Source organism: Lissotriton vulgaris, chromosome 2_2 (genome assembly GCF_964263255.1).
Source record: "Lissotriton vulgaris chromosome 2_2, aLisVul1.2, whole genome shotgun sequence".
In the NCBI taxonomy this organism is placed as follows: Eukaryota; Metazoa; Chordata; class Amphibia; order Caudata; family Salamandridae; genus Lissotriton; species Lissotriton vulgaris.
This window is the reverse complement of record NC_141688.1, coordinates 337,775,586-338,063,943: the sequence shown is the minus strand read 5'-3', so window position 1 is coordinate 338,063,943 and position 288,358 is coordinate 337,775,586.

The following is a 288,358-nucleotide window of genomic DNA, read 5'->3' as shown; positions in this document are numbered from 1 at the left end:
GAATCAATGTTAGCAAGGCAGTAATGTCTGGTACTACAGGAAACTGTGGGATTACAATCTTATTAACTTCTCTAAGGTCTATGACAAACCTATAAACTGGAGGTTTTGTAGGATCAGTTCGTTTCAGAATCGGTAAGACAGGACTGTTACAGACATTTCCTCTAGTTTCCTCGACCACACCCTTCTTAATCAAGTCGTGCACAATCAATAAAAGTGCACGCTCACCTTCACTCGAGATTTTGTATTGAGGAATTCTTGGAAATTTCACATTTGCTTTCAAAGTTACCACATACGGTGGAATTTCTAGGAGACCTACATCGTTAGGACCAGTCGCCCAAAGAGAATCAGGGAGTGAACGTAGCTCCGGCGGGAGTGCGTCCATTGACAAATACATCGGAGAGGTGATATTTTTACCCAACGTAAGCTGTACTCCTTCCGGAGAACAGTACAATGTTGCATATAGTCGTTTTAACAAATCTAAACCAAGCAGGTTTTCATTACAACCTGTTGTCAAAATCAGGGGTGCTTTCAATTGGCATGGTCCAACAGAAATAGACAAAGGACCAGATATCGGGTTGTACACAGGGGCGCCTGAAAAACCTACGGAAACATTTGTTGAGCCAGACAAAGGTGCGCCAGGGAGTTTCGCATGAATGATAGAACTTTTTGCGGCACCAGTATCCAACAGAAACGGTTCGACTACACCTGATGTTGCTACTGCGACATAAGGCCCACTCTGATCCACTGGAACTGATACTACTCCCTCTCTCTGTCCATGGCTGTCCTAGTACCCATTTTGCTGAAAACCCTCATCTACTTCATTATAGTCTTCAACAAGATACTGTTGAGATCTATTTTGCTGAGCAGATTGTCCATTTCGCTGATCAAAGTGATTGGAGGGACGATCATTCGTTTGTGGAGGCATAGCACCTCGTCCTCGTCCTCTAGAATTCTGCACAAAACCACCACGGCCTCTTTGAGCTGCTGCTGCATTATTTTGCGCTAAGATCGGACATTCATTTTTATAGTGACCCTCTTTCTTGCAGTACGCACACTGATTCCACTGATATTGAGGCCTTGATGTACTATAATCTGTCCTTTGGTATGAGTTCTGCTGCGTATTAGTCTGATTCGCGCGAGGCGGATACGCCTGCTGCAAAAGAACTTTAGTTTTTAGATCTTTCGTTTTCTTCTCTGATTTCTCCTTTTCCTCTTTATCCCTATTTTCGTAGTACTGTGCAGTCGCAAGTATTTGCGCTGTCATAGATACAGCCCACGCACTTTCTGAGTCTTTCAGTTTATTGCATAATTCAGGTAACAAATTATGCACAAATTTATCGACAAACAATCTTTGTCCTCCTTCTGTACTCATGTCCTGACCACTATGATCCACAAAAGTCTCTTCGAACCTCGTGAAGAAGTCCGAGACACTTTCGTCTTTCTTCTGTCTACATGCTGACAACTTGTCCCAATTAACACGTAATGCTGGCATCAGAGTCTTCATTAGATCTATTATTCTACCTGGCAGATTAGCAATCAGAGGTTCGGGTTTTGCACCACCTATTTGTTGACCATCTGCTGCAGTGATAGCTGCCCAATCACCACCTAAAGCAGCCTGATGATCCTCTCTACGAATTTTAGCCCACACTGGTTGCGGAACTACATTACCAAACAACATATCAATGTTGGCTAAGTTCATTATACAAGCCTCAACTGTCTGTGTTAATTCCTTGTAATATCCAGCCGGATTCTTACGTGGATCTGGCAAGGCCTGTTTCACCGCTAATACTTCAGCTCGCTTCCATGGAATGTGTATCCACACTCGTTGGAACTGTGCTGGAGCGGCCGCAATACCAGCAACCGCATCAGCTTGAATAGCTTCGCGCCAAATCGGAGGAACTTCCCTCATCGGATATTGGCGATTTAGCTTCATTTTGCCTTTTTCTAAATCTCTCGGTGAACGAAGAGATGGATCATTCCTGAAACTTAAAATGAGTTCCATCGCTTCCTTTATATTCTCACCCACTATCATTCCAGCAGCAAACTCCTTTTGAACCCTAATTAAATCTTCCAAATCTGATTCGACATCATCTTCTTCTATCTCTTTACGTAACAACGAGCACATCTCATCAAAGACGTATCGTTGTGTTGGTTCCCCCCACTGCATAAATGTGTCTAACACATTTCTCGTACTATATCTTCTGCTCTTCGAAATCCATCTGAGAGCCGTGGAATCTAAAACTCCCCGTTCCTCAGTACTTGGAAGCTGACTCCGTCTCTGAACAGAGTCAGTAGTAGGAGTCTTAATCAAAGTTTTATATATAGGAGACAGCATATTAGTAACAGAATCAGTGATTCTTCGACGAACAGAAAGTGGAGTTAGCACACTCGCAGACATAGAGAATGCAGTAGAGGTAGGAATAGATGACGAAACAGTAGGAGTATCGAGGAAAATAGTTTCTGGAGCAGTAGGTACAGGAGCTGGCAGTGTAGGAAGAGGAGGAGCTGTAGGAACATTTACATTCATCACAGGAAGTACAGGAACTTGATTCGGAGGGACAGGAGCAAGAACACCAGGTTGTCCAGCAACCGGCAATTGAACATTCGGGACAGGCTGAGCCGTAGCACCTTGTGCATACGGTGGAGGTGACCGTAACAGATAAGATAGCAGAGGATCGTTTTCGGAGTCCTCCAGTATCTTAGCCATTTTCGATGGCAAGGCAGGATAGCACTTGTCAATCGCTAAGTTATGCTCTCGAATAGCTACATCTATGGCCTTCTCACACTCGTTAGCCTGCAACTGTTTAGTCGCTTGCTCTAGAGTTAACTCTTCTTGTTCTTTCTGCTCTTTCTTCAATCTTTTCATTTCTCTCTGTTTGGATTCTTTTCGCCAGTAACGGAAAGAATCAAACATTGCCGGCCGGGCTTTCTTCCTGAACAATTTCGCTTCTAGGTTGTCGAGAATCTCTGGTTCAAAACTACCATGCAGTGGCCAACTAAGGACACCATCCTTCTTACAATAACGGATCCATATCTCATTATAAGATATAGGACCCACGCCATACTTGCAATATAAATCATATAGGGGAGTCCCAATCGGAGGAACCAGACAAGAGTCCTCCAATCGTGAGTCACTATTGCAACTAAAACAAGACAACATTTTCCGACTTACCATTTTCAGTCAGGAACACAAAACAAACACGGAACAAATATGTGCACTCGAACCAAGAACTTAGGCCTACCAAAACGAACTGATGTATCGATACCCAAACTAAACCAAATAGATTATCGTAACTAGAACAACCAGTGATAATCTGACCAAACCAAACCAAACCAAGAACCGATCAAGGATTTTAACAATCCTCACAAAGTAACCAGCTAGCTATCACTAAATACTTAACTGAGTCACTGAAGACGTCACCAAGGAGAAACCCGTCACGTTTCGCCGTACTAAGGACTGCACCACTTCGGGTCCAAGACAGGGCGACGGTCAAGGCAACGGCCCACTGCAGCCGTCCTGAACGGGAAACCCTCGTGGAAGAGAACTTCGGGCCACTTTTGCGATATGCCGGGATCGATGAAGTGGGGCGCCTCCCTCAGGAATCTTCACACGAAGCTTCTCGAACTCTTCAGGCTTTTGGACCGGTACCGAATGACGTCGCCCCACGTTGGGCGCCAATTGGAGTTCTGGACTTTTTGGTTCCGTCCAGAGGTGTCAGGGTACAACACCCAAAGACCCCGGAGTTCCACCTGCCTTGGTGCACAAATGAACAGAAACACGGGCTTCTCGATGGTGGCGTCAAAGACCAAAGGTTTATTACTGCAGGGACACAGAAGTCACAGAATCTACACACGGGCAGAGACTAGGAGCCTGTTCGATTTGTACAAAGTGGGTTGCTCCTTATATATGATATTTTAAGCTGGGGGCGAATTCTTTACATGTAATACATTCCCAAAACCTTTGTGTCTAAAACAATAAATATTTGGCGTTACACAGGAACCGTCGATAATATCTGAGGCCAAACATTGCGAAAAGAGGGGTTCCCACTAGTTCGTCACAATTCCCTGTCAATATTGCATTCAGGACCCGGACCGCCTCATCGTAAAGTTCGTTACCTCCCCCTAATAAAGATTCAGAAAGAAAGAAACAGAGCCAGGTGTGGAAGATAGAAAAGCGGGATAAGGGATGTTTGTGGGTTGTAAATGGGCAAGGCTACCGGCTTCGGCCGCCTAATCATGATCTGGTACAATGGACACGAAGACCAGTTTGGCAGGACTGGCCTCGGGCAGAGGAGGCAGCCTTTGTCGAGTCATGCAGCTACAGCGTGATCTGGTTTAAGGTGCACGTGTCATAAGAGAGGTGAATCTCCGGCTAAGGCTACGTGTCCTTAATCAAAGTGGAGTGAATGAAGTGATCAGAGGCTATTGCATATGTGAGGGCAAGGAAACACAAAATGGCGGCCATGATCTAAGATGGATGCCGTGGGTATATCAGAAATATGTCAATGGAAGGAGTGCTCTTGCTCGTAGCGTAGCGAAAGCACTAGGATATACTAAATGGATCATTTGCGGTTCACTGATACCAATATTATGTATTTCCGACGAACTTGAAAACACGGGTTCAAGTCGTCACGGAACCGTCACGGAACCTCACCTCCTATGGGTGGACCCTGAGAAGGGGTGGTTACACCCCTTTCTCTTTGTCCAGTTTAGCCCCAGAGGTAGGGCTGGAGTGCCCCAGCAACTGGTTTTAACCGGGCTATGCGTGGAGCACCTTGTGTGCTCCAGGCAGTGTCTGGAAAAGAATCTTTCCATTCAACCCACCCTGCCCCAAAACACTACAGGCTGTCTGGGGAGGTGCTAGCACCTCCCTCGACAGAAAACCTATTGTCCAGGCCTCCCTTGATGGAGTTTCCCCCAGCTGCAGGAGGTCAGACTATAAGGAGATGGTTCCGAAAGCTGCAGAAGGGCTTAGCTCATGCTAGAGCACCCTCTCACATAAAACCAAGCACTCTGCCTCCAGGATTGTCAAGGCCCAGTGGCGTCACTAGGGGGGTGCGGGGGGTGCGGGCCGCACCGGGTGTCACCCCATCTGGGGTGACACCAATGTAGTTAGTTAGCTGCCACTGTGTGTGCTCGCTGTGCGCAGTTGCGCACCTTCTTACAAAAAAATAAAATACTGGTGCTACTATTGTACTGCATGCAGTCAGTGCAGTGAGTGTGTCTGTGCACTCACTGCAGCAGCACGTCGCCACGCACGCAGGGACCAGTGCATGTGATGATCGGCAGTTTGTGAGTGGGTCCCAGGGCCGTCAATGTTTAGCGCTACCAATGACGGCCCTGGGACAGCCCCCGCGCGCAGCTGTGCGCTCCTGCTCTGACGTGAGGGAGGAGACGAGAGTGCGTGCGTCGTAGAATAAAAAAGAATTAATATTCGAATGTGACCGACCTCACTCACGCGACCCGTCCTGCACTGCAGGAGGAAGAAGTGAGGTCGCTAGACAAGCGGCGGGCCCGGGGGAAACCTAGTCGACTCGAGTCAAGTAGCTCTGCCTCAACCAGTCAGCCTGCTGCGCATAGTTAATTAATTATACACACATTACCCCCAGTCGCAGCGTTGTTGGGACATCGACCACAATTTACGGAGTGACTCTCAGCTTGGTCATGGCCTAGGGCGCGCGGCATCAGAGGCATCGCTGGCGCTGCAGGGAGTCTGCCAGAGTGACAAGTAAGTTTAGTTACTGTCCGTTTCTCACTTTACTTTACGCCAGGCTCAGAGGTGCTGCTGTCACTGATTTAGGTAACAAGTCTGTGTAACTTTAACACGAGGCGCGCACGCACGCTGCAAATAAAATTATTAGATCTCATTTAATTATTTCAGACTCATGAGATCGAATTTCATTATTGCCGACTTGTTGCTGAGCCGTTGTCCACTGTGGTGCCCACTCCCGGTCCAACAATAGAACTTCACTTTGTTGCAGCTCGGACCCGAACGCCTGCCTCACTTCAGCAGAGTCGCCCTGTACTAGCTCTGTGACTTACAGGCTGGCTGCGCCGTGCGTCTGGTGTGATCCACAGTAAAGGCTCAGCTCGTCAAAATGTAATTAATTTAGGGTTAGTTAAAAAGTGGAAAGTAAAGCTTAAACTGGTCTAGTATTTTTGAAATAATAACAGGCAGGCCTGGCTTTGACCTCTGTGTGCCCTGAAAATAAATGCACGTTTCTGTACTGCGGTGGGTCGAGTCAGCTGAGTCATACTGTTGTATACTCTATACTTAATGTAATATATGCAGCTGAGAAGCGATCCAGGAATGGGGCCTATCACATTCTTTTTTCGGAGGCTCAAGTCGGCTGGGCCTGGGCCCCACGTGGTAAAGATAGCAGACTGGAGTCCAAACTGATGCTCTGCAGCATGCTAATAATTGATTGCCAGAAACGGGGGCATGGAGGTGTGGTGGTGAGGAGTTGGCATAATGTGCCGGAGGTAGGATGATTTTTTGTTAATAGTTGTTCTTCCGGCCGTCCAGCAACAGAGGTGGTGAAGAACAAAGTTCTTCAACAAACAAGCATAATTACCCTTGTAACATCCACGAGCCGTGTTTGCATTCTAGGCTGCATCTATATATTGTTAAAATAATCAAGGTTACTGCTAGTCCATTTGCAGTGACAGATTTATATAGCCAATCTTTAAAAAAATCTACATTTAAAAAAAAAGGAATTGTTTTCTCTTTTGAAAGGGCTCAGTACGTAAATGACCAGAACGTGTCATATATCAAAACATTCTTTCTTTAAATATGTGCAAAACCAGTATAATATAATGTCCAATGGTTTTTAGGACTTTGCTTTACACCTTAGTACAAATAAATGTATAAATACAAATTGCACAAAAGCATATTTAGAGCAAAACAGCTCCAGGTTTTGCGCTGGCACTCCGAGCATTCTTTTTTAACTTTATTGCATTTGCAAACAATAATGCCAGAGAAAGAGTGATGGTATAAGCTCCTAGTTGCACTTGCTATGCTATAAACTTTGCTTTTTTTAGGCTAGTGCAGGTCCTGAATGAGCAGATCAATGCGATCATCTTCTTAGCAGCTTCTGTGCCTGCCTGCCCTCTGATGCTGAGTCTGTGTTCCTGATTAGTCCCCTTCCATTTCTGGTGTTTTACAGAAATTTTAAGATCTTCTTAGGGTTTCTCGTTGTTCAAATGGTGGTAATTTCTGATATTTAAATGTTTTCCTTGGCTTCATTGCTTGATTTTGCTCGCGAGAAAGTGTCGCTCATAGTTGTTGTAATGTCACTCATAATTACTCTGAAAATTTGACAATGTCACACATAGCAATCCGAAACCTTGGCAGCTATGATCATGAACTAAGTAAGTTAAAAAAATGTGGCAGTGCAGTGGCACACAAATGAATTGAATCAGATTCAGTAGTACATGCTTTTTTTTTCTTGGGCACACAGGCACATTCGCACAAACGAAAACACGGCCCTCTTCGGGCGGGTCTACTAGTGCAGTCAGTGCACCAGGCCCTCTAAACAAAGCTTTCTTCCTTCTTGGGCAGTCACAATAGGCCTGCCCTCAGGACTACGGTATTGGCATTTTGTTTGCTTTTTGATACTTGCACAAGTGCCACCATTACCATTGCCTACGTAACGTTTATTCTTGTGCTTGAGTGTCTACCATATATTGCAGTATTATACCTCTTCTAATTGTACTTTGTTTTCTCTCGAGCAGACTTCACTTTAAAATAGATTATTGGGATTAGACACCTGGTGCAGAGATCTTTATGTACCCAACAAATTCCAAAGCAGTGTAAGATACATTTGGTGGTGAATACACTTGCTGGCGAGATCTGTGTGCAGGCTAGTTACAGGCCTGCACTTGCTTCAAACAAGGGTTCCCTGTCTACACAAATGAAACAAACCCCTAGGTCAGGGAAATTGCACAATGGAAAAAACAACCTAGGCGGAAGTCTTGAAATGCCTACACAATGGTTACAGGACACAACCAAGAAGGTGGGGGAGGGGGGGGGGGGGTTGAAAAGGTTAGGGCCGCAGTTTCCAGTAAAAATTATACTAATTGTATATATACTCTAAATAGATTTTATTTTTAGACAAACAGTATAAAACCACATATATTTCAATACAAAGTAAAAATGCAATTCATGAACAAAACAACTTAATAAAAAACACATATAGATTTCTTTTGTAAATTCCAAAAGGTGGTGTGTCAAGTTGAGTGTCAACGCGCTTCGGCGTCCTGCGCCTTTATCAAGACAGAGAAACACTCCCTGAAAATAAAAACACATTTTAGTACATAAATTTAAACCAGGCTCTAGCTAATTCCTGTTACATGTGTCAAGTCATTACATCAAATATAGTACAAATAAAACCTGTGGAAACTGCGCAGGAATTGGGAGGGTTTTTGTCCTGTTATTTCAGGCAATAATGGCGCCCTAAGGATGAGAGCAAGGGTTGATAGTAGCCTCTACTGTGGCATCACGAACCCAATGGTTCGCAAAACAATGATGAACAGAGGTATGCAGTGTACATACTTTACATCAAACATTTTGAGAATTCATATTAAGATGTATCTAGGTTGATAGAATAGCAAACAGAAGCATGAGAGGCACATAATTTACTTCAAACATACTACTGTAACATGTTGGAGCGGATCAAAGTGATGGAAACATGATACTATATAAACGAGGATACCCATATCTATGAACATCCACTTCTTTTTATCCTTCGCTCATGGCTTCTAAGCATCTACTGATAATGGAGACAAGGTTCACATTTCAAAAGATATCTAATGCTTTCTATCTTTTGGTTGTAACCTATCGGCAGACATGCATGATTACAATTTAACTAACTAGCAAAGTTTGTTCCCGGACAGCCAAAATAATCAACAGATTATAAAATAGATATGAAAGTTGATAGAAGGATAGATATAGATCTAGTAAAGCTGCCTGAAACATTCTATCCCTGAATTTAATTTTTTATTCATTTTTTATAAAAGAAGAAAATAATTTTTTGATAATATCGGGTTTTATATCATCATTTGTTTGGCTTACCTATAGCTGAAAGCAGCTCAAAAGTGACTTGTGAGGCTGGTGATTTCTATTAGATTCTTTTAAAGTGATGAGTGGAATCTGTGTTTATAAATGAAAGAAATATGTATACAAGAGATTTTGAACTCTCAGTTTAAATTAGACAAAAAAAGGGGGAACAGTTATTCCAAACCAAAGGTTCTACATACCTACTCTCTAGACAGTATTCATCTGTTATGCGTCATTGATCTATTTATTCTTTGTTTAGATCCAGCACCTTAACTCAGTGCTTAGTTATTCGATAAACCTTAGAGGGATATATGAAGAAACAGAGGGAATATTTTGTGGTTAATAAGCTATTACATTATTCTACTACACTGCTTGTGTTTATTAGTTTTTTAACTATTTTACCTGATATGTAAAAACAGTATGAAGCCGCCTCCACGGGATGTAGCAGTTCAAAAATGGGTTTAAAAGTGGAGTCTCTTTCTTGCACCCAGGTTAGAATTGTATATGAAATGCGCGTTTTAGTAATTCGGTTCATAATAAATTGCAGCGTTTTTAAAAAAACATGTGTTCAGCTATTCTTACCTAAATGATTTAATTTCCCATCTTCGAGTGGCAACAATAAGTGCTCCTCGAGTTGTTAAAATATATCACACTAGCAGCGTTGTTCTGCTCACGATCTAGTGGAGTCCAGCACTAATTAGAAAACAGAAGTAAACACGGGTTGGTTACAGTATCTATTCACTGAGAGGTTTGCCGTCTTGACAACTATGTTGCAATTTTAAGGATATTGACGTACCTCGCAAGCAGAAGGGGCTTCTGAGGCGTCGTCTTGATGTTGACAGACGCTGTGTGAGTTTAAAGATATTCTCGCTTTATTTTTTAGCAAAAGCGTCGTCTCGCAGTTAATGGACAGTACGGCGCGGGTCTTCAGATTCTTTCTGTGACCCAGGAGAAAGTTAGGATAAAATTAATTAAATGCTCGGTTTGTTGCAAAAGGGCAGACCTTCTAATTAACGGTCGCGTTTACCTACCGAAGTTTTCACGAGTTGGAGCGCGTGGAGGCGGTAGTCTCTCTAAAGCTGATATCCGGAATGCAATAGATTAGGGCAGGGTGTCCGCGCTTTTTTATGGCCGGTGCAGCCAATTAACATTCATTTGCGCAATAGATGAGCGCAAAGAAAGACTTCTGGGGTCAGAGCTAGTAACCATGACGGTGAAGCACAAATGGCAAATTTTAGAGATGTAAATTAAGGTCGTGAAGCAAATTAAGTTGAAGAAAAGCTAAATTGTTTTTTCACCTAAGTGAAAGATTTATTAGAATTAGAGTGGGATTGACAATTAAAAAATAAGAATTATATAAAAAAAATGCAAAATGAAAAATGAATCAATTAATTTTTTTAAAACACAGACATGACTTATATATGCAGCATTGAAAATGCAATTGTTGAAACAACGACTGTTATTTCAAACAATTGCATTCTCCCACGGTATTTCGCTGTTTAATCCTTCGCGGAAGGTATTCAACGAAAAAATCCAAAAGACCTCACGTTTCTTTCGGATGGCTTCACCTCCCTTTTCATCAGGGACATTTATTTTCTCCAGTATGCGCCATGTGAAATCATTCGGACCATGTCCATGGTCTAGGAAATGTTTTACAAGTGGCGCTGCTACTTTTTTTGTTCTCACTGCGGAGCGATGTTCAGACAATCTTGTCTGGATGGCTCGTGATGTCTCACCAACATATCCGAGTTGGCATGGGCATTTTAAGAAATATATAGCATTTGTAGTTTTGCAGTTGGACATATTTCTAGCAGTTGCTGTATAACCATTGTGGGTAAATGATGGTCCTTTATGAATACTATCACAGGACTTACAACTGGAGCAAGGAAAAGTGCCTATAAGTGGATGGTCTCCAGTCAAGGTTTTCTGTAGAAAAGTATTGGGATCTGGTTGATTCTTCATTCTCGAGCGCACAATGTAATCCTTGATATTTTTATTACGCTTGTGCGCAAAGAGTGGTTTGTCTAATTTCTCTGTGCCGTTGCTGTTCAAAATATGCCAGGACGAGGTGATTACTTGTTTTATTTTGGCATCGACCGTCGAATGACGCGTGATGCACACCAGTTTGTTGATATTTTCCTTTGGCTTGCATCTTAGGAGAGCGTCTCTGTCATAATAACGTGCTCTCTTATAGGATTCCCTCACAAGCCTGTGCGGGTAACCTCTTTCCAGAAATTTCTTTTTCATTTCAGCGGCTTGTGTATCAAAATCCTGAAGATTTGTACAGTTCCTTCTCACTCGTAGGAATTGGGAGAATGGTATACTTTGTTTTTGGTTCCTAGGGTGGAAACTACGAAAATGGAGCAGCGTGTTTCTCGCTGTAGGTTTCACATATAGATCCACCTTTAGTTTGCCTTCTTCATGGAAAATCCATATATCCAAAAATTCTAGTTTGTTGGAACTTATATGTGAGGAAAATTTTAAATTGTGATCACAAGCATTAAGCCACGCTAGAAATTCCTCCAAAGTCTGTCTCCCATCGGTCCAAACAAAAAAGATATCGTCTATGTATCTGGACCAATGGGAAACAGACTCATAGAAGGGCGCTATTTCATTGTGAATATGGCGAGCCTCAAAGGCAGCCATGTAGATGTTAGCCACAGAGGGTGCCACTGAAGCCCCCATGCTGACGCCCTTAATTTGGCGGAAAAGTTTCTGTCCAAATTCAAAAACATTTTCTGTTAGTAGCATTTGAAGGCATTGCAGCAGGAAGATTTTAGGGCATGGTACATCATAAAGATCAATGAACCATTCAACTGCTTTTTTTGCTTCATTTAAAGGGATGTTACTGTAAAGAGACTCAACGTCTAATGTTACTAATATGTCTCTTGATGGATCAAAAGTGATATTTTCCACTTTATTTATCATGGCACTGGTGTCTTTTATGTAAGATGGTATATTTGGTATGAAGGGACAGAGGAAGGAATCAACATATTTCGAGAGGGCCTCAGTGGGTGTACCTATGGTAGACACGATGGGCCTATAAGGAGGATTTTTCTCATCTTTGTGGATTTTTGGGAGGCCATAGATACAGGCAGTTTTGCCTGCATTACTGTTTAGAAAGTCGAACTCTTTTTTATTTATGTCGCCATTTTCTAAAGCTGCTAAAGTGATTGCATGTATATCTTTAGCCACTTTATTTGTTGGGTTATATTTCTCTGGTATATAAAAGGTTCGGTCTTCCAGCATTTTTAACATGTTCTTTTGATAGTCTGAGGAGTCTATAACGGCTATTCCTCCTCCCTTATCACAACTTTTAATCGTGATTGAGGTGTTAGAGGCGAGGTCATGTAGTGCTTCATATTCGAGTTTGTCAATATTATATATTGGCTTTGGAATGAAGCGAATAGTTCTTTCTAGCTTTTTTAAAACCACTAACTCGAAGGCTGCTACCTCCGGACCAACTTGATCAAGCGAAGGACTGAAGGTCGATGGTAATCTCAGTGTAGCAGGTACCAGTGATTGTGAATCCGTTGGTGCTAGTTGAAAATATTTCTTAAGTCTAACTTTACGGAAGAAAGATATTATGTCACTGTAAAGTTCAAACACATTAGTGCCACAATAGGGCACGAAGGATAATCCTTTGGAGAGAAGACTAATACTTGATTCATTCATGCTGGAGGTGGACAAATTAAATATTGGAATTACATTCCTGCTTTCCAATATTGTCTGCTCCTCGTCTCTCGGATAAATTGAGGTTCCTCCTGTTGGTATTGATTCTGGGGATCCTGTTGGTAATGATGTTGCGGTTTGTAGCCCCCTTAATATGAATTCTCAAAATGTTTGATGTAAAGTATGTACACTGCATACCTCTGTTCATCATTGTTTTGCGAACCATTGGGTTCGTGATGCCACAGTAGAGGCTACTATCAACCCTTGCTCTCATCCTTAGGGCGCCATTATTGCCTGAAATAACAGGACAAAAACCCTCCCAATTCCTGCGCAGTTTCCACAGGTTTTATTTGTACTATATTTGATGTAATGACTTGACACATGTAACAGGAATTAGCTAGAGCCTGGTTTAAATTTATGTACTAAAATGTGTTTTTATTTTCAGGGAGTGTTTCTCTGTCTTGATAAAGGCGCAGGACGCCGAAACGCGTTGACACTCAACTTGACACACCACCTTTTGGAATTTACAAAAGAAATCTATATGTGTTTTTTATTAAGTTGTTTTGTTCATGAATTGCATTTTTACTTTGTATTGAAATATATGTGGTTTTATACTGTTTGTCTAAAAATAAAATCTATTTAGAGTATATATACAATTAGTATAATTTTTACTGGAAACTGCGGCCCTAACCTTTTCAACCCCCCCCCCCCTCCCCCACCTTCTTGGTTGTGTCCTGTAACCATTGTGTAGGCATTTCAAGACTTCCGCCTAGGTTGTTTTTTCCATTGTAGTTACAGGCCTGCGCCTGACTCATACAAAGTATAAAGAATTAATGTCCCAGCTGCAAAGTGAAGCATGCACCCTGCAGGTCACAGATTTGTATTTTACGTAGGAAGCTCAGCGAGTTACTGCTTTCATTGCAGACATTCTTGAGTGAGATAGGTCTCAGGTTACTATCCTTGTAATATACCTAAATGAATTATGAACCATCTTTAAGGAATTGCATGCTAACTGCAAGGTATAAGTTTAGAAACAGTGCTTTTTGCTCAGTATTTAATTATTAACATTTTTCATAAAAGTGTTCCTTTAGTAATAAAGACGCATTAGTAATTGCTTTTATACACTATTATTAGTTTAATTACTCGTGTAGAAAATGCATCTGGCATTCAGACAGTGGATGTGAAGCTCTTACATTCAGGGATTGGAAAATTCAAAACCTGCCTTCAGTCATAGTTTTTCTTTTAAGCACTTGTATAACCTGCACACATGTCACTTTTTCCTCCTGTAATGCACCATTTGCAACTTCATGTGTTTTGTTTGCTCACAATTGCCACTTTTGCCTCTTGTAACTTAACGTTTGCTTTTGTAATTTGTTCACTTGTAATTTTCTCCTCATGTTTCATTACTGTTCCTATTGTGAAGCGCACTGACGCCTTTGGGTAAAATTGCGCTATATAAAAACGCATAAATAAATAGAAGACCCTGTCCGGCCCCACCCTTCCAGCCTCCTAGGCTAGTCCTGACCCGGGCGGTGCATTGTGCTTGCAGTTGCACACGGCCGAATGCATGATTCATTGCTCAAGGCAGGGAGCAGGCCAGGGCTTTCCTTAAACTCGTCACTTCACTTGCAGGTGGTTCACTTTGGCCTTTGTAAATATAGGAACTAAATTTACAAACGTTACTAAGGATTCTGTATGGTCCCGTTATTTGCCATCTGTGTCCACTGGCGGACTCGGAGCGGAGGAGGTCCATGCGGTAAGTCGTGAGGGGGTGACACCATGAGTAACCCGCGCCGGGTGACACCAACCCTAGTGACGCCACTGTCAAGGCCTGTCATAGGAGTGACTTATAGGTATATATGTGTCTATATATAAGGGTAGATATAGGTATACTATATCTAAGCAAGGGGTGATTACACCACCTTGCCCAAGCTGAGTGATCAGCCTGTGGTGTCAGTTTGGATGGCCAGCCAGGGGTGGCATCATACATGCTGCAGCCCCTGGTAGACCTTGGATGCACCTATGTCCTGGGTACCTATGGTACACTATACAGGGGCTCACAAAGGTGACCCAATTAGGTATGTACCTAAAAGTACATGGTATCAATTTAGAGAGAGAACAGTTGGGCTGTGGGCCTGATTAGCAGGCCCACAGCCACACTAAAGTCAAAAAACCAGAAAATCACAGCAAAAAGTGGGGGTGGCCATAGGAAGCAGATCCTACTCTCCTACATCCGTTAGTCGGGGAACAGCCAGTAAATGTTTTATGATATTACCTCTGTTCAAGATATCGTGTCTTCCTCTCGATTGGTATTCAGAAATAAAAGATATTTTTGATGTGGAATTACCCTTGCGAAGAAGGATTTTATCTTGATCGTCTAACTCAACCGTTTTTTGGCATTCTGTTATTTATATAGATTTTATATTTGATGTTTTCCCAGATTCAGCTTGGATTTTACACGTGAAGTCCTCGTTTTCGAGTTTTCTTCCATTATCTATCACTCCAGTAGCACCAGGCATCTTCGTGAATTTTTCTGCTCAATCTCTGTCATCTTTTGTTCTTTTCCCATTCCAAATGATTTGTTAATTGCGCTATCCGTTATTTGTAAGGATGCCATATATTGAACATTTTCACTAGTTGGTACTTCGTTGTTCTACTTCTTTTGTTGGGGGCCCTTTTATTATCTCAAATATTGGGAACGACTTTACTAATTTTACTGTCATTGTGTCACTATTAGCCTTCTTTTTTTTGCTCTTTAATCCTTATACTCATATTACCTCGCTGGTTTGTTACAGAAAGACCAAGGGGCACATGCATCAATATTGCTTTTTGCGATTCCTTAATTGCGAAAAATAAGGAATCGCAATTAAGGAATCGCAAAATGCAATGCATCAAGAAATCGCTAAAAAAATTGTGATTTCCTAATATTCCTTAATTGCGACTCGCAAATTGCGAGTCGCAATTAAGGAATACCTCCCCATTCATTCCTCTAGGCCTAGAGGCCTATAGGAATGAATGGGAAGACATTCTCAATTTGCGATTAGCAATTAGCGAATCGCAAATTGAGAATGCGAGTTCAAGGGACACCCTGTTGCACCCCTGAAATCAATCTGTGCACATATGTTGTGCACACACATGCCCTCAGGGCATGTGTGGGCACAACATGAAACTTTGAAAAATGAACAAAAGTGCATTTTTCAGAGTTTTCGCAAATTACCATGAGGTTCAACTTCATGGTAATTTGCTCCCCTTAATTGCGAAATCACAATTTTTTTTTTGTTTCAAGCATTGCATTTAAGGAATCGCAAAATGCGATTCCTTAAATGCAATCGCAATTTGAGAATTAGCAAATATTTGCGAATTCTAAAATTGCGAGGGCCTTAACCCTTCATGCATTCCAAAAGCAGATTTTGCGACCGCAAACGGACAATTTTTGCGATTCGCACCGTTTGCGATCGCAAAATCCTTTGATGCATGTGCCTGCAATTGACTTTACAGGATTTGCAGTTTGTTCATTTTTTGCTTTACACATTTTTTCCATTGTTTCTTAGTTATTTTAAGTTCAGATTATAATGATTTCCAGCGGAGATTCATTTATTTCCTGCTCTAGTTGTGATGAAATAGATGATACAGGTTTTAAATTGGGTTCGGCTGCTAAAGTTTCTCCATTTTGCAGGGAAATGTCACCCGTGGTTGCAGCTTAAGGTTTTTGCCTGCTTTTTTTAAGGGTCCCATATCTGTCTACTTCTTTCATTTCTTTCATTTCCTTTGAAGATGAGAAATTTGCTGCTTGCTGTTTTAGTTGCCTATCTTGGCAGTGGAATTTGTTGTTCCCCTGGGTAATACCATTTCTTGTTATATTAGTAGTAGTAGTATTTTATTTATCGACTAATAGCAGGATCATAAACAGCATAAACTATCAACTAAACATAAATCATTAAAAAGAAATTCTTAAAACAGTGATTTGAAACATGACTTAAGTCAAATGGCAAATAAAATTTAGGCAAGTTGCAATTTTACAGTTCTATAAAATTAGGATATGAGAATAAAAACACATATATTAGGCCAAGCATTTTTTGTGATATAACTTTCTATCTCTGCCACCAAGCATATCGCAGGTATCTAGTTATTGTAAAAACAAGCCCCTTTGTTTTATCTGACTTGAATATGCGTAAAGCTTTGGAGGGGTGTGAGAAAGAAAGCAGTCGACAGGCAGTATTGATCCATGATTTCCTTCGACTTTCATACACAGGGCACAACAAAATAAAATGCTCTATGGTCTCTGGGGCAGTATGACAAGATGGACACAGGGGAGATATAGTAACATTTGCCCAACTGTTTTTCCATGCATTTAATGGGAGAGTCCCTAACCTAAACTGTAAATAAAGTGCTCATGCCTGGAGAGGTTCAATTTCATCCATATACATGTCAATCTTAAGATAACTTTTAACATTTAAAAATTTAACTTTTAAAGTGCCATGTGCTACAGTATTAATACAAGAGACTCTATAAGATGGCTGTCTTTGAAGTGTTAGTAATTCTGCCACTGCTTCTTTTACATGGATCTCGGTATTATTAGTCCAAGTTCTAACCCAAAACTTTAGCGCTTCAAAAACAGCGAAATGAGTAATGGATTTAAGCCCTAAATCAAGGTGTAATGGCAGTATTGGAGTATTGATGGGAAGATTGAGGATTGCCCTTAAAAAATGTTTTCCTCTACCTCCAGCTGTTGGGCAAAAAATTGAGCATCTTGCCCTCTTTGTTATTGCACATTCCACATGTTGTAATGCAAGGTCACTCTTCGGGATTAGGGAAATCCATGCTAGATTATCACTAATTCTGACTCCCAGGTAGTCGAAAGCCTTCAACTGTTCTAAATTTTGAGTACCCAACATCAATTTTCCCTTGGCAGATTTGCAAGGGTTGAACACCTTGGGACAGATTTACAGAAAAGTGAAGCATCTTTATAGATGCGTCACTTTCCCTGCTCCACTATGCAAAATCCTTGCGTTACCATGGATGTGCCGTATTTATAATAAGGATTGACAGTTGCGTCAGATATTCTGACGCATCTGTTGATCCAAAAGTGATGAATAGCTGGAGTTGCTCATGAAAGTGACGCAACTCCAGCAATGCATCACAACAGAGAGGTGAGTCCCACTTAAAAAGCCGTGCATCATTCCTTACGGCTGGTCTGAGCGGGTGTAGGCATTTTGATGCAGTGAAGGTCGTAGAGTGACGCAGTGATATGTTGTAAATTTCACTGCATCAGTTCTACATGGCATTTTGCGTTGGAACACCCAGCTCGCATATATTATACCTGACGCAGGTATAATGTGACGCAGGGCTTTACAACATGACGTATCTTCCTAGATGCGTCACGCTGTAAATGGGCTGAAACTTTTACGCGGCCGCTGCATCACAAAAGTGATGCAACGGCAGCACAAAAATGACGCAAGGGACTTGTAAATCTGCTCCCATATATTTGGTTTTAGAACAGTTGATCTCAAGGCCCCGATCTTTACATGCTTCAGCAAACTTGTTTAAAACGTTCTGGATGCCCATCAGGGTCTTAGAAATGAGCAGTGTGTCATCTGTGAAATGCAAAGAGGCATATGGATACCTGCTAGTCTTGGTGGATCGCCTCCACAACCATGTAACTCTTTTATTAACTCATTGATGTACAGGGTTAAGAGAGTTGGGAATAGCACACAACCCTGACCTGCACCTTTTGAAATTACTATGCTGTTAGAGAGACAGCCATCAGACTTCCATCTAACTTTGACGCAATTATCATGATGTATACGGACCAGTAGGTGAAGTAATTCACTTGGAAGTCCTAGTTTCCTGAGCGCGACCCAGAGCTTGTTGCGATCAATTGAATCAAAGGCCATTTTAAGGTCAACAAATACAATGCATAGGTGACCCTTCGGGATCTTCACTTCCTTCCAGATGAACAACAAGAACCTAACACTTGATCTATGGTACCCGTTGATGACCTGAAGCCTGCCTGCAAGTGTGAAATAACGTTATACTCCTCTACCCAGTTTTGAAGGCTTAGCAGAATTACTTTGCAAAAGACTTTTTGGGAGACATCTATGAGACTTATTGGTCTGCAATTTTGAAACCCCTTTATCCTCTTTTTCAAAATGGCAAATATTTCAGCTCCTTTCCAGGTTGTGGGGATATCCCCACCACGCTGTATGGCGTTAAAGACCTTTTGGAGCAAAGGGCTCCAAATATTAGGCTCTGCTTTTTACAGGTCTCCTGGGAGTCTATTTAAACCAGGCTCTTTCCCAGTCTGGAGTAGATTAATTTTTGTTATCATTTCCTTTAAGGAGAAGCCTTTGGTGTGTTCCCGTGTTGGCATTAGGATGCCTTCCCCTGCGACTGCTGCCATTCCTTTCTCTGAATTGGGAACAGCGCCACTATAAAGCTTTCTACAGTATTCTTCCCAGACATGTGGTTGGATATAGTAATCATCTTCACTAACCTGGTCAGTTGAGCCCTTAGAAAGTAGGTGCCAAAAGAAGTGACTATCCTTCCATCTGGAGGCCTTTACTAGTCTACGCCAATTGTCAGTCTCCCAGTTTCTTCTAGCCCTATCCAGAGCCCTCTTGTACATCATTCTTCCAGTCTTATTGCCATCTTGTGTTCCCTGCTTAACTGCCACCGTTAGGTTAACCCTTGGCTAATCTGCAGTCCTCATTGTACCACAGAGCAGTGTTTCGTTTAGAAATGTTACATTAGACAATTTACTAAAATATGATTTAATGCTATTGGATAATTTCTGAAAGCTGGCGAAAATAAAATCATTTTGTTCTTGCTCTAGATCACTAAAAACTGTAAGAGTCTGTGCCACTTCTTTGTAGATTTGAGGCCATTTTATTCTCCTGTTATTATTCGTGGTCACAATTGGGACTGATGTTTGATGATTTTGGTTATCAAGAATAGGGAGGCCAATTAACTCTAATTGGACGGCATTGTGATCACTATCCTCACGGTTTTGGACAATCATATCCTTCATGCGTGGCCACAAGTCGAGGTCCACCATAATATAGTCTATCCTGCTTTAAGTACTCCCCCTCTTATATGTAAACTTGGTTTCCTCGTCAGAGGGTGTCGCCTATTACAGCCTCGCACCCCGTGCGCTAAAGTGAGAGACAGTACCTGCTGTCCAACCTTAGTGAATCTTTGAATAGGAGAAGCATGCAATTTATTAACACCCCTAACTTGTTCTTCTTCCGGCACTAACTCTTATTCAAAATCTACCGGCTCAAACGTTGTGTTAAAATCGCCAGCTACGATAAGATAAGGCCCACCACTGCAGGTTTCAAGTGAATTGGCAAGCGTTGTTATAGTTTCAGAGCGCTTATGATGGCTACTGAACCTATTATATATGTTAAACAATTTAATATAGACATACCTTTTGGGCCATATCAAGTCAATACTAAGAATCTCCTGGGATTCGACCTTAAGTAATTTAATTTGGCAATCCACTATTGTCCTGACTCATATTAACAGTCCTCCAGCTGGGCGGCCTGTTGTTGATGGCCTAGCCTCAATACTAAATGTGGTGAACCCCGCCTTGTGCACCTGCTCTGTTGCTGTCAGGATCCACCCCCTTCGCCCTAAAAGAAATCATTGGCGGAGAAGTCCGTGCTGGAGATCCTCCTTGCAGCAACTATTGCTGGAGTTGCAGCGTTCCGCCATCTTGGGAAGGCAGTAGATTGTTCCATTCTAGTGGTGGCAGCAGTCTAGTCGTTTTTCTTTGGACTCGGAGCATTTCTGTAATGCGCATGCGCGTCCTACGCGCCGCGCACTTCAACCGCCAGATTTCCCTGACAGGAGCTTCTTTCAACGCTCACTGTTGTTTTGAAGAAAAAACTCGACGAAAATTTATTTAGGAGTCTTCATTCTTCTACCCAATGGGAAGTATGAATATGACGCTTGTATTTTGTGTGAAAAGCGTGTATTAATTGAGGCTTTTCTCCTCAGCATATACGAGTAAGCAGTTCTAGAAGCAGTACAAGTCCTTCGTTCTTAGGGAGCCAGGAGCAGGTATTCTAGGAGCGTCTTCAGTCAAGAGAAGAGCTCACTCACTACAAGTAAGCGTATCTAGTGTTTTATCACAGAGTCTCTGGCTATGACTGTGGGGCTTTCAGGTTCTCAGGTAATACAAGTTTGGGAATACTACAGTAGCCTCGAACCTTAAAGAGACTTTCTTTTTTATTCTTCGTGGAACTTCTGGATTGTTAAAGACTGATTCATAGTTCGCAGACCTTCAGAGTTCTCTAGAGACATTTTACAGTGTACAGCTTTTGAGCATATTAGCAATCGATTTCCAGGAGGCAGCATGTATTAAAACTAAGAGGAAAAAGTAATTGTCCTTTAAGAACAGTGCCTGTAAAGGATTGAGACAATTAATCTGGAAGAAGAATGTTCGTTTGCGCGCTGGAAGGCTGAGAGTTCACAAGGCACCAGCCTGTTCTTCCGGTTAATCAGATTATTGCAAATTATTCAGACAAGACTAGTTGGAGAGTAGCTAGCTTCACACTAAACATTGGTAAGGCTAGGAGAAGTCCAGAGAGTTGGTAGTAAGTTTTTAATAAGATTGTTAAGTAGGGAGGTTAATTATTGTTTTGCCTTTCAGGGAGCCTCCAGTTCCAACCAGAGGCGGAGCCCGTGTTTGAAGCCAGTCTCTCTTGTTTTGTCTTCCACTTCCCCTTTCCCCCAGAGTTAATTCTGAGGGCAGCGAATTTTAAGTTGTCCTTGGTTTTGGCTTGAGGGATCTGAGGTAAGAGCTTCTGTTCCTGAGGGGACCGCTCCAGTGTATCCATTTCTGACAGTTGCCCAGGTTTGCTGAAACAGGCATACATGATTAAATATCCACCATCCTACCCCACTCGGGGTCACTTACCTTAGATTTTATTCTTGCAATATTCCAAGAGACAATCTGAAATAACTGTTCAGCACCCACACTTTCCTGTTGGCAGCTACTGGTTGTAGGTTTTGCATGCCTAGGTTCCTGGACTATTTTACAGGTAGTTAGTTGAGTGGGGAGGATGTTATTTACTATCTCATTATGGGGAATATTATCGATGATTATAGTTCCCTCTACTGGAGTAGTGGTGGATACTTCATAGGCCAACATATTTCCAATCACTTGATTTAGTGAATCAGGGCTATCCAGGTCAGTAAGGACTTCATATCCATTACTGACTTCCATTTTTGAAATGACCGTTCCTGTTTAATGAGTTCTGGAAAGGGCGAGCATTCAATGGGGGAGATAACCCGGTTGGCTTGAGATGTCTGTAAAAAAGCCCAGTGGCACTAACTCAATCCCTTGTCCTTGGTCCCATCCAGGTGGCTTCTTCCTCATTGTACAACAGAGCAGTGTTTCATTTAGAAATGTTACATTAGACAATTTACTAAAATATGGAGTAACTGCCCTGAAAGATCCGGAGATCTTATTCACTATGCAGTCACTATGCAGTCTCCTTTTGCAACCTTTTGTAATGGGCCACTCCAGCTCACTCAACGGACAAACAGGATATTATGGAAGCGAGAGTTGGAGAAATTGGTGTTCTGTGTTGGCCATTGGCATGCTCTGTTCTTTAGCTGAATAGCAGATTCCTTTTGGCTGCTCATGAGTGGCGGAACATTAGTTAAAATCACCTCATTTGGGCAACATTCTGGGGGAAGGTGGAGTGTCATATCATTGCCCACCCCTGAGGGAACATTGCTCGAATGAAAGTTAGACTGTCTGGACTGTCTGTGAGGTCCCGTTCCGTTTGGTGGGTGGCTAGCGATGTTAGGACCAGGGTAAGTACCGGGAATATGCACCACGATTTTCTACCCAGAAGGGACTTCCTGTTTATCGTGACTATATTCTTGGGCATTTGACTTTTTTATATTATCCACACTAACTTCTTATTTATCAAACCTATTCACAATAGGTAACAAACTATTTTGCATGATATTTTCAAACCCATTTATCAAAAGCTAGATATCTTGCGTAGAAAAGACTAAGAGATAGCACAAGTTTTCCCTTGCAGAGGGGATCAGCCAAATATAGAGTGTTTGACAACCCAGGGTTCACCAGGGGCTAAAGCTCCCTCCGCCAAGGGATAAAGTTGTCAGACTGTACCAACAAGTCTGTAAGCAAAAGCATACGGACTAAGGCGCTTATTTACAAGCCCATTGCGCCACCAGTGCATCTGGTTTTTTGACACACCGGCAGCGCAGTGTTACTGCCTATATTTACAAGGCCACGTAAAGACAACCTGCGTGACTTTTCATGGCCTTATACAATTGGGCTCCTTTCACACATTACTCTGTGTGAAAGGGCGTTTTGTGGGTGTTGCTGTGGGTGTTCCCACACAACATTCAAGAAATCTGACACACTCCTGGATTTACAAAATGTCATAAACTTGGGAATGCATCAGAATTAAATGCATCGCCAGGGAAGGCGCAAGAGTGGCATAACAAGGAGAAATACTTTTATTTCTACTCAGTTTTTGCTCTTTGTATGTGCGCTGCATCATGCAACACACAATCAATCAATCAAGAGACTTGTAAAGCGCGCAACAAATTCGTGAGGGTCTCAAGGCGCTGTGGGTGGGTGGGGGTGCTGCTACTGATCAAAGAGCCAGGTCTTGAGGAGTCTTCTGAAAGCCAGAAGGCCTTGGGTCTGCCGTAGGTTGGTGGGGAGGGTGTTCCAGTTCTTGGCGGCGAGGTGGGAGAAGAATCTGTGGCCGGTGGTCGTTCTTCGGATGCGGGGGACTGTGGTGAGGGCGAGGCCAGTGAAGTGGAGCTGGCGGATGGGGGTGTAGAAGTTGAGTCGTCTGTTGAGGTACGCTGGGCCCGTGTTGTGGAGAGCTTTGTGTGCGAGGATGAGGAGCTTGAAAGTTATCCTCTTGTTGATGGGGAGCCAGTGTAGGTCTCCCAGGTGGAGAGTGATGTGGCTGCAGCGGGGGATGTCGAGGATCAGACGTGCCGAGGCGTTCTGGATGCATTGCAGCTGTCTCAGGAGCTTGGCCGATGCTCCTGCGTAGAGTGCGTTACTGTAGTCCAGCCTGCTGGTGACGAAGGCCTGGGTGACTGTTCTTCTTGTTTCAGTGGGGATCCAATTGAAGATCCTATGTAGCATTTGGAGGGTGTTGAAGCAGGATGAGGAGACGGCGTTGATCTGCTTAGTCAAGGTGAGGGTGGAGTCGAGAATGACCCCTAGGTTGCGTGCGTGGTCTGTGGGTGTCGGAGCAGTTCCCAGTGTGGTCGGCCACCAGGAGTCATCCCAGGCCGTAGGGGTAGGCCCCAGAATGAGGACCTCTGTCTTGTCCGAGTTCAGCTTCAGTCGGCTGTTCCTCATCCAGTCGGCAACAGCCTTCATTCCTTCATTGAGGTCGGTTTTGGCTGTGTGAGGGTCTTTGGTGAGGGAGATGATCAGCTGGGTGTCGGGGGTGTAGAAGATGATTTTCGAGGTCTTGTTGACGGGTGACGTGGGCGAGGGTTGCCCTGTAGATGTTGAATAGTGTCGGGCTGAGGGTCGAGCCCTGGGGTACGCTGCAGATGATCTCGTGGCTTTGGAGTGAAAGGAGGGAGGCGGACGCTCTGAGTTCTGCTGGAGAGGAAGGATGTGGTCCAGTCCTGGGCCTTCCCTTGGATTCCGGCGTTGTGTAGGCATGTGCATAGGGTGCAGTGGCAGACCTTGTCGAAGGCAGCTGACAGGTCCAGGAGGATGAGGGCTGCTGTTTCTCCGTTGTCTAGCAGGGCCTTGATGTCATCTGTGGCAGCGATGAGGGCGGTTTCGGTGCTGAAGTTGCTGCAGAAACCGGACTGGGATGGGTCCAGGATGTTGTTGTCTTCAAGGTAGCGGGTCAGCTGTTTGTTGACAATTTTCTCGGTGACCTTAGCTAGGAATGGAAGCAGGGAGATGGGCCGGAAGTTCTTGAGGTCCTTGGTGTCCACCTTTGGTTTCTTGAGTAAGGTGTTTCCAGCTTTCCGGGAAGGTTGCTGTCTTGAAGGAGATGTTGATGGCTTTGCTGAGATGGGGTGTGATGGATGCGCTGGCTTTGTTGAAAATGTGGTGGGGGCATGAGTCTAGCGGTGAGCCAGAGTGGATGGTCTTCATGGTCTCGCTGGTGTCCTTGTCATTGACGCTTGTCCAGGAGAGTAGGTGGTTGGTGCGTGCAGTGGTGGTGGGGGCGTTGGTCGTCGGGGCAGACGTGGCGTTGAAGCTGCCGTGGATGTCGGTGATCTTGCGATGGAAGAAGGTAGCCAGTGAGTCGCATAGGTCTTGCGAAGGCGGGCTGTCCTTGGCGTTGGAGCTGGGGTTGGAGAGTTCCTTCACAATGTTGAAGAGCTCCTTGCTATTGTGTGCATTGTTGTCTAGGCAGTCCTTGATGAGGCCCTCTTGGCGGCTCTGATGAGTTGGTGCTGTCTGCGGATAGCTTTCTTGTGGGCTATGTAGCTATCCGGAGATCGATCGCGGAGCCAGTTCTTCTCCAGTTTTCGACATGTTCTTTTGGAGACCTGGAGGTCTTCGGTGAACCAGGTGGCTTTCTTGCTGGTGTGGCGGTTGGAGGGTGTCTTGAGCGGGGCGAGGGTATTGGCGCAATCTCGATCCATTGTCTGAGGTTGCGGGCGGCAGTGTCGGGGTCTGTGGGGTCGGCGGGTGGGCTCTGGGCGAGGGTGGTGGTGAGCTAGTCATCAGTGACTTTGCTCCAGCATCGTCGAGGCAGCAGATGGGTGCGGTGGTGCGTGGTGGGCTTCCTGAAGGTGAAGTGGACACAGTGGTGGTCGTTCCAGTGGGGTTCGGTGGTGCGGTTGAAGGACACGTGGGGGCTTGCGGGGAAGATGGGGTTGAGCGTGTGACCGGCGGTGTTCGTGGGTGTTGTCACGAGCTGTCTGAGTCTGAGGTTGTCGAGGTTGTCGAGCAGGGTGGTGGAGTTGGTGTCTGTGTCATAGACACCGACACATAGGAGGAGCAAAACACCAATAATGATTTTATTTGTGAGGGTAGGTGTCCCTTCCTGCACAACAAAAATCAACGCAGGCACCTATGAAAAACAGCGCATGGATGTCTGCGTTGGCACATGGCTGCTGTTTTTGTTCTGGGGAGAAGGGCAGGGATGCACTGTAACTTGTAGATACGGCACATTCCTGCCCTTATATTTTGGCGCACAGCAATGCAGCAGGAAGGCTTGCTGCACTGCTGTGTATTGAAATATAGTAAATGAGTCCCAAAATCTGTATAACTGGCAAGTATGCACTCCGATTGACCTGACTGAGCCGTAGGCTGACGGAAGGTTTTTACTCATAAATTATTTTTCTGGCTACAGTAAGTGATATTTGTGTATGTAATTCAAGAGCATGAATATTCAAGGCAAAGTAAAGTACAGCAGCTGGTGAAGATCACACAAGCTGTCAGTGTAAAATTGGAACATTAAACTTGTACTCTTGATACTTCTTGTTCTCAGTCTTGTGGTGCTGCTGTTTTGAGAGTGATTCGAAAAAAAGACAATCGCTGTTGCCACCAACCTTGCTGTGATACCAGAGGCGGGAGGTCTACGCTCGCCAACACTGCCCATCGACACCGCTACTGGTCCTTCCTCGCCGCCGTAGCCTCTGAACCAGTGCGTGTCCGCTGTGGGGGGAGGACCGAGGGGAGCTGGGAACTACATCTCCCAAGCTCCCTTGCGGCCCTGCTGAGGGGAATACGCGCCAGGAGGTGCTACAAATTGCACGTCACAACCCGCGTCGCGGGAGCGCCGGGCGAAGCCCGGGCAAAGGGTGGGCCCTCTACGGCCCTCAGAGGAGGCTGGGCTGGGCAACCCCCCTAAATTTTGGCCAACTGTCATATGTGAGGGTAATTGATTTACTGTAAGGTACTATCAAGCCCATCACGACTATTGCACCCAGTTATTCGCGCGTTGATATTGACTGGCCCTTCACCATCTTAACCCTTGTAATGCAGGAAGAAAAATTTCTCAGTGGTTGAGAGAACTTATCAAACCTGCCAAGCACTGACCCTAAAAGCATGAGGAAGGTGACCAAAATTACCAGAATGCCCACGCTGCGCTCTAATACTAGACAGAAGGCTGACACACCCCAGCCCTTACCTACACTAACAGCGATAGATAAGATGTTACAACAAACTATAGGGATAGTAACCACGGCAATAGTTAACACCGAAAGGAGGCTCTTATTACCACCGACCATAACCATCCAAGACTTAGGAGATGACCTTTCAGTAGTTACAACAGATGTCCCGGATACAAGCTTTTGCTTTACTTACTCCTATGCGGAGCTTCCCTGTGCACAGGCACCCACAGAGACCCACAGAGGTACTGAGAACACCCCGATAAACCTAAGTCCCGCGCCCGTCACAGAAAAGGCAAGTTCAAGCAATATAGACCCGAAAAGGACCAAAGAAGCCCGAGCAAACACAAAAAAAAAGGGAGAAGTCATACGGCAAACCATAATCTAATGGCACCAATAACTAATACCACACCAGGGATACCTTGCTGGGTGGCAAATATGGTAGCCGATTTAAAGGCAGATTTAGAAGAAACCATCATTACCCACATCAAACCCCTAATGTCAAAGATTGACAGACTAACATCTATAATAAATAATAGGGGTCCAGGAACTTCTAGGCTGCTGGGACAAGACGGTATTCCGGTCAAGGCTGGGCAAGAAAGGGGAACCCCTAATAACATACATAAGTATAAGGCAGTACCAGTTGTTAATCCCTCTACAAACAAACCAAAGAAAGATATTCAAACTACTACCCCAATAAACAATAAAGTCCCCATACCCTCGAACCCTAGTACTACTACCACCCCACAAGTACACACTAATCAAGGGGAGGGAAATCTTATAGTTTCAAATGACAAAATAGGCCCTAACCCGAAGGAGAGCAACTTTACAACTAAAAACACTCTGCCCAAAGACGCATCTGAAAAAATAAGATCGTCTTGCTTCCATACAATTAATTTTTCCCCGGAAGCTTTACCATTCGTTGTTGTACTGACAGGAGTTCCCCCCCTAAAAGAGGGGAAAAGAGAAACACACTTTAAGTTAAAAAACAAATGTGTGCAATAGTTAAGGACTAATAGACCTTTACCCCCAAATATCTCCGGTGAAATACTTGCTGTCAGAAGAGTGGAGTGGATAGGGAAGGGAATAAAAACGATAGCAGGGGACATTATAACAATTAATTTTAGAGACACTGCTGCAGTGAATTATATATGTAATGCCCCTCTGAGTGGAACAAATACACAAATCTACCTGCTGCACCTATCATATTTCTACCCGATCATACCTCAAAGACCCATGCAGATAAATAGGGCTTCTGCGAGTAGGGTCCACCACTTAGACCACCAGAATAGATTTACTTGTACATGAGGAAATTAGTATTTCACAACCAGGCACGAGATTATCTGGGGAAGGGCTTTCAGGGATGGGAAACATCACATCCACCACCCCAGAAGAAAGTGGCAGTAGGAGGGTCAGCATAATGAACGCCCCAGAACAACTAGGGGGGACAAAGCACATAGAACCAAAGGTGATAAACAAACAGGCAAGGACGAATGCAGAAAACACACTTGCATTAAATACTAACTCCACATTAGCGGGGGAAGATAGGAAATCCTGTTCATTAAGGGAATTGGAAGGAGCAACAGCGTTGGTTAGCCAGGATGGCCTCAGAATAATATCATGGAATATTGCAGGCATGGCGGCCAAATATAAGTGTCAGGAATGGCGGCAAAATATAAATAATTTCCAAATTATATGTCTGCAAGAGACTTAGGCGGTTGACCCTAACCAGTACAGTATGGAGGGGTATAAATGTTTTTCTGTCCCCGCTGTAAGATCGTCATCGGGGAGAGCGATCGGATGACTACTAACATATGTAGACCTCCTTATACAAGGGGTTTGGTCCAACTACAACTGGGACTCACAAAACATGCAGGCGATAGGTTACCGCTCTAAAGGGACCAATTTCTTATTGCTAAATTGGTATAATGCGGTGGGCTCGAATGGAAGAGGAAACATAATAAAAGAATTGGATTCCCGACTAGACGTGCAGATATCGTTAAATAAGACAACAAGCATTCCTAGTATAATACTTACGGGGGATTTTAACTGTCACCTCTGTGAGAATCTGAGACCACTGAACAAGGATTGGTCGCGGTGCACTGTGTCAAATGGACCACACTTTGCACATACCCCAGAGGGCTGGGAAATAGAGAAGGTAACAAAAAGGCATAATCTGGCCCACACTATGGACCTGATAGAGTTAGGCAGTAATGGAGATCCCAACCCACCGTTTAAGGGCAGAGGCTGCCACTCATATATAGACTTTGTTATGGTCTCGCCCACACTCAAAAAAAGGACTAGTAGCATGACAATTGAAATAAGTATATTTAGTGATCACAACCTCCTGGCCATAGAACTAAAAGGCCTAAATTGCAAGAAACCATCATGTAGAACAGACGTGACAGAAAAGGCGGTGGATCAGGGGAGGAGGCTCAAGTGGGCTAAGATAGATGGAGACAAATGTTATAGAAGCCTAATAACAGCAGGGCAAAATGCAATAAACATATGCCTCGATCAAAGCATGGAGGGAGGGATGGTGGTTAGCGCCTCGTAGAAGGTCTATTAAAGACCTCTAAAGGAAGCAAAACAGTACCTGCATCGCGCTGGTTTGACCAAGACTGCATTAAGGCACATAAAGACCTCAAACACAGCCTCAAGCAGCGCCCTAGGGACAACTCCAAAATAGTTCACTGTAGATCAAAATAGAAAAAGGCCCTGAAATCCCGTAAAGAAAGTTTACAAATACAAGCCTGGGAGGACTTAAGGGAGGCGGCAGAAAGAGGAGATATGTCAGGGTTTTTGAAAGTTATAAATACACTGTGCTTCCAGGAACCTGGCGAACCCAAATTATTGAATACTATCTTACCAAAACAATGGTATACCCACTTCCAGAGTCTTTACAACTACACAGGGCAACTAACCCATGATGAAGGCCAAATGCCAAATCCGACCACGCGACTAGACTTTTCCCTGGCAGAAGTGGAACTGGCATTTCAGGATTAACTAATAATAAAGCACCAGGACCTGACGGCATACCCCCTGACCTTTATCTGAGCAACATAGAGTTGTGGGCTCCCATTCTCACGAGGATCTTGAACAAGGCAGTTGTGGCAGGACTGCCTCGCTCTTGGTCATCGGCAACTATTGTTCCAATTTACAAAAAGGGGAATCGGGATGACCCACAATGTTATCGCCCTATATCTTTAATCGACGTGACAGCTAAGGTGCTGGGCCGTGTCATTTTAAATCGTCTACAAGAATGGGCTGAGGATAATCAAATCTTCACAGACATACAATATAGATTCAGGGAGGGCCGATCTACCACTGACCAGTGCCTGAACTTATATCTTTTGACAGCTGAGTATACTATTGCCAGCAAGGAGGCTATATATATGGGGTTTATGGACCTCTCCGCGGCCTTCAACCGTGTAAATAGAGAAAAACTATGGGCACTGATGACAAACATAGGAGTGGAACAAAAGCTAGTTGACATCCTGAAGGCCCTACATTGGAACACCTCAGCAACGGTCCGATATAATCAAGAGGGAAGCAAGACGGAACAATTTTTATGCACGAGTGGCGTGCGGCAGGGCTGTATTTTAGCACCATTTTTGTTTTTGTTATATATTAATACCCTGGACAAAGAACTATCCAAACTGAGCGTGGATTCCCCCCAAATAGGACACGGTGCGGTGCCCGTGCTGCTTTACGCAGACGATGCGGTGCTGCTAGCTAGAACACCGCTGGGGCTCCAGAAGCTGATTGATGGATTCGTCAATTTTATGGCCACACTCGATCTATCAGCCAACCTGGAAAAATCCTACGTCATGATAGCGGGAGGTAGAGCAAAAAGGAATTTCATATACAAGATTGGCTCTCACAAAATAGGCCAGGTCAAGTCTTTCTCGTATTTAGGCGTGTTATTTGATGAACAATTAAATTTTAAATCCCTGATGGAAAAGCATGCAGCGAAACTGGTGGCGTCATCGGGGCCATAATGGGCTATGGGAGAAGACTTGGCAGATGGTCACCGGAGCAAGTGCTAAATCTGTATAGGTCAATTTGTTGCGCTAAAGCAGCCTATGGATCAGAAGTGTGGGGTTTCACAAATAAACATTTGCACCAGTTCCAGGTGGAGGAAAACACGTTTCTTAAAAAATATTGAAAGTGCCACAGAGTACTCTGTTGTAGCTTCTCCTTTAATAATGCACATTCCCTGCCTAGAATGTGCCTATGCCATTGCTGTAGAATGTGTTGGGGGGGAGTTAAGTTCAGTTATTCCCTGGTCGCTGTTTGATCAACTTGCCTCCCTGTTGGGTCTCAATAAACCTCTATTTGACTATATGCTGTGCATTCATCTTTGCTTTACTGGCGACGATGGACCCAACAGGTATTGAAGAACCCTGCGTGATTTTTTTTTAAGAACTTCTTTAGCGGAGAATTTTATGAAAACGGTTGAAAACCTTATTCTAGTGGATTTGGCAACTGAGCGAGCGCAACGAGAAAAGTAAGAGCAGCAACTGAGCAACGAAACTACTCCTCGGCAAGTATTTTTTTTTTTTTACAAAGTTTTATTTTTGCTCAGTGAGTGTCTACTACCTTTGCTGCATCTTTTGAATACCCCGCAAGCTACTTGTACTGTACCTCGAACGCAATTGTCTGTGTGACGTCTTTGGAAGCGGGTGCATTTTTGTGAGCTGCTTGAACTGTACCTTTGTTTTGCTGACGCGCTGAAAAGTGGACGCGCACGCAGCTCGTGAAACGACGTCTCCTGAACTTAGCGCGCATGCCCAATCTTTGTTTATGACACGCTGGAAGCTGGCGCACACGCAACTTGGCACACAACGTTCCTGTCTCCACGCGCATGCTCAACAGTGACACGCATGCCGTTTTACACGCATTCAGCAGGTATTTCCTAATTTTCTTTCGTTTTTTTTCTGAGGCAAGTTTCTGGATGTTCCCGTGCAAATTCGACCAACGAAACGGAAAGTGTGGTAAAGATTAACTGTTTTGAGGTATGCAGAGCATAAAGAAGGAAAAGAATACAGATTTTTTTTTTAAAGTATTGAAGGAATCAGTACTGTGTGCCAGGAAAAGGAGTACTGTGGATTCTGTGACTATTTATTTTGAAATTGATAAAAGCAGACTTCATTTCCTTATTTTTTATCTATTTTTTTCCTTCATTATTTTGATTTGTTGTGTTAGCTTGTTTAGTTAACTTTTCCTTTTCAGGATGTCGTCTTCTGCAAGTGGAATGAACCAACCACCTCAGTTTTTGAGTGAACAGGGTGAACCAATTTTGCCATGGAAAAAATGGAAGCCAATTTTTGACTCTTATCTACTAGCTATTGGTGGTGAAAAGTTTTCCACAGTCAGAAAACAAGCTGTTTTGTTGAACAATTTAGGTATTGAAGGAAGGAATATCTATGATAGTTTGGATCCCATACCTATTGGTAGAGGTGCTGGTGAACCGTCTGATGTATACGAAATGAGTGTACTACTCTTGAAAAACCATTTTGGTGCTCAAATTAATGTTGTCATGGAGAGACACAAGTTTTTTATGCGCACTCAAGGAAAGACTGAAAGAGTAGGGAATTACGTTGCAGCCCTTAAATCTCTTGCACAAACTTGTGAGTTTGAACCAACTGTTTCATTGCACCAATGATCTGAAGATTCAGGAAAAACTTTTGTCTAAAAATCCAAATTTGAAGGAGGCCATACTTATTGTTGAAAGTGTTGAGCATACTTCCACTTGGGTCAAAGAGATTAGGAAGGGTCCCACTCAGTCTGACCCTGTTTCTAATATTAATAATGAGAATCAACACATTTTTCAACCTGAAATGAGTGTGGCTGCTGTAAGTAAAATTCCTTCAAAGCTGGAGAAACCATCTTTTAAGACTGAGAAACCCAGACATAATTTCAATTCTAATAGAGAAAATAAATTTAGATGTCCCAGATGTGGAAGTGAGAGACATGGACCTACTTACCGAAACTGTTTCGCTAAAAGTACTGTTTGTAGAAATTGTGGTAAGAAAGGTCATTATGCTAGGATGTGTAAGAACAGCAAAGTCAATTTTGTAGATGAAGAAGAAGAATACTCTCAGGATTCTATTCATTGCATTACTGATTCGCAGGATGATGTTGTTAACGGAGTGAATCTAGTTGACGATATTTTGGTCATGCAGTCTTGTGACATTCACATTGCCAACAAAGTTGTTCCTGTGCTAGCTGATTCTGGTTCTTTGTACACCCTTATAAGTGATACATTCTGGTTCTCTAATTTTGATGGGAACAAGATCAAGCTTTTGACCCCTGACATTAATCCTGTGGGGTATGCTAAACAAAAGTTTGAGTTGATTGGTTACTCCATCCTGACCATTGCTTGTAAGGGTAGAGAAACAGTTGGTAAAGTTTATGTTGCAAAGAGGGGGGATAATCTTTTGGGCTGGCGTCATCAAAGGAACCTGGGTATTACCTTAAATCCCAATGCTCCAGAACAAGTTATGTTGGTATCTCACCTTGGAGATTTTTCTGACATTTTCGAAAAATTTCCAGAAGTGTTCAGTGATGATTTGGGTCTTCTGAAGGGATTCAAGCATAAGATTATTTTGAAAGGGAATGCAAAACCTGTTGTGCATAAAGTTAGGAAGGTACCGAATCTTATGATAAAACCTCTCCAAGATGAAATTCATAGGTTGTTGTAGTTGGGCGTGGTGGAGGAAATTGAATGCTCAGAATGGCTTGCACCAATTGTTTTGGCACCCAAGGACAAGGGTACCAAGATTAGGATGTGTGTGGACCTCAGGACTCTAAATGGTTCAATTTGGGTGGACAGGCAGCCTTTGCCAAACATTAATGAGATTTTGACTAGGTTGGGTGGTGCTACTATTTTTAGTGTTATGGACTTGTCTGCGGCGTATAACCAAGTTTTGTTGGATGAAGAATCTAGGCATCTAACGTAGTTTGTGACCCCTATTGGTGCTTATAGATTTATCAGGATGCCTTTTGGGCTAGCCTGTGCTGCTGCTTGCTTTCAGAGTGTCATGAAGAATGTCTTATTGGGTATTGATTCTGTTTTATTCTTCCAGAATGACATTCTTGTGTATGGTAGTGATATTGACAGGCATGATGATGTTCTTTTTTGTGTTTTAACAAGGCTCAAGAAATCAGGTCTGACTTTGAAACGTGAAAAATTCAAGTTCAGAGTCAAATCAGTATCCTACTTAGGGCACAATATATCGGGGGAAGGTATCAGTCCTAAAATTGATTTGGCAGAGGCCATTCTTGAAGCTCAACCCCCCTCTAACAAAGATCAAGTAAAGTCTTTTAATGGTTTGTCTGAGTATTACTCTAAATTTATCCCTAACTATGCTAGTGTTATGCAGCCTATTAAACTGCTTTTAAAGAAGGGCGCAGTTTTCAATTGGGACAAAGAATGTTCATTAGCTTTTGAAACAGTTAAGTCTCAGATTGCAAAGATGCCAACTTTAGGGCATTTTGATGTACACAGGAAAACGATTCTGTCCACTGATGCTAGCTTACGTGGTTTGGGGGCTGTCCTTTCTCAGCTGGTGGATGGTTCAGAGAAGGTCATTGGTTTTGCCTCGCGTTCTCTGAAGGGCGCTGAGGAACGGTATTCTGTCATAGAACGTGAAGCCCTTGCTTGCTTTTGGGCTATCAGGCATTTCAGGTTCTACCTATGGGGTTTACCTTTTGTTGTCAGGTCCGACCACAAACCTCTCGTGCAGTTATTCTCTTGTAGGAATGTAGAGTGTACCACTCCAAGGATTAGGAGATGGGTTGAAGGACTTATGGAATACAATTTTTGTGTGGAGTATTTACCTGGACTCAAAAACATTCCTGCTGATTTCCTCTCTAGGTCACCCCTTGATAAGTTAGCTTTGTGTGATCCTGAGCCACCTGTTGTTTCGTGGGTGAGGGAATCTGCGTTGAACGAAGCAGAATGGAAGGAGAGTTTTTCGTGTGACCCGGCCAGAGATTTTGTAATGGAATTCACGGTCAATGGTTGGCCTACTTTGAAGGAGGTTCCTGAAACTGCCAAGGGGTACTGGAATGTGAGAGATGAATTAAACATTGTCCATAGTGAGTTGTTCAGAGGTGACAGGTTGGTTCCTCCGCTTGGAATGAGGGAGAAGATTATACATTTGGCACATGAGGGACATCTTGGTCGTAGCCTCACCTAGGCTAGAGTCAGAGAAACTTATTGGTGGCCTGAGTTAGACCGAGAGGTAGAAACGGTTGTGAAGGATTGTAGTATATGTGCTGGCAATGATAAGTCTAGGAAAATGAGCGCTGCTCCTCTCTCCCCTGTTGCTATACGTGAACGTCCTTGGTCCAAAGTGGCTGTGGACATCATTGGACCCTTTGAGAATTTGGCTCCTTCAGAAAGGTTTGTGGTTGTTCTGGTTGATTACACATCAAAATGGTTATCTGCTTCGTGCATGAGTTCTGTTTTGAGTAGGAATGTTATCGGATTCTTAAAAGATGCTTTTACCTGTGAAGGTGTTCCCGACATTTTAGTTTCGGATAACGGTGTTCAGTTCACCTCTCAGGAAATGTCCGATTTCATAAAGGATTTATCTATCACTCATCATAGGACTGCTCTTTATTCTCCGCAGGCAAATGGTCTTGTAGAGAGCATGAATAGGCTTATTAGAGCATGTGCTCAGACTGCCTTGGAGAGAAGGCTTCCACTGAAACCTATCCTCAGGGAAAAACTGTGGGCGCACAGGAACACTCCTAATAGCGTGACTGGTGTTTCGCCTTTCAAGAAACTGAACGGTAGAATTGCTGGTTCTAAACTTAATCCTTTGTGGCTTTCGGTTAAGGACAGAGGTTGTGTGCTTAAGGATGAAAGAGTGGAGAGGTACCAGGAGAAATACAAACAAAGATTTGATTCTTTAACCTCTTAAGTGCTGCTGACGGCCAACGGTCGTCACGAGCGCTACCTCCCCAGTGCTGCGCACGACCATTGGACGTCCATTCAGCACTAGTTCCAATGGACAGCGCAGCACTGGGGAGGGATATTTGCGAAGCAGCTAAGGCGTTAAAAGGTGCAAAAAGTGTTTCCTGGAAAGTGGGTGATTTTGTTTACATTAAAAAAGCGGTTTGGTCACCCAAGGGTGAGTCAAAGTATTTTGGGCCTAGACGCATTGTTAAGGTCATGAAAAATGTTGTTATGCTTGCTGGTGGAGATGTTTGGAGTATGTCTCGTTTATCGAGGTGTGCAGAGGGGGAAGGTATTGTGGAATCTGGTTCTGGCGGATCTGTTCTTTCCAAAAGTTCCAGTCACTCACCTCAGAATGTTTCCTCCAATCTTTTACCTCGGAATGTTTCCTTTCGCAGCACAAGTACTAGAGTTAGAAGATCTCCCTTGTATCTTCAAGATTACTGTACTAAGTGAATTGTTCTGTTATACCATCTTTTTGCCTTGTACCTTTTGCATCTTTCTTGTTTTGTACTTTTTGTTTTTCTTTGTTTTCATTTCTTTGTTTTTGTTATTATAATAAGGGAGATGTGTTGTCGTTTCTCCTTTAATAATGCACATTCCCTGCCTAGAATGTGCCTATGTCATTGCTGTAGAATGTGTTGTGGGGGAGTTAAGGTCAGTTATTCCCTGGTCGCTGTTTGATCAACTTGCCTCCCTGTTGGGTCTCAATAAACCTCTATTTGACTATATGCTGTGCATTCATCTTTGCATTATACTCCATCTTATATTATACATGAAGAACTGGGAGAGCCCTACATTGAAGACAAATTAAAATCAGGCTACTTTTGACCTGGATTAAAATCTGCACTAACCCCGAAGCGGGCCTCACCAGGCAAATTCTTAAGGACTGCCTGAACCGCGACAGAGGGGGTCACATCCCTTGGATGAAATATGTAAAAGATTCCTTGGAGGCAATTGGCTGCAAAAATGTTTACACTGCACCGGAAACTTTAAACACACAGAACAAGACAAAGGTAAAAAAAAACTCTTTACGGATTGGACACTTATGAACAGGGCCGCTGTCGAAAAACGTAAACCTACAGTCTCGTCCTACTGCTCACTGAAAAAGACACATGGAATGGAACCATACCTCGCAGTGATGTACAACGCACAGGATAGATTTTACATGACTCGTTTCAAACTTAATATGTTACACCACCTACTCTCTGTCCCCTCTGGATTTACCCTATCATTGGAGGCGAAGGGTACCTGCGGCTGCGACGGTAGGTCTCCGCAGGATACCCTTCTTTTCGTATTGCTATGCCCTTTTTATTCTGTTCCCCTGTTCCCAGACGTAAGTTTTTAGTGGGGATTCTGAAAGAAGCTAAATTTAGACAGGCGAAAGCAGCCCAATGTTTCTGCAGGAAGCTCAAGACGCACATACATTGTTCTGTATAGTAAGCTTTATTAAGGTGGCAATGAGGCTAAGGAACACAAGAGAAGAAAGCGATTGTAATGCCCCATAACCAGAGACTTATTTCGGAAACCCCCTTTTGAATGCAATGCTTTTTAGCTTTTTTAATCTTTTTAATGTGCTTTTTAAAACATTTTTAAATGTAATTGCTTATGTACTTTTATGGTGTCTTTTTAAGTGCCGAATAAAGAATTGAATTGAATTGAGAGTCTCTACTGCCGCCCCTGCAATTATTATAGGATATGTATGGATATGAAGCATATCTGTTGTTAAAAACTGGTATACACACTTAATGCGAGAGTGTATCAACTGTTTACCTTGCTGTACAACAGCAAAATCTTGGAGAGGATGAAATGAAGTTACAATGAAGCACTGAATATGCAATCTCCCTGGCAGTGTCTAGATGATGACTGTATCTCATTCTTCTGTAGGATGATCAGCTGCTCTCTCACTGGCTCATGCTGTGCAGAGCTCGCCTCAGTTCTCAGAACAAACACATCTCTTGCAGAGCTCGATCTGAGCGGGAATAAACTGGGGGACTCTGGAGTGAGAGAGCTGTGTGAAGGACTGAAACACCCACTGTGCACATTAAGGACCCTGAGGTAAGGACCAGCTTTCACCTGGGTTATCACATGGATAAGTCACAGGTTCATGCCAGATAAAGTCAGCGGTGTTGATTTAATGTCTCATCTCAGTACATGTGTTGGACATAGAATGATGATGCAGCCCTTGGGCACTTCATCAGCAGAGGAAGATCATATCATATCCGGCCCTTCTGAGCTGCTCATTGCAGAGGACATCTGATCACTGCAGCGGTTGAACATGGCCAAGGTTGCCTCTGTGTCCTAACCATTTACACATGTTCTGGTTCCCTCTGTGTAAGTAGTGATTGAAGTAAAGGACTATTATCCTCCACTTATCGAAGAGTAGGCCCCATCACTTGGGTCTTTCAGCAGCCTCCCATCATATGTGAAATGCTCCAAGATGTTTGTATATAAAGTACAAATGATGGATGCAGTGTAATAAGGAAACAATATAATGGCACCCCACATGACCTGCCTGAACCTGCCTCTGTAGTTTGAAACTCAGACCCTATTCTTATTGTTACCCAACTCTGTCCGAGTTGGAATATACATGCAGCCTAAAAGTCAGTAAACTGATGAAAAATGGTAACCCATCCGGACCACCAGATGATATCTCCCCACCAGTGGCGGCTGGTGACATTTTAAAGTGGTGAGGCGTAAAATGATTGTCATACTGCACCCCAGCAAGCGAGCGTAGCGAGTGAGCCCAAACAACCAAGGCTGGGTTTGGGGGGTTTCGAGAGAATTTTGAAAAAAGAGTGGACAAATGGTGCATTTTCAAGCAAATTTGAGAAAGCAGGAAGGTTAATAAAGCAATTGTGAAAGTGCCGTTATTAAATTAATACAGAGATGTCATATAACATAGCTAGCTGCTTATTCAAGCTTTCTTTCACCCCATAGTCCAGCAGGGTCTTGATACAAGACAGATAAGAGAAAAAGCAGTGTGGTCCTCGACCAGTAAGACACTCATATTTCATTTGTATGAAGTCAAAAGATCGGTCAAATTGAAAACCTGAAATGCAATACGCAATCCACCAATTTGCAAGTACACGTCATCTATGTTCAACAAGCCATATTTTACCCATGATTGGCTTTGGAAATGCTTGCTCGTTCGATTTGGAGTTAGTTCTTAACCTTTGGATTTTGACACAATTATATGTAAAGCATACTTATATGTAGGGGCTTTCAGCTCGCCATCTTCATCCATTGACTTGTTATTGTGTCATTCCCATTTTCCTTCCACTCACTACAGCATAAGGCAATAGGCAATAGGCCAGCCTACCTCAGACATTGGCTAACTTCACTGATGAAATGGTACTCAGTCTTTGGGGACCAACAATTATGTACTAAAGAGTTAAACTGGCAGGATTGTGTTGTGGAGACTAGGGTTGTTTACCTAAATAAAATGTAATATTTGAAAGCTAAATGTGCTGTTGTCAGATACTGATAAGTGGATGTTTGAAGACGAAACAACTGCATTCTCGAAACATACTTCACACTGATATTTGAATGAGGATTAGCTCTGAGTTGGATGCATCCATTGCTTAGTGTGCATGATGTTTGCTGCTTTGACTGTTATTTCATTACTCATGGACTGATCAATCTTTATGACGACATACAATTTGATAAACCTGCCATGTGCCTTGGGTTGTCACTTGTGATCATATTTTATGGCAAGGTCTAATCTTATCTGACTTGAAAATTGAAAATATTTATAAGGAGCTGAGGCTGACTTTCATTGATCAGAAAAGAAATAGCTCTCATGCACCAGATCAATCAGATTTCATCGCTCTATCAAAAAGGACTGATCATAGGGTGTATGAGTATCCGGGAAGATCATTCAATTAATGCTCACGTGCAGGTCTCTCAGGTGGGGTGTTATGTGGCTCTGGCGGGGGATGTCGAGTTTCAGGCGTGCGGAGGTGTTCTGGATGCGTTGGAGCCGTTTCAGGAGTTTGGCCGGGGCTCCCGCGTAGAGTGCGTTGCCATAGTCCAGTCTACTGCTGATGAGGGCCTCGGTGACCGTCCTTCTTGTTTCGGTCGGGATCCACTTGAAGATCCTGCGAAGCATGCGGAGGGTGTTGAAGCAGGAGGAGGAGTTGGCGTTGACCTGATTCGTCATGGAGAGTGTTAACTGGTCCATCAAGTTAACTGGTTCCGTGCTCATGACGGCTCCCGGCTGCCATGAGTCACGGTAGTCATGTGCTCATGACGGCCGTGAGCTGTCCGAACGATGCTACTCCGCCCACGCACGATTAATACCCCGTCTCTGCGGGCAAATTAATCAGTGGGTGGAGTTGGAACAGCTACCGGCCGCCTTGAGCACACGCCTACTGTGACTCATGACGCAGAGAGCCGTCATGAGCACCGCGGTCCCGTGCCCATATCCCCCTCGCCCTGCATCAAAATTAACACCGCAGTGAAGGAGTTAAACTTTATACATAGCATTGCCAAACGATCATCATAACTTGGGTTGTTGACCCGCAATAACATGTACGTGACTCTTTAACCCTTGCCATTTGAGACTACGACCTCGACCCCCGCATATGTAAAGACAACAGTCAGCGGAACCACAACCTTCACAGGGATGCAGATGCAGTCGGGGTAAGTGCGCACGTGTGGTAAGGGTGAATGCATATATGCGGTAAGGGTGAGTTTCGTACATGTGATAAGGGTGAATGCGTGCACGCGTTTTGGTGAGTGCTAACATGCAATAGGGGTGATTGTACACATGCAGTAGGGGTGTGTGTACACATATGGTAGGGGTCATATGAACAAACGAGCTAGGTAGCAGCACGCATCCAACAAGGCAATTCGTGTTCACATTTGATATTGGAAGCTTTAGACGTGTGAAGGAGCTAAATGCACACATCCGAGTGCTGAAGCGATAGGAGGTTTCCATCCTACCCAACCCGCTTCCAATGTCCAGAGAAAGATATTAATTTCACAGAGGACTCCTGTCTGTGCTGCAAACAATGCTCGAGGGAAAAGACTTTGTTGATGTAGCTCTGCTGGTTGAGTTTCGATCGTCCAGCAGGGCCAGCTCAGCTTTTATCGCTCCGAGGACGTGATTTCCCACTTGCCCTGAACCTACAGCTTCTTTTTTTTTTGCTCCCATTTAACATAATGCCAAGACGCGTTTGGGCATAAGTCGGGCTTTATAAATTTAATTTACATTACATTACATTACCACTATGGGTAGATATTTGCGTACACAGAGAGTTCTTAGTTTGATGAAACTCCGAAGCAGCGAGGAGACCTCACAGGTCCATCAGTGGAGAAGTGTGGCTCACTGGTTAGAGCAGGCAGACCCTGAAGCAGAGGTCATACCCGGGACCAGGGTTCAATTCCCGACGCGGCAGGGTCTTGAGCTCAAATGTCCATGGACTCGACAATTCTCGCTTCGGTGCCTGACCTAATCATGGGTTCACACTCTGCAACTCTGGGCATTAAGCTTGCTTAATCTCCACAACGGCCCCCTGCGGCGGGATGCCTGGCTTTCACCTTGGGGATGCCCTGTAGGGGCTATCTCACAGGGAAAAGCCAGGACGGGTTCTCAAGGCAAGCGCCGAGATACCTCCCCGGTGATCGAGCGCTATATAAGAACATACAAAACAAACAGGCAGGTTTAAAAGCTTAAGAAACCTCAGATACCCCGAGACTGTTTATATGATGAAGTAACATTCCTTCTTGAAAGCTGTGCGGAGAGTTCGTAGTGTGCATTAAATGGCTGCACTGTAATTGTAAACTTTAAAATGATAAAATGCTGCGCCTTCTCTGATGATGTGTGCAGATAAGGTATGGCAGTGCCTGTGAAAAGGCTGTTCAGCCAGATGAATCTCCGGTTACCTCAATGAAGGTTTGAAATGCCAGCCTTTCTCGGATAATATGCAGCATAAACAGATCAGTCTGCATATTAAATGGTTCTGTTAGAGCGAGATCAGCTTCCTCTGCCACTGTTTAAAATTATGAAATGCCAGCCTTTCTTGGAAGATTCTCAGAGGAAGTCAAGGTACAAGGCTGCTCTGTTAGAGATAGCTTAGTGTCTTTCATGGCAGTTTGAAATGATATGCTATCTCCTTTCGGTTGATATGAGGAGAGGAGAGAAAGCTATGCAGATTATTCAACTCAAGGTCTAAGAATGTCTGTGGCGCACGGAAGTGTGGGGCCGTGGTATAGTATATATATAATGAATATTTAGTAAGAAAGCTGAGGAACGACTGGGGAGTTCATGGAGGTTTAAGAACTTTGTAGTATTCTCCTATTACTATCTATCTCTTATGTTAACTTGCTCCCAGCTGCTCAGCCTGTGTGAGTGTTCTGAGTGGCATGTTTGGTGTGTGGGCTTTATTGCCTATATTAAGAGGGGGAAATGGGTATTTTGTATTTTATACATCTACCTTTTTCCCTTCTCTCTTTATATTGCATAGTTGCTATCCCTCTTGTGATGTTATTTCTGTCATCCCTGGGTTACTACCTATTTTACTTACCTTTTGCTGTTTTTATTACAGTATTAAGATGTTCGGTATATGATGTTTTGATTATTTATCTTATCTCGTACTTTTAGGTTTATAGTTTTAAGATGTTTAGTTTATTCTTTTGCTTATAAGGAAAGAGATATATAGTATTCTCCTATTACTATTTATCTCTTATGTTAACCTGCTCCTAGCTGCTCAGCCTGTGTGAGTGTTCTGAGTGGAATGTTTGGTGTGTGGGCTGTGTGTGGAATGCTGGAGCAGAGTGACACTTGGATGGATGGGGCTGAACAGCTGCTCTTCAATAAAGCTATGTTGACTTCATCACACCAGTCTTGTCCTGATTACTACAAACTTCCTGTTGAGAAGGCTGAAACAGTGTGAATTGCCTAACACATACCTCAAAATACATTGTAACAGGTAACCATAACTGAATACGTTTCGCAGCCATATGTATGGGATTAACAAAGGAGGTATCTAACCTATGAATATAGCAAATAGCGTACCACCAAGCCTCTTAAGAAATGTTTGTGTAGTCCTTCCAATTCCTGCTGATTTCCTGAAAACCAACCACTATTAACAAATCTAACATTTTTAACATTGAATGTACAGTTGCTCAAAATAGGTGATAAACTTCTTAGAAATACATGAATGAAAGAAAAAGAAGTATTATTGAAAAAATTTAATTAATCTGAGACCATACACGTTTCCAGAAGTTATGTATGAATGAACATGAAAATAACATATGGAACAAGTCTTTATTTGGAGATGAGCATTTCCAACAGGTATCCAATGTAGTGGGAAGCCTTTTATGTGAAGTATTCGGGTATAATAAGAGCCTATTATATACATAAAACAACGTTTGCGTTAGACTAGCTGCTCTTGGGGATTTTCGTATGTTGGTCCAAATGTTACTCCACATAGATAATGGCCAAGAAGCATTAAAGTCTTGCTCCCATGCACATTCAGTTTTCAATTTATGTCTGATATTATCAGTACTTTGTAAAAAGTTATATATGGTGGATGCTTTGGGTAAGGTGTGCAACAGGGTGGATAGATCTTTAGATGAATCAGGCGTATGAACATTAACAGATGTAGCGGTAAATTGAACGCTAGCATCTAACACAGCTTTCTTAAGGAGATGGTTCTTAGAGTGGAATGAGGAAGGGAGATCAAATAACTGCCGGAGTGTGGGAAAAGATATAAATTATATTTGTGAAAACAATTGATGGATCCATATTAAACATTTTTGCCTACAAGTTTTCCAATAATAGGGTTTATTACGTATTAGAAAGGGGGTTGGGAGCACACTGCCTCACAGTCCCAGCACAGTTCACCCCTTTGCATCCTGGTAAATGCAGTATACAGTTCAAACTTACTTCAAAATTAGCTGGAGTTTTTCCACCAAAGTTGGTGCAGACATTGCTGTATATCTCTAAACACGTGTTTCTGGGTTGAGCCCGTCTTCAGTAGAGAGCAGCAGTATTAGTGATCAAAGAAAAATCTTCTGGGGTTGCTGGAAATGTTGCCAAATTCCTCTCAGGTCACAGTACCACTCACAGGCACACAGGTGCATCTCAAAAGCTCGTCAGCTTGCTGGCTCAAGGGAGCCTTTTAAACAGAAAGGGGGTTGGGAGCACACTGCCTCACAGTTCCAGCATAGTTCACCCCTTTGCATCTTGGTAAATGCAGTACACAGTTCAAACTTACTTCAAAATTAGCTGGAGTTTTTCACCAAAGTTTGTGCAGACATTGCTGTATATCTCTAAACACGTGTTTCTGGTTTGAGCCTGTCTTCAGTAGAGAGCAGCAGTATTAAAGATCAAAGAAAAATCATCTGGGGTTGCTGGAAATGTTGCCAAGTTCCTCTCAGGTCATGCATTTACCAGGATGCAAAGGGGCGAACTGTGCTGGGACTGTGAGGCAGTGTGCTCCCAACCCCCATTTTATTACTTATTAACAAAGTTTTGCTATGCCATATCGTTGAGCTGAGGAAGGAATCAAGAGTCTCATGAGCTAAAGGGTAAAGTGTTCCAAGGAGTTTAGAAGTAAGCTTAATTATAGGTGTGGAAAGGGACTGGGGTTTACGAGAAAAGGAGAGATACTCCTGAAAAGAAAAAAGGGATAAAAAATGGTTCTCAACTGATGTCCATAAAGGGTGTTCTTCTGTGGAAACAAGCAGGCAATATGAAGCTTGACGTAGAAGAAATGCTTTTTGATAAGCAGAATAATTGGGAAAGTCAACTCCTCTTTCAATTTTAGGGCGAACTAATTTGGATATAGACGTACAAGGTTTCTTTTTGTTCCCCAAGAAAGAGGAGAGTATGTAGTTAACTTTTTAAAATGATTAAGCAGAAATAGGGACCGGTATGTTGGAAATGGTGTATAATACTATAGGGGAGGGCATCATCTTTATAGTGTCAAGGCATCCCCACCAGGACAGGTAAAGAGGGTGCCATTTAATTGTAAGTTCGAGATTTTTTTTATATGTAACCCTAAATACTTAGGCCCAGATGTAGGTTGGCAACCGACCGGTATTTGGGATTTGGCATGTAGGGGGCATTTTATTTACAGAATCAGTATATTTACCGATTTGGTAAATCAAGATGTAGGTGGCACTGTAATCAGTGCCACTGGCCCTTACCGAATCGTTATTTACCATAGAATACTATTCCATGGTAAATAACGAATTACAGATGTGCATGTACACCTGTGCCATGTGGCACACAGACATGCCCTAAGGGCATGTCTGTGTGTCAAATGGCACACAAGCCAGAAACAGGGGTGCAACATGGTGTCAAAGGGACACCCTGTCACCCTTGCAAATTCGGTAATTTTACCGATTCTGTAATTACAGAATCGGTATTTGCCATTGATTCCTATGGGCGTTGAAGCCCATAGGAATCAAATGCAAATACAGATTCTGTAATTACAGAAACGGTAATTACCAAATCTTACAGATTCAGTATTTTTACCGAATATTTTACCTACATAGCAATTACCGAATAGTGAATACCGAATCGGTAAAATTCGGTATTTACCATTCGGTAATTTGCTATTACCTACATCTAGGCCTTAATATGATTGGGGCTCCAGGTGAAGTTAGCTGAGTTAAAATCTGCCTTAAAAGTATATTTAGTTAGAGGCAGAATCTCACATTTGTCACTATTTAATTTGTACCAGAAATTAAGGAAAATAATTGAACTTCTGCTAAAAAAGCAGGAATCGAATCACTAGGTCGTCAAAGAAAAAGCAATATGTCGTCAGCACATGCTGCAAGTATGTGTATTTTGACAGATTTTCGATATGAAAGGTTTAAGAGCCAAATTAAAAAGAAAAGGGGATAAGGGGCATCCCTGGCGTACCCCTCTTCCTAAATCAAAAAATGGAGATATTAGGCCTTTAACGCAAACAGCAGCTCGAGGATTAGAATAGAGGAGGGAGATTAGGGAGATAAATTTAGACCGGAAGCCAAACCATCTAAGGGTGTAAAATAGGTAAGGCCATTCAACTCTATCAAACGCTTTTTCTTCGTCTTATGCTATTTCTGCAAGGGGATGCATTAAATGTGAGGTTTTGGATAAAATATTAAAAAAGAGTTGGTTATTATCTGTGATAACTCGCCCTTTGACAAATCCGGATTGCTCCCTACCTAATATACTTGGCAAATAGGAATCTAAACGAAGAGCTAGTGCCTTGGAGAAAATTTTATAATCGATGTTGACAAGAGAGATGGCTCTGTAATTTTTACAATCGTTTGAGTCTTTACCATCTTTAGGTTTGAGACAAATGTGCGCTTCCGAAAAAGAGCCAATGGAATTTTCTAAGGAACAAAAGGAGTGTATGAGGACGTGTAATTTGGGTAATAATAATTTAGAAAAGTGAAGAAAAAATTTGACAGTGAAACCATCTGGTCCAGGTGCTTTATCTTTTCTGAGATGCTGGAGCGCTTCCAAGAGTTCCTGTAGTGTTAGGTCAGATTCCAAAAAGGATAAATTAGGGGGAGTATGTTGGGGTTTTTGTATGGTGGAGATTTTATTTTACAATAAAAGATCCGTGGAATTTGTTTCTGAGGAACACAATGTTTTATAAAACAGAGAAAATTAATTTAAAATGTCTGCATCCTTAAATTTTAAAACAGAATGTTCATCATAAATAGACTCTATGTTTAGCTTGTTATTTCTAATTTTTAAATACTTAGCCAGAATTTTCCCTGCTTTATTTTTTTTGTTAAATAATTTTTATTAAGGAAACAACCACTGAAAATACAAAGTACTACTAGTATGTTGAAGTAGTGCAGTAAATACATAACTTATCATAAATATATTTGAAAAAATAGTGAAGTTAAGGATATAATAATAAACAATTACAAGAACTTGTACAAAATAGTCATAATAAAAACAACTGATGGTAAGGGAAAATAAACAGTGAGAAAATTAAATAAGCATTGGCATAGCCAGTAGGTCTCGCCTTTGGGTCCTAATAAGTGTTTAGTTATCCAGCACAATATATTTAGTACAACAACATCAAGTGTTGCACGGCTAAACACTTATACGTTTCCAAAGGCGAGACCTATTGGCTATGCCAAGTCTTTTTTTTGTCTGTCACTTAGTCAGGTGAAATCCACAGTCACTCAAAGGCTTCAAGGGTACGGTGTCCAGAGCTTGTGACCCAAAAACCGGACTCCAATGTTACACCAATGAAGTGGCAAAGAATAACGGCCCTCATCAACATAAAAATGCAGAAGGAGCATTAAAACCAGCATCATACCTGTTAATAAAAGTGCTTACTTATAATGGCTGCTTAGTATCTCTGCTTTGGAACACCTAAAAAAATGTTTCTCACTGTTTTCAATCTGCCAGGACTGTCTCTGCAAATCCGGGACGCCTGGCCACCCTATTTAAAGGGCGATTCCAGCAACCATGGGATACTCGGAAAACTTTAAATCCTTTAATCCTGCTTTGAGAAATATTTGATTAATATTCATATATGGTTTCTCTTGCCCTGCTTGTACCACCTTCATTATTTTGACCTTTTTGGCACCTGAAAAAGAGAGCGGCAAAGGTGCTCAAAATCTGATCAGAATGTCTACTACTAAAAATGCACGTCTTGGGCGCTGTGAAGCCATATGCACCGTCTTTGAAATAGCTGTTTCCGTGGGGTAGTTCATTCCTGTTTGAAACGCTCTCCACTGGTGACCCCAATGTCAAGCTGTTTGCCTGCCACTTTCAAATTGTACACAGTGGGTGCTGCTTGATGACCAAGCCCTGGAGGGGGTAGGACAGGTATGCCTGGAGAAAGAGTGCACTAGAAAACTGTAATTTCTTAATAAATAAAGAGTGTGCAGAAAACTGGATGTTTATACCTTGGATGGAAAGGGTTTGGGGTGTGTAAGTGGTAGTGCACTACAGTACAAGTACTTTTGTGGGTTCTAGCAGGGACCAGGTGTATTAGGTTGGTTCAAAGAACAGGAGAACCGCAGGATAGCCTGCAACTTTTTTTACTACTCACAGCAGTGGACGTAAAGATAAAAAGTACTTTTCTGGAGTTTGCCTAGAATGCCTTTGCAGTTTTTAGTGGGTGAAGGACTAACCATTGCTTCGTGCATGTGTGAGAGAAATGTGATTGCATGTTGGTTAAGGGGGTGCACGATATCTTTTATGTTATTCATGTACTCTGAAGTCCATATGTAATGTAACTGGTTCTATTGTAACACACTCTGACACCTGGGGGTACAGTTTGCGCTATATAAAAACACATACAAAATAAAATTAAAAAATCCCTGGGAGGCCTGACCCCGTTATCCTTCTCCCTGCTGTACACTGTATTTTCATTTACTGTTCCCTGTGTTTATTTCCGTCACTCTGTCTGCCTCCTTCACATACCAAGCATTTTCAATGTAATAGGTCTCGCATTTGCAATAGATTGAGCTGTTATTTATGTGTGGGTTTTCAAAACAGATAAATAAAAGGCATTGTCCTTTACAATGCCAATAGCTTAAACTTTCGCAAATGCGAGACCTATTGCACTGCAAATGCTTATTTTGAAGGCCACTCCTTTCACAAGTCCCTTCACTCCCATTCTCTCCCACTGGCTTCTTTATTTCCTCTCTCCTAGTCCCTCCTTTCCATACCATGTCAGCGCTCTGAGGGTGAAGAAAGTAGGGTGGGGTGGTCTCTTAAGGAGTGTGGCCTAAGATGCGTGACTAGCAATCCTTCACAAAAGGTGTGGCCTGTGTAATTATGAGCATGGCATAAAGTGTGCAAACCAAAATCCTGTGCTTCGCATAACATGCCACTCGACCATTACTTGGCAATCGACCACTTGACATCTCTGCTGGGCATTCATGCAAAGCAAGCATCAACACGCGCTGCCGACCAGTCACCAAAGGATCCGTCCACCACCATCTCTACCAGGCATCTGGTTTACGCATCACCATTGCTGCCTGGCACCCAACCTCTCTCCTACAATCCAGTGCCGCCCATATTGTGCCAGTTTTTTTGCCATTATTTGGATGCCTCTCTGTGAGTTTTATTGCATTCACAGATATCACACAATAATGGCAAAGTGCCTAAAACAAGATACATAACTATTCTCTTTGCCAAAGGGTGGTAGCAGTATCAGATAAAGGAGTAATGAGAGAAAAAGCGGTGTGAGTAACTAGATTGGGAAATATTTAAATTATAAAACTGTGAATTCAAACTGTGGAAGGGGTAGTGGCCTTCGGAATGCTCGTTCATGCCCATAATCCTCTTTCTTTCACCACTTTCTTCTGCAGTCTCTTGGTTAGACACATGCCCCTTTTCTCCCAATATCACTGTAAAACTCTCCATATGCATACCTCATCTCTTTCCTCTTTATCACCCGCATTTCACTCTCTCCAGCAACTACTTCCTTCACCTTACCATCCCCACCCACAACACTCCCTTTCAGTACTTTAACAGCCATGTCTCCTTCACACATTTTCATATAAAATCTCAATTTCAGTTGGCGCACACCACTGTGCGCTGTGCAGAGAGGCCACGGTTTGGGTGAGCATGTGTTCATAATAACCCTCTTTCTGATCCACTGAAGGGCACTGTGAGAAACCCGCTCCGCCTACCCTCCACCCTCTGCGGTTCTCTGTAGGTGCAGGCTGAGGGCATTATTACTCTTGAATAGTGCATCCCATGAAAAAAAGCCGCCTCTGGGTGTCCGTGAGTTCAGGGACACCCAAACCCTGCATGCAGCCTACATGGAGTAGAGGGCATCCCAATAGGCACCCAGCTGGGGCGCTGTGCGCCTGCACCGCACCAATCACACCGCTGCCATTGCAGCGTTGTGATTGGTGGAGGGGAGGAAGGCTTCCTGTGGGCTGCTTTCCCAAGGAGAGCAGCAGGAAAACGCGGAACTGCAGGAGTCACATGGAAAAAGAGAGATAGTTTTTCAGAGATAGTAGGGGATATATTTGGTGCATTGATACCTTCAGTGGAAGTCATTCTGAATTCACATAGAATTTGTAAATTGTCAACTGTAGTTGATCGTCTCTCGACTGATACTGCTGGGGGTTTCTTGGTGATCAGTACAGAAATGGTTGCTATTTGGTCTATGCTTTTACAAAATCAATTTGCTCTTGATATTTTATCGGCAAAAGAGGGTGGAATGCTGAAAGTTCAACATTGTTGTACATACATTCCTGATAAAAGTAAGGAAATTAGAGGATATATTAAGAATATTACAAAGCTTCATGAGGATTTGAAACCACTGGAGGTTGACAGTATGTGGTGGGCTGGTCCCACGTGTTCAGGTGAAATAGAAGACGTAGCCGCGTTGAGTTTCTTGTAGTTTATCAAGTCCATAAGTAGAGTAGATACAGAGCCCCACCAGGAGCAGACTCCTAGCTGCTCAGCCCATCTTCCAACTGCCAAACTCACACACCAGGCAGTCAAGCATTCCACTCATGTCAATCACACTAACATTCTAAACGAAACACTCACACTGGCTGAGCAGCTATGTACAGGTTGAAAGGGAACATATTAACATGACCTGAGCATTTTGGGTGTTCTTAATTTGCACTTCGATACTGAAATCTGCAGTTTGCTTGCGGATTTGGCAGCTTGCCAATTACATCAACCATTCAGCTGACCATTTGTTAGACCCCATCTTCTCGAATATTCTTTCTGCTACGGTGGGGACCCCTAAACCCTTTGGTTGGTCTGACCACTCGTTGGTATCAATATCCATCCCTGCCTTCGAGCCCCTTGATAAGGCTGCTCAACTGCCTGTTTTTAGACGCCCTTGGTGTAAACTGAAGCTGGAGGATTTCCATGCGCTTCTTGCTGTGAACCCCCCGGAACCTCACAATGATGCAGACATGGGCTATAGATCATTTTATAATTGGATTATCCAAGTGTTGGATTCCCTCATTCCAGCTAAATGGTTTAAAGGCTGCACCTTGAACGCTAGCCCATGGTATAATGACTCGCAGACCGCATCGTGTAAGAAATTGGAGCGCACGTGGAGAAAGGAAAATGACCTGGCAAAAAAAAATGCTATTTGGCCGTGATCAAACACTATCATAGAACTATTTGTACTGTTTGAGCGGTCTCTGTGATTACATCTGAGCAGCAGTGAGAGGATCTGGCAACTTTTTTTGTTGACAAAGTGTGCACCATCTATCAGTCCTTCTCGCAAGGGTCTCTTTCTCCTCCTATTGCTCTTTGTGGCTCTCCGCCACTGCACTCTTTGGTAGCTATTCCCAGTATTTCACAGGAGGAGTTTACCCTGCTGAGTAGGAAAGTTAAATCTGGCTCTCCAGCCGATCCTTTAAAACCTGTCCAGTACAGGGACTCACCTTCTCTCTTCCTGGCCCCTTTGTGCCAGGTAGTTAACACCTCTTTTTCCACAGCGGTGGTCCCGGTGCAGTGGAAACAGGTGAGGGTATCTCCTATACGTAAAAAAAACCTTCACTTGACCCAGCAAAACTGGAAAACATTTGGCCAATATCTCTCCTCCCTTGGGTAGCTAAGATTGCAGAGGCTCATGTTAATAACATACTAATGAGATTCCTGAACACCAATAACATCTTGGATCCCTCTCTAAATGGTTTCCACCCTGGTCACAGCACAGAGACTGCTCTCCTGGCTGTTGCAGAACATCTGCGGACCATTCTCGATTGTGGTCATGCAGCGGCACTGATCTTGCTTGATCTGAGTGCCGCATTTGACATGGTTTCGCATGGGATTCTGTTATTGGAAGAAGCCAGTGTTGTGGGCCTTGCACTAGAATGGTTTAGATCATTTCTGACCGAGTGATAATTCCGAGTGTCGGACCCACCATTTCTTTCTCAGGCTCATCCCATCAATCAGGGAGTGCCTCAGGCCTCTGCACTGAGCCCCATATTGTTTAACTTATATGTTCAGTCTCTTGCAACGGTGGCAAGGCACATGGGCCTCACCCTGGTCTCGTATGCGGATGATACGCAGCTGGTGGTGGCACTCTCAGATGGTTCCACTCAAGATGCCTCTAGGTTTAAGAGCGGCCTGGCCGCCGTTGCAGAGTGGATGACTATAAATTGCCTCTAGCTGAACACTAATAAAGCAGAGGTATTGTTGGTGGGGAAGGACAGGAGCTAGTGGAGTGAGCAATGGTGGCCGAACGCTCTTGGTACTACCCCCACCCATAAGTCGGTGGTTAAGAGCCTGGAGGTATGGATTGATTCCTCCCTTAGTTTTCAAGAGCATACTAAAAAAGTTGCCGGCACTTGTTTTGGCCTCCTTCGGGGACTTAGGCTTCTTTTGAAGTTCTTTGACCCACCTACTCTTCAGTTGACTGTTCAATCAGCCATTTTGTCTAGACTAGACTACGCTAGTTCTCTCCTGTTCGGGGCTAATCAGGCTGAGGTAATGCATTTGCAGCGTGTTGAAAATACTGCCGCTAGAGCCTTGTTGGAACGTCCGTGTAATTGCCCCTCTGCTGGCGCAATCCGGAGGCTACATTGGCTACCTAAGGCCAAGCAAATCCAATTTAAGGCTCTTTGTCTATCTTTTAAGATCTTGAAGTTTGCCTCGCCCAGCCTGCTAACTAACTTGCTCACCCATATGTTCCTACTCACCAGCTGCGCTCCTTGGGGCAGCATCTGGTTAGAGTCCCCCGTGTCATGCGCCTTCGGGCCGGGGGTCGATCCTTTCGCTGCTTAGAAGCCAAGCTATGGAATTCTTTGCCCCTCCAGATCTGCAGTATGGATCGTCTGTTGGACTTTAGGAAAGCAATCAATTATTTTCTCTTTCCCATTGCCTAGTCATTTTTCATCATTTTATCTGTTCCATGTGCCTTCCTGCCCTGCTTCATAGCCCGGATCTCCTGATGCTCGCAGCGCCGGGACGCCTCTTCGCTGAGGCAGCTGCTTGCTATATAAACCTTGATAACATAACATAACAAGGAGTGACTCTCCTGTTCAAACAGGTACCAATGAAGCATTTGCCGGTCTGCATCTTCGAAGCGCCCGGGGGACTCTGAAGTCCCTGCAGCACAGGAAGGCTGACCCGAGTCCCCAGCAAAGCTGAGACCCGCAGCCCTCACGAGTGACGTGGAACCGGAACTCCTGACACCAGGCACATTTGCTAAGTGCATCGACTTCCCGATCTTTCCTTAAGCTGTGCTTTGGGTTACTTGTAGCCCAAGCCCCGAGCATCATCGGCACCGAAGAATGTGGGCCTACACTCAACAAGTGTTCCGTGAGCATGCTTCTTGCATTTCCTCTAGAGGCTCCTTTGCGATCCCTGGTCCGTTGACTGGTGGGTCCCCTCGAAGGTAACTCTGATTTTCCTTGGGCTTCCCTGGTTGCTCTCGACATGGCCTGACTCTCTACCAAATGGTGAGTCTCCCAGACCTTGCTGGTCTGCACCGAAGCTTATCTCTGCTTTCTGCGTGGTTTGCTGTTGCCAAGGATTGTTGGGTCTAATCCAGGCACCGACACAGCAGCACTCAACATCCTTTGTGGGACAGCCCGAATCCAGCTCCTGGTCAACGTCGACATCTCCAGAACCTCGTGGCAGAAGAGTCAAGCTTCACCTGAAATCACCCAACATCGGTGGGCATTCGACTATTGTCCCCCTGGTCACTGGCAAGTGACCCAGACTCTGTCCCATTTGCTTTCAGGTTCTTCACATCTCTGATCCAGGCTTGGATCCATCTGGACACTTTCCTCTTCAACGGCAGCAGCACTTTGCAGCAGATCACTTTGAATATCGCTGATGAAACCCGACACGAAAAGACACCAATGCACCCGGCTTCGCTGGGTGAGGTAACTCGAGTACTCCAGTGCTCCTGTGGGTGTTGACTCTAAAACCTCCTAGTTCTAAAAGGTTTTGCTACAAGTCCTCCTCAAAGTGTCCTTTATCTTTAAATTTTCAACCGCGACTTTCCCCAGAGAAGTGAATGGTGATTCGAGGCTGTGTCCAGACGCTGCACTCCTCCCCCAAGGGCTCCCTGTGTCACTTACTTGGGTGGTTCCTGGTGGCCCCAGCAGTTGTACATTCTCTAGGCCTTGTATCTATGTAAGTCCTGGTTCTTATACCACTTTATTGATATATGGTTTGGTATGCCCCTAGGACTCAACATATATTGTGCTAATTTACTGTGTGCTAATAAGTTTACTGAATGTACTTTTGCCTCTAGCCTCATAAAGAGACTAGGGGGATGTGTTTAGAATAAATACATATATTTTATATATATACCTCGTGGGCTCTCCTTTCATTTAGTCATTCACGAGATTATAGACTGGTAAAACAAGCTGCTTTACATTCCTTCAAGACTTAGCCTGAAGGCTGCTCTTCACATCTGCCACTAGGATAGCTTTCTATATAGGTTGTCTTTAAACCTACCATTGTTAAGGTTCGTTTGGACTGGTGCAAGGTGCTCACTAGAATAGTGGACAGCATATGCCAGGCAAACTTCTCACTCAAGGTAATTTGAGCAGAGAACATGTAAGTTTGTTGGTTGGATTGAACAGAGTGATGGAAGGATAAAGGAAGAAAGAAAACCAAAAGTGTTAATTGGGAGATCATAGTAGTAAGTTGAGGTCTCAAATGAGTAATGGATAGATGGAGAAGGGAAGAGCCTGTAGAAAGGGTTTAGAGAGAAAGAGTAGAATATGTAGGTTTTGGATAAGTCAAAGGAGGGATACCATGAGGGAGAATTTAGTAGGGTTATTTTGGAGATCATAGCAGTAAACTCATGTTTGGTTTGAGCCACAAGATGTATAGGAGGGAGGAGTTGAGGAAGGGTTATTTTGGGGATTGCAGTAGTAGTTAGGGTTTGGGATGAGAGAGAGTGAAGATAGAGAATAAATGTATAAAGGTGTAGGGTGATGGTAGGCTAGGGTAAAGCTTTCCAGAGAGTCATTTTCTTGAACAATAGGACTAAAATAATATATAGACACATGACTACATAGTAAGGGAATATATGTGTAAAGAATATATTATATTGAGATTTTCTATGTTTTGTTTTTGTGGGGTAGTGAGAGGAGATATTGATGTAGTGTTTTCTGTGAAAGATTTGTATGTGCAGTACTGCTGGTGAGTAGTATTTGAATAGGTATGGGGTGGTGATGTGTTTTGGAGAATAGTATGTAGTGTGTAAGAGGGAATGGACAAGAGTTATGAGTGTTTTAGATTTGATCACTGGACTAGGTAATGTGTGTGGGCGGGTGGCATGTAAGGATTGTATGGTCGTGTGTAATTGGTAAAAATAGGAGGGGGTGAAAGTGTTAAAACCTTCTGCTTTGCCGTCAAGTAACTGCATCATATAGACTTCTAAATATTGGTAGGCACTGCATATATTCTCACACTTTTATGTAACTCACATATTTGTATAGAATGAGGCATGTCTTCAATCCTCCTTGACCTCAAAATCATCTCCACAGAGGTCAAACTGCAAGCAACATACTACAAACTGTGCACACAATGAAGGTGCAAGGAATATGACAAGAACTGAAGGGCTCTGCAATCTTGTCAGGGGTGTCAAGAGCAATAGTAAACAAGCATTGGCATAGCCAATAGGTCTTTGGGACCTTATGTGTTTAGCTAGAACTTTTGGCTATGTTGTGGAGCATTGTGGCTGCTGTGCATTATGTTGAAAAGTTATAATAAAAAGTGTTAAGCAGTTTTGTTACCTTTATGCAAACAAAGATGACATTATATACAAGTGAAAACCTGAATAAAAAGTTTTTAACATAAAAAAGTCTTATAGTTTTTTTGTAATTGCACTGCTGGCAACTTCTTCCTGCCTGTTCTGATGCTTGTTTGTTATACATTTTTTGTTATGGGGGTGTGGGAAATAAATAACGGGGAAGTGGAGGTTGGAAAACAGTAATTTAATTAGAACACGAGCAGCAGACGGACACTAGGGGAGATTCAATAGATGCCAGATACCAAGGGCAGACTGACGTGAAGCTTAGATGGTGCGCTGATGCAAAATGGTGGTGGTGAATGATGTTTGGTGCTCAGGTGTGGCACTATATGGTGAGTATTGGAGGTATGTTGTGGATTGTGGAGTTCTGGAGTTGAAATATGTTGTTTGGTGTGTAATTATGCGGTGTGTATTGTAAATGTGTGGAGTTGGATTGTGTGGCCTAGAACCGTGATGTTGAGTGAAATTATGCTTATTGAAATTGTGTCCTGGTGTGGAGTGCATTTATGTTGATTGGTGGTATGTGGTATTGTCGTAAATTGACAGCAATGGGTTAGCATTTAACTGAAGCCATCCTTTATTTAGAAGTTATCTTATCCGCTTTGTGAAAGCCATTTTGTATTTCTGGCAGCCATTTTGTTTGCCATGTGCTCGCCATGTGCTCTGTCCTCTCTCAGTGTTAACCGCTCTTGAAATCTGCCTAGAGACAAACTGTATTTAGCATCTTCCACTTTGCGCATGCCCAGAAGGGCCTAGCGGGTAGAATGCACCTGCTCCTCTAGTATAACTGTCAGGCTATTTTTGCTGCTGTATGGAGAAGTAACTCTCCTCCCACTTTGTTGAGTAAGTACATCTTGTATGCCAATCTTATTCATTTTGCATGCTTACATGAGCCAGGACTGCCCCTTGCATTTATGCTTACTCTGTAACTCTAAACATATATAAAGCCCCAGTTTTCTGTACTCCTTAGACTGCCGCATTCAGTTGCTAAGGCTTCTGTGTGACGTAGTCTCACTCATTTGAGGTTAATAAAAATGTTCTTTTATATTTCAGCATCTGCGCCAATTTCTTCTTTGTTAGTTTAAAAGGACTAAGTATCAGTGAGACCCCTGTGAAGGATTTTTGATTACTTCAGAATGGTGCTCCAACGTGGACCTCATCAGAGAAGTGGCTATCTGAGGGAGTGATCTTGTCAGGAGACAGAAATCTACTGAGGAGGACAGGACAGGACTCTACTAAGGAGGTACTCTGTGCACAGAGATTCTGGGGATTCTCTGTCTCTGCAGCCCCGTATATTTCCGATTTTCCTGATTTTGATCCTCCACATGATCTCACCCCTGACTGAGAAACGTTTCGGTTTGAGTATTAAAAAAAAAGACCTTTAGGTCATTCAGAACTTGTCAGTTAGAATTTGGATAACCATTTGTTTGGTAAGAGCCATTCTGCGGCTCTTACTGTTGGTTTTGATGCCTTGGATTGGTAATGTAGTTTAGTAACACTTACTGTGTCTTAGATTTGCTTTGGCCAACTTTATGATTAAGTATGTATGTAATATGTTAATTGCAATTTATTTAGGCAGGTAATGAGGAGATTTTTCTCTGTTTTGAATTGTTTGAACGGCGCAATGTACGAAGAGTACCTTAAACACTACTTTGATTTTTATAATATTTGCATATTCTGCAATATTTTTGGCATGCCTTTTTCAAGCACACATCGAAGAATGTGTTGCTTTTTGGAGGTACCATAGTGAGATGTGAATTAAATTAGCCGGCTACCGTGAGTGACCCTGTATCCCCATGAATTTCAAATATGACAAAAATAACAAACAAGGATCCTTTTTCTGCGCAATTTTACGAATGGAGATATGCAGAGCAATTTTTTAGTGTTCTGCCAGACAAAGCTAGTGAATTGAGTGTATTTTGGCTTGTTGGAAATAAAACAGTCTGTTGGGCTGGTTTTTTTTTGCAGTCTTTTGGAATACTATTGAGAAGCGCTTCTTGTAAATATGACTTACAACTAGTATTTACAAATGGTTTGGTTTAAGTACAGTCTGTGGGCTGTCCTTTGTTTCTGTCCTAAGTGTTGACCTGTGGGTTAAATGTGTGTTTAAATGTCTATGTGGTTTGTGGTTTCACATTAGTGAAACTTCTGTACGTAAATAGCGATGGTACTATTTATGAAATAATGGCTATTAAGCGCTCTGTATTATGTGTCCTGAGTGTTTGACCCCTTCTGTATATGTCTAAAATGAGCTCAATGTGTGTATTTGTGGTTTTTCTTGTTGTCTTCAGTCAGTTATGCAAAATGTCACTTAATTAATATTAGGTAAAAAGTAAATAAAAATCTAGAAATGAACCATATGATATGCTAAAAACCTGTATTTTATTATTAAATTGATAAGAGTAAGCAATTATGCATATGTACAAACTGCAATGCCTAAAAGATAAAATTTGAATTCACATTCAATAGGAATAAAAAGGCCTCAAAAACGAAATTGTGTGTTTTGCAATAAATACAATTATAAAACATTTTCGTCAGATACATTGTATTAGATATTAACAGGCAAACACTTCATCTGAAGTAAATGTTTGCTGAACTAAAACACATATTATAGAAAATGAATTAAAATGTCTAAGTTTTAAAAAGACTGCCACCGTGCTTACGTTTCAACACTGAAAAAAAGCTTCGCAACACCTGTCATTTTTGTAGGCCATGAATAGACAGGAATGTTCACTCAGCCAGGATTTTGTCAGTTAAACACGGGTGAAACTCTGTATTTCAGACTGCTGTTTTAAAAAAGGTTACAAAAATAAGGTTCATTATTTTGTATAACAAGAACACATTACAAGTGAGGATTTCCTTTTCTTAAAGCCTTTTGTTTATAAGCACATTCTTGGTTCTGATGCAAAAAAATGACTGTCCTTTTTTTGAACAAAAGTGGTGCAAAACTTTTCATGATTCAAGTTAGGCTTCTGTGCTTAGGCTTGTGAATGAATGCATCTAAATATGATAGGCAAGAGACGCAGCTTGCTTTTATATGTGGAATTATCAAAAAATGAATGGTTTTATTAAAAGAATAAATTATTAATTATTAAAAATTATTCAAATAATAAGTGCTTTTAAATTCATTTTTTAATATTTATAAAGCTTAATACTCATACTATGACCTCCTAGCATTAAAATTTAATTTAAGTTGCGTTGTACCGCATAATGAGGACATTTGCATGTGGAATTTCACTCTGCACAGGCGTAAAAAAACTCATTTTGATAGCGGTATATATGATTATTTTCAATTTCTAACCTCTGGGTTATGTAATGAACATTCTGATAATGAATATTATGCACAAAAATGATAGGATATTCAATTTTAAGTGCCCCAAATATCGAAATTGGGTAAAAAGCACTATTTAAACAGCATTTTCTTTCATTTAGAGTAGCTTTTAAACTGCCTTAGGCTTCAGTAAATGCATACATTTAGCTATAATACAAACAGCTGACTTCTATATTATTAGACAAGTATATTGCACACTGCTTATAACTGAAAAAATGTATAAAAAACAAGCAGAAGTTATTTTTTTAACTACAAACAGTGGAATACGTGCTTTCCACCTTTCTGTCTCTAGGCGAATTGGGACAGATGGGAAGAGTTAAATGTCAGCTCTATATTTAGAAGCATAGCATGGCTCCCAGCGCAAGGTCTGCGTTGCCATTTTGACAAGCACTTTATGCACTCATGTGATAGACAATGATATTATGGTAGATGTGAACTTTGAGTAAAAGATAAGCTTTGACATATTTATCAGGCTTAAAAGCTGAGCCAATGAAATTTGTACACTTGCTAAAAGGATTTTTAGCCCTCTCAAAAGTGCTATGTACCTCCTATAACTTTGTTTATGCCCAGTTGCTACACACATGGGTTGATAGTGTTGACAGAAGTGAAACCTGTTTCAGGTTTCATACTGTCAAAATGGTGGAAGGAGGCTATCTCCTCTACAAATTAAGGCTAGGTGATATGTATTTTTTAGCCTGTCTAAACTGTCTGTGAAAAAGCAATAAGACATTTAATTGGCTATTCAGTAATACTGTTTTAAACATTGTTAGCATTAATGAAATGAATAAATATATAGGTTTTATTACTGCCCATCCTGTTTGAGAAAGTATGACAGGATCAGTAGTTTAGACTGCTGTTCCCTTATTTTGACCTTTAAGGGGAATTAGATGTGGGTAGTTTTGTTCTACAAGTCTTAGGTGATAACACCATTATTGTAGTTTTGCAAGGGCATTGCTAGTTTTTTATTACCTAGTCCGTGTAAATAAACTGACAGTCCTTATTAGAGCTGATGTTGCATAGTTTGGATGAAAAGTAGAACGTAGGGAAGATGCCCATGTGATCTTTAGAAAGAAAATGTTTTGAAGAAAATATTGTTTTATAGATATGAAAACCTGTTAAATTAGCAGTTTTAGATTTTCCTGCTGCTCCTATAACATAAGAGCATGGTCCTAAAATATAAAATGTATGTGATTTTTGTTAAGAAGAATTATTTTAGAAGTATCTGCAGTCGTGTCCAAGAAATGTAAAGTTCATGAGCAAAAGTGTAGAATTTTTCCTTTTTTTAAAAGAGTTTTCAGGCAGATAGACTTCCCATGTAGCTATCTACCCTTAAATGGCAGAGGATAATGCTCTCACATTGAAGTTAGTGAGGATAATGAAGAGTACTCAATTGAAGAGACTAGAAGTAATGCCTTTGCCTTTGAGAGTGACAGTGCATTCTAGACCAGTGTTGACCCATGGCTTCTGGCCACTCCTTTGAAGATTGCAGGCCATCTGCCTGCAGACCCATTGTTAAATACAATGAATTGTTTTTGTACTACATTGAAGGAAATTAACAGCTGTGTCAGGTTTTTATATCACCAGGTTCTGCGCGATCTTCCAGAGTAAAAGGAAGAGTCATAATAACCTGCAGAAAGATGATTAAGATGAGTCCTAACTCCCATCAGTGACAGCTACAGATGAAGGGCAGACGTCTTGGACCTACAGTCCTATCACCCAGAAAGTAGCAAGGCTGGACAGCGATCGCTAGCGTGCCATCAATGGCATCTCCAAAGTATCGTGCTTGCTCCATCAGATGGCGTTGGACATCAGACAAGAAGGAGGAGCTGGTTCCCTGTTTGCCACAGAACCAGAGTTTCAGTGCAAAAGCGCGAAAGAGAATCATCCCTGTTGTTGATGGCAGGGCTGGTTTGAGGCTTCAGTTTTCTACCTGTCATGTGCTTGTAACCTCTGACAGCATGCGGTCCCTTGAGCCCCTTGGCCTGAGTTTTGGCCACCCCCCTTTTCTTTCCTCCAACGGAAGGGCAGTGCACCGGAGGATCCAAGATTGGCAAAAGGCACTACATTGTGGTACCCATGATGAAAGGAAAAATAAAATGAAAGAGCAGCCCGAGCGTCCTCTGACACTGAATAACGAGTGTTGGAGCCTGAGAATGCAGCTGAACATGACATTTTATTGCTTTTTCTGTTAAAGCAGTACCCGGGTCTGCACAAGATGATCTGTGCCCACGACCAACAAAGAGCACAATATCTGTAGTGCCTGCTGCAGAGGAGAGACACTGGTGCACTGCATTGAGACATTGAGACTTTCGCGTGAGCTGTGAGTGTTTGCCAGGAGGGCACTCCAACAGATACTGAGAAGCAATATTTTCATGGAAGGTCTGGATCAAGAGGCCCAACGCGGAAGAAGACAACGAAAGCAGATTTAATGGACAATAGAAGCCTACCAAAGAGGCTTAGAACGGACTTTGGCATAGTTGGACAAGTGATTCCAGTACAATTGTATAAAGTGGGTGTTGGATATGTTCCCATTTGACTGAATTGCCATGGAAGAGGAATAGCCTCTAGTGGCTCCACCCCTAGCATCCAACATGGTCCACTAGAAGTGAATTTATATGACTGTTCTTACTGTTCTGCTGGCATCGTTTTAAAGTAGTGTTCTGTCTGTACTCTGATAAAGGTTATTCCCATTTCACCTGAGAGCATCGATAAGGATCGCCACTGTCTCACATGAGTATATAATAGTCACTGAAATGCATAGGAGCCCTGAAAATGTTTACTAGATGATTTTAGGATTTCCTTTTGCTTAGTACTAGAAAAATGATAATTCCATTTATAATAGTGGTCATTACTTTCTACTGCTATCTGAATGTTAATGATGACTAAATGCTCTTTTCCCCTTGTATTCCTGCTCATACCAGCTTAATGAAATGTTTAGAATGGAAAATGCCCACCTAGCAATGAATTAGAAAATTGATAAAATTATGAAAATTAATGTGTAAATATTTTCTATGTTCCTACTGGATCTAGGAATGTCTTCAGCTAATGCTAAAACGGTCATCTGTTGTAAATTGACAGCAATGGGTTAGCATTTAGCAGAAGCCATCCTGTATTTAAAAGTTATCTTATCCACTTTGTGAAAGCCATTTTGTATTTCTGGCAGCCATTTTGTTTGCCATGTGCTCGACATGTGCTCTGTCCTCTCTCAGTGTTAACTGCTCTTGAAATCTGCCTAGAGACAAACTATATTCAGCATCTTCCACTTCGCACATGCCCAGAAGGGCCTAGCTAGTAGAATGCACCTGCTCCTCTAGTATAACTGTCAGGCTATTTCTGCTGCTGTATGGAGAAGTAACTCTCCTCCCACTTTGTTGAGCAAGTAGATCTTGTATGCCCATCTTAGTCATTTTGCATTCTTACATGAGCCAGGACTGCCCCTTGTATTTATGCTTACTCTGTAACTCTAAGCATATATAAAGCCGCAGTTTTCTGTACTTCTTAGACTGCCTCATTCAGTTGCTAAGGCTTCTGTGTGGCGTAGTCTGACTCATTTGAGGTTAATAAAAATGCTCTTTTATATTTCAGCTTCTGTGCCAATTTTTTCTTTGTTGGTTTAAAAGGACTAAGTATCAGTGAGACCCCTGAGAAGGATTTTTGATACTTCAGTATAGAGTGCATTTATGTGGAGTGTTTTTATGTAGCATTGAGTAGAGTGCAATTATGTGGTGTGTAATTATGTGGCACTGAGTGGTATTATGTGGAGTGTATGTAGCATTGAGTAGAGAGTAATTATGTGGCGTGTAATTATGTTGTATTGAGTGGTATGTGGAGTGTATTTATGTTGCCTTGAGTAGAGTGCAATTTTGTGGCGTGTAATTATGTCGCACTGAGTGGTATTGTGTGGAGTGTGTTTTTGTTGCATTGTGTAGAGTGTCATTATGCGGCATTTAATTATGTGCCACAGTGGTATTACGTGAAGTGTATTTATGTTGCATTGTATAGAGTGTAATTATGTGACATGTAATTAAGTGGTACTGAGTGGTATGTGGAGTGTATTTATGTTGCATTGAGTAAAGTGTAATTATGTGGCGTGTAACTGTCGCACCCGAGTTGTATTTTGTGGAGTGTATTTATGTTGCATTGTGAAGAGTGGAATTATGTGGTGTCTAATTATGTCAAAACTGTTTTATAATGGAGGGTCTAGGGGATAATGTTTACCGACCAAATAATCTCCACACCCCCAGTCAAGTACAGAAAAAACAGAAAAGGGGATTACTGGTCAATTTGTCGAACCTAATACACATGCTGAGGAGGATAAGGACATCACTCACAGATGATTTGAACAGCACCAGGCTATGGAACAAGTCCCATCAGCCCACCACTCTGGCGGAGGATCGTCATCTGGGAGATGATGGAGTGAGATCTGTGTCGCCAACCTATCAGTGGGCTGGCTGTACAACACTAGACCTCTATCCAATAGTTGACTCAGCCAAAGTGCTTTCAAAACAATAGTGCTGGTGGTGTGCAGTGCAAGGTGAAGTGGTAACTAAAAATGACTATGAGGGCGAAAAATATGTTTTTTCAGAATCGTCCAAATGCCAAGATTAAAAACAACCTGGTAGTGTGAAAAAATGACTATCTTTCAGCATCTAATTATGTGCCACATTGGGATTATGTGGAGTGTATTTATGTTGCATTGAATAGAGTGTAATTATGTGACGTGTAATTATGAATAGTGCCTTCAGGCAAAAAAGTTCACGGGGGCTTATTTACAAACCCCTTGCGCCTCAGGTGCGGCACTTTTCCACCATGTTCAAAGTGACAACAGGCGGCGCAAGGGCCTTGTAAATATGCCCCATGCACTAAATTGTGCTTTTCTTTTTATCCACATACTTGAGTCAGTTACGTGCTGCCCTGCACTAGTGAGCTGTGTTGTGTCCAGAACTGGAGCTTCTGTTGCCCTGGAGCTGCTGTTACCCGGGTACTGCCTATTCCAATTGCCAAGTGTGCCAGGGGGTTGCTCACCCACCACTGTAACTAGTTTCAGCTTCCGCTCTGCGGCGCTCCCAGGAAGCAGCTGCAGGCAGAGGCCGCCCAGCAGCAGGCACCAGACAGACGGAGCCTGTCAACACCTATTGGGTTATTGGAAGTATGTGGTTAGGAGTGGTCTAGATTTCAATGTACTGAAACCATAAATGCACACCAAATATTGGGTCTGGAAATGGAAATCCCTTGTTAACAAATAAAGTACTGAATGCCCTTAAAGGCTTGTGCTTAGAATAATAAGTGCTGAGCAGAATTGTAATGCTGACTCTTGCCTCCTTCAATGTAAGTCATCATATACACACACTATTGCCACACACATGGCAGCAGCAAGAGCGGTGGTAGGCCTTCCAAGATTCTGTCCTACCTCCAGCACCATTCGAGCGCTGCACTGGCTCCCGGTGGCGCAGCGGATTCAGTTTAAGGTCCTCTGCGTCGCCCATAGGATCTTGAAGGGGTCCCCGGCAATGATCCTTACGACCCTCATGGCCAACTATATCCCGGCACGACCCTTAAGATCGGCAGATCTCGAATTGGCCGTGGTACCGCGCTTTAAGCGAAGCAGGGCCGGTGGGCGCTCATTTCGAGTGCGGGCCGCTGCTCTGTGGAACTCCTTACCCCCGACAATTCGCGCTATAAGCGATTTGCTTTCTTTTCGTCGCGCCTTGAAAACATTTTTATTCCCTTAGTTAGTTTGCTTGTGCTGTTTTATTTAGTTGTGTTGTGTAGCTGCCTTGTCGGGCGCCAAGACGCTCCTTAGCTGGAGCATTTGTGCGCCTAATAAAAACCACATAACATAACATAACATAACATAACATAACATCACCAAATACATAATTTGAGCCACATAGTCTATTACAAACAAATAAACGCACACTTTAAAATGCACATGACCAAGATGTACATAATTACATTCACAAGTCACGGCCGCACATAGTATAACACATGCAAAATATTACAGCAAATGTCATCACAAACACGTCACACTGTCACATAATTACCACATACATAAGTCACCTCCGTAAAAATATCACAGGCACACATCCCCATAATAAGTAAAGAAAAGACATTGCACTGCAGTAACCCAGACAAAGTAAACTGCAGCATTTCATGGGTTTTCGAGAGGTAAGGGGAGGAGAGAGTGGGAAGGAGAGGAAGGAGAGGAAGAGGAAAGAGGGGAGGCGGGGAGACAGTGAAGGGGCAGGCAGCCCTAGTGTAAGGGACGGGAGCAGAAGAGGAAACTTCGAGCTTGGGTAGGTTACGGCTGCACATTTGTACCCCGAGGCCATATTCTTTGTGACCCCTCTGAATACTTTCACAAAGACAGACACATTTGATTACTTCATAGAGTTTGTGTTCCAGATGGTGCTAGAATCATTTACTTCACCTTAAGGTGGTTAAGTTCAACAGTCCACACCCTATTTTCCAAATAAATCATAACAAAGTAATTTTATTAGCATCACAGCAGGCTGTTGGACTATTAGTGCAGTAACACTTTGCAAGCGATTAAAATGTGTCTGAACCTGCTCAACGCGCAGAGTGCAACATTATTGTAAGATCCATCTAATGGGTGTACAAGTGTAATATCAGGGCAGAACAAATAGCTTGGGTGTCATAATGTGCATGAAGCATGGTTTACAAGTAAATGTAAAGACAACTGACCTTCCCATCTTTCCACAACAAGACGGATCAAGTATAAATAAACATTGTATATGTTTTTTAGGCCAGTTCCTAATCAACTTGATGCACCATTTTAACTGTGGTGAATTAGTCCCCTGGGCACCGGCCCAACGTGCTCGTCAGTGCTTAAAATAACCCTGTCCAGCGTACTGCTTAGGGCTTCAGAGCAGATGCAGATGCAGATGATAAGCGGCACATTTTTGGTTAACATCAAACGAACCCGTTGGCAAATGACTGCCTCTTCTGGAAAACATTCACACAAATATTTAGAGTAGTAAATAAGCCAATCTGTCTGGCTTTACAAAAGACACTTCGTGGGGAGGGGAATGCCCACTTGTTATCCTGATGTGATGGGCTATTGCCATGTAGTGTCTGCTCTGGGAAGTGCAGGACATACATTCATCCCACTGTTCCAAGCCCAAAAAGTAAATAAAAAGGCTTATAGACTTAATAAAGAAGAATCACATAGGATAAGATGGCCGGAACGTTCACTAAAACACGTAGTAAATAAAAAGAAACAATAGTTCCGTAATTGACATATTATAAAAAGCTCTACTACTCATATGCATTTCCAGGTCATCCTATTTATTATTATTTTTTTATATGTTTATCCATTTTAAATTGCTTTACATAACGCCCACCTTGTGCTCACTTCCTATTTGTATGCACCATATAAACAATTGCTTGCAATGTGCTCCTTTGCATGCCTGCAGTGCCCGAAAGACCCCTGCATCTTGCCGTTTTCATTTGGAGCCGTGTAAGGTGAGCTGCCACCAGGAATCGCGCAGAGCAGAGTGCGGAAGCCTTTGTTTGACTGGAGAAGGGCCAAGAGCTTCCTGAAGACTTTTCCGGCAGATCGCAAGTGACCGGAGGTCAGCCGGTGTGCTCTGGCAAAGCTGGCCGGTTCCCCCCTTCACGCCTCCCATGCCTGCCATCTGCTGCCAAAGCAGTAACCAATTAAACCTTGAAAATATAGAGCAACCTTAAACCTGTTCTAACTATCTTCTGTCAAAATTTAGCTTTGATAATATTTCAATTCATGCCGTGAAAGTCTTATGCTCATGCAATTAAAATATACTTTTAAATAAGTATGCTAGCATTCCGTTTTTAACAGTTACATTTATAGCTGGAATTTCTTTGGTGGTTTTATTGACCTTAACGAGAAACGCGTCAGCTGATAATGGAGGACGGTCTCTTTTAAAAAGTGCTAAGGCTAAACTAGAGGTGGAATCATCTTGGCTTGCATTGTCTATGACGAGCATTTGAATGGTCTCAGTATCAGCAACATTTAAATCTGGATATGAAGGTGTTACAAACAAGCAAAAACACGCGGAGGGAGGAGTGGGTTGGAGCAATTCACTCGCGGGAGCGATAATTTCTGCCAGATGGTGGAGCATGCTCCTGCGAGTGAATCTCCTGACGTGCACGCGTTGCCATTGATGGCAATGGAACGCGTGCACGTGCTTGGCTGAAAAGCCTAAGCGATCGGAAAAGGTCTTTTTCCTTTGCAACGCATGCGCGTTGAGAAGGCAAGACCTAAAAATAATTCCTGCAGGATAGATACAGGGTTTCCTTTGCAGATTCTTCCTCTTTAAATCATCCAACGTGCATGATAGGATCCTGGAATATATTATACAAATATCACAGCCCCAGGAAGGGTACTTATGTCCCAAATGGATCACATGCCATTGCAGTATGCCACCTGACTCCTTAGCTTCCAGAAAATGTGATCCAGTTGGAGAAATCAATACATTTCACAAGGTTGCTGTTGGATAGATAATACTGTCTCCTCATTTTCTCAAAAAGATACCCAGCAATAGTGGATTGGAGGTCACTTCTAAGCTGAATGAGCATGTCAAAAACACAAATAATGACCAGTCTTCTCCACAAGGCACTAGTCCTGGAATCTGAACTAAAAATAAATGTTTTACAAATGTATGGAGAGAGAAGCACGTTTTCCATCTACAAATCCCCTGAAGGGACTTCCCTTCACCCTAATGAAAACAGAAGGCACATCTCTGTTCCTTACAGAATGTGATATTTCTTCAGGTGAAGTCTTGTTGGCTGCCTCCTAATATTACATGATGCACACCATCAGGAAATAATTAGTTAGCATCCAACTTCTCATTTGAGCAATACCACCTGCAACACAAAGTGGTCCATTCTAGTGTGATGTTTAAATTGGCATCAATCTGCCATTAGCAAATAGTTATGGGTCTATCTTTCAAAACTTTTTCATTGCAGACTTGAGTCATGTTACGTTTTATGGAGGTGTTTACTCAGGTGAGTGAGTATATCAGTTTTAATAAGTGGTGAGGTTTGGTAGGAGTACTGTACCAAATTGCTATTTCCCTATTTTGTATTGGTGCCCGCTAGACATGTACATATATAGGTTACTTTTGGTTGCCCTAATAGTCAATTAATTGCATATTTTGGGTAGTGTTCGGCACGTGAAAATAATTATGTCATGCATTGGAGAGGGGAGTCCAGCAGATCAGAATAAAGCATTTCGTCTCTCTCTGAGACATAAGCGAACACCAGCGGTGCAAGCAGGTAAGTAGGTAGGTTCCTGTTGCCTTAACTGAAGCTGAGGGTAGATGTGAGAGAACAATTATTCTTGGTGTCTATTCCTGAGTCCAAGGCTATAATTGTCAAGTGTGGGTGATTAAAATTGAAGATTGTATATGCTTCTTTATGGTGTATTGGTCGTTGTCTCTGTTCCACTGATTGTAGAAATGATGGCCTGTATGGACAGGATTTATGGTTTGAATGTATAACATAAATACATTAAAACACTCTGTGCAGATGTGTGCTTTGCCAAATGTGGGCATTCTGCCCTTTCTGCAGGGTCAGTCTGGATTGTTCACCTTTATTTTTTTCTGGCAATGGTACCTTACCCTTGCTACCCAGTGTTAAAATGCCTGTGCGACCCCTCCCAACATGATGAAATTAGTACACACCAAATTGGCATATTTAACTTACCTATAAGTCCCTAGAATATGTTACAATGTGTACCCAGGCCAGCAAGTTAAATGTCACTACTAGACTCCAGAACCCATTGTGCCACCCCCTATAGTCGCTTTGCAAAAATGACTGCAGGCCTACCATTTGGAGCCTGACTGTTGTAATTTTACCTGCAAATTTGACCTGTCAAAATAACCCCTTTGGACAGGTCAAAAACCTACTTCCCTATTTATAAGTCACCATTATGTAGGCCTTCTTGCCCACAAGGCAGAGTGCATATTACGTAAAAGTAGGACATGTACAAATTAGATTTTAAACATGTCCTTACAGTGAAACCCCCCCACCCAGAAGCTATTTTCACTGTAGCAAGGCTACGCAACAAAACAGGTCATCCCTACTGACTTTATCATAACTTTTCATACTAGACAGCTCAGAAATATGGCATCTGACACAATAGTTCACAATGAACCAATGAGGCTTGCTGTAAGAGTATGAGCTTCCCTACAAAGCAGATGTGCAATCACTTTTTTAGCAGCAGCTGCTCAGTCAAAGGCTGTTCAGAAATAAACAAACATCTGGGTGTAGCCAAATTCCCAACCTCAGTAGTTCCTCTTAGAATTGTTTATCTCTTGATCACATACATCTGGCAACTGCTGCACTGTCGGGCCAGACACACAAAGCATACGTGATGACGTCACCCTGGACCACCATTCTGCATCAAAACGCTTCCTTAATGGCATTGAATATGAATCAAAACATAAATCGGGGAGAGGGCGTAGCGTAACAGCTAGGGCGGTCAACCTCAAAGCTGGGGAACCGAGTCTCTGCAATGGCGCTCAACATCCTGTGATTTGGGGCAAATCACTTAATCTGCCCGTGCCTAACAAAAATGAATGTGTCGTCATATAATGAAACTGGTGCTCATTTAAAGTGCTCTGATAACCGATGCCTCGGGTCTAGTTCGCTCTATATAAAACTCTAAAAAAAAAAAAAAAATGTCATGCCGTCATTAATGAGTTAAAGTCATTTTATGTTTCTACAAGATGTCAGAGAGAATCTACATGATCCAAATAATTTTTCCTTTACACATAATTTGCTCCCTATTGCTGACTCTTAGACTTTGACCCCGGCTCTGCCTTTTGCACAATCTCTTTGTGCAATGGCGGTTTCTTCTTCGACAGACCGTCCACTGCATGCTCGGGCAGCAGAGGCAGCACCCTTGGCTCCGTCGTACAGTGTGCCCTGCCAAACCTAGATGTGGCAGCCATGGGCGTCACAAGAAGCTTTTTCATGGGGAGGCATAATTAAAAAAAATTCAAGATTGCATTGCTACTATCATACTGGCAATGAAAAACCCAGTGTGGGGGGGACAAGTTTCCCCCGTCTCTTTTGGAGGACGCCCATGGTGACAGCCATGTTTGTCACCTTTTTTTCCTCAGAAGTAGGTCCTGACTCTTTGGTGCTTCAAAGAAGAAAGCTCCTGTCCGCAGGTTCACCATGCTATCTGACAACACTTTTTAGGTTCAGCCTAGAGGCAGCTTGCATGCTCTGGGAGGCATGCTGTAATTGCTATGCCAGTGTATGCCACACCCACGACTTTCCATATGTTACTTTTTGTGCCTTTTAGAATTGGTATAATTTTATTGGTAGAAAGCTGTTCTTTGTCCCACCGTAGGGCGTGTTTCCACAGTTGTGGCGACTGCCCCTGTTACAAGAGCCCTTGCTGTTGAGTTTATGTATGCTTTGTTTGGCGCACTCTTTTTTGTGTGGTCCCATGCCGTTTTTCGCTTGACCGCTGTCACTCTCTTTACCTTTATGCATTTCTATAATCTTCTCCAAGCACGAGTGCTCCCACGTGTCCATGTTGGCTATTTCGCCCATCCCCTCCCTCATCCCTCCTTGTCTCCCTTTACTGGGTGCGTTCTCATCATAAAACTCACAGCGTATTCTGGAAGCTGGCCCATCTACCATCGCACACTGACCTCCCTCCCTCCGCTCTAATTACAGGCAACGTTGCCTTACCCGGCTCCAGTTAAATGCAGTGTTCTGCAGGTGATAGCGTTACCCCCCTTACTGGAATGCCTTACCCCCAGAAGGCAGACTTAACCCCTCCACGCTTCGCTCAAAAAGGAAGTAAAATCAATTCTCATGACCAAATTCACCTGAGTATGGTCTATAGAAATTTCGAGACCAAACGTACCCTCGCTACTAACCCTTATTATGACAAGGGACCACCTAGGCAACCTAGACATTATGTCTTCCCTTTACTTTACGCAACGGGATAGTTTTGTGTTGTACCTTACTACTTTGCTTTTACAAGATGTAACGTATACGTGCTTTGATTTGCTTTTAATTGATGTATGAAGAACTTTACCTACTGTAAAGCGCTCTGATATCTGCAAGGGTCTTCTTCGCGCTCTATAAAACTTTCAAAATAAAATATCTAAATAAAATAAATAATTGCGCATAGGCAACTCATGCACTTGCCTACTTAATTTTAATAGACGCTCTTCCTAAATGTTGTTTATTTGATTTCCTGGGTAGCAGACATGGAAGGTGTGTGCCGTTTGCAGCTCACACTGCCCCAAGGCTGCCCTGAGAAAGCCAACAGCCTCCAATGCAGGACGATGCGTCCCAGCTGGGCTGTCGATCTGCTGCAAGCCTCTGCTTGGCCCTAACCACTCTCCGCACTGCCTGCAGATATGGAGTGAGCTCTTGGTGTCTGCAAACTTAGGGCTGCATGCTTTCGGCCTACAGTCTGGCTCCCTCGCTTCACTGCTCTGTGGTACTGGCTCTGCCTGTGAGACACAGCAGTGCCGGCTGCCTCTTCCGCCTGCTCCAAAGCATCACATTAAAAAATAAACAAAATAAGCATTGGCATAGCCAATAGGTCTCACCTTTGGGACCTTATAAGTGTTTAGCCATGCAAACAGTTGTTGCATCAAGGATATTGTACTGGATAACTAATTGTCCTCTAATAATGACAAATAATAAGAGAAGGCAAAGCTGAAGGACTTTTTATATATGCACTCCTTGATTCTGTTAGATATAGAATGCCAATAGATGATGACGGTATATTAAATAGTTAACTACATTGCTAACAGAGACTGGACTATATGCTTGCATAGATATCCATCTAGCTGGCTCTAATATCATGAAAGTCTATCACGCTCTGAAGTCACCACTATCCCAAGCCGGCACATTTGAATTTCAAGATAATATAACTATTGGTTCCTGAAGGACTGACTGAAATAACTGAATGCCATTTTCGGACTTAATCAAATAGGCATGTTATTTTAAAACAGAACAAAATAAACTAAAACAAATCTTAGAAAAGAAAAATGCTGGGAATAGACAGTCAATGAAAAAGGAAGAAATAAGCTTCACAGTCAGCAGGTGACCTGATAAGTTCTGCTTGAATATAAATTGCTGGATACAGACTCTCTTACCTTTATTTATATGACCCTAGCTAAATAAAGAGATGTTTGAAAGATCTTGAATGTGTGGATGAGATGGAACAATGTTACCAGCTCTGAAGTCGGCTGGAGGCAGCTAGGGCCTCTGTGTGGCTTGACCCCACTTTAAGGCCAAATGACTGCTTTCCCCAACATGTTGCTTCATATGGGGAGCTTCAACAACAAACTACTGTGCCTTCTTGTAAGAAGACTAGTTTATGCAAACGAGAGTACCTGGTTTGTGTATTTACCGCTTTTTTATTTTATGCGGAAATCGAAACAATGACCAAAAGGTTCATATGTTCAATGTCAAACATTTACGTTTTTTTCAAAAAAACATGTAAAGAATACATTTGCACTTTTTTTTGATACTGTGAGGATGGACTGCTTTTGAAATTGGACACCGGGTTGAACGCGCAAACATCAAGGCAAACATAGAAATTAAACAAATCTAAGTTTCCGAGCACTTGAATAAGCATGCCGCCGCACACAACTCGAGATTAAAGTGAATGAAGTAGCTCGCTGGCTATACAAGTGAAAGTGAGCCCCAGGCGACCTCCAAACCATCAGTCACAAATTTGTAGATCCTACGTGGAAGAAGTACCACCTATATTCACCAATGTGAGGCGATATCATGAATTTCAGGTTACGCCGTGCCCCAGTGCCCTGATGATAATCCCGCAAGATACCGCAGGGATTAGAAACGCGTCGGCCTTTTCAATATATTCACTACATAGGGCGTGTAATTAACTCTATGCTCTAAAATTAGGGTGTACAATGATGTAAGCTCCCGGTAGGGGTCAAAAAGAAATGCCCATGTAGTTTTAAGGAACTCCGTGTCAATGACCTATTTTTAGGCGAATGGCGTTCTTGTGTCTTTGAAATTACTAGCTGGTGTATTCCTTTAGAATTAATTGGATGAATTCTGTATGTTATTGTATTGTTATTATTTTTTCCACTGTGTAAATATCGTTACATTGCCTTATTTATGTAAGTTGCATAAAAATAGTTTTTGGTGAATGCAAGAAGAATTGATTCTCAGACAAAAAGTGCAAATGTATTCTTTACATGTTTATTTGAAAAAAACGTAAATGTTTGACATTGAACATATGAACCTTTTGGTCATTGTTTCGATTTCCGCATAAAATAAAAAAGCCGTAAATACACAAACCAGGTACTCTCGTTTTCATAAACTAGTATTGTTACTCGTCCATACCTAGTTAGCCAAGGACGAAGCCCCCCCCCCACCCCTTGTGTGATTCTTGTAAGAAGAGCAGGCAAGAAGAATCTTACTTGATTCTTTAGAAAGCCCTCACTCACCAACCTAGTTGGTGACATGCTTCATCATTGGGCCCCACCAGGAGAGGCCGAGTGCCACCCTTATGTGCTTCAACGCCAGAATTACTGCAGAGCTGTTTTTTTGTGCTTGAGTGAAAATGTGAAAGCGATGGTTAAAAGTGTCAAGATTGTGTCCAAAAATGATTTATTAGTTGGCCAGTCAGACACACTAAAACCAAGGTGTGGGATGGAAAACTAGACAGATTGTTCAGTTATATCCCGGGACACAGATGAGAAGAGAAGATGATTTTTTAGATGAGAAGTTTGTTCTTATTGGATCATGAGAACTACATTGTTCAGCATTTAGTATGTGAATATTTAACCTCACACTGTTTTGATGTTGTTATTTGTTTTAATTCTACAGACTGGCTCAAGCCGATCTGACAGATGACGTCACTAGGCCCCTGTGCTTGGCACTGAGAAGAAACCAGTCCCTACAGGAGCTGGATCTTTTGGGAAACAATTTTACAGGGAGCTCAGCCGCCTCTTTCCACACACTGAAGAAGTCCCTCCCAAAGATTAAAACTCAGGTATGAACATCCCGCGTTTGTTACAGGGAGTTATTATTTCATCTTCCACCACTGCCAGTATTTCACCATAGGGTAAATAATGTTCCGGTCATGCATTGATTGGGCAACAGTAAAGAGGAAACACCTCCAGGGGGGTTTCATTGTCATTTGCAGAAAAAGCACAACCTTTCTCTTACAAGGCCTGACTGGGGCTTCTCTAGCAGCACAAACATTCCAAGCATCTACAAAAGAAAGCTTCAGTGTGAGTAAAACATGGAAGAGCAGTGGATAGAGCTCTACATGGTAGGTCAGCATGCTAGGCTTTTAACAGCCCATGAAGGGGCGGAGCTCTCTCAGTCAGGAGGGGTGACGTCATAAGGCCTCACAGTGAGGTCATGGTCCACTCAACGACTAGCATGCTGACCTTTGTTGTAGCACTGTACTTCTTGATGCTAGAGTTTCACCATTAAAGAGGCCTCTGAGTCTTTAATTGAATCCAAATCCCCTCTCCCAATAGTTGGAGAGATTCAACATTGTTTCCTCAAATACTCTATAGGTGAGAGAGCTGCTTGCAAAAGGCATGAACTGACAGAAAAAGTAGCCAGCATTGGAAATGCAATAGGTCTTGCCTTTTTTGAGTTAGAGTTAAATGTTAATGTGTTTTACCTACTAAGGGAGGAGGGAGGGAGCAGTATGGAGACACTGAGGTAAGGGGCTTATTCCTGGGACATAAGCAAGAGGAGTAGAGAAGATAGAGAGGAGTCAGGAGAAAGATACGGAAAGGGGGTCAGAAAGAAGTGGGTGAAGCGACAGAGTCCGTAACCTAACAGATTATTTTTTTGATGGACGATAGAGCTGAGATAAACTCGGCTCGTCTGCCTTTGAGAAGCCTTGGATGGGCAACATATTTAAATATACAACCGTTTTGATCTACCCACTCCCTGCCTCGGTGATGGCCGTTCACACCTTCTGCATCGTACAAACACAAGCCCTGCAAAGAGTTGTGTGTAAAACAATTGCAACACATACTAGTCAATGTTTTCATGTAATAAACTCTGATTAATTGCAACAATGTTGCACTGGTTGCCAGGTGGCTAATGCCTAAAGCTGTCTGTAAATGGCGAGTACATCAAAATATGCTGGTCCCTCACCTGAAGGTGTACTACTGCAACTGCTGATACTTTGAGCTGATTGAAACTCCCCTAGGAGTGTGTGTACATCGAGAAGTAGCAACTATGGATCAGATTGCATAATAACATATTTGTTCAAAAACAAAGGCCAACTTACACCATAGCTCAGCTCTCCTAGTCTTCAAAAACTGGCCTTCAAAATAATCATTTAATGGAAACGTAATGATCAATAAACCTCTGCCTCTATTTTCCTGTAACTCAACACTCGGCTCCACCTGGCAGCTGCAATGGGAAGGGGGGGAGAGAAGGAATCAAGCAATGCATTTGAGCAAATTAAATAAGCTCCCATAAATAACTGAATTTTCCAAAGCGAACGCCAAATTGCACCGCAACTCAGCTACCAAGATCTTCTAAAACTGGCCATCTAAATAATCACTGAATATACACATCTGGGTAGAAGGGCAGCAAAGAAAAAAGAGCTTTCCCAAACAACAGATAACGAATGCCAGCGTAAGGAAAGTGAACTTTGCCGGTGCTCCTCAGCCTTGAATGGAAGTGATGTATCGGTAGCGCGAACAAATGAGGAGCCAACAAAGAAGAGCTACACAGGAGGCAGCCTATGGTTAGAAGCAGGCTGCATTACACTCCGTAGAGTGACTACACTATAGTCATATTTTTCCCAGGAGTTCCAGTGAACTCACATCATTGCTGTCGGATTCACCCAAGGTTGACCTCCCAACCAACCCACGGTCAGAGTTAGGTGGTCAGGCAGGTCCTTTGACCCACACGTGGGGTCCCCCATAAACTAAAGACAAATACTCAACCAAGAGAAACCCTGATTGATCCCTCAGATGGATAGTTGCACCATATATAGGTCAAAGGTATTTGGCCCCAATAACACACATTTAGCCGAAGGCTCATGTTTCCCAGAAATACCACATAGCTAGATACCAAGGGAAATATTTTCAAGGAGCTTTTGCCGAGTTAACAGCACTTTATTGCAGCCAAAGTTGCGATAAATTTATCACCCCATTCACAAGCTGGTGTTAACATCCCCAATAGCAGCCGCAAAAAACATTTCCAAAGATGACCCCGGCAAATATTGCTAATGAAATGCAAAGTAGGAGTTCCCGTGCAAAAAGCAGCAAAAACATTACTACGCAACATTCTCAACAACAAGCCAGATCGGCGAAAAGACCACAAAACATGCGATAATGTGCGTTAGCGGCAGGAAATTAATGCCTGCTCTGACCTGGTGTAAAGTAGGACAGCAGCCTGCACCACAAAAGGGAGCCACACCTGAAGACCAACAGATGCCATGGAGCCACTGAACATACATGCCAGACACCCAAGAGGGTCCAAACCACCCCATCCCCCCAGACACCCACTGTCCCCCCGGGACCAACACTGAGGCAGCGCAGACAAAGACCATGACCCTCTGAAAATGCATCAACGTCACAGACCCAACACCAGAGAATGTCAATGCCCACTATATGCTCAAAGGGAAAACCGTCCTCCGCAACCTGACCACTATTGCCCACAGGCTGACGGTACCAACACAGCAGACAACCAACATCCCACAGCAGACAAAGCTGCTGGCTGTGCTGCACGTGTTGGCCTCTGGTACACTCCAACCTACATCCGCCTGAGACGAGGAGTCACAGAGCCAGACCAATCCAAGTCCCTCACAACAGTCATGGATGACAACATCAGCTTGGTACCCCTTTATCTATACTTCCCACACACTGTTCAGGAACAGCTGGAGACCAAGCCAGGCGTCAATGCCACAGATGGCTTCCCGCACGTGTCACGGGGCAATTGACTGCACACATGTCCAAATAATGGTCACTGATGACACTGCACACAATAAGTGCAACAGAAAGCGCACGTATCCCACCAATGTGCACGCAGTAGAGGACCACCGTGAAATCTCCGCCAACGCCGCCGCCAACCACCCAGGTAGTGTACATGATGGGAAACAACCTTCACAACGCAACCATTACATCGCACTACACTTACAAAAGAGGCATTACATCGCAACATCCTTTACAATGCATGACACTATAACGCAGGCAATACGTAGCATACCATTACAACACACTACATCGCATTTCACTACAACACAGGCATCACAACTCATACCATTACAATTCATCCCATTGGAGGTAGAATAGTATTTTTAACCCATACACTATCCAACACTTACCCTACTGTTGCACCCTTGGAGTTAGAATAGTAATTTTTACCCCTACACTAACCAACTTTTACCTTACTGTTGCACCCCCTGGAGTTAAAATAGTAATTTTTACCCCTATACTATTCAATACTTACCTCAAATGCAATGTAATGGTATGCGTTGTAAAGGTAGATTTCTAAAATGCAATGTAGTGTCATGCGATATAATGGAATGCACTGTAGTGGATGCGTTGTAAGTGCATGTGTTGTAAATGTATGTGTTGTAACGTCATACATTAGTGCATGATACCTGCACCTCTTGACAGTCCATCATCAACCTGCACCACCAGGATGGCACTCACGCAAATGCACTGGTCGTTGGCCAATACCAAATGCACACACCACACACCTCAAATCCACAATCATGCAACACACAGCACAGGAAATGCATACGTCACAAGCTCACATACAACATGCACACCCACCAGACACGACAGCACAACTCACTATGAGAACCTGGGCCAGCCATGTACATGAGCCATCAACGGCATGGCACCTCAGACACACAATAGCAGAATGTTGGCAGAGGTGGGGACCAAGCATGTGTGAAGGAGGTAAGGGACCGATGAATGAAGAATTGATGAAGTTCTTGATGTAGTCTGAAGTCATCTTCCTTGGGCATGGGGATGAAACCGAGGCTCTTCTCCAAGAGCCTTATTAGGAAATCTCCTAATGGATATACTATGTACTTGCATACTTAGACTCTAGTGGTTGGACTGTGTTTGCATGTACATACTATGTGGATAACTTCTTAGTTATCTGACTATAAGGTAAATCTGCTACCCTCCCCGGTATGAGGTCGTACAAATGGCTAGATGTATAAGACACACACACAGTCATAGCACGCTATCTACTTTAGCACTCCGGGTTGGCACTGGAGAACTCATTGGTACAGGGTTTTGCCATGCACACTATTTTGGATGTAACACATGTTATTCAGAGCTGTTTGTTACACATAGCTACATACCTTTTTTGTGTGGAAATTACAAAGAGGTGTGGAAATTACAAAGAGGTGTGATGTGAGTGTTTAGATGTTTACTGTGGCTATGAAGTAAAATTGCATACAAACTGGTAGTACACATATATATATTTTGTTTTTTGTGCACTGTATTAATTTAGTCAATATTTTACTACATCTAATGTTGTATAGCATTTTAGGACCCTAATGTCATTTTCCCGATTCATGCCCTTATATAGGTATAAATCACCTTGTCCTTATATAGGCATAGAAATCATAACCATATTTAGACATGACCAATCCAGTTCATATACGACATGGCTACTTCCACTAGTTCCGAAAATCCACAATTTCTTGGAAAATTCGGCTTCAGCAGTTAGGGACTTCCCCTTGCTTGAATATTGATTTATCCAAGAACTCATGGAGTTTTCAAAGAACTGAGACTCTTTGATGATGTTATTATGTCCACCTTTACGTCAAATTCGGCACCTTCAAGGTATAAATATGCCCACATTTGCCCAAGCAAACACATGGTGGTTTGGAGCAGTTTGACTATCTCCTTGCCCGACGCATCTCGCTACAGCAAGTGCCGAAGGAAGCCGACCCTCCAGCTGACGCACTGAGAGAGACGCTGTCTTTTCTCTTGCAGAGAAATCCAGCTCCAGTGTTTCCAAGTTCCCCTATGTGGGGTATTGGGAAATCGAGTCCAGAGGCAGAGAGATACCAGACCTCCTTCATTCTAAACTAGGGTACGGAACTGATTAGACCCTAAGAGAAATCTTGGATAGATTCTTGGCAAAAATAATACTAAACTTATGCTACACCACACTTACTTCTTCCCTCGTACTAGACTTAGGTTAGGTACATCGGGGTAGGCGTATTTTATAAGCACCAGTTGAGTACTTTTAGTCTTTATTTATTTATTTATGTATGTATTTTATGGTTTAGAAACTATGCCATGCTTTTACAGTATTACTTTATAATACTCTTCCTGCTGTACGCATTATACTTTACAGTCAGTATTACAATTGTAGCAGTTAATTTCTTCTGCATGAGAAAGGAGACTGTTCAATAAATACTTTTATTGAAAACGCCTGTCTCTCTATTTATCTGCACCTCTAGTGAAACGTAGCATGCACAAATGACTGAGAAAAGTATCTATCTATTGTTTCCACAACTCTGAAGATCAGTTTTATCTTGGGGAAGCAAAGTTGTGATATTTATGCGATTGTCAGAAACTAATACCTTCTTGTGAATTCGAGAAAGTTTCTAGTGACCTCTGAGCTAGCTGGCACTCACAATTAAGTTTAATATATTTGAGAGAGACCTAGTAGACATAAGTCCTATGTCACATCTATAGGATATATTATTCCAATGTGCAGAGCCTATTGGGAATATAGGAACTACACTGCATGGCGCCCAACATTTGGTAAGGCACTAATTTAACCCTAGATACTAGAGTAGCTCAGTCGTAATTTTCGCAGAGACCCCTTTTTTCCCTTAAAATACTCCAATAGTGGGTTAAAGGATAAAATCCCCCATAACTAAGTAGGACGAAAAATCCTATGCATTCGTTCTTTGGTTTTGTTCAACGTTGAAGGATACAGTGTTCCAAAATATTGTGCACCTTATCTTTGTTTCCTTGAAACTTTCTCTGCAAGACTTTCAACAAAATGTCAAATAACGACAACAACGCAACCGGTAGAGCCACAGTAAATGCAGCTCAACCTGGTTTAGATGTTACAGGTTTCCAATAAGATGATTCGGATGCTATAATCATCCCGGAAAATGTACGGAAAATAATAGCTATAAAGCTTATAGAAATGGCCTATCACCAAGAGGTGGTAGGGTAATTTTTGTCATAGAGGCACACGAATATCGGCAGACAGAGGTATTCTATTCATGGATTTTCTTCCCTGAATCAAATTTGAGAACACACGTGTTCCATTTCTATAATATAGAGGAACATCCAGCGGAATACGTTCCTTTCAAGGACATTGAAATTCCACGAACTTACCAAGAGCATCAGCTCTGGTTTAACGGTGCCCTACAACATCAAAATCAGATTACCAGGCTCGGTCAACTAGGTAGACCAGGAGAAACATGGCCGGTACTAGCCAGCTATACACCACATCCTGACATTGAAAGAATGACAGAGGTAGAATTATTAGCTCAGCTAAAACAATTAATTAAAATCCACAGACAATTGGTACAATTTGTCATGCAGACTCTAACAGTCCAACCTGCTTTAAGAATTCCACAGCACACCCCTCATCAGGGGAACACAAACAAAATACCACCACAGACCATACAATCGGTCATCGGTAAATTACCCACAAAAAGGGAACAAATTCCATTCTGGTTGGCTCCAAAAATTACTCAAATCGAGGCAGTATTTCCTGATAGTACACCTCATGAGAAACTCAGAATTCCAGCAATCTGTTTACCAATGGGGATCGCACCACACCTGGAGGATTGTGGCACTTGGGGTACAGTCTTTGCTGCAATCTACACAAAAACACATGCTGTTCTGTCTATGGCGGTAATACCAGACGTCCAGAAAAAGATTCAAATTGAATACGGGGCAGAGCCTGCTTTAAATCTCGGTATGAAGTTACTGAAGTATTTCAAACAGGTATCAACTATAATATTAGCTAATATTAAAGGTGAATCAGCATCCGTGGCAATCTGCCTAAAACTAAAAGTACTTGATGTAACTGAGCAACCATTTGAACTGACCAGAATAATAGAAAAATCCCATGAAGAACTAGGTAGAGGTAGTTTGCGTGGGAAACCAGTAAAGCCCGAACTAACGGAAAATCCTGAAAATGTGTTTATTAAAAACACTCTCACTACTCCTAAAAAGAAATGGGAAAATACTAGACAGACACTTCCTGAAGAGTTGCGTTCTCAATCCAGAGGTAGGTCTCCTCAAAAGGAGCCCTCTGAAAAGAGGGATAACCTCAGAAACAGGGATAATTTGAGAAAACCTGATAGATATAAAGATACTGATACACGTTCCTCTCGTACCTTTCAGACTTCCTCACAGAAATTATAAAGAAGAGGACGATCAGAACAAAAATAAGAACTAGTGAAGTCCAAAGACGATCAACACGTTCCGAAAAATAAGAAAACTCAATTCACGAAAAAGAAGGTAGCAAGTGTTCCGGTGCCGACCAGCCCAACACCGCAGGAGTGAAGAACATCCCAATCCTCTACCCTCGCCGTGACCCCCAACACCCGCGATCAAAATGGGTGGTGGAGAACATGACAACGGGAGAAGGTGGGTAACAAAACAAGGGAACCCAAGGTCTTGGGGAACACAGCTCGTCTTCTCTGGCTTCTTGGCATCTGACAACTTGACTCAGACGAGACCGCTATAAATGAAAAAAGGGGACAAGATTAAACACACCCCTACTATAGTTTTGATATACTCCACAGAGCACGAACTGCTGTCACGATATACTAGCGCTGTATTTTAGGACCTTAGTATTGTATTTAGACAATTTGTAGGCTGCTTGTGATGATTTTAAAAATACCATGCGATTTTTAAAATTACACTTTTTAAAAATTACTAGCGTTAAGATTTAATTGTTGCACTGAACCTTGCTTATTTGCACACACACCACAGCACCTACCCGACCCGCCAGAGCGGAGGGAATAGGGCACTCAGAGCCGTCCACGAGCACCAGACGCCATCTTGGGGCTGGGTCAGGACGCGTTCTAGCTCTTCTCCACTTCCGGGAGAGAGCTATTTGGAGCGAGCGAGCCCATCGCTCGGTGATACTTTTGATATACTCCACAGAGCACGAACTGCTGTCACGATATACTAGCGCTGTATTTTAGGACCTTAGTATTGTATTTAGACGAATTGTAGGCTGCTTGTGATGATTTTAAAAATACCATGCGATTTTAAAAATTACACTTTTTAAAATTACTAGCGTTAAGATTTAATTGTTGCACTGATCCTTGCTTATTTGCACACACACCACAGCACCTACCCGACCCGCCAGAGCGGAGGTAATAGGGCACTCGGAGCCGTCCACGAGCACCAGATGCCATCTTGGGGCTGGGTCAGGACGCGTTCTAGCTCTTCTCCACTTCCGGGAGAGAGCTATTTAGTCCTCGCTCGCTTAGGATGCGCAGCGGACGAGCGCAGCGGACGCGCACCGAAGACGCACTAAGACAAGCCCGTCTGCGCCCGTCCGAGCCAGATCTGGGCCCAGGGCCACCACCCCTGGTCCTGCTGCCACCCAAGATACCTCATCAACCCTATTTTACACTTCCGCACAGCTGAGAGAGCTGAACACAGGTTTGGGTAGGTCTTGCCAAGTATTACCGCCCTTTAAATACCGGACATCTACACCCACATCATGTATAGGCTGCGCTATTACCCTTCCACCTCCTCTGCCCGTGATGAACACCACATCGTACTCACCTGTAATCATTAGTGCCCCTCTCTCAGTTGAACAGTATTATAGAGCAGCACTGATTAATTCACGTTCTCTCCCCCAACACAGTTTGGATATTAGGGAGTGTATTCTTAACCAGGAACTGGACATTCTTTTTATTACGGAATCCTGGGGAGATGAGGCATCGGGCCCTGATTTTGTTCTGGCCACCCCTGAAGGCTACTGTGTGGCCAGACAAGACAGAATCTCTGGGCGAGGTGGAGGCTTAGCTATTATTCATAAGGACACCTATCGTGCAAAATTTGAGCCCATTCAAATCACTATTTGCGAAGCTTTTGTGTTTGTTATTAATCGCACGCAGATGCAAGCCTTCAAAGGGACACTTGTGTACAGGCCACCGGGTCCTCGTACTAAATTTTTTGCTGCACTTACTGAAATCACTGAATTAGTAATAGGATCCTCGGACTATACAATTCTTGGGGATTTTAATTTCCCTCTTGAAAACCTTGAAAATAAAGACACAGCCCAACTCATCACTGATATGCAGGTAATGGGACTGCAGCAGCTGGTGAGGGGCCCTACGCATTAGGCCGGGCACACACTGGACAGCTTGTTCACCAATAATCCTGGCATTGATTTGTCAGCGGTGCTACCTTTGGTATGGTCTGACCACCAAGCTATTATTTTCAGGATTCAATCGTTACCCTCTAAACCCTCTCAGACCAAAGTCCGGTCGTCAGTAGGGACGCGGATGTGGAAAAACGCAGACATTCCACACCTCAATAATCTCCTAATGTCATCAGTCCCGGAAAGTTCATGCAACCCTGAAATTATGTCCACTAATTTTCAGGATTGGATCCTGATGGCAGCTAATCAAGTTGCACCTGAAAAATTATATTGCCCAAAAATCGCTACTCCATCTGCCCAGTGGTATACAGAGGAGTTGCGACTCCAATGTCAGTATTGTAGAAAGTTAGAAAGGCGTTGGAGAAAGCACTATAGCCCCTCCGCTAAGCAAGCCTATAAAAATGCGTTAGCGATATACAAGAAAGCTGTCATTACGCAAAATAATCTCTTTTTTACTGGTCAAATTGAGCAAGCACAGAACTCAGCCAGGAGGCTGTTTCAAGTGGTGAGCTCTCTCTCTAATCCTCCGTCTGGACCCGTAATTGAGAATTTGCAGGAACTTTGTAGTTCACTGGCTACATTCTTCACCACTAAGGTGATGGATATCTATTCCACTTTTTCCAAAGAACCGGTGGGAAGAACCATTGATCCATCCACTCATCTAGTGCCTACTCACCCTTTCCTCGCTCAGTTTCAGTCAGTCACTGAAGATCAGGTCAGTCCGCTTGTTGCTAAGATCAAATCCCGCTCTCCGCTTGATCCATGTCCTCCTACCATAATGAATCAATTACATAATACCATCACTCAGCCGCTCACCGATATTTGTAATTCCATCTTCAAAATCGGTGTCTACCCTGAGACCTGGAAGAAGGCCATTGTCAAACCTTTGCTTAAGAAGCCTTCTCTAGACCCCACCATTACGGCCAACTATAGACCTATTGCTTGCCTTCCCTTCCCGGCTAAAATCGTAGAGGCCATTATGAACCAACAGCTTTCAGAGTTTATTGAGCAAAACAAACTCTTAGATGAGACTCAGTTCGGGTTCCGGAGGGGACACGGAACTGAGACAGCACTGATAAAAGCCTCCGATGAAATCAGAGACATCATGGATTCGGGAGGAGCGGCAGTGCTTATTCTGTTGGACCTGTCGGCGGCCTTTGACACGGTCGACCACGTCATCTTGGTCGACCGTGTCGCAGCCCTTGGGATTAACCATCTGGCCAAAGATCTTATAGCCTCTTTTTTAGCCAACCGTAAGCAGGCAGTCAAACTGGGTAACCATTACTCACCGACTTCTGAACTGCCTTGTGGGGTCCCTCAAGGATCCTCGTTAAGTCCTACGCTTTTTAACATTTATGTCGCAGACTTGGCGAGGGTCATCAAATCTCATGGGATGCGTTTAACCACCTACGCAGATGACACCCAGCTTGTGCTGGCGGTGCATAAGAACGGCCCAGTGGTAGCAGCTAAGCTTCAGGAGGAGTTACTGGATGTACAATCATGGATGCATAGTAACTGTTTAAAATTTAATGCGGAGAAAACTGAGGTTATGACTGTGAGAAATTGGCCTGATATGCAGTGCTCACTATTCTAGTGATCACTATGCATCAGTCCAAACGACCCTTATGGTGATTGGTTGTAAGTCAACCTTAGACCAGCTATCCTAGTAGCGTGGATACGAGCAGTCTTTGGGCTAAACTCTAGAGGGCGTGTTAAGCCAGCTGTTATACCATCACATATACCCCTTGAACACCAAGTGAAAGGACACCACACTAGTGTTATGAAAATAAACAGTGTATTTATTAGAATCACAACAGCCCTGTACTCTTTATGAGGACAGGGTACTAAGCACACAACAAAACTCTTATGAAAATACTTCAAGTTGCACAATTTACACAAATGCCCGAGGGGCACGAAAAACTATATACTACAAAAGTGGAATTCGAAATTACTAGCAGGTAAGTACTGTACTAATAGGGTTTGGAATCGCTAGGACTACGTTACTGAACCTTCAGATTACTAGTAGGAGGCCTAGGGGACTCGGGTGCAGAGTGTGCACTCTCACGCGGGATGCGGGACAAAGGCTATGGTAGCTAGATTTCACAAAGTTAGTGTTCTCGGGCGAACCCGATAAGGTAGATCGAAAACGACAGTGGATCCTGACCCTTGGATAGTGAGGCTATGCTGGGGCACCGAAATGCCGAGTTTACCTAGCCCAGGGGCTGCAGCTGCATATGTCTCAAAAGACGTCGGGAATCCTCGTAGTCGAACCAGGAGCCTGAAGAAAGAAGTTGCTGGCAGGCGACCAGTGAAGAGAGTTCGAGTGATCCAAGCCTGGATCGAAGATGGATGACACCTGAAAGCAGAGGGGACCAAGTTCGTGACTACTAGCCAGTAGTCAGGTGGCACCAGGAGGGCACCGGATGGTAGTCACCTCGACTAGGTGAGTGGGCAGATCTCACGGACCAGGAGGCGTTGTCGGCGACCAGGATGGAGGTGAGAGCTGTCCCACAATGGATGAAGCTGTCGACGTCGCTGGACCCAGGATTGGGGCGACAAGTCTTGGCAAATTCAAGCCCACGCGGTGGACTCAAAATGGCGTCTTGAGTGGACCAGGAGGGTCCGGGGTGCTCCTCTTTTGGAAGGGAGCAAGGGCCAGTCTAGAGCATTCAGACCAGCAGCAGTGATGTCGTCGGGCGTCGTTAGGAAGGCCACAAGCCAGCGGGCTAGTAGCCAAACAACGCGGTGAGCAGCAAAAAGCAGAAGGGCCCCACGCAGATCGTGGAGATGCTGGGAGGCTGGACTTCGGTGCTGGAGCTGCTCAGGGTCGGGGCTTCTCGGACCCCAAAGCACTCACCAGAGGATCCCTCGGCGGTCGTGCTGGATAAGATTCGTGCAGTTCTGATGATGGTCGGTCCCTCGAGGTCTCGTCGCACCTACGGTTCTCAGCTTAGCTGTAGAGGTAGGTAGAGGTCAGAGGTGCCAGGGAAGCCGGGTCTCGTCGTGCTGGTCGGTCGGATTCCTGAGGAAGGACGTGCAGCAAACCGCAGAGTTCTTAGATGGTGCCTGCGGATGCAGGGTGACTACTCCTTAGCCACAAGGGAGAAATCTTGAGAAGAGTCTTGAAGTCCTTTCGTAGAAAGTCGTTTCTTGATTCAAAGATGATCTAATTTGGAAGGGTCCCCGCTCCTGCCTTTATCCTAAAGAAAGGGGTGGGTACGCAACTAGGTCCTGCCCTAGTGGTGGGACCAGGAAGGGGGGTGGTTACACCCCTCTCCCATGCCGGACTTTCCCCAGGCCAAGGCTGGTGTGCCCCTGGAACTGGTTCTAGCCGGCAGATGCGTAGTGAGCACTGGGGTGCCACTCAGCAGTCACCTTCCTGTAAAGCCCTGCCTACCCAGGATACACAAAACCCTGTCTGGGATGGTGCTAGCACCGCCCCTGACAGGAAACCCTTTGTCCAAGCTCTCCTCGCTGGAAGGACTCCCAGCAGCAGGAGGTCAGACTCGTGTCTGTGGTGGCAGCATCCATTTTGTGGAGCTGAGGCTTCGTTTAACTTTAACCGGGGTTCACAGTTACATACATGTCGTGTCCCTCTAGAAGGGTGGAATGCTAACCCCGTTGCCAGAATTGGCGAGGGGTTAGTATTCCAATTCGTATGACACCTTACTCGACATGTTTTGATAAAGCAATACCAGAGTTAGCATTTAACCGCGAGGATTATAATGCACTTAAGAGTATATGGTATGCGTTATCATGGAACAGCTATTAGGACTTGGTTCCGCAAGCTGCAAACGGGCTCAGCTCATGCCAGAACACCATTTCACATGATTCCAAGCACTCTGCCTTCAGGATTGTCAAGGCCTGCCATAGGAGTGACTGATAGGAATCTGTGTGTCCATTTTTAGGGTTAGATATAGGTATACTATATCTAAAGCAAAGGGTGAGTACACCACCTTGCCCCAGCTGTCGTGCAGCCAGTTGTGTCAGATTTAGATGGCCATCCAGGGGTGGCATAATACATGCTGCAGCCCCTGGCAGCCCTGGGTACACCTATGCCCTGAGTTACAGGGTCTGATAAGGTGGCACAGTACCAATTGGAAATGTACCTAAGGTACATGGAATCCATTTTAGAGAGAGAGCAGTGGGCCTGGGGTCCTGAATAGCAGGGCCCCAGGTCAACTAAGTCAGAAAACCAGCAAAACACCAGGAAAAAAGTTGGGGGTAACCATAGTCAGGTATCTACCTTCCTACACAACCCCCTCCCCCCCCCCCCCAACGAAAGGAGATAAGGCTATCCTTGTCCAGGTAAGCCTATATTGCCTGAGTGGCCATATGAGGTGGTACATGCACTGGCATGGTTACCCCCTGTATCATGGTCCACTAAGCAATCCCTCACCCTAAGGGTATCTGAGGGTCTCCACCATAGGGAATCACTACCTGTGGTGTGTTTTGGCAAAGTAAAAGGCTGGTGTGGGAATGGAGCACTGAAGTGAGACTCCACTACTGTTGGGATCAACTTCCTCTAATCACTATCCACAATGTGTGCCTTTCTTTCCAGTACTGAGTTGCTATGAGCTCTCAGGGTCAACCTCTGGCTACCTAAAGCTGGAGGCTGAGTCCCTCTGTTTGGCTTACTGGAGGGACAGGTCAGGTTTGGGGTTTTTAGGCCCCAGGTTTGGCTGTGCCCAGCAGTGTCCAGCTGTGGGAGTTCCCTAACTATTTTTAAGGGGGATCCCTCAGGAGTCTGTTTTATTTTCACTTGGCTAGGTCTACTAGCTTCATTGATCTTAATCTGTTGATTGGGGGGTTCTTTTGGACAGGGGGCCCTTTGGGGTCCACCACTGGCCTCCCTGACATCTACAGCCCTGGGCTGACCAAGGCAGGGTAGAGAGGGGCAGGTTACCTGCTCCAGACTGGGTCCCACCTTGGAAGGGTCCACTGACATCAGGGGCTCTGCCAGGCTAGGCCTGACTACCTCTGGGGCAGTTCCTTCACAAGGGGTCAGATCAGTTCCCTGAGGAGGCTGATCTTTTCCTAGAGTCTGGTGGGAGGGAGATTTCTCTTCCTCCTCAATGCTCTCTGTCTGAGTGGAGTGATCCATTGTTTCAGGCTTCACAACCTCACTATCTGTTTGAGTAGAGGCTGAGACCATTACAGCCTTGCCAACCTTTTCAGGAGGGCACTCAGTTTGTGTTTGGGCTGTGACTGTCACAGCCCTCCTATCCTGTTCTGGAAAGTCTGTCTGAGCCTGGGCAGTGGCTACCACTGCTCTTCCAACCTTTTCAGAGAGGAATGGTGCTTGGACTGGGGCTGTAGCTATTACTGCCCGACTAACCTTTCTGGGTAGGCCTATCATCCTGGAGTGAGTTTCTTGCTCCACCTCAGCCCAGGCTGAGATTTCCAGGTCATTCCCCAGTAAGCAATCTACAGGTAGGTTGTCTGTCACTGCCACTCTCCTGGGCCCTGTGACATTACCCCAGCTGAGCTCGACTACTGCCATGGGATGCCTTCTTTTCACTCCATGAACGTCTGTCACCTGATAAGTGAAACCAGGGGTCAGTTGAGCAGAGGGGACCAGATGGTCAATCACCATGGTGATGCTGGCCCCTGTGTCTCTGTATACCTCAACTTTCCGACCATTGATAAGGGGCTCTTGTCTATACTTTCCCAAAATGTGGGAACCAGTAGTGAAGTTGGCAAACCCCATGCCAGTCTCACAGACAAGAGTGTTGTTATGGGACCTGGCTAGGCCATAGTCCACCTGGTCTCCCAAAGTAATGCCCACTACATTCTTGGGGGCACTCCCACCACCTGGGGGATTACCACTAGTGGTAACAGGAGGTCTGGGAGTATTACCTGGGGGTTTGGTCTCCTTATTGTTGTTGGCCTTGGGACAACTGTTGTCACTTTTGTAATGGCCTACCTGTTTGCAGGTATGACAATAAGGTTTCTTTTGGGTTTTGGGAGAAGTTGGAGACCCACCCTTTTCAGAGGAATTTTGGGGCCCTGTGGTTTGATCAGAAGATTTATTCCCACCCTTCTCTTGAGGCTTGGTTGATTCCGTCTTTTGGTCACCGCCCTGGTTCTTAGGCCTGACCCTTGTTCTGACCCATTTGACTGCCCTCTTACCCAATTCTTGTGGAGAGGTCAGATCAGAGTCTACCAGGTGCTGGTGTAATAACTGGTTCTGACAATTACTTAAGATTTGCTCTCTCATAATTAGATTGTACAATCCTTTAAAACAGTAACCTTACTTCCCAGTAGCCAGCCTTCAAAAGCCTTAGTGGCACAATCAACAAAGTCAGTCCAATCCTGAGACTGAGTTTTCTGGGTGTCTCTGAACATCAACCTGTACTGTTCAGTGGTTAAACCAAACCCATCAACCAGTGTATTCTTCAGGACTTGGTAAATGTTAGCATCCTCATCTCTAGTAGTGAGGAGCTTATCTCTACCTTTGCCTTCAAAGGAGAGCCACAAGATAGCTGCCCACTGACTCTGGGGGACACACTGTACAGTGCAGGCCCTCTCCAAAGCAGTCATCCATTTGTGGATGTCATCCCCTTGTTTAAAGGGGGGCACTATCTTACTCAGGTGTCTAGTGTCTAAACTCCTGTCTTTTTCTCTTGGGAGAATGCTGCCACCAGTGGGAGTTGTCCCACTCAATTCTTGCTCTCTAGCAAAGGCAAGTCTCTCTTTGGCCAGGGCAAGTTCTTCCCTTTCAATCCTCAGATTGACTTCCCTTACTTTGGCTTCATACACTCTCCTCTGAGGGGATGTCATCCCTCTTTGAGAAGAGGCCTGAGAGCCATTGGTTCGAATGGATTTGTTAGAGCCTCTGGATGGAGACCTAACTCGTCATATTCCCAATGTTAAGCTGGCCTGAGAGGGGCCCCAGTGGTCTCCTAGTACCATTCTCATGCCTGCTTAAGTTGTCCCTAGTTAGCTGGCAAACTACTTCTGGACCTTTGTCTGCCTCATCCTCAGATGGCTCTAGATCCTCATCCTCCTCTTCACCTTCTGCAGAGAGATAGATAAGGTCAGGGTCACCTGAGGTTCCCTCTAGGGGAGGCATGTTCCCATCTGGATTAGAAGGGTCTGGGTTACCAGCCCTCCTGGCATCGCCCGCCTCGCAGCCATTGCCCGCCAACACAACCTCAACATCATCTCTTACGCGGATGACACTCAACTAATCCTTTCTCTCACCAATGACCCCAGCGCCGCCAAAACTAACCTACACGAAGGAATGAAAGAAGTTGCCGAATGGATGAAACAAAGCCGTCTGAAACTGAACTCAGACAAAACTGAAGTCCTCATCTTAGGTACATCCCCCTCTGCATGGGACGACTCCTGGTGGCCGGAAGCCCTCGGAAAAGCACCCATCCCGACAGACCACGCACGGAACCTAGGCGTCATCCTGGATTCTTCACTCTCAATGAACAGACAAGTCAGCGCCGTATCCTCTTCCTGCTTCAACATTCTTCGCATGCTCAGAAAAACATTTCGCTGGATCCCCACCGAAACAAGGAAAACAGTCACCCATGCTCTGGTCACGAGCCGACTGGACTACGGAAACACCCTCTACGCAGGCACTACCGCTAAACTCCAGAAGAAACTCCAACGAATCCAAAACGCCTCAGCCAGGATCATATTAGACATCCCACGCAACGAACACATCTCTGGTCACCTTAAAGACCTCCACTGGCTACCCGTCAATAAGAGGATCACTTTCTGACTGCTAACCCACGCACACAAATCACTCTACGACATCGGACCAGAATGCCTCAACTCACGACTGTCCTTCTACACCCCCTCCCGCCAACTACGTTCTTCCAGCCAAGCCCTCGCCACTGTACCTCGCATCAACAAGACCACCATGGGAGGCAGATCCTTCTCATACCTGGCTGCTAAAACATGGAACTCACTCCCCGCTTACCTTCGCCTTACCCAGAACCACCTAGCATTCAGAAAGCAACTTAAAACGTGGATATTTGACAAGTAATCCTCCCCCCCTTTCTAAGCGCCTTGAGACCCTCTGGGTATGTAGAGCGCTATATAAATTCTCTGACTTGACTTGACATAAGTCTCTAAGAGACCAATCAGGAATGGGATTGTGGGGTTAGACCCCTGTTTTAGTTTCCTGGAGGTACACACTTGTCTCATCTCCTGGAAACTAAGAGCAGCATATCTGGAAGCGACCTGTGGAGGGTCCACTGACACAAGGGGAGACTCAGAGTTTCCTCCTTTGTCTGACATGCTGATTCTAGTGTGGTGTAAGTGATGCACCTACCTACACTATATGTTTGCCTACTGATCCCTTGCTAAGAGTTGTAGCCAAGGTGTGCTAAGCCTTGAGGAGCTACAACAGCTGGTTCAGTAGAACTCAGAGTATTCTAAGCTAAGTTATATGTACCTGGAGTACTTATGTGATCTTTCACAAGATATTCTTAGGATACGTGTGTTAAAACACCAGCAAGCTCAAATCCCAACCGCTGCTCACCAATGTGAGAAGTTGGCCTGATATGCAGTGCTCACTATTCTAGTGATCACTATGCATCAGTCCAAACGACCCTTATGGTGATTGGTTGTAAGTCAACCTTAGACCAGCTATCCTAGTAGCGTGGATACGAGCAGTCTTCGGGCTAAACTCTAGAGGGCGTGTTAAGCCAGCTGTTATACCATCACATATACCCCTTGAACACCAAGTGAAAGGACACCACACAAGTGTTATGAAAATAAACAGTGTATTTATTAGAATCACAACAGCCCTGTACTCTTTATGAGGACAGGGTACTAAGCACACAACAAAACTCTTATGAAAATACTTCAAGTTGCACAATTTACACAAATGCCCGAGGGGCATGAAAAACCATGTATTACAAAAGTGGAATGCGAAATTACTAGCAGGTAAGTACTGTACTAATAGGGTTTGGAGTCGCTAGGACTACGTTACTGAACCTTCAGATTACTAGTAGGAGGCCTAGGGGACTCGGGTGCAGAGTGTGCACTCTCACGCGGGATGCGGGAAAAAGGCTATGGTAGCTAGATTTCACAAAGTTAGTGTTCTCGGGCGAACCCTATAAGGTAGATCGAAAACGACAGTGGATCCTGACCCTTGGATAGTGAGGCTATGCTGGGGCACCGAAATGCCGAGTTTACCAAGCCCAGGGGCTACAGCTGCATATGTCTCAAAAGACGTCGGGAATCCTCGTAGTCGAACCAGGAGCCTGAAGAAAGAAGTTGCTGGCAGGCGACCAGTGAAGAGAGTTCGAGTGATCCAAGCCTGGATTGAAGATGGATGACACCTGAAAGCAGAGAGGACCAAGTTCGTGACTACTAGCCAGTAGTCAGGTGGCACCAGGAGGGACCGGATGGTAGTCACCTCGACTAGGTGAGTGGGCGACGCTGTGCCCTGCAGATCTCACGGACCAGGAGGCGTTGTCGGCGACCAGGATGGAGGTGCGAGCTGTCCCACGATGGATGAAGCTGTCGACGTCGCTGGACCCAGGATTGGGGCAACAAGTCTTGGCAAATTCAAGCCCACGCGGTGGACTCAAAATGGCGTCTGGAGTGGACCAGGATGCTCCGGGGTGCTCCTCTTTTGGAAGGGAGCAAGGGCCAGTCTGGAGCAACCAGACCAGCAGCGGTGATGTCGTCGGGCGTCGTTAGGAAGGCCACAAGCCAGCGGGCTAGTAGCCAAACAACTCGGTGAGCAGCAAAAAGCAGAAGGGCCCCACGCAGATCGTGGAGATGCTGGGAGGCTGGACTTCGGTGCTGGAGCTGCTCAGGGTCGGGGCTTCACGGACCCCAAAGCACTCACCAGAGGATCCCTCGGCGGTCGTGCTGGATAAGATTTGTGCAGTTCTGATGATGGTCGGTCCCTCGAGGTCTCGTCGCACCTACGGTTCTCAGCTTAGCTGTAGAGGTAGGTAGAGGTCAGAGGTGCCAGGGAAGCCGGGTCTCGTCGTACTGGTCGGTCGGATTCCTGAGGAAGGACGTGCAGCAAACCGCAGAGTTCTTAGATGGTGCCTGCGGATGCAGGGTGACTACTCCTTAGCCACAAGGGAGAAATCTTGAGAAGAGTCTTGAAGTCCTTTCGTAGAAAGTCGTTTCTTGATTCAAAGATGATCTAATTTGGAAGGGTCCCCGCTCCTGCCTTTATCCTAAAGAAAGGGGTGGGTACGCGACTAGGTCCTGCCCTAGGGGTGGGACCAGGAAGGGGGGTGGATACACCCCTCTCCCATGCCGGACTTTCCCCAGGCCAGGGCTGGTGTGCCCCTGGAACTGGTTCTAGCCGGCAGATGCGTAGTGAGCACCGGGGTGCCACTCAGCAGTCACCTTCCTGTAAAGCCCTGCCTACCCAGGATACACAAAACCCTGTCTGGGATGGTGCTAGCACCGCCCCTGACAGGAAACCCTTTGTCCAAGCTCTCCTCTCTGGAAGGACTCCCAGCAGCAGGAGGTCAGACTCGTGTCTGTGGTGGCAGCATCCATTTTGTGGAGCTGAGGCTTCGTTTAACTTTAACCGGGGTTCACAGTTACATACATGTCGTGTCCCTCTAAAAGGGTGGAATGCTAACCCCGTCGCCAGAATTGGCGAGGGGTTAGTATTCCAATTCGTATGACACCTTACTCGACATGTTTTGATAAAGCAATACCAGAGTTAGCATTTAACCGCGAGGATTATAATGCACTTAAGAGTATATGGTATGCGTTATCATGGAACAGCTATTAGGACTTGGTTCCGCAAGCTGCAAACGGGCTCGGCTCATGCCAGAGCACCATTTCACACGATACCAAGCACTCTGCCTTCAGGATTGTCAAGGCCTGCCATAGGAGTGACTGATAGGAATCTGTGTGTCCATTTTTAGGATTAGATATAGGTATACTATATCTAAAGCAAAGGGTGAGTACACCACCTTGCCCCAGCTGTCGTGCAGCCAGTTGTGTCAGATTTAGATGGCCATCCAGGGGTGGCATAATACATGCTTCAGCCCCTGGTAGGCCCTGGGTACAGCTATGCCCTGAGGTACAGGGTCTGATAAGGTGGACCAGTACCAATTGGAAATGTACCTAAGGTACATGGAATCCATTTTAGAGAGAGAGCAGTGGGCCTGGGGTCCTGAATAGCAGGGCCCCAGGTGAACTAAGTGAGAAAACCAGCAAAACACCAGGAAAAAAGTTGGGGGTAACCATAGTCAGGTATCTACCTTCCTACAATGACCTTCGGTAATATTTCCCCAGAGTGGTCCCCGATATGGTGGCCCAGTCAGATGGGCCCACCCCCGGTCCCAGCTACCAAGGTCAGGAATCTGGGAGTGATCTTTGATAATAAGCTATCGTTTGGATATCATGTCAACAAGGTGGTTTCTGCTGCATTCTTTATGCTGAAAAAGATAAAAAAAACTCCTGCCGTATTTACCAGCATCAGCAGGAAAAACACTGATTACCACCTTAGTGTTTTCCAAGCTTGACTATGGAAATGCTCTCTTTTTCAACACGCATAAATGCATCTTGAATAAGCTTCAATCTGTCCAAAATATGGCAGCACAGATCCTGCTCAACATTCCCAGGCGTCACTCCACTTCGGCAGCCATACGCCATCTCCACTGGCTAAGAGTGGAGAGCAGGATCAAATTCAAAGCTCTTTGCATCGCCTATAAGGCTATCCATCAGACTGGACCAAAGTTATTAAAGGAGGCATTTCAGGTGTATATTCCTAAAAAGAATTTAAGATCAGCAGCAAGCTGTCTACTGTCTGTACCCCATACAAGAACGGCTACATGGGGCGACAGACGATTTTTGGTAGCAACTCCCATATTGTGGAACTCACTCCCCCTAGACATTAAAACTGCGCCAACCCTCATTGGCTTCCGCAATGCTTTGAAGACCTGACTCTTCAATCAATAAGATCGTGTCCTGACTATTGTATCTTAGAGTATCTCACTGCGCCTAGACACCTCAGGGTAGTAGCTGCGCATTAAAAATCCCATAAATAAATAAATAAATAAATAAATACTAATATTACCAGTGCCAAGTACACACACGAACCACCGACCTCCCTGCTTACCCCGGTTAGCAAACGGGGGTGACCTGATACGAAACAGGATTTCTTCCACCGCAATCGTATTGGTTGTTTCTTGCGTAACCCCAGACCAACCACGCCCCTCGGGAAACACCGAGAATGTCAAAGGGGGTGGAATACACAATCATAAGACAAAAAGGGACAGGGGAAAAAAGGTATCAAGGGAATTCGAAAGACACCTAAAAAAAACCTGGAATCTAAAAAGAACACGAAGGTAGCACAAAAAACGGCCATTATTCAGCCTCTTCGTGAAACCACCCAAACAACGTACAACAAGATGGTTTGGATACAAAAAAGGGGTAAATAACGAGACGCTAGAAGTCTTAGGAAACGCTGCCGCGAATCCCAGAACGTCACCGAAGATCAAAAACAGGTCCCCAATAAGGGTTCAGTAATGCCCAATGGAATAAGAAACAGGGTTATAGGGAAAAAAGGGGATCAACACCCAGCACTTGAAAAGACCGCTGGAACAGAACTCGAAGGAAAGGGAACAAGATAGAACAACAGAAACAGGAAACACACGGCAAGGGACCATAGTAGAAACCAAGCACCTGTTTCCTGTTGGCAGCCCCCTTTTAAAGCAAGCCCTAGGGAGCATCAATAAATTTGCATATGCACTTGGCACTTTAAGCTAAAACCAATGAACAGGTAACTAGACAGAAGGCACCAGGCCGAGGATCTTAAGGACACAACTCAAGAACGGGGAGTGGGCCCGGACAATTCTCGACAGTGCAGCAGAAGTTACCATAGCTCACAAGAGCCTGAAGGATGATCTGGAGTCAGTGGACCTGAATGAATACATTCAAGTTGAAAGTGCTGATACCAGGGCTAGTGTACCCAATAAGTTATATGAAGTAACACTCCGGATAGAGGGGGACATAACTAGAAAAATAAAAGCACTCATTTGGGAAAAACTATCTAAGAGTTATGACATCCTTCTGGATGAAAAAGACTGGCCACCTGAATTTGTCAGGGAGTTCCCACATGTCGAAGAGATCATTATGCCATCTTCTCAAATCATATACCTATTCATAAAAAATACACCTATGCCAGAAAATGGGCTGTGGCCCAGGCTCCGGTACAAAAGCGGGTGGTAATGGACGGAGCATCTGAACCAATCAAACACTCACACCCAGTCAAAAGATCTGGGTTTAATCCATCACCGTTCTTTAGCCTACTCTGTCACCCCAGTTCAGACATGGCTATATGCAAATCAGTCTGACCCTGTGCCTCATGGGAACAGTCCAGCCTGAACTGCCAAGCCATGCCTTCCCTGGACCGAAAACAAGCTTGAAGCACAGGAAGAAGACATGCGGAGGATTAAAGAAAAATTTAAACAAAGAGGATACTCTACCACGTCCATCAATAAAGCTGAAGAAAAAGTGAATAAACTAAGCCGTGAAAGTCTACTAACAAGCACAAAGAAATTATCCTCCAAGTCTAACAATGTCTTTGTTTCAAAGTATTCAACAAAATCACGCAACATTAAAAAAATCATACTCAAATGCTGGGACCTGTTACAACAAGACGAGGATTTCCATAACATATTTCAAGAAAAACCAATTTTCGCGTACACAAGGAGCAGGAACCTAAAGGAAGAATTGAAAAACAAGAGTAAGAAAGAGATATTGCGACACAAGGGAATGAAGAAATGCAGCAATTGCATTCATTGTAATAACGTTATGCAACAGTCATTTGCATCTCATCCTAGAACAGGAGAACAAATACCTCTCAGATTAACAGCAGATTGTAATTCTAACTTTGTTATCTACAGTATAAAATGTCCTTGCGGACTAATGTACATCGGAAAAACGGAAAGAAAGGTGAAAATCAGAATTGGAGAACATAAAAGTATGATAAGAAATAAGAACACCAACTCCAATTTAGCAGCCCATTCTTTAGAAAAGCATCACAACATCTCACAACTAAGATTCTTAGTGATTGAGAAAATAGAAATTAAACCAGGAAGGGATAATCAAAAATTCTTGTCCCAAAGGGAAGTAATGTTAATTAAAAAATTCCAAACTATGGAACCACTAGGGCTAAATGATAAACTGGACATGGGATGTTTTCTATAACTGGCATTAGAAAGTGTAAAATATACGCATGTTTATTCACGATTTTTGTTAGAAGATGTTTACTGCATACTGTGAACTGATAATACACACAATGATATATGATTGTAATGTTGATTACTAGCCATATGAAAAGCTATGCACCAGGAAAATATATGCTCTGTATGTAAATGATGTGATGTTTTCATATAACTGATGAAGGTAAGGTAGAAACACAGCCATGTTACTGATCCAGTTATAATAGACAGTAGTACACAGGATATTGATGCACTAAGGAAAATTAGCGACGTTCGAATTTGGATCAGATATACTTATTATTTTCAAGAACTTAACAATTACCAGTGGGATCCATTACGCAAACGGAATCACATATTCGTCCCCAACATTATTCACATTTAGAAATTGCAAACATCACATATAACATGCGCCTAATATATCTTTAATTTAAATTGAAGCACATGGGAGCTTTTTTAACTTTTATCCTCAGTAATCACTGTGATTAACACCATTTCAAAATGGCGCCCATAGCAGAGATTGAGACTGCTTAACTTAATAGGAAGAGCTTTAAACGCAATTTACGCGGTTAAATCCCCCGAGATTTCGATACGCTTGACCCATCCAGCAGACAGAGAAACTGACTAGGAAGTGGAAGCTCCGAACGCCACTTCGAGCCGGTAGGCAGATCAGCTTATGTTCCAAGCTAGATACAGACCGCGATGTTAAAGTAATTTTAGATCAACGAGTAGCATAACTCTGAACTCGTGATTCATTTGACTCCCGTAGGTAGAAGTGAGAACGCGACCCCAGAAATCTTCACATCAATTGATTCCCGCAGGTAGATATGAGAACGGGACCGAATACAGCTAGGTATGAATTGCACAGTTTACAACTTTATCACATAAAAGTGATTGGGAATCAGTGTTGTATTACAACAGGATTAATATTTCTACAGCTCCCGGTTAACATACACCGAATATTGTTCCACAACCGTAAAAGACACAGTAACGAACGATAAGGTAAACTCTCAATAACACTACAGCGCAATAACTAATTTCTCTATGCACTGTGTTGCAAACACAATTATAAATCAGTCCAGCACCCTATAAAGGAAGTTCGATTCTTTAATCTACCAGAAAGTTTTAAAACATCTCAAAACTACATAGAGCATTGAATCAGTAACACAGTAAAAAACTTTTTAATAACAGAACAGAATGTAGAAGGATTTTGCATTGCAGCGAACGTCTAATAGCTGTGAACAAATTTTAAGCCTGAACTACCATCAGGCTAGCTACCCTACAGCCAGATAATTCTGTATTTGAACAGATAAATAGATTAATTTCTAAACACCCACAGGATAACGATCAGTTACCACTATCCTAATAGACATAGATACATAATCTTATGAATCTTAAACATAAGTTGAAAAAATGTGAGATAGAAACTCCAGAACAATGACTAATATGCTAGTAATTGTAGCAGTGGTGGTCGATTTGAAACTTACAGTGAACCTTGATTATATGTAAAAATGTAAAAATGTAAAAATTAAGAAGCTAAGCTTAAACACAACAAAGTGACACATATGCATCTCATTTACAGGAAGGCCCCCGAAGTAGGGTCAGGGTCCCGAAATGCATCGGGCCAACTATTCATCAATCGTCGAAAACAATTGTTTTGGGTTGTGTTAATGTGTGATAAGTATCACACCAAAGAATAATTGTATAGGAAATGAATAATACATCATGTGTCATTAACATGAAATGTAAAGACAAAGTAAGAAAGAATAATCACTTTATCATAATGAGAATATGGTGAATAAAACCAAGAGAAATGTATGAAAAAGTTGAGTAAGGATTGTTGTTCAATTAAGAATAGTAGTCTAATGATTTTCAGCTGTGCATCAGGTTAGGGAGTAACAGTGGTTCACTACCCGTTTTATTAAGGTTCTATGCACATAGGGGATAGGCAGCCCCATGACACCTGATAGCACGCAATAGGTCGCATATATTTTTCTTAAGAAAGAATAAAACAAAAAATCAAGAGAAAACAAGGTGTGCCAAGTGGCTACCTCAACTCAAAGAAAAGATCATTATGCCATCTTCTCAAATCATATACCGATTCATAAAAAATACACCTATGCCAGAAAATGGGCTGTGGCCCAGGCTCCGGTAAAAAAGCGGGTGGTAATGGACGGAGCATCTGAACCAATCAAACACTCACACCCAGTCAAAAGATCTGGGTTTAATCCATCACCGTTCTTTAGCCCACTCTGCCACCCCAGTTCAGACATGGCTATATGCAAATCAGTCTGACCCTGTGCCTCATGGGAACAGTCCAGCCTGAACTGCCAAGCCATGCCTTCCCTGGACCGGAACCAAGCTTCCGAGGACCGATTTCTGGCATTCCAGTCGTCTTCAGCCCAGCTTGCTTGAATCCAGTGGCAAAGTGAGCAAGGGACTCACGTCTGACCATACCCTGCCACAATTATGGTGGCCAAAAGCAGTACAAAAGGGGGTGGTAACAGAAGGAGCATCTGAACCAATCACACACTCACACCCAGTCAAAAGATCTGGGTTTAATCCATCACCGTTCTTTAGCCCACTCTGCCACCCCAGTTCAGACATGGCTATATGCAAATCAGTCTGACCCTGTGCCTCATGGGAACAGTCCAGCCCGAACTCCCAAGCCATGCCTTCACTGGACCGGAAACAAGCTTCCGAGGACCGGTTTCTGGCATTCCAGCCGTCTTCAGCCCGGCTTGCTTGAATCCAGTGGCAAAGTGAGCAAGGGACTCACGTCTGAGCATACCCCGCCACACTTATGGCGGTCAAAAGTGGTACAAAAGGGGGTGGTAATGGACGGAGCATCTGAACCAATCAAACACTCACACCCAGTCAAAAGATCTGGGTTTAATCCATCACCGTTCTTTAGCCCACTCTGCCACCCCAGTTCAGACATGGCTATATGCAAATCAGTCTGACCCTGTGCCTCATGGGAACAGTCCAGCCTGAACTGCCAAGCCATGCCTTCCCTGGACCGGAAACAAGCTTCCGAGGACCGATTTCTGGCATTCCAGTCGTCTTCAGCCCAGCTTGCTTGAATCCAGTGGCAAAGTGAGCAAGGGACTCACGTCTGAGCATACCCCGCCACACTTATGGCGGTCAAAAGCGGTACAAAAGGGGGTGGTAATGGACGGAGCATCTGAACCAATCAAACACTCACACCCAGTCAAAAGATCTGGGTTTAATCCATCACCGTTCTTTAGCCCACTCTGCCACCCCAGTTCAGACATGGCTATATGAAATTCAGTCTGACCCTGTGCCTCATGGGAACAGTCCAGCCCAAACTGCCAAGCCATGCATTCCCTGGTACATAAACAAGCTTCCAAGGACCGGTTTCTGGCATTCCAGCCGTCTTCAGCCCGGCTTGCTTGAATCCAGTGGCAAAGTGAGCAAGGGAATCACGTCTGAGCATACCCTGCTACACTTATGGTGGTCAAAAGCGGTACAAAAGGGGGTGGTAATGGACGGAGCATCAGAACCAATCAAACACTCACACCCAGTCAAAAGATCTGGGTTTAATCCATTACCATTCTTTAGCCCACTCTGCCACCCCAGTTCAGACATGGCTATATGCAAATCAGTCTGACCCTGTGCCTCATGGGAACAGTCCAGCCCGAACTGCCAAGCCATGCCTTCCTTGGACCGGAAACAAACTTCCGAGGACCGGTTTCTGGCATTCCAGCCGTCTTCAGCCTGGCTTGCTTGAACACAGTGGCAAAGTGAGCAAGGGACTCACGTCTGAGCATACCCTGCCACACTTATGGCGGACAAAAGCGGTACAAAAGGGGGTGGTAATGGACCGAGCATCTGAACCAATCAAACACTCACACCCAGTCAAAAGATCTGGGTTTAATCCATCACCGTACTTTAGCCCATTCTGCCACCCCAGTTCAGACATGGCTATATGTAAATCAGTCTGACCCTGTACCTTATGGGACCAGTCCAGCCCGAACTGCCAAGCCATGCCTTCCCTGGACCGGAAACATTCTTCGGAGGACCGGTTTCCGGCATTCCAGCCGTCTTCAGCCCAGCTTGCTTGAATCCAGTGGCAAAGTGAGCAATGGACTCACGTCTGAGCATACCCTGCCACACTTATGGTGGCCAAAAGCGGTACAAAAGGGGGTGGTAACGGACAGAGCATCTGAACCAATCAAACATTCACACCCAGTCAAAAGATCTGGGTTTAATCCATCACCGTTCTTTAGCCCACTCTGCCACCCCAGTGCAGACATGGCTATATGCAAATCAGTCTGACCCTGTGCCTCATGGGAACAGTCCTGCCCGAACTGCCAAGCCATGCCTTCACTGGTCCATAAACAAGCTTCCGAGGACCGGTTTCTGGCATTCCAGCCGTCTTCAGCCCGGCTTGCTTGAATCCAGTGGCAAAGTGAGCAATGGACTCACGTCTGAGCATACCCTGCCACACTTATGGTGGCCAAAAGCGGTACAAAAGGAGGTGGTAATGGACGGAGCATCTGAACCAATCAAACACTCACACCCAGTCCAAAGATCTGGGTTTAATCCATCACAGTTCTTTAGCCCACTCTGCCACCCCAGTACAGACATGGCTATATGCAAATCAGTCTGACCCTGTGCCTCATGGGAACAGCCCGCCCGAACTGCCAAGCAAAGCCTTCCCTGGTCCATAAACAAACTTCAGAGGACCAGTTTCTGGCATTCCAGCCGTCTTCAGCCCGGCTTGCTTGAATCCAGTGGCAAAGTGAGCAAGGGACTCTCGTCTGAGGATACCCTGCCACACTTATGGCGGCCAAAAGCGGAAAAAAAGGGGGTGGTAATGGACGGAGCATCTGAACCAATCAAACACTCACACCCAGTCAAAAGATCTGGGTTTAATCCATCACCGTTCTTTATCCCACTCTGCCACCCCAGTTCAGACATGGCTACATGCAAATCAGTCTGACCCTGTGCCTCATGGGAACAGTCCAGCCCGAACTGCCAAGCCATGCCTTCCCTGGACCGGAAACAAGCTTCCGAGGACCGGTTTATGGCATTCCAGACGTCTTCAGTCCGGCTTGCTTGAATCCAGTGGTAAAGTGAGCAATGGACTCACGTCTGAGTATACCCTGCCACACTTATGCCGGCCAAAAGCGGTACAAAAGGGGGTGGTAATGGACGGAGCATCTGAACCAATCGAACACTCACACCCAGTCAAAAGATCTGGGTATAATCCATCACCGTTCTTTAGCCCACTCTGCCACTCCAGTTCAGACATGGCTATATGCAAATCAGTCTGACCCTGTGCCTCATGGGAACAGTCCAGCCCGAACTGCCAAGCCATGCCTTCCCTGGACCGGAAACAAACTTCCGAGGACCGGTTTCTGGCATTCCAGCCGTCTTCAGCCCGGCTTGCTTGAATCCAGTGGCAAAGTGAGCAAGGGACTCACGTCTGAGCATACCCTGCCACATTTATGGCGGCCAAAACCGGTACAAAAGGGGGTGGTAATAGACGGAGCATCTGAACCAATCAAACACTCACACCCAGTCAAAAGATCTGGGTTTAATCCATCACCGTTCTTTTGCCCACTCTGCCACCCCAGTTCAGACATGGCTATATGCAAATCAGTCTGACCCTGTGCCTCATGGGAACAGTCCAGACCGAACTGCCAAGCCATGCCTTCCCTGGACTGGAAACAAGCTTCCGAGGACTGGTTTCTGGCATTCCAGCCCTCTTCAGCCCGGCTTGCTTGAATCCAGTGGCAAAGTGAGCAAGGAAATCACGTCTGAGCATACCCTGCCACACTTATGGGGGCCAAAAGCAGAACAAAAGGGGGTGGTAATGGACGGACCACCTGAAACAATCAAACACTCACACCCAGTCAAACGATCTGGGTTTAATCCATCACCGTTCTTTAGCCCACTCTGCCACTCCAGTTCAGACATGGCTATATGCAAATCAGTCTGACCCTGTGCCTCCTGGGAACAGTCCAGCCCGAACTGCCAAGCCATGCCTTCCCTGGACCGTAAACAAGCTTCCGAGGACCGGTTTCTGGCATTCCAGCCGTCTTCAGCCCAGCTTGCTTGAATCCAGTGGCAAAGTGAGCAAGGGACTCACGTCTGAGCATACCCTGCCACACTTATGGCTGCCAAAAGCGGTACAAAAGGCTGTGGTAATGGACGGAGCATCTGAACCAATCAAACAATCACACCCAGTCAAAAGATCTGGGTTTAATCCATCACCGTTCTTTAGCCCACTCTGCCACCCCAGTTCAGACATGGCTATATGCAAATCAGTCTGACCCTGTGCCTCATGGGAACAGTCCATTCCGAACTGCCAAGCCATGCCTTCCCTGGACCGGAAACAAGCTTCCGAGGACTGGTTTCTGGCATTCCAGCCGTCTTCAGCCCGGCTTGCTTGAATCCAGTGGTCAAGTGAGCAATGGACTCACGTCTGAGTATACCCTGCCACACTTATGGCGGCCAAAAGCGGTACAAAAGGGGGTGGTAATGGATGGAGCATCTGAACCAATCAAACACTCACACCCAGTCAAAAGATCTGGGTTTAATCCATCACCGTTCTTTAGCCCACTCTGCCACCCCAGTTCAGACATGGCTATATGCAAATCAGTCTGACCCTGTGCCTCATGGGAACAGTCCAGCCCGAACTGCCAAGCCATGCCTTCCCTGGTCCATAAACAAGCCTACTAGGACCGGTTTCTGGCATTCCAGCTGTCTTCAGCCCGGCTTGCTTGAATCCAGTGGCAAAGTGAGCAAGGGACTCACGTCTGAGCATACCCTGCCACACTTATGGCGGCAAAAAGTGGTACAAAAGGGGGTTATAATGGACAGAGCATCTGAACCAATCATACACTCACACCCATTCAAAAGATCTGGGTTTAATCCATCACCGTTCTTTAGCCCACTCTGCCACCCCAATTCAGACATGGCTATATGCAAATCAGTCTGACCCTGTGCCTCATGGGAACAGTCCAGCCCGAACTGCCAAGACATGCCTTCCCTGGACCGGAAACAAGCTAACGAGGACTGGTTTTTGGCATTCCAGCCGTCTTCAGCCCGGCTTGCTTGAATCCAGTGGCAACGTGAGCAAGGGACTCACGTCTGAGCATACCCTGCCACACTTATGGCGGCCAAAAGCGGTACAAAATGGGGTGGTAATAGACGGAGCATCTGAACCAATCAAACACTCACACCCAGTCAAAAGATCTTGGTTTAATCCATCACCGTTCTTTTGCCCACTCTGCCACCCCAGTTCAGACATGGCTATATGCAAATCAGTCTGACCCTGTGCCTCATGGGAACAGTCCAGCCCGAACTGCCAAGCCATGCCTTCCCTGGACCGGAAACAAGCTTCCGAGGACCGGTTTCTGGCATTCCAGACGTCTTCAGTCCGGCTTGCTTGAATCCAGTGGTAAAGTGAGCAATGGACTCACGTCTGAGTATACCCTGCCACACTTATGCCGGCCAAAAGCGGTACAAAAGGGGGTGGTAATGGACGGAGCATCTGAACCAATCGAACACTCACACCCAGTCAAAAGATCTGGGTATAATCCATCACCGTTCTTTAGCCCACTCTGCCACTCCAGTTCAGACATGGCTATATGCAAATCAGTCTGACCCTGTGCCTCATGGGAACAGTCCAGCCCGAACTGCCAAGCCATGCCTTCCCTGGACCGGAAACAAACTTCCGAGGACCGGTTTCTGGCATTCCAGCCGTCTTCAGCCCGGCTTGCTTGAATCCAGTGGCAAAGTGAGCAAGGGACTCACGTCTGAGCATACCCTGCCACATTTATGGCGGCCAAAACCGGTACAAAAGGGGGTGGTAATAGACGGAGCATCTGAACCAATCAAACACTCACACCCAGTCAAAAGATCTGGGTTTAATCCATCACCGTTCTTTTGCCCACTCTGCCACCCCAGTTCAGACATGGCTATATGCAAATCAGTCTGACCCTGTGCCTCATGGGAACAGTCCAGACCGAACTGCCAAGCCATGCCTTCCCTGGACTGGAAACAAGCTTCTGAGGACTGGTTTCTGGCATTCCAGCCCTCTTCAGCCCGGCTTGCTTGAATCCAGTGGCAAAGTGAGCAAGGAAATCACGTCTGAGCATACCCTGCCACACTTATGGCGGCCAAAAGCAGAACAAAAGGGGGTGGTAATGGACGGAGCATCTGAAACAATCAAACACTCACACCCAGTCAAAAGATCTGGGGTTAATCCATCACCGTTCTTTAGCCCACTCTGCCACCCCAGTTCAGACATGGCTATATGCAAATCAGTCTGACCCTGTGCCTCCTGGGAACAGTCCAGCCCGAACTGCCAAGCCATGCCTTCCCTGGACCGTAAACAAGCTTCCGATGACCTGTTTCTGGCATTCCAGCCGTCTTCAGCCCAGCTTGCTTGAATCCAGTGGCAAAGTGAGCAAGGGACTCACGTCTGAGCATACCCTGCCACACTTATTGTGAGAAGTTGGCCTGGTATATAATGCTCACTAATTCTTAGTGATCACTTTGTACCATGCCAAGCAACCCTTATGATGATGGTTGTAATTCAACCTTGTAGACCAGTTATCCTAGTGGTAACGTGGACAAAGCAGTCTTAGGCTAAACTCTGAAAGGCATGTGAAGCCAGCTGTTATACCATACACAACCCCCTTGATTAGCAAATGAAAGGGACACCACACAGATATATATTGAAAATATATATTGATTTATTAACTATTAAAATCCCCTGGACTCTTTATGAGCACAGAAGCACAAGCGTTAAATCACAAGACAGTTTAAAATACACAAAAGTTGCACAATATGGATGAGCCCTAGGGGCCACCTAAACCATATACTAAGAAAGTGGTATAAGAGATACCAAGAGGAAAGTGAAGAGGCCTAGGGCCTTGGGAATCGCTGGAGCTATTCGAGACTAGCAGTGACTAAGTCGGGAGAGGCCCACGGGACTCGGGTGCAGTGTTCAAAGTGCACGCACTTTCCAATACAAAGTCTATGGTGCGTAAAAAGTACAAAGTTAGAAAGTTAGGAACCTTCCGAGTGACCTACGGAGTTAAAACTTAAGACACAGGCCCTTGAGATGTGTACCAGTGCAGGAGCACCGGCGGAGCTGAGTTACCTCACCCACAGGAAGCGGGTGCACAGGGTCGAAGTAGTGTCGGGTTTCGTCACGCTGGTCGATGGTGCTTGGAGCTGAAGATGCTGCAGGCGGCTCGATGAGAAGAGTTCCGGTGGATCCAAGGGTGGATCTGAAGATGTGAAGACCTGAAAGCAGAGGGGACAGTGTTCAAAGTCACTAGCCAGTGACTACCGTGGAACCAGATTGGAACCAAGCGTTGTCGGGTGCAAACAGGCGTTGTCGGGTAGCTTCTTTCTGCAGCCACGTGGATACCCGGGGTCGAGGACGTTCAGGAGTCGGTCACGAGCTGTCCCACGTAGGCTTCTCGCTGTTGGCGGTGTCCGCGACCTGATCGGAGCAAACAGGCCTTGGCAAATGCAAGCCACGCAGAAGTTGAAAGATGCTGTTCACTCGGACTAGCAAGGTCAGAGCGGGTGCTCCTTTTTACAGGAGCTTGGGTAGGTCTGGAGCAACCAGACCTGCTGTGTAAATCTTCGGGTTCGTCGCCAAGATGGCCGCTGACCACGTGGCTAGTGGCCGGGATGGAGCGTCGAGTGGCACAATGCAAAAGGGCCCCACGCAGATCGTGGAGAAGCTGGAGGGCTGGTCTTCGGTGCAAGGGTTGCTCGGTGGTGGGGGTTCTCAGTCCCCAAAGCACAACGTCGAGGATGCCTCAGAAGCTGCGCAGTCAGCTTTTCGAGTGTCTTCCAAGAGGTCCGGTCCCACGTCACTCGGTGCCTCCACGGGTCCCTTCTTTGCAGGGACTGTGGATCGGGCTCTGAGAAGTCTGGGAGTCTGGTTCTTGTCGGGCTCTGGGCTCGGTCTCCGGCGGGAGGCGGCGGCAAAGCAGACGTCGAGTTGCTGGTTGGTACCTGTGTTCACAGGGTGGCCACTCCTAGGCCACAAGGGAGATTCTCTTCAGTCTTCTGTGCAGCAGAATGTCGAAGTCCAGTCTTCTTCTTCGTGTAAAGTTGATTCAGGATGATCTGCTGTGCAATGGCACTGCTCCCACTCTTATTCCCATCTGAGGGGTGGATCTCCTGCTAGGTCCCTCCCCTATGGGTGGGACCAGGAAGGGGGGTGGTTACACCCCCTCTCCTTTGTCCAGCTCCTCGCCAGGACTGGGGCTGGAAAGCCCCAGAACCGGTTTGGGCTGGCTTATGCACAGGGACACCTTGTGTGCCCCAGGCATGTCTCAATCTATTCAGCCCTGTCCTACCCAATACACAAAACCCTGTCTGGGGTGGTGCTCGCACCTCCCCAGGCAGGAAACCCTTTGTCCAGGCCCTCCTCGCTGGAAGGACTCCCAGCAGCAGGAGGTCAGACATGTGTCTGTGGTGGCAGCATCCATTTTGTGATGCTGAGGCTCTGTTTAACTTTAACCGGGGTTAAGGCGACACACATGTCGTGTCCCTCAGAAGGGTGGAATGCTATCCCCGTCGCCAGAACTGGCGAGGGGATAGTATTCCAATTCGTATGACACCTTACTCGACATGTTTTGATAAAGCCAAACCAAAGATAGCAAATAACCGCGAGGATTATAATGCACTTAAGAGTATATGGCATGGCAATATCCCGGAACAGCTTAGGGAGTGGTTCCCGACAGCTGCAGACAGGCTCAGCTCATGCTAGAGCACCATCTCACATATTTCCAAGCACTCTGCCTCCAGGATTGATGAGGCCTTCCATAGTAGTGGCTGATAGGAACATATGTGTCCAGCTTAGGGTTAGATATAGGGATACTATATCTAAGCAAGAGGTGATTACACCAACTTACCCCAGCTGAGTGATCAGCCAGTTGTGTCAAATATGGAGGCCAGGCCAGGGGTGGCATAATACATGCTGCAGCCCCTGGTAGGCCTTGGATGCACCTATGCCCTGGGTACCTATGGTACACTGTTACAGGGGCCAACAAGGTGAACCAATTCCAATTGTGTTATGCACCTAAGGTACATGGAGTCCATTTTAAGGAGAGAGCAATCAGCCTGGGGCCCTGAATAGCAGGATCCCAGTCCAACTACGTCAAAAACAGCTAAACACCAGGCAAAAAGTTTGGGGGTAACCATAGTCAGATATCCACCTTCCTACATAACCCCCCCCCCCAAACGAAAGGAGATAAGGCTATCCTTGACCAGGTAAGCCTATATTGCCTAAGCGGCCATATAAGGAAGTACCAGCTCTGGCTTGGTAACCCCCTGTCTCATGGTCCACTAAGCAATCCCTCACCCCAAGGGTATCTGAGGGTCTCCACCATAGGGAATCTCTACCTGTGGTGTGTCTTTGCAAAGTCAAAGGCTGGTGTTGAGATGGAGTACTGAAGTGAGTTTCCTCTGTAGGGCTCAGCTTCCTCCAATCACTCTCCACCATGTGTGCCTTTCTTTCTCTGACTGAGTTGCACTGTGCTCTCAGGGTCAACCTCTGGCTACCTAAAGCTGGAGGCTGGGTCCCTCTGTTTGGCTTACTGGAGGGACAGGTCAGGTTTGGGGCCTTTTGGTCCCAGGTTTGGCTGTGCCCAACAATATCCATCTGGGGGAGGTCCCTAACTACTTTTAAGGGGGATCCCTCAGGAGTTTTTAAAGTTTGCACCTCACTAGGGCTACTAGTTTCGGTGCCCCTAATCTGTTGATGGGGGTGCTTTATTTGACAGGGGGCCCTTTGGGTCTCACTGTCCTTCTTGTCCTCTGCAGCCCTGGGCTGAGTAAGGCAAGGTAGAGAGGGGCAGGTTACCTGCTCCAGACTGGGTCCCACCTGAGAAGGGCCCACTGCCATCAGAGGCTCTGTCAGGCCAGGCCTAACAACCTCTGGGACAGTTCCTTCATCAGGGGTAAGATCAGTTCCCTGAGGAGGCTGATCCTTTCCTAAAGTCTGGTGAGGGGGAGATTTCTCTTCCTCCTCCATGCTCTCTGTTTGGGTGGAGTGATCCATTATTTCAGGCTTCACTACCCATGTATCTGTTTGAGTTTGGGCTGTGGCCATCACAGCCCCACCAACCTTTTCAGGAGGAGACTCAGTTTGGGTATGGGCTGTTACTAGTACAGCCCTGCTACTCTTTCCAGGAGGGAAGTTATCTAAAGATGGGGCTGAGGTTTGCTCAGCCCTCCCAACCTTTTCAGGAAGGACATCTTGGATTGGGGCTGTGGCCATCACAGCCCCACTAACCTTTCCATGGAGATTCACCATTCTAGAATGGGTTTGCTGTTCAACCTCAGCCCAGGCTGAGATTTCCAAATCATTTCCCAGTAGGCAATCTACAGGCAAGTTTGCTGACACTGCCACTCTCTTTGGGCCAGTGACACCTCCCCAGCTAAGATTGACTACTGCCATGGGATGATTGGTTTCTATGCCATCAATGTTTGTCACCTGATATTTGGCATCAGGTAAAAGTTGCCTTGAGGGGACTATACATTCAGCCACCATGGTGATGCTAGCCCCTGTGTCTCTGAAGGCCTCAACTTTCAAACCATTGATGAGGGGCTCCTGTCTATACTTGCTCAAAGTGTTTGGGCAAGCAGTGAAATTGGCGAACCCCATGCCAGTCTCATAGACAAGAGTATCTGAGTTAGGGGACCTGGATAGGCCAGAGTCCACCTGTCCTCCAAAAGTAAACCCACCCAAATTCTTGGGGGTGCTCCCACCACCTGGGGGACCACTGCTAACAGTGACAGGAGGTGTTGGAGCCTTACCTGGAGTTATATTCTCCTTATTGCCATTCTTGGGACAACAGTTATCTGTTTTGTAATGCCCCACCTGTTTACAGGTATGACAATAAGGCTTTTTCTGGGTTGTAGAAGTGTCTTGGGACCCACCCCCATTCTTGGAGTTTTTGGGCCCTGGGGAAGTACTTTCCTTACTTTTATCCCCACCCTTCTCTTGAGGCTTGGTAGTCTCTTTCTTTTGGTCACCACCTTGATTCTTAGGCCTGATCCTGGTTCTGACCCATTTGTCTGCCCTCCTACCCAATTCTTGTGGGGAGGTCAGATCAGAGTCAACCAGGTGCTGATGTAGAAACTGATTTTGACAATTACTTAAGATTTGCTCTCTCATAATTAAATTATACAATCCTGTATAGTCAGTAACCTTACTTCCCAACAACCAGCCCTCCAGAGCCTTAGTGGCACACTCAACAAATTCAGACCAGTCCTGAGTCTGTGTCTTCTGGGTATCTCTGAACATTAACCTGTACTGTTCAGTGGTTAAGCCTAACCCATCAATCAGAGCACTCTTCAGGACCAGGTAGTTTCTAGAATCCCCATCACTAACTGTGAGGAGTCTGTCTCTGCCTCTACCTTCAAAGGAGAGCCACAAGATTGCTGCCCCCTGCTCCTGAGGGATCTGCTGTACTCTGCAGGCTCTCTCCATTGCAGTTATCCATTTATGGATGTCATCCCCAGCTTTGTAGGGGGGCACAATCTTACTCAGGTTTCTTGTATCAAAGGACCTGTCTTTATCCTTCTGGATATTGCTGCCACCAGTGGATCCTAATCCACTCTCTCTAGGCTGTCTTGCTCTAGCAAGTTTCTCTTGGGCCAGGGCAACTTCTAACTCTTGCCTCTGGATCCTAAGCTCAGCCTCTCTCATCTTGGCCTCATGTTCCCTTCTCTGAGGGCTAGTCATCTCCTTCCTGGAGTGACCATGAGAGCCTCTAGAGACATGGGAGGTATTGGATTCACCTGAGTGATTCCTCCTCCTCCTATGCCCCTGGTTAAGTCCACCTGGGGGTCTGAATGGGTTGTTACCAGATTCATTCCCAAGTTGGCTTAAGTTAGCCTGGTTCAGTCTACTGACCAGCACCTGACTATCTCTGTCATCATCTGACTCACTGCTTTCCACCTCCTCCTCCTCTTCCTCTTCCTCTACATCTACCTGAGGAGCTCCAGTGGTGGAGGCTTCCTCATCTACCAGGATGATAGGGGCAGGGGTGTCTACAGTGTCATCCTCTGAAGGATGGCCTCCTTCAGCATCCCCTGTGGGGTTTGCCTTAGAGGGCTTTAGAGTCTCAGACTGGTCTAAGAGCTCTCTTAGGTGGTCTGTAGTAGGGGAAGGCCCTGTCTTCAGACCCCTTAAGACACAAAGCTGTCTTAATTCCTTAAAGGAAAAAATAGCAAATTTGGATGGTGCCCTTGGAGGGTCACTCTCAACAGGAGTAAGTCCACTGGACCCCTCTGCTCCAGACATTGCTCTAGTGTGGGTGGATGTGTTGCAATCTACCTACACTGGTGTTTACCTACTAAACCTATCTAGTAGTTGTAGCTAGGGTGTGCTACTCCCTTTGCTCTACAACAACTAAGTTCAGTAGAACTTAAGTATACTAGTCTTGTTTTATATGTACCTAGCAGGTACCTGTATGATCTTTCAAATGATAATCTCAAAGATTGTAATGGTAAAACAACAGCAAGCTCAGATCCCAATCCGCTGCTCACCAATGTGAGAAGTTGGCCTGGTATATAATGCTCACTAATTCTTAGTGATCACTTTGTACCATGCCAAGCAACCCTTATGATGATGGTTGTAATTTAACCTTGTAGACCAGTTATCCTAGTGGTAACGTGGACAAAGCAGTCTTAGGCTAAACTCTGAAAGGCATGTGAAGCCAGCTGTTATACCATACACAACCCCCTTGAATACCAAATGAAAGGGACACCACACAGATATATATTGAAAATATATATTGATTTATTAACTATTAAAATCCCCTGGACTCTTTATGAGCACAGAAGCACAAGCGTTAAATCACAAGACAGTTTAAAATACACAAAAGTTGCACAATATGGATGAGCCCTAGGGGCCACCTAAACCATATACTAAGAAAGTGGTATAAGAGATACCAAGAGGAAAGTGAAGAGGCCTAGGGCCTTGGGAATCGCTGGAGCTATTCGAGACTAGCAGTGACTAAGTCGGGAGAGGCCCACGGGACTCGGGTGCAGTGTTCAAAGTGCACGCACTTTCCAATACAAAGTCTATGGTGCGTAAAAAGTACAAAGTTAGAAAGTTAGGAACCTTCCGAGTGACCTACGGAGTTAAAACTTAAGACACAGGCCCTTGAGATGTGTACCAGTGCAGGAGCACCGGCGGAGCTGAGTTACCTCACCCACAGGAAGCGGGTGCACAGGGTCGAAGTAGTGTCGGGTTTCGTCACGCTGGCCGATGGTGCTTGGAGCTGAAGATGCTGCAGGCGGCTCGATGAGAAGAGTTCCGGTGGATCCAAGGGTGGATCTGAAGATGTGAAGACCTGAAAGCAGAGGGGACAGTGTTCAAAGTCACTAGCCAGTGACTACTGTGGAACCAGATTGGAACCAGGCGTTGTCGGGTGCAAACAGGCGTTGTCGGGTAGCTTCTTTCTGCAGCCACGTGGATACCCGGGGTCGAGGACGTCCACAAGTCGGTCACGAGCTGTCCCACGTAGGCTTCTCGCTGTTGGCGGTGTCGGCGACCTGATCGGAGAAAACAGGCCTTGGCAAATGCAAGCCACGCAGAAGTTGAAAGATGCTGTTCACTCGGACCAGCAAGGTCAGAGTGGGTGCTCCTTTTTACAGGAGCTTGGGTAGGTCTGGAGCAACCAGACCTGCTGTGTAAATCTTCGGGTTCGTCGCCAAGATGGCCGCTGACCACGTGGTTAGTGGCCGGGATGGCGCGTCGAGTGGCACAATGCAAAAGGGCCCCACGCAGATCGTGGAGATGCTGGAGGGCTGGTCTTCGGTGCAAGGGCTGCTCGGTGGTGGGGGTTCTCAGTCCCCAAAGCACAACATCGAAGATGCCTCAGAAGCTGCGCAGTCAGCTTTTCAAGTGTCTTCCAAGAGGTCCGGTCCCACGTCACCCGGTGCCTCCACGGGTCCCTTCTTTGCAGGGACTGTGGATCGGGCTCTGAGAGGTCTGGGAGTCTGGTTCTTGTCGGGCTCTGGGCTCGGTCTCCGGCGGGAGGCGGCGGCAAAGCAGACGTCGAGTTGCTGGTTGGTACCTGTGTTCACAGGGTGGCCACTCCTAGGCCACAAGGGAGATTCTCTTCAGTCTTCTGTGCAGCAGAATGTCGAAGTCCAGTCTTCTTCTTCGTGTAAAGTTGATTCAGGATGATCTGCTGTGCAATGGCACTGCTCCCACTCTTATTCCCATCTGAGGGGTGGATCTCCTGCTAGGTCCCTCCCCTATGGGTGGGACCAGGAGGGGGGTGGTTACACCCCCTCTCCTTTGTCCAGCTCCTCGCCAGGACTGGGGCTGGAAAGCCCCAGAACCGGTTTGGGCTGGCTTATGCACAGGGACACCTTGTGTGCCCCAGGCATGTCTCAATCTATTCAGCCCTGTCATACCCAATACACAAAACCCTGTCTGGGGTGGTGCTCGCACCTCCCCAGGCAGGAAACCCTTTGTCCAGGCCCTCCTCGCTGGAAGGACTCCCAGCAGCAGGAGGTCAGACATGTGTCTGTGGTGGCAGCATCCATTTTGTGATGCTGAGGCTCTGTTTAACTTTAACCGGGGTTAAGGCTACACACATGTCGTGTCCCTCAGAAGGGTGGAATGCTATCCCCGTCGCCAGAACTGGCGAGGGGATAGTATTCCAATTCGTATGACACCTTACTCGACATGTTTTGATAAAGCCAAACCAAAGATAGCAAATAACCGCAAGGATTATAATGCACTTAAGAGTATATGGTATGGCAATATCCCGGAACAGCTTAGGGAGTGGTTCCCGACAGCTGCAGACAGGCTCAGCTCATGCTAGAGCACCATCTCACATATTTCCAAGCACTCTGCCTCCAGGATTGATGAGGCCTTCCATAGTAGTGGCTGATAGGAACATATGTGTCCAGTTTAGGGTTAGATATAGGGATACTATATCTAAGCAAGAGGTGATTACACCAACTTACCCCAGCTGAGTGATCAGCCAGTTGTGTCAAATATGGAGGCCAGGCCAGGGGTGGCACAATACATGCTGCAGCCCCTGGTAGGCCTTGGATGCACCTATGTCCTGGGTACCTATGGTACACTGTTACAGGGGCCAACAAGGTGAACCAATTCCAATTGTGTTATGCACCTAAGGTACATGGAGTCCATTTTAAGGAGAGAGCAATCAGCCTGGGGCCCTGAATAGCAGGATCCCAGGCCAACTAAGTCAAAAACCAGCTAAACACCAGGCAAAAAGTTTGGGGGTAACCATAGTCAGATATCCACCTTCCTACACTTATGGCGGCCAAAAGCGGTACAAAAGGCTGTGGTAATGAACGGAGCATCTGAACCAATCAAACAATCACACCCAGTCAAAAGATCTGGGTTTAATCCATCACCGTTCTTTAGTCCACTCTGCCACCCCAGTTCAGACATGGCTATATGCAAATCAGTCTGACCCTGTGCCTCATGGGAACAGTCCAGCCCGAACTGCCAAGCCATGCCTTCCCTGGACCGGAAACAAGCTTCCGAGGACTGGTTTCTGGCATTCCAGCCGTCTTCAGCCCGGCTTGTTGAATCCAGTGGTCAAGTGAGCAATGGACTCACGTCTGAGTATACCCTGCCACACTTATGGCGGCCAAAAGCGGTACAAAAGGGGGTGGTAATGGACGGAGCATCTGAACCAATCAAACACTCACACCAGTCAAAAGATCTAGATTTAATCCATCACCGTTCTTTAGCCTGCTCTGCCACCCCTGTTCAGACATGGCTATTTGCAAATCAGTCTGACCCTGTACCTTAAGGGAACAGTCCAGCCCGAACTGCCAAGCCATGCCTTCCCTGGACCGGAAACAAGCTTCCGAGGACCGGTTTCTGGCATTCCAGCCGTCTTCAGCCAGGCTTGCTTGAATCCAGTGGCAAAGTGAGGAAGGGACTCACGTCTGAGCATACCCTGCCACACTTTTGGCGGCCAAAAGCGGTACAAAAGGCTGTGGTAATGGACGGAGCATCAGAACCAATCAAACACTCACACCCAGTCAAAAGATCTGGGTTTAATCCATTACCATTCTTTAGCCCACTCTGCCACCCCAGTTCAGACATGGCTATATGCAAATCAGTCTGACCCTGTGCCTCATGGGAACAGTCCAGCCCGAACTGCCAAGCCATGCCTTCCCTGGACCGGAAACAAACTTCCGAGGACCGGTTTCTGGCATTCCAGCCGTCTTCAGCCCGGCTTGCTTGAATCCAGTGGCAAAGTGAGCAATGGACTCACATCTGAGCATACCCTGCCACACTTATGGTGGCCAAAAGCGGTACAAAAGGGGGTGGTAATGGACGGAGCATCTGAACCAATCAAACACTCACACCCAGTCAAAAAATCTGGGTTTAATCCATCACCGTTCTTTAGCCCACTCTGCCACCCCAGTACAGACATGGCTATATGCAAATCAGTTTGACCCTGTGCCTCATGGGAACAGTCCAGCCCGAACTGCCAAGCCATGCCTTCCTGGTCCATAAACAAGCTTCCGAGGACCGGTTTCTGGCATTCCAGCCATCTTCAGCCCGGCTTGCTTGAACCCAGTGGCAAAGTGAGCAAGGGACTCACGTCTGAGCATACCCTGCCACACTTATGGCGGCCAAAAGCGGTACAAAAGGCTGTGGTAATGGACAGAGCATCTGAACCAATCAAACAATCACACCCAGTCAAAAGATCTGGGTTTAATCCATCACCGTTCTTTAGCCCACTCTGCCATCCCAGTTCAGACATGGCTATATGCAAATCAGTCTGACCCTGTGCCTCATGGGAACAGTCCAGCCCGAACTGCCAAGCCATGCCTTCCCTGGACCGGAAACAAGCTTCTGAGGACCGGTTTCTGGCATTCCAGCCGCCTTCAGCCCGGCTTGCTTGAATCCAGTGGCAAAGTGAGCAATGGACTCACGTCTGAGCATACCCTGCCACACATATGGCGGACAAAAGCGGTACAAAAGGGGGTGGTAATGGACGGAGCATCTGAACCAATCAAACACTCACACCCAGTCAAAAGATCTGGGTTTAATCCATCACCGTACTTTAGCCCACTCTGCCACCCCAGTTCAGACATGGCTATATGTAAATCAGTCTGACCCTGTACCTTTAGGGACCAGTCCAGCCCGAACTGCCAAGCCATGCCTTCCCTGGACTGGAAACAAGCTTCCGAGGACTGGTTTCTTGCATTCCAGCCGCCTTCAGCCCGGCTTGCTTGAATCCAGTGGCAAAGTGAGCAAGGGACTCACGTCTGAGCATACCCTGCTACACTTATGGCAGCCAAAAGCGGAAGAAAAGGCGGTGGTAATGGACGGAACATCTGAAACAATCAAACACTCACACCCAGTCAAAAGATCTGGGTTTAATCCATCACCGTTCTTTAGCCCACTCTGCGACCCCAGTTCAGACATGGCTATATGCAAATCAGTCTGACCCTGTGCCTCCTGGGAACAGTCCAGCCCTAACTGCCAAGCCATGCCTTCCCTGGACCGGACACAAGCTTCCGAGGACCGGTTTCTGGCATTCCAGCCGTCTTCAGCCCGGCTTGCTTGAATCCAGTGGCAAAGTGAGCAAGGGACTCACGTCTGAGCATACCCTGCCACACTTATGGCGGCCAAAAGCGGTAAAAAAGGCTTTGCTAATGGACGGAGCATCTGAACCAATCAAACAATCACACCCAGTCAAAAGATCTGGGTTTAATCCATCACCATTCTTTAGCCCACTCTGCTACCCCAGTTCAGACATGGCTATATGCAAACCAGTCTGACCCTGTGCCTCATGGGAACAGTCCAGCCCGAACTGCCAAGCCATGCCTTCCCTGGACCAGAAACAAGCTTCCGAGGACCGGTTTCTGGCATTCCAGCCGTCTTCAGCCCGGCTGGCTTGAATCCAGTGGCAAAGTGAGCAAGGGACTCACGTCTGAGCATACCCTGCCACACTAATGGTGGCCAAAAGCGGTACAAAAGGGTGTGGTAATGGACGGAGCATCTGAACCAATCAAACACTCACACCCAGTCAAAAGATCTGGGTTTAATCCATTACCGTTCTTTAGCCTACTCTGCCACCTCAGTTCAGACATGGCTATATGCAAATCAGTCTGACCCTGTGCCTCATGGGGACAGTCCAGCCCGAACTACCAAGCCATGCCTTCCCGGGCCCGGAAACAAACTTCTGAGGACCGGTTTCTGGCATTCCAGCCGTCTTCAGCCCGGCTTGCTTGAATCCAGTGGCAAAGTGAGCAATGGACTCACGTCTGAGCATACCCTGCCACACTTATGGAGGCCAAAAGCGGTACAAAAGGGGGTGGTAATGGACGGAGCATCTGAACCAATCAAACACTCACACCCAGTCAAAAGATCTGGGTTTAATCCATCACCGTTCTTTAGCCCACTCTGCCACCCCAGTACAGACATGGCTATATGCAAATCAGTCTGACCCTGTGCCTCATGGGAACAGTCCAGCCCGAACTGCAAAGCCATGCCTTCCCTGGTCCATAAACAAGCTTCCGAGGACCGGTTTCTGGCATTCCAGCCGTCTTCAGCCCGGCTGGCTTGAATCCAGTGGCAAAGTGATCAAGGGACTCACGTCTGAGGATACCCTGCCACACTTATGGCGGCCAAAAGCGGTACAAAAGGCTGTGGTAATGGACGGAGCATCTGAACCAATCAAACAATCACACCCAGTCAAAAGATCTGGGTTTAATCCATCACCGTTCTTTAGCCCACTCTGCCACCCCAGTTCAGACATGGCTATATGCAAATCAGTTTGACCCTGCGCCTCATGGGAACAGTCCAGCCCGAACTGCCAAGCCATGCCTTCCCTGGACCGGAAACAAGCTTCCGAGGACTGGTTTCTGGCATTCCAGCCGTCTTCAGCCCGGCTTGCTTGAATCCAGTGGTCAAGTGAGCAATGGACTCACGTCTGAGTATACCCTGCCACACTTATGGCGGACAAAAGCGGTACAAAAGGGGGTGGTAATGGACGGAGCATCTGAACCAATCAAACACTCACACCCAGTCAAAAGATCTAGATTTAATCCATCACCGTTCTTTAGCCTACTCTGCCACCCCTGTTCAGACATGGCTATATGCAAATCAGTCTGACCCTGTACCTTATGGGAACAGTCCAGCCCGAACTGCCAAGCCATGCCTTCCCTGGACCGGAAACAAGCTTCCGAGGACCGGTTTCTGGCATTCCAGCCGTCTTCAGCCAGGCTTGCTTGAATCCAGTGGCAAAGTGAGCAAGGGACTCACGTCTGAGCATACCCTGCCACACTTATGGCGGCCAAAAGCGGTACAAAAGGCTGTGGTAATGGACGGAGCATCAGAACCAATCAAACACTCACACCCAGTCAAAAGATCTGGGTTTAATCCATTACCATTCTTTAGCCCACTCTGCCACCCCAGTTCAGACATGGCTATATGCAAATCAGTCTGACCCTGTGCCTCATGGGAACAGTCCAGCCCGAACTGCCAAGCCATGCCTTCCCTGGACCGGAAACAAACTTCCGAGGACCGGTTTCTGGCATTCCAGCCGTCTTCAGCCCGGCTTGCTTGAATCCAGTGGCAAAGTGAGCAATGGACTCACATCTGAGCATACCCTGCCACACTTATGGTGGCCAAAAGCGGTACAAAAGGGGGTGGTAATGGACGGAGCATCTGAACCAATCAAACACTCACACCCAGTCAAAAAATCTGGGTTTAATCCATCACCGTTCTTTTGCCCACTCTGCCACCCCAGTTCAGACATGGCTATATGCAAATCAGTCTGACCCTGTGCCTCATGGGAACAGTCCAGCCCGAACTGCCAAGCCATGCCTTCCCTGGACCGGAAACAAGCTTCCGAGGACTGGTTTCTGGCATTCCAGCCGCCTTCAGCCCAGCTTGCTTGAATCCAGTGGTCAAGTGAGCAATGGACTCACGTCTGAGTATACCCTGCCACACTTATGGCGGCCAAAAGCGGTAAAAAAGGGGGTGGTAATGGACGGAGCATCTGAACCAATCAAACACTCACACCCAGTCAAAAGATCTAGATTTAATCCATCACCGTTCTTTAGCCTACTCTGCCACCCCTGTTCAGACATGGCTATATGCAAATCAGTCTGACCCTGTACCTTATGGGAACAGTCCAGCCCGAACTGCCAAGCCATGCCTTCCCTGGACCGGAAACAAGCTTCCGAGGACCGGTTTCTGGCATTCCAGCCGTCTTCAGCCAGGCTTGCTTGAATCCAGTGGCAAAGTGAGCAAGGGACTCACGTCTGAGCATACCCTGCCACACTTATGGCGGCCAAAAGCGGTACCAAAGGCTGTGGTAATGGACGGAGCATCAGAACCAATCAAACACTCACACCCAGTCAAAAGATCTGGGTTTAATCCATTACCATTCTTTAGCCCACTCTGCCACCCCAGTTCAGACATGGCTATATGCAAATCAGTCTGACCCTGTGCCTCATGGGAACAGTCCAGCCCGAACTGCCAAGCCATGCCTTCCCTGGACCGGAAACAAACTTCCGAGGACCGGTTTCTGGCATTCCAGCCGTCTTCAGCCCGGCTTGCTTGAATCCAGTGGCAAAGTGAGCAATGGACTCACATCTGAGCATACCCTGCCACACTTATGGTGGCCAAAGCGGTACAAAAGGGGGTGGTAATGGACGGAGCATCTGAACCAATCAAACACTCACACCCAGTCAAAAAATCTGGGTTTAATCCATCACCGTTCTTTTGCCCACTCTGCCACCCCAGTTCAGACATGGCTATATGCAAATCAGTCTGACCCTGTGCCTCATGGGAACAGTCCAGACCGAACTGCCAAGCCATGCCTTCCCTGGACTGGAAACAAGCTTCTGAGGACTGGTTTCTGGCATTCCAGCCCTCTTCAGCCCGGCTTGCTTGAATCCAGTGGCAAAGTGAGCAAGGAAATCACGTCTGAGCATACCCTGCCACACTTATGGCGGCCAAAAGCAGAACAAAAGGGGGTGGTAATGGACGGAGCATATGAAACAATCAAACACTCACACCCAGTCAAAAGATCTGGGTTTAATCCATCACCGTTCTTTAGCCCACTCTGCCACCCCAGTTCAGACATGGCTATATGCAAATCAGTCTGACCCTGTGCCTCCTGGGAACAGTCCAGCCCGAACTGCCAAGCCATGCCTTCCCTGGACCGTAAACAAGCTTCCGAGGACCTGTTTCTGGCATTCCAGCCGTCTTCAGCCCAGCTTGCTTGAATCCAGTGGCAAAGTGAGCAAAGGACTCACGTCTGAGCATACCCTGCCACACTTATGGCGTCCAAAAGCGGTACAAAAGGCTGTGGTAATGGACGGAGCATCTGAACCAATCAAACAATCACACCCAGTCAAAAGATCTGGGTTTAATCCATCACCGTTCTTTAGCCCACTCTGCCACCCCAGTTCAGACATGGCTATATGCAAATCAGTCTGACCCTGTGCCTCATGGGAACAGTCCAGCCCGAACTGCCAAGCCATGCCTTCCCTGGACCGGAAACAAGCTTCCGAGGACTGGTTTCTGGCATTCCAGCCGTCTTCAGCCCGGCTTGCTTGAATCCAGTGGTCAAGTGAGCAATGGACTCACGTCTGAGTATACCCTGCCACACCTATGGCGGCCAAAAGCGGTACAAAAGGGGGTGGTAATGGACGGAGCATCTGAACCAATCAAACACTCACACCCAGTCAAAAGATCTAGATTTAATCCATCACCGTTCTTTAGCCTACTCTGCCACCCCTGTTCAGACATGGCTATATGCAAATCAGTCTGACCCTGTACCTTATGGGAACAGTCCAGCCCGAACTGCCAAGCCATGCCTTCCCTGGACCGGAAACAAGCTTCCGAGGACCGGTTTCTGGCATTCCAGCCGTCTTCAGCCAGGCTTGCTTGAATCCAGTGGCAAAGTGAGCAAGGGACTCACGTCTGAGCATACCCTGCCACACTTATGGCGGCCAAAAGCGGTACAAAAGGCTGTGGTAATGGACGGAGCATCAGAACCAATCAAACACTCACACCCAGTCAAAAGATCTGGATTTAATCCATTACCATTCTTTAGCCCACTTTGCCACCCCAGTTCAGACATGGCTATATGCAAATCAGTCTGACCCTGTGCCTCATGGGAACAGTCCAGCCCGAACTGCCAAGCCATGCCTTCCCTGGACCGGAAACAAACTTCCGAGGACCGGTTTCTGGCATTCCAGCCGTCTTCAGCCCGGCTTGCTTGAATCCAGTGGCAAAGTGAGCAATGGACTCACATCTGAGCATACCCTGCCACACTTATGGTGGCCAAAAGCGGTACAAAAGGGGGTGGTAATGGACGGAGCATCTGAACCAATCAAACACTCACACCCAGTCAAAAAATCTGGGTTTAATCCATCACCGTTCTTTATCCCACTCTGCCACCCCAGTACAGACATGGCTATATGCAAATCAGTTTGACCCTGTGCCTCATGGGAACAGTCCAGCCCGAACTGCCAAGCCATGCCTTCCCTGGTCCATAAACAAGCTTCCGAGGACCGGTTTCTGGCATTCCAGCCGTCTTCAGCCCGGCTTGCTTGAACCCAGTGGCAAAGTGAGCAAGGGACTCACGTCTGAGCATACCCTGCCACACTTATGGCGGCCAAAAGCGGTACAAAAGGCTGTGGTAATGGACAGAGCATCTGAACCAATCAAACAATCACACCCAGTCAAAAGATCTGGGTTTAATCCATCACCGTTCTTTAGCCCACTCTGCCACCCCAGTTCAGACATGGCTATATGCAAATCAGTCTGACCCTGTGCCTCATGGGAACAGTCCAGTCCGAACTGCCAAGCCATGCCTTCCCTCGACCGGAAACAAGCTTCCGAGGACCGGTTTCTGGCATTCCAGCCGTCTTCAGCCCGGCTTGCTTGAATCCAGTGGTAAAGTGAGCAATGGACTCACGTCTGAGTGTACCCTGCCACACTTATGGCGGCCAAAAGCGGTACAAAAGGTGGTGATAATGGACGGAGCATCTGAACCAATCAAACACTCACACCCAGTCGAAAGATCTGGGTTTAATCCATCACCGTTCTTTATCCCACTCTGCCACCCCAGTTCAGACATGGCTATATGCAAATCAGTCTGACCCTGTACCTTATGGGAACAGTGCAGCCCGAACTGCCAAGCCATGCCTTCCCTGGACCGGAAATAAGCTTCTGAGGACCGGTTTCTGGCATTCCAGCCGTCTTCAGCCCGGCTTGCTTGAATCCAGTGGCAAAGTGAGCAAGGGACTCACGTCTGAGCATACCCTGCCACACTTATGGCAGCCAAAAGCGGTACAAAAGGGTGTGGTAATGGAAGGAGCATCTGAACTAATCAAACACTCACACCCAGTCAAAAGATCTGGGTTTAATACATCACCGTTCTTTAGCCCACCCTGCCACCTCATTTCAGACATGGCTATATGCAAATCAATCTGACCCTGTGCCTCATGGGAACAGTCCAGCCCGAACTGCCAAGCCATGCCTTCCCTGGACCGGAAACAAACTTCTGAGGACTGGTTTCTGGCATTCCTACCGTCTTCAGCCCGGCTTGCTTGAATCCAGTGGCAAAGTGAGCAATGGACTCATGTCTGAGCATACCCTGCCACACTTATGGCGGCCAAAAGCGGTACAAAAGGGGGTGGTAATGGATGGAGCATCTGAACCAATCAAACACTCACACCCAGTCAAAAGATCTGGGTTTAATCCATCACCGGTCTTTAGCCCACTCTGCCACCCCAGTTCAGACATGGCTATATGCAAATCAGTCTGACCCTGTGCCTCATGGGAACAGTCCAGCCCGAACTGCCAAGCCATGCCTTCCCTGGTCCATAAACAAGCTTACGAGGACCGGTTTCTGGCATTCCAGCTGTCTTCAGCCCGGCTTGCTTGAATCCAGTGGCAAAGTGAGCAAGGGACTCACATCTGAGCATACCCTGCCACACTTATGGCGGCCAAAAGTGGTACAAAATGGGGTTATAATGGACAGAGCATCTGAACCAATCATACACTCACACCCATTCAAAAGATCTGGGTTTAATCCATCACCGTTCTTTAGCCCACTCTGCCACCCCAATTCAGACATGGCTATATGCAAATCAGTCTGACCCTGTGCCTCATGGGAACAGTCCAGCCCGAACTGCCAAGCCATGCCTTCCCTGGACCGGAAACAAGCTAACGAGGACTGGTTTTTGGCATTTCAGCCGTCTTCAGCCCGGCTTGCTTGAATCCAGTGGCAACGTGAGTAAGGGACTCACGTCTGAGCATACCCTGCCACACTTATGGCGGCCAAAAGCGGTACAAAAGGGGGTGGTAATAGACGGAGCATCTGAACCAATCAATCACTCACACCCAGTCAAAAGATCTGGGTTTAATCCATCACCGTTCTTTTGCCCACTCTGCCACCCCAGTTCAGACATGGCTATATGCAAATCAGTCTGACCCTGTGCCTCATGGGAACAGTCCAGACCGAACTTCCAAGCCATGCCTTCCCTGGACTGGAAACAAGCTTCTGAGGACTGGTTTCTGGCATTCCAGCCCTCTTCAGCCCGGCTTGCTTGAATCCAGTGGCAAAGTGAGCAAGGAAATCACGTCTGAGCATACCCTGCCACACTTATGGCGGCCAAAAGCAGAACAAAAGGGGGACGTAATGGACGGAGCATCTGAAACAATCAAACACTCACACCCAGTCAAAAGATCTGGGTTTAATCCATCACCGTTCTTTAGCCCACTCTGCCACCCCAGTTCAGACATGGCTATATGCAAATCAGAATGACCCTGTGCCTCCTGGGAACAGTCCAGCCCGAACTGCCAAGCCATGCCTTCCCTGGACCGTAAACAAGCTTCCGAGGACCGGTTTCTGGCATTCCAGCCGTCTTCAGCCCAGCTTGCTTGAATCCAGTGGCAAAGTGAGCAAGGGACTCACGTCTGAGCATACCCTGCCACACTTAAGGCGGCCAAAAGCGGTACAAAAGGGGGTGGTAATGGACGGAGCATCTGAACCAATCAAACACTCACACCCAGTCAAAAGATCTAGATTTAATCCATCACCGTTCTTTACCCTACTCTGCCACCCCTGTTCAGACATGGCTATATGCAAATCAGTCTGACCCTGTACCTTATGGGAACAGTCCAGCCCGAACTGCCAAGCCATGCCTTCCCTGGACCAGAAACAAGCTTCCGAGGACCGCTTTCTGGCATTCCAGCCGTCTTCAGCCAGGCTTGCTTGAATCCAGTGGCAAAGTGAGCAAGGGACTCACGTCTGAGCATACCCTGCCACACTTATGGCGGCCAAAAGCGGTACAAAAGGCTGTGGTAATGGACGGAGCATCAGAACCAATCAAACACTCACACCCAGTCAAAAGATCTGGGTTTAATCCATTACCATTCTTTAGCCCACTCTGCCACCCCAGTTCAGACATGGCTATATGCAAATCAGTCTGACCCTGTGCCTCATGGGAACAGTCCAGCCCGAACTGCCAAGCCATGTCTTCCCTGGACCGGAAACAAACTTCCGAGGACCGGTTTCTGGCATTCCAGCCATCTTCAGCCCGGCTTGCTTGAATCCAGTGGCAAAGTGAGCAATGGACTCACATCTGAGCATACCCTGCCACACTTATGGTGGCCAAAAGCGGAACAAAAGGGGGTGGTAATGGACGGAGCATCTGAACCAATCAAACACTCACACCCAGTCAAAAAATCTGGGTTTAATCCATCACCGTTCTTTAGCCCACTCTGCCACCCCAGTACAGACATGGCTATATGCAAATCAGTTTGGCCCTGTGCCTCATGGGAACAGTCCAGCCCGAACTGCCAAGCCATGCCTTCCCTGGTCCATAAACAAGCTTCCGAGGACCGGTTTCTGGCATTCCAGCCGTCTTCAGCCTGGCTTGCTTGAACCCAGTGGCAAAGTGAGCAAGGGACTCACGTCTGAGCATACCCTGCCACACTTATGGCGGACAAAAGCGGTACAAAAGGGGGTGGTAATGGACGGAGCATCTGAACCAATCAAACACTCACACCCAGTCAAAAGATCTGGGTTTAATCCATCACCGTACTTTAGCCCACTCTGCCACCCCAGTTCAGACATGGCTATATGTAAATCAGTCTGACCCTGTACCTTATGGGACCAGTCCAGCCCGAACTGCCAAGCCATGCCTTCCCTGGACCGGAAACAAGCTTCCGAGGACCGGTTTCCGGCATTCCAGCCGTCTTCAGCCCAGCTTGCTTGAATCCAGTGGCAAAGTGAGCAATGGACTCACGTCTGAGCATACCCTGCCACACTTATGGTGGCCAAAAGCGGTACAAAAGGGGGTGGTAACGGACGGAGCATCTGAACCAATCAAACATTCACACCCAGTCAAAAGATCTGGGTTTAATCCATCACCGTTCTTTAGCCCACTCTGCCACCCCAGTGCAGACATGGCTATATGCAAATCAGTCTGACCCTGTGCCTCATGGGAACAGTCCTGCCCGAACTGCCAATCCATGCCTTCCCTGGTCCATAAACAAGCTTCCGAGGACCGGTTTCTGGCATTCCAGCCGTCTTCAGCCCGGCTTGCTTGAATCCAGTGGCAAAGTGAGCAATGGACTCACGTCTGAGCATACCCTGCCACACTTATGGTGGCCAAAAGCGGTACAAAAGGAGGTGGTAATGGACGGAGCATCTGAACCAATCAAACACTCACACCCAGTCCAAAGATCTGGGTTTAATCCATCACAGTTCTTTAGCCCACTCTGCCACCCCAGTACAGACATGGCTATATGCAAATCAGTCTGACCCTGTGCCTCATGGGAACAGCCCGCCCGAACTGCCAAGCAAAGCCTTCCCTGGTCCATAAACAAACTTCAGAGGACCAGTTTCTGGCATTCCAGCCGTCTTCAGCCCGGCTTGCTTGAATCCAGTGGCAAAGTGAGCAAGGGACTCTCGTCTGAGGATACCCTGCCACACTTATGGCGGCCAAAAGCGGAAAAAAAGGGGGTGGTAATGGACGGAGCATCTGAACCAATCAAACACTCACACCCAGTCAAAAGATCTGGGTTTAATCCATCACCGTTCTTTATCCCACTCTGCCACCCCAGTTCAGACATGGCTACATGCAAATCAGTCTGACCCTGTGCCTCATGGGAACAGTCCAGCCCGAACTGCCAAGCCATGCCTTCCCTGGACCGGAAACAAGCTTCCGAGGACCGGTTTCTGGCATTCCAGACGTCTTCAGTCCGGCTTGCTTGAATCCAGTGGTAAAGTGAGCAATGGACTCACGTCTGAGTATACCCTGCCACACTTATGCCGGCCAAAAGCGGTTCAAAAGGGGGTGGTAATGGACGGAGCATCTGAACCAATCGAACACTCACACCCAGTCAAAAGATCTGGGTTTAATCCATCACCGTTCTTTAGCCCACTCTGCCACCCCAGTTCAGACATGGCTATATGCAAATCAGTCTGACCCTGTGCCTCATGGGAACAGTCCAGCCCGAACTGCCAAGCCATGCCTTCCCTGGTCCATAAACAAGCCTACGAGGACCGGTTTCTGGCATTCCAGCTGTCTTCAGCCCGGCTTGCTTGAATCCAGTGGCAAAGTGAGCAAGGGACTCACGTCTGAGCATACCCTGCCACACTTATGGTGGCAAAAAGTGGTACAAAAGGGGGTTATAATGGCCAGAGCATCTGAACCAATCATACACTCACACCCATTCAAAAGATCTGGGTTTAATCCATCACCGTTCTTTAGCCCACTCTGCCACCCCAATTCAGACATGGCTATATGCAAATCAGTCTGACCCTGTGCCTCATGGGAACAGTCCAGCCCGAACTGCCAAGACATGCCTTCCCTGGACCGGAAACAAGCTAACGAGGACTGGTTTTTGGCATTCCAGCCGTCTTCAGCCCGGCTTGCTTGAATCCAGTGGCAACGTGAGCAAGGGACTCACGTCTGAGTATACCCTGCCACACTTATGCCGGCCAAAAGCGGTTCAAAAGGGGGTGGTAATGGACGGAGCATCTGAACCAATCGAACACTCACACCCAGTCAAAAGATCTGGGTATAATCCATCACCGTTCTTTAGCCCACTCTGCCACTCCAGTTCAGACATGGCTATATGCAAATCAGTCTGACCCTGTGCCTCATGGGAACAGTCCAGCCCGAACTGCCAAGCCATGCCTTCCCTGGACCGGAAACAAACTTCCGAGGACCGGTTTCTGGCATTCCAGCCGTCTTCAGCCCGGCTTGCTTGAATCCAGTGGCAAAGTGAGCAAGGGACTCACGTCTGAGCATACCCTGCCACATTTATGGCGGCCAAAACCGGTACAAAAGAGGGTGGTAATAGACGGAGCATCTGAACCAATCAGACACTCACACCCAGTCAAAAGATCTGGGTTTAATCCATCACCGTTCTTTTGCCCACTCTGCCACCCCAGTTCAGACATGGCTATATGCAAATCAGTCTGACCCTGTGCCTCATGGGAACAGTCCAGACCGAACTGCCAAGCCATGCCTTCCCTGGACTGGAAACAAGCTTCCGAGGACTGGTTTCTGGCATTCCAGCCCTCTTCAGCCCGGCTTGCTTGAATCCAGTGGCAAAGTGAGCAAGGAAATCACGTCTGAGCATACCCTGCCACACTTATGGCGGCCAAAAGCAGAACAAAAGGGGGTGGTAATGGACGGACCACCTGAAACAATCAAACACTCACACCCAGTCAAACGATCTGGGTTTAATCCATCACCGTTCTTTAGCCCACTCTGCCACCCCAGTTCAGACATGGCTATATGCAAATCAGTCTGACCCTGTGCCTCCTGGGAACAGTCCAGCCCGAACTGCCAAGCCATGCCTTCCCTGGACCGTAAACAAGCTTCCGAGGACCGGTTTCTGGCATTCCAGCCGTCTTCAGCCCAGCTTGCTTGAATCCAGTGGCAAAGTGAGCAAGGGACTCACGTCTGAGCATTCCCTGCCACACTTATGGCTGCCAAAAGCGGTACAAAAGGCTGTGGTAATGGACGGAGCATCTGAACCAATCAAACAATCACACCCAGTCAAAAGATCTGGGTTTAATCCATCACCGTTCTTTAGCCCACTCTGCCACCCCAGTTCAGACATGGCTATATGCAAATCAGTCTGACCCTGTGCCTCATGGGAACAGTCCAGCCCGAACTGCCAAGCCATGCCTTCCCTGGACCGGAAACAAGCTTCCGAGGACTGGTTTCTGGCATTCCAGCCGTCTTCAGCCCGGCTTGCATGAATCCAGTGGTCAAGTGAGCAAAGGACTCACGTCTGAGTATACCATGCCACACTTATGGCGGCCAAAAGCGGTACAAAAGGGGGTGGTAATGGACGGAGCATCTGAACCAATCAAACACTCACACCCAGTCAAAATATCTAGGTTTAATCCATCACCGTTCTTTAGCCCACCCTGCCACCCCATTTCAGACATGGCTATATGCAAATCAATCTGACCTTGTGCCTCATGGGAACAGTCCAGCCCGAACTGCCAAGCCATGCCTTCCCTGGACCGGAAACAAACTTCTGAGGACTGCTTTCTGGCATTCCAGCCGTCTGCAGCCCGGCTTGCTTGAATCCAGTGGCAAAGTGAGCAATGGACTCATGTCTGAGCATACCCTGCCACACTTATGGCGGCCAAAAGCGGTACAAAAGGGGGTGGTAATGGATGGAGCATCTGAACCAATCAAACACTCACACCCAGTCAAAAGATCTGGGTTTAATCCATCACCGTTCTTTAGCCCACTCTGCCACCCCAGTTCAGACATGGCTATATGCAAATCAGTCTGACCCTGTGCCTCATGGGAACAGTCCAGCCCGAACTGCCAAGCCATGCCTTCCCTGGTCCATAAACAAGCCTACGAGGACCGGTTTCTGGCATTCCAGCTGTCTTCAGCCCGGCTTGCTTGAATCCAGTGGCAAAGTGAGCAAGGGACTCACGTCTGAGCATACCCTGCCACACTTATGGTGGCAAAAAGTGGTACAAAAGGGGGTTATAATGGACAGAGCATCTGAACCAATCATACACTCACACCCATTCAAAAGATCTGGGTTTAATCCATCACCGTTCTTTAGCCCACTCTGCCACCCCAATTCAGACATGGCTATATGCAAATCAGTCTGACCCTGTGCCTCATGGGAACAGTCCAACCCGAACTGCCAAGACATGCCTTCCCTGGACCGGAAACAAGCTAACGAGGACTGGTTTTTGGCATTCCAGCCGTCTTCAGCCCGGCTTGCTTGAATCCAGTGGCAACGTGAGCAAGGGACTCACGTCTGAGCATACCCTGCCACACTTATGGCGGCCAAAAGCGGTACAAAAGGGGGTGGTAATAGACGGAGCATCTGATCCAATCAAACACTCACACCCAGTCAAAAGATCTGGGTTTAATCCATCACCGTTCTTTTGCCCACTCTGCCACCCCAGTTCAGACATGGCTATATGCAAATCAGTCTGACCCTGTGCCTCATGGGAACAGTCCAGCCCGAACTGCCAAGCCATGCCTTCCCTGGTCCATAAACAAGCCTACGAGGACCGGTTTCTGGCATTCCAGCTGTCTTCAGCCCGGCTTGCTTGAATCCAGTGGCAAAGTGAGCAAGGGACTCACGTCTGAGCATACCCTGCCACACTTATGGCGGCAAAAAGTGGTACAAAAGGGGGTTATAATTGACAGAGCATCTGAACCAATCATACACTCACACCCATTCAAAAGATCTGGGTTTAATCCATCACCGTTCTTTAGCCCACTCTGCCACCCCAATTCAGACATGGCTATATGCAAATCAGTCTGACCCTGTGCCTCATGGGAACAGTCCAGCCCGAACTGCCAAGACATGCCTTCCCTGGACCGGAAACAAGCTAACGAGGACTGGTTTTTGGCATTCCAGCCGTCTTCATGACGTAAATAATTAATTTACTCTCTTAATTTCTATACAGGTAAGTACTTAATCAATAATAACTCATATCGGATGAAAAAAGACAGAGTCCGTGGTGTTAGAGTTTCTAAGGGTTTTATTCCTCATAAAGGAATGGTCGTGACCAGGATATCGGATTCTGAACACCACAGGGGTGTCAGAAGGGATAGATGAGCGCGCCAATATTTTATTGATAATACATAGCTTATATACTTAATTCACATCATAAGCAACAGTGCAAGAGGCGTAACAGCTGAGAGAAGACAAGATAACAGTATACACGTGGTACTAGTACGTAATCAAGAGGCGTGAACTAGGCGTGAACTGGAGGTGTGCGCTAGAAACGTCACTGATAGGTGACGCAAGTGGGTGGCACCAAGGGGTGGTGCTAACAGAATTGTTGCAATGTCAGCAGAAATCGGAAGCTTGGATGCGCGCGCAGCTGCATGACGTGTGATTGACGGGGTGCAGGGGACTTGACATTTACACTGACGGAAAGAGACAGAAGTCTGGCATGTCAGATCAACTTGTACTTCTATCATATCTGATATCTGATGTTTAGGAACCATATTATCTAGGCGGAAAGGTCTCTAGGGCAGAAGCTATTCTATGCTAACTGTGGATGCGTGTATAAGCGCCTAAGTGTCTGCATGAGAAGCGTGGGGCACGGGGCCTTCCATGGAAACATGGTAACAGAAGCTATGAATTACTTGCGTTGAGACAGGTCGGCCCTTTGGCTCTGCAGCTGGGGAGGATGTTTACTGAAGCTAGTAGGCAGGAATGCATTCTCGAGGAGCGGAACAGATAACTCGAAGGTTATAGTCAGTCTTGGCAGAAAGCAGGCTGAGCTGAGCGCGAGGGGCCGCGCTGGAAGTAAGTCAGAGTTCACGGGTACAGAGGCAGCCTGGGCAGAGGCTGTCAGAGTCAAAAGCCAGAAAAGAGGCTCGATGGCAGGAATTCAGGGCCTACTCTGCCAGAGCAGGAAAATATGTAAAGTACACTACAAAAAGACGGTGGCATAGCATACTTAGGAACGGACTATATAATCCATTCAGGGTGGATCTGAAAGAGGACAAGTTAACGTTGGACGCAAATGTATTTGCGTCTTCATAGCTGGCACAGGAGGGAAGTTACATGCACTTTAAGCTGGTACATGGAGTCGGTGGGGTACGCGCTAGGGAACATAACATGACTAAAAATTTATATTTCCTCATTCCCTCCTTGTTCCCTACGGACCCTTCATGAAATATCGATCCTCATAAATCGATCAGTTTGTTCTTCTTTCTTTCGTTTACGTTTTGAGAGAGAACTGGAATGTTCAATACAAGAGGTGGCACACAGTCCACAAATCGCTGGCCCACACTGCAGGCACAGGCAGCAACTGAATACTAGGACTAGGCCAATGCCTAGGAAGGATAGGATCTTCCATCCCCAAGCTGTTAACGTTGTCCAGAACCAACCGGACCAAGTCCAGGTGCCTGGATTCTGATGTATCTGATTTGCAATTTTATGGAGACGTGTGATAGCTTGATATACAGATGGTGCGTTTTGTGGTATGAAAATACAGCAACTTGACCCGATGACCTTACAGGCTCCACCTCTATCTGCCAAGATGACGTCAATAACAAGACGGTTCTGAAGAACAACAACCCGCATGGCGGACTGCTCTTCTGTTAAATTACTTAAGGCGGAGGCAGTTTCATTCACTACTGCTTCAAGTGTTCTAGTTAATCTGCGTATTAATTTACTATTCTGAACAGGTCCTAAAAAGAAAAAGAATCCTTTATTAAAATCGGTGTACTGTTCCCATGCCGTTTCTGTGTAGTCGACAAGTGGGATATCTCTTCTGGGTCTATTCTTTACTAGATTGGTATTTCTATGGTAATCAGGGGGAGCTAGGAAAACAGGTGGCAGAAGGAATGCAATGTAACAGGTACCATCCCAATCTGGAGGTAGACGTATGTATGCGGTATGACCACAAACAAAGTAAGAATGACTAATAGCTTTAAAGGACGATTTACCTTGATCACTGAATTCGACCACAGTAGTGCATTTACTATGGCCTAAGTGTACTGAACCTTTCTTCCTGATACATAATTCACCGGTGACTGGCAGTACTGACATAATGGGTAGAACTGGCGTAGCTTCGGACTCAACAGTAAGAATCATAAGGCTAATTGTATAATTACCTAATCCATACACTTCATTTTCTAGATCAGTTCCTATTCTAGTGGGGAGTCCCTCCTTATCAGGGTAACAGACGTCTAGCAGGACTAAGTTCAGGTTTCCCCAAACCCAGCCCCCATCGAAAACAGCAATATCAGGATCTAAGGAATTAATTATTTTAAACCATGCTCCGCAAGAGCCATTGTGAGTGAATGGGTACGGAAAGAGGGGCAGAGCTCCCTTGTAGTTCTGGTAGGGAGGGAGTCGGCCACATATCCAGCGATTTGTAGCATTGTTAGTTTGATGAGAATGGTGTAGCATACTAATGAATGTGTTGTTGCGCAGCGCAAGTCTATAAGAAAGCTCGTGTGGAGGTAACTCACTAAAAGTGTGTTCAGCAGATACATTATAGGCAGATTGTTCACGCTTGAAAATAGGGTAGTAGATAGGTAAAACGATGCTAACAACAATAATTAAAATACTCAGAATAAACATGATTAATAGTGTCACTATACAGTGACTACGAAGTGATTTACAGTATGTACGTTTCTTGGCTTCTCTCTCTCTCTCTCTATCTCGATCTAGGGGATACATGTCAGAAACTATTTAACCGATTCACCTAGGGGAGGACTTAAACAATTAAACTGTCTGACTTGCTAGATCGGAGTTTCATGCGATACTCTTCTTGAGGAGTTTTTTCTCGTTCAGATTCTGTAAAGTCTTTTGGCTCGACACAGTCTTTGGTGGGGGTGGACGAGTCTCGATCAGGTTTCAGTCCAAAAATTTTTTTCACATGACTCGTGTGAACCCACCCCTTCCTTCCTTCGATTTTCACGGCCGTCCTCGTGGTGAGAAGAACGGTCTTCGGGGACTTCCAGCGGGGCTCCAGCGGACTTTTCCTGTCGAAATTGCGCACCAGGACTAGGTCGCCAGGACGGACGTCGTGTGGCTTTACATCAGTGTTGTCAGGGAAGGCTGCAGCAACCTGTGAACGACATGATTGGAGTGCAGACATCAAGGAGGGAAGGTAATCTGTCAACATATTACAATCAACATCAGTAATCTTTTTCGGAATGGGCGTCCCCCACATATTCGGTGGTCTGCCAAAGACCACCTCGTACGGGGATAGCCCTGATCTCGAATGGGCGACCATTCTCATGTAGAATAGTGCCACTGGCAGGGCGACTATCCAGTCGACCCCTTTCTCCTGACATATTTTGGCAAGGCGGATCTTAAGGGTCTGGTTATGTCTTTCTACAAGGCCTGCGGCTTCGGGATGTCGGACACAATGGAACTTCCACTGGTATCCCAATAATAAAGAAACTTCTTTCATTAATGCAGATGAGAATGGCTGACCGTTATCTGAGTACACGACACGAGGCAAGCCGTATCGTGGGAAGAATTCACGAACCAGCTGCTTGGCAGTGGTCGGAGCAGTGTAATCTGGGACTGGGTATGCTTCGGTCCAGCGGGACAGAGCACAGACAACTACGAGAACATATTTAAATCCTCGACAACGGTCCATCTGGATATAATCCATCTGGAGTACTTCAAAAGGGTGATCGGGAGGATGAAATCCACCTTGCTCTACAGGGACACTTTTACCTGGATTGAACTGACAACAGATCATGCAAGTACGCACTTTCTGTTTCGCTGCTGCTCGTAAGTGTTTATTGTTCCAGAGATTTTGTAAACTGTCTAACATCGCTTTCTCTCCTAGGTGTGCTGGGCTATGTGCTGTATTTATCATGACTTGAACCATAGAGTCAGGGAGAAACCATGTAGATTTTCCCTTCGTCACCCAACCTTGATCTGTTTGGATCCCTCCTTGTTCAATCCATTTCTTTATTTCTTCTGGAGTAGCATGTGTCTGAATGTCGATAACATCTAGTGTGGGATCCCTGACTGTCATACAGTTTGTCGGTTCTGTTGTCTTTGTCGTATCAGTTGTCTGAGTGTGAGTCAGTGCTGTATGTTTTGCTGTCTGATCTGCCAGGTCGTTACCCTGGGAAACAGAATCTGTGACTTTAGTATGTGCTTTACACTTCATGACGGATATGGCTGAAGGCAGATGTATTGCTTCTAACAATGCTTGAATGAGGGGACCATGTTGGATCTTGGCACCATGAGAGGTCAGGAAACCTCGTTCTTGCCATAACATGCCGAAGTCGTGTACAACTCCAAACGCATAACGGGAATCAGTGTATATGTTGACATTTCTGTTCTTGGCTAGAATACAGGCTCGGGTCAGAGCGATGAGCTCTGCCGCTTGAGCAGACAGTGTATCAATACGATATGTTTCTTTAACTTCGGTTTCAGTGGTCACAGCATATGCGGCCACTAATTCTCCTGTACTTGTTCTCATACATGAACCATCCACATAAAGTGTCAGGTCGGGATTTGTCAATGGAACATCTGTTAAATCTCGTCGGGGCTTTGTTACTGCATTAATGATCTCTATGCAATCATGCGGAGCTGGATCTGTCATAACTGTAGGTAACAGTGTTGCTGGGTTCAGGATACTGCAACGTCTGATTTCTATGTGTGGCTGGAATAGTGTTAATTCGTAACCTGTCAGTCGTGCTATAGTCAAGTGTTGAGTCTGGGTTCTGTTTAAAAGAACCTCTACAGAATGTGGAACTTGTACTGTTAACTGACGGCCTAAAACAATTGAATCGCTCTGTCTTATTGCTAACGCTGTTGCTGCTACTGACTTTAAGCATGCAGGGAGTGCCTGAGCTACTGAATCCAATGTACTTGAAAAATAAGCGCAAGGCTTATGTGAACCTGCTTGATCTTGAGTGAGGACAGACAATGCTGTACCGTCACGTTCTGTAACAAAAAGTGTAAACGGTTTGCTGTAACATGGTGTCGCTAAAACTGGTGCTTGGCATAATGCTTTCTTTAATTCCTCAAAGGCTTGTGTATGTTCCTGAGTCCAAGGGAGGGCAATCGAAGTTGCTGCCTCCTGCGTCGTTAACTGGATGAGTGGTTTAGCTAGAAATGCATATTGAGGAATCCATTGTCTGCAGTACGAGGTGAGGCCTATAAAGGCCCGCACTTCCTTTTGTGTCTGTGGTCGTGGCATATTTACAATTAACTGAATGCGATCGGGAGTGAGCTGTCTCCCCACTTTGGACAGCAAGTGACCTAAGTATACAACTTGCTGAACACAGAACTGTAGCTTCGAAGGAGACACCTTGTGTCCCTTGTCTGCCAAAAAATGTAAAACTGTCAATGATGCTTGTTCACATTCGGGCTCACTTCGTGCGGTGATCAGTAGATCATCGACGTACTGTAGTAAAGCGGTGTTAACTGGCATTTGAATACAATCTAGTTGTCTTTTCAGTGCTTGACTATAGATGCTGGGGCTTTCTGTGAATCCTTGAGGTGCGCGGGAAAATTTGAAACTTCGTCCATTTAAACTGAATCCGAAGAGATATTGGCTCTCTGGATCAATAGGTACACTGAAGAAAGCGTTCTTGAGATCAATTACAGTAAAGAACGTTGCTTCTGAATCAATAGCAGTCAATAGGGAAGAGATATCGGGGACCACAGGGTACTGTGGTACAATACATTTATTCAGTTCTCGAAGATCAATCACCAGCCGATATACTGGCGGTGCATTGGGGTCTGTACGTTTAAGAATTGGAATGATGGGTGAATTACAGATATTGGAGTCGGTCTCTACGACCACTCCCTGGGCAATGAGCTCTTCAATGATTTTCAGTAAAGCCACTACAGCATCGGGTGGTAACTTGTATTGTCTGATTCTTGGTAGAACAACTCCTGTCTTGAGTGTAACACGGTATGGAGTGATATGCATACAACCTACGTCAGCTGGGCCTTTTGCCCATAGGTGATCTGGTACATTTTTCAATCTGACATCAAATTCTCGTAAAACATAATGACCCTTGAAATCCCGTAGAAAGAGTCTAACTCCCTCCGGGGAACAGCATATTATAGCTCCTAGAGCTTTCAGAGTTTTTATTCCTAACAAATTTTCTGGGCATGATTTCGTAAGTAACAAATCTGTAACTCGTGATAATGGACCCACAGCCAAGGGTACTGGTTCCGATACCTCATTTACAATAGGCTGTCCTGAAAAACCAAGGGAAACATTCTGTGAGCCTGAGAGGGGTGCCCCTGGGACTTCATTGTGACTTATTGTAGTGCGACTTGCCCCTGTGTCAATTAAAAACTTTCTGTCTTTTCCCAATACGTGACTGTGTACATAAGGACCTTCTTGATCTACAGGAATTTCAATAAGAGGCAAACCACCTTCCCTCTCTAGGCTGTTTCATGTATATCGGGGGTAATCTGGATATGCAGATTGGGCATACTGGTACATCTGTTGTGAAACTTGTTGAGTCGCGGCAATGGGCTGTGGCTGTGGTACTGCTACTGTCTGCGCTGTGTGGGATGGGGCATGCATAGGCTGTGTATTCTGCATTGGCTGTACATTTTGTGAGGTCTGTTGCTGGACCTGGTCTTGTCTAGGCGGATGCGGTCTTTCTTTAGTTTTACCTGTTGAGATGTTATGTTTCAGGACTGGGCATTCATGTACGTAATGACCTGGCTGTTTGCAGTAATTACATGTCCCCTTAACGGGAGCTGTAGTGTGATTTGTCTGGGTCCCACCTTTTCTCTGACCGTCGGCTGGGACCGTCTGAGCTACTAACATTTTCATCTTTGTGTCTTTCATACGCTTCTGTTCCTGATCTTGTTCTTCTCTAATTCTATTCTGATGATATTGTAACATTTGTAACATCTAGGATGGCGTATTTGCCTGCCAAGTACTTTCAACTTTATACACTCTATTTTTAACTAATGGTAGGGAATTCTCGACTAATTTTGATACGAAAAGGTGTGGATATGACTCGCTGCTTGGTTGTAGGCCACTATTTATAATGAAACATTTCTCGAATCTTGAATAGAAGTCACTAGTATCTTCATCATGTTTCTGTTTACAGGACGAGATGGCGTCCCAATCTTCCTTTCTAGTTGTCAATAATCTTGGCAGAACCTGTACTATTAATCCGGGTAATGCTTTAGTCTTATCCCCAAGGCCTAACCCTGGGACCCGTTTACTTTCTTCGTCTTCTATTTCTGCCCATGCAATCTTTGTGTCCCCCACCTCCCATTCCTTTTCCTTTAATTTCTCGTAGATGCCCGTGGGCAACAGTACCTTCAACATTTTCATGATATCATCATACGTGTAATCCCCCATTAATAACATGTCTTTAAGCTCTCTGTGGAAACCTGCAGGGTCTTTATCGTGACACGGAACTAGTTTCTTCATTTCTAACAGTTCTAACTTAGTCAGTGGTGTGTGAACATATACACGTTTCAAGATGTGATCCGTACCCATAACTGGGTGTACTTCTCGTAAGGGGTTCTGACTTTCAATGCCACTACCACATTGCATGTGGTACATTTTCCTTTCTGGAGGTGGGGCGGGAACATATTCAGAGCCTATGAAGGTGTTATATTTATGTCGTTGTTCTAGAATTATTTGTATTAACTTGGTGCTGAAACCTCTCCATCTATCCATGAGTAGTGCTTCTAATGTCTCGTGTAAGGGACCTGGATCGGAATGATTGTTTCTGTACTTGATGAGGAGGTGCTGAATCATGTATACACCTGCTAATTTCTGCTCGTCTGGGGAGAGGTTCAAGAATGTCTGCGCTAACGTATCATCATTATATATGTCTGGGTTTTCGGCCCATAAAACGGCTGACCGGGCTAGTTCCTGTTCATCCATAGAATTGAGTACATGGTACCCCATTCGGTCTCGAAGCCTTTTATCAGTTTCCTGGAACTGATGTTCAGAAGAATTCGGGTTTGTTAAAGCAGAGAGAAAAACTCTCTTGTTTTCCGGACGGATGACTTTCCTAAGGTAGTTTCCCTTACCTACATATGCTATAGTATCTGTAGTCCTTCCTGGTTCTTCAGGTTCTTCTTCCTCCTCGGAGGAAGCTTTGTCATTCCCTTTCTGGTGTGCCGTTATCACTGCCTTTCTAATTTTCTTGTACATACTGGCTATGCAAGTCCCCTTGTCATGTTTTCCATCGGCTATATTTTGACCCCACTTGTTTAGTGCATCTAATTCACTTTGATCTGTTCCAGGCCTGTCTCGTTCTCTTATTAGGCAATTTATGAAGAATCGTAGTATTTGTGCTTGAATGTCAACCTTCTGTTTCTCCATGGCATCCTTGATACTGTCAGGGTCTTTCCCTGTCTGAACAAACTCGTATATTCTATCTAGACGTTCCTTCATTCCTACATAGCATAGCAAGATATCAGTGGCAGATCTTAACCGTAGAGATGCCAATATCATTAGATCGTTTTTTCCGGGTACTGGATCATATCTGCAAACTGACATGTTTTCTTTTAATGCGTCAAGGCGGGGAGACTGGAACGTGAGAGGACTCTGCGTGTCCCTGAAATTGAATCTGCGTGTCAATGGCGGGGTCCGAAGACCCGCAGTCGCACCTCCTGAGGCGGACGCTTGGGCATTATCTCCCTGCGGAGTCTGGATCTGAACTTGAATTTGTCGTTTAGTAGGATCAGGTAGGACTTGTTTCGGTAGGTCAATCTTGGGTGCGGGAAGTGGCGGAGCTGGCGGAACGGGGGAGGTCTGTCGCGGTACCAGCGGAACATGATCTGGGGGCGTAGTGCCATCCCCGTCCCTGTCAGTGGGCAGGGCACGAACAGGCAGATTGGCGTAAGCTGGTGCTACATCCTCTAGATAAGAATTTAAGAATATGTCTTTAGTAGTCTTATGCATTACTTTAGTTGGAACTAATGGTGGCGGTAAGTTTTTCGGTATTTCTGATAGGGCTTCAGATGTGCCCTCTGCCGCGAGGTACATACCGTTTACGAGATTGTTTCGGGCACGGTCTATTTGTTCTGTTTTTACTCGGATCCCTTCAATAACTAATTCGTTTTCTTGGGCTTTTTCTGATTCTTTAAGTCTGTCTTCTCTACGGAGTGCTTTCTCAGCACGCTTATGTGATTCCTTACGCCAGAATTCTATGGCGTCTTTCTGCGATTGTCTAGCTTTCTTTTTCCATAAAGCTTCTTCTACCTTCATGATGCACTCGGCATCCCATGTTCCAGTAACAGGCCATCTGTGTCTTTCGTCTAGGTGCTTGGTGTAATCGGCCCATAAGTCTAGATACAATATGGCGTCTATGCCATGTTTATGATACATAAAGTTACCTGGAGTATCCCTAGGGGGAATAGGAATTTCTTCCTCCAGTATCCCTTTCCTAGTTCCTATCTGCTTTAGCTTGCTGAGAAACGGCATCTTGTCTACTTATTACTGAATGCTTGGTCCTTACTCCTTAAATACTGGTTACAGCTAGGTTATACAAGAAACACAATAATGCACATTAAACAGTCACATTCATACCACGACATTAATCACATAAGAAGACATTTAAGACATAGATGACTACCCCCTATACTGGATGTACTGCTCAACAGTACAGATACACTGGTGTAACAGTGCAGAAATTCGGAATACTAGATATACTGCTAAACAGTACAGATACACTGCCTAAAAACAGTGCAGACCGGACTTGTGTACCCAAACCCGTCTAGATACGTCCCAGCAATGGTACTCACCGGGAAGCACGGAAACAGAAGGCCTCGGAAAACTTGACTGGACTCGACTCGGTACTTCGGAAAACTTCGGAGAACTTCGGAAAACCTCGGAAAACTTCGGAAACCTGGTGGGCCTCTTGACACCTCGGACCTTGCTTCTTTCGGCTAGGCTCTGGTCGGGATCCTCCGCACTCCTCACCGCCTCGTCTGGGCACTGATCGCAGTCTTCGTCACCTCCTTGGGTCAGAGGGAGATGCAGGAAATCCTGCCGGTACGCGTAGGTTCCGTCTAACTGACGGCAGGGGACAGAGCTTGCAATGCGCCAACCGGCGCATGAGGTGGGGGAGGGGTCCCTATTCGGGCGCCAAAATGACGTAAATAATTAATTTACTCTCTTAATTTCTATACAGGTAAGTACTTAATCAATAATAACTCAGATCGGATGAAAAAAGACAGAGTCCGTGGTGTTAGAGTTTCTAAGGGTTTTATTCCTCATAAAGGAATGGTCGTGACCAGGATATCGGATTCTGAACACCACAGGGGTGTCAGAAGGGATAGATGAGCGCGCCAATATTTTATTGATAATACATAGCTTATATACTTAATTCACATCATAAGCAACAGTGCAAGAGGCGTAACAGCTGAGAGAAGACAAGATAACAGTATACACGTGGTACTAGTACGTAATCAAGAGGCGTGAACTAGGCGTGAACTGGAGGTGTGCGCTAGAAACGTCACTGATAGGTGACGCAAGTGGGTGGCACCAAGGGGTGGTGCTAACAGAATTGTTGCAATGTCAGCAGAAATCGGAAGCTTGGATGCGCGCGCAGCTGCATGACGTGTGATTGACGGGGTGCAGGGGACTTGACATTTACACTGACGGAAAGAGACAGAAGTCTGGCATGTCAGATCAACTTGTACTTCTATCATATCTGATATCTGATGTTTAGGAACCATATTATCTAGGCGGAAAGGTCTCTAGGGCAGAAGCTATTCTATGCTAACTGTGGATGCGTGTATAAGCGCCTAAGTGTCTGCATGAGAAGCGTGGGGCACGGGGCCTTCCATGGAAACATGGTAACAGAAGCTATGAATTACTTGCGTTGAGACAGGTCGGCCCTTTGGCTCTGCAGCTGGGGAGGATGTTTACTGAAGCTAGTAGGCAGGAATGCATTCTCGAGGAGCGGAACAGATAACTCGAAGGTTATAGTCAGTCTTGGCAGAAAGCAGGCTGAGCTGAGCGCGAGGGGCCGCGCTGGAAGTAAGTCAGAGTTCACGGGTACAGAGGCAGCCTGGGCAGAGGCTGTCAGAGTCAAAAGCCAGAAAAGAGGCTCGATGGCAGGAATTCAGGGCCTACTCTGCCAGAGCAGGAAAATATGTAAAGTACACTACAAAAAGACGGTGGCATAGCATACTTAGGAACGGACTATATAATCCATTCAGGGTGGATCTGAAAGAGGACAAGTTAACGTTGGACGCAAATGTATTTGCGTCTTCATAGCTGGCACAGGAGGGAAGTTACATGCACTTTAAGCTGGTACATGGAGTCGGTGGGGTACGCGCTAGGGAACATAACATGACTAAAAATTTATAATCCAGTGGCAACGTGAGCAAGGGACTCACGTCTGAGCATACCCTGCCACACTTATGGCGGCCAAAAGCGGTACAAAAGGGGGTGGTAATAGACGGAGCATCTGAACCAATCAAACACTCACACCCAGTCAAAAGATCTGGGTTTAATCCATCACCGTTCTTTTGCCCACTCTGCCACCCCAGTTCAGACATGGCTATATGCAAATCAGTCTGACCCTGTGCCTCATGGGAACAGTCCAGACCGAACTGCCAAGCCATGCCTTCCCTGGACTGGAAACAAGCTTCTGAGGACTGGTTTCTGGCATTCCAGCCCTCTTCAGCCCGGCTTGCTTGAATCCAGTGGCAAAGTGAGCAAGGAAATCACGTCTGAGCATACCCTGCCACACTTATGGCGGCCAAAAGCAGAACAAAAGGGGGTGGTAATGGACGGAGCATCTGAAACAATCAAACACTCACACCCAGTCAAAAGATCTGGGGTTAATCCATCACCGTTCTTTAGCCCACTCTGCCACCCCAGTTCAGACATGGCTATATGCAAATCAGTCTGACCCTGTGCCTCCTGGGAACAGTCCAGCCCGAACTGCCAAGCCATGCCTTCCCTGGACCGTAAACAAGCTTCCGATGACCTGTTTCTGGCATTCCAGCCGTCTTCAGCCCAGCTTGCTTGAATCCAGTGGCAAAGTGAGCAAGGGACTCACGTCTGAGCATACCCTGCCACACTTATTGTGAGAAGTTGGCCTGGTATATAATGCTCACTAATTCTTAGTGATCACTTTGTACCATGCCAAGCAACCCTTATGATGATGGTTGTAATTCAACCTTGTAGACCAGTTATCCTAGTGGTAACGTGGACAAAGCAGTCTAAGGCTAAACTCTGAAAGGCATGTGAAGCCAGCTGTTATACCATACACAACCCCCTTGAATACCAAATGAAAGGGACACCACACAGATATATATTGAAAATATATATTGATTTATTAACTATTAAAATCCCCTGGACTCTTTATGAGCACAGAAGCACAAGCGTTAAATCACAAGACAGTTTAAAATACACAAAAGTTGCACAATATGGATGAGCCCTAGGGGCCACCTAAACCATATACTAAGAAAGTGGTATAAGAGATACCAAGAGGAAAGTGAAGAGGCCTAGGGCCTTTGAATCGCTGGAGCTATTCGAGACTAGCAGTGACTAAGTCGGGAGAGGCCCACGGGACTCGGGTGCAGTGTTCAAAGTGCACGCACTTTCCAATACAAAGTCTATGGTGCGTAAAAAGTACAAAGTTAGAAAGTTAGGAACCTTCCGAGTGACCTACGGAGTTAAAACTTAAGACACAGGCCCTTGAGATGTGTACCAGTGCAGGAGCACCGGCGGAGCTGAGTTACCTCACCCACAGGAAGCGGGTGCACAGGGTCGAAGTAGTGTCGGGTTTCGTCACGCTGGTCGATGGTGCTTGGAGCTGAAGATGCTGCAGGCGGCTCGATGAGAAGAGTTCCGGTGGATCCAAGGGTGGATCTGAAGATGTGAAGACCTGAAAGCAGAGGGGACAGTGTTCAAAGTCACTAGCCAGTGACTACCGTGGAACCAGATTGGAACCAGGCGTTGTCGGGTGCAAACAGGCGTTGTCGGGTAGCTTCTTTCTGCAGCCACGTGGATACCCGGGGTCGAGGACGTCCAGGAGTCGGTCACGAGCTGTCCCACGTAGGCTTCTCGCTGTTGGCGGTGTCGGCGACCTGATCGGAGCAAACAGGCCTTGGCAAATGCAAGCCACGCAGAAGTTGAAAGATGCTGTTCACTCGGACAAGCAAGGTCAGAGCGGGTGCTCCTTTTTACAGGAGCTTGGGTAGGTCTGGAGCAACCAGACCTGCTGTGTAAATCTTCGGGTTCGTCGCCAAGATGGCCGCTGACCACGTGGCTAGTGGCCGGGATGGAGCGTCGAGTGGCACAATGCAAAAGGGCCCCACGCAGATCGTGGAGATGCTGGAGGGCTGGTCTTCGGTGCAAGGGCTGCTCGGTGGTGGGGGTTCTCAGTCCCCAAAGCACAACGTCGAGGATGCCTCAGAAGCTGCGCAGTCAGCTTTTCGAGTGTCTTCCAAGAGGTCCGGTCCCACGTCACTCGGTGCCTCCACGGGTCCCTTCTTTGCAGGGACTGTGGATCGGGCTCTGAGAGGTCTGGGAGTCTGGTTCTTGTCGGGCTCTGGGCTCGGTCTCCGGCGGGAGGCGGCGGCAAAGCAGACGTCGAGTTGCTGGTTGGTACCTGTGTTCACAGGGTGGCCACTCCTAGGCCACAAGGGAGATTCTCTTCAGTCTTCTGTGCAGCAGAATGTCGAAGTCCAGTCTTCTTCTTCGTGTAAAGTTGATTCAGGATGATCTGCTGTGCAATGGCACTGCTCCCACTCTTATTCCCATCTGAGGGGTGGATCTCCTGCTAGGTCCCTCCCCTATGGGTGGGACCAGGAAGGGGGGTGGTTACACCCCCTCTCCTTTGTCCAGCTCCTCGCCAGGACTGGGGCTGGAAAGCCCCAGAACCGGTTTGGGCTGGCTTATGCACAGGGACACCTTGTGTGCCCCAGGCATGTCTCAATCTATTCAGCCCTGTCCTACCCAATACACAAAACCCTGTCTGGGGTGGTGCTCGCACCTCCCCAGGCAGGAAACCCTTTGTCCAGGCCCTCCTCGCTGGAAGGACTCCCAGCAGCAGGAGGTCAGACATGTGTCTGTGGTGGCAGCATCCATTTTGTGATGCTGAGGCTCTGTTTAACTTTAACCGGGGTTAAGGCTACACACATGTCGTGTCCCTCAGAAGGGTGGAATGCTATCCCCGTCGCCAGAACTGGCGAGGGGATAGTATTCCAATTCGTATGACACCTTACTCGACATGTTTTGATAAAGCCAAACCAAAGATAGCAAATAACCGCGAGGATTATAATGCACTTAAGAGTATATGGTATGGCAATATCCCGGAACAGCTTAGGGAGTGGTTCCCGACAGCTGCAGACAGGCTCAGCTCATGCTAGAGCACCATCTCACATATTTCCAAGCACTCTGCCTCCAGGATTGATGAGGCCTTCCATAGTAGTGGCTGATAGGAACATATGTGTCCAGCTTAGGGTTAGATATAGGGATACTATATCTAAGCAAGAGGTGATTACACCAACTTACCCCAGCTGAGTGATCAGCCAGTTGTGTCAAATATGGAGGCCAGGCCAGGGGTGGCATAATACATGCTGCAGCCCCTGGTAGGCCTTGGATGCACCTATGCCCTGGGTACCTATGGTACACTGTTACAGGGGCCAACAAGGTGAACCAATTCCAATTGTGTTATGCACCTAAGGTACATGGAGTCCATTTTAAGGATAGAGCAATCAGCCTGGGGCCCTGAATAGCAGGATCCCAGGCCAACTAAGTCAAAAACCAGCTAAACACCAGGCAAAAAGTTTGGGGGTAACCATAGTCAGATATCCACCTTCCTACATAACCCCCCCCCCCAAACGAAAGGAGATAAGGCTATCCTTGACCAGGTAAGCCTATATTGCCTAAGCGGCCATATAAGGAAGTACCAGCTCTGGCTTGGTAACCCCCTGTCTCATGGTCCACTAAGCAATCCCTCACCCCAAGGGTATCTGAGGGTCTCCACCATAGGGAATCTCTACCTGTGGTGTGTCTTTGCAAAGTCAAAGGCTGGTGTTGAGATGGAGTACTGAAGTGAGTTTCCTCTGTAGGGCTCAGCTTCCTCCAATCACTCTCCACCATGTGTGCCTTTCTTTCTCTGACTGAGTTGCACTGTGCTCTCAGGGTCAACCTCTGGCTACCTAAAGCTGGAGGCTGGGTCCCTCTGTTTGGCTTACTGGAGGGACAGGTCAGGTTTGGGGCCTTTTGGTCCCAGGTTTGGCTGTGCCCAACAATATCCATCTGGGGGAGGTCCCTAACTACTTTTAAGGGGGATCCCTCAGGAGTTTTTAAAGTTTGCACCTCACTAGGGCTACTAGTTTCGGTGCCCCTAATCTGTTGATGGGGGTGCTTTATTTGACAGGGGGCCCTTTGGGTCTCACTGTCCTTCTTGTCCTCTGCAGCCCTGGGCTGAGTAAGGCAAGGTAGAGAGGGGCAGGTTACCTTCTCCAGACTGTGTCCCACCTGAGAAGGGTCCACTGCCATCAGAGGCTCTGTCAGGCCAGGCCTAACAACCTCTGGGACAGTTCCTTCATCAGGGGTAAGATCAGTTCCCTGAGGAGGCTGATCCTTTCCTAAAGTCTGGTGAGGGGGAGATTTCTCTTCCTCCTCCATGCTCTCTGTTTGGGTGGAGTGATCCATTATTTCAGGCTTCACTACCCATGTATCTGTTTGAGTTTGGGCTGTGGCCATCACAGCCCCACCAACCTTTTCAGGAGGAGACTCAGTTTGGGTATGGGCTGTTACTAGTACAGCCCTGCTACTCTTTCCAGGAGGGAAGTTATCTAAAGATGGGGCTGAGGTTTGCTCAGCCCTCCCAACCTTTTCAGGAAGGACATCTTGGATTGGGGCTGTGGCCATCACAGCCCCACTAACCTTTCCATGGAGATTCACCATTCTAGAATGGGTTTGCTGTTCAACCTCAGCCCAGGCTGAGATTTCCAAATCATTTCCCAGTAGGCAATCTACAGGCACGTTTGCTGACACTGCCACTCTCTTTGGGCCAGTGACACCTCCCCAGCTAAGATTGACTACTGCCATGGGATGATTGGTTTCTATGCCATCAATGTTTGTCACCTGATATTTGGCATCAGGTAAAAGTTGCCTTGAGGGGACTATACATTCAGCCACCATGGTGATGCTAGCCCCTGTGTCTCTGAAGGCCTCAACTTTCAAACCATTGATGAGGGGCTCCTGTCTATACTTGCTCAAAGTGTTTGGGCAAGCAGTGAAATTGGCGAACCCCATGCCAGTCTCATAGACAAGAGTATCTGCGTTAGGGGACCTGGATAGGCCAGAGTCCACCTGTCCTCCAAAAGTAAACCCACCCAAATTCTTGGGGGTGCTCCCACCACCTGGGGGACCACTGCTAACAGTGACAGGAGGTGTTGGAGCCTTACCTGGAGTTATATTCTCCTTATTGCCATTCTTGGGACAACAGTTATCTGTTTTGTAATGCCCCACCTGTTTACAGGTATGACAATAAGGCTTTTTCTGGGTTGTAGAAGTGTCTTGGGACCCACCCCCATTCTTGGAGTTTTGGGGCCCTGGGGAAGTACTTTCCTTACTTTTATCCCCACCCTTCTCTTGAGGCTTGGTAGTCTCTTTCTTTTGGTCACCACCTTGATTCTTAGGCCTGATCCTGGTTCTGACCCATTTGTCTGCCCTCCTACCCAATTCTTGTGGGGAGGTCAGATCAGAGTCAACCAGGTGCTGATGTAGAAGCTGATTTTGACAATTACTTAAGATTTGCTCTCTCATAATTAAATTATACAATCCTGTATAGTCAGTAACCTTACTTCCCAACAACCAGCCCTCCAGAGCCTTAGTGGCACACTCAACAAATTCAGACCAGTCCTGAGTCTGTGTCTTCTGGGTATCTCTGAACATTAACCTGTACTGTTCAGTGGTTAAGCCTAACCCATCAATCAGAGCACTCTTCAGGACCAGGTAGTTTCTAGAATCCCCATCACTAACTGTGAGGAGTCTGTCTCTGCCTCTACCTTCAAAGGAGAGCCACAAGATTGCTGCCCACTGCTCCTGAGGGATCTGCTGTACTCTGCAGGCTCTCTCCATTGCAGTTATCCATTTATGGATGTCATCCCCAGCTTTGTAGGGGGGCACAATCTTACTCAGGTTTCTTGTATCAAAGGACCTGTCTTTATCCTTCTGGATATTGCTGCCACCAGTGGATCCTAATCCACTCTCTCTAGGCTGTCTTGCTCTAGCAAGTTTCTCTTGGGCCAGGGCAACTTCTAACTCTTGCCTCTGGATCCTAAGCTCAGCCTCTCTCATCTTGGCCTCATGTTCCCTTCTCTGAGGGCTAGTCATCTCCTTCCTGGAGTGACCATGAGAGCCTCTAGAGACATGGGAGGTATTGGATTCACCTGAGTGATTCCTCCTCCTCCTATGCCCCTGGTTAAGTCCACCTGGGGGTCTGAATGGGTTGTTACCAGATTCATTCCCAAGTTGGCTTAAGTTAGCCTGGTTCAGTCTACTGACCAGCACCTGACTATCTCTGTCATCATCTGACTCACTGCTTTCCACCTCCTCCTCCTCTTCCTCTTCCTCTACATCTACCTGAGGAGCTCCAGTGGTGGAGGCTTCCTCATCTACCAGGATGATAGGGGCAGGGGTGTCTACAGTGTCATCCTCTGAAGGATGGCCTCCTTCAGCATCCCCTGTGGGGTTTGCCTTAGAGGGCTTTAGAGTCTCAGACTGGTCTAAGAGCTCTCTTAGGTGGTCTGTAGTAGGGGAAGGCCCTGTCTTCAGACCCCTTAAGACACAAAGCTGTCTTAATTCCTTAAAGGAAAAATAGCAAATTTGGATGGTGCCCTTGGAGGGTCACTCTCAACAGGAGTAAGTCCACTGGACCCCTCTGCTCCAGACATTGCTCTAGTGTGGGTGGATGTGTTGCAATCCACCTACACTGGTGTTTACCTACTAAACCTATCTAGTAGTTGTAGCTAGGGTGTGCTACTCCCTTTGCTCTACAACAACTAAGTTCAGTAGAACTTAAGTATACTAGTCTTGTTTTATATGTACCTAGCAGGTACCTGTATGATCTTTCAAATGATAATCTCAAAGATTGTAATGGTAAAACAACAGCAAGCTCAGATCCCAATCCGCTGCTCACCAATGTGAGAAGTTGGCCTGGTATATAATGCTCACTAATTCTTAGTGATCACTTTGTACCATGCCAAGCAACCCTTATGATGATGGTTGTAATTTAACCTTGTAGACCAGTTATCCTAGTGGTAACGTGGACAAAGCAGTCTTAGGCTAAACTCTGAAAGGCATGTGAAGCCAGCTGTTATACCATACACAACCCCCTTGAATACCAAATGAAAGGGACACCACACAGATATATATTGAAAATATATATTGATTTATTAACTATTAAAATCCCCTGGACTCTTTGTGAGCACAGAAGCACAAGCGTTAAATCACAAGACAGTTTAAAATACACAAAAGTTGCACAATATGGATGAGCCCTAGGGGCCACCTAAACCATATACTAAGAAAGTGGTATAAGAGATACCAAGAGGAAAGTGAAGAGGCCTAGGGCCTTGGGAATCGCTGGAGCTATTCGAGACTAGCAGTGACTAAGTCGGGAGAGGCCCACGGGACTCGGGTGCAGTGTTCAAAGTGCACGCACTTTCCAATACAAAGTCTATGGTGCGTAAAAAGTACAAAGTTAGAAAGTTAGGAACCTTCCGAGTGACCTACGGAGTTAAAACTTAAGACACAGGCCCTTGAGATGTGTACCAGTGCAGGAGCACCGGCGGAGCTGAGTTACCTCACCCACAGGAAGCGGGTGCACAGGGTCGAAGTAGTGTCGGGTTTCGTCACGCTGGCCGATGGTGCTTGGAGCTGAAGATGCTGCAGGCGGCTCGATGAGAAGAGTTCCGGTGGATCCAAGGGTGGATCTGAAGATGTGAAGACCTGAAAGCAGAGGGGACAGTGTTCAAAGTCACTAGCCAGTGACTACTGTGGAACCAGATTGGAACCAGGCGTTGTCGGGTGCAAACAGGCGTTGTCGGGTAGCTTCTTTCTGCAGCCACGTGGATACCCGGGGACGAGGACGTCCACGAGTCGGTCACGAGCTGTCCCACGTAGGCTTCTCGCTGTTGGCGGTGTCGGCGACCTGATCGGAGCAAACAGGCCTTGGCAAATGCAAGCCACGCAGAAGTTGAAAGATGCTGTTCACTCGGACCAGCAAGGTCAGAGCGGGTGCTCCTTTTTACAGGAGCTTGGGTAGGTCTGAAGCAACCAGACCTGCTGTGTAAATCTTCGGGTTCGTCGCCAAGATGGCCGCTGACCACGTGGTTAGTGGCCGGGATGGCGCGTCGAGTGGCACAATGCAAAAGGGCCCCACGCAGATCGTGGAGATGCTGGAGGGCTGGTCTTCGGTGCAAGGGCTGCTCGGTGGTGGGGGTTCTCAGTCCCCAAAGCACAACGTCGAGGATGCCTCAGAAGCTGCGCAGTCAGCTTTTCGAGTGTCTTCCAAGAGGTCCGGTCCCACGTCACTCGGTGCCTCCACGGGTCCCTTCTTTGCAGGGACTGTGGATCGGGCTCTGAGAAGTCTGGGAGTCTGGTTCTTGTCGGGCTCTGGGCTCGGTCTCCGGCGGGAGGCGGCGGCAAAGCAGACGTCGAGTTGCTGGTTGGTACCTGTGTTCACAGGGTGGCCACTCCTAGGCCACAAGGGAGATTCTCTTCAGTCTTCTGTGCAGCAGAATGTCGAAGTCCAGTCTTCTTCTTCGTGTAAAGTTGATTCAGGATGATCTGCTGTGCAATGGCACTGCTCCCACTCTTATTCCCATCTGAGGGGTGGATCTCCTGCTAGGTCCCTCCCCTATGGGTGGGACCAGGAGGGGGGTGGTTACACCCCCTCTCCTTTGTCCAGCTCCTCGCCAGGACTGGGGCTGGAAAGCCCCAGAACCGGTTTGGGCTGGCTTATGCACAGGGACACCTTGTGTGCCCCAGGCATGTCTCAATCTATTCAGCCCTGTCCTACCCAATACACAAAACCCTGTCTGGGGTGGTGCTCGCACCTCCCCAGGCAGGAAACCCTTTGTCCAGGCCCTCCTCGCTGGAAGGACTCCCAGCAGCAGGAGGTCAGACATGTGTCTGTGGTGGCAGCATCCATTTTGTGATGCTGAGGCTCTGTTTAACTTTAACCGGGGTTAAGGCTACACACATGTCGTGTCCCTCAGAAGGGTGGAATGCTATCCCCGTCGCCAGAAATGGCGAGGGGATAGTATTCCAATTCGTATGACACCTTACTCGACATGTTTTGATAAAGCCAAACCAAAGATAGCAAATAACCGCGAGGATTATAATGCACTTAAGAGTATATGGTATGGCAATATCCCGGAACAGCTTAGGGAGTGGTTCCCGACAGCTGCAGACAGGCTCAGCTCATGCTAGAGCACCATCTCACATATTTCCAAGCACTCTGCCTCCAGGATTGATGAGGCCTTCCATAGTAGTGGCTGATAGGAACATATGTGTCCAGTTTAGGGTTAGATATAGGGATACTATATCTAAGCAAGAGGTGATTACACCAACTTACCCCAGCTGAGTGATCAGCCAGTTGTGTCAAATATGGAGGCCAGGCCAGGGGTGGCACAATACATGCTGCAGCCCCTGGTAGGCCTTGGATGCACCTATGCCCTGGGTACCTATGGTACACTGTTACAGGGGCCAACAAGGTGAACCAATTCCAATTGTGTTATGCACCTAAGGTACATGGAGTCCATTTTGAGGAGAGAGCAATCAGCCTGGGGCCCTGAATAGCAGGATCCCAGGCCAACTAAGTCAAAAACCAGCTAAACACCAGGCAAAAAGTTTGGGGGTAACCATAGTCAGATATCCACCTTCCTACACTTATGGCGGCCAAAAGCGGTACAAAAGGCTGTGGTAATGAACGGAGCATCTGAACCAATCAAACAATCACACCCAGTCAAAAGATCTGGGTTTAATCCATCACCGTTCTTTAGTCCACTCTGCCACCCCAGTTCAGACATGGCTATATGCAAATCAGTCTGACCCTGTGCCTCATGGGAACAGTCCAGCCCGAACTGCCAAGCCATGCCTTCCCTGGACCGGAAACAAGCTTCCGAGGACTGGTTTCTGGCATTCCAGCCGTCTTCAGCCCGGCTTGTTGAATCCAGTGGTCAAGTGAGCAATGGACTCACGTCTGAGTATACCCTGCCACACTTATGGCGGCCAAAAGCGGTACAAAAGGGGGTGGTAATGGACGGAGCATCTGAACCAATCAAACACTCACACCCAGTCAAAAGATCTAGATTTAATCCATCACCGTTCTTTAGCCTGCTCTGCCACCCCTGTTCAGACATGGCTATTTGCAAATCAGTCTGACCCTGTACCTTAAGGGAACAGTCCAGCCCGAACTGCCAAGCCATGCCTTCCCTGGACCGGAAACAAGCTTCCGAGGACCGGTTTCTGGCATTCCAGCCGTCTTCAGCCAGGCTTGCTTGAATCCAGTGGCAAAGTGAGGAAGGGACTCACGTCTGAGCATACCCTGCCACACTTATGGCGGCCAAAAGCGGTACAAAAGGCTGTGGTAATGGACGGAGCATCAGAACCAATCAAACACTCACACCCAGTCAAAAGATCTGGGTTTAATCCATTACCATTCTTTAGCCCACTCTGCCACCCCAGTTCAGACATGGCTATATGCAAATCAGTCTGACCCTGTGCCTCATGGGAACAGTCCAGCCCGAACTGCCAAGCCATGCCTTCCCTGGACCGGAAACAAACTTCCGAGGACCGGTTTCTGGCATTCCAGCCGTCTTCAGCCCGGCTTGCTTGAATCCAGTGGCAAAGTGAGCAATGGACTCACATCTGAGCATACCCTGCCACACTTATGGTGGCCAAAAGCGGTACAAAAGGGGGTGGTAATGGACGGAGCATCTGAACCAATCAAACACTCACACCCAGTCAAAAAATCTGGGTTTAATCCATCACCGTTCTTTAGCCCACTCTGCCACCCCAGTACAGACATGGCTATATGCAAATCAGTTTGACCCTGTGCCTCATGGGAACAGTCCAGCCCGAACTGCCAAGCCATGCCTTCCCTGGTCCATAAACAAGCTTCCGAGGACCGGTTTCTGGCATTCCAGCCGTCTTCAGCCCGGCTTGCTTGAACCCAGTGGCAAAGTGAGCAAGGGACTCACGTCTGAGCATACCCTGCCACACTTATGGCGGCCAAAAGCGGTACAAAAGGCTGTGGTAATGGACAGAGCATCTGAACCAATCAAACAATCACACCCAGTCAAAAGATCTGGGTTTAATCCATCACCGTTCTTTAGCCCACTCTGCCATCCCAGTTCAGACATGGCTATATGCAAATCAGTCTGACCCTGTGCCTCATGGGAACAGTCCAGCCCGAACTGCCAAGCCATGCCTTCCCTGGACCGGAAACAAGCTTCTGAGGACCGGTTTCTGGCATTCCAGCCGCCTTCAGCCCGGCTTGCTTGAATCCAGTGGCAAAGTGAGCAATGGACTCACGTCTGAGCATACCCTGCCACACATATGGCGGACAAAAGCGGTACAAAAGGGGGTGGTAATGGACCGAGCATCTGAACCAATCAAACACTCACACCCAGTCAAAAGATCTGGGTTTAATCCATCACCGTACTTTAGCCCACTCTGCCACCCCAGTTCAGACATGGCTATATGTAAATCAGTCTGACCCTGTACCTTATGGGACCAGTCCAGCCCGAACTGCCAAGCCATGCTTTCCCTGGACCGGAAACAAGCTTCCGAGGACCGGTTTCCGGCATTCCAGCCGTCTTCAGCCCGGCTTGCTTGAATCCAGTGGCAAAGTGAGCAATGGACTCACGTCTGAGCATACCCTGCCACACTTATGGTGGCCAAAAGCGGTACAAAAGGGGGTGGTAATGGACGGAGCATCTGAACCAATCAAACATTCACACCCAGTCAAAAGATCTGGGTTTAATCCATCACCGTTCTTTAGCCCACTCTGCCACCCCAGTGCAGACATGGCTATATGCAAATCAGTCTGACCCTGTGCCTCATGGGAACAGTCCAGCCCGAACTGCCAAGCCATGCCTTCCCTGGTCCATAAACAAGCTTCCGAGGACCGGTTTCTGGCATTCCAGCCGTCTTCAGCCCGGCTTGCTTGAATCCAGTGGCAAAGTGAGCAATGGACTCACGTCTGAGCATACCCTGCCACACTTATGGTGGCCAAAAGCGGTACAAAAGGAGGTGGTAATGGACGGAGCATCTGAACCAATCAAACACTCACACCCAGTCCAAAGATCTGGGTTTAATCCATCACAGTTCTTTAGCCCACTCTGCCACCCCAGTACAGACATGGCTATATGCAAATCAGTCTGACCCTGTGCCTCATGGGAACAGTCCAGCCCGAACTGCCAAGCAAAGCCTTCCCTGGTCCATAAACAAACTTCAGAGGACCGGTTTCTGGCATTCCAGCCGTCTTCAGCCCGGCTTGCTTGAATGCAGTGGCAAAGTGAGCAAGGGACTCTCGTCTGAGGATACCCTGCCACACTTATGGCGGCCAAAAGCGGAACAAAAGGGGGTGGTAATGGACGGAGCATCTGAACCAATCAAACACTCACACCCAGTCAAAAGATCTGGGTTTAATCCATCACCGTTCTTTAGCCCACTCTGCCACCCCAGTTCAGACATGGCTATATGCAAATCAGTCTGACCCTGTGCCTCATGGGAACAGTCCAGCCCGAACTGCCAAGCCATGCCTTCCCTGGACCGGAAACAAGCTTCCGAGGACTGGTTTCTGGCATTCCAGCCGTCTTCAGCCCGGCTTGTTGAATCCAGTGGTCAAGTGAGCAATGGACTCACGTCTGAGTATACCCTGCCACACTTATGGCGGCCAAAAGCGGTACAAAAGGGGGTGGTAATGGACGGAGCATCTGAACCAATCAAACACTCACACCCAGTCAAAAGATCTAGATTTAATCCATCACCGTTCTTTAGCCTGCTCTGCCACCCCTGTTCAGACATGGCTATTTGCAAATCAGTCTGACCCTGTACCTTAAGGGAACAGTCCAGCCCGAACTGCCAAGCCATGCCTTCCCTGGACCGGAAACAAGCTTCCGAGGACCGGTTTCTGGCATTCCAGCCGTCTTCAGCCAGGCTTGCTTGAATCCAGTGGCAAAGTGAGGAAGGGACTCACGTCTGAGCATACCCTGCCACACTTATGGCGGCCAAAAGCGGTACAAAAGGCTGTGGTAATGGACGGAGCATCAGAACCAATCAAACACTCACACCCAGTCAAAAGATCTGGGTTTAATCCATTACCATTCTTTAGCCCACTCTGCCACCCCAGTTCAGACATGGCTATATGCAAATCAGTCTGACCCTGTGCCTCATGGGAACAGTCCAGCCCGAACTGCCAAGCCATGCCTTCCCTGGACCGGAAACAAACTTCCGAGGACCGGTTTCTGGCATTCCAGCCATCTTCAGCCCGGCTTGCTTGAATCCAGTGGCAAAGTGAGCAATGGACTCACATCTGAGCATACCCTGCCACACTTATGGTGGCCAAAAGCGGTACAAAAGGGGGTGGTAATGGACGGAGCATCTGAACCAATCAAACACTCACACCCAGTCAAAAAATCTGGGTTTAATCCATCACCGTTCTTTAGCCCACTCTGCCACCCCAGTACAGACATGGCTATATGCAAATCAGTTTGACCCTGTGCCTCATGGGAACAGTCCAGCCCGAACTGCCAAGCCATGCCTTCCCTGGTCCATAAACAAGCTTCCGAGGACCGGTTTCTGGCATTCCAGCCGTCTTCAGCCCGGCTTGCTTGAACCCAGTGGCAAAGTGAGCAAGGGACTCACGTCTGAGCATACCCTGCCACACTTATGGCGGCCAAAAGCGGTACAAAAGGCTGTGGTAATGGACAGAGCATCTGAACCAATCAAACAATCACACCCAGTCAAAAGATCTGGGTTTAATCCATCACCGTTCTTTAGCCCACTCTGCCATCCCAGTTCAGACATGGCTATATGCAAATCAGTCTGACCCTGTGCCTCATGGGAACAGTCCAGCCCGAACTGCCAAGCCATGCCTTCCCTGGACCGGAAACAAGCTTCTGAGGACCGGTTTCTGGCATTCCAGCCGCCTTCAGCCCGGCTTGCTTGAATCCAGTGGCAAAGTGAGCAATGGACTCACGTCTGAGCATACCCTGCCACACATATGGCGGACAAAAGCGGTACAAAAGGGGGTGGTAATGGACGGAGCATCTGAACCAATCAAACACTCACACCCAGTCAAAAGATCTGGGTTTAATCCATCACCGTACTTTAGCCCACTCTGCCACCCCAGTTCAGACATGGCTATATGTAAATCAGTCTGACCCTGTACCTTATGGGACCAGTCCAGCCCAAACTGCCAAGCCATGCCTTCCCTGGACCGGAAACAAGCTTCCGAGGACCGGTTTCCGGCATTCCAGCCGTCTTCAGCCCGGCTTGCTTGAATCCAGTGGCAAAGTGAGCAATGGACTCACGTCTGAGCATACCCTGCCACACTTATGGTGGCCAAAAGCGGTACAAAAGGGGGTGGTAATGGACGGAGCATCTGAACCAATCAAACATTCACACCCAGTCAAAAGATCTGGGTTTAATCCATCACCGTTCTTTAGCCCACTCTGCCACCCCAGTGCAGACATGGCTATATGCAAATCAGTCTGACCCTGTGCCTCATGGGAACAGTCCAGCCCGAACTGCCAAGCCATGCCTTCCCTGGTCCATAAACAAGCTTCCGAGGACCGGTTTCTGGCATTCCAGCCGTCTTCAGCCCGGCTTGCTTGAATCCAGTGGCAAAGTGAGCAATGGACTCACGTCTGAGCATACCCTGCCACACTTATGGTGGCCAAAAGCGGTACAAAAGGAGGTGGTAATGGACGGAGCATCTGAACCAATCAAACACTCACACCCAGTCCAAAGATCTGGGTTTAATCCATCACAGTTCTTTAGCCCACTCTGCCACCCCAGTACAGACATGGCTATATGCAAATCAGTCTGACCCTGTGCCTCATGGGAACAGTCCAGCCCGAACTGCCAAGCAAAGCCTTCCCTGGTCCATAAACAAACTTCAGAGGACCGGTTTCTGGCATTCCAGCCGTCTTCAGCCCGGCTTGCTTGAATGCAGTGGCAAAGTGAGCAAGGGACTCTCGTCTGAGGATACCCTGCCACACTTATGGCGGCCAAAAGCGGAACAAAAGGGGGTGGTAATGGACGGAGCATCTGAACCAATCAAACACTCACACCCAGTCAAAAGATCTGGGTTTAATCCATCACCGTTCTTTAGCCCACTCTGCCACCCCAGTTCAGACATGGCTACATGCAAATCAGTCTGACCCTGTGCCTCATGGGAACAGTCCAGCCCGAACTGCCAAGCCATGCCTTCTGTGGTAAATTTAAATTACCTATACTTAATTTATGCGGTAAAGTTCAATAAGAATAACTCAGTCAAAAAGAAGAGGCAAAATCCGTGATATTTGAGGTTTTTAAAAGGGGTTTTATTCCTTAAAAAGGAATTGGTATTGGTTCGAACCAAGGTTGCACACCATTCCGTCACCACGAAGGTTCGGGAAGGGACAGACAGACAATACTTTATTGACAGTTAATCATATATATAGTCAATGCATTACAGTAAAGGCAGATGCAGAAGGCGTAACAGCTGAGAGGAGAGATAAGAGTACACATACGTAATGAAAAAGGCGTTACAATAGGCGTGCATGAAGGCGTGTACTAGAAACGTCATTAAGAAGATGTCACAAGTGGGTGGATCCATAAGAGGATCCGGCAGTGTCAGCAGAAATACATGGCAGAGATGCGCGCGCAGGAAGCATGACGTGTGATTGACGTGTAACTGGAGGGTGAAGGGGACTTGACATTTAGCCCTACATGAGGAGACAGAAGTCTGGGATGTTAGATCAACCTAATCCCAAATCGTATCTAATATCTTATGTTTAAGGAACTGTATTATATGAAAGGAAAGGTCTCTCGGGCAGAGGCTATTTTATACTGACTGTGAGTGCGTGTATAAGCGTCTACGTGTCTGCATGAGATGCGAGGGGCCATAGGCCTACCATGGTAACAGGAGCTATGAATTACTTGCACGGAGACAGTGAGGCCGGGCCCTTTGCTCTGCAGCTGGAAGGATGTTTACTTGAACTACTAGACAGGAATGTATTTATCGAGGAGCGGAGCAGATAACTTGAAGGCTGAATACAGTCTTGGCAGGTGTCATGGCTGGATTTTCTGATTAGATGGGATCAGCCCCTAGGGGCCCCTCCAACCCAGCCAGAACGTAATCACATCCCTCCTCAGGACCATCTATCCAGGCACCTGGGTACCTACCTGAGGATGGGGAACTCGCAATATACAAGCTCATATTATTAGAAACGCCACTAAATCTATAGGGATACTAAGAATACTCACTGATTACTAAGGATATCCATACCCTACACCACACTCATACATCAGTTAGTCTCACGGACACTCAGACCCAGACTGATCTACCTCAGGGCAGACATGACACACAATCTGGTGCGTCTACACACGTGGGTCTGCAGCCCCAGTGCTCTCCCTTATTTCCAAACGGTTCGCAATCCGGCAAACCTACACGCCAGTATCCCCCCTGCCGCTCTCACTTACGCAAGCCACAATCCTGTGGGTATACACGCTGGTGATCCAACCCAGCGTTCTCACTAACGCCGCATATCAACGACGACCACATTCCTATGAACACCTTCAGATATATGTCTCTTCACTAAGGGTCTGCTACTACAATAATATTATGGGATAGCCGAATTACTTAGTGTCAACAATTCCTTAGCTCAAGGGCTCCCTGTTTTCTCTATTTATTCAGACTTACCGGATCAGGGGCAGCATCTGTTCTGGCTGTAACATCTGACTAGGAGAAAAAGGTTACCTATGCTTTGGAACAGAAGACGCTGTTTACAGGATTATGGGAGGGTGTACTACTGTGGTCCCTTAGTTGCAGGTCTCCTCTCTCCCTCCCTATTACTTACCTGATCAGGGGTAGCATCTGTTCAAACAGTAATACCTACCAGGACAGAAGATTACCCTCACTGTATGGGGACAAAGATATACACACTATGTGATTGAGTTATTTCTTGATTTAAGCGCTCCTACTCCCTTCTGATCCATCAGTGGCTCAACGGCAACTGGCTAGAAGCTAAGATAGCTTTATCATAAAAAAACTCATGCACACTAATTCACTAATTAAAATGGGGTCATTTATTGTACATATACAAAACTATGGGGTCTCTATAACTAGCAGTAACTTTAACACACCGCTGAAAGAAAAGGATTAAACATACAATTTGTTTGCGGGGTAACAGGAACACACCGCTGAAAGGGAAAAGATTAGACATACAATAGCCTAGGGAATAAGAACAAGATTAAAGTGTAAGTGTAAGTGTAACTAATTCAGACTACCTCACCTATTAGAAGGAAGATTTCTTTCTCTGCCTCTGGTGGGATTAGGGCTCTCTCTGTCTCTCCCTCCTTCACCACATCACCACGCCTCTGGTTCAGTTGCTCCAGCTGACAGCCTTCTTTGATGCCCTCTGCACTGCTCTCTCTCTCCTCATCTTCAGCAATCGTCTGCCTTCTTTCTCCATTCAAGAACTGCACTCTATTCTGCAGCTCCAGCAGACATCCTCTCTCTCTCTCCAAGCTGAACTGAGCTCCAAGCTGAACTGAGCTCCCAGCTGTTCTGAGCTCCAAGCTGTTCTGAGCTCCAGGCTGAACTGACCACAAGCTGGAATGAACACCACGCTGAACTGACCTCCAAGCTGAACTGACCACTCCTCCTCTCCTGTAGCTCACTAATATGGATTCCTCTCCCCTCATGGAAATTTCCACCAGAGGGCTGCCTCCTACCGAATTCCTGTGCCAGCTCCCAGGCTTCCACGCAACCGCAGTGGCCATCTGCTTGTTACGTCTGGGCCCAAGAGAAAAACACATTCCTCGGATAAGAAGCAGCCCTAACTGGATTTTCCTCTAGCACACAACAGGCTTAACTATAAACATTACCTTTACCCTGAAAAGCCTCTCAGCCCCATCAAGATGGAGTCCCTCTAGCTCTAGGCCTGTAGGCCTGAAAGGGATGAAATGCCCCTTAGCTCTGCCAGAATACCTACATAAACCATACCAATGTGTCAAGTATGTCAAAGCCAATAGGCAATAGACAGGTTAGAGTCAAGAATAAAGGATCTATCATCATATTAAGCAGCTATCCTCTTCTAGGTCTGGAAGAAAGGGCTTAAAAGGGCCAACACAAGCTAAGAATACCTATACTAGATGTGAGCAAGACTAAGATCTATATCACTGCTAAATAGAGCCAAAAACTCTGCCATAACATTCCACCCTTAGATCCTTATCTTGCGAACATCAATAAACAACAACATCCATATAAACAAACATCAACACAATCTATCAACAAATCAAAAACTAAAAAACTCTCTAAAAAGAATGACAACTTAAGGAAATTCCACCTGAAACTCAATTGTAGGGAATACAAACCTAACAACCAACGGAAAACAAATCAAAGCACCCTTGACTTGAATGCTGAAACATATCTGAGATTGGATCTGATAACAACAGAAACTAACCAAAGCATCCTCAAACTAAATGTGCCTCAACTTCTAGTGATAACTGGTGAAATCTAGTGATGTAGGGACTTATGTGTTGAATGAAAACAGCAAGGGGCCTAAATGGGGCCTACCTACTTCGGACAACTTAAGAACTAAATGTGTTTCAACTTCTAATGAAAAAACAACAAAGGGCCTAAATGAGGCCTACCTACTATGGTCAACTTAGGCTAATGATGACACATGAAATCTATTGGTGTAGGGACTTAAATGTGTAATAAAAACAACAATGGGCCTAAATGAGGCCTACCTACTATGGTCAACTTAAGGAAACATTTTGGTGAAATCTGAGAAATAGACATGACAAATTATTTTCAAGGTCTGGGCGAACATTAATACATAATCATACTAAAAGACACACCTCCCAGGACAATCTAAAGTCTAGGGTAACCACCCTTTGATCAATTAAGGTGAAAATGTAATAACAGTAAAAGACAACCCCATTTCTACAAGATAGCTGGTGTATATATATAACACCTAATTTCTTCACACTGTGGAACACATGTGTGCACCACCATTCAAAAAAAAGTCCTTCATTGTCAAAAACTGTTTTGAAGAAAACAGGAAAACTATAATAGGTGACATGTTTGTGTTTTTTTTTTTAAAGTGGGGCCTGCTCATAGTGATTGCAAAGAAAAACATGGGAACAATGCAGGCCAAGGAATTATAGAAGAAAATCCTTTTGCTTGGTATATTTTTATCAACAAAAAAAAAAAGTCCAATGTCAATTTTGGGACATCAGTGTAGGTCACCACCCAGCATCTTCGGTATCCGGACACTTCCTCCGATGCGGCCATCCACCACTAGTCCGGTCTGGTCTGGTCTGGTTCCATCTTCCAAAAATTATAAACTAACATAAAAACATGAAAGTAAAAAACTAAAATAATAAAGGAAGTGGGGGGGGGGGGGGGGCGACCCACGCACCAACACCACAACCCAGCAATCCTAGGACAAGAAAACAAGTATCATTAATCTTGCATGATAAAATTTTCTATTTAAAAAGCACCCCGGGTGCCTTTCATTATTGAAAAGAAAATATCCTAATTAATTAAAAACATTCAAAATCTAATTTTTAAGTTCATTTAGAAAGGCCTAACATACCCTAATCCTCTGTGAGACAGCCCCTCCCTTCAGAATAAGCGGGAGCCAGGCTACAGTGTGAAACAATTTGAATCACTGCCAAATGATGATCTCACAGCAGGAGCAGGGGCTGCAAGCCTCCCTTTCCCTGATCAGAGGAAGCCCGCCCAGGCCCACTGTAACTAACTAACTCCAAGGGCCAAGAGTCTGCAAGAATCCCTTATCAGCAGGCAATGAAGCTGCCCGCGCTGACAGCCAGGAAGAGCGAGTTCACCCCACCCTTACATAAACACGCCGTCCGCAGAACAAAATTGGATTATAGCCAATCATAACAGGACAGGCTGCAGTCGAAGCCTGCAGAGGAAAAAACCCGTCTTCACAAACCAGCTGGTCTGCCAAGGGCGACAAACACATTTTTCTAAGCTTGTTCCCAGGCCTGATTTCTCTAACTAACGAAAGCTAGCATTTAAAAAAAAAAAAAAAAAAACTATTCTATTACAATGTACTGCTACTTAAAAGCTCCACTTTCTAAAAAGACTTTTGTCTAACTAATGCAGCTAAAAAGCAAGATAATTGAAATATGGGCACTTATTTAGAAAGGGGCAACTTAGTTCTGCACACAAAATTATGCATTCTGCATTTGAAAAAACGAATTATCATGGACCATTGGGTTTAATATTTCTCTGCAGATATATCTATCAGGCAGCACGTTTATCATGCAAGGTATTAAAAATATATATTATCAGCTGTTGAAAGAGAAATAATTTTAAAACAACATAAAATGCAGACACATTTCACCATTGTATCTTGTTCAACCAGGGGCATCATGTAATTTTGCATTACAGTGTAATTTATAGCGCAAACTTTTCAATTCAACTTAATAAAAGAGCCACATTCATATATTAACAAGCAGCCATTTATTTTCTGAGTTGGTTAACTTACCAATGCCAGTTTTGCTGCATACAGTCACATTTTAAAAAAAAGTCCAGTTTGCATTTGGGAAAATAATAATGAGAGCACTTTTAACTTAAAAGCACACGGTTGCCTTTCACTAATTAAAAGCACATGTTACCATGCACTGTCGGGCAAGATTGATTATTCTCAACCTGTGATCATTGCAACCAGCACATTCCTTTCTAAATGGAAAACCCTCAAAGAAATAATTAATGAAAACAGCCCGTAGCATGCATTCTAACGGGCCACCTCCTTAACATTTCACTCATTTTAAATCATGCATTCAAAAATAATTCTCCACACGTCTGTGGGTGCATATTAAGAAGCGTATTTAAAAGAACACAGCTCTCTCCGTGCAAACCCTTATCTCAATCCGACTGGTTGATTTATAACCGACCGACCCCTAAGAGCCAGACACATGAAATCATCAGTTCCAAGGCAAACCCACACAAATTCGTAGACGCATTTCAAAAAGAATGTGAAATGAACAGAACCCTTCGCAAAGCACAAGATGTTACCTTTCCGTCAAGAAGCTGACAAAGCACGTAGGCAGACCAAGGAATCAATAAAAGTCAAAATCAAACCACCAATCCTTAAAATAATACACTGACTTTTATAGTCAGTTCAGATAACCATGCAAGGTAAAACAGCATGTTTAAAAATAAAGACTGCCATCTCAATTCAAGATATTAACCCTTTGGCAGCTCAAGCACAATCATTCCCCAATGTCCATGGATACATGGGAAAGTCATGAGCACATCTCTTCACGTTTACAGATAACACGTACACACATTTTCAAAACGTTATCCCCAAGCACCCGAGAGAGATCCAGCTCTCTCCTGCCTAACGTAATGATAACATGCCCTGTCCAAGCCATTACCACATGGCGCTATTCACAAGCCATATTTACAAGACAAACTCTTCACAAACAATATATCCAAGGCGCAATTCACAAGGAACACAGCAGATCAACATGAGAACATGCACCTCACAAGCCACATTAATATGGCGCTATTCACAAGCCATATTTACAAGGAGCTATATGCAAAGAACTCCACAGATCATATAACAATGAACACATTTCACATTGCACAGCATAAGCAGATGCAGCAAGCAATTTAATGGGCAATTTAAAAGCATTTTTTACACACATTTATACAATTGGACCATCACAAAGATGTAACTGGCTCCCTCATGTAATGCCATCCTTCAACCCTGACAGTTTAAACACCAAGATGAAAACCATTCCTTCCACCCTGAATAAACCAAATGCCATGATGTAATGCAATCTCCTCACGCTGCAACTGTTCAAGCCCATTGGTCACACAGGCTACATAAACTGCCAAACTACGCCAGATGGAACTGGCGCTCAGGGCACTCCCACACAACACATGGGAAACAATCTAAGCACATGGCCAGGCACACAGGATTCGTAAACTGTTCGTAGACGCCAGATGTCATGGCTGGATTTTCTGATTAGATGGGATCAGCCCCTAGGGGCCCCTCCAACCCAGCCAGAACGTAATCACATCCCTCCTCAGGACCATCTATCCAGGCACCTGGGTACCTACCTGAGGATGGGGAACTCGCAATATACAAGCTCATATTATTAGAAACACCACTAAATCTATAGGGATACTAAGAATACTCACTGATTACTAAGGATATCCATACCCTACACCACACTCATACATCAGTTAGTCTTGCGGCCACTCAGACCCAGACTGATCTACCTCAGGGCAGACATGACACACAATCCGGTGCGTCTACACACGTGGGTCTGCAGCCCCAGTGCTCTCCCTTATTTCCAAACGGTTCGCAATCCGGCAAACCTACATGCCAGTATCCCCCCTGACGCTCTCACTTACGCAAGCCACAATCCTGTGGGTATACACGCTGGTGATCCAACCCAGCGTTCTCACTAACGCCGCATATCAACGACGACCACATTCCTATGAACACCTTCAGATATATGTCTCTTCACTAAGGGTCTGCTACTACAATAATATTATGGGATAGCCGAATTACTTAGTGTCAACAATTCCCTAGCTCAAGGGCTCCCTGTTCTCTCTATTTATTCAGACTTACCGGATCAGGGGCAGCATCTGTTCTGGCTGTAACATCTGACTAGGAGAAAAAGGTTACCTATGCTTTGGAACAGAAGACGCTGTATACAGGATTATGGGAGGGTGTACTACTGTGGTCCCTTAGTTGCAGGTCTCCTCTCTCCCTCACTATTACTTACCTGATCAGGGGTAGCATCTGTTCAAACAGTAATACCTACCAGGACAGAAGATTACCCTCACTGTATGGGGACAAAGATATACACACTATGTGATTGAGTTATTTCTTGATTTAAGCGTTCCTACTCCCTTCTGATCCATCAGTGGCTCAACGGCAACTGGCTAGAAGCTAAGATAGCTTTATCATAAAAAAACTCATGCACACTAATTCACTAATTAAAATGGGGTCATTTATTGTACATATACAAAACTATGGGGTCTCTATAACTAGCAGTAACTTTAACACACCACTGAAAGAAAAGGATTAAACATACAATTTATTTGCGGGGTAACAGGAACACACCGCTGAAAGGGAAAAGATTAGACATACAATAGCCTAGGGAATAAGAACAAGATTAAAGTGTAAGTGTAACTGTAACTAATTCAGACTACCTCACCTATTAGAAGGAAGATTTCTCTCTCTGCCTCTGGTGGGATTAGGGCTCTCTCTGTCTCTCCCTCCTTCACCACATCAACACGCCTCTGGTTCAGTTGCTCCAGCTGAAAGCCTTCTTTGATGCCCTCTGCACTGCTCTCTCTCTCTCCTCATCTTCAGCAATCGTCTGCCTTCTTTCTCCATTCAAGAACTGCACTCTATTCTGCAGCTCCAGCAGACATCATCTCTCTCTCTCCAAGCTGAACTGAGCTCCAAGCTGAACTGAGCTCCCAGCTGTTCTGAGCTCCAAGCTGTTCTGAGCTCCAGGCTGAACTGACCACAAGCTGGAATGAACACCACGCTGAACTGACCTCCAAGCTGAACTGACCACTCCTCCTCTCCTGTAGCTCACTAATATGGATTCCTCTCCCCTCATGGAAATTTCCACCAGAGGGCTGCCTCCTACCGAATTCCTGTGCCAGCTCCCAGGCTTCCACGCAACCGCAGTGGCCATCTGCTTGTTACGTCTGGGCCCAAGAGAAAAACACATTCCTCGGATAAGAAGCAGTCCTAACTGGATTTTCCTCTAGCACACAACAGCCTTAACTATAAACATTACCTTTACCCTGAAAAGCCTCTCAGCTCCATCAAGATGGAGTCCCTCTAGCTCTAGGCCTGTAGGCCTGAAAGGGATGAAATGCCCCTTACCTCTGCCAGAATACCTACATAAACCAGAACAATGTGTCAAGTATGTCAAAGCCAATAGGCAATAGACAGGTTAGAGTCAAGAATAAAGGATCTATCATCATATTAAGCAGCTATCCTCTTCTAGGTCTGGAAGAAAGGGCTTAAAAGGGCCAACACAAGCTAAGAATACCTATACTAGATGTGAGCAAGACTAAGATCTATATCACTGCTAAATAGAGCCAAAAACTCTGCCATAACAGCAGGCAACCGGCCGAGCCAAGCACCGTTAGCCGCGCAGGGAGTAAGACAAAGGTCACGGATACAGATGTAGGCCCAGGCTGAAGCATTCAGAGGCAGAAGGCAGGAAAAGGCTCGATGGCAGAATTCCGGGCCTACCTCGCCAGAGCTGAAAACGTGTAAAGTACACCACATAAAGACGTTGGCAAGGCATACTTAGGAACGGAATATTCGACCCATTCATGGTGGATCTGAAAGAGGACATGTTAACGTTGGACGCAAATGTATTTGCGTCTTCATAGCTGGAAGTGGAGGGAACATACATGTACTTGTAGCGCGTACACGGAGTCGTTGGGGTCTAAGATAGGGGACACAATTGATCATAAAAATTCATATTTCCTCATTCCCTCCTTGTCCCCTACGGACCCTTCATGATATATCGATCCTCATGAATCGATCAATCTGTTCACGTAACATCATTTGCTCTTCTTTCTTCTTATGGCGTTTTGAATGAGAACTTGAATGTGGAATACATGATGTGGCACACAGGCCGCAAATCGCTGGCCCACATTGCAGACATAGGCAGCAACTGAATACTATGAGAAGGGCAATGCCTAGGAAGGATAGGACCTTCCATCCCCAGGCGGTCAACGTGGTCCAGAACCAACCGGACCAAGTCCAGGTGCCTGGATTCTGGTGTATCAAACTTGCAATCTTATGAAGACGGGTTATAGCTTTGTATACTGATGGCGCATTTTCTGGAATGAAAACACAGCAGCTCGACCCGATGACCCTACAGGCTCCGCCCCTATCGGCTAGGATGACGTCAAGGACAAGACGATTTTGAAGAACAACAATCCGCATCGCAGACTGCTCCTCTGTTAAGTTGCCTAGGGCAGAAGTAGTCTCATTCACTACTGCTTCGAGGGTTCTAGTTAATTTGCGTATCAGTTTACTATTAAAGACAGCACCTAAGTAGGGAAAGAAACCTTTATTGAAGTCTGTGTATTGCTCCCATGCCGTTTCAGTGTAATTGACAATCGGGAGATCTCTCCGGAGTCTATTGTTTACTAGATTAGTATTTCTATGATAATCAGGAGGGGCTAGGAAAACAGGTGGCAGAAGGAATGCAATGTAACAGGTACCATCCCAATCTAGAGGTAAGCGTATATATGCGGTATGACCACAAATGAAGTAGGAATGACGGGTAGCTCTGAATGTAGACTTGCCTTGATCACTGAATTCGACCACAGTAGTACATTTACTATGACCTAAGTGTACTGAACCATTTTTCCTAACACATAATTCACCTGTGACTGGTAATACTGACATAGCAGGCAAAACTGGTGCAGCTTCGGATTCAACATTCAAAATCATGAGGTTAATTGTAAAGTTACCTAATCCATATACTTCATTTTCTAGATCAGTTCCTGTCCTTGTGGGAAGTCCCTCCTTGTTAGGGTAACAGGCTTTAAGCAAAACTAACTTCAGGTTTCCCCAAACCCAATTTCCTTCGTAAACAACAGTATCAGAATCCAAAGAATTAACCAATCTAAACCATGCACCACATGAACCATTGTGTGTGAACGGGTACGGAAAGAGGGGCAGAACTCCCTTGCATTTCTGGTAGGGAGGGAGTCGGCCACATATCCAACAATTTGTAGCGTTGTTGGTCAGATGGGAGTGATGTAACATACTAATGAATGTGTTGTTGCGCAGCGCAAGTCTGTAAGACAATTCATGCGGAGGTAATTCGCTAAAAGAATGTTCGGCAGTGACGTTGAAAACAGAATGTGCACGCTTGAAAATAGGGTAATAGATATGCAGTAATATACTTGCAGCAATAATCAGAAGACTTAGAAAAAACATAATCAATAAGGTCACTATACAGTGACTACGAAGTGATTTACAATATGCACGTTTCTTGAGCTGTCTCTGTCTATCTCTCTCTCTATCTCGGTCTAGGGGATACATGTCAGAAACTAATTTAACCGATTCACCTAGGGGAGGACTTAAACAATTAAACTGTCTGACTTGCTAGACCGTAGTTTCAGTCTATATTCCTCAGAAGCGGTTTTCTCAACCAGGGGAAGTTTTGAGTCAGTCTGTGGAGGAGGGCAGGGCTGAGAGTTCAAGTCAGAAGGAAGTCCATGAAACTTTTTAACGTGGCTCGAGTGCAGCCACCCTTTCCTGCCCTCAACCTTCACGGCAGTCCTCGTCGTCAGAAGAACCAATTTCGGGGTTTGCCAGCGGGGCTCCAGCGGACTTCTCCGGTCGAAATTGCGCACAAAAACAAAATCCCCAGGGACCACTTCATGGGGCTTCACCTCGGTGTTGTCGGGAAAGGCTGCAGCTACCTGTGAATGACAAGATTGTAGTGCAGACATCAAGGAAGCAAGGTAATCTGTCAGCATAATACAGTCAACATCCGTTATTTTACGAGGTATAGGCATCCCCCACATATTTGGTGGCCTACCGAAGACCACCTCATATGGGGATAGCCCTGTTCGAGAATGCACAATCATTCTCATGTAGAAGAGCGCAACTGGCAAAGCTACTATCCAGTCAACGCCTTTCTCTCTGCAGATTTTTGAAAGTCGGATTTTCAGAGTCTGATTATGGCGCTCCACGAGACCTGCTGCCTCGGGATGCCGGACACAGTGGAATTTCCATTGATAGCCTAACAGGAGTGTAATGTGTTTCACAAGCTCGGATGAGAATGGCTGACCGTTATCTGAGTACACGATACGGGGCAAACCATACCGTGGGAAGAATTCACGAACCAGCTGCTTTGCAGTGGTCGGAGCAGTGTAATCTGGGACTGGATATGCTTCTGTCCATCGGGAAAGTGCACATACGACTACGAGGACATATTTGAATCCTCGACAACGTTCCATCTGGATATAATCCATCTGGAGGACTTCAAAAGGGTGATCGGGAGGCTGAAATCCACCTTGCTCTACGGGAATGCTTTTACCTGGATTGAACTGACAACAAATCATGCAAGTACGCACTTTTTGTTTGGCTGCTGCTCGTAAGTTTTTATTAAACCATATGTGTTGAATACTGTCTAGCATGGCTTTTTCTCCTAGGTGTGCTGGACTATGTATCGTGTTAATGATGACTTGAACCATAGAGTCGGGGAGAAACCATGTAGATTTTCCCTTCGTTATCCATCCCTGATCTGTTTGGATCCCTCCTAGTTCAGTCCACTTCTTGATTTCATCTGGTGTAGCATGTGTCTGTATGTCAATTACATCATGTGCGGGATCCCTGACTGTCATGCAGTGTGTCGATGTCGGAACTATTGTCTTTATCACGTCAGTTACATGAGTTCGATTCTGGGCAGTTTGCTTAGCTGTTCGGTCTGCCAGGTCGTTACCCTGGGAGATGGTATCGGTGACTTTTGTATGTGCCTTACACTTCATAATAGATATCGCAGTAGGTAGATGTATTGCACCTAACAGAGCTTGAATGAGGGGACCGTGTTGGATGTTGGCACCGTGAGAAGTTAAGTAACCTCTCTCTCGCCAGAGGACTCCGAAGTCGTGACCGACTCCGAATGCATAACGTGAATCAGTGTATATGTTAACTTTCTAATTTTTGGCTTGAATGCAGGCTTGTGTCAGAGCGATGAGCTCTGCTGCTTGAGCTGACAAGGTATCGATACAATTGGTTTCAATCACTTCGGTATCTGTCGTGACTGTGTAAGCGGCCACTAATTCTCCTGTACTTGTTCTCATGCATGAACCATCCACATAAAGTGTCAGGTCTGGATCTGGTAATGGAACGTCTGTCAAGTCTTGTCTGGGTTTCGTCGTAATAGTAATGACTTCAATACAATCATGTGCCAATGGGTCTATTCCACTTAATGGCAAAAGTGTGGCAGGATTTAATGTACTACAGCGTCTGATTTCTATGTGTAGCTGAAACAATGTCAATTCATAACCTGTCAGTCTTGCTATAGTCAAGTGTTGGGTCTGTGTACGGTTTAAAAGAACTTCCACGGAATGTGGAACTTGCACTGTCAATTGATGTCCTAGTACTATGGAATCGCTTTGTCTGATTGCTAAAGCTGTCTCTGCAACTGATTTCAAGCACGCAGGCAGATCCTGGGCTACTGGATCTAATGTGCTAGAAAAGTAAGCACACGGTTTGTGTGAACCTGCTTGTTCCTGAGTGAGTACTGACAAGGCAGTACCTTCACGTTCTGTGACAAAAAGTGTAAAAGGCTTACTGTAACATGGTGTTGCTAAAACAGGTGCTTGACATAAGGCTTTCTTCAAGTCTTCAAAAGCTTGTGTATGTTCCTGAGTCCAAGGGAGGACAGTCAATGTCGCTGCCTCCTGTGTTGTCAACTGAATGAGTGGCTTTGCTAGAAATGCATATTGGGGAATCCATTGTCTGCAGTACGAAGTGAGGCCTATAAAGGCCCGCACCTCCTTTTGTGTCTTGGGTGGTGACATGTTTACAATTAACTGGATGCGATCAGGTGTAAGCTGTGTCCCCCCTTTGGACAGCAAGTGACCAAGGTACACAACTTGCTGAACACAGAATTGCAGCTTCGAAGGGGATACCTTGTGCCCCTTGTCAGCCAGAAAATTGAAAACCGTCAGTGATGCTTTTTCACATTCGGGTTCGCTTCGGGCGGTGATCAGCAGATCATCGACATACTGAAGTAGGGCAGTGTTAACAGGCATGTGGATACTGTCAAGTTGTCTTTTCAGTGCTTGGCTATAGATGCTGGGGCTTTCTGTGAATCCTTGAGGTGCGCGTGCAAATTTGAAACTTCGTCCATTTAAACAGAATCCGAACAAGTATTGGCTTTCCGGATCGATTGGGACGCTAAAGAAGGCGTTCTTGAGGTCAATTACAGTAAAGAACGTTGCTTCTGAATCAATAGCTGTCAGTAATGAAGAGATATCTGGAACCACGGGATACTGTGGTACAATGCATTTATTCAATTCGCGCAGATCAATAACTAATCGATAAACTGGAGGTGCATTTGGATCAGTACGTTTAAGAACTGGAATGATAGGAGAATTACATACATTGGAGTCGGTTTCCACGACCACTCCTTGTGCAATGAGCTCGTCAATGATTTGCAGTAAAGCCACTACAGCATCTGGAGGTAACTTGTATTGTCGAATTCGTGGTAATACCACTCCTGCTTTGAGAGTGACTCGATATGGTGTAATGTGCATACAACCTATATCAGTGGGGCCTTGTGCCCACAAATGTGCAGGGACATTCTGTAACCGGCGATCCATGTCTCTCAATACATAGTGACCTTTAAAATCTCGCAAGAATAATCGTACTCCTTCCGGAGAACAGCATATTATAGCTCCTAGAGCTTTCAGTGTCTTTATACCTAGCAAGTTTTCTGAACATGATTTTGTAAGCAATAAATCTGTAGTCCGTGTCAAAGGACCAACTGCAAGAGGAAGGGGTTGCGATACTTCGTTAATAATAGGCTTTCCTGAAAATCCAAGGGAAACATTCTGTGAGCCTGAGAGGGGTGCCCCTGGAAACTCATCGTGACTAATCGTTGTTCTGCTTGCCCCTGTATCAATTAGAAACTTTCTGTCTTTCCCTAATACTTGACTGTGTACATAAGGACCCTCTTGATCTACAGGAACCTCAATAAGAGGCAAGCCAACCTCCCTCTCTAGGCTGTTTCATGTGTATCGCTGATAATCTGGGTAGTCATTTTGTGCATACTGGTACATCTGTTGTGTCGTGTTTTGTGTTGCGGCAATAGGCTGTGGCACTGCTACGGTCTGTTGTGAAGCTGGCATAGGCGGTATATGCTGTATATTCTGGGGTACTTGTTGTTGGGCCTGATCTTGTCTAGGTGGACGCGGTCTCTCCTTGGTCTTACCCGTGGAGATATTGTGTTTCAGAACTGCACAATCGTTTATATAATGACCTGGCTGTTTACAATAGTTACATACCCCTTTAACAGGAGCCGTCGAATTACTGGGCTGGGTCGCACCCTTTTTGTGACCGTCAGCTGGAACTGACTGAGCAACTAACATTTTCATTTTCGTGTCTTTCATACGTCTTTGTTCGTGTTCTTGTTCTTCTCTAATTCTATTCTGGTGGTACTGTAACATTTGCAACATTTGTGAAGGGGTATTAGCTTGCCAAGTACTCTCGACTTTCAGTACTCTGTTCTTAACCTGGGGCAGTGAATTCTCCACTAATTTTGTTACAAAAAGATGTGGATATGATTCGCTACTTGCTTTCAGGCCGCTGTTGATACCAAAACATTTTTCAAATCGGGAATAAAAATCACTAGTGTCTTCATCGGGTTTCTGTTTGCAGGCTGAGATTGCACCCCAGTCTTCCTTTTTCGTAGATAATAAACGTGGCAATACTTGTACTAACAATCCTGGTAACGCTTTAACTTTGTCCCCAAGCCCTAGGCCTGGAATTCGGGTATTTTCTTCGTTTTCTAATGCAGCCCAATCAATCTTTGCATTTCCCACTTCCCATTCTTTTTCTTTGAGTTTCTTGTAAATACCAGCAGGCAGTAGTACTTTCAATATTTTCATAAGGTCAGGATAGGTGTAATCACCCATGAGTAGCATGTCTTTTATTTCACGGTGAAAACCTGCGGGATCTTTGTCATGGCTGGGTACTAATTTTTTCATTTCCAATAATTCTATTTTAGTTATGGGCGTGTACACAAACACGCGTCTAAGCGTATTATCATCATTTTTAACTGGGTGCACTTCTCGTAACGGATTCTGTCTGTCTATGTAATACATTTGTCTTTCCATGGAGTGTGCTGAATCAGGCTGTGGACACAGGAAGGCACTATATCTGTGCCGATGTTCCAGAATTACTTTGATTAGATCGGTACCTAGACCTCTCCATTTATTCATGAGTAGTTCTACCAATATGTCAGGCAGGGGGCCTGGATCGGAGTGTTGGCTTCTATACAATATGAGTAGGTGTTGTATCATGTACATACCAGCTAAACGCTGTTCGCTTGGTGTCATATTAAAAAATGTGTGTGCTAACGCATCATCACTATATTTCTCAGGATTGTCAGCCCATTGTACTGCTGACCTAGCTAATTCTTGTTCGTCCATAGAATCGAGTACATGGTACCCCATTCGTTCTCGAAGTCTGTTGTCAGTGGCTTGGAATAAGTGTTCAGGAGTTCTCGGATTAGACATGGCTTTCTGAAAAATTCTTTTACTTTCTGGACGTACTGGACGCATTGAATTATTAAAGGATCTTCCTTTACCTACATAAGCTATCATTTCTCTGACTGGTAATTGTGCTTGTCCTGCTGTCTCTTCTGGTGCGTCCTCCTCCCCCGAGGATTCAACTTTGTCTGAATCTATTTCTGGTTCTGGCTGTCTTCTTTCATGTATCTTTTTTACTGCCTTTCTGATCCTTCGGTACATGTTTTCTATACAAGCCTGTTTATCATGATTCCCGTCTGCTATATTCTGACCCCATCTATGAAGTGCTTTTATTTCTTCCGGGTCTGCACCCGGCCTATCCACTTCTCTTATTAGGCAGTTTATAAAAAACCGTAATATCTTGCCTTGAGTATCAGCTTTTTGGTAAGCCATGGCCTCGCCAATACTTTCAGGGCCTACCCCTGTTTGAACAAAATGATATATTCTATCTAGATGATCAACCATTCCAGGTAGTGTCAATAAAAAGTTTGTAACTTGTCGCAATCGTATTGATGCGAGCATCATTCTGTCGTCATTCTTTTTACCAGGTACTGGATCATATCTACAGTCTGCAAGACGTTCTTTATATATGTCAAAATCGGCTGATTGAGGTGTACGTTGCTGTGCTAGATCCCTATAAGTCCATCGATGTGCTGGTGGTGGGGTTTGGAAACCTGTCGCCCCTCCTGACGCGCCTTCTGAGGCGCCGGATCCGAAGGGATTCGTTGGGTGTAAAGTAGGGAGAATAGGTTCAGGAAGAGGTGGAAGGACAGCCGGAAGGGTTGGAACGGGAGGAGGAGTAGCTTGTCGCGGAGGTGGGGGTTGACTATCTCGGGGTCGAGCGCCGCCAGTAGGGGGTGTGCGTGGCGGTGCGGTATTAACGTATTCGGGGGCTACATCGTCTAGATAGGAAGAAAGGAAAATGTCCTTTGCGGTTTTATGATGCATTTTAGTCGGGAGCAATGGAGGTGGCAGATCTTTTGGTATTTCCGGGGTGGCCTTAGGTAAACCCTCGGCCAGGAGAGGATACATACCATTCATAAGGGTGTTTCGTTGTCTATCTACTTGTTCTGTTTTTACTCGGATACCTTCCTCAACTAATACGTTTTCTCTGGCCTTGTCTGAATCCTCTCTACTTTTTTCTTCCTTTCTGAGTGCTTTTTCTGTACGTCTATGTGATTCTTTACGCCATAATTCAATGGCATCTTTCTGTGACTGTCTGGCTTTCTTTTTCCATAATGCTTCTTCTACTCTCATGATGCAATCTGCATCCCATGTCCCAGCAGCGGGCCATCTCTGGTTCTCTGCTAGATCCTTGGTGTAGTCCACCCATAAATCAAGATACAAAACGGCATCTAGGCCATGTTTGTGGTACATAAAGTACCCTGGAGTGTCCCTAGGTGGAATGGGAACGGCTTCCTCGAGTATTCCTTTTCTAGTTTTTATCTGTCTTAATTTGGAGAATAACGGCATCTTAAAAATCAGGCTACTTGATCCTTACTTAGATATGAACACAATGAATACAATAATCACAATAATGAAAATCGAACAATCACTCATACCACGACATTTTGAAAACACATTAAAACATTTTAAAACGAACAACAATGATTAGAATAAAACTAGCTAACTACATGATACTGGATGTACTGCTAAACAGTACAGATACACCGTTAAACAGTGCAGACAGGATATACTGCTAAACAGTACAGATACACTGCTAAACAGTGCAGACCAGGTTTGTGTACCCAAACCCGTCTTGACCGGCACAAATTAATGCGCACGTCTAGATGCGTCCCCAGCAATGGTACTCACCGGGAAGCACGGAACGGAAGGCCTCGGAAACTCTGGACTAGACTGGACCGGACTGGACTCGACTCGTGACGTAGATACTTCGGAACTTCGGAACCTGGTGGGCCTCTGTATACCTCGGATCTTGCTCTCTCAGCTAGGCTCTGGTCGGGATCCTCCGCACTCCTCACCGCCTCGTCTGGGTGTTGATCGCAGCCTCAGTTACCTCCGTTGGCCCGAGGGAGATACAGGAAATCCTGCGGGTACGCGTAGTTGTCCGTCCGGCTGTGGCAGGGGGCTAGGCCTGCAACGCACCTCCGGCGCGTGGGGTGGGGGAGGGGTCCCTATTCCGGCGCCAATTATGTGGTAAATTTAAATTACCTATACTTAATTTATGCGGTAAAGTTCAATAAGAATAACTCAGTCAAAAAGAAGAGGCAAAATCCGTGATATTTGAGGTTTTTAAAAGGGGTTTTATTCCTTAAAAAGGAATTGGTATTGGTTCGAACCAAGGTTGCACACCATTCCGTCACCACAAAGGTTCGGGAAGGGACAGACAGACAATACTTTATTGACAGTTAATCATATATATAGTCAATGCATTACAGTAAAGGCAGATGCAGAAGGCGTAACAGCTGAGAGGAGAGATAAGAGTACACATACGTAATGAAAAAGGCGTTACAATAGGCGTGCATGAAGGCGTGTACTAGAAACGTCATTAAGAAGATGTCACAAGTGGGTGGATCCATAAGAGGATCCGGCAGTGTCAGCAGAAATACATGGCAGAGATGCGCGCGCAGGAAGCATGACGTGTGATTGACGTGTAACTGGAGGGTGAAGGGGACTTGACATTTAGCCCTACATGAGGAGACAGAAGTCTGGGATGTCAGATCAACCTAATCCCAAATCGTATCTAATATCTTATGTTTAAGGAACTGTATTATCTGAAAGGAAAGGTCTCTCGGGCAGAGGCTATTCTATACTGACTGTGAGTGCGTGTATAAGCGTCTACGTGTCTGCATGAGATGCGAGGGGGCATAGGCCTACCATGGTAACAGGAGCTATGAATTACTTGCACGGAGACAGTGAGGCCGGGCCCTTTGCTCTGCAGCTGGAAGGATGTTTACTTGAACTACTAGACAGGAATGTATTTTTCGAGGAGCGGAGCAGATAACTTGAAGGCTGAATACAGTCTTGGCAGGCAACAGGCCGAGCCAAGCACCGTTAGCCGCGCAGGGAGTAAGACAAAGGTCACGGATACAGATGTAGGCCCAGGCTGAAGCATTCAGAGGCAGAAGGCAGGAAAAGGCTCGATGGCAGAATTCTGGGCCTACCTCGCCAGAGCTGAAAACGTGTAAAGTACACCACATAAAGACGTTGGCAAGGCATACTTAGGAACGGAATATTCGACCCATTCATGGTGGATCTGAAAGAGGACATGTTAACGTTGGACGCAAATGTATTTGCGTCTTCATAGCTGGAAGTGGAGGGAACATACATGTACTTGTAGCGCGTACACGGAGTCGTTGGGGTCTAAGATAGGGGACACAATTGATCATAAAAATTCATATTTCCTCACTTCCCTGGACCGGAAACAAGCTTCCGAGGACCGGTTTCTGGCATTCCAGACGTCTTCAGCCCGGCTTGCTTGAATCCAGTGGTAAAGTGAGCAATGGACTCACGTCTGGGTATACCCTGCCACACTTATGGCGGCCAAAAGCGGTACAAAAGGGGGTGGTAATGGACGGAGCATCTGAACCAATCAAACACTCACACCCAGTCAAAAGATCTGGGTATAATCCATCACCGTTCTTTAGCCCACTCTGCCACTCCAGTTCAGACATGGCTATATGCAAATCAGTCTGACCCTGTGCCTCATGGGAACAGTCCAGCCCGAACTGCCAAGCCATGCCTTCCCTGGACCAGAAACAAACTTCCGAGGACCGGTTTCTGGCATTCCAGCCGTCTTCAGCCCTGCTTGCTTGAATACAGTGGCAAAGTGAGCAAGGGACTCACGTCTGAGCATACCCTGCCACATTTATGGCGGCCAAAACCGGTACAAAAGGGGGTGGTAATAGACGGAGCATCTGAACCAATCAAACACTCACACCCAGTCAAAAGATCTGGGTTTAATCCATCACCGTTCTTTTGCCCACTCTGCCACCCCAGTTCAGACATGGCTATATGCAAATCAGTCTGACCCTGTGCCTCATGGGAACAGTCCAGACCGAACTGCCAAGCCATGCCTTCCCTGGACTGGAAACAAGCTTCCGAGGACTGGTTTCTGGCATTCCAGCCCTCTTCAGCCCGGCTTGCTTGAATCCAGTGGCAAAGTGAGCAAGGAAATCACGTCTGAGCATACCCTGCCACACTTATGGCGGCCAAAAGCAGAACAAAAGGGGGTGGTAATGGACGGAGCACCTGAAACAATCAAACACTCACACCCAGTCAAAAGATCTGGGTTTAATCCATCACCGTTCTTTAGCCCACTCTGCCACCCCAGTTCAGACATGGCTATATGCAAATCAGTCTGACTCTGTGCCTCCTGGGAACAGTCCAGCCCGAACTGCCAAGCCATGCCTTCCCTGGACCGTAAACAAGCTTCCGAGGACTGGTTTCTGGCATTCCAGCCGTCTTCAGCCCAGCTTGCTTGAATCCAGTGGCAAAGTGAGCAAGGGACTCACGTCTGAGCATACCCTGCCACACTTATGGCGGCCAAAAGCGGTACAAAAGGCTGTGGTAATGGACGGAGCATCTGAACCAATCAAACAATCACACCCAGTCAAAAGATCTGGGTTTAATCCATCACCGTTCTTTAGCCCACTCTGCCACCCCAGTTCAGACATGGCTATATGCAAATCAGTCTGACCCTGTGCCTCATGGGAACAGTCCAGCCCGAACTGCCAAGCCATGCCTTCCCTGGACCGGAAACAAGCTTCCGAGGACTGGTTTCTGGCATTCCAGCCGTCTTCAGCCCGGCTTGCTTGAATCCAGTGGTCAAGTGAGCAATGGACTCACGTCTGAGTATACCCTGCCACACTTATGGCGGCCAAACGCGGTACAAAAGGGGGTGGTAATGGACGGAGCATTTGAACCAATCAAACACTCACACCCAGTCAAAAGATCTAGGTTTAATCCATCACCGTTCTTTAGCCCACTCTGCCACCCCAGTTCAGACATGGCTATATGCAAATCAGTCTGACCCTGTACCTTATGGGAACAGTCCAGCCCGAACTGCCAAGCCATGCCTTCCCTGGACCGGAAACAAGCTTCCGAGGACCGGTTTCTGGCATTCCAGCCGTCTTCAGCCAGGCTTGCTTGAATCCAGTGGCAAAGTGAGCAAGGGACTCACGTCTGAGCATACCCTGCCAAGCTTATGGCGGCCAAAAGCGGTACAAAAGGCTGTGGCAATGGACAGAGCATCAGAACCAATCAAACACTCACACCCAGTCAAAAGATCTGGGTTTAATCCATTACCATTCTTTAGCCCACTCTGCCACCCCAGTTCAGACATGGCTATATGCAAATCAGTCTGACCCTGTGCCTCATGGGAACAGTCCAGCCCGAACTGCCAAGCCATGCCTTCCCTGGACCGGAAACAAACTTCAGAGGACCGGTTTCTGGCATTCCAGCCGTCTTCAGCCCGGCTTGCTTGAATCCAGTGGCAAAGTGAGCAATGGACTCACATCTGAGCATGCCCTGCCACACTTATGGTGGCCAAAAGCGGTACAAAAGGGGGTGGTAATGGACGGAGCATCTGAACCAATCAAACACTCACACCCAGTCAAAAAATCTGGGTTTAATCCATCACCGTTCTTTAGCCCACTCTGCCACCCCAGTACAGACATGGCTATATGCAAATCAGTCTGACCCTGTGCCTCATGGGAACAGTCCAGCCCGAACTGCCAAGCCATGCCTTCCCTGGACCGGAAACAAGCTTCCGAGGACTGGTTTCTGGCATTCCAGCCGTCTTCAGCCCGGCTTGCTTGAATCCAGTGGTCAAGTGAGCAATGGACTCACGTCTGAGTATACCCTGCCACACTTATGGCGGCCAAACGCGGTACAAAAGGGGGTGGTAATGGACGGAGCATTTGAACCAATCAAACACTCACACCCAGTCAAAAGATCTAGGTTTAATCCATCACCGTTCTTTAGCCCACTCTGCCACCCCAGTTCAGACATGGCTATATGCAAATCAGTCTGACCCTGTACCTTATGGGAACAGTCCAGCCCGAACTGCCAAGCCATGCCTTCCCTGGACCGGAAACAAGCTTCCGAGGACCGGTTTCTGGCATTCCAGCCGTCTTCAGCCAGGCTTTCTTGAATCCAGTGGCAAAGTGAGCAAGGGACTCACGTCTGAGCATACCCTGCCAAGCTTATGGCGGCCAAAAGCGGTACAAAAGGCTGTGGCAATGGACAGAGCATCAGAACCAATCAAACACTCACACCCAGTCAAAAGATCTGGGTTTAATCCATTACCATTCTTTAGCCCACTCTGCCACCCCAGTTCAGACATGGCTATATGCAAATCAGTCTGACCCTGTGCCTCATGGGAACAGTCCAGCCCGAACTGCCAAGCCATGCCTTCCCTGGACCGGAAACAAACTTCAGAGGACCGGTTTCTGGCATTCCAGCCGTCTTCAGCCCGGCTTGCTTGAATCCAGTGGCAAAGTGAGCAATGGACTCACATCTGAGCATGCCCTGCCACACTTATGGTGGCCAAAAGCGGTACAAAAGGGGGTGGTAATGGACGGAGCATCTGAACCAATCAAACACTCACACCCAGTCAAAAAATCTGGGTTTAATCCATCACCGTTCTTTAGCCCACTCTGCCACCCCAGTACAGACATGGCTATATGCAAATCAGTTTGACCCTGTGCCTCATGGGAACAGTCCAGCCCGAACTGCCAAGCCATGCCTTCCCTGGTCCATAAACAAGCTTCCGAGGACCGGTTTCTGGCATTCCAGCCGTCTTCAGCCCGGCTTGCTTGAACCCAGTGGCAAGTGAGCAAGGGACTCACGTCTGAGCGTACCCTGCCACACTTATGGCGGCCAAAAGCGGTACAAAAGGGGGTGGTAATGGACGGAGCATCTGAACCAATCAAACACTCACACCCAGTCAAAAGATCTGGGTTTAATCCATCACCGTTCTTTAGCCCACTCTGCCACCCCAGTTCAGACATGGCTATATGTAAATCAGTCTGACCCTGTACCTTATGGGACCAGTCCAGCCCGAACTGCCAAGCCATGCCTTCCCTGGACCGGAAACAAGCTTCCGAGGACCGGTTTCCGGCATTCCAGCCGTCTTCAGCCCGGCTTGCTTGAATCCAGTGGCAAAGTGAGCAATGGACTCACGTCTGAGCATACCCTGCCACACTGAAGGTGGCCAAAAGCGGTACAAAAGGGGGTGGTAATGGACAGAGCATCTGAACCAATCAAACACTCACACCCAGTCAAAAGATCTGGGTTTAATCCATCACCGTTCTTTAGCCCACTCTGCCACCCCAGTGCAGACATGGCTATATGCAAATCAGTCTGACCCTGTGCCTCATGGGAACAGTCCAGCCCGAACTGCCAAGCCATGCCTTCCCTGGTCCATAAACAAGCTTCCGAGGACCGGTTTCTGGCATTCCAGCCGTCTTCAGCCCGGCTTGCTTGAATCCAGTGGCAAAGTGAGCAATGGACTCACGTCTGAGCATACCCTGCCACACTTATGGTGGCCAAAAGCGGTACAAAAGGAGGTGGTAATGGACGGAGCATCTGAACCAATCAAACACTCACACCCAGTCCAAAGATCTGGGTTTAATCCATCACAGTTCTTTAGCCCACTCTGCCACCCCAGTACAGACATGGCTATATGCAAATCAGTTTGACCCTGTGCCTCATGGGAACAGTCCAGCCCGAACTGCCAAACAAAGCCTTCCCTGGTCCATAAACAAACTTCAGAGGACCGGTTTCTGGCATTCCAGCCGTCTTCAGCCCGGCTTGCTTGAATCCAGTGGCAAAGTGAGCAAGGGACTCTCGTCTGAGGATACCCTGCCACACTTATGGCGGCCAAAAGCGGAACAAAAGGGGGTGGTAATGGACGGAGCATCTGAACCAATCAAACACTCACACCCAGTCAAAAGATCTGGGTTTAATCCATCACCGTTCTTTAGCCCACTCTGCCACCCCAGTTCAGACATGGCTATATGCAAATCAGTCTGACCCTGTACCTTATGGGAACAGTCCAGCCCGAACTGCCAAGCCATGCCTTCCCTGGACCGGAAACAAGCCTCCGAGGACCGGTTTCTGGCACTCCAGCCTTCTTCAGCCCGGCTTGCTTGAATCCAGTGGCAAAGTGAGCAAGGGACTCACGTCTGAGCATACCCTGCCACACTTATGGCGGCCAAAAGCGGTACAAAAGGCTGTGGTAATGGACGGAGCATCTGAACAAATCAAACACTCACACCCAGTCAAAAGATCTGGGTTTAATCCATTACCGTTCTTAAGCCCACTCTGCCACCCCAGTTCAGACATGGCTATATGCAAATCAGTCTGACCCTGTGCCTCATGGCAACAGTACAGCCCGAACTGCCAAGCCATGCCTTTTCTGGACCGGAAACAAACTTCAGAGGACCGGTTTCTGGCATTCCAGCCGTCTTCAGCCCGGCTTGCTTGAATCCAGTGGCAAAGTGAGCAATGGACTCACGTCTGAGCATACCCTGCCACACTTATGGTGGCCAAAAGCGGTACAAAAGGGGGTGGTAATGGACGGAGCATCTGAACCAATCAAACACTCACACCCAGTCAAAAGATATGGGTTTAATCCATCACTGTTCTTTAGCCCACTCTGCCACCCCAGTACAGACATGGCTATATGCAAATCAGTCTGACCCTGTACCTCATGGGAACAGTCCAGACCGAACTGCCAAGCCATGCCTTCCCTGGACTGGAAACAAGCTTCCGAGGACCGGTTTCTGGCATTCCAGCCATCTTCAGCCCGGCTTGCTTGTATCCAGTGGCAAAGTGAGCAAGGGACTCACGTCTGACCATACCCTGCCACACTTATGGCGGCCAAAAGCGGTACAAAAGGGTGTGGTAATGGACGGAGCATCTGAACCAATCAAACACTCACACCCAGTCAAAAGATCTGGGTTTAATCCATTACCGTTCTTTAGCCCACTCTGTCACCCCAGTTCAGACATGGCTATATGCAAATCAGTCTGACCCTGTGCCTCATGGGAACAGTCCAGCCCGAACTGCCAAGCCATGCCTTCCCTGGACCGGAAACAAACTTCCGAGGACTGGTTTCTGGCATTCCAGCCGTCTTCAGCCCGGCTTGCTTGAATCCAGTGGCAAAGTGAGTAATGGACTCACGTCTGAGCATACCCTGCCACACTTATGGTGGCCAAAAGCGGTACAAAAGGGGGTGGTAATGGACGGAGCATCTGAACCAATCAAACACTCACACCCAGTCAAAAGATCTGGGTTTAATCCATCACCCTTCTTTAGCCCACTCTGCCACCCCAGTTCAGACATGGCTATATGCAAATCAGTCTGACCCTGTGCCTCCTGGGAACAGTCCAGCCCGAACTGCCAAGCCATGCCTTCCCTGGACCGGAAACATGCTTCCGAGGACCGGTTTCTGGCATTCCAGCCGTCTTCAGCCCGGCTTGCTTGAATCCAGTGGCAAAGTGAGCAAGGGACTCACGTCTGAGCATACCCTGCCACACTTATGGCGGCCAAAAGCGGTACAAAAGGCTGTGGTAATGGACGGAGCATCTGAACCAATCAAACAATCACACCCAGTCAAAAGATCTGGGTTTAATCCATCACCGTTCTTTAGCCCACTCTGCCACCCCAGTTCAGACATGGCTATATGCAAATCAGTCTGACCCTGTGCCTCATGGGAACAGTCCAGCCGGAACTGCCAAGCCATGCCTTCCCTGGACTGGAAACAAGCTTCCGAGGACCGGTTTCTGGCATTCCAGCCGTCTTCAGCCCGGCTTGCTTGAATCCAGTGGCAAAATGAGCAATGGACTCACGTCTGAGCGTACCCTGCCACACTTATGGCGGCCAAAAGCGGTACAAAAGGGGGTGGTAATGGACGGAGCATCTGAACCAATCAAACACTCACACCCAGTCAAAAGATCTGGGTTTAATCCATCACCGTTCTTTAGCCCACTCTGTCACCCCAGTTCAGACATGGCTATATGCAAATCAGTCTGACCCTGTGCCTCATGGGAACAGTCCAGCCCGAACTGCCAAGCGATGCCTTCCCTGGACCGGAAACAAGCTTCCGAGGACCGGTTTCTGGCATTCCAGCTGTCTTCAGCCCGGCTTGCTTGAATCCAGTGGTAAAGTGAGCAATGGACTCACGTCTGAGTATACCCTGCCACACTTATGGCGGCCAAAAGCGGTACAAAAGGGGGTGGTAATGGACGGAGCATCTGAACCAATCAAACACTCACACCCAGTCAAAAGATCTGGGTTTAATCCATCACCGTTCTTTAGCCCACTCTGCCACCCCAGTTCAGACATGGCTATATGCAAATCAGTCTGACCCTGTACCTTATGGGAACAGTCCAGCCCGAACTGCCAAGCCATGCCTTCCCTGGACCGGAAATAAGCTTCTGAGGACCGGTTTCTGGCATTCCAGCCGTCTTCAGCCCGGCTTGCTTGAATCCAGTGGCAAAGTGAGCAAGGGACTCACGTCTGAGCATACCCTGCCACACTTATGGCAGCCAAAAGCGGTACAAAAGGGTGTGGTAATGGAAGGAGCATCTGAACTAATCAAACACTCACACCCAGTCAAAAGATCTGGGTTTAATCCATCACCGTTCTTTAGCCCAGTCTGCCACCCCAGTTCAGACATGGCTATATGCAAATCAATCTGACCCTGTGCCTCATGGGAACAGTCCTGCCCGAACTGCCAAGCCATGCCTTCCCTGGACCGGAAACAAACTTCCGAGGACTGGTTTCTAGCATTCCAGCCGTCTTCAGCCCGGCTTGCTTGAATCCAGTGGCAAAGTGAGCAATGGACTCACGTCTGAGCATACCCTGCCACACTTACGGCGGCCAAAAGCGGTACAAAAGGGGGTGGTAATGGACGGAGCATCTGAACCAATCAAACACTCACACCCAGTCAAAAGATCTGGGTTTAATCCATCACCGTTCGTTAGCCCACTCTGCCACCCCAGTTCAGACATGGCTATATGCAAATCAGTCTGACCCTGTGCCTCATGGGAACAGTCCAGCCCGAACTGCCAAGCCATGCCTTCCCTGGTCCATAAACAAGCTTACGAGGACCGGTTTCTGGCATTCCAGCTGTCTTCAGCCCAGCTTGCTTGAATCCAGTGGCAAAGTGAGCGAGGGACTCAAGTCTGAGGATACCCTGCCACACTTATGGCGGCCAAAAGCGGTACAAAAGGGGGTGGTAATGGACGGAGCATCTAAACCAATCAAACACTCACACCCAGTCAAAATATCTTGGTTTAATCCATCACCGTTCTTTATCCCACTCTACCACCCCAGTTCAGACATGGGTATATGCAAATCAGTCTGACCCTGTGCCTCATTGGAACAGTCCAGCCCGAACTGCCAAGCCATGCCTTCCCTGGACCGGAAACAAGCTAACGAGGACTGGTTTCTGGCATTCCAGCCGTCTTCAGCCTGGCTTGCTTGAATCCAGTGGCAAAGTGAGCAAGGGACTCACGTCTGAGCATACCCTGCCACACTTATGGCGGCCAAAAGCGGTACAAAAGGGGGTGGTAATAGACGGAGCATCTGAACCAATCAAACACTCACACCCAGTCAAAAGATCTGGGTTTAATCCATCACCGTTCTTTTGCCCACTCTGCCACCCCAGTTCAGACATGGCTATATGCAAATCAGTCTGACCCTGTGCCTCATGGGAACAGTCCAGACCGAACTGCCAAGCCATGCCTTCCCTGGACCGGAAACAAGCTTCCGAGGACCGGTTTCTGGCATTCCAGCCGTCTTCAGCCCGGCTTGCTTGAATCCAGTGGTAAAGTGAGCAATGGACTCACGTCCGAGTATACCCTGCCACACTTATGGCGGCCAAAAGCGGTACAAAAGGGGGTGGTAATGGACGGAGCATCTGAACCAATCAAACACTCACACCCAGTCAAAAGATCTGGGTATAATCCATCACCGTTCTTTAGCCCACTCTGCCACTCCAGTTCAGACATGGCTATATGCAAATCAGTCTGACCCTGTGCCTCATGGGAACAGTCCAGCCCGAACTGCCAAGCCATGCCTTCCCTGGACCGGAAACAAACTTCCGAGGACCGGTTTCTGGCATTCCAGCCGTCTTCAGCCCGGCTTGCTCGAATCCAGTGGCAAAGTGAGCAAGGGACTCACGTCTGAGCGTACCCTGCCACACTTATGGCGGCCAAAACCGGTACAAAAGGGGGTGGTAATAGACGGAGCATCTGAACCAATCAAACACTCACACCCAGTCAAAAGATCTGGGTTTAATCCATCACCGTTCTTTTGCCCACTCTGCCACCCCAGTTCAGACATGCCTATATGCAAATCAGTCTGACCCTGTGCCTCATTGGAACAGTCCAGCCCGAACTGCCAAGCCATGCCTTCCCTGGACTGGAAACAAGCTTCCGAGGACTGGTTTCCGGCATTCCTGCCCGGCTTGCTTGAATCCAGTGGCAAAGTGAGCAAGGGACTTACGTCTGAGCATACCCTGCCACACTTATGGCGGCCAAAAGCGGAACAAAAGGGGGTAGTTATGGACGGAGCATCTGAAACAATCAAGCACTCACACCCAGTCAAAAGACCTGGGTTTAATCCATCACCGTTCTTTAGCACACTCTGCCACCCAGTTCAGACATGGCTATATGCAAATCAGTCTGACCCTGTGCCTCCTGGGGACAGTCCAGCCCGAACTGCCAAGCCATGCCTTCCCTGGACCGGAAACAAGCTTCCGAGGACCGGTTGCTGGCATTCCAGCCGTCTTCAGCCCGGCTTGCTTGAATCCAGTGGCAAAGTGAGCAAGGGACTCACGTCTGAGCATACCCTGCCACACTTATGGCGGCCAAAAGTGGTACAAAAGGGGGTGGCAATAGACGGAGCATCTGAACCAATCAAACACTCACACCCAGTCAAAAGATCTGGGTTTAATCCATCACCGTTCTTTTGCCCACTCTGCCACCCCAGTTCAGACATGGCTATATGCAAATCAGTCTGACCCTGTGCCTCATGGGAACAGTCCAGCCCGAACTGCCAAGCCATGCCTTCCCTGGACCGGAAACAAGCTTCTGAGGACCGGTTGCTGGCATTCCAGCCGTTTTCAGCCCGGTTTGCTTGAATCCAGTGCCAAAGTGAGCAAGGGACTCACGTCTGAGCATACCCTGCCACACTTATGGCGGCCAAAAGCGGTACAAAAGGCTGTGGTAATGGACGGAGCATCTGAACCAATCAAACAATCACACCCAGTCAAAAGATCTGGGTTTAATCCATCACCGTTCTTTAGCCCACTCTGCCACCCCAGTTCAGACATGGCTATATGCAAATCAGTCTGACCCTGTACCTTATGGGAACAGTCCAGCCCGAACTGCCAAGCCATGCCTTCCCTGGACCGGAAATAAGCTTCTGAGGACCGGTTTCTGGCATTCCAGCCGTCTTCAGCCCGGCTTGCTTGAATCCAGTGGCAAAGTGAGCAAGGGACTCACGTCTGAGCATACCCTGCCACACTTATGGCAGCCAAAAGCGGTACAAAAGGGTGTGGTAATGGAAGGAGCATCTGAACTAATCAAACACTCACACCCAGTCAAAAGATCTGGGTTTAATCCATCACCGTTCTTTAGCCCACTCTGCCACCCAGTTCAGACATGGCTATATGCAAATCAGTCTGACCCTGTGCCTCCTGGGGACAGTCCAGCCCGAACTGCCAAGCCATGCCTTCCCTGGACCGGAAACAAGCTTCTGAGGACCGGTTCTCTCTCTCTATCTCGATCTAGGGGATACATGTCAGAAACTATTTAACCGATTCACCTAGGGGAGGACTTAAACAATTAAACTGTCTGACTTGCTAGATCGGAGTTTCGACCTGTACTCCTCTTGGGGAGTTTTTTCTCGTTCGGTAACTGTAAAGTCTTTTGGCTCAACACAGTCTTTGGTGGGGGTGGACGAGTCTCGGTCTGGTTTCAGTTCATGGAATTTTTTCACATGACTCGTATGAACCCACCCCTTTCTCCCTTCGATCTTCACGGCGGTCCTCGTGGTGAGAAGGACGGTCTTCGGGGATTTCCAGCGGGGCTCCAGCGGACTCTTCCTATCGAAATTTCGTACCAATACTAGGTCCCCAGGACGGACATCATGCGGCTTTACATCAGTGTTGTCAGGGAAGGCTGCGGCAACCTGTGAACGACATGATTGGAGTGCAGACATCAAGGAGGCAAGGTAATCTGTCAACATATTACAATCAACATCAGTGATTTTCTTCGGAATGGGCGTCCCCCACATATTCGGTGGTCTGCCAAAAACCACTTCGTACGGGGATAGCCCTGATCTCGAGTGGGCAACCATTCTCATATAGAACAGTGCCACTGGCAGGGCGACTATCCAGTCGACCCCTTTCTCCTGACATATTTTTGCAAGGCGTATTTTTAGTGTCTGGTTATGCCTTTCTACAAGGCCTGCGGCTTCAGGATGTCGGACACAATGGAATTTCCACTGGTATCCTAACAGTAAAGAAACTTGTTTCATTAGCTCGGACGAGAATGGCTGTCCGTTATCTGAGTACACGACACGAGGCAAACCGTATCGTGGGAAGAATTCACGAACCAGCTGCTTGGCCGTGGTCGGGGCAGTATAGTCTGAGACTGGGTATGCTTCGGTCCAACGGGAAAGTGCACAAACAACTACAAGGACATACTTGAATCCTCGACAACGGTTCATCTGGATATAATCCATCTGGAGGACTTCAAAAGGGTGATCGGGAGGATGAAATCCACCTTGCTCTACAGGGACGCTTTTACCTGGGTTGAACTGACAACAGATCATGCAAGTACGCACTTTCTGTTTTGCGGCTGCTCGTAAGTGTTTATTACTCCAGAGATTTTGTAAACTGTCTAACATCGCCTTTTCTCCTAGATGTGCTGGACTATGTGCTGTATTTATCATGGCTTGAACCATAGAGTCAGGGAGAAACCATGTAGATTTTCCCTTCGTCTTCCAACCTTGATCTGTCTGGATCCCTCCTAGTTCAGTCCACTTCTTTATTTCATCTGCGGTAGCATGGGTCTGAATATCAATTACGTCTAGAGCGGGATCCTTAACTGCCATACACTTTGTCGGTACTATTGTCTTTGTCACATCAGTTGTCTGGGTGTGAGTCAGTGCTGTATGTTTTGCTGTCTGGTCTGCCAGGTCATTACCCTGGGAAACAGAATCTGTGACTTTAGTATGTGCTTTACACTTCATAACAGATATGCCTGAAGGCAGATGTATTGCTTCTAACAGTGCTTGAATGAGGATGGATGCTTGTTGGATCTTGGCACCATGGGAGGTCAAAAAACCTCTCTCTTGCCATAACATGCCGAAGTCGTGTACGACTCCGAACGCATAACGGGAATCAGTATATATGTTGACATTTCTGTTCTTGGCTAGTATACAGGCTCGAGTCAGAGCAATAAGCTCTGCCGCTTGAGCGGACAGTGTGTCAATACGATGTGTTTCTTTAACTTCAGTTTCAGTGGTCACTGCATACGCGGCCACTAATTCTCCTGTATTTGTTCTCAGGCATGAACCGTCCACATAAAGTGTCAGGTCTGGATTTGTCAGTGGAACATCTGTTAAATCTCGTCTAGGCTTTGTTACTGCATTAATGATTTCTATACAATCATGCGGGGCTGGATCTGTCACAATTGAGGGTAACAATGTTGCGGGGTTCAGAATGCTGCAGCGTCTGATTTCTATGTGTGGCTGGAATAGCGTCAATTCGTAACCTGTCAGTCGTGCTATAGTCAAGTGCTGAGTCTGGGTTCTGTTTAACAGAACCTCTACAGAGTGTGGAACTTGTACTGTTAATTGATGGCCTAAAACAATTGAATCGCTCTGTCTGATGGCTAATGCTGTTGCTGCTACTGACTTCAAGCACGCAGGGAGTGCCTGGGCTACTGAATCCAATGTACTTGAAAAATAAGCTCAAGGCTTATGTGAACCTGCTTGATCTTGAGTGAGGACAGACAACGCTGTACCATCACGTTCTGTAACAAAAAGTGTAAACGGTTTGTTGTAACATGGTGTCGCTAAAACTGGTGCTTGGCATAAGGCTTTCTTTAATTCTTCAAAAGCTTGTGTGTGTTCCTGAGTCCAAGGGAGGGCAGTCGAAGTCGCTGCCTCCTGTGTCGTTAACTGGATGAGTGGTTTAGCCAGAAATGCATATTGAGGAATCCATTGTCTGCAGTATGAGGTGAGGCCTATGAAGGCCCGCACTTCCTTTTGTGTCTGGGGTTGTGGCATATTTACAATTAACTGAATGCGATCGGGAGTGAGCTGTCTCCCCACTTTGGACAGCAAGTGACCCAAGTACACAACTTGCTGAACACAGAATTGTAGCTTCGAAGGGGACACCTTGTGTCCCTTGTCGGCCAGAAAGTGTAAAACTGTCAGTGATGCTTGTTCGCATTCGGGCTCACTTCGTGCGGTGATCAGTAGATCATCGACGTATTGCAGTAAAGCGGTGTTAACTGGCATTTGAATACAATCTAGTTGTCTTTTCAGTGCTTGACTGTAGATGCTGGGGCTTTCTGTGAATCCTTGAGGTGCGCGGGAAAATTTGAAACTTCGTCCATTTAAACTGAATCCGAAGAGATATTGGCTGTCTGGGTCAATAGGTACACTAAAGAAGGCGTTCTTGAGGTCAATTACAGTAAAGAACGTTGCTTCAGAATCAATAGCAGTCAATAGGGAAGAGATATCGGGAACCACAGGATACTGTGGTACAATGCATTTATTCAATTCTCTTAGATCAATCACCAGCCGATATACTGGCGGTGCATTGGGGTCGGTACGTTTAAGAATCGGAATGATGGGTGAATTACAGACATTGGAGTCGGTCTCTATGACCACTCCTTGGGCAATGAGCTCCTCAATGATTTTCAGTAAAGCCACTACAGCATCGGGTGGTAACTTGTATTGTCTGATTCTGGGTAAAACAACACCTGCCTTGAGCGTAACACGGTATGGGGTGATATGCATGCAACCTACATCAGTTGGGCCTTTTGCCCACAAGTAATCTGGCACATTTTTCAATCTGACATCAAACTCTCGCAAAACATAATGACCCTTGAAATCCCGCAGAAAGAGTCTAACTCCTTCCGGGGAACAGCATATTATAGCTCCTAGAGCCTTCAGAGTTTTTATTCCTAACAGATTTTCTGGGCATGATTTCGTGAGCAACAAGTCTGTAATACGTGATAATGGGCCCACAGCCAGGGGAACGGGTTGCGTTACCTCATTTACAATAGGCTGTCCTGAAAAACCAAGGGAAACATTCTGTGAGCCTGAGAGGGGTGCCCCTGGGACTTCATCATGGCTGATTGTGGTGCGACTTGCCCCTGTGTCAATTAAAAACTTTCTGTCTTTTCCCAATACGTGACTGTGTACATAAGGACCTTCTTGATCTACAGGAATTTCAATAAGAGGCAAGCCACCTTCCCTCTCTAGGCTGTTTCATGTATATCGGGGGTAATTTGGGTATGCAGACTGGGCATACTGGTACATCTGTTGCGAAACTTGCTGAGTCGCGGCAATGGGCTGTGGCTGTGGTACCGCTACTGTCTGTGCTGTGTGCGATGGGGCATGCATAGGCTGTGTATTCTGCATGTGTTGTTCGTTCTGTGAGGTCTGTTGATGCCCATGGTCATGTCTAGGCGGATGCGGTCTTTCTTTAGTTTTACCTGTTGCTATATTATGTTTCAGGACTGGGCATTCATGTACATAATGACCTGGCTGCTTGCAGTAATTGCATGTCCCTTTAACGGGAGCGGTAGTGTGACTTGTCTGGGTCCCACCCTTTCTCTGACCGTCGGCTGGGACCGTCTGGGCTACTAACATTTTCATCTTCGTGTCTTTCATGCGTTTCTGTTCCTGATCTTGTTCTTCTCTAATTCTGTTCTGATGGTATTGGAGCATCTGTAACATCTGGGATGGCGTATTTGCCTGCCAAGTACTTTCAACTTTGTACACTCGATTCTTAACTAATAGTAGGGAATTCTCGACTAATTTTGATACAAAAAGATGCGGATATGACTCGCTACTTGGTTTGAGACCACTATTAATAATGAAACATTTCTCGAATCTTGAATAGAAGTCACTAGTATCTTCATCATGTTTCTGTTTACAGGACGAGATGGCGTCCCAATCTTCCTTTCTAGTTGTCAATAATCTTGGCAGGACCTGTACTATCAAACCGGGTAATGCTTTAGTTTTCTCCCTAAGGCCTACCCCTGGGACACGTTTACTCTCTTCGTCTTCTATTTCTGCCCATGCAATCTTTTTGTCCCCCACCTCCCATTCCTTTTCCCTTAATTTCTCGTAGATGCCCGTGGGCAGCAGTACCTTCAACATTTTCATGATATCCTCATACGTGTAATCCCCCATTAGTAACATGTCTTTAAGCTCTCGGTGAAAACCTGCCGGGTCTTTATCATGACACGGGACTAGTTTCTTCATTTCTAACAGTTCTAACTTAGTCAGAGGCGTGTGAACATACACGCGTTTCAAGAGATGATCTTCACCCATAACAGGGTGCACTTCTCGTAAGGGGTTCTGACTTTCAATGCCACCCAGGCGTTGCATGTGATACATTTTCCTTTCTGGAGGCGGGGCGGGAACATATTCAGAGCTTACAAAAGTGTTATATTTATGTCGTTGTTCTAGAATTATTTGTATTAACTTGGTACTTAAGCCTCTCCATCTATCCATGAGTAGTGCTTCCAATGTTTCGTGTAAGGGACCTGGATCAGAATGTTGGTTTCTGTACTTGATGAGGAGGTGCTGAATCATGTATACACCTGCTAATTTCTGCTCATCTGGGGAGAGGTTCAGAAACGTCTGTGCTACGGTGTCATCATTATATATGTCTGGATTTTCGGCCCATAATATGGCGGACCGGGCTAGTTCTTGTTCATCCATAGAATTGAGTACATGGTACCCCATTCGGTCTCGAAGCCTTTTATCAGTCTCCTGAAACTGATGTTCAGAAGAATTCGGGTTTGTTAAGGCAGAGAAGAAAACTCTCTTGCTTTCTGGACGAATGCCCTTCCTAAGGTAAGTTCCCTTACCTACATACGCTATAGTATCTGTAGTCTTTTCTGGTTCTTCACGTTCCTCTTCCTCCTCGGAGGAAGCCTTTTCTTTCTCTTTTTGGTGTACTGCTATCACTGCTTTTCTAATTTTCTTGTACATACTGGCTATGCAAGTCCCCTTGTCATGTTTTCCTTCAGCTATATTTTGACCCCACTTGTTTAATGCGTCTAATTCGCTCTGATCTGTCCCAGGCCTGTCTCGTTCTCTTATTAGACAGTTTATGAAAAATCGTAGTATCTGTGCTTGAACGTCAACTTTCTGACGCTCCATGGCTTCCTGAATACTGTCAGGGTCTTTCCCTGTCTGAACAAACTCATATATTCTATCTAGGCGGTCTTTCATTCCTGCATAGCACAGCAGGAAATCAGTGGCGGATCTTAACCGTAGTGATGCCAACATCATTATATCGTCTTTACCGGGTACTGGGTCATATCTGCAAACTGAAATGTTTTCTTTGAGTGCGTCAAGGCGAGGTGACTTGAACACAAAAGGATTCCGCAAATCCGCGAGCTGTAACCTACGTGTTAACGGCGGTGTGTGTAGACCCCCGGCCGCACCCCCTGAGGCGGAAGCTTGGGCATTATCTCTCGGTGGAGTCTGTATCTGAACTTGAACTTGTCTTTTAGTAGGATCAGGTAGACGTTGTTTCGGTAGGTCAATTTTGGGGGCGGGAAGTGGTGGGGCTGGCGGAACAGGGGAAGTCTGTCGTGGTACTGGCGGAATACGATCTGGGGGCAGGTTACCACCCCCGTCCCTGTCAGTAGGCAAGGCACGAACAGGCAGATTGGTGTAAGCCGGTGCTACATCCTCTAGATAAGAATTTAGGAATATATCTTTAGTGGTTCTGTGCATTACTTTAGTTGGGATCAATGGTGACGGTAGGTTTTTCGGTATTTCTGAAATGGCCTCAGGTGAACCCTCGGCCGCAAGATACATGCCGTTTACGAGATTGTTTCGTGCACGGTCTATTTGTTCTGTTTTGACTCGGATCCCTTCAGTAACTAATTCGTTTTCTTGGGCTTTTTCTGATTCTTTAAGTCTGTCTTCTCTACGGAGTGCTTTTTCAGTACGCTTATGTGATTCCTTACGCCAAAATTCTATGGCGTCTTTCTGAGATTGTCTAGCTTTCTTTTTCCATAATGCTTCTTCTACCTTCATGATGCACTCGGCATCCCATGTTCCGGTAGCAGGCCATCTGTGTCTTTCGTCTAGATATTTAGTATAGTCGGCCCATAAATCTAGATATAATATGGCATCTATGCCATGCTTGTGGTACATAAAGTTACCTGGAGTGTCCCTAGGGGGGGATAGGAATTTCTTCCTCTAGTATCCCTTTCCTAGTTCCTATCTGCTTTAACTTGTTGAAAAACGGCATTTTGCTTACTTAGTACTGAATGCTCAATCCTTGGTTTACTTGATACTGGGTACAGCTAGTTATACAAGAACACAATAATACACACTAAAACAGTCACTCACACAACGACATTAATCACATGGCAAAACATTTAAAGGCACATATAACTACCCCCCTACACTAGATGTACTGCTAAACAGCACAGATACACTGCTGAGCACAGTGCAAGAACTGAAAACATCTGATATACTGCTAAACAGTACAGATACACTGTCTAAAACAGTGCAGACCGGACTTGTGTACCCAAACCCGTCTAGATACGTCCCAGCAATGGTACTCACCGGGAAGCACGGAAAACAGAAGGCCTCGGAAAACTCGGCTGGACTCGACTCGACACTTCGGAAAACTTCGGAAAAAACTTCGGAAAACTTCGGAAACCTGGTGGGCCTCTTGACACCTCGGACCTTGCTTCTTTCGGCTAGGCTCTGGTCGGGATCCTCCGCACTCCTCACCGCCTCGTCTGGGTACTGATCGCAGTCTTCGTCACCTCCGTGGACCAGAGGGAGATGCAGGAAATCCTGCCGGTACGCGTAAGTTCCTTCTAGCTGATGGCAGGGGACAGAGCTTGCAATGCACCTACCGGCGCGTGAGGTGGGGGAGGGGTCCCTATTCGGGCGCCAGAATGACGTAAATAATTAATTTACCATCTTAATTTCTATGCAGGTAAGTACTTAATCAATAATAACTCAGATCGGAAGAAAAAAGACAGAGTCCGTGGTGTTAGAGTTCTTAGGGGTTTTATTCCTTAAAAAGGAATGGTCAAGACCAGGATATCATATTCTGACCACCACAAGGGTGTCAGAAGGGATAGAGCAACATTTTATTGACAATACATAGCTTATATACTTAATTTACACCATAAGAAGTAATGCAGTAGGCGTAACAGCTGAGAGAAGACAAGATAACAGTATCCACGTGTTACTAGTACGTAATCAAGAGGCGTGGACTAGGCGTGAACTGGAGGTGTGTGCTAGAAACGTCACAGATAGGTGTCACAGGTGGGTGGCACTAAGCAGAAATGTGGCAATGTCAGCAGAAATTGGAAACTTGGATGCGCGCGCAGCTGCATGACGTGTGAATGACGTGAAGCTGGAGGGTGCAGGGGACTTGACATTCGAACTGACGGAAAGAGACAGAAGTCTGGCATGTCAGATCAACTTGTACTTTTATCATATCTGATATCTGGTGTTGTAGGAACTGAGCTATCTGGGCGGAAAGGTCTCTGGGGCAGAAGCTATTCTATACTGATTGAGAGTGCGTGTATAAGCGCCTGAGTGTCTGCACGAGAAGCGTGGGGGCATGGGCCTTCCATGGGGGCATGGTAACAGAGGCTATGAATTACTTGAATTACTTGCACAGAGACAGGCCGGCCCTTTGGCTCTGCAGCTGGGAGGATGTTTACTTAAACTAGTAGGCAGGAATGTATTTTCGAGGAGCAGATCAGATAATTCGAAGGTTGAAGTCAGTCTTGGCAGAAAGCAGGCTGAGCTGAGCGCGAGGGGCCGCGCTGGAAGTAAGTCAGAGTTCACGGGTACAGAGGCAGCCTGGGCAGAGGCCCTCGGAGCCAGAAGCCAGAAAAGAGGCTCAGTGGCAGAAATTCAGGGCCTACTCAGCTAGAGCTGAAAAACGCAGAAGTACACCACAAAAAGACGTTGGCATGGCATACTTAGGAACGGACTATTCAACCCATTCAGGGTGGGTCTAAAAGAGGACATGTTAACGTTGGACGCAAATGTATTTGCGTCTTCATAGCTGACACAGGAGGGAAATTACATGTACTTTAAGCTGATACATGGAGTCGGTGGGGTACACGATAGGGAACATAACATGACCAAAATTTATATTTCCTCAGGCATTCCAGCCGTTTTCAGCCCGGCTTGCTTGAATCCAGTGCCAAAGTGAGCAAGGGATTCACGTCTGAGCATACCCTGCCACACTTATGGCGGCCAAAAGCGGTACAAAAGGCTGTGGTAATGGACGGAGCATCTGAACCAATCAAACAATCACACCCAGTCAAAAGATCTGGGTTTAATCCATCACCGTTCTTTAGCCCACTCTGCCACCCCAGTTCAGACATGGCTATATGCAAATCAGTCTTACCCTGTGCCTCATAGGAACAGTCCAGCCCGAACTGCCAAGCCATGCCTTCCCTGGACCGGAAACAAGCTTCCGAGGACCGGTTTCTGGCATTCCAGCCGTCTTCAGCCCGGCTTGCTTGAATCCAGTGGCAAAGTGAGCAATGGACTCATGTCTGAGCATACCCTGCCACACTTATGGCGGCCAAAAGCGGTACAAAAGGGGGTGGTAATGGATGGAGCATCTGAACCAATCAAACACTCACACCCAGTCAAAAGATCTGGGTTTAATCCATCACCGTTCTTTAGCCCACTCTGCCACCCCAGTTCAGACATGGCTATATGCAAATCAGTCTGACCCTGTGCCTCATGGGAACAGTCCAGCCCGAACTGCCAAGCCATGAGTTCCCTGGTCCATAAACAAGCTTACGAGGACCCGTTTCTGGCATTCCAGCTGTCTTCAGCCCGGCTTGCTTGAATCCAGTGGCAAAGTGAGCAAGGGACTCACGTCTGAGCATACCCTGCCACACTTATGGCGGCCAAAAGTGGTACAAAAGGGGGTTATAATGGACAGAGCATCTGAACCAATCATACACTCACACCCATTCAAAAGATATGGGTTTAATCCATCACCGTTCTTTAGCCCACTCTGCCACCCCAATTCAGACATGGCTATATGCAAATCAGTCTGACCCTGTGCCTCATGGGAACAGTCCAGCCCGAACTGCCAAGACATGCCTTCCCTGGACCGGAAACAAGCTAACGAGGACTGGTTTTTGGCATTCCAGCCGTCTTCAGCCCGGCTTGCTTGAATCCAGTGGCAACGTGAGCAAGGGACTCACGTCTGAGCATACCCTGCCACACTTATGGCGGCCAAAAGCGGTACAAAAGGGGGTGGTAATAGACGGAGCATCTGAACCAATCAAACACTCACACCCAGTCAAAAGATCTGGGTTTAATCCATCACCGTTCTTTTGCCCACTCTGCCACCCCAGTTCAGACATGGCTATATGCAAATCAGTCCGACCCTGTGCCTCATGGGAACAGTCCAGACCGAACTGCCAAGCCATGCCTTCCCTGGACTGGAAACAAGCTTCCGAGGCCTGGTTTCTGGCATTCCAGCCCGGCTTGCTTGAATCCAGTGGCAAAGTGAGCAAGGGACTTACGTCTGAGCATACCCTGCCACACTTATGGCGGCCAAAAGCGGAACAAAAGGGGGTGGTAATGGACGGAGCATCTGAAACAATCAAACACTCACACCCAGTCAAAAGACCTGGGTTTAATCCATCACCGTTCTTTAGCCCACTCTGCCACCCAGTTCAGACATGGCTATATGCAAATCAGTCTGACCCTGTGCCTCCTGGGGACAGTCCAGCCCGAACTGCCAAGCCATGCCTTCCCTGGACTGGAAACAAGCTTCCGAGGACTGGTTTCTGGCATTCAAGCCGTCTTCAGCCCGGCTTGCTTGAATCCAGTGGCAAAGTGAGCAAGGGACTCACGTCTGAGCATACCCTGCCACACTTATGGCGGCCAAAAGTGGTACAAAAGGGGGTGGTAATAGATGGAGCATCTGAACCAATCAAACACTCACACCCAGTCAAAAGATCTGGGTTTAATCCATCACCGTTCTTTTGCCCACTCTGCCACCCCAGTTCAGACATGGCTATATGCAAATCAGTCTGACCCTGTGCCTCATGGGAACAGTCCAGCCCGAACTGCCAAGCCATGCCTTCCCTGGACCGGAAACAAGCTTCTGAGGACCGGTTGCTGGCATTCCAGCCGTTTTCAGCCCGGCTTGCTTGAATCCAGTGCCAAAGTGAGCAAGGGACTCACGTCTGAGCATACCCTGCCACACTTATGGAGGCCAAAAGCGGTACAAAAGGCTGTGGTAATGGACGGAGCATCTGAACCAATCAAACAATCAAACCCAGTCAAAAGATCTGGGTTTAATCCATCACCGTTCTTTAGCCCACTCTGCCACCCCAGTTCAGACATGGCTATATGCAAATCAGTCTGACCCTGTACCTTATGGAAACAGTCCAGCCCGAACTGCCAAGCCATGCCTTCCCTGGACCGGAAATAAGCTTCTGAGGACCGGTTTCTGGCATTCCAGCCGTCTTCAGCCCGGCTTGCTTGAATCCAGTGGCAAAGTGAGCAAGGGACTCACGTCTGAGCATACCCTGCCACACTTATGGCAGCCAAAAGCAGTACAAAAGGGTGTGGTAATGGAAGGAGCATCTGAACTAATCAAACACTCACACCCAGTCAAAAGATCTGGGTTTAATCCATCACCGTTCTTTAGCCCACTCTGCCACCCAGTTCAGACATGGCTATATGCAAATCAGTCTGATCCTGTGCCTCCTGGGGACAGTCCAGCCCGAACTGCCAAGCCATGCCTTCCCTGGACCGGAAACAAGCTTCTGAGGACCGGTTGCTGGCATTCCAGCCGTTTTCAGCCCGGCTTGCTTGAATCCAGTGCCAAAGTGAGCAAGGGACTCACGTCTGAGCATACCCTGCCACACTTATGGCGGCCAAAAGCGGTACAAAAGGCTGTGGTAATGGACGGAGCATCTGAACCAATCAAACAATCACACCCAGTCAAAAGATCTGGGTTTAATCCATCACCGTTCTTTAGCCCACTCTGCCACCCCAGTTCAGACATGGCTATATGCAAATCAGTCTTACCCTGCGCCTCATAGGAACAGTCCAGCCCGAACTGCCAAGCCATGCCTTCCCTGGACCGGAAACAAGCTTCCGAGGACCGGTTTCTGGCATTCCAGCCGTCTTCAGCCCGGCTTGCTTGAATCCAGTGGCAAAGTGAGCAAGGGACTCACGTCTGAGCATACCCTGCCACACTTATGGCGGCCAAAAGTGGTACAAAAGGGGGTGGTAATAGACGGAGCATCTGAACCAATCAAACACTCACACCCAGTCAAAAGATCTGGGTTTAATCCATCACCGTTCTTTTGCCCACTCTGCCACCCCAGTTCAGACATGGCTATATGCAAATCAGTCTGACCCTGTGCCTCATGGGAACAGTCCAGCCCGAACTGCCAAGCCATGCCTTCCCTGGACCGGAAACAAGCTTCTGAGGACCGGTTGCTGGCATTCCAGCCGTTTTCAGCCCGGCTTGCTTGAATCCAGTGCCAAAGTGAGCAAGGGACTCACGTCTGAGCATACCCTGCCACACTTATGGCGGCCAAAAGCGGTACAAAAGGCTGTGGTAATGGACGGAGCATCTGAACCAATCAAACAATCACACCCAGTCAAAAGATCTGGGTTTAATCCATCACCGTTCTTTAGCCCACATTGCCACCCCAGTTCAGACATGGCTATATGCAAATCAGTCTGACCCTGTACCTTATGGGAACAGTCCAGCCCGAACTGCCAAGCCATGCCTTCCCTGGACCGGAAATAAGCTTCTGAGGACCGGTTTCTGGCATTCCAGCCGTCTTCAGCCCGGCTTGCTTGAATCCAGTGGCAAAGTGAGCAAGGGACTCACGTCTGAGCATACCCTGCCACACTTATGGCAGCCAAAAGCAGTACAAAAGGGTGTTGTAATGGAAGGAGCATCTGAACTAATCAAACACTCACACCCAGTCAAAAGATCTGGGTTTAATCCATCACCGTTCTTTAGCCCACTCTGCCACCCAGTTCAGACATGGCTATATGCAAATCAGTCTGATCCTGTGCCTCCTGGGGACAGTCCAGCCCGAACTGCCAAGCCATGCCTTCCCTGGACCGGAAACAAGCTTCCGAGGACCGGTTTCTGGCATTCCAGCCGTCTTCAGCCCGGCTTGCTTGAATCCAGTGGCAAAGTGAGCAATGGACTCATGTCTGAGCATACCCTGCAACACTTATGGCGGCCAAAAGCGGTACAAAAGGGGGTGGTAATGGATGGAGCATCTGAACCAATCAAACACTCACACCCAGTCAAAAGATCTGGGTTTAATCCATCACCGTTCTTTAGCCCACTCTGCCACCCCAGTTCAGACATGGCTATATGCAAATCAGTCTGACCCTGTGCCTCATGGGAACAGTCCAGCCCGAACTGCCAAGCCATGAGTTCCCTGGTCCATAAACAAGCTTACGAGGACCGGTTTCTGGCATTCCAGCTGTCTTCAGCCCGGCTTGCTTGAATCCAGTGGCAAAGTGAGCAAGGGACTCACGTCTGAGCATACCCTGCCACACTTATGGCGGCCAAAAGTGGTACAAAAGGGGGTTATAATGGACAGAGCATCTGAACCAATCATACACTCACACCCATTCAAAAGATATGGGTTTAATCCATCACCGTTCTTTAGCCCACTCTGCCACCCCAATTCAGACATGGCTATATGCAAATCAGTCTGACCCTGTGCCTCATGGGAACAGTCCAGCCCGAACTGCCAAGACATGCCTTCCCTGGACCGGAAACAAGCTAACGAGGACTGGTTTTTGGCATTCCAGCCGTCTTCAGCCCGGCTTGCTTGAATCCAGTGGCAACGTGAGCAAGGGACTCACGTCTGAGCATACCCTGCCACACTTATGGCGGCCAAAAGCGGTACAAAAGGGGGTGGTAATAGACGGAGCATCTGAACCAATCAAACACTCACACCCAGTCAAAAGATCTGGGTTTAATCCATCACCGTTCTTTTGCCCACTCTGCCACCCCAGTTCAGACATGGCTATATGCAAATCAGTCCGACCCTGTGCCTCATGGGAACAGTCCAGACTGAACTGCCAAGCCATGCCTTCCCTGGACTGGAAACAAGCTTCCGAGGACTGGTTTCTGGCATTCCAGCCCGGCTTGCTTGAATCCAGTGGCAAAGTGAGCAAGGGACTTACGTCTGAGCATACCCTGCCACACTTATGGCGGCCAAAAGCGGAACAAAAGGGGGTGGTAATGGACGGAGCATCTGAAACAATCAAACACTCACACCCAGTCAAAAGACCTGGGTTTAATCCATCACCATTCTTTAGCCCACTCTGCCACCCAGTTCAGACATGGCTATATGCAAATCAGTCTGACCCTGTGCCTCCTGGGGACAGTCCAGCCCGAACTACCAAGCCATGCCTTCCCTGGACCGGAAACAAGCTTCTGAGGACCGGTTGCTGGCATTCCAGCCGTTTTCAGCCCGGCTTGCTTGAATCCAGTGGCAAAGTGAGCAAGGGACTCACGTCTGAGCATACCCTGCCACACTTATGGCGGCCAAAAGTGGTACAAAAGGGGGTGGTAATAGACGGAGCATCTGAACCAATCAAACACTCACACCCAGTCAAAAGATCTGGGTTTAATCCATCACCGTTCTGTGGCCAACTCTGCCACCCCAGTTCAGACATGGCTATATGCAAATCAGTCGGACCCTGTGCCTCATGGGAACAGTCCAGCCCGAACTGCCAAGCCATGCCTTCCCTGGACCGGAAACAAGCTTCTGAGGACCGGTTTCTGGCATTCCAGCCGCCTTCAGCCCGGCTTGCTTGAATCCAGTGGCAAAGTGAGCAAGGGACTCACGTCTGAGCATACCCTGCCACACTTATGGCGGCCAAAAGCGGTACAAAAGGCTGTGGTAATGGATGGAGCATCTGAACCAATCAAACACTCACACCCAGTCAAAAGATCTGGGTTTAATCCATCACCGTTCTTTAGCCCACTCTGCCACCCCAGTTCAGACATGGATATATGCAAATCAGTCTTACCCTGTGCCTCATAGGAACAGTCCAGCCCGAACTACCAAGCCATGCCTACCCTGGATCGGAAACAAGCTTCCGAGGACCGGTTTCTGGCATTCCAGCCGTCTTCAGCCCGGCTTGCTTGAATCCAGTGGCAAAGTGAGCAATGGACTCATGTCTGAGCATACCCTGCCACACTTAAGGCGGCCAAAAGCGGTACAAAAGGGGGTGGTAATGGATGGAGCATCTGAACCAATCAAACACTCACACCCAGTCAAAAGATCTGGGTTTAATCCATCACCGTTCTTTAGCCCACTCTGCCACCCCAGTTCAGACATGGCTATATGCAAATCAGTCTGACCCTGTGCCTCATGGGAACAGTCCAGCCCGAACTGCCAAGCCATGCCTTCCCTGGTCCATAAACAAGCTTACGAGGACCGGTTTCTGGCATTCCAGCTGTCTTCAGCCCGGCTTGCTTGAATCCAGTGGCAAAGTGAGCAAGGGACTCACGTCTGAGCATACCCTGCCACACTTATGGCGGCCAAAAGTGGTACAAAAGGGGGTTATAATGGACAGAGCATCTGAACCAATCATACACTCACACCCATTCAAAAGATATGGGTTTAATCCATCACCGTTCTTTAGCCCACTCTGCCACCCCAATTCAGACATGGCTATATGCAAATCAGTCTGACCCTGTGCCTCATGGGAACAGTCCAGCCCGAACTGCCAAGCCATGCCTTCCCTGGTCCATAAACAAGCTAACAAGGACTGGTTTTTGGCATTCCAGCCGTCTTCAGCCCGGCTTGCTTGAATCCAGTGGCAACGTGAGCAAGGGACTCACGTCTGAGCATACCCTGCCACACTTATGGCGGCCAAAAGCGGTACAAAAGGGGGTGGTAATAGACGGAGCATCTGAACCAATCAAACACTCACACCCAGTCAAAAGATCTGGGTTTAATCCATCACTGTTCTTTTGCCCACTCTGCCACCCCAGTTCAGACATGGCTATATGCAAATCAGTCCGACCCTGTGCCTCATGGGAACAGTCCAGCCCGAACTACCAAGCCATGCCTTCCCTGGACCGGAAACAAGCTTCTGAGGACCGGTTGCTGGCATTCCAGCCGTTTTCAGCCCGGTTTGCTTGAATCCAGTGGCAAAGTAAGCAAGGGACTCACGTCTGAGCATACCCTGCCACACTTATGGCGGCCAAAAGTGGTACAAAAGGGGGTGGTAATAGACGGAGCATCTGAACCAATCAAACACTCACACCCAGTCAAAAGATCTGGGTTTAATCCATCACCGTTCTGTGGCCAACTCTGCCACCCCAGTTCAGACATGGCTATATGCAAATCAGTCTGACCCTGTGCCTCATGGGAACAGTCCAGCCCGAACTGCCAAGCCATGCCTTCCCTGGACCGGAAACAAGCTTCTGAGGAACGGTTGCTGGCATTCCAGCCGTTTTCAGCCCGGCTTGCTTGAATCCAGTGCCAAAGTGAGCAAGGGACTCACGTCTGAGCATACCCTGCCACACTTATGGCGGCCAAAAGCGGTACAAAAGGCTGTGGTAATGGACGGAACATCTGAACCAATCAAACACTCACACCCAGTCAAAAGATCTGGGTTTAATCCATCACCGTTCTTTAGCCCACTCTGCCACCCCAGTTCAGACATGGATATATGCAAATCAGTCTTACCCTGTGCCTCATAGGAACAGTCCAGCCCGAACCACCAAGCCATGCCTTCCCTGGACCGGAAACAAGCTTCCGAGGACCGGTTTCTGGCATTCCAGCCGTCTTCAGCCCGGCTTGCTTGAATCCAGTGGCAAAGTGAGCAATGGACTCATGTCTGAGCATACCCTGCCACACTTAAGGCGGCCAAAAGCGGTACAAAAGGGGGTGGTAATGGATGGAGCATCTGAACCAATCAAACGCTCACACCCAGTCAAAAGATCTGGGTTTAATCCATCACCGTTCTTTAGCCCACTCTGCCACCCCAGTTCAGACATGGCTATATGCAAATCAGTCTGACCCTGTGCCTCATGGGAACAGTCCAGCCCGAACTGCCAAGCCATGCCTTCCCTGGTCCATAAACAAGCTTACAAGGACCGGTTTCTGGCATTCCAGCTGTCTTCAGCCCGGCTTGCTTGAATCCTGTGACAAAGTGAGCAAGGGACTCACGTCTGAGCATACCCTGCCACACTTATGGCGGCCAAAAGTGGTACAAAAGGGGGTTATAATGGACAGAGCATCTGAACCAATCATACACTCACACCCATTCAAAAGATATGGGTTTAATCCATCACCGTTCTTTAGCCCACACTGCCACCCCAATTCAGACATGGCTATATGCAAATCAGTCTGACCCTGTGCCTCATGGGAACAGTCCAGCCCGAACTGCCAAGCCATGCCTTCCCTGGTCCATAAACAAGCTAACGAGGACTGGTTTTTGGCATTCCAGCCGTCTTCAGCCCGGCTTGCTTGAAACCAGTGGCAACGTGAGCAAGGGACTCACGTCTGAGCATACCCTGCCACACTTATGGCGGCCAAAAGCGGTACAAAAGGGGGTGGTAATAGACGGAGCATCTGAACCAATCAAACACTCACACCCAGTCAAAAGATCTGGGTTTAATCCATCACCGTTCTTTTGCCCACTCTGCCACCCCAGTTCAGACATGGCTATATGCAAATCAGTCCAACCCTGTGCCTCATGGGAACAGTCCAGACCGAACTGCCAAGCCATGCCTTCCCTGGACAGGAAACAAGCTTCCGACGACTGGTTTCTGGCATTCCAGCCCGGCTTGCTTGAATCCAGTGGCAAAGTGAGCAAGGGACTTACGTCTGAGTATACCCTGCCACACTTATGGCGGCCAAAAGCGGAACAAAAGGGGGTGGTAATGGACGGAGCATCTGAACCAATCAAGCACTCACACCCAGTCAAAAGACCTGGGTTTAATCCATCACCGTTCTTTAGCCCACTCTGCCACCCAGTTCAGACATGGCTATATGCAAATCAGTCTGACCCTGTGCCTCCTGGGGACAGTCCAGCCCGAATTGCCAAGCCATGCCTTCCCTGGACCGGAAACAAGCTTCTGAGGACCGGTTGCTGACATTCCAGCCGTTTTCAGCCCAGCTTGCTTGAATCCAGTGCCAAAGTGAGCAAGGGACTCACGTCTGAGCATACCCTGCCACACTTATGGCGGCCAAAATCGGTACAAAAGGCTGTGGTAAAGGACGGAGCATCTGAACCAATCAAACAATCACACCAAGTCAAAAGATCTGGGTTTAATCCATCACCGTTCTTTAGCCCACTCTGCCACCCCAGTTCAGACATGGCTATATGCAAATCAGTCTGACCCTGTGCCTCATAGGAACAGTCCAGCCCGAACTGCCAAGCCATGCCTTCCCTGGAACGGAAATAAGCTTCTGAGGACCGGTTTCTGGCATTCCAGCCGTCTTCAGCCCGGCTTGCTTGAATCCAGTGGCAAAGTGAGCAAGGGACTCACGTCTGAGCATACCCTGCCACACTTATGGCAGCCAAAAGCGGTACAAAAGGGTGTGGTAATGGAAGGAGCATCTGATCTAATCAAACACTCACACCCAGTCAAAATATCTGGGTTTAATACATCACCGTTCTTTAGCCCACCCTGCCACCCCAGTACAGACATGGCTATATGCAAATCAATCTGACCCTGTGCCTCATGGGAACAGTCCAGCCCGAACTGCCAAGCCATGCCTTCCCTGGACCGGAAACAAACTTCTGAGGACTGGTTTCTGGCATTCCAGCCGTCTTCAGCCCGGCTTGCTTGAATCCAGTGGCAAAGTGAGCAATGGACTCATGTCTGAGCATACCCTGCCACACTTATGGCGACCAAAAGCGGTACAAAAGGGGGTGGTAATGGATGGAGCATCTGAACCAATCAAACACTCACACCCAGTCAAAAGATCTGGGTTTAGTCCATCACCGTTCTTTAGCCCACTCTGCCACCCCAGTTCAGACATGGCTATATGCAAATCAGTCTGACCCTGTGCCTCATGGGGACAGTCCAGCCCGAACTGCCAAGCCATGCCTTCCCTGGTCCATAAACAAGCTTACGAGGACCGGTTTCTGGCATTCCAGCTGTCTTCAGCCCGGCTTGCTTGAATCCAGTGGCAAAGTGAGCAAGGAAATCACGTCTGAGCATACCCTGCCACACTTATGGTGGCCAAAAGCAGAACAAAAGGGGGTGGTAATGGACGGAGCATCTGAAACAATCAAACACTCACACCCAGTCAAAAGATCTGGGTTTAATCCATCACCGTTCTTTAGCCCACTCTGCCACCCCAGTTCAGACATGGCTATATGCAAATCAGTCTGACCCTGTGCCTCCTGGGAACAGTCCAGCCCGAACTGCCAAGCCATGCCTTCCCTGGACCGTAAACAAGCTTCCGAGGACCGGTTTCTGGCATTCCAGCCGTCTTCAGCCCAGCTTGCTTGAATCCAGTGGCAAAGTGAGCAAGGGACTCACGTCTGAGCATACCCTGCCACACTTATGGCGGCCAAAAGCGGTACAAAAGGCTGTGGTAATGGACGGAGCATCTGAACCAATCAAACAATCACACCCAGTCAAAAGATCCGGGTTTAATCCATCACCGTTCTTTAGCCCACTCTGCCACCCCAGTTCAGACATGGCTATATGCAAATCAGTCTGACCCTGTGCCTCATGGGAACAGTCCAGCCCGAACTGCCAAGCCATGCCTTCCCTGGACCGGAAACAAGCTTCCGAGGACTGGTTTCTGGCATTCCAGCCGTCTTCAGCCCAGCTTGCTTGAATCCAGTGGTCAAGTGAGCAATGGACTCACGTCTGACTATACCCTGCCACACTTATGGCGGCCAAAAGCGGTACAAAAGGGGGTGGTAATGGACGGAGCATCTGAACCAATCAAACACTCACACCCAGTCAAAAGATCTAGGTTTAATCCATCACCGTTCTTTAGCCCACTCTGCCACCCCTGTTCAGACATGGCTATATGGAAATCAGTCTGACCCTGTACCTTATGGGAACAGTCCAGCCCGAACTGCCAAGCCATGCCTTCCCTGGACCGGAAACAAGCTTCCGAGGACCGGTTTCTGGCATTCCAGCCGTCTTTAGCCAGGCTTGCTTGAATCCAGTGGCAAAGTGAGCAAGGGACTCACGTCTGAGCATACCCTGCCACACTTATGGCGGCCAAAAGCAGTACAAAAGGCTGTGGTAATGGACGGAGCATCAGAACCAATCAAACACTCACACCCAGTCAAAAGATCTGGGTTTAATCCATTACGATTCTTTAGCCCACTCTGCCACCCCAGTTCAGACATGGCTATATGTAAATCAGTCTGACCCTGTACCTTATGGGACCAGTCCAGCCCGAACTGCCAAGCCATGCCTTCCCTGGACCGGAAACAAGCTTCCAAGGACCGGTTTCCGGCATTCCAGCCGTCTTCAGCCCGGCTTGCTTGAATCCAGTGGCAAAGTGAGCAATGGACTCACGTCTGAGCATACCCTGCCACACTTATGGTGGCCAAAAGCGGTACAAAAGGAGGTGGTAATGGACGGAGCATCTGAACCAATCAAACACTCACACCCAGTCCAAAGATCTGGGTTTAATCCATCACATATCTTTAGCCCACTCTGCCACCCCAGTACAGACATGGCTATATGCAAATCAGTCTGACCCTGTGCCTCATGGGAACAGTCCAGCCCGAACTGCCAAGCAAAGCCTTCCCTGGTCCATAAACAAACTTCAGAGGACCGGTTTCTGGCATTCCAGCCGTCTTCAGCCCGGCTTGCTTGAATCCAGTGGCAAAGTGAGCAAGGGACTCTCGTCTGAGGATACCCTGCCACACTTATGGCGGCCAAAAGCGGAACAAAAGGGGGTGGTAATGGACGGAGCATCTGAACCAATCAAACACTCACACCCAGTCAAAAGATCTGGGTTTAATCCATCACCGTTCTTTAGCCCACTCTGCCACCCCAGTTCAGACATGGCTACATGCAAATCAGTCTGACCCTGGGCCTCATGGGAACAGTCCAGCCCGAACTGCCAAGCAATGCCTTCCCTGGACCGGAAACAAGCTTCCGAGGACCGGTTTCTGGCATTCCAGCCGTCTTCAGCCTGGCTTGCTTGAATCCAGTGGTAAAGTGAGCAATGGACTCACGTCTGAGTATACCCTGCCACACTTATGGCGGCCAAAAGCGGTACAAAAGGGGGTGGTAATGGACGGAGCATCTGAACCAATCAAACACTCACACCCAGTCAAAAGATCTGGGTATAATCCATCACCGTTCTATAGCCCACTCTGCCACTCCAGTTCAGACATGGCTATATGAAAATCAGTCTGACCCTGTGCCTCATGGGAACAGTCCAGCCCGAACTGCCAAGCCATGCCTTCCCTGGACCGGAAACAAACTTCCGAGGACCGGTTTCTGGCATTCCAGCCGCCTTCAGCCCGGCTTGCTTGAATCCAGTGGCAAAGTGAGCAAGGGACTCACGTCTGAGCATACCCTGCCACACTTATGGCGGCCAAAAGCGGTACAAAAGGCTGTGGTAATGGACGGAGCATCTGAACCAATCAAACAATCGCACCCAGTCAAAAGATCTGGGTTTAATCCATCACCGTTCTTTAGCCCACTCTGCCACCCCAGTTCAGACATGGCTATATGCAAATCAGTCTGACCCTGTGCCTCATGGGAACAGTCCAGCCCGAACTGCCAAGCCATGCCTTCCCTGGACCGGAAACAAGCTTCCGAGGACTGGTTTCTGGCATTCCAGCCGTCTTCAGCCCGGCTTGCTTGAATCCAGTGGTCAAGTGAGCAATGGACTCACGTCTGAGTATACTCTGCCACACTTATGGCGGCCAAAAGCGGTACAAAAGGGGGTGGTAATGGACGGAGCATCTGAACCAATCAAACACTCACACCCAGTCAAAAGATCTAGGTTTAATCCATCACCGTTCTTTAGCCCACTCTGCCACCCCAGTTCAAACATGGCTATATGCAAATCAGTCTGACCCTGTACCTTATGGGAACAGTCCAGCCCGAACTGCCAAGCCATGCCTTCCCTGGACCGGAAACAAGCTTCCGAGGACCGGTTTCTGGCATTCTAGCCGTCTTCAGCCAGGCTTGCTTGAATCCAGGGGCAAAGTGAGCAAGGGACTCATGTCTGAGCATACCCTGCCACACTTATGGCGGCCAAAAGCGGTACAAAAGGCTGTGGTAATGGACGGAGCATCAGAACCAATCAAACACTCACACCCAGTCAAAAGATCTGGGTTTAATCCATTACCATTCTTTAGCCCACTCTGCCACCCCAGTTCAGATATGGCTATATGCAAATCAGTCTGACCCTGTGCCTCATGGGAACAGTCTAGCCCGAACTGCCAAGCCATGCCTTCCCTGGACCGGAAACAAACTTCCGAGGACCGGTTTCTGGCATTCCAGCCGTCTTCAGCCCGGCTTGCTTGAATCCAGTGGCAAAGTGAGCAATGGACTCAAATCTGAGCATACCCTGCCACACTTATGGTGGCCAAAAGCGGTACAAAAGGGGGTGGTAATGGAGGGAGCATCTGAACCAATCAAACACTCACACCCAGTCAAAAAATCTGGGTTTAATCCATCACCGTTCTTTAGCCCACTCTGCCACCCCAGTACAGACATGGCTATATGCAAATCAGTTTGACCCTGTGCCTCATGGGAACAGTCCAGCCCGAACTGCCAAGCCATGCCTTCCCTGGTACATAAACAAGCTTCCGAGGACCGGTTTCTGACATTCCAGCCGTCTTCAGCCCGGCTTGCTTGAACCCAGTGGCAAAGTGAGCAAGGGACTCACGTCTGAGCGTACCCTGCCACACTTATGGCGGCCAAAAGCGGTACAAAAGGCTGCGGTAATGGACGGAGCATCTGAACCAATCAAACAATCACACCCAGTCAAAAGATCTGGGTTTAATTCATCACCGTTCTTTAGCCCACTCTGCCACCCCAGTTCAGACATGGCTATATGCAAATCAGTCTGACCCTGTGCCTCATGGGAACAGTCCAGCCCGAACTGCCAAGCCATGCCTTCCCTGGTCCATAAACAAGCTTCTGAGGACCGGTTTCTGGCATTCCAGCCGTCTTCAGCCCGGCTTGCTTGAAACCAGTGGCAAAGTGAGCAATGGACTCACGTCTGAGCATACCCTGCCACACTTATAGTGGCCAAAAGCAGTACAAAATGAGGTGGTAATGGACAGAGCATCTGAACCAATCAAACACTCACACCCAGTCCAAAGATCTGGGTTTAATCCATCACAGTTCTTTAGCCCACTCTGCCACCCCAGTACAGACATGGCTATATGCAAATCAGTCTGACCCTGTGCCTCATGGGAACAGTCCAGCCCGAACTGCCAAGCAAAGCCTTCCCTGGTCCATAAACAAACTTCAGAGGACCGGTTTCTGTCATTCCAGCCGTCTTCAGCCAGGCTTGCTTGAATCCAGTGGTAAAGTGAGCAATGGACTCACGTCTGAGTATACCCTGCCACACTTATGGCGGCCAAAAGCGGTACAAAAGGGGGTGGTATTGGACGGAGCATCTGAACCAATCAAACACTCACACCCAGTCAAAAGATCTGGGTATAATCCATCACCATTCTTTAGCCCACTCTGCCACTCCAGTTCAGACATGGCTATATGCAAATCAGTCTGACCCTGTGCCTCATGGGAACAGTCCAGCCCGAACTGCCAAGCCATGCCTTCCCTGGCCCGGAAACAAACTTCCGAGGACCGGTTTCTGGCATTCCAGCCGTCTTCAGCCCGGCTTGCTTGAATCCAGTGGCAAAGTGAGCAAGGGACTCACGTCTAAGCATACCCTGCCACACTTATGGCGGCCAAAAGCGGTACAAAAGGCTGTGGTAATGGACGAAGCATCTGAACCAATCAAACACTCACACCCAGTCAAAAGATCTGGGTTTAATCCATCACCGTTCTTTAGCCCACTCTGCCACCCCAGTTCAGACATGGCTATATGCAAATCAGTCTGACCCTGTGCCTCAGGGAAACAGTCCAGCCCGAACTGCCAAGCCATGCCTTCCCTGGACCGGAAACAAGCTTCCGAGGACTGGTTTCTGGCATTCCAGCCGTCTTCAGCCCGGCTTGCTTGAATCCAGTGGTCAAGTCAGCAATGGACTCACGTCTGAGTATAACCTGCCACACTTATGGCGGCCAAAAGCGGTACAAAAGGGGGTGGTAATGGACGGAACATCTGAACCAATCAAACACTCACACCCAGTCAAAAAATCTAGGTTTAATCCATCACCGTTCTTTAGCCCACTCTGCCACCCCAGTTCAGACATGGCTATATGCAAATCAGTCTGACCCTGTACCTTATGGGAACAGTCCAGCCCGAACTGCCAAGCCATGCCTTCCCTGGACCGGACACAAGCTTCCGAGGACCGGTTTCTGGCATTCCAGCCGTCTTCAGCCAGGCTTGCTTGAATCCAGTGGCAAAGTGAGCAAGGGACTCACGTCTGAGCATACCCTGCCACACTTATGGCGGCCAAAAGCGGTACAAAAGGCTGTGGTAATGGACGGAGCATCAGAACCAATCAAACACTCACACCCAGTCAAAAGATCTGGGTTTAATCCATTACCATTCTTTAGCCCACTCTGCCACCCCAGTTCAGACATGGCTATATGCAAATCAGTCTGACCCTGTGCCTCATGGGAACAGTCCAGCCCGAACTGCCAAGCCATGCCTTCCCTGGACCGGAAACAAACTTCCGAGGACCGGTTTCTGGCATTCCAGCCGTCTTCAGCCCGGCTTGCTTGAATCCAGTGGCAAAGTGAGCAATGGACTCACATCTGAGCATACCCTGCCACACTTATGGTGGCCAAAAGCGGTACAAAAGGGGGTGGTAATGGACGGAGAATCTGAACCAATCAAACACTCACACCCAGTCAAAAAATCTGGGTTTAATCCATCACCGTTCTTTAGCCCACTCTGCCACCCCAGTACAGACATGGCTATATGCAAATCAGTTTGACCCTGTGCCTCATGGGAACAGTCCAGCCCGAACTGCCAAGCCATGCCTTCCCTGGTCCATAAACAAGCTTCCGAGGACCGGTTTCTGGCATTCCAGCAGTCTTCAGCCCGGCTTGCGTGAACCCAGTGGCAAAGTGAGCAAGGGACTCACGTCTGAGCGTACCCTGCCACACTTATGGCGGCCAAAAGTGGTACAAAAGGCTGTGGTAATGGACGGAGCATCTGAACCAATCAAACAATCACACCCAGTCAAAAGATCTGAGTTTAATTCATCACCGTTCTTTAGCCCACTCTGCCACTCCAGTTCAGACATGGCTATATGCAAATCAGTCTGACCCTGTGCCTCATGGGAACAGTCCAGCCCGAACTGCCAAGCCATGCCTTCCCTGGACCGGAAACAAACTTCCGAGGACCGGTTTCTGGCATTCCAGCCGTCTTCAGCCCGGCTTGCTTGAATCCAGTGGCAAAGTGAGCAAGGGACTCACGTCTGAGCATACCCTGCCACACTTATGGCGGCCAAAAGCAAGACAAAAGGCTGTGGTAATGGACGGAGCATCTGAACCAATCAAACAATCACACCCAGTCAAAAGATCTGGGTTTAATCCATCACCGTTCTTTAGCCCACTCTGCCACCCCAGTTCAGACATGGCTATATGCAAATCAGTCTGACCCTGTGCCTCATGGGAACAGTCCAGCCCGAACTGCCAAGCCATGCCTTCCCTGGACCAGAAACAAGCTTCCGAGGACTGGTTTCTGGCATTCCAGCCGTCTTCAGCCCGGCTTGCTTGAATCCAGTGGTCAAGTGAGCAATGGACTCACGTCTGAGTATACCCTGCCACACTTATGGCGGCCAAAAGCGGTACAAAAGGGGGTGGTAATGGACGGAGCATCTGAACCAATCAAACACTCACACCCAGTCAAAAGATCTAGGTTTAATCCATCACCGTTCTTTAGCCCACTCTGCCACCCCAGTTCAGACATGGCTATATGCAAATCAGTCTGACCCTGTACCTTATGGGAACAGTCCAGCCCGAACTGCCAAGCCATGCCTTCCCTGGACCGGAAACAAGCTTCCGAGAACCGGTTTCTGGCATTCCAGCCGTCTTCAGCCAGGCTTGCTTGAATCCAGTGGCAAAGTGAGCAAGGGACTCACGTCTGAGCATACCCTGCCACACTTATGGCGGCCAAAAGCGGTACAAAAGGCTGTGGTAATGGACGGAGCATCAGAACCAATCAAACACTCACACCCAGTCAAAAGATCTGGGTTTAATCCATTACCATTCTTTAGCCCACTCTGCCACCCCAGTTCAGACATGGCTATATGCAAATCAGTCTGACCCTGTGCCTCATGGGAACAGTCCAGCCCGAACTGCCAAGCCATGCCTTCCCTGGACCGGAAACAAACTTCCGAGGACCGGTTTCTGGCATTCCAGCCGTCTTCAGCCAGGCTTGCTTGAATCCAGTGGCAAAGTGAGCAAGGGACTCACGTCTGAGCATACCCTGCCACACTTATGGCGGCCAAAAGCGGTACAAAAGGCTGTGGTAATGGACGGAGCATCAGAACCAATCAAACACTCACACCCAGTCAAAAGATCTGGGTTTAATCCATTACCATTCTTTAGCCCACTCTGCCACCCCAGTTCAGACATTGCTATATGCAAATCAGTCTGACCCTGTGCCTCATGGGAACAGTCCAGCACGAACTGCCAAGCCATGCCTTCCCTGGACCGGAAACAAACTTCCGAGGACCGGTTTCTGGCATTCCAGCCGTCTTCAGCCCGGCTTGCTTGAATCCAGTGGCAAAGTGAGCAAGGGACTCACGTCTGAGCATACCCTGCCACACTTATGGCGGCCAAAAGCGGTACAAAAGGCTGTGGTAATGGACGGAGCATCTGAACCAATCAAACAATCACACCCAGTCAAAAGATCTGGGTTTAATCCATCACCGTTCTTTAGCCCACTCTGCCACCCCAGTTCAGACATGGCTATATGCAAATCAGTCTGATCCTGTGCCTCATGGGAACAGTCCAGCCCGAACTGCCAAGCCATGCCTTCCCTGGACCGGAAACAAGCTTACCGAGGACTGGTTTCTGGCATTCTAGCCGTCTTCAGCCCGGCTTGCTTGAATCCAGTGGTCAAGTGAGCAATGGACTCACGTCTGAGTATACCCTGCCACACTTATGGCGGCCAAAAGCGGTACAAAAAAGGGGGTGGTAATGGACGGAGCATCTGAACCAATCAAACACTCACACCCAGTCAAAAGATCTAGGTTTAATCCATCACCGTTCTTTGCCCACTCTGCCACCCCAGTTCAGACATGGCTATATGCAAATCAGTCTGACCCTGTGCCTCATGGGAACAGTCCAGCCCGAACTGCCAAGCCATGCCTTCCCTGGACCGGAAACAAGCTTCCGAGGACTGGTTTCTGGCATTCCAGCCGTCTTCAGCCCGGCTTGCTTGAATCCAGTGGTCAAGTGAGCAATGGACTCACGTCTGAGTATACTCTGCCACACTTATGGCGGCCAAAAGCGGTACAAAAGGGGGTGGTAATGGACGGAGCATCTGAACCAATCAAACACTCACACCCAGTCAAAAGATCTAGGTTTAATCCATCACCGTTCTTTAGCCCACTCTGCCACCCCAGTTCAAACATGGCTATATGCAAATCAGTCTGACCCTGTACCTTATGGGAACAGTCCAGCCCGAACTGCCAAGCCATGCCTTCCCTGGACCGGAAACAAGCTTCCGAGGACCGGTTTCTGGCATTCTAGCCGTCTTCAGCCAGGCTTGCTTGAATCCAGTGGCAAAGTGAGCAAGGGACTCATGTCTGAGCATACCCTGCCACACTTATGGCGGCCAAAAGCGGTACAAAAGGCTGTGGTAATGGACGGAGCATCAGAACCAATCAAACACTCACACCCAGTCAAAAGATCTGGGTTTAATCCATTACCATTCTTTAGCCCACTCTGCCACCCCAGTTCAGATATGGCTATATGCAAATCAGTCTGACCCTGTGCCTCATGGGAACAGTCTAGCCCGAACTGCCAAGCCATGCCTTCCCTGGACCGGAAACAAACTTCCGAGGACCGGTTTCTGGCATTCCAGCCGTCTTCAGCCCGGCTTGCTTGAATCCAGTGGCAAAGTGAGCAATGGACTCAAATCTGAGCATACCCTGCCACACTTATGGTGGCCAAAAGCGGTACAAAAGGGGGTGGTAATGGAGGGAGCATCTGAACCAATCAAACACTCACACCCAGTCAAAAAATCTGGGTTTAATCCATCACCGTTCTTTAGCCCACTCTGCCACCCCAGTACAGACATGGCTATATGCAAATCAGTTTGACCCTGTGCCTCATGGGAACAGTCCAGCCCGAACTGCCAAGCCATGCCTTCCCTGGTACATAAACAAGCTTCCGAGGACCGGTTTCTGACATTCCAGCCGTCTTCAGCCCGGCTTGCTTGAACCCAGTGGCAAAGTGAGCAAGGGACTCACGTCTGAGCGTACCCTGCCACACTTATGGCGGCCAAAAGCGGTACAAAAGGCTGCGGTAATGGACGGAGCATCTGAACCAATCAAACAATCACACCCAGTCAAAAGATCTGGGTTTAATTCATCACCGTTCTTTAGCCCACTCTGCCACCCCAGTTCAGACATGGCTATATGCAAATCAGTCTGACCCTGTGCCTCATGGGAACAGTCCAGCCCGAACTGCCAAGCCATGCCTTCCCTGGTCCATAAACAAGCTTCTGAGGACCGGTTTCTGGCATTCCAGCCGTCTTCAGCCCGGCTTGCTTGAATCCAGTGGCAAAGTGAGCAATGGACTCACGTCTGAGCATACCCTGCCACACTTATAGTGGCCAAAAGCAGTACAAAATGAGGTGGTAATGGACAGAGCATCTGAACCAATCAAACACTCACACCCAGTCCAAAGATCTGGGTTTAATCCATCACAGTTCTTTAGCCCACTCTGCCACCCCAGTACAGACATGGCTATATGCAAATCAGTCTGACCCTGTGCCTCATGGGAACAGTCCAGCCCGAACTGCCAAGCAAAGCCTTCCCTGGTCCATAAACAAACTTCAGAGGACCGGTTTCTGTCATTCCAGCCGTCTTCAGCCAGGCTTGCTTGAATCCAGTGGTAAAGTGAGCAATGGACTCACGTCTGAGTATACCCTGCCACACTTATGGCGGCCAAAAGCGGTACAAAAGGGGGTGGTATTGGACGGAGCATCTGAACCAATCAAACACTCACACCCAGTCAAAAGATCTGGGTATAATCCATCACCATTCTTTAGCCCACTCTGCCACTCCAGTTCAGACATGGCTATATGCAAATCAGTCTGACCCTGTGCCTCATGGGAACAGTCCAGCCCGAACTGCCAAGCCATGCCTTCCCTGGCCCGGAAACAAACTTCCGAGGACCGGTTTCTGGCATTCCAGCCGTCTTCAGCCCGGCTTGCTTGAATCCAGTGGCAAAGTGAGCAAGGGACTCACGTCTAAGCATACCCTGCCACACTTATGGCGGCCAAAAGCGGTACAAAAGGCTGTGGTAATGGACGAAGCATCTGAACCAATCAAACACTCACACCCAGTCAAAAGATCTGGGTTTAATCCATCACCGTTCTTTAGCCCACTCTGCCACCCCAGTTCAGACATGGCTATATGCAAATCAGTCTGACCCTGTGCCTCAGGGAAACAGTCCAGCCCGAACTGCCAAGCCATGCCTTCCCTGGACCGGAAACAAGCTTCCGAGGACTGGTTTCTGGCATTCCAGCCGTCTTCAGCCCGGCTTGCTTGAATCCAGTGGTCAAGTCAGCAATGGACTCACGTCTGAGTATAACCTGCCACACTTATGGCGGCCAAAAGCGGTACAAAAGGGGGTGGTAATGGACGGAACATCTGAACCAATCAAACACTCACACCCAGTCAAAAAATCTAGGTTTAATCCATCACCGTTCTTTAGCCCACTCTGCCACCCCAGTTCAGACATGGCTATATGCAAATCAGTCTGACCCTGTACCTTATGGGAACAGTCCAGCCCGAACTGCCAAGCCATGCCTTCCCTGGACCGGACACAAGCTTCCGAGGACCGGTTTCTGGCATTCCAGCCGTCTTCAGCCAGGCTTGCTTGAATCCAGTGGCAAAGTGAGCAAGGGACTCACGTCTGAGCATACCCTGCCACACTTATGGCGGCCAAAAGCGGTACAAAAGGCTGTGGTAATGGACGGAGCATCAGAACCAATCAAACACTCACACCCAGTCAAAAGATCTGGGTTTAATCCATTACCATTCTTTAGCCCACTCTGCCACCCCAGTTCAGACATGGCTATATGCAAATCAGTCTGACCCTGTGCCTCATGGGAACAGTCCAGCCCGAACTGCCAAGCCATGCCTTCCCTGGACCGGAAACAAACTTCCGAGGACCGGTTTCTGGCATTCCAGCCGTCTTCAGCCCGGCTTGCTTGAATCCAGTGGCAAAGTGAGCAATGGACTCACATCTGAGCATACCCTGCCACACTTATGGTGGCCAAAAGCGGTACAAAAGGGGGTGGTAATGGACGGAGAATCTGAACCAATCAAACACTCACACCCAGTCAAAAAATCTGGGTTTAATCCATCACCGTTCTTTAGCCCACTCTGCCACCCCAGTACAGACATGGCTATATGCAAATCAGTTTGACCCTGTGCCTCATGGGAACAGTCCAGCCCGAACTGCCAAGCCATGCCTTCCCTGGTCCATAAACAAGCTTCCGAGGACCGGTTTCTGGCATTCCAGCAGTCTTCAGCCCGGCTTGCGTGAACCCAGTGGCAAAGTGAGCAAGGGACTCACGTCTGAGCGTACCCTGCCACACTTATGGCGGCCAAAAGTGGTACAAAAGGCTGTGGTAATGGACGGAGCATCTGAACCAATCAAACAATCACACCCAGTCAAAAGATCTGAGTTTAATTCATCACCGTTCTTTAGCCCACTCTGCCACTCCAGTTCAGACATGGCTATATGCAAATCAGTCTGACCCTGTGCCTCATGGGAACAGTCCAGCCCGAACTGCCAAGCCATGCCTTCCCTGGACCGGAAACAAACTTCCGAGGACCGGTTTCTGGCATTCCAGCCGTCTTCAGCCCGGCTTGCTTGAATCCAGTGGCAAAGTGAGCAAGGGACTCACGTCTGAGCATACCCTGCCACACTTATGGCGGCCAAAAGCGGTACAAAAGGCTGTGGTAATGGACGGAGCATCTGAACCAATCAAACAATCACACCCAGTCAAAAGATCTGGGTTTAATCCATCACCGTTCTTTAGCCCACTCTGCCACCCCAGTTCAGACATGGCTATATGCAAATCAGTCTGATCCTGTGCCTCATGGGAACAGTCCAGCCCGAACTGCCAAGCCATGCCTTCCCTGGACCGGAAACAAGCTTACCGAGGACTGGTTTCTGGCATTCTAGCCGTCTTCAGCCCGGCTTGCTTGAATCCAGTGGTCAAGTGAGCAATGGACTCACGTCTGAGTATACCCTGCCACACTTATGGCGGCCAAAAGCGGTACAAAAAAGGGGGTGGTAATGGACGGAGCATCTGAACCAATCAAACACTCACACCCAGTCAAAAGATCTGGGTTTAATCCATCACCGTTCTTTGCCCACTCTGCCACCCCAGTTCAGACATGGCTATATGCAAATCAGTCTGACCCTGTACCTTATGGGAACAGTCCAGCCCGAACTGCCAAGCCATGCCTTCCCTGGACCGGAAACAAGCTTCCGAGGACCGGTTTCTGGCATTCCAGCCGTCTTCAGCCAGGCTTGCTTGAATCCAGTGGCAAAGTGAGCAAGGGACTCACGTCTGAGCATACCCTGCCACACTTATGGCGGCCAAAAGCGGTACAAAAGGCTGTGGTAATGGACGGAGCATCAGAACCAATCAAACACTCACACCCAGTCAAAAGATCTGGGTTTAATCCATTACCATTCTTTAGCCCACTCTGCCACCCCAGTTCAGACATGGCTATATGCAAATCAGTCTGACCCTGTGCCTCATGGGAACAGTCCAGCCCGAACTGCCAAGCCATGCCTTCCCTGGACCGGAAACAAACTTCCGAGGACCGGTTTCTGACATTCCAGCCGTCTTCAGCCCGGCTTGCTTGAATCCAGTGGCAAAGTGAGCAATGGACTCAAATCTGAGCATACCCTGCCACACTTATGGTGGCCAAAAGCGGTACAAAAGGGGGTGGTAATGGACGGAGCATCTGAACCAATCAAACACTCACACCCAGTCAAAAAATCTGGGTTTAATCCATCACCGTTCTTTAGCCCACTCTGCCACCCCAGTACAGACATGGCTATATGCAAATCAGTTTGACCCTGTGCCTCATGGGAACAGTCCAGCCCGAACTGCCAAGCCATGCCTTCCCTGGTCCATAAACAAGCTTCCGAGGACCGGTTTCTGGCATTCCAGCCGTCTTCAGCCCGGCTTGCTTGAACCCAGTGGCAAAGTGAGCAAGGGACTCACGTCTGAGCGTACCCTGCCACACTTATGGCGGCCAAAAGCAGTACAAAAGGCTGTGGTAATGGACGGAGCATCTGAACCAATCAAACAATCACACCCAGTCAAAAGATCTGGGTTTAATTCATCACCGTTCTTTAGCCCACTCTGCCACCCCAGTTCAGACATTGCTATATGCAAATCAGTCTGACCCTGTGCCTCATGGGAACAGTCCAGCCCGAACTGCCAAGCCATGCCTTCCCTGGTCCATAAACAAGCTTCCGAGGACCGGTTTCTGGCATTCCAGCCGTCTTCAGCCCAGCTTGCTTGAATCCAGTGGCAAAGTGAGCAATGGACTCACGTCTGAGCATACCCTGCCACACTTATGGTGGCCAAAAGCGGTACAAAAGGAGGTGGTAATGGACGGAGCATCTGAACCAATCAAACACTCACACCCAGTCCAAAGATCTGGGTTTAATCCATCACAGTTCTTTAGCCCACTCTGCCACCCCAGTACAGACATGGCTATATGCAAATCAGTCTGACCCTGTGCCTCATGGGAACAGTCCAGCCCGAACTGCCAAGCAAAGCCTTCCCTGGTCCATAAACAAACTTCAGAGGACCGGTTTCTGTCATTCCAGCCGTCTTCAGCCCGGTTTGCTTGAATCCAGTGGCAAAGTGAGCAAGGGACTCTCGTCTGAGGATACCCTGCCACACTTATGGCGGCCAAAAGCGGAACAAAAGGGGGTGGTAATGGACGGAGCATCTGAACCAATCAAACACTCACACCCAGTCAAAAGATCTGGGTTTAATCCATCACCGTTCTTTAGCCCACTCTGCCACCCCAGTTCAGACATGGCTACATGCAAATCAGTCTGACCCTGTGCCTCATGGGAACAGTCCAGCCCGAACTGCCAAGCCATGCCTTCCCTGGACCGGAAACAAGCTTCCGAGGACCGGTTTCTGGCATTCCAGCCGTCTTCAGCCCGGCTTGCTTGAACCCAGTGGCAAAGTGAGCAAGGGACTCACGTCTGAGCGTACCCTGCCACACTTATGGCGGCCAAAAGCGGTACAAAAGGCTGTGGTAATGGACGGAGCATCTGAACCAATCAAACAATCACACCCAGTCAAAAGATCTGGGTTTAATTCATCACCGTTCTTTAGCCCACTCTGCCACCCCAGTTCAGAAATGGCTATATGCAAATCAGTCTGACCCTGTGCCTCATGGGAACAGTCCAGCCCAAACTGCCAAGCCATGCCTTCCCTGGTCCATAAACAAGCTTCCGAGGACCGGTTTCTGGCATTCCAGCCGTCTTCAGCCCGGCTTGCTTGAATCCAGTGGCAAAGTGAGCAATGGACTCACGTCTGAGCATACCCTGCCACACTTATGGTGGCCAAAAGCGGAACAAAAGGGGGTGGTAATGGACGGAGCATCTGAACCAATCAAACACTCACACCCAGTCAAAAGATCTGGGTTTAATCCATCACCGTTCTTTAGCCCACTCTGCCACCCCAGTACAGACATGGCTATATGCAAATCAGTCTGACCCTGTGCCTCATGGGAACAGTCCAGCCCGAACTGCCAAGCAAAGCCTTCCCTGGTCCATAAACAAACTTCAGAGGACCGGTTTCTGGCATTCCAGCCGTCTTCAGCCCGGCTTGCTTGAATCCAGTGGCAAAGTGAGCAAGGGACTCTCGTCTGAGGATACCCTGCCACACTTATGGCGGCCAAAAGCGGAACAAAAGGGGGTGGTAATGGACGGAGCATCTGAACCAATCAAACACTCACACCCAGTCAAAAGATATGGGTTTAATCCATCACCGTTCTTTAGCCCACTCTGCCACCCCAGTTCAGACATGGCTACATGCAAATCAGTCTGACCCTGTGCCTCATGGGAACAGTCCAGCCCGAACTGCCAAGCCATGCCTTCCCTGGACCGGAAACAAGCTTCCGAGGACCGGTTTCTGGCATTCCAGCCGTCTTCAGCCCGGCTTGCTTGAATCCAGTGGTAAAGTGAGAAATGGACTCACGTCTGAGTATACCCTGCCACAATTATGGCGGCCAAAAGCGGTACAAAAGGGGGTGGTATTGGACGGAGCATCTGAACCAATCAAACACTCACACCCAGTCAAAAGATCTGGGTATAATCCATCACCGTTGTTTAGCCCACTCTGCCACTCCAGTTCAGACATGGCTATATGCAAATCAGTCTGACCCTGTGCCTCATGGGAACAGTCCAGCCCGAACTGCCAAGCCATGCCTTCCCTGGACCGGAAAAAAAACTTCCGAGGACCGGTTTCTGGCATTCCAGCCGTCTTCAGCCCGGCTTGCTTGAATCCAGTGGCAAAGTGAGCAAGGGACTCACGTCTGAGCATACCCTGCCACACTTATGGCGGCCAAAAGCGGTACAAAAGGCTGTGGTAATGGACGAAGCATCTGAACCAATCAAACAATCACACCCAGTCAAAAGATCTGGGTTTAATCCATCACCGTTCTTTAGCCCACTCTGCCACCCCAGTTCAGACATGGCTATATGCAAATCAGTCTGACCCTGTGCCTCAGGGGAACAGTCCAGCCCGAACTGCCAAGCCATGCCTTCCCTGGACCGGAAACAAGCTTCTGAGGACTGGTTTCTGGCATTCCAGCCGTCTTCAGCCCGGCTTGCTTGAATCCAGTGGTCAAGTGAGCAATGGACTCACGTCTGAGTATACCCTGCCACACTTATGGCGGCCAAAAGCGGTACAAAAGGGGGTGGTAATGGACGGAGCATCTGAACCAATCAAACACTCACACCCAGTCAAAAGATCTAGGTTTAATCCATCACCGTTCTTTAGCCCACTCTGCCACCCCAGTTCAGACATGGCTATATGCAAATCAGTCTGACCCTGTACCTTATGGGAACAGTCCAGCCCGAACTGCCAAGCCATGCCTTCCCTAGACCGGAAACAAGCTTCCGAGGACCGGTTTCTGGCATTCCAGCCGTCTTCAGCCAGGCTTGCTTGAATCCAGTGGCAAAGTGAGCAAGGGACTCACGTCTGAGCATACCCTGCCACACTTATGGCGGCCAAAAGCGGTACAAAGGGCTGTGGTAATGGACGGAGCATCAGAACCAATCAAACACTCACACCCAGTCAAAAGATCTGGGTTTAATCCATTACCATTCTTTAGCCCACTCTGCCACCCCAGTTCAGACATGGCTATATGCAAATCAGTCTGACCCTGTGCCTCATGGGAACAGTCCAGCCCGAACTGCCAAGCCATGCCTTCCCTGGACCGGAAACAAACTTCCGAGGACCGGTTTCTGGCATTCCAGCCGTCTTCAGCCCGGCTTGCTTGAATCCAGTGGCAAAGTGAGCAATGGACTCACATCTGAGCATACCCTGCCACACTTATGGTGGCCAAAAGCGGTACAAAAGGGGGTGGTAATGGACGGAGCATCTGAACCAATCAAACACTCACACCCAGTCAAAAAATCTGGGTTTAATCCATCACCGTTCTTTAGCCCACTCTGCCACCCCAGTACAGACATGGCTATATGCAAATCAGTTTGACCCTGTGCCTCATGGGAACAGTCCAGCCCGAACTGCCAAGCCATGCCTTCCCTGGTCCATAAACAAGCTTCCGAGGACCGGTTTCTGGCATTCCAGCAGTCTTCAGCCCGGCTTGCTTGAACCAAGTGGCAAAGTGAGCAAGGGACTCACGTCTGAGCGTACCCTGCCACACTTATGGCGGCCAAAAGCGGTACAAAAGGCTGTGGTAATGGACGGAGCATCTGAACCAATCAAACAATCACACCCAGTCAAAAGATCTGGGTTTAATTCATCACCGTTCTTTAGCCCACTCTGCCACCCCAGTTCAGACATGGCTATATGCAAATCAGTCTGACCCTGTGCCTCATGGGAACAGTCCAGCCCGAACTGCCAAGCCATGCCTTCCCTGGACCGGAAACAAGCTTCCGAGGACCGGTTTCTGGCATTCCAGCCGCCTTCAGCCCGGCTTGCTTGAATCCAGTGGCAAAGTGAGCAATGGACTCACGTCTGAGCATACCCTGCCACACTTATGGCGGACAAAAGCGGTACAAAAGGGGGTGGTAATGGACGGAGCATCTGAACCAATCAAACACTCACACCCAGTCAAAAGATCTGGGTTTAATCCATCACCGTACTTTAGCCCACTCTGCCACCCCAGTTCAGACATGGCTATATGTAAATCAGTCTGACCCTGTACCTTATGGGACCAGTCCAGCCCAAACTGCCAAGCCATGCCTTCCCTGGACCGGAAACAAGCTTCCGAGGACCGGTTTCCGGCATTCCAGCCGTCTTCAGCCCGGCTTGCTTGAATCCAGTGGCAAAGTGAGCAATGGACTCACGTCTGAGCATACCCTGCTACACTGATGGTGGCCAAAAGCGGTACAAAAGGGGGTGGTAATGGACGGAGCATCTGAACCAATCAAACACTCACACCCAGTCAAAAGATCTGGGTTTAATCCATCACCGTTCTTTAGCCCACTCTGCCACCCCAGTGCAGACATGGCTATATGCAAATCAGTCTGACCCTTTGCCTCATGGGAACAGTCCAGCCCGAACTGCCAAGCCATGCCTTCCCTGGTCCATAAACAAGCTTCCGAGGACCGGTTTCTGGCATTCCAGCCGTCTTCAGCCCGGCTTGCTTGAATCCAGTGGCAAAGTGAGCAATGGACTCACGTCTGAGCATACCCTGCCACACTTATGGTGGCCAAAAGCGGTACAAAAGGAGGTGGTAATGGACGGAGCATCTGAACCAATCAAACACTCAAACCCAGTCCAAAGATCTGGGTTTAATCCATCACAGTTCTTTAGCCCACTCTGCCACCCCAGTACAGACATGGCTATATGCAAATCAGTTTGACCCTGTGCCTCATGGGAACAGTCCAGCCCGAACTGCCAAGCAAAGCCTTCCCTGGTCCATAAACAAACTTCAGAGGACCGGTTTCTGGCATTCCAGCCATCTTCAACCCGGCTTGCTTGAATCCAGTGGCAAAGTGAGCAAGGGACTCACGTCTGAGCATACCCTGCCACACTTATGGCGGACAAAAGCGGTACAAAAGGCTGTGGTAATGGACGGAGCATCTGAACCAATCAAACAATCACACCCAGTCAAAAGATCTGGGTTTAATTCATCACCGTTCTTTAGCCCACTCTGCCACTCCAGTTCAGACATGGCTATATGCAAATCAGTCTGACCCTGTGCCTCATGGGAACAGTCCAGCCCGAACTGCCAAGCCATGCCTTCCCTGGACAGGAAACAAACTTCCGAGGACCGGTTTCTGGCATTCCAGCCGTCTTCAGCCCGGCTTGCTTGAATCCAGTGGCAAAGTGAGCAAGGGACTCACGTCTGAGCATACCCTGCCACACTTATGGCAGCCAAAAGCGGTACGAAAGGCTGTGGTAATGGACGGAGCATCTGAACCAATCAAACACTCACACCCAGTCAAAAGATCTAGGTTTAATCCATCACCGTTCTTTAGCCCACTCTGCCACCCCAGTTCAGACATGGCTATATGCAAATCAGTCTGACCCTGTGCCTCATGGGAACAGTCCAGCCCGAACTGCCAAGCCATGCCTTCCCTGGACCGGAAACAAACTTCCGAGGACCGGTTTCTGGCATTCCAGCCGTCTTCAGCCCGGCTTGCTTGAATCCAGTGGCAAAGTGAGCAATGGACTCAAATCTGAGCATACCCTGCCACACTAATGGTGGCCAAAAGCGGTACAAAAGAGGGTGGTAATGGACGGAGCATCTGAACCAATCAAACACTCACACCCAGTCAAAAGATCTAGGTTTAATCCATCACCGTTCTTTAGCCCACTCTGCCACCCCAGTTCAGACATGGCTATATGCAAATCAGTCTGACCCTGTACCTTATGGGAACAGTCCAGCCCGAACTGCCAAGCCATGCCTTCCCTGGACCGGAAACAAGCTTCCGAGGACCGGTTTCTGGCATTCCAGCCGTCTTCAGCCAGGCTTGCTTGAATCCAGTGGCAAAGTGAGCAAGGGACTCACGTCTGAGCATACCCTGCCACACTTATGGCGGCCAAAAGCGGTACAAAAGGCTGTGGTAATGGACGGAGCATCAGAACCAATCAAACACTCACACCCAGTCAAAAGATCTGGGTTTAATCCATTAACATTCTTTAGCCCACTCTGCCACCCCAGTTCAGACATGGCTATATGCAAATCAGTCTGACCCTGTGCCTCATGGGAACAGTCCAGCCCGAACTGCCAAGCCATGCCTTCCCTGGACCGGAAACAAACGTCCGAGGACCGGTTTCTGGCATTCCAGCCGTCTTCAGCCCGGCTTGCTTGAATCCAGTGGCAAAGTGAGCAATGGACTCACATCTGAGCATACCCTGCCACACTTATGGTGGCCAAAAGCGGTACAAAAGGGGGTGGTAATGGACGGAGAATCTGAACCAATCAAACACTCACACCCAGTCAAAAAATCTGGGTTTAATCCATCACCGTTCTTTAGCCCACTCTGCCACCCCAGTACAGACATGGCTATATGCAAATCAGTTTGACCCTGTGCCTCATGGGAACAGTCCAGCCCGAACTGCCAAGCCATGCCTTCCCTGGTCCATAACAAGCTTCCGAGGACCGGTTTCTGGCATTCCAGCAGTCTTCAGCCCGGCTTGCTTGAACCCAGTGGCAAAGTGAGCAAGGGACTCATATCTGAGCGTACCCTGCCACACTTATGGCGGCCAAAAGCGGTACAAAAGGCTGTGGTAATGGACGGAGCATCTGAACCAATCAAACAATCACACCCAGTCAAAAGATCTGGGTTTAATTCATCACCGTTCTTTAGCCCACTCTGCCACTCCAGTTCAGACATGGCTATATGCAAATCAGTCTGACCCTGTGCCTCATGGGAACAGTCCAGCCCGAACTGCCAAGCCATGCCTTCCTTGGACCGGAAACAAACGTCCGAGGACGGGTTTCTGGCATTCCAGCCGTCTTCAGCCCGGCTTGCTTGAATCCAGTGGCAAAGTGAGCAAGGGACTCACGTCTGAGCATACCCTGCCACACTTATGGCGGCCAAAAGCGGTACAAAAGGCTGTGGTAATGGACGGAGCATCTGAACCAATCAAACAATCACACCCAGTCAAAAGATCTGGGTTTAATCCATCACCGTTCTTTAGCCCACTCTGCCACCCCAGTTCAGACATGGCTATATGCAAATCAGTCTGATCCTGAGCCTCATGGGAACAGTCCAGCCCGAACTGCCAAGCCATGCCTTCCCTGGACCGGAAACAAGCTTCCGAGGACTGGTTTCTGGCATTCCAGCCGTCTTCAGCCCGGCTTGCTTGAATCCAGTGGTCAAGTGAGCAATGGACTCACGTCTGAGTATACCCTGCCACACTTATGGCGGCCAAAAGCGGTACAAAAGGGGGTGGTAATGGACGGAGCATCTGAACCAATCAAACACTCACACCCAGTCAAAAGATCTAGGTTTAATCCATCACCGTTCTTTAGCCCACTCTGCCACCCCAGTTCAGACATGGCTATATGCAAATCAGTCTGACCCTGTATCTTATGGGAACAGTCCAGCCCGAACTGCCAAGCCATGCCTTCCCTGGACTGGAAACAAGCTTCCGAGGACCGGTTTCTGGCATTCCAGCCGTCTTCAGCCAGGCTTGCTTGAATCCAGTGGCAAAGTGAGCAAGGGACTCACGTCTGAGCATACCCTGCCACACTTATGGCGGCCAAAAGCGGTACAAAAGGCTGTGGTAATGGACGGAGCATCAGAACCAATCAAACACTCACACCCAGTCAAAAGATCTGGGTTTAATCCATTACCATTCTTTAGCCCACTCTGCCACCCCAGTTCAGACATGGCTATATGCAAATCAGTCTGACCCTGTGCCTCATGGGAACAGTCCAGCCCGAACTGCCAAGCCATGCCTTCCCTGGACCGGAAACAAACTTCCGAGGACCGGTTTCTGACATTCCAGCCGTCTTCAGCCCGGCTTGCTTGAATCCAGTGGCAAAGTGAGCAATGGACTCAAATCTGAGCATACCCTGCCACACTTATGGTGGCCAAAAGCGGTACAAAAGGGGGTGGTAATGGACGGAGCATCTGAACCAATCAAACACTCACACCCAGTCAAAAAATCTGGGTTTAATCCATCACAGTTCTTTAGCCCACTCTGCCACCCCAGTACAGACATGGCTATATGCAAATCAGTTTGACCCTGTGCCTCATGGGAACAGTCCAGCCCGAACTGCCAAGCCATGCCTTCCCTGGTCCATAAACAAGCTTCCGAGGACCGGTTTCTGGCATTCCAGCCGTCTTCAGCCCGGCTCGCTTGAACCCAGTGGCAAAGTGAGCAAGGGACTCACGTCTGAGCGTACCCTGCCACACTTATGGCGGCCAAAAGCGGTACAAAAGGCTGTGGTAATGGACGGAGCATCTGAACCAATCAAACAATCACACCCAGTCAAAAGATCTGGGTTTAATTCATCACCGTTCTTTAGCCTACTCTGCCACCCCAGTTCAGACATGGCTATATGCAAATCAGTCTGACCCTGTGCCTCATGGGAACAGTCCAGCCCGAACTGCCAAGCCATGCCTTCCCTGGTCCATAAACAAGCTTCCGAGGACCGGTTTCTGGCATTCCAGCCGTCTTCAGCCCGGCTTTCTTGAATCCAGTGGCAAAGTGAGCAATGGAGTCACGTCTGAGCATACCCTGCCACACTTATGGTGGCCAAAAGCGGTACAAAAGGAGGTGGTAATGGACGGAGCATCTGAACCAATCAAACACTCACACCCAGTCCAAAGATCTGGGTTTAATCCATCACAGTTCTTTAGCCCACTCTGCCACCCCAGTACAGACATGGCTATATGCAAATCAGTCTGACCCTGTGCCTCATGGAAACAGTCCAGCCCGAACTGCCAAGCAAAGCCTTCCCTGGTCCATAAACAAACTTCAGAGGACCAGTTTCTGTCATTCCAGCCGTCTTCAGCCCGGCTTGCTTGAATCCAGTGGCAAAGTGAGCAAGGGACTCTCGTCTGAGGATACCCTGCCACACTTATGGCGGCCAAAAGCGGAACAAAAGGGGGTGGTAATGGACGGAGCATCTGAACCAATCAAACACTCACACCCAGTCAAAAGATCTGGGTTTAATCCATCACCGTTCTTTAGCCCACTCTGCCACCCCAGTTCAGACATGGCTACATGCAAATCAGTCTGACCCTGTGCCTCATGGGAACAGTCCAGCCCGAACTGCCAAGCCATGCCTTCCCTGGACCGGAAACAAACTTCCGAGGACCGGATTCTGACATTCCAGCCGTCTTCAGCCCGGCTTGCTTGAATCCAGTGGCAAAGTGAGCAATGGACTCAAATCTGAGCATACCCTGCCACACTTATGGTGGCCAAAAGCGGTACAAAAGGGGGTGGTAATGGACGGAGCATCTGAACCAATCAAACACTCACACCCAGTCAAAAAATCTGGGTTTAATCCATCACAGTTCTTTAGCCCACTCTGCCACCCCAGTACAGACATGGCTATATGCAAATCAGTTTGACCCTGTGCCTCATGGGAACAGTCCAGCCCGAACTGCCAAGCCATGCCTTCCCTGGTCCATAAACAAGCTTCCGAGGACCGGTTTCTGGCATTCCAGCCGTCTTCAGCCCGGCTCGCTTGAACGCAGTGGCAAAGTGAGCAAGGGACTCACGTCTGAGCGTACCCTGCCACACTTATGGCGGCCAAAAGCGGTACAAAAGGCTGTGGTAATGGACGGAGCATCTGAACCAATCAAACAATCACACCCAGTCAAAAGATCTGGGTTTAATTCATCACCGTTCTTTAGCCTACTCTGCCACCCCAGTTCAGACATGGCTATATGCAAATCAGTCTGACCCTGTGCCTCATGGGAACAGTCCAGCCCGAACTGCCAAGCCATGCCTTCCCTGGTCCATAAACAAGCTTCCGAGGACCGGTTTCTGGCATTCCAGCCGTCTTCAGCCCGGCTTTCTTGAATCCAGTGGCAAAGTGAGCAATGGACTCACGTCTGAGCATACCCTGCCACACTTATGGTGGCCAAAAGCGGTACAAAAGGAGGTGGTAATGGACGGAGCATCTGAACCAATCAAACACTCACACCCAGTCCAAAGATCTGGGTTTAATCCATCACAGTTCTTTAGCCCACTCTGCCACCCCAGTACAGACATGGCTATATGCAAATCAGTCTGACCCTGTGCCTCATGGAAACAGTCCAGCCCGAACTGCCAAGCAAAGCCTTCCCTGGTCCATAAACAATTTTCAGAGGACCAGTTTCTGTCATTCCAGCCGTCTTCAGCCCGGCTTGCTTGAATCCAGTGGCAAAGTGAGCAAGGGACTCTCGTCTGAGGATACCCTGCCACACTTATGGCGGCCAAAAGCGGAACAAAAGGGGGTGGTAATGGACGGAGCATCTGAACCAATCAAACACTCACACCCAGTCAAAAGATCTGGGTTTAATCCATCACCGTTCTTTAGCCCACTCTGCCACCCCAGTTCAGACATGGCTACATGCAAATCAGTCTGACCCTGTGCCTCATGGGAACAGTCCAGCCCGAACTGCCAAGCCATGCCTTCCCTGGACCGAAAACAAGCTTCCGAGGACCGGTTTCTGGCATTCCAGCCGTCTTCAGCCCGGCTTGCTTGAATCCAGTGGTAAAGTGAGCAATGGACTCACGTCTGAGTATACCCTGCCACACTTATGGCGGCCAAAAGCGGTACAAAAGGGGGTGGTAATGGACGGAGCATCTGAACCAATCAAACACTCACACCCAGTCAAAAGATCTGGGTATAATCCATCACCGTTCTTTAGCCCACTCTGCCACTCCAGTTCAGACATGGCTATATGCAAATCACTCTGACCCTGTGCCTCATGGGAACAGTCCAGCCCGAACTGCCAAGCCATGCCTTCCCTGGACCGGAAACAAACTTCCGAGGACCGGTTTCTGGCATTCCAGCCGTCTTCAGCCCGGCTTGCTTGAATCCAGTGGCAAAGTGAGCAAGGGACTCACGTCTGAGCATACCCTGCCACACTTATGGCGGCCAAAAGCGGTACAAAAGGCTGTGGTAATGGACGGAGCATCTGAACCAATCAAACAATCACACCCAGTCAAAAGATCTGGGTTTAATCCATCACCGTTCTTTAGCCCACTCTGCCACCCCAGTACAGACATGGCTATATGCAAATCAGTCTGACCCTGTGCCTCATGGGAACAGTCCAGCCGGAACTGCCAAGCCATGCCTTCCCTGGACCGGAAACAAACTTCCGAGGACTGGTTTCTGGCATTCCAGCCGTCTTCAGCCCGGCTTGCTTGAATCCAGTGGCAAAGTGAGCAATGGACTCACATCTGAGCATACCCTGCCACACTTATGGTGGCCAAAAGCGGTACAAAAGGGGGTGGTAATGGACGGAGCATCTGAACCAATCAAACACTCACACCCAGTCCAAAAATCTGGGTTTAATCCATCACCGTTCTTTAGCCCACTCTGCCACCCCAGTACAGACATGGCTATATGCAAATCAGTTTGACCCTGTGCCTCATGGGAACAGTCCAGCCCGAACTACCAAGCCATGCCTTCCCTGGTCCATAAACAAGCTTCCGAGGACCGGTTTCTGGCATTCCAGCCGTCTTCAGCCCGGCTTGCTTGAACCCAGTGGCAAAGTGAGCAAGGGACTCACGTCTGAGCGTACCCTGCCACACTTATGGCGGCCAAAAGCGGTACAAAAGGCTGTGGTAATGGACGGAGCATCTGAACCAATCAAACAATCACACCCAGTCAAAAGATCTGGGTTTAATTCATCACCGTTCTTTAGCCCACTCTGCCACCCCAGTTCAGACATGGCTATATATTCAAATCAGTCTGACCCTGTGCCTCATGGGAACAGTCCAGCCTGAACTGCCAAGCCATGCCTTCCCTGGTCCATAAACAAGCTTCCGAGGACCGGTTTCTGGCATTCCAGCCGTCTTCAGCCCGGCTTGCTTGAATCCAGTGGCAAAGTGAGCAATGGACTCACGTCTGAGCATACCCTGCCACACTTATGGTGGCCAAAAGCGGAACAAAAGGGGGTGGTAATGGACGGAGCATCTGAACCAATCAAACACTCACACCCAGTCAAAAGATCTGGGTTTAATCCATCACCGTTCTTTAGCCCACTCTGCCACCCCAGTACAGACATGGCTATATGCAAATCAGTCTGACCCTGTGCCTCATGGGAACAGTCCAGCCCGAACTGCCAAGCAAAGCCTTCCCTGGACCGGAAACAAGCTTCCGAGGACTGGTTTCTGGCATTCCAGCCGTCTTCAGCCCGGCTTGCTTGAATCCAGTGGTCAAGTGAGCAATGGACTCACGTCTGAGTATACCCTGCCACACTTATGGCGGCCAAAAGCGGTACAAAAGGGGGTGGTAATGGACGGAGCATCTGAACCAATCAAACACTCACACCCAGTCAAAAGATCTAGGTTTAATCCATCACCGTTCTTTAGCCCACTCTGCCACCCCAGTTCAGACATGGCTATATGCAAATCAGTCTGACCCTGTACCTTATAGGAACAGTCCAGCCCGAACTGCCAAGCCATGCCTTCCCTGGACCGGAAACAAGCTTCCGAGGACCGGTTTCTGGCATTCCAGCCGTCTTCAGCCAGGCTTGCTTGAATCCAGTGGCAAAGTGAGCAAGGGACTCACGTCTGAGCATACCCTGCCACACTTATGGTGGCCAAAAGCGGTACAAAAGGCTGTGGTAATGGACGGAGCATCAGAACCAATCAAACACTCACACCCAGTCAAAAGATCTGGGTTTAATCCATTACCATTCTTTAGCCCACTCTGCCACCCCAGTTCAGACATGGCTATATGCAAATCAGTCTGACCCTGTGCCTCATGGGAACAGTCCAGCCCGAACTGCCAAGCCATGCCTTCCCTGGACCGGAAACAAACTTCTGAGGACCGGTTTCTGGCATTCCAGCCGTCTTCAGCCCGGCTTGCTTGAATCCAGTGGCAAAGTGAGCAATGGACTCACATCTGAGCATACCCTGCCACACTTATGGTGGCCAAAAGCAGTACAAAAGGGGGTGGTAATGGACGGAGCATCTGAACCAATCAAACACTCACACCCAGTCAAAAAATCTGGGTTTAATCCATCACCGTTCTTTAGCCCACTCTGCCACCCCAGTACAGACATGGCTATATGCAAATCAGTTTGACCCTGTGCCTCATGGGAACAGTCCAGCCCGAACTGCCAAGCCATGCCTTCCCTGGTCCATAAACAAGCTTCCGAGGACCGGTTTCTGGCATTCCAGCAGTCTTCAGCCTGGCTTGCTTGAACCCAGTGGCAAAGTGAGCAAGGGACTCACGTCTGAGCGTACCGTGCGACACTTATGGCGGCCAAAAGCGGTACAAAAGGCTGTGGTAATGGACGGAGCATCTGAACCAATCAAACAATCACACCCAGTCAAAAGATCTGGGTTTAATTCATCACCGTTCTTTAGCCCACTCTGCCACCCCAGTTCAGACATGGCTATATGCAAATCAGTCTGACCCTGTGCCTCATGGGAACAGTCCAGCCCGAACTGCCAAGCCATGCCTTCCCTGGACCGGAAACAAGCTTCCGAGGACCGGTTTCTGGCATTCCAGCCGCCTTCAGCCCGGCTTGCTTGAATCCAGTGGCAAAGTGAGCAATGGACTCACGTCTGAGCATACCCTGCCACACTTATGGCGGACAAAAGCGGTACAAAAGGGGGTGGTAATGGACGGAGCATCTGAACCAATCAAACACTCACACCCAGTCAAAAGATCTGGGTTTAATCCATCACGTACTTTAGCCCACTCTGCCACCCCAGTTCAGACATGGCTATATGTAAATCAGTCTGACCCTGTACCTTATGGGACCAGTCCAGCCCAAACTGCCAAGCCATGCCTTCCCTGGACCGGAAACAAGCTTCCGAGGACCGGTTTCCGGCATTCCAGCCGTCTTCAGCCCGGCTTGCTTGAATCCAGTGGCAAAGTGAGCAATGGACTCACGTCTGAGCATACCCTGCCACACTGATGGTGGCCAAAAGCGGTACAAAAGGGGGTGGTAATGGACGGAGCATCTGAACCAATCAAACACTCACACCCAGTCAAAAGATCTGGGTTTAATCCATCACCGTTCTTTAGCCCACTCTGCCAACCCAGTGCAGACATGGCTATATGCAAATCAGTCTGACCATTTGCCTCATGGGAACAGTCCAGCCCGAACTGCCAAGCCATGCCTTCCCTGGTCCATAAACAAGCTTCCGAGGACCGGTTTCTGCCATTCCAGCCGTCTTCAGCCCGGCTTGCTTGAATCCAGTGGCAAAGTGAGCAATGGACTCACGTCTGAGCATACCCTGCCACACTTATGGTGGCCAAAAGCGGTACAAAAGGAGGTGGTAATGGACGGAGCATCTGAACCAATCAAACACTCACACCCAGTCCAAAGATCTGGGTTTAATCCATCACAGTTCTTTAGCCCACTCTGCCACCCCAGTACAGACATGGCTATATGCAAATCAGTTTGACCCTGTGCCTCATGGGAACAGTCCAGCCCGAACTGCCAAGCAAAGCCTTCCCTGGTCCATAAACAAACTTCAGAGGACCGGTTTCTGGCATTCCAGCCATCTTCAGCCCGGCTTGCTTGAATCCAGTGGCAAAGTGAGCAAGGGACTCTCGTCTGAGGATACCCTGCCACACTTATGGCGGCCAAAAGCGGTACAAAAGGCTGTGGTAATGGACGGAGCATCTGAACAAATCAAACACTCACACCCAGTCAAAAGATCTGGGTTTAATCCGTTACCGTTCTTAAGCCCACTCTGCCACCCCAGTTCAGACATGGCTATATGCAAATCAGTCTGACCCTGTGCCTCATGGCAACAGTACAACCCGAACTGCCAAGCCATGCCTTTTCTGGACCGGAAACAAACTTCAGAGGACCGGTTTCTGGCATTCCAGCCGTCTTCAGCCCGGCTTGCTTGAATCCAGTGGCAAAGTGAGCAATGGACTCACGTCTGAGCATACCCTGCCACACTTATGGCGGCCAAAAGCGGTACAAAAGGGGGTGGTAATGGACGGAGCATCTGAACCAATCAAACACTCACACCCAGTCAAAAGATCTGGGTTTAATCCATCACCGTTCTTTAGCCCACTCTGCCACCCCAGTACAGACATGGCTATATGGAAATCAGTCTGACCCTGTGCCTCATGGGAACAGTCCAGCCCGAACTGCCAAGCCATGCCTTCCCTGGTCCATAAACAAGCTTCCGAGGACCGGTTTCTGGCATTCCAGCCATCTTCAGCCCGGCTTGCTTGAATCCAGTGGTAAAGTGAGCAAGGGACTCACGTCTGAGGATACCCTGCCACACTTATGGCGGCCAAAAGCGGTACAAAAGGGGGTGGTAATAGACGGAGCATCTGAACCAATCAAACACTCACACCCAGTCAAAGGATCTGGGTTTAATCCATCACCGTTCTTTTGCCTACTCTGCCACCCCAGTTCAGACATGGCTATATGCAAATCAGTCTGACCCTGTGCCTCATGGGAACAGTCCAGCCCGAACTGCCAAGCCATGCCTTCTCTGGACTGGAAACAAGCTTCCGAGGACTGGTTTCTTGCATTCCAGCCCTCTTCAGCCCGGCTTGCTTGAATCCAGTGGCAAAGTGAGCAAGGGACTCACGTCTGAGCATACCCTGCCACACTTATGGCGGCCAAAAGGGGAACAAAAGGGGGTGGTAATGGACTAGATTCTGAACCAACCAAACACTCACACCCAGTCAAAATATCTTGTTTTAATCCATCACCGTTCTTTAGCCCACTCTGCCATCCCAGTTCAGACATGGGTATATGCAAATCAGTCTGACCCTGTGCCTCATTGAAACAGTCCAGCCCGAACTGCCAAGCCATACCTTCCCTGGACCGGAAACAAGCTTCAGAGGACCAATTTCTGGCATTCCAGCCGTCTTCAGCCCAGCTTGCTTGAATCCAGTGGCAAAGTGAGCAAGGGACTCACGTCTGAGCCTACCCTGCCACACTTATGGCGGCCAAACGCGGTACAAAAGGGGGTGTTAATAGACGGAGCATCTGAACCAATCAAACACTCACACCCAGTCAAAAGATCTGGGTTTAATCCATCACCGTTCTTTTGCCCACTCTGCCACCCCAGGTCAGACATGGCTATATGCAAATCAGTCTGACCCTGTACCTCATGGGAACAGTCCAGCCCGAACTGCCAAGCCATGCCTTCCCTGGACTGGAAACAAGCTTCCGAGGACCGGTTTCTGGCATTCCAGCCATCTTCAGCCCGGCTTGCTTGAATCCAGTGGCAAAGTGAGCAATGGACTCACGTCTGAGCATACCCTGCCACACTTATGGCGGCCAAAAGCGGTACAAAAGGGGGTGGTAATGGACGGAGCATCTGAACCAATCAAACACTCACACCCAGTCAAAAGATCTGGGTTTAATCCATCACCGTTCTTTAGCCCACTCTGCCACCCCAGTACAGACATGGCTATATGGAAATCAGTCTGACCCTGTGCCTCATGGGAACAGTCCAGCCCGAACTGCCAAGCCATGCCTTCCCTGGTCCATAAACAAGCTTCCGAGGACCGGTTTCTGGCATTCCAGCCATCTTCAGCCCGGCTTGCTTGAATCCAGTGGTAAAGTGAGCAAGGAACTCACGTCTGAGCATACCCTGCCACACTTATGGTGGCCAAAAGTGGTACAAAAGGGGGTGGTAATGGACGGAGCATCTGAACCAATCAAACACTCACACCCAGTCAAAAGATCTGGGTTTAATCCATCACCGTTCTTTAGCCCACTCTGCCACCCCAGTACAAACATGGCTATATGGAAATCAGTCTGACCCTGTGCCTCATGGGAACAGTCCAGCCCGAACTGCCAAGCCATGCCTTCCCTGGTCCATAAACAAGCTTCCGAGGACCGGTTTCTGGCATTCCAGCCGTCTTCAGACCGGCTTGCTTGAATCCAGTGGTAAAGTGAGCAAGGGACTCACGTCTGAGGATACCCTGCCACACTTATGGCGGCCAAAAGCGGTACAAAAGGGGGTGGTAATAGACGGAGCATCTGAACCAATCAAACACTCACACCCAGTCAAAAGATCTGGGTTTAATCCATCACCGTTCTTTTGCCTACTCTGCCACCGCAGTTCAGACATGGCTATATGCAAATCAGTCTGACCCTGTGCCTCATGGGAACAGTCCAGCCCGAACTGCCAAGCCATGCCTTCTCTGGACTGGAAACAAGCTTCCGAGGACTGGTTTCTTGCATTCCAGCCCTCTTCAGCCCGGCTTGCTTGAATCCAGTGGCAAAGTGAGCAAGGGACTCACGTCTGAGCATACCCTGCTACACTTATGGCGGCCAAAAGCGGAAGAAAAGGGGGTGGTAATGGACAGAACAACTGAAACAATCAAACACTCACACCCAGTCAAAAGATCTGGGTTTAATCCATCACCGTTCTTTAGCCCACTCTGCCACCCCAGTTCAGACATGGCTATATGCAAATCAGTCTGACCCTGTGCCTCCTGGGAACAGTCTAGCCCGAACTGCCAAGCCATGCCTTCCCTGGACCGGACACAAGCTTCCGAGGACCGGTTTCTGGCATTCCAGCCGTCTTCAGCCCGGCTTGCTTGAATCCAGTGGCAAAGTGAGCGAGGGACTCACGTCTGAGCATACCCTGCCACACTTATGGTGGCCAAAAGCGGTAAAAAAGGCTTTGGTAATGGACGGAGCATCTGAACCAATCAAACAATCACACCCAGTCAAAAGATCTGGGTTTAATCCATCACCATTCTTTAGCCCACTCTGCCACCCCAGTTCAGACATGGCTATATGCAAACTAGTCTGACCCTGTGCCTCATGGGAACAGTCCAGCCCGAACTGCCAAACCATGCCTTCCCTGGACCGGAAACAAGCTTCCGAGGACCGGTTTCTGGCATTCCAGCCGTCTTCAGCCCGGCTTGCTTGAATCCAGTGGCAAAGTGAGCAAGGGACTCACGTCTGAGCATACCCTGCCACACTTATGGGGGCCAAAAGCGGTACAAAAGGGTGTGGTAATGGACGGAGCATCTGAACCAATCAAACACTCACACCCAGTCAAAAGATCTGGGTTTAATCCATTACCGTTCTTTAGCCTACTCTGCCACCTCAGTTCAGACATGGCTATATGCAAATCAGTCTGACCCTGTGCCTCATGGGAACAGTCCAGCCCGAACTACCAAGCCATGCCTTCCCGGGACCGGAAACAAACTTCTGAGGACCGGTTTCTGGCATTCCAGCCGTCTTCAGCCCGGCTTGCTTGAATCCAGTGGCAAAGTGAGCAATGGACTCACGTCTGAGCATACCCTGCCACACTTATGGAGGCCAAAAGCGGTACAAAAGGGGGTGGTAATGGACGGAGCATCTGAACCAATCAAACACTCACACCCAGTCAAAAGATCTGGGTTTAATCCATCACCGTTCTTTAGCCCACTCTGCCACCCCAGTACAGACATGGCTATATGCAAATCAGTCTGACCCTGTGCCTCATGGGAACAGTCCAGCCCGAACTGCAAAGCCATGCCTTCCCTGGTCCATAAACAAGCTTCCGAGGACCGGTTTCTGGCATTCCAGCCGTCTTCGGCCCGGCTGGTTTGAATCCAGTGGCAAAGTGAGCAAGGGACTCACGTCTGAGGATACCCTGCCACACTTATGGCGGCCAAAAGGGGAACAAAAGGGGGTGGTAATGGACTAGATTCTGAACCAACCAAACACTCACACCCAGTCAAAATATCTTGTTTTAATCCATCACCGTTCTTTAGCCCACTCTGCCATCCCAGTTCAGACATGGGTATATGCAAATCAGTCTGACCCTGTGCCTCATTGAAACAGTCCAGCCCGAACTGCCAAGCCATACCTTCCCTGGACCGTAAACAAGCTTCCGAGGACCGGTTTCTGGCATTCCAGCCGTCTTCAGCCCAGCTTGCTTGAATCCAGTGGCAAAGTGAGCAAGGGACTCACGTCTGAGCCTACCCTGCCACACTTATGGCGGCCAAACGCGGTACAAAAGGGGGTGTTAATAGACGGAGCATCTGAACCAATCAAACACTCACACCCAGTCAAAAGATCTGGGTTTAATCCATCACCGTTCTTTTGCCCACTCTGCCACCCCAGGTCAGACATGGCTATATGCAAATCAGTCTGACCCTGTACCTCATGGGAACAGTCCAGCCCGAACTGCCAAGCCATGCCTTCCCTGGACTGGAAACAAGCTTCCGAGGACCGGTTTCTGGCATTCCAGCCATCTTCAGCCCGGCTTGCTTGTATCCAGTGGCAAAGTGAGCAATGGACTCACGTCTGAGCATACCCTGCCACACTTATGCTGGCCAAAAGCGGTACAAAAGGGGGTGGTAATGGACGGAGCATCTGAACCAATCAAACACTCACACCCAGTCAAAAGATCTGGGTTTAATCCATCACCGTTCGTTAACCCACTCTGCCACCCCAGTTCAGACATGGCTATATGCAAATCAGTCTGACCCTGTGCCTCCTGGGAACAGTCCAGCCCGAACTGCCAAGCCATACCTTCCTTGGACCGGAAACAAGCTTCCGAGGACCGGTTTCTGGCATTCCAGCCGTCTTCAGCCCGGCTTGCTTGAATCCAGTGGCAAAGTGAGCAAGGGACTCACGTCTGAGCATACCCTGCCACACTTATGGCGGCCAAAAGCGGTACAAAAGGCTGTGGTAATGGACGGAGCATCTGAACCAATCAAACAATCACACCCAGTCAAAAGATCTGGGTTTAATCCATCACCGTTCTTTAGCCCACTCTGCCACCCCAGTTCAGACATGGCTATATGCAAATCAGTCTGACCTTGTACCTCATGGGAACAGTCCAGCCCGAACTGCAAAGCCATGCCTTCCCTGGACTGGAAACAAGCTTCCGAGGACCGGTTTCTGGCATTCCAGCCATCTTCAGCCGGGCTTGCTTGTATCCAGTGGCAAAGTGAGCAAGGGACTCACGTCTGACCATACCCTGCCACACTTATGGCGGCCAAAAGCGGTACAAAAGGATGTGGTAATGGACGGAGCATCTGAACCAATCAAACACTCACACCCAGTCAAAAGATCTGGGTTTAATCCATCACCGTTCTTTAGCCCACTCTGCCAACCCAGTGCAGACATGGCTATATGCAAATCAGTCTGACCATTTGCCTCATGGGAACAGTCCAGCCCGAACTGCCAAGCCATGCCTTCCCTGGTCCATAAACAAGCTTCCGAGGACCGGTTTCTGCCATTCCAGCCGTCTTCAGCCCGGCTTGCTTGAATCCAGTGGCAAAGTGAGCAATGGACTCACGTCTGAGCATACCCTGCCACACTTATGGTGGCCAAAAGCGGTACAAAAGGAGGTGGTAATGGACGGAGCATCTGAACCAATCAAACACTCACACCCAGTCCAAAGATCTGGGTTTAATCCATCACAGTTCTTTAGCCCACTCTGCCACCCCAGTACAGACATGGCTATATGCAAATCAGTTTGACCCTGTGCCTCATGGGAACAGTCCAGCCCGAACTGCCAAGCAAAGCCTTCCCTGGTCCATAAACAAACTTCAGAGGACCGGTTTCTGGCATTCCAGCCATCTTCAGCCCGGCTTGCTTGAATCCAGTGGCAAAGTGAGCAAGGGACTCTCGTCTGAGGATACCCTGCCACACTTATGGCGGCCAAAAGCGGTACAAAAGGCTGTGGTAATGGACGGAGCATCTGAACAAATCAAACACTCACACCCAGTCAAAAGATCTGGGTTTAATCCGTTACCGTTCTTAAGCCCACTCTGCCACCCCAGTTCAGACATGGCTATATGCAAATCAGTCTGACCCTGTGCCTCATGGCAACAGTACAACCCGAACTGCCAAGCCATGCCTTTTCTGGACCGGAAACAAACTTCAGAGGACCGGTTTCTGGCATTCCAGCCGTCTTCAGCCCGGCTTGCTTGAATCCAGTGGCAAAGTGAGCAATGGACTCACGTCTGAGCATACCCTGCCACACTTATGGCGGCCAAAAGCGGTACAAAAGGGGGTGGTAATGGACGGAGCATCTGAACCAATCAAACACTCACACCCAGTCAAAAGATCTGGGTTTAATCCATCACCGTTCTTTAGCCCACTCTGCCACCCCAGTACAGACATGGCTATATGGAAATCAGTCTGACCCTGTGCCTCATGGGAACAGTCCAGCCCGAACTGCCAAGCCATGCCTTCCCTGGTCCATAAACAAGCTTCCGAGGACCGGTTTCTGGCATTCCAGCCATCTTCAGCCCGGCTTGCTTGAATCCAGTGGTAAAGTGAGCAAGGGACTCACGTCTGAGGATACCCTGCCACACTTATGGCGGCCAAAAGCGGTACAAAAGGGGGTGGTAATAGACGGAGCATCTGAACCAATCAAACACTCACAGCCAGTCAAAAGATCTGGGTTTAATCCATCACCGTTCTTTTGCCTACTCTGCCACCCCAGTTCAGACATGGCTATATGCAAATCAGTCTGACCCTGTGCCTCATGGGAACAGTCCAGCCCGAACTGCCAAGCCATGCCTTCTCTGGACTGGAAACAAGCTTCCGAGGACTGGTTTCTTGCATTCCAGCCCTCTTCAGCCCGGCTTGCTTGAATCCAGTGGCAAAGTGAGCAAGGGACTCACGTCTGAGCATACCCTGCCACACTTATGGCGGCCAAAAGGGGAACAAAAGGGGGTGGTAATGGACTAGATTCTGAACCAACCAAACACTCACACCCAGTCAAAATATCTTGTTTTAATCCATCACCGTTCTTTAGCCCACTCTGCCATCCCAGTTCAGACATGGGTATATGCAAATCAGTCTGACCCTGTGCCTCATTGAAACAGTCCAGCCCGAACTGCCAAGCCATACCTTCCCTGGACCGGAAACAAGCTTCAGAGGACCAATTTCTGGCATTCCAGCCATCTTCAGCCCAGCTTGCTTGAATCCAGTGGCAAAGTGAGCAAGGGACTCACGTCTGAGCCTACCCTGCCACACTTATGGCGGCCAAACGCGGTACAAAAGGGGGTGTTAATAGACGGAGCATCTGAACCAATCAAACACTCACACCCAGTCAAAAGATCTGGGTTTAATCCATCACCGTTCTTTTGCCCACTCTGCCACCCCAGGTCAGACATGGCTATATGCAAATCAGTCTGACCCTGTACCTCATGGGAACAGTCCAGCCCGAACTGCCAAGCCATGCCTTCCCTGGACTGGAAACAAGCTTCCGAGGACCGGTTTCTGGCATTCCAGCCATCTTCAGCCCGGCTTGCTTGAATCCAGTGGCAAAGTGAGCAATGGACTCACGTCTGAGCATACCCTGCCACACTTATGGCGGCCAAAAGCGGTACAAAAGGGGGTGGTAATGGACGGAGCATCTGAACCAATCAAACACTCACACCCAGTCAAAAGATCTGGGTTTAATCCATCACCGTTCTTTAGCCCACTCTGCCACCCCAGTACAGACATGGCTATATGGAAATCAGTCTGACCCTGTGCCTCATGGGAACAGTCCAGCCCGAACTGCCAAGCCATGCCTTCCCTGGTCCATAAACAAGCTTCCGAGGACCGGTTTCTGGCATTCCAGCCATCTTCAGCCCGGCTTGCTTGAATCCAGTGGTAAAGTGAGCAAGGAACTCACGTCTGAGCATACCCTGCCACACTTATGGTGGCCAAAAGTGGTACAAAAGGGGGTGGTAATGGACGGAGCATCTGAACCAATCAAACACTCACACCCAGTCAAAAGATATGGGTTTAATCCATCACCGTTCTTTAGCCCACTCTGCCACCCCAGTACAAACATGGCTATATGGAAATCAGTCTGACCCTGTGCCTCATGGGAACAGTCCAGCCCGAACTGCCAAGCCATGCCTTCCCTGGTCCATAAACAAGCTTCCGAGGACCGGTTTCTGGCATTCCAGCCGTCTTCAGACCGGCTTGCTTGAATCCAGTGGTAAAGTGAGCAAGGGACTCACGTCTGAGGATACCCTGCCACACTTATGGCGGCCAAAAGCGGTACAAAAGGGGGTGGTAATAGACGGAGCATCTGAACCAATCAAACACTCACACCCAGTCAAAAGATCTGGGTTTAATCCATCACCGTTCTTTTGCCTACTCTGCCACCCCAGTTCAGACATGGCTATATGCAAATCAGTCTGACCCTGTGCCTCATGGGAACAGTCCAGCCCGAACTGCCAAGCCATGCCTTCTCTGGACTGGAAACAAGCTTCCGAGGACTGGTTTCTTGCATTCCAGCCCTCTTCAGCCCGGCTTGCTTGAATCCAGTGGCAAAGTGAGCAAGGGACTCACGTCTGAGCATACCCTGCTACACTTATGGCGGCCAAAAGCGGAAGAAAAGGGGGTGGTAATGGACAGAACAACTGAAACAATCAAACACTCACACCCAGTCAAAAGATCTGGGTTTAATCCATCACCGTTCTTTAGCCCACTCTGCCACCCCAGTTCAGACATGGCTATATGCAAATCAGTCTGACCCTGTGCCTCCTGGGAACAGTCTAGCCCGAACTGCCAAGCCATGCCTTCCCTGGACCGGACACAAGCTTCCGAGGACCGGTTTCTGGCATTCCAGCCGTCTTCAGCCCGGCTTGCTTGAATCCAGTGGCAAAGTGAGCGAGGGACTCACGTCTGAGCATACCCTGCCACACTTATGGTGGCCAAAAGCGGTAAAAAAGGCTTTGGTAATGGACGGAGCATCTGAACCAATCAAACAATCACACCCAGTCAAAAGATCTGGGTTTAATCCATCACCATTCTTTAGCCCACTCTGCCACCCCAGTTCAGACATGGCTATATGCAAACTAGTCTGACCCTGTGCCTCATGGGAACAGTCCAGCCCGAACTGCCAAACCATGCCTTCCCTGGACCGGAAACAAGCTTCCGAGGACCGGTTTCTGGCATTCCAGCCGTCTTCAGCCCGGCTTGCTTGAATCCAGTGGCAAAGTGAGCAAGGGACTCACGTCTGAGCATACCCTGCCACACTTATGGGGGCCAAAAGCGGTACAAAAGGGTGTGGTAATGGACGGAGCATCTGAACCAATCAAACACTCACACCCAGTCAAAAGATCTGGGTTTAATCCATTACCGTTCTTTAGCCTACTCTGCCACCTCAGTTCAGACATGGCTATATGCAAATCAGTCTGACCCTGTGCCTCATGGGAACAGTCCAGCCCGAACTACCAAGCCATGCCTTCCCGGGACCGGAAACAAACTTCTGAGGACCGGTTTCTGGCATTCCAGCCGTCTTCAGCCCGGCTTGCTTGAATCCAGTGGCAAAGTGAGCAATGGACTCACGTCTGAGCATACCCTGCCACACTTATGGAGGCCAAAAGCGGTACAAAAGGGGGTGGTAATGGACGGAGCATCTGAACCAATCAAACACTCACACCCAGTCAAAAGATCTGGGTTTAATCCATCACCGTTCTTTAGCCCACTCTGCCACCCCAGTACAGACATGGCTATATGCAAATCAGTCTGACCCTGTGCCTCATGGGAACAGTCCAGCCCGAACTGCAAAGCCATGCCTTCCCTGGTCCATAAACAAGCTTCCGAGGACCGGTTTCTGGCATTCCAGCCGTCTTCGGCCCGGCTGGTTTGAATCCAGTGGCAAAGTGAGCAAGGGACTCACGTCTGAGGATACCCTGCCACACTTATGGCGGCCAAAAGGGGAACAAAAGGGGGTGGTAATGGACTAGATTCTGAACCAACCAAACACTCACACCCAGTCAAAATATCTTGTTTTAATCCATCACCGTTCTTTAGCCCACTCTGCCATCCCAGTTCAGACATGGGTATATGCAAATCAGTCTGACCCTGTGCCTCATTGAAACAGTCCAGCCCGAACTGCCAAGCCATACCTTCCCTGGACCGTAAACAAGCTTCCGAGGACCGGTTTCTGGCATTCCAGCCGTCTTCAGCCCAGCTTGCTTGAATCCAGTGGCAAAGTGAGCAAGGGACTCACGTCTGAGCCTACCCTGCCACACTTATGGCGGCCAAACGCGGTACAAAAGGGGGTGTTAATAGACGGAGCATCTGAACCAATCAAACACTCACACCCAGTCAAAAGATCTGGGTTTAATCCATCACCGTTCTTTTGCCCACTCTGCCACCCCAGGTCAGACATGGCTATATGCAAATCAGTCTGACCCTGTACCTCATGGGAACAGTCCAGCCCGAACTTGCAAGCCATGCCTTCCCTGGACTGGAAACAAGCTTCCGAGGACCGGTTTCTGGCATTCCAGCCATCTTCAGCCCGGCTTGCTTGTATCCAGTGGCAAAGTGAGCAATGGACTCACGTCTGAGCATACCCTGCCACACTTATGCTGGCCAAAAGCGGTACAAAAGGGGGTGGTAATGGACGGAGCATCTGAACCAATCAAACACTCACACCCAGTCAAAAGATCTGGGTTTAATCCATCACCGTTCGTTAACCCACTCTGCCACCCCAGTTCAGACATGGCTATATGCAAATCAGTCTGACCCTGTGCCTCCTGGGAACAGTCCAGCCCGAACTGCCAAGCCATACCTTCCTTGGACCGGAAACAAGCTTCCGAGGACCGGTTTCTGGCATTCCAGCCGTCTTCAGCCCGGCTTGCTTGAATCCAGTGGCAAAGTGAGCAAGGGACTCACGTCTGAGCATACCCTGCCACACTTATGGCGGCCAAAAGCGGTACGAAAGGCTGTGGTAATGGACGGAGCATCTGAACCAATCAAACAATCACACCCAGTCAAAAGATCTGGGTTTAATCCATCACCGTTCTTTAGCCCACTCTGCCACCCCAGTTCAGACATGGCTATATGCAAATCAGTCTGACCTTGTACCTCATGGGAACAGTCCAGCCCGAACTGCAAAGCCATGCCTTCCCTGGACTGGAAACAAGCTTCCGAGGACCGGTTTCTGGCATTCCAGCCATCTTCAGCCGGGCTTGCTTGTATCCAGTGGCAAAGTGAGCAAGGGACTCACGTCTGACCATACCCTGCCACACTTATGGCGGCCAAAAGCGGTACAAAAGGATGTGGTAATGGACGGAGCATCTGAACCAATCAAACACTCACACCCAGTCAAAAGATCTGGGTTTAATCCATTACCGTTCTTTTGCCCACTCTGTCACTCCAGTTCAGACATGGCTATATGCAAATCAGTCTGACCCTGTGCCTCATGGGAACAGTCCAGCCCGAACTGCCAAGCCATGCCTTCCCTGGACCGGAAACAAACTTCCGAGGACCGTTTTCTGGCATTCCAGCCGTCTTCAGCCCGGCTTGCTTGAATCCAGTGGCAAAGTGAGCAATGGACTCACGTCTGAGCATATCCTGCCACACTTATGGTGGCCAAAAGCGGTACAAAAGGGGGTGGTAATGGACGGAGCATCTGAACCAATCAAACACTCACACCCAGTCAAAAGATCTGGGTTTAATCCATCACCGTTCTTTAGCCCACTCTGCCACCCCAGTACAGACATGGCTATATGCAAATCAGTCTGACCCTGTGCCTCATGGGAACAGTCCAGCCCAAACTGCCAAGCCATGCCTTCCCTGGTCCATAAACAAGCTTCCGAGGACTGGTTTCTGGCATTCCAACCTTCTTCAGCCCGGCTTGCTTGAATCCAGTGGCAAAGTGAGCAAGGGACTCACGTCTGAGGATACCCTGCCACACTTATGGTTGCCAAAAGCTGAACAAAAGGGGGTGGTAATGGACGGAGCATCTGAACCAATCAAACACTCACACCCAGTCAAAATATCTTGGTATAATCCATCACCGTTCTTTTGCCCACTCTGCCAACCCAGTTCAGACATGTCGATATGCAAATCAGTTGACCCTGTGCCTCATGGGAACAGTCCAGCCGAACTGCCAAGCCATGCCTTCCCTGGACCGGAAAAAAGCTTCCGAGGACCGGTTTCTAGCATTCCAGCCGTCTTCAGCCCGGCTTGCTTGAATCCAGTGACAAAATGAGCAAGGGACTCACGTCTGAGCATACCCCGCCACACTTATGGCGGCCAAAAGTGGTACAAAAGGGGGTGGTAATGGACGGAGCATCTGAACCAATCAAACACTCACACCCAGTCAAAATATCTGGGTTTAATCCCTCACCGTTCGTTAACCCACTCTGCCACCCCAGTTCAGACATGGCTATATGCAAATCAGTCTGACCCTGTGCCTCATGGGAACAGTCCAGCCCGAACTGCCAAGCCATACCTTCCTTGGACCGGAAACAAGCTTCCGAGGACCGGTTTCTGGCATTCCAGCCGTCTTCAGCCCGGCTTGCTTGAATCCAGTGGCAAAGTGAGCAAGGGACTCACGTCTGAGCATACCCTGCCACACTTATGGCGGCCAAAAGCGGTACAAAAGGCTGTGGTAATGGACGGAGCATCTGAACCAATCAAACAATCACACCCAGTCAAAAGATCTGGGTTTAATCCATCACCGTTCTTTAGCCCACTCTGCCACCCCAGTTCAGACATGGCTATATGCAAATCAGTCTGACCTTGTACCTCATGGGAACAGTCCAGCCCGAACTGCAAAGCCATGCCTTCCCTGTACTGGAAACAAGCTTCCGAGGACCGGTTTCTGGCATTCCAGCCATCTTCAGCCGGGCTTGCTTGTATCCAGTGGCAAAGTGAGCAAGGGACTCACGTCTGACCATACCCTGCCACACTTATGGCGGCCAAAAGCGGTACAAAAGGATGTGGTAATGAACGGAGCATCTGAGCCAATCAAACACTCACACCCAGTCAAAAGATCTGGGTTTAATCCATTACCGTTCTTTTGCCCACTCTGTCACTCCAGTTCAGACATGGCTATATGCAAATCAGTCTGACCCTGTGCCTCATGGGAACAGTCCAGCCCGAACTGCCAAGCCATGCCTTCCCTGGACCGGAAACAAACTTCCGAGGACCGGTTTCTGGCATTCCAGCCGTCTTCAGCCCGGCTTGCTTGAATCCAGTGGCAAAGTGAGCAATGGACTCACGTCTGAGCATACCCTGCCACACTTATGGTGGCCAAAAGCGGTAAAAAAGGGGGTGGTAATGGACGGAGCATCTGAACCAATCAAACACTCACACCCAGTCAAAAGATCTGGGTTTAATCCATCACCGTTCTTTAGCCCACTCTGCCACCCCAGTACAGACATGGCTATATGCAAATCAGTCTGACCCTGTGCCTCATGGGAACAGTCCAGCCCAAACTGCCAAGCCATGCCTTCCCTGGTCCATAAACAAGCTTCCGAGGACTGGTTTCTGGCATTCCAGCCGTCTTCAGCCCGGCTTGCTTGAATCCAGTGGCAAAGTGAGCAAGGGACTCACGTCTGAGGATACCCTGCCACACTTATGGTTGCCAAAAGCTGAACAAAAGGGGGTGGTAATGGACGGAGCATCTGAACCAATCAAACACTCACACCCAGTCAAAATATCTTGGTATAATCCATCACCGTTCTTTTGCCCACTCTGCCACCCCAGTTCAGACATGTCGATATGCAAATCAGTTGACCCTGTGCCTCATGGGAACAGTCCAGCCGAACTGCCAAGCCATGCCTTCCCTGGACCGGAAAAAAGCTTCCGAGGACCGGTTTCTAGCATTCCAGCCGTCTTCAGCCCGGCTTGCTTGAATCCAGTGACAAAATGAGCAAGGGACTCACGTCTGAGCATACCCCGCCACACTTATGGCGGCCAAAAGTGGTACAAAAGGGGGTGATAATGGACAGAGCATCTGAACCAATCAAACACTCACACCCATTCAAAAGATCTGGGTTTAATCCATCACCGTTCTTTAGCCCACTCTGCCACCCCAGTTCAGACATGGCTATATGCAAATCAGTCTGACCCTGTGCCTCATGGGAACAGTCCAGCCCGAACTGCCAAGACATGCCTTCCCTGGACCGGAAACAAGCTTACAAGGACTGGTTTCCGGCATTCCAGCCGTCTTCAGCCCGGCTTGCTTGAATCCAGTGGCAAAATGAGCAAGGGACTCACGTCTGAGCATACCCTGCCACACTTATGGCGGCCAAAAGCGGTACAAAAGGGGGTGGTAATAGACGAAGCATCTGAACCAATCAAACACTCACACCCAGTCAAAAGATCTGGGTTTAATCCATCACCGTTCTTTTGCCCACTCTGCCACCCCAGTTCAGACATGGCTATATGCAAATCAGTCTGACCCTGTGCCTCATGGGAGCAGTCCAGCCGAACTGCCAAGCCATGCCTTCCCTGGACCGGAAACAAGCTTCCGAGGACCGGTTTCTGGCATTCCAGCCGTCTTCAGCCCGGCTTGCTTGAATCCAGTGACAAAGTGAGCAAGGGACTCACGTCTGAGCATACCCCGCCACACTTATGGCTGCCAAAAGTGGTACAAAAGAGGGTGGTAATGGACAGAGCATCTGAACCAATCAAACACTCACACCCAGTCAAAAGATCTGGGTTTAATCCATTACCGTTCTTTTGCCCACTCTGTCACTCCAGTTCAGACATGGCTATATGCAAATCAGTCTGACCCTGTGCCTCATGGGAACAGTCCAGCCCGAACTGCCAAGCCATGCCTTCCCTGGACCGGAAACAAACTTCCGAGGACCGTTTTCTGGCATTCCAGCCGTCTTCAGCCCGGCTTGCTTGAATCCAGTGGCAAAGTGAGCAATGGACTCACGTCTGAGCATACCCTGCCACACTTATGGTGGCCAAAAGCGGTACAAAAGGGGGTGGTAATGGACGGAGCATCTGAACCAATCCAACACTCACACCCAGTCAAAAGATCTGGGTTTAATCCATCACCGTTCTTTAGCCCACTCTGCCACCCCAGTACAGACATGGCTATATGCAAATCAGTCTGACCCTGTGCCTCATGGGAACAGTCCAGCCCAAACTGCCAAGCCATGCCTTCCCTGGTCCATAAACAAGCTTCCGAGGACTGGTTTCTGGCATTCCAACCTTCTTCAGCCCGGCTTGCTTGAATCCAGTGGCAAAGTGAGCAAGGGACTCACGTCTGAGGATACCCTGCCACACTTATGGTTGCCAAAAGCTGAACAAAAGGGGGTGGTAATGGACGGAGCATCTGAACCAATCAAACACTCACACCCAGTCAAAATATCTTGGTATAATCCATCACCGTTCTTTTGCCCACTCTGCCACCCCAGTTCAGACATGTCGATATGCAAATCAGTTGACCCTGTGCCTCATGGGAACAGTCCAGCCGAACTGCCAAGCCATGCCTTCCCTGGACCGGAAAAAAGCTTCCGAGGACCGGTTTCTAGCATTCCAGCCGTCTTCAGCCCGGCTTGCTTGAATCCAGTGACAAAATGAGCAAGGGACTCACGTCTGAGCATACCCCGCCACACTTATGGCGGCCAAAAGTGGTACAAAAGGGGGTGGTAATGGACGGAGCATCTGAACCAATCAAACACTCACACCCAGTCAAAAGATCTGGGTTTAATCCATCACCGTTCGTTAACCCACTCTGCCACCCCAGTTCAGACATGGCTATATGCAAATCAGTCTGACCCTGTGCCTCATGGGAACAGTCCAGCCCGAACTGCCAAGCCATACCTTCCTTGGACCGGAAACAAGCTTCCGAGGACCGGTTTCTGGCATTCCAGCCGTCTTCAGCCCGGCTTGCTTGAATCCAGTGGCAAAGTGAGCAAGGGACTCACGTCTGAGCATACCCTGCCACACTTATGGCGGCCAAAAGCGGTACAAAAGGCTGTGGTAATGGACGGAGCATCTGAACCAATCAAACACTCACACCCAGTCAAAAGATCTGGGTTTAATCCATCACCGTTCTTTTGCCCACTCTGCCACCCCAGTTCAGACATGGCTATATGCAAATCAGTCTGACCCTGTGCCTCATGGGAGCAGTCCAGCCGAACTGCCAAGCCATGCCTTCCCTGGACCGGAAACAAGCTTCCGAGGACCGGTTTCTGGCATTCCAGCCGTCTTCAGCCCGGCTTGCTTGAATCCAGTGACAAAGTGAGCAAGGGACTCACGTCTGAGCATACCCCGCCACACTTATGGCGGCCAAAAGTGGTACAAAAGGGGGTGGTAATGGACAGAGCATCTGAACCAATCAAACACTCACACCCATTCAAAAGATCTGGGTTTAATCCATCACCGTTCTTTAGCCCACTCTGCCACCCCAGTTCAGAAATGGCTATATGCAAATCCGTCTGACCCTGTGCCTCATGGGAACAGTCCAGCCCGAACTGCCAAGACATGCCTTCCCTGAACCGGAAACAAGCTTACGAGGACTGGTTTCTGGCATTCCAGCCGTCTTTAGCCCGGCTTGCTTGAATCCAGTGGCAAAGTGCGCAAGGGACTCACGTCTGAGCATACCCTGCCACACTTATGGCGGCCAAAAGCGGTACAAAAGGGGGTGGTAATAGACGGAGCATCTGAACCAATCAAACACTCACACCCAGTCAAAAGATCTGGGTTTAATCCATCACCGTTCTTTTGCCCACTCTGCCACCCCAGTTCAGACATGGGTATATGCAAATCAGTCTGACCCTATGCCTCCTGGGAACAGTCCAGCCGGAACTGCCAAGCCATGCCTTCCCTGGACCGGAAGCAAGCTTCCGAGGAGCGGTTTCTTGCATTCCAGCTGTCTTCAGCCCGGCTTGCTTGAATTCAGTGGCAAAGTGAGCAAGTGACTCATGTCTGAGCATGCCCTGCCACACTTATGGCGGCCAAAAGCGGTACAAAAGGCTGTGGTAATGGACGGAGCATCTGAACCAATCAAACAATCACACCCAGCCAAAAGATCTGGGTTTAATCCATCACCGTTCTTTAGCCCACTCTGCCACCCCAGTTCAGACATGGCTATATGCAAATCAGTCTGACCCTGTGCCTCATGGGAACAGTCCAGCCCGAACTGCCAAGCCATGCCTTCCCTGGACCGGAAACAAGCTTCCGAGGACCGGTTTCTGGCATTACAGCCGTCTTCAGCCCGGCTTGCTTGAATCCATTTGCAAAGTGAGCAATGGACTCACGTCTGAGCATACCCTTCCACACTTATGGCGGCCAAAAGCGGTACAAAAGGGGGTGGTAATGGACGGAGCATCTGAACCAATCAAACACTCACACCCAGTCAAAAGATCTGGGTTTAATCCATCACCGTTCTTTAGCCCACTCTGCCACCCCAGTTCAGACATGGCTATATGCAAATCAGTCTGACCCTGTGCCTCATGGGAACAGTCCAGCGCGAACTGCCAAGCCATGCCTTCCCTGGACCGGAAACAAGCTTCAGAGGACCGGTTTCTGGCATTCCAGCCGTCTTCAGCCCGGCTTGCTTGAATCCAGTGGCAAAGTGAGCAAGGGACTCACGTCTGAGCATTCCCTGCCACACTTATGGTGGCCAAAAGCGGTACAAAAGGGTGTGGTAATTAAGCTTGGGCGAATTTTGCGAATCTGGCGTTCGCGAATTTTGCGAAATTGCAAACTCCCAATCCGCAAAATCCGCTGATTTTTTTTTTAGAACCTGTTCGCACCACTTCGCGAGGATTTTTGTGCAATTTTGCAAACGCGAACTTACTTATCGGGTTGCACGTTTCGCGAACTTGTTGTTTGTACGTGTCCAGCCTGTTTCTTCATCACTGCCACCCTCTGTCACCACTGCCACTCTCTGGTTCACCCATGCTACCCTCTGGCTCACCCATGACACCCTCTGTTTCATCACAGCACCCTCTGGTTTACCAGTGTACATTATTGTGGCAAACCATAGCACACCTTCCCTGCCTCAAGTGACCTGAATGAATTTGGGGCTGATTAATGTGTCACATAATTTTAGCTGGCACCTGCTTCCTTAGTGCAAGCTTTGCAAAATTAGTAAACAACACCTGCCCTGCCCCAACTGACAATAATGAATTAGGGGCTAATTAATGTGTCACTGAATTTGAAGTTCCAGCCTGGCACCTGCTTGTCTGCTCCCTTAGCTGTAAATCAGGACCTTTGTGGCATACAGTAAGGGTCAGGGCAGGGTCACACAATATTTGCAAGTAGGCAACCGAATCCTGGAGGGCCCCCTCAGGAAGCACTACAGGGAATGGTTACAAATCATGAGATTGACCTTTTGCACCTGTTCATTGCTTTTGCTTTTGCAAAAATCGTTTTTCGGTAATTTTGCGCTATTTGCGAGGCTCGGCGTCGTGTGAAACCGACCGTTGAAGCCACCAATTTGTGCGAATGAGCTTTATATTTTTTTGCGGCGTGTTATTTCGCGATGTTTTTTGCAGTATTTGCGAGCCGCTTGCAGCGCAACACGCAAATTTACCCCAAGGTCGAGTACGGGCGCGGCCTTTTTGTTTGCGTGACGTATTTCCGTTTCCGCCCGCTATGTATAATCTCGTGAAGTAAGCGCATTGCGAGTACAAGTTCGCTCAAGATCGCGAGGAAAATCGCGTGCAAACTACTTTCGCGCTCGTGAACGGGCGGCCATCTTGTTTTTCATTCATTTCCTGTGTCTGGGCATGGTGTTTATCCTCTTGCTATCTTTAACATCCTTTGCTTGTTTTCAGTTTTTTTCGAACGATTTTGCTTCTTATCTATCCCTCTCTTTTCCTAGCTGTATATTTTTGTCTTTTCTGCTATTTTTGTTTGCTTTTAAACTACTTTTTTAAACTCTTTTCTTTTCTTCTTCCCTATCCTATTCCTTCTTAATTTTCTACTTCCTGCCCAGACCATGGTGAAGCCAGGCGCCGTGAAGCTGCCCAGGCACTTGAGGGCCACAGCGGCAGCGGGAGGAGGAGTCCTGGACCCCGTGCCAGGACAGCATGCGGGCGATTGAGGGGGGAGCAGGTGACGCGACGGGAGATCTTCAGCCTGGAGGAAGTGGGCGCGCTGGTCTTCTTCGTCCAGCGCCGCCTGCCCAGGACCATCGCGGCAGGCCGCAGGATCGCGGCCGGCTACAACATCCGGGAGCGCCGGAAGCGGTGGCAGAAGGTGCGCTGGGCCATGTCCCAACTCTCCGGGGTCCAGCGCACCTACAGCCAGGCCACCCACCGCTGGACGGACCTTCTGGACCGGGAGCGCGACCTGCTGGACCTGCTCGGCTTGGAGATCCCCGGGCTTGGTGAGTAGTAGTAGCTATTTCATCACTCACTACTATGTTTTTCTCCTGCTCTGTGTTGTTGTATTGCAAATATTTGTTTTTTACATGGAGCAAGCCAATAATGCTGCTGACGATTACATTGTAGTTAAATTATATTTCAAAATCTTCTGTGCATTTCAGGTGCACTGTTCTCCTTCTCAGTGGCATTGCTACTATGCTTATTTGTTTTCTATTTTGTGGTCTCATTGGCCTGAGTAACTATTATGTATGAGTGTACTTTACAGAACTGCGTAATGCTAGACACTAGAGGGCAGATTACATTTACAAGCCCCTTGCGCCACATTTAGGCTGCCTTGCGTGATGCAACAGCGGCATAAATGTGGCGCATCCCTGCGAGTCATTTACAGCGTGACGCATCCAGGGAGATGCGTCACGTTATAAAGCCATGGGCCTGCACCACAATGGGTGTGTTCCTAGTACGCAGGGTGGGCGGTCCGGCGGCTGTGCGCCTCACAAAAGTGCCCGCGTGAAATCTACGTCAATTCAATTCCTTATGCCTGCTTGAAGCAGGCGTAAGGACTGACACAGCATGTTAAGTATTGGGTGGCCCTGATCATTACTGGAGTTGCATTGCGTTGGCGACGTGACTCCAGCGATGCGCCGCTCTTACGTGACGAGATGCGTCACGCAAGTGCCTACCTTTGCGCCAGGGCGTGCCGCATTGTAAATGAGGCGCATCTGCCGTGTCGCAAGGGTAGTTTTGCGTGACGCATTTGATCTGGCGCATCTCTGGAGATGCGCCAGAACGCGTAAGTAAGTATGCCCCTAAGGGGCAGAATTGCAATTACCGTCGCATCCCTGCAAAGTAGCAGGGATGCGCCAGTAATTGTGCGGCCCGCTACCACCACCAAACATGATGCGCCGTATTTGCAATGCGGCGCACCATGGGCCCAAAACGTCACCGAAGCTTTACTGCTGGAGTTGTGTCGCAACGATGGCGCAGCTCCAGCAATGCTCTGGGGTACCCTATCTCCCCAATGCTGGGTCAAGCCGTACGTCTGCTTTAAGCAGGTGCAGTGTTTGTGTGACGCATCATTGTCCTAAAGGTGACTGATTGAAATTTTGTAGATTTCCCTCAGACACTTTTAGGATGTGTTCCAGCACAGGAATGCCCTCCCTTGCGCCGGAACTCGCCCTGATGGCGCAGGGCTTTATAACGGGATGCATCTCCCAAATGCGTCACGTTGTAATAATATTATACGCCGCACCATGGCGCCTCTTTTGTTCAGCTGCTGCGTCACAAAAGTCACGCAAGAACGGAGCAAAAGAGCCGCAAGGGGCTTAAATCTGCCCCTTCCTTTGTACCCCTGACAATAAGAAAAATAGTGGCGGTGGATTGATAGTTTGACTATTTAAATGACTGGTTATGTAGCAGGCAACTGTTAGTGTTGTCACTGATCTGACTGATATCACAATGGAGTTTGCCTGTCACTTTGCGTCTTGCCTGCGGACTGCTGCCTGCCAGTCCTAGGTGAACCTTTCAGTACTTTGTTTAGTGAGTTACGTGACTTTCGAAGTCTCAGGTCCGCAAATCAAGGAAAACTAACCCTAATCAATATAATTTCGCGGAAATATTTTGTTATTGTTGTTTTGAAATGTTTGATTTGGTTGACATTGACAAGCAACAATCATCCATGTTTTCTGTTCTTTCTTTCATGTTGTACGTCAGCTCCCCCAGGGGCGAGGGGACACAGGAGCAGCAGGCGGCGGCGGATGCTGTTGAACAGGGCCAGGATCGGTGCAGGCGAGGGCTCCTTTGCTGGCCCCAGTAAGTTTTCATTTTAGACCTATTTTTCCTAGCGTTCCTCATTTGATTTGTTCAAAATCGTCTTTGATCTTCTTGTAGACTGTATCTACATTCTTATCCTGCCTCTACTATGACTCCCTGTGGTATTACTAGATTATTCCTATTAGTCTGTCTGTGTAGCTAACTAAGATTGCACGGTTGGCGAAACTCCCATTCTAGTCAGCAATAGCTCCATCAACTTAGTGCAGTCCTCTGGGATTGTCCATAATGTCTTTTGAAGTGTTCTATCTGCTTTGAAAATTCCCAACTATAAAATGTGAATGACCACCAAGAAAGAATAAGATACTACCTTTTGGTTTGGATAGGAGGACAATCCATACCACTATTGTTGCGGGGACAATTCTTCTGCAGAAACAGAACTATGGACAATAAATAGTGCATTGCTTATCAATTATAATAGGCGCTGTTAGAGTTTCCACATACCTCTGTGATAACAGGCTTTGAACCCCCAATGTCCTTACTGACTGACTACATAGTGTGGCACAGTCATTTACCTCCCGAATTCATCGATGATTGATCCCCAATGATGATTATCCAACGCAGCTCAAGAGTACGGAGTCATAGTCAAGAAGTGTCAGAGGCACGGACTCATGCTTGCAAAAATTGCAAAACCTTTCGCTCAGTCACTCTAGTCTGGACCAAAATATACAGAGTCTATTTAAGTTTAAAAGCTTTATTAAAAGTAAACACATTTATTAAAATGAAGTCATAATAAAACTAAACGTTTAACTGATAATGGAAAAGTGGCTAGTGCTGACGATTAATTGAAGACATTTCTTGTGGTCGAGCCGAGCTCTCACCTGGTTTCAACTTGATCTTGTTGTTAGAAGTCCATCTTCTGTCTGTGTGGAGAAAAATGGTGCGTGTTAAAAAGCCAGCCTTCATCAGTTGTGCCAAAAAGTGCAGCAAGACAACACCCTTCCCTGGAAAAAGGGACATTTTGTTTTACTTTAGAGTAGACAGTCACAAATTACATTGTTTTTACATGTCTTCATTCCTAGACCAAATACTAGTGAGTGGTTTATTCTAACATTCTTAAATGTACTTTGTAGGTGGAACATCTGGTGGCGGGGCCAGCGCGGAGGTGGTGGTGCTCGACACGGAGGCGGAGGGCAATTCTTCAGGGGAGGAGGCGGCGGCTGTAGTGCCGGCTGTGAGAGTTGAGACGGTGGTGGTGGCGGGCAGAGGTAAACTCTTATATATTCCTTACTTATTGAGATTGAAGACGTGGCTGGGAAGGAAAGAATATGAGATGCATGGCTGGGTGAATGATGAAGCAATGATGGGTGGAAGGACAACAGCCTGGGTGGGTGACACAGAAACTGTATGTGTCCATATACATGGATCATGCTACTATCTGACTCTTAGATAGCATATGTGTATCTAGAGCAGGGGTACTCATAGTACGGCCCGCGGGCCGGTGGCGGCCCAGCAAGCCTTCCTTGGCGGTGCGCAGACCTTGCAGACAATCACTGCTCCCCCGGCCCCCACAGAGCAGAGGCTTTTTTGTATTTCACCTGTTAGCGCCCCTGCATCTCCACTCTGACAATCACTGCTCCCCCGGCCCCCAGAGAGCAGAGTGGAGATGCAGGGCCACAAAGAGGTGAAATAGAACAAAGCCTCTGCTCTGTGGGGCCGGGCGAGCAGTGATTGTCAGGGTGGAGATGCAGGGGCGCTACAACAAACAAAGCCTCAATAATATGTTAATGGTCTTTTAAAGACCTGTTAAGTACTTTGGTGTGGCTGACTGTGTGTGCGCGTTGAGGAAGCTGTCTCAGCCCGGGCTGAAGGCTGACACAGACAGACACACACACAGTGAGATGACAGAGGGGGAGGGAGAGGGAGGGCAGGAGGGAGAGAGAGATGGAGAGGGTGGGCAGGGGGGAGAGCAGGAGGGAGAGAGATGTATGTAAATGCTGGGTCTGGTAGCTCAGTGGATGAAGGCATCTGCTGCAGGGACCTGTGTGCAACCTCATGGTCACAAGTTTTCTTTTTGCTTTAGCCCCGCTGTGGTATTGGGTTCTCCAGACCTACATACTCCGCAGAATACCCTCTACACCATAAGAACTGTTGGCACAGAAACTAGAAAATGTAAAAGACAAGTTTATTAAGACCCCATGGGGTGGTGGTACATTCCTACAGCACCCTTCGGCAATGCAAGAAGTATCACACCGAAAATCGGTGTAAGTCCTTCTTTTATACAGTTTTACAGACATTAAAAGATGGGCGGTACATGGTTACAGAGTTTTAGGTACATATATGGTCATTTTTGGAACACAGCCAACTCATGGGAGGGGTTACAATACCACTGGTCAGTTTGGCGGAACATTCCTAAGTGATGACTGGTCAGTCGGAACTGCACATGTGCGGGCTTGACCGTTACTAAAAATAGCCTGTTGCTGGGCAAACTCAAGTGGTCAGTGGTACGGAGAAAGGACTAAAGGGCATGCTGACCACGAGGCGACTCATTCTCTAAAATGGCCGCCGTAACATACAAAATGGCGTTTAACAACTAAGGCCAAGATAAGGAAAATAACGTGTAGCAAAGCTTAACGCTAACCCAGTCATTGTCAAATTACGACAGACAACCCTTTTAGCGTTTAGCTGAAGCTACCTCATAATGGACATAATCAGTATACTCATCTTGTATATCAATAGACATAATTTGGGCCACTTCTTTACGAATTATTTGTTCATTTTGGGCAAAAGCTCGTCTGGATGGAAATCAGGCTGATAGACACATAGAACATAATGCAGGGCCACACTGGATACATAAGCATAAGAAGAATAATATCCCAATTATTATACATAAGATCGTCAGTAACTTCCAGCCCCATGTACTAAGCATTGACCAGAACCACCCCAAAAAGGTCCATGTACCATTGTCCGGATGTATCTTAGCAGCAATTTTATGTAATTTGGATATGGCATCATATACAGATGGTGAATTATCTGGCACGTAAACACAGCAACTACTTCCGATAATGCGGCATGCCCCCCCTCGATCAGCTAGAACTACATCTAGAACCATCTGGTTCTGGAGCGTTACAATTCTTGATATCTGAAGCTCCTCAGTTAAATTCCCTAACGCAAAAGCAGTATCATTGGCAACAGCTTCAACAACACGAGTTAGTCGTCGTATTTTCCGACTATTCAGAGCAGCTCCCACAAAAGAAAACAAACCCAAATTAAAATCAACATATTGTTGCAGTGCGGTATCAGTTTGATCAATATCGTCAAGGACTACTGCTCTTTTAACTCTATTCAATATAAAATCGTGGTATAACACATAATCATTATGATACATGGGCGGAGCAATTAACACAGGGGGCAATAAAAAAGAGATGCAGCATGTTCCTAACCAGCCTAAAGGGAGACGATGATAACCTTTATTACCACATATGAAGTACTTATTTCAGGAGGCCACAAATGAAATGCCATTCAGGGTATCAAAGGTAAGAGTGGTGTTACATTCACGTCTGCCAACTGGGATTGTACCTTTATTACGTATACAGAGATCGGCCTTTGTATCAATGACATTAATAACATGAGAATTGGACATGTTAACATTTCGTCGATTGCTGTAAACTCATGGTGCAGACACGTTGTCCGGGCGGTACTCTTCCCATTCGAACTTAGTACCTTCAGCTTGTGGATGACCATCTCGATCGTTAAAACAAATCTTATTTAAACGAAAAAGCAGCCTTCCTTTTGTTGGCCATCGCAAAGTAAACAGAAGAGTGTACCAAGCATTGCAAGATCCATTATGAGAAAACGGGAGTGGGATAAGCGGTGTGCCTCCTTTCTTTTGATGCCCAGGCAACATCCCACATACCCAACAGTTAGAAGTGTTCGTCATAATATGGGTGTGATGCAAAATTTGAATGAAGCTATTGTTCAAGTAAGTCTGTCGGTGCCGTTCTTCATGATATGGTAGGGTGAAATGAAAATGTTCAGATGGAGCCGGGGTAGTCGGCAGAAAATGTTCTCGCACAGGTACCACAAGTTATACTACCCAGGCTATTACCACAATTGTCAACACAAATAATACAGCACCAAGTATTCTTTTGTCTCGCGCTGCAAAAGACGCCATAGTTCAAAAGTTCACAATGTCTCAAATGTACAACTTAAAAAATAAAAATGTGAGTGCTGAGCTCCGAGGTAGCCGTTGTTTTCTTCTCCGGGGTCAAGACGGGTGTCGCTACTCTTGGCAGAACTGATCCCCCCCCTTGAGATTCCCGGCTTCCGTTTCACAAACCTGGAGCGGTAACTCAACCAGTCTCGCACCAAAAAAAAATCTTCTTATCGTGGTCGCAGATTGTATCTTTGTCGTCCAGAAACAGTGTGGTCCGGGAAGGCTCCCTCCGATTCGGCAGACGTTACAGCTGGGCTCTTCTCCTCGTCCAAGATGTCTCGGTAGTCAGACAACGCTGTGGACTCACCAGATCCGAAGAAACACGACGGCAGTGAGTAGAGTGCACCCACCGCTTCCTGTTGGTAACTCGCACAGCCGTTCGAGTTGCGAGCAATACCTGCTTGGGGCCACGCCACCTTGGTTCCAAGCTGTTCGTCCTCTCAAAAGAGCGGATCATAACATGATCCCCAGGGCGAAGATTGTGAGCCTCTCCAATGGAGTTATCAGGGAGCGCTTCTCGAACCTGTTGATGAATAGAAAGTAAATCATTTGTTAATCGTCCCAAATAATCGTTCATCATTACACAAGGCACATCATGTAACAATCGAGGCTTAGGAACTCCCCATATGTTCATCGGCCTTCCAAACACCACTTCATAAGGTGTGAGGCCAGTTCGAGAATGGGGCACTGATCTAATAGAGAGTAATGCTAAAGGCAAGGCATCCGGCCACTTCAAAGACGTGGATGCCACAATCTTAGCCAACTTTAGTTTCAAGGTAGCATTGTACCGTTCAACAAGACCTGCTGACTGAGGATGGAACACAGCATGAAACTTCTGCTGGATTCCCAATCCCTTCAACACGTACTCCACAATTTTCCCAACAAAATGGGGACCATTGTCGCTCCACAAAAATTTGCAAACGCCATATCGAGGGAAGTACTCTTTGAGCAAAACCTTAGCTGTTGTCAAAGCTGTATTATCCTTCGTGGGGATGGCCTCAACCCATTTGCTAAAGGCACACACCACCACTAAGACATACTTAAGGTTATTGCAACGCTCAAGCTGGATGTAATCCATTTGTAGTACCTCGAACGGTGCAGTAGGTGGAACGAACCCTCCTTTCGGAATATGCGTCCCTTTTGCAGGATTGTGCTGTAAACATATCAAACAGGTCTGCACTACTCTCTTGGCAGTATTGGCAATCTCAGGATGCTCCCAAACTCGCGTTAACAATCGGGTAATTGCAAGAGCTCCAACATGTACCAACCCATGTGTCATCTGGACCATCGCTTGCAAGTAAGCTGCAGGCAATTTCCATCGTTCCATATCTTTGCTTCTCCAACAACCCTCATCAACCAGTACTCCCTCTGCTGCCCAAGTTGCAAGTTCTGCTTCAATCGCTGATTTCTGAATGTCTAATATCTCCGCTCTAGCATCATGCCATCGCTTGGCCTGCGACTTCACTACATACATTGGGGAGTCATTTCTTGACATAGCCGTTTGTCTTGCTATACAGTCTGCAAAAGCATTACCTTGTCCCACTTTGTCAGTGACCTTTTTATGTGCACTGCATTTATTTATCGCCACTTTCTTTGGACAAAGTAACGCATTTAGGAGATCATGCACTAGCTCTCCATGCATAATGTGTACTCCATGCGAAGTCAAAAACCCATGCTCTCTCCAGAGTAGGCCGAAGTCATGCGCTACTCCGAAGGCGTACCGGCTGTCTGTGTAGATGTTCACACATAAGCCAGCACTCAATTCGCAGGCTCTTGTCAAAGCTATCAGTTCCGCTGCCTGGGCCGATTTCTGTGGTATTTGTGCTGTTTCTACCACTGTCTTAAGTGTCGTGATCGCATATGCTGCAGAAGTTGTGCCATCTGGCAGCCTCAAACACGATCCATCAACCCACAGTTCCCCGTCCACATCTGGAAATGGCGTATCCTGTAAGTCAACACGACCCTTTGTTTGTTCTTCGGTCAGGAAAACACAATCATGGTGTTCTTCCTCCTGGCCCTCAGCAACCGGATACGGCAATAAAAGGGCAGGGTTCAGGGTAGCGCATCCTTTTAGTGTGATAAGTGGCGCCAGAAGTGTAAGCTCATATCCTGTTAAACGTGCGCTCGTAAGATACTGGGTTTTCGTTTGATTTAGCAGAGCGTCCACTGCATGGGGAACTAACACCAACAGTTTATGCGACAAAACTATTCCCTAACTCTGCCGTATAGCTACTGCTGTTGCTGCAACTGCTCAGAAACACCCAGGTAACCCTCGTGCTACAGGATCAAGAATGGCTGAAAAGTACGCACATGGTCTCTGCTTATCCCCGTGTGTCTGCAGTAACACTGATAATGCGCACCCATCTTTCTCGTGCACATACAACGTGAAAATCTTTGTGTAATCTGGTGTACCTAACACGGGTGCAGAGCAAAGGGCCTGTCTAAATTGTTCAAAAGCATTTTGACATTCATCTGTCCATTCAAGGGGCATTGGTGTAGTTTTGGACAATAACGCTAACAAAGGTTTTATAATGTGCGAAAACCCCATTATCCACTGTCTACAAAAGGACGTTAATCCTATGAAGGCACGTACATCTCTCTGAGTGCGGGGGACTGGTGTATCTAAAATCGCTTGAATTCGATCAGATGTTAATGCACGTCCCTCCTTAGACAAAAGATGAACGAGGTAGGTCACCTTTGGTCTACAATATTGTAACTTCTTCCTAGAGACTTTATGATTATTCTGGGCCAAAAAGGAGAGCAAGGCAAGAGTACTCTCCTCACATTGTGCATAGGTGTCTGCTGCCAATAGGAGGTCATCAACGTATTGAATAAGAGCTACTCCGGATCGTAATTCAAATGAATTGAGCTGTCTTTTAAAAGCCTGGCTGTAAATGCTAGGGCTTTCCGTGTAACCTTGAGGAACACGACAAAATCTATACGATTTATTATTTAACGTAAAGCCAAATAGGTATCTGCTGTCGGTATGGATGGGAATGGAAAAGAACGCATTTTTAAGATCAATAACAGAGAAAGTCGTAGCAGTGGGGGGACCAAAGTAAGCAGGGTGGTGATGTCAGACACCACCGGGTACTGAGGAATGACAATTTTGTTTATTTCTCTCAAGTCAATAATAAATCGATAGACTTTGTCATCAGTGTCTTTCTTAAGGATCGGAAGAATAGGGCTGTTACAGACATTGTAAGGAACTTCCTCCACTACTCCTGCAAGAATCAAATCTTGAACGATGTGCGTCAGGGCAATTTCACCTTCCCTGGATATCTTGTACGGCAGTACACGTGGCGAAGGTACTCCCTCCTTGACAGTAATTCGAATAGGCGGAATAAGCATCTGTCCCACATCCGTATCTGATGTTGCCCATAACGTGTGTGGGAGAGAGGCTAACGCTTCAATTTCTTGCATGGTACACAGGCTGTCTGCATCTGGATAATTGTCATTCAAAATAACCCGCACTCCTTCAGGAGCGCAGCGTATCATTGCTCGAAAATATTTGAGCAAATCTATGCCCATAATATTGTCTGGAGTATGGGGTGACAAAAAAAATGGACAAAAACCCAAAAATGTATCAATGCAAAATGCAAGAGGTTGTGATAATGGGCTTGGAGAGGGTGTGCCATCGAACCCTATACATGTTATCGTTTCGCCAGACAGGGGAGCCCTTGGAACCAAGTTTTTAGACAAAGCACTACGAGTAGCTCCTGTGTCAACTAAAAACTGATCAGTAGAACCCAAAACGCCTGCTGATACATATGGACCTCTTTGATCTACTGGCACTTCAACCGATTCCACACCCCATCCTACGCAATCCTATGCATGCACATAATCCTGACTCTCCACGTTCTCACCCTCCGACATCTGATACTGATTTCGCCGATCAAAAGTATTTAGTTCATCCTGACCACGACCCCTCGCCTCAAACCTACCACGATCACCTCCACCACCCCTCGCTCCCGAATAACTATTCTGTGACCTTCCACCACCTCGACCACGCTGACTACGTTGCTCACGAAGCACCGGACAGTCTTCGGCCCAATGCCCAAACTCTTTACAATATGCACATTGGTCCTCAGCAATATCGGTACGACCATATGACGCATTACCCCCTCCTCGCCTGCCTCTGTCATTCCCTCTAGATTGCGCACCGCGAACCTGTGCCAACATCACCTTCGTCTTCAATTCCTTCGCTTTCTTATCAACACTTTCTTAAGCCTCTAATTCCTGCCGCTCATAATACTGAGCCATAGTTAACAAAGACGCAGGGGTCGCCGTGGTCCAAGAACTTTCACTAGTTTTCAACCGCTTTGCAATCTCTGGTAGGAGATTAGCCACATACTTGTCGACAAACAGATGCCTACCCGTATCATCTGTTAACAATTGTCCACTGTAATCATGAAACGCTTCTTCGAAACGTGTGAAGAAGTCAGATACCGACTCGTCTTGTTTTTGTTTACACGATGCTAGCATAGTCCAATCAATCTTTTTAGGGGGAACAAGCGTTTTCAATTTATTCAAAATAGCTGTTGGAAGATCTAAAATCAACTGACAAGGTTTGCATGCAGGCTCCCTGTCTAAATCAGCTTGGCTTATATCTTTCCAAGTTGCTCTGAACATCGTTTGATCATCGAACTTACGAATCGCTCTCCACATATCAGGGGGGAGTATTAATCCAAAGAAAAGATCTATATCAACAAGCGTCATAACACAGGAAGAAATAGCCCCCTCCACTCCTTCATAGAAAGCTGCCAGATTTTTACGGGGATCAGGTAAAGCATTTTTCAATGCCATAACATCCGCTCTATTCCAAGGCGTATACACCCAATTATATATAAAATACCCTTTTGCATCCCCGGACGTTTTATCATCACTGGTACCCTGCCCTTTAGGAGGAACATACAAAGGTGCAGCTTCACGCATAGGCATAACATGCACTTTAGAACTCTTATCTGCTCCAAAGATAGAACACTCTTTGGTAAACTCCGTCGACCCCGGCACGGACTTCTCTGATGCTTTTCGTGCTTCCCGCAATCTGGACGCCTCATCCCGTAGCTGGACCAATCGTAGGAAAAAGGCATCCGCATCTGAAAGAACAAATAAACCTTTACGCATATTCTCATGATGGACTGATACCTCCTTAGGTTCTAAATCCTCTGAATTCTTACGAAATCGTTCAATAACTTCATCTGCAAAAGTATTTAAAAAACACAACTGTTCCCGTTCCGACCACTTATTCCTTTCAGCATTAATTTCTGACATAGTTATTCTATTCAAATTCAGTTTTCTGGTGAAACACCGTACTTCCGCGGCTCTTTCAGCAGTTAACCTCGTACTCGCACTAGCTCGATCTGCATCATCGAAGTCCTCGTCCGGAGCCGCAGGCTGAACATACGGAGGCGGAGACCGATCTAACAACGAAAAATCATCAACTTCATTAGTAAGGACAGGATAAAGCGGACGTTGAATAGGAAATTGACCGGTCGTTTGCAAATTACGTTCCCGTGCCTCCCTCTCTTTCTTCTCCTGCAACTCCTTCTCCTCCAGCTGTAAAGCTTTATCTCGAGCAGCCTTGCGCTGCTCTTTTTCTGCCAAGGCAATCTCACGCTTCATATGTTCACGCACTGCTTTCTCCCACATTCGCACACAATCAAACATATCCTGTCTAGACCTGCGTTGAAACAAACATTGCTCCACAAACTGAACATTTCGTAAATCAAACGACCCATGTAGTGGCCATTGCAACTCGGGATCAGATTTGGTATATTTATTCCATAATTTACTGTACAATATAGGGGGGAGGCCAAATTTGATGTACATTTCACGGTTAGGGGTCCCCTCTGGGGGAGCCGGCTGAGATTCGTTTAATCTGTATGTGGTACCAATCCCAAGACAGCACATCCCTCGGAGTGTGCTTAAAACAGGCATGTTCAAAAAGTACCACGGAAACGTGATACCGTAAAAATGACACTTACTATACTTCACACAAATGTGCCGCTCAAAGTACAAACAAAGTTAGAGAAACATCTCTACATGCCTGCCTATGTGAAGTGCACTACACATATAAGATCAAATTCACAAACTCAAATGTTAGCTAACTCAAAACATATTCATATTCATAGAACCACGGTAAGTGTCCGCATACTACCTTACCAAATCTCAAGTATCCAGGTTCCAACTGCCAAGGTCTTTGATCAAATCAGCCAAACAGGCACTGTACAGCAACGCAGACGAGCAGGATCTCAGTCGGGGACCGGCGCCACCTGGAAGGTCAGATCAGAAGGAAGGGAAGAAAACCCCGTGGGTGCCAAGACTCGGGTCACTCAGTGGTGGCGTACGCGTCCATGGCGAGTTTCCAATCCTTCGTCACAACCTCTCCTTCGGGCATCCGAGTCGCCAATGAGTCCCTTCGTGGTCGCCAATTTGTGGTATTGGGTTCTCCAGGCCTACATACTCCGCAGAATACCCTCTACACCATAAGAACTGTTGGCACGGAAACTAGAAAATGTAAAAGACAAGTTTATTAAGACCCCATGGGGTGGTGGTACATTCCTACAGCACCCTTCGGCAATGCAAGAAGTATCACATCGAACATCGGTGTAAGTCCTTCTTTTATACAGTTTTACAGACATTAAAAGATGGGCGGTACATGGTTACAGAGTTTTAGGTACATATATGGTCATTTTTGGAACACAGCCAACTCATGGGAGGGGTTACAATACCACTGGTCAGTTTGGCGGAACATTCCTAAGTGATGACTTGTCAGTCGGAACTGCGCATGTGCGGGCTTGACCGTTACTAAAAATAGCCTGTTGCTGGGCAAATTCAAGTGGTCAGTGGTACGGAGAAAGGACTAAAGGGCATGCTGACCACGAGGCGACTCATTCTCTAAAATGGCCGCCGTAACATACAAAATGGCGTTTAACAACTAAGGCCAAGATAAGGAAAATAACGTGTAGCAAAACTTAACGTTAACCCAGTCATTGTCAAATTACGACACCGCCCCCTCTGACTCCGCCCCCACCAGTGCGGCCCTCGGCCACAGACTACACTGTAAATTTAGCCCCCGAGAGAAAGTTTGTGAGTACCCATGATCTAGAGAGAGTAGACGGTCAGTGGATGAACTAAGTGTAACTTTGAAGAGCATGTAACACTGCACCCGCACGTCCGTTCCAGTGTAGGAAAGGCAAGGAAAAGAAGTTGTAATTTTGTCCAAATACTACCATCAATAGTAGCAGTAGTTTGTATTGCAAGCACAGCATAGATCCGGTTATTACGGTGGCCACTCCCTACCTCTCTTAATAAGTTTAGTAGTACTCAGTCATTCATGTGTGGATGTATCACTGGTCACTCAATAAAAAGCAAAGCACCTAAAGTCATCCCATATGTAAGCAAAAACATCCCATGTGAAGTGATAGATAATCAGATTATTTATCTTCTTCATTTTCCATTTCTAGTACTCATTTCCACTGTAGGGTGAAAGTTAAATTAATTAAGCAGTAGCCCTTGTAACAGAGTATTCTCAGTGCCACCCGTAATAGAAAAGTAAGAGCTTCATCACCTGCATGTACTGGACCGGTGCAGTAACGCAAGTCTAGGTCACTCATCATGGCGTGCGTCTCTTTTTCTCGGGTGCAAGTTCACTGCGCTGGCATTATGCCGGCTTGCAGAAGATAACGTACCAATTTTCCTAAACAAGAGACAAGAAGAAGAATAAGACTGGTGTACTTTCATAGTCGACTCCAATGGAAGTCCATAATGCTCGTAGAATTTGTTCCTTAAACTCCCACTAATGTTAGAGCAAGGATGAAGAAGTGGGAGGTTAGATAGATACTGGCCTCAATAGTTATGTAATGCGCTTGCAAGTTGCCAGTTGTACTGTAACACAAATTTCTGCTGAATGATTGAGTTAATCTTAAAGAGCATTGGTTACAGACTATGTCTTTCTTTCTTCATATAGATGCTCCTTCCAAACCAACAAGGAGGAAGGAGCTGGCTAGAGCGGCCCGGCAACGGAGGATCGATGCCACTGTTGCTGAATATTGGCGGCTGGTGGTCCTGGAGGACAACGAAAGTGCGCAGTCGACCACGACAACAACGTCGGCTGCATCGGCCTCCGTGCCCCCACGGGCTGCCACCCAGCACAGTGCTCCAGCCAGACCGAGCCGGGCTGCCAAAGCCAAACGCCGACGCCGAGCAGCAAGGACAACAGCTGTCTATCACAGCCATTGCAACTGCAAGGCACGTCTGCGCCGCAGTACCCTGAGGGTGTCCCGCCTTCAGCAGGAGCTCCACCACTTTACCAACGTGTTGGAGGGGCTCCGCTTAGAGCACGCCTTGCTCCGCGAGGAGTTTGATGCCCTGGCCCAAAAAGTCAACAGCATCCACCCATAGTGTCCCTTGCCCCTTTTTTAGAGACTTTTGGGGGGTGGGAATCGGGAGTTGGGTTTGGGACTTTTAAAGGACAACCGTTGGGGTTAGGGAGGATCTTGCGGGAGATTATTTTGTTAGGGATATAAATATACTTTTTCAAACTTTATCTGAGCATACCTGTTTTTTACTGCTTTTGAGTCTGGTGGGTGGGGGTTTAACAGTAAGTTTGTTTTCCTGAATAGTCCTAGGACTTTAGTAGTACTACCGTCAATCTCTCGTCTCTCCTAACACTCCATTATACTACCTCCAACCAAACGCTTATCTTACCTGTAATTTGTGTTTGAAAGTAGGGCTAGGCCCAGGGCTGGCTCCACGGGAAACAGCGAATAAGGTTGGCAATCCAGGGCGGATGAAATTTCATCCTCATTGCGGTGGTACTAGTGGTGTGACACAGTGGCAGTTGCATGCCTATGGAAAAAAAGAAAATGAAACCTGGTTTGTCCTTACTGTAGCATTACAACGGTACGATAGAGAATATAGCAGGTGACAGTACACTAGACTACAACAGTGCCACAATGTAGCCTAACAAATGGTAAAGTATTTATAGTATAACTTGTACTTGCGTAGGATTTCTTTGACATTGGCTAATACTACAAGAAATAGTACTGAAGCTGAGTAAGTCTAGAATATATCCTCGGATTTATTCACCAGCCTGTTGCTATGATCTTATCCTCCCCAGCAAGTGTGTGGAATTATTGATGTCAGTTAGTCACACATCAAGCAAAACCACACAACCCGGGGGAAGAGGGTTAGGGTTTGTAAAATTGATAGGAATGGGGGGTTCTTTTTGGGTAGGTTTTGTTGAGAGAAAAAAAAAAGCACAGCATGGACAAACAATAATTGAACATAAAGAAATTTGTAGTTACAAAGCTAACCATAAATCTTTTACGTGACATAAAGGAAGTGCATGCACTACTGAATGCATTGTTACAGAAAAGTGAGTAGTACTTTCAACAACCGTGAATGCCAGAATGCGACAGTACAGGGCTACATTAAATTAGGTTAAAAAAATAGCCGAAGTAAAACATATAGAATGGCTGTAGGGATCAATTTAGAAGCAGAGAGAGATCCAAGAAATGCAGTCACACACACTCATTGAATAAAATAATGGATACTGTATCTGTATTGTTGTAGTTGTCCTGTTGAATTTGGTAAGTAAGTTGCATGCCGTAAACAATTCCTCTTATTAGCGGCACTCCTCCATTCCAGCTGACGCTTCGTCCATTAATGTTGGTGACCAGAAGACTGTACACTGCCTGCCTGGCGGATGCTGAATTGCGGCTCGCTAATGTGAAGCCTGACTCCATCCTTTTTTCCCCATTGCAGACTGAAACCCGGCCTGTAATTATTGAACGAAAAACAGCACAGATAAATAAATATAAGGTATGTACGCTGTGTAGTGCAAAAAGTCACACTTTGATTTTCCTAATAGACAGTACAACATTTTTTAAAGTGCGTACTCTGTCTGAGTCACTTTTTCAAGGATAAATAAGTATGGGCGAATTAATTTAGAGGATCTTTCCCCTCAAGCTAGGTGTACTGTAAACTGTGTTTTAGAGCAAAATTAGACCTTACCAGCAGTGCTTCCACCCAGACCCTTACTAAAGCCAGTTGCAAAAATGTAGAAGACCCCCAATCAGATCTCAAAAAACGAGGCCTAGCAGAAAACTGGTGACAAAACATACTTCGAAAGTAAAAGTAGGCCCAAATACCCCCTTACCCACAGTGGATTGTATTCAAACCACTTGCAAGCAAGCAAAAGTATCCATAGCCAGCATCGCTCCAAGACTCGAAAACCCCCCCACCCAAACACATGCAATAGAAATACTGCTAACCCTAACGCGAGCCCTAAGTTAAGAATAGTGGCAGAGGCTTTCTTTAACTATGCCAAATCCCCCCTTTCCTACCATGGATTTTCTTCAAATTACTTGCAACCAAAATTACACATTCTCACGAGTGCTCTAACAGCAAGATTCATCATTGTTAAATCCGGTCGCAAAGGGCCAGATTCTGAGAATCTGGCCCTTTGCGAGCGGTATTTTTGCATTTGGGATTCATCATCCCAAATGCAAAAATCGCTATTTAAGAATTTGCATATTTGCGAGGAATAGCATTTAAGGAATCTCTATTAGAGATTCCTTAAATGCCATTCTTGAAACATTTTTAAATAGTGAATTCGCAAAAATTTCCCGCTATTTACCGCGAGGTCAAACCTCGTGGTAAATAGCGGAAACTTAGAAAAATGCATTTAAATGCATTTTTCTAAGTTTCATATTACACACACACATGTCCTTGGGACATGTGTGTGCGTAACACCAATGTAGCATACATTTCAGGGGTGCTACAGGGTGTCCTTTGGACACCCCTGCACCCTTGAAATCGCAATTTCAATATGCGAATCGCTAATTGCGATTCGCACATTGAAATGTCTTCCCATTCATTCCTATGGGCCTTTGGGCCCAGAGGAATGAATGGGGAGATATTCCTTAATTGCGATTAGCAATTTGCTAATCGCAATTAAGGAATAATTAGAATTCGCAATATATTTAGCGATTTCTTGATGAATAGCATTTTGCTATTCCTTAATAGCGATTCCTTAATAATCGCTATTAAGGAATAGCAAATACTCACCTTGATGAATCAGGCTGTAAGACCCCAGAACTCAGTTGCAAAAATCTAGAACACCCCAAAACACATGCAATCCTGCTGCTAGGGCTAACCCTAACGAACCCTAAGTTACAAAAAGTGTCAAAAGGCTTTTCCTTATGGATTTTGTCCCAACCACTTCTATCCGGTATTAGACCTTCCCAGGAATGGCCCAAGACCTTCAAACCCACCCGCCAAAAAGCACAACACCCCCAAACAGCCCAAAAGCAAAATCTCCTACTTACAATATTTCTCGGCCTTCGGTCCAAACGCGCTGTGTAGCTAAGCCATAACTCCGGTTTACCACCACGGATTTCCTGAAAAGCAAATGCAATCAAGATTAGAGTGCCCCAGCAGTGCTCCCAGACCCCGAAACCCACCCACAAACACCAGGAAGCCCCCCAAACAGGCCCCCGAAAACGCTACATTGAGCAAAATGTCAGAAATAGCAACAAAAAAATCAGCGTGGATTTTGTCCCAACCACTTCTATCCAGTATTAGCCCTTCCCAGGAATGCCCCAAGACCCGCCAACCCACCCGCCAAAAAGCACAACACCCCCAAACAGCCCAAAAGCAAAATCTCATACTTACAATATTTCTCGGCCTTCGGTCCAAACTCGCTGTGTAGCTAGTCCATAACTCCAGTTTACCACCACGGATTTCCTGAAAAGCAAATGCAATCAAGATTAGAGTGTCCCAGCAGTGCTCCCAGACCCCGAAACTCACCCACAAACAGCCGGAACCCCCACAAAGAGCTCCTCAAAGGCAAGCAAGTCAGCAAAAACACACAAAAAATTCCGCCTCCGATTTGGTCCAAACCACTTTTATCCGGTATTAGAGCTTCCCAGCAATGGCCCCAGAGCCGTCAACCCAGGAGAAAACGAGAAGAAGACCCCCAAACAGCCAAAGAGCAAAAGTACAAAAATGGGGACTTAGTCATTTTTTGGCCAATTTCCCAAATCACTCCGCGCTCGCTCTGCAGCTAGGCCATAACTCCCCTCTGCCACCATGGATTTGCTTCAAACCTCTTGCAAAGTAAAGTATCCATAGCCAGCAGTGCTCCCAGACCCAGAAACCCACCCACAAACACCAGGAAGCCCCCCAAACAGGCCCCCGAAAACGCTACATTGAGCAAAATGTCAGAAATAGCAACAACAAAAAATCAGCGTGGATTTTGTCCCAACCACTTCTATCCGGTATTAGACCTTCCCAGGAATGCCCAAAGACCCGCCAACCCACCCGCCAAAAAGCACAACACCCCCAAACAGCCCAAAGGCAAAATCTCATACTTACAATATTTCTCAGCCTTCGGTCCAAACGCGCTGTGTAGGTAGGCCATAACTCCGGTTTACCACCACGGATTTCCTGAAAAGCAAATGCAATCAAGATTAGAGTGTCCCAGCAGTGCTCCCAGACCCCGGAACCCACCCACAAACACCAGGAAGCCCCTCAAACAGGCCCCCGAAAACGCTACATTGAGCAAAATGTCAGAAATAGCACAAAAAAAATCAGCGTGGATTTTGTCCCAACCACTTCTATCCGGTATTAGACCTTCCCAGGAATGCCCAAAGACCCGCCAACCCACCCGCCAAAAAGCACAACACCCCCAAACAGCCCAAAAGCAAAATCTCATACTTACAATATTTCTCTGCCTTTGGTCCAAACGCGCTGTGTAGCTAGGCCATAACTCCGGTTTACCACCACGGATTTCCTGAAAAGCAACTGCAATCAAGATTAGAGTGTTCCAGCAGTGCTCCCAGACCCCGAAACCCACCCACAAACACCAGGAAGCCCCCCAAACAGGCCCCCAAAAATGCTACATTGAGCAAAATGTCAGAAATAGCAACAAAAAAAATCAGCGTGGATTTTGTCCCAACCACTTCTATCCGGTATTAGACCTTCCCAGGAATGCCCCAAGACATGACAACCCACCCGCCAAAAAGCACAACACCCTCAAACAGCCCAAAAGCAAAATCTCATACTTACAATATTTCTCGGCCTTCGGTCCAAACGCGCTGTGTAGCTAGGCCATAACTCCAGTTTACCACCACGGATTTCCTGAAAAGCAAATGCAATCAAGATTAGAGTGTCCCAGCAGTGCTCCCAGACCCCGAAACTCACCCACAAACAGCCGGAACCCCCACAAAGAGCTCCTCAAAGGCAAGCAAGTCAGCAAAAACACACAAAAAATTCCGCCTCCGATTTGGTCCAAACCACTTTTATCCGGTATTAGAGCTTCCCAGCAATGGCCCCAGAGCCGTCAACCCAGGAGAAAACGAGAAGAAGACCCCCAAACAGCCAAAGAGCAAAAGTACAAAAATGGGGACTTAGTCATTTTTTGGCCAATTTCCCAAATCACTCCGCGCGCGCTCTGCAGCTAGGCCATAACTCCCCTCTGCCACCATGGATTTGCTTCAAACCTCTTGCAAAGTAAAGTATCCATAGCCAGCAGTGCTCCCAGACCCAGAAACCCACCCACAAACACCAGGAAGCCCCCCAAACAGGCCCCCGAAAATGCTACATTGAGCAAAATGTCAGAAATAGCAACAAAAAAATCAGCGTGGATTTTGACCCAACCACTTCTATCCGGTATTAGACCTTCCCAGGAATGCCCAAAGACCCGCCAACCCACCCGCCAAAACGCACAACACCCCCAAACAGCCCAAAAGCAAAATCTCATACTTACAATATTTCTCGGCCTTCGGTCCAAACGCGCTGTGTAGCTAGGCCATAACTCCGGTTTACCACCACGGATTTCCTGAAAAGCAAATGCAATCAAGATTAGAGTGTTCCAGCAGTGCTCCCAGACCCCGAAACCCACCCACAAACACCAGGAAGCCCCCCAAACAGGCCCCCGAAAACGCTACATTGAGCAAAATGTCAGAAATAGCAACAAATAAATCAGCGTGGATTTTGTCCCAACCACTTCTATCCGGTATTAGACCTTCCCAGGAATGCCCCAAGACCCGCCAACCCACCCGCCAAAAAGCACAACACCCCCAAACAGCCCAAAAGCAAAATCTCATACTTACAATATTTCTCAGCCTTCGGTCCAAACGCGCTGTGTAGGTAGGCCATAACTCCGGTTTACCACCACGGATTTCCTGAAAAGCAAATGCAATCAAGATTAGAGTATCCCAGCAGTGCTCCCAGACCCCGGAACCCACCCACAAACACCAGGAAGCCCCTCAAACAGGCCCCCGAAAACGCTACATTGAGCAAAATGTCAGAAATAGCACAAAAAAAATCAGCGTGGATTTTGTCCCAACCACTTCTATCCGGTATTAGACCTTCCCAGGAATGCCCAAAGACCCGCCAAAAAGCACAACACCCCCAAACAGCCCAAATGCAAAATCTCATACTTACAATATTTCTCGGCCTTTGGTCCAAACGCGCTGTGTAGCTAGGCCATAACTCCGGTTTACCACCACGGATTTCCTGAAAAGCAAATGCAATCAAGATTAGAGTGTTCCAGCAGTGCTCCCAGACCCCGAAACCCACCCACAAACACCAGGAAGCCCCCCAAACAGGCCCCCAAAAACGCTACATTGAGCAAAATGTCAGAAATAGCAAAAAAAAAATCAGCGTGGATTTTGTCCCAACCACTTCTATCCGGTATTAGACCTTCCCAGGAATGCCCCAAGACATGACAACCCACCCGCCAAAAAGCACAACACCCTCAAACAGCCCAAAAGCAAAATCTCATACTTACAATATTTCTCGGCCTTCGGTCCAAACGCGCTGTGTAGCTAGGCCATAACTCCAGTTTACCACCACGGATTTCCTGAAAAGCAAATGCAATCAAGATTAGAGTGTCCCAGCAGTGCTCCCAGACCCCGAAACTCACCCACAAACAGCCGGAACCCCCACAAAGAGCTCCTCAAAGGCAAGCAAGTCAGCAAAAACACAAAAAAATTCTGCCTCCGATTTGGTCCAAACCACTTTTATCCGGTATTAGAGCTTCCCAGCAATGGCCCCAGAGCCGTCAACCCAGGAGAAAACAAGAAGAAGACCCCCAAACAGCCAAAGAGCAAAAGTACAAAAATGGGGACTTAGTCATTTTTTTGCCAATTTCCCAAATCACTCAGCGCGGGTTCTGCAGCTAGGCCCTAACTCCCCTCTGCCACCATGGATTTGCTTCAAACCTCTTGCAAAGTAAAGTATCCATAGCCAGCAGTGCTCCCAGACCCAGAAACCCACCCACAAACACCAGGAAGCCCCCCAAACAGGCCCCCAAAAACGCTAAATTGAGCAAAATGTCAGAAATAGCAAAAACAAATCAGCGTGGATTTTGTCCCAACGACTTCTATCCGGTATTAGACCTTCCCAGGAATGCCCCAAGACCCGCCAACCCACCCGCCAAAAAGCACAACACCCCCAAACAGCCCAAAAGCAAAATCTCATACTTACAATATTTCTCGGCCTTCGGTCCAAACGCGCTGTGTAGCTAGGTCATAACTCCAGTTTACCACCACGGATTTCCTGAAAAGCAAATGCAATCAAGATTAGAGTGTCCCAGCAGTGCTCCCAGACCCCGAAACCCACCCACAAACACCAGGAAGCCCCCCAAACAGGCCCCCGAAAATGCTACATTGAGCTAAATGTCAGAAATAGCAACAAATAAATCAGCGTGGATTTTGTCCCAACCACTTCTATCCGGTATTAGACCTTCCCAGGAATGCCCCAAGACCCGCCAACCCACCCGCCAAAAAGCACAACACCCCCAAACAGCCCAAAAAGCAAAATCTCATACTTACAATATTTCTCAGCCTTTGGTCCAAACGCGCTGTGTAGCTAGGCCATAACTCCGGTTTACCACCACGGATTTCCTGAAAAGCAAATGCAATCAAGATAAGAGTGTCCCAGCAGTGCTCCCAGACCCCGAAACCCACCCACAAACACCAGGAAGCCCCCCAAACAGGCCCCCGAAAATGCTACATTGAGCAAAATGTCAGAAATAGCAAAAAAAAAATCAGCGTGGATTTTGTCCCAACCACTTCTATCAGGTATTAGACCTTCCCAGAAATGCCCCAAGAACCGCCAACCCACCCGCCAAAAAGCACAACACCCCCAAACAGCCCAAAAGCAAAATCTCATACTTACAATATTTCTCGGCCTTCGGTCCAAACGCGCTGTGTAGCTAGGCCATAACTCCGGTTTACCACCACGGATTTCCTGAAAAGCAAATGCAATCAAGATTAGAGTGTTCCAGCAGTGCTCCCAGACCCCGAAACCCACCCACAAACACCAGGAAGCCCCCCAAACAGGCCCCTCGAAAACGCTACATTGAGCAAAATGTTAGAAATAGCAAAAAAAAAATCAGCGTGGATTTTGTCCCAACCACTTCTATCCGGTATTAGACCTTCCCAGGAATGCCCGAAGACCCGCCAACCCACCCGCCAAAAAGCACAACACTCCCAAACAGCCCAAAAGCAAAATCTTATACTTACAATATTTCTCAGCCTTCGGTCCAAACGCGCTGTGTAGCTAGGCCATAACTCCGGTTTACCACAACGGATTTCCTGAAAAGCAAATGCAATCAAGATTAGACTGTCCCAGCAGTGCTCCCAGACCCCGAAACTCACCCACAAACAGCCGGAACCCCCCCAAAGAGCACCTCAAAGGCAAGCAAGTCAGCAAAAACACAAAAAAAATTCCGACTCCGATTTGGTCCAAACCACTTTTATCCGGTATTGGAGCTTCCCAGCAATGGCCCCAGACCCGTCAACTCACCCGCAAAGAAGTAGAACACCCCCACAAGTGCTGAGTCTTTCTTCATTGGGCGTAATCCAGCCCTCTGCTTTGATGGAAATAGGAGTCTAGAGGAGGAGGATAGAGGAGCATGTTCTTCTGATCTTGTGAACCTGAGGAATGCAGACTGCGGCACCTTCAAATCAATAAGCAAACAAGTGAAGACAGTTCTGCTGATGGGCTTGTTTTTGTGATTAGGTGATTAAAGTTTGAATTATATTAAGTGTGCACAACAAAGAAAGACAGACACACAAGAATGAAAGTGAATAAGGACGAAAAAGAAAGTTATTGATTCATTGTCTCATTTTCAGGGCTCGGTGTTAAGGTCCAGGAATAAGAATAAGGCTTCGTCTTCATACTCTGCGAATTCAGGCAGGGTGAGCTCAGTGTCACCTGACAGAGTAGAAATTCCCTCATCTACATTGCTGTCCACCTCGTCTTCATCTGGCGCGCTTTCTCGTACTCTGTAATCTGGTGGTATGAGGTGCTGATTCATCTTGATCATTGTTAACCTCTCCACATTTTTGGGCGAGAGGCGGCTCCGTTTGGGAGTTACAATGGCACCAGCAGCACTGAAAACACGTTCGGAAGACACGCTTGCGAGTGGGCAAGACAAGTAGTTTAAAGCCAGGTTGGAGAGCTGTGGCCACAATTCTTTTTTCCCATGCCAATACGCCAATGGGTCAGCATTAACATAGACCTCTGTTGAGTCATTCAGATAGTCCTTCACCATCGACTCAAGGTCCTCATCCAAGGTTCCTCCACATAGCTTAGCTGTTGCTGCGCCTGTGACCTTTTGAGAACCAAACCCAAGCTGAGCTAGCCAATCCTCTTCAGTCTCCAATGTTTCTGTTGTGTCTGGTGCAGATGATCCGGTTGCCGGTGTCTTTAACGGCTGAGAGGTCACTTGTGCCACAGCCACAGGTGCAGAAGTGGATTGTTTTGACTGGGGATGGCCTGCTGATGCTGATGTTCTACCTTTTCCTTCGATTTTCTGCCGTTCTCTTTCAAACCTCTTGGCTTACAAGGCTAGCCAACGTTTGTACTTTGGAACATGTTCATCACCAAAAGGAAAGAATGCTTGGCCTGCCAGCGCCTTTTTGTAGCGTGGATCCAGAATAGTAGCACAAATGTAATGCTGTTCTGAGTGGATCATTTTAAGACGTTCATCACCACGTAGGCGCTCTAATAATTTATCCGCCAAAACAAAAGGGTCTTTGTTTTTTTCATCTTTTTGAAACACAGAACACACCTCCTTCAGTTGGTGCTCCAGCATGTACAACAATGGGATAGCTTTTCCCAAATTACAGTCCTCCTTGCTGACTGCATGCATGAATACCTCAAAAGGACGAAGCATGCGTGTCAGGCTTTTAACTATGTGCCATTGCTCCGCACCCATCCTCAGGTCCTTCTGAGCTGTACCCTGTGTTAACAAATATTGATCGAGTACCGTATACTGCTCATACAGATGCTCAAGCATGTAGAAGGTTGAGTTCCAACGTGTTGCCACCTCCTGGATGAGTGCTTTCACTGGCATTCGACGGTCATGTAGCAGGCTCCTCAGATGCTTCCCGGCCTTAAAAGAATGGCTGAAATGGTTGACAATTTTTCGGCAGGTCTCCACTACCTCGTACGCTGGACTCTCTTTATCACTCAAGAATTTTTTGACAACCAGGTTTATACAGTGCGCCAAACACGGCACTCCGAAATAGTGACCCAGCTCCATGGCCTTAACTACCTTGGCGCCATTATCCGTGGAAACATAACCAATCTGGCGTTTTTTTGGGGACAGCCAGTCAAGGACCTTTGTGTTAAACTCATCCAAAATGTTTTGTGCTGTGTGACGTTTCTCCAAACCAAACATGGCTAGTGTTGCATGTTTCCGAGCAGCTTTGAAAACTTGGTCCGGGTCAACACCTGCCTTTAGCTTTGCTTTAACCCCTGAAAAAGAGATCCAGTGTGCAGTGATGCACATGTAATCAGCGCCTGCCCCACTGGTCCACATGTCTGTTGTCAGATGTATAGTGTGAACAGCACTCTTCTGCAAAGCTGCCCCAATCACCTCCAGCACATCTTCATGTAGTGCTGGAACCGCAACTCTGGCAAAATAGAACCGGCTAGGAACCTTCCATTTAGGGCAGAGCGCTGCCACTAATTCTAGAAAACCAACCCCTTCTACAAAAGAAAAAGGGAGAAGGTTCAGAGCTAGCATTTTAGCCAGCTTAGTGTTATACAGACGCGTCAGTGGGTGGTTGCGTTCATATTGCGCTTCTACAAACAACATCTTTTTAATGTTGCCCTGGACCAAGCATTTATGGGTTGATGATGATATCTTCGACCCAGTTACGCTCGCTGATGAACTTTTGCGCATTGGTGTCTCACTCTCTCCCACACTCTTAGTGTGGCTCACATGGGGTGTGCTGCTAACAGGGGTACTGGGTGTAAGTGATGTGTTTGACACGTCTTCTTCCTCCTCGTCACCATCAGATGAAACAGCATTACGTGCAATTCGGGCTTCCTTGATCGCCTGTAGGTGCGCAAACCATTGGACAGCGTGCTTTCTTTCAAGATGACCTCTCTGGCCTCCGGTACCATAGTTGGAACCAAACTTACCACGACTAACTGCAAACTTACAAATGCTACAAATGGTGAGGTTTTCCTTTTTTGTGGAAACACTAAAGAAGTCCCAAACTGCGGACTTGAAATGTCTTTGGGGGCCGGAGGAGGCGGCGATACTGGTGGTGGTGGTCCCGCTGCTAATGCCAGATGAAGTGGAGGATGTGGATTGCCGAACTTCAGCACGTTTTGCACTTTCACCACCACTAATTGAGGTCGAGGTGGATGGAGGGCCCTTCTGGCGACTAAGAAATATGGAAGCGGTAGGTGCTAGTTAACTCCAATGATTGTGGTGTTTCTTCTAGTGCCTCCCTGTCGACAACATCATCACGCGCAGTTGCTTCTCGGGCTAGGGTCAATGTGTCTTTTTGCTGCATGCCCGCTGGGGCTGCAGTGACCTTTATGATGACTGGCTCGTCATCGTGAGAGGCTTCATCAGCAGCAGTATCCTTCACTTCTTGTTGAGCCACATCACACTCCATAGCTATGAGTTTTTCGACGACCTTCCTTTTACGCTTAGGTACCTTTGTCAGATCATGGTGTGCCTCACTCTCAGACCGCAGTGGTGATTCCCAAGTTTGATCCATTTCATCAGAAGGAGGTGGGCTTGAAGAAGATGTAGACACCCCCCTTAATCTTTTCCTTGCTAGGGATGTGGAAGACAATGAATGATCATCAGGAGGAGTGGCTTCCTCAAATGATACCTCGGTTTGATTGTCGATTTCCTGATGTGCCCCTACTTCGGGAGGAACAACTATTGTGGGCCCTTGTGACCTTCCATGCACCTCTGCTTGCGCATCTCCTTGCGCTGCCTCTCCTTCCACATGTACTTGGGCTTGTACTTGCACATGTGGTTGTTGTTGCGGCTGTGGTTGATGAGTTACAACAACCTGTGTTGATTCAGAGACATTGCTGCTACTTTCTTGCGATGAGCCAACATCACTGGTCGATGGTGATTGAAGAAGTACACTGACTGCCTGTGCAGCACTCAAGGGCTTTGACTTAAGTTGGCGTGGTGGTGACGGTGGAGGCACTGAGCCCAATGGAGCGGGGGTGCTGCTCCCAGCTTGGTCCCCAGCAGATCCCGCTGCTGCTGCAGGCGTACTTTTTTTTTTACTCCCAAAAAACGCGGCGGCCGGCACACCAGCCTCCTTGGTAACTTGCTTCTTCTGCTCCTTACTGGCAACTTTCTTGCTAGAGGAGCTACAGAGAATTTTTTTGGGGGCCATCTTCTTCAGAGCAGGTCAGAACAGCAGGCCGCAGTTGCACGAGTTGCAGAGTTGTCTGTGGCCAGACGTGACGCCGCGTGACGTTATGCTGCACACACACACCGCTGCAGGACTTCTTCCTGGCACTGGTGGTTCTAATGAGTCTTGTGCACCTAAAAGCAATGGAAGACAGAGGAACATCAGTTCAGTTACACAACCCAAAAAAATCGAAAAACCCCCAGAAAAATCAGCACAATCCCATGCCCTCCATGATGTTTAAATTCAAGACACCCCACAGAAAGACTAGGCCCATGCAAACACTCACTAGTCACTACCCGTGGTGAAAAGGCCACAACAACAGGCCAAAAAAACGAAAATCACAGAAAAATCAGCACAATCCCAAGCCATCCAGCCCCTCCATGATGTTTAAATTCAAGACAACCCACAGAAAGACTAGGCACATGCACCACTCACAACCCCTGGTGAAAAGGCCACAACAGGCCAAAAAAACATGAAAATCACAGAAAAATCAGCACAATCCCAAGCCATCCAGCCCCTCCATGATGTTTAAATTCAAGACAACCCACAGAAAGACTAGGCCCATGCACCACTCACTACCCCTGGGCATAATGGATGAAAGCTAGGCAAAATGGGTGCAGGCATGAGAACACTGCCTGCATTCAAAATGTCCTCCTCCCTCCCAGCACATGGCCAGGGCCTGTAGCAGCACTCAAAATGGCCCCCAATCACATGGCCTGTCCACAACAGGCCAAAAAAACGAAAATCACAGAAAAATCAGCACAATCCCAAGCCATCCAGCCCCTCCATGATGTTTAAATTCAAGACAACCCACAGAAAGACTAGGCACATGCACTACTCACTACCCCTGGGCATAATGGATGAAAGCTAGGCAAAATGGGTGCAGGCCTGAGAACACTGCCTGCATTCAAAATTGCCCCTCCTTCCCAGCACATGGCCAGGGCCTGTAGCAGCACTCAAAAAGGCCCCCAACCACATGGCCTGTCCACAACAGGCCAAAAAACGAAAATCACAGAAAAATCAGCACAATCCCAAGCCATCCAGCCCCTCCATGATGTTTAAATTCAAGACAACCCACAGAAAGACTAGGCACATGCACTACTCACTACCCCTGGGCATAATGGATGAAAGCTAGGCAAAATGGGTGCAGGCCTGAGAACACTGCCTGCATTCAACATGGCCCCTCCCTCCCAGCACATGGCCAGGGCCTGTAGCAGCACTCAAAGTGGCCCCCAACCACATGGCCTGTCCACAACAGGCCAAAAAAACGAAAATCACAGAAAAATCAGCACAATCCCAAGCCATCCAGCCCCTCCATGATGTTTAAATTCAAGACAGCCCACAGAAAGACTAGGCACATGCACCACTCACTACCCCGGGTGAAAAGGTCACAACAGGCCAAAAAACGAGAATCACAGAAAAATCAGCTCAATCCCAAGCCATCCAGTCCCTCCATGATGTTTAAATTCAAGACAACCCACAGAAAGACTAGGCCCATGCACCACTCACTACCCCTGGGCATAATGGATGAAAGTTAGGCAAAATGGGTGCAGGCCTGAGAACACTGCCTGCATTCAAAATGGCCCCTCCCTCCCGGCACATGGCCAGGGCCTGTAGCAGCACTCAAAATGGCCCCCATCCACATGACCTGTCCACAACAGGCCAAAAAATACAAAAATCACAGAAAAATCAGCACAATCCCAAGCCATCCAGCCCCTCCATGATGTTTAAATTCAAGACAACCCACAGAAAGACTAGGCACATGCACCACTCATTACCCCTGGTGAAAAGGCCACAACAGGCCAAAAAAACGAAAATCACAGAAAAATCAGCACAATCCCAAGCCATCCAGCCCCTCCATGATGTTTAAATTCAAGACAACCAACAGAAAGACTAGGCACATGCACCACTCACTACCCCTGGTGAAAAGGCCAAAACAGGCCAAAAAAACGAAAATCACAGAAAAATCAGCACAATCCCAAGCCATCCAGCCCCTCCATGATGTTTAAATTCAAGGCGACCCACAGAAAGACTAGGCACATGCACCACTCACTACCCCTGGTGAAAAGGCCACAACAGGCCAAAAAAACGAAAATCACAGAAAAATCAGCACAATCCCAAGCCATCCAGCCCCTCCATGATGTTTAAATTCAAGACAACCCACAGAAAGACTAGGCACATGCACTACTCACTACCCCTGGGCATAATGGATGAAAGCTAGGCAAAATGGGTGCAGGCCTGAGAACACTGCCTGCATTCAAAATTGCCCCTCCTTCCCAGCACATGGCCAGGGCCTGTAGCAGCACTCAAAAAGGCCCCCAACCACATGGCCTGTCCACAACAGGCCAAAAAACGAAAATCACAGAAAAATCAGCACAATCCCAAGCCATCCAGCCCCTCCATGATGTTTAAATTCAAGACAACCCACAGAAAGACTAGGCACATGCACTACTCACTACCCCTGGGCATAATGGATGAAAGCTAGGCAAAATGGGTGCAGGCCTGAGAACACTGCCTGCATTCAACATGGCCCCTCCCTCCCAGCACATGGCCAGGGCCTGTACCAGCACTCAAAATGGCCCCCAACCACATGGCCTGTCCACAACAGGCCAAAAAAACGAAAATCACAGAAAAATCAGCACAATCCCAAGCCATCCAGCCCCTCCATGATGTTTAAATTCAAGACAGCCCACAGAAAGACTAGGCACATGCACCACTCACTACCCCTGGTGAAAAGGCCACAACAGGCCAAAAAAACGAAAATCACAGAAAAATCAGCACAATCCCAAGCCATCCAGCCCCTCCATGATGTTTAAATTCAAGACAACCCACAGAAAGACTAGGCACATGCACCACTCACTACCCCTGGGCATAATGGATGAAAGTTAGGCAAAATGGGTGCAGGCCTGAGAACACTGCCTGCATTCAAAATGGCCCCTCCCTCCCGGCACATGGCCAGGGCCTGTAGCAGCACTCAAAATGGCCCCCATCCACATGACCTGTCCACAACAGGCCAAAAAAACGAAAATCACAGAAAAATCAGCACAATCCCAAGCCATCCAGCCCCTCCATGATGTTTAAATTCAAGACAACCCACAGAAAGACTAGGCACATGCACCACTCACTACCCCTGGTGAAAAGGCCACAACAGGCCAAAAAAACGAAAATCACAGAAAATCAGCACAATCCCAAGCCATCCAGCCCCTCCATGATGTTTAAATTCAAGACAACCAACAGAAAGACTAGGCACATGCACCACTCACCAGAGGCGCAACTAGAGCCATATTTCGGGGGGGGCTAAGAAAAAATTTCGGGGGGGCTGAACCTTTTGATCAGTAGGCAGAGTGGAGCTGCAGGGGCTCCAACAAGGGGTGAAACAACGGCAAGGTCAATTAACATTCAAATGGTCTTTTAAAGACCTGTTAAACGTTCGGGTGTGGCTCTGTGTGTGCCTGGGATCTGTCTCATCCCGGGCTGCCACCCACGACGGGGGGGGCTGAAGCCCGGTGAGTTCAATGGGTGTTGCGCGCCTGTCACTCACTACCCCTGGTGAAAAGGCCAAAACAGGCCAAAAAAACGAAAATCACAGAAAAATCAGCACAATCCCAAGCCATCCAGCCCCTCCATGATGTTTAAATTCAAGCCGACCCACAGAAAGACTAGGCACATGCACCACTCACTACCCCTGGTGAAAAGGCCACAACAGGCCAAAAAAACGAAAATCACAGAAAAATCAGCACAATCCCAAGCCATCCAGCCCCTCCATGATGTTTAAATTCAAGACAACCCACAGAAAGACTAGGCAAATGCACTACTCACTACCCCTGGGCATAATGGATGAAAGCTAGGCAAAATGGGTGCAGGCCTGAGAACACTGCCTGCATTCAAAATTGCCCATCCTTCCCAGCACATGGCCAGGGCCTGTAGCAGCACTCAAAATGGCCCCCAACCACATGGCCTATCCACAACAGGCCAAAAAACGAAAATCACAGAAAAATCAGCACAATCCCAAGCCATCCAGCCCCTCCATCATGTTTAAATTCAAGACAACCCACAGAAAGACTAGGCACATGCACCACTCACTACCCCTGGTGAAAAGGCCACAACAGGCCAAAAAAACGAAAATCACAGAAAAATCAGCTCAATTCCAAGCCATCCAGTCCCTCCATGATGTTTAAATTCAAGACAACCCACAGAAAGACTAGGCCCATGCACCACTCACTACCCCTGGGCATAATGGATGAAAGTTAGGCAAAATGGGTGCAGGCCTGAGAACACTGCCTGCATTCAAAATGGCCCCTCCCTCCCAGCACATGGCCAGAGCCTGTAGCAGCACTCAAAATGGCCCCCATCCACATGACCTGTCCACAACAGGCCAAAAAAACGAAAATCACAGAAAAATCAGCACAATCCCAAGCCATCCAGCCCCTCCATGATGTTTAAATTCAAGACAACCCACAGAAAGACTAGGCACATGCACCACTCACTACCCCTGGGCATAATGGATGAAAGTTAGGCAAAATGGGTGCAGGCCTGAGAACACTGCCTGCATTCAAAATGGCCCCTCCCTCCCAGCACATGGCCAGAACCTGTAGCAGCACTCAAAATGGCCCCCATCCACATGACCTGTCCACAACAGGCCAAAAAAACGAAAATCACAGAAAAATCAGCACAATCCCAAGCCATCCAGCCCCTCCATGATGTTTAAATTCAAGACAACCCACAGAAAGACTAGGCACATGCACCACTCACTACCCCTGGTGAAAAGGCCACAACAGGCCAAAAAAAAGAAAATCACAGAAAAATCACCACAATCCCAAGCCATCCAGCCCCTCCATGATGTTCAAATTCAAGACAACCCACAGAAAGACTAGGCCCATGCACCACTCACTACCCCTGGGCATAATGGATGAAAGTTAGGCAAAATGGGTGCAGGCCTGAGAACACTGCCTGCATTCAAAATGGCCCCTCCCTCCCAGCACATGGCCAGAGCCTGTAGCAGCACTCAAAATGGCCCCCAACCACATGGCCTGTCCACAACAGGCCAAAAAAACGAAAATCACAGAAAAATCAGCACAATCCCAAGCCATCCAGCCCCTCCATGATGTTTAAATTCAAGAAAACACACAGAAAGACTAGGCCCATGTAACACTCACTACCCCTGGTAAAAAGGCCACAACAGGCCAAAAAAACGAAAATCACAGAAAAATCAGCACAATCCCAAGCCATCCAGCCCCTCCGTGATGTTTAAATTCAAGAAAACTCACAGAAAGACTAGGCCCATGCAACACTCACTACCCCTGGTGAAAAGGCCACAACAGGCCAAAAAAACGAAAATCACAGAAAAATCAGCACAATCCCAAGCCATCCAGCCCCTCCATGATGTTTAAATTCAAGACAACCCACAGAAAGACTAGGCAAATGCACTACTCACTACCCCTGGGCATAATGGATGAAAGCTAGGCAAAATGGGTGCAGGCCTGAGAACACTGCCTGCATTCAAAATTGCCCCTCCTTCCCAGCACATGGCCAGGGCCTGTAGCAGCACTCAAAATGGCCCCCAACCACATGGCCTATCCACAACAGACCAAAAAACGAAAATCACAGAAAAATCAGCACAATCTCAAGCCATCCAGCCCCTCCATGATGTTTAAATTCAAGACAACCCACAGAAAGACTAGGCACATGCACCACTCACTACCCCTGGTGAAATGGCCACAACAGGCCAAAAAAACGAAAATCACAGAAAAATCAGCTCAATCCCAAGCCATCCAGTCCCTCCATGATGTTTAAATTCAAGACAACCCACAGAAAGACTAGGCCCATGCACCACTCACTACCCCTGGGCATAATGGATGAAAGTTAGGCAAAATGGGTGCAGGCCTGAGAACACTGCCTGCATTCAAAATGGCCCCTCCCTCCCAGCACATGGCCAGAGCCTGTAGCAGCACTCAAAATGGCCCCCATCCACATGACCTGTCCACAACAGGCCAAAAAAACGAAAATCACAGAAAAATCAGCACAATCCCAAGCCATCCAGCCCTTCCATGATGTTTAAATTCAAAACACCCCACAGAAAGACTCAGTGCACCCACCACTGAGAACCCCTGGGCAAAAGGCCCCAAAACAGCCCAAAAATCGAAAATTACCAAATTGTAGTTGTAGCAACTGTAATGCCCCAAACAAACTTACTTGTGAAATTTCTAATCCAAAAGTGATCCAAAGAAAGTCAAAAAGGCCTCAAATCCAAATATCCAGCAGCATCCACAAAAAGTAATCCTTCCAGCTCCAGATCCAAATGAAAAGTGACCAGGAGATGGACAAAGCACTGGGAGGAGCCTGCTGGACAGGAACAGTAAGTTGAAGACTGTGGGGCACTTCCTTCCTCCCACCCCCCCCCCCCCTCCCCAAAATGGACTCCTCGCAAAAAAAGTGCAGGCAAATGTCAACCTGAGGAGTTATTCAGATAAAAATCATCATTTCCAGAAGGTTTATGCTCCTTTCTGGTGGATTTCTTGTGCACAATTGCAAATTTTGTATTTTTGCGAGTGCGAGATTGTTGCTGCTCGCCGCATCTCAAAGCTCGCAATTGCGAAGTACCACGATACGTGATCACGGCGTACCCGCGTTGACAAACTCTTGCTGTGCAAGTTGGCAAGCCGCGAGTACGTAATCGCGCTCGCCAAATTCTCGCGGAACCCCGCAGCAAGATCCAAAATGGCGCAGCACTCGCAAAATATCAAGAAAAACAACTCGGCAAACGCTGAATGACGGTAAGTAAACGCCGCGCGCCGCAAAATTGTATCACCAAGAAAAAAAAATCCGCTGCGTGCGAATTTGCGGATTTTCGGTAAATTCACGAGCGTTCGCGGATTGCAAATTTACTGAAAATCCGCGAGCGTAACGGATTTTCCGCCCATGCTAAGTGGTAATGGACGGAGCATCTGAACCAATCAAACACTCACACCCAGTCAAAAGATCTGGGTTTAATCCATCACCGTTCTTTAGCCCACTCTGCCACCCCAGTTCAGACATGGCTATATGCAAATCAGTCTGACCCTGTGCCTCATGGGAACAGTCCAGCCCGAACTGCCAAGCCATGCCTTCCCTGGACCGGAAACAAAACTTCCCAGGACCGGTTTCTGGCATTCCAGCCGTCTTCAGCCCGGCTTGCTTGAATCCAGAGGCAAAGTGAGCAATGGACTCATGTCTGAGCATACCCTGCCACACTTATGGCGGCCAAAAGCGGTACAAAAGAGGGTGGTAATGGACGGAGCATCTGAACCAATCAAACACTCACACCCAGTCAAAAGATCTGGGTTTAATCCATCACCGTTCTTTAGCCCACTCTGCCACCCCAGTTCAGACATGGCTATATGCAAATCAGTCTGACCCTGTGCCTCATGGGAACAGTCCAGCCCGAACTGCCAAGCCATGCCTTCCCTGGTCCATAAACAAGCTTACGAGGACCGGTTTCTGGCATTCCAGCCATCTTCAGCCCGGCTTGCTTGAATCCAGTGGCAAAGTGAGCAAGGGACTCACGTCTGAGGATACCCTGCCACACTTATGGCGGCCAAAAGCGGTACAAAAGAGGGTGGTAATGGACGGAGCATCTGAACCAATCAAACACTCACACCCAGTCAAAAGATCTGGGTTTAATCCATCACCGTTCTTTTGCCCACTCTGCCACCCCAGTTCAGACATGGCTATATGCAAATCAGTCTGACCCTGTGCCTCATGGGAACAGTCCAGCCCGAACTGCCAAGCCATGCCTTCCCTGGACCGGAAACAAACTTCCCAGGACCGGTTTCTGGCATTCCAGCCGTCTTCAGCCCGGCTTGCTTGAATCCAGAGGCAAAGTGAGCAATGGACTCATGTCTGAGCATACCCTGCCACACTTATGGCGGCCAAAAGTGGTACAAAAGAGGGTGGTAATGGACGGAGCATCTGAACCAATCAAACACTCACACCCAGTCAAAAGATCTGGGTTTAATCCATCACCGTTCTTTAGCCCACTCTGCCACCCCAGTTCAGACATGGCTATATGCAAATCAGTCTGACCCTGTGCCTCATGGGAACAGTCCAGCCCGAACTGCCAAGCCATGCCTTCCCTGGTCCATAAACAAGCTTACGAGGACCGGTTTCTGGCATTCCAGACGTCTTCAGCCCGGCTTGCTTGAATCCAGTGGCAAAGTGAGCAAGGGACTCACGTCTGAGGATACCCTGCCACACTTATGGCGGCCAAAAGCGGTACAAAAGGGGGTGGTAATGGACGGAGCATCTGATCCAATCAAACACTCGCACCCAGTCAAAATATCTTGGTTTAATCCATCCCCGATCTTTAGCCCACTCTGCCACCCCAGTTCAGACATGGGTATATGCAAATCAGTCTGACCCTGTGCCTCAGTGGAACAGTCCAGCACGAACTGCCAAGCCATGCCTTCCCTGGACCGGAAACAAGCTTCCGAGGACCGGTTTCTGGCATTCCAGCCGTCTTCAGCCCAGCTTGCTTGAATCCAGTGGCAAAGTGAGCAATGGACTCACGTCTGAGCATACCCTGCCACACTTATGGCGGCCAAAAGCAGTACAAAAGGGGGTGGTAATGGACAGAGCATCTGAACCAATCAAACACTCACACCCAGTCAAAAGATCTGGGTTTAATCCATCACCGTTCTTTAGCCCACTCTGCCACCCCAGTTCAGACATGGATATATGCAAATCAGTCTGACCCTGTGCCTCATGGGAACAGTCCAGCCCGAACTGCCAAGCCATGCCTTCCCTGGACCGGAAACAAGCTTCTGAGGACCGGTTTCTGGCATTCCAGCCGTCTTCAGCCCGGCTTGCTTGAATTCAGTGGCAAAG